This window comes from Plutella xylostella, chromosome 29, assembly GCF_932276165.1.
Source record: "Plutella xylostella chromosome 29, ilPluXylo3.1, whole genome shotgun sequence".
Taxonomy (NCBI): domain Eukaryota; kingdom Metazoa; phylum Arthropoda; class Insecta; order Lepidoptera; family Plutellidae; genus Plutella; species Plutella xylostella.
In genome coordinates, this window is record NC_064009.1 from 4,339,777 (window position 1) to 4,586,413 (window position 246,637).

At 39.9% G+C, this 246,637-nt stretch overlaps 6 protein-coding genes across 19 annotated transcripts; 2 read left to right on the forward strand and 4 right to left on the reverse strand.

The window, feature by feature from the left end:
• Window positions 1-243: 243 nt before the first annotated feature.
• LOC105386449 (potassium voltage-gated channel protein Shab) lies at window positions 244-52,953 on the forward strand. 13 transcript variants are annotated; one of them, XM_048631801.1, is made up of 17 exons: window positions 244-635; window positions 18,048-18,135; window positions 39,577-39,680; window positions 40,036-40,163; window positions 40,676-40,772; window positions 41,009-41,139; window positions 43,840-44,146; window positions 46,292-47,138; window positions 47,806-47,930; window positions 48,236-48,328; window positions 48,859-48,936; window positions 49,247-49,397; window positions 49,762-49,869; window positions 49,900-50,156; window positions 50,428-50,497; window positions 51,082-51,197; window positions 51,976-52,953. In XM_048631801.1, the coding sequence occupies exons 3-17, from the start codon at window positions 39,636-39,638 to the stop codon at window positions 52,078-52,080; spliced, it is 2,658 nt and encodes an 885-aa protein (XP_048487758.1). In that variant the 5' UTR covers window positions 244-635; window positions 18,048-18,135; window positions 39,577-39,635; the 3' UTR covers window positions 52,081-52,953. The 13 variants fall into 13 exon arrangements, with proteins under 13 accessions (XP_048487758.1, XP_048487756.1, XP_048487763.1 ...); XM_048631800.1 differs by having other exon boundaries at window positions 245-635; window positions 50,425-50,497; XM_048631803.1 differs by having other exon boundaries at window positions 245-635; window positions 49,801-49,869; window positions 50,425-50,497.
• Window positions 52,702-76,923, reverse strand: LOC105386420 (N-alpha-acetyltransferase 60). 2 transcript variants are annotated; one of them, XM_011556978.3, is made up of 7 exons: window positions 76,730-76,923; window positions 76,318-76,423; window positions 75,981-76,212; window positions 56,642-56,813; window positions 55,217-55,429; window positions 54,253-54,273; window positions 52,702-53,668 (listed from the first exon to the last, which is right to left on the reverse strand). In XM_011556978.3, exons 1-6 carry the CDS (start codon window positions 76,744-76,746, stop codon window positions 54,255-54,257), a joined length of 759 nt encoding a protein of 252 aa, XP_011555280.1. In that variant the 5' UTR covers window positions 76,747-76,923; the 3' UTR covers window positions 52,702-53,668; window positions 54,253-54,254. The 2 variants fall into 2 exon arrangements, with proteins under 2 accessions (XP_011555280.1, XP_011555278.1); XM_011556976.3 differs by lacking the exon at window positions 54,253-54,273 and having other exon boundaries at window positions 76,730-76,922.
• Window positions 76,924-85,835: 8,912 nt separating this feature from the next.
• LOC105386450 (transcription factor SOX-9) lies at window positions 85,836-99,967 on the reverse strand. Its single transcript, XM_011557008.3, has 3 exons — window positions 99,704-99,967; window positions 88,963-89,109; window positions 85,836-86,243 (listed from the first exon to the last, which is right to left on the reverse strand). The coding sequence occupies exons 1-3, from the start codon at window positions 99,814-99,816 to the stop codon at window positions 85,862-85,864; spliced, it is 642 nt and encodes a 213-aa protein (XP_011555310.2). The 5' UTR covers window positions 99,817-99,967; the 3' UTR covers window positions 85,836-85,861.
• A 4,316-nt stretch (window positions 99,968-104,283) lies between these two features.
• LOC105386421 (aprataxin) lies at window positions 104,284-105,320 on the reverse strand. The gene is made up of 2 exons (XM_011556979.3): window positions 104,833-105,320; window positions 104,284-104,455 (listed from the first exon to the last, which is right to left on the reverse strand). Exons 1-2 carry the CDS (start codon window positions 105,257-105,259, stop codon window positions 104,301-104,303), a joined length of 582 nt encoding a protein of 193 aa, XP_011555281.3. The 5' UTR covers window positions 105,260-105,320; the 3' UTR covers window positions 104,284-104,300.
• Window positions 105,321-106,117: 797 nt separating this feature from the next.
• LOC105386422 lies at window positions 106,118-127,327 on the reverse strand. The gene is made up of 9 exons (XM_048631785.1): window positions 126,598-127,327; window positions 119,489-119,519; window positions 118,846-119,081; window positions 115,993-116,129; window positions 115,175-115,310; window positions 113,874-114,019; window positions 109,438-109,646; window positions 107,528-107,766; window positions 106,118-107,055 (listed from the first exon to the last, which is right to left on the reverse strand). The coding sequence occupies exons 1-9, from the start codon at window positions 126,628-126,630 to the stop codon at window positions 106,900-106,902; spliced, it is 1,323 nt and encodes a 440-aa protein (XP_048487742.1). The 5' UTR covers window positions 126,631-127,327; the 3' UTR covers window positions 106,118-106,899.
• Window positions 127,328-137,287: 9,960 nt separating this feature from the next.
• LOC105386424 (zinc transporter ZIP11) lies at window positions 137,288-188,824 on the forward strand. The gene is made up of 7 exons (XM_048631568.1): window positions 137,288-137,594; window positions 137,679-137,904; window positions 142,027-142,214; window positions 146,527-146,726; window positions 165,068-165,166; window positions 182,256-182,414; window positions 188,455-188,824. The coding sequence occupies exons 1-7, from the start codon at window positions 137,487-137,489 to the stop codon at window positions 188,531-188,533; spliced, it is 1,059 nt and encodes a 352-aa protein (XP_048487525.1). The 5' UTR covers window positions 137,288-137,486; the 3' UTR covers window positions 188,534-188,824.
• The last annotated feature ends 57,813 nt before the right edge of the window (window positions 188,825-246,637 follow it).

Below are 246,637 nucleotides of genomic sequence, written 5' to 3' on the forward strand. Positions count from 1 at the left end.
AAACTGATAAGTACCTACTATACGTAGGCCTAGCTAGGCTAAGAAACTGCAAAGTTAAAAGATGCGGCCCTGCGTCTATTCATAAAACTTCACAGCCCGAAAACAGCACGAGATTGCAACGACATTGTCGATTGTTCATTTTCAGAGGAGAAAGGAAAGTGGGCTTTGCTCCCTTTGCGCAGGGAAAGCTCAGGCGGGGAGCGGGCGTAAATAGCGGGGCGGCGCAGCGGCGGCGGCGGCGGCGGCGGCCGGCGGCAGTGCGCGCCCGAGCGTCCCCGGCGCCGCAGTCACGCACCGCGCCCGCCCGCGCCCCGCGCCCCGCCGGCACCACCAGCCCAGGCCAACACACCCCCACGCAACACCACTCATCTCATCCACATCACGTGGAATCGATAGCAGCTCCCCTCCTCAAGGTCGCGCGGGAGGTAAACACCTTCCTTCATTCATCATTTTAAACAACTTACATTGATAAGGAAGCGGCGACAAGTGGAGAGTCCCTCAAGTTATTAGTGAAATAGTGTGACAAGGAATATGCTGTGAACGATAATAACTGTGACAACGATTAGTGTAAGTGCATGACGACCGGTGACCCATTTTCGCAAGACATTCGACAATCGGACAAGCTTTGGCAATAGGTAGGTGCGAAAATTTGTCTCTTCACTGTTCACTGAATATTATTTTGGGAAGGAAGAACAGCGCAAATGCTGAAAATACACGACAGTCTCCTTTCAGCCAATCGACAGATGCTGATATCTACCTATAACTAATAACTATGTAAGTATTAAGTAATAATATCTTGAGACATTATTGTTGTAATGTTAATGTGTTACAAAGAACGCTGTACGTAGCTCACGGAGCTTCCAATAGCTAGTCAATCAATATTCAGCGGCTTAGATAATTCGACTTGGCCTGAAAGCTACTCTGTGACCCAGTAAATGTGAGCAGGTATTGTGTACCTACTCTGGTGGGGTACGTGCTTTTTTTAAGCTGCAATGAGTGGAGTCCTCGGAAGTGGCATTAGCGGTCCCGAGCCATTGTGTTGGGCTCTGCAAACTTGTTGAGCAAACATCTCGATGTTTCTTTGTTTAAATTTGCATTCGCCACCGCAAATGAGCCCGGGAGCTTTCGATGTAGAGGGGGTATTTTTTTAGTTTTCCTTTTGTTTTCGGTTACCTATAGAGAGCAGTAGTGATGCAACGGATCTGAGCTTTTATTCAAAATGGGATGGGTCCAATCCTGCCATGTTTACATATAAGAAATTTATGTACAATTATATTACGTGCTCTAACGGTGAAGGAAAACATCTTTAGGAAACCAGCTCATCTAGATTCGTACATCTAGATGTGTAATGTAAACCAACTAACCTGCAGTGGATCAGTGTGGTGGGAAATGGTTCATGTTTACAAAGGAAATTTAGATCTTAAGGGGAAATGCACAAAGCTTTCATTCGATTTTCCATTCGATGGAGCCAGATGTAGTTAGGCACTAATACCCCCGAAGAAAGCCTGGTACATTGGATAAACCCCTTTTCAAGATATTTGATTCATTTTCGCATTTATCAGGTATAACTACATTCTTTGTAAAACTACAAATGATTAAATAATGTACATATTCTACTGCTATGCTAATGTTATTTGTGCCTTAATGTTATAAACCGGTATCCTCACCTCAGTGCAATAAAGGCCACTTTTTTCGTGCATGGTTAAATTCCCAAGGAAAACCCTATAAACTCTACCGAATGTTGTAAAAATTTTGTTATAAGCCGAAAGGGGGTAATTCAGCTCTCTTATCCTGAAAAACTTTTACTCTTTCTATGAAGACCGGCGAAGAAACGTATTTTTTGTAACGAATTTTCCGTAGTCGTATTTATAATAAAAGTTGTTCTTAGAATGACCAACTTAGTCAGACATCCTTCATTCTCTAAGGAAATCTACATCTAGCATATTCTACATGTTTGACAAAAAGAGATGGGTATATAGGTACCAAGTACATAGCTAGGTTAACGCTTGTGGAAGTACTTCCTTCCTTCTGACCACAGCCGCCGGTGAGCAAACGTAGTGTACAAATATCACCTGCCATTTCGGCTGTTTGTCCACTTATAGTTGCTTTACTTATGCTTTGTATTTTATTAGTGAGTGGTTGTGCCCTGGCCGAAACAGATGAGGCTAAGAAGTTAGTCGTGTGCCATATTTATCAGCATTGATAAAAAAAAAACGAGACGACAAGAGCGATTCGTGTGTTTTTTAAAGTAGATACGTATCAAATGTTTAGATATAGCTAGAGATATCATCATCTGCCCGTAACTGACCAAACTCTGGGGTATCTCTGACTTCTGGTAGAGCACATACTATTTATTTATTATTAGGAGTGACTAACAATTGCCTGAAAAATGACTAGTCCTACCTTCATGAATCAATATTAAAGTTCTATTGATGATTCATCGGTGTAGTGGCGCCTTCATGTATTTAATATGTGAAACATTAAATTTCAAGTGTCGGGGCAGCTATTGATTTTACATCGCCTCTGTGCCCCTGCTATAGGTACCACCGTGTTTAGTTTCTCTACGGACAAGTCTGTGCATTAACGATTAAGAGTAAGATTACTTTTATTTAACCTTTTTCTTCGCCCGTTGATAGATTACGGTAAAAGCGACTGTGCAGCTTAACGAGATTTAGAAAGTAAGCAGTTACTTTGTAGGGATTTTCCTTTAACCTTCATTTACTTGTTATTTCGCACGTCCTCTCTGTACGGGCGGCAAGTCGGCAACCTTCACCATCGCTTTTATTCAGAAAATCTGATTACTTTCCTATTTTCTGGGCACAACCAGACAACCTACAGAAAGGTTAAGGTCTCGTTCTATATAATAATGGTACTTAGGTAGGGCCAACAAAATATCACGTGCACATTATACCAGCAGTAACACGCACGATTAACATAATTTACACCCTCGTTTTCAAATCTTAAGACAGATTGCAATATCACGCTATGCCTGGTTGGCTGGAACAATAGACCTAGAGCCCTGCTGGCCTACAAACAAGACACGCCGACTGATAAATATCTCCATTGCCTCATGATTGCCTCCTATCTGCTTTTTAAACCTTGTCATTTACTGAAATTGAGGATTCATAAAACAACACGGTAAAAGAGAAAGAAAATGTGTTTTTTTTCGATTGAACCTTCTCGTAATTTTTGTTTATATCTAGTTCGTCGAAGTAAAACATGATGTTACAAGAAGAAAGCAATCACGAAATAAATATATGAAAGTGGCATCGGCCATCCGAGGTAACTACCCGATGGACTAGTTATCGATCCTGCTTTACAAAGTTGGGTAGATACAAGTCTCAAAGATATAACCAATATTGATTCTACGACGACGTCCATTTTTCTGTAACCGAATAATAAATTGGCTATTTTCGAAAAACATCCAACATCATGGTAGATTTGATTACATCACGAGTTCGAAAGCTTCCTATTTTACACTAACGTTATTCCATACCGTACCGTCAAGAAACTATATAATACATCGAATGTAATTTGTGCATCAGAGCTTCACTAGATATTTAGAATTACTATGATCTCATTCATACTGACTGTAAACTAGTAGGACTGTAATATAGTAGGTATAAGTATCTTAAAAAACTGGTCATACCAAAAGAGAAGATATATAAATATCTTGTCCTTTTGCTTTGCGTTTTCTTTGCGATTTCATGTGCTCAAAATCGGTAGTAAGGATTTAGAATATTTTTTTTATGAAAATGCTGAAAACACTCTTTCAAACTAATGTTTAATTTGCGATTCTACCATAACACCCGTAAAACTTAAAATCTGTCTTGTCCGAATCCTAATAATGTCCCACACTTTGTACATACTTAGTTACAGCTTAGGTACACTCAGATAGTGTAAAATGATTACAATAAAAATTAAAATGTTATTATTTTGTCGGGTGTTCCGAATACTGAAACTGATAAAAAGACTCATCGTGTCACTCAGTGATAATAAATTATGCACCCTCCTCAGAATGTCTTTCTTTGTAATTACTGTGGCCGGCCATTAATATTAATGTTAGTATACCTACTTACATTAGTAGTCGCATTCGTAACATTAAATCATAATTTAAGACGGTAGTTATCGACTTTTGTGGGAAGAATATACGCCGAACGTACTTAGGACTTGTTTATTACAACGTACATTGACTATTAAATGACTAAGTTAAATGCAAACAAAACGGTAAGGAGTAAAGTAGTTATAGGTTATGAAGTTAACCGCACTGTCCATAAGTGTTCGCGAACGAAGCACCTCTGTACGAGCACGGGTCCCTAGGTAGTCTGATGGTCCAAGTAGTTCCACTGAGAAGTGTAAGCTAGCCCGGACGCAACAGAACTGAGCTGCTGTAGGCAGCGTGGGGCTATTTAACGGCTCCGAAGCGTCACTCGTTGATGTTCGGAGACACTCGGCAGTCATCGGAGGCGCTGCGTTCGGAGTCGATCGGGATGTTTCGGCTGTCGTTCGGGGAAGGCGCGCGTTATTAAAACTATGCGTGTTACAGTCTCCCCCTCTGACTGTGAAGACGTCCCGGCGAGGAGTCAGTTGAAGTGTTCTTCCTGGGTCGTCCTCTTCGTCGTCTCACTGGGGATGGATTTGCTTGGACTGGATTCTGCTTCCTGGGTCGTCCCCTCTTACGGATAGGTTGTATAGGGTTCGGCACTGTATTCGCTTCCGTTGCACTACTCTGATATGGTCGCAATGCAGACGCATGATACACGCCAATACTTGCACCTTCTCGATTGTTGGGAGAAGCCAGCTCAAATGAAGCAGGACCATGTCGTCTTGTTATCACGTAGGGTCCATCTCGTCTAGGACATAGTTTTGCAGATACACCCTGTGAAGCCTTACTTAGGGGGTGTAACGTGACTAGTACCAGATCACCAGGAGAATATGCAGGAGTTTTCTTTCGACTCTCATCTACTATTTGTTTTCGTGTCTCTTCCTTTTGCTCTTGAACTTCTCTTGCTTTCTTAAGAGTATCGGCCAATTGGAGCAATCTTGGTGTTATTTCTGGGATAAAGTTTTCAGAAACGATAATCTCTCTCAAATCATGTGTGTTGTCATCTGGGGTTCTGAGCTCTCGTCCGTACGTCATGTAGGCGGGTGTAAACTCAGTAGATGAACAGTTAGCGGTATTCATCGCAAAACGAATGCTTGGTAGTTTATCGGGCCAATCACGATGAGTATCCCCAACTAATATAGCTAGCTGCGTCTTCAGATCTCTATTTCTACGTTCTACTGGGTTTGATTCCGGATGGTAGAATGGCGTAAAGGCATGCTTGATACGGAGGCAGTACATCACTTGTTGCATTATGGAGCTAACAAATTGTGTCCCGTTGTCGCTTATGACTCTACGAGCAAATCCAAATCGCAGGAATATTTCATTGATTAGAATCATTGCGCAATTTGAGGCTGTTGCATTTTCCATTGCAAATAATTCAGTCCATCGAGTAGCCACATCTTCAATGATGAAGATCCAGTTCATGCCGTTGTTGGACACCGGTAGTGGGCCGAATAGGTCGATGGCCACTATCTCAAAGCGTTGGTTCATCACAGTTGTTTGTAACAGTCCAGAAGGCTTTTGATTTGAAGGTTTGTAGCGCTGGCATGGTAGACAATTCTTCACGTAACTTTCAATATACTTTCGCATACCCTTCCAGTAGTACCTTCTACATATACGTTGGTACGTCTTTTCTGATCCATAATGCCCCGCCAAAGGGTCGTCATGGTATGCACATAATATATTTGACCACTCATGTTCAGGAACTACCAACTGTGCATCATCAGCGTCAACATTTGGGTTGTGTCGGTACAAAAGGCCGTTGTTCATAACGTACCCCTTATTGCTCCAGTATATGGCATTTTCGTTGTAAGAACTATCTTCCAATATGTTAACAATTTGTTGCAGGCTCTTATCTTTTAGTTGTTCATTGCGAATGTCTATTGCACTTCGTGTCGGCATGTTTATCTCTACGCCGCATATGCCGCATTCTTGAGCAGTCTCATCTGTGCACGGTGGGCGTGATAGCGTATCTGCAACAACATTTGTCCGTCCAGGTGAATATTTTATTGTTAGGTCGTGGGCTTGGAGTTGTAAAGCCCATCTTGCCAATCTTCCACTAGGAGATTTCAAGCTCATAAGCCACTTCAAGGCTTGGTGGTCCGTCACGACTGTGATAGGCAGGCAATCAATATATCCACGGAATTTAGACAATGCCCAAACTACGGCTAACGCTTCTCTTTCCGTCGTGGAATAGTTTCGTTCAGCGGGCGTCAGTAGTCGGCTTGCGTATTCTACTGGATGTTCCTCTTCCTTCTCCCCCTGCACAAGAACAGCTCCAAGTGCGTATGAACTTGCATCCGTTTTTATTATATACGGTTTGGTTTCATCAGCTTGCCGTAGTATGGGGGCGGAGGTAAGCCGTAATTTTAGCTCATTATATGCCACGTCTTGTTCTTTATCCCACATCCACTTAGCATTTTTCTTTGTTAGCCTTGTTAGGGGTTCAGCGATGGATGAAAAGTTTTCTATGAATCGCCGGTACCAGGAACATGTTTGTAAAAATGATATCAAATGTTTTATGTTACTGGGAGGTGGCAGGTTTATGATTGCAGATACACGTTCTGGATCCATTTTCAATCCCTGTGGTGTTATGTAGTGACCAAGGTATTTAATGGCCTCGCAACAGAAACGGCACTTTTTAAGGTTGATTGTCAAGTTATACTCTCGAATTCTGTTCAGTACTTGCTTCAAGTCTACCAAATGATCCTCAAATGATGCGGAGAAGATTATAATGTCATCCAAGTAAGCCAGTATCTTTGCGTTTATGCTAATACGGAATCTGTCGATCATTCTTTGGAATGTGGCTGGTGCGTTACGCAATCCGAAGGGCATTCTATTGAACTGAAAGATGCCAAATGGTGTAATAAAGGCAGTCTTCTCTCTATCAGTCTCTCTGACATTTAATTGCCAATAGGAAGATTTTAAGTCAATCGAGGACATGCACGGCGTTGGCTTAGCTTCATGGAGAAGATCATCGATCCGCGGTATCGGATACGTATCAGGTTTTGTAATGGCATTCAGGCGTCGGTAATCAACGCAAAGGCGGATTTGACCATCTGGTTTCGGAACTAATACCACGGGAGCAGCCCACGGCGAAGAGCAAGCTGTTATTATGCCACTTTCTAGCATCTGTTCTATCTCTTTCTTCAATATCTCTCTTCGTGGAGGTGAAAGTCGATAGGGCGGTACCGCAATTGGAGGGTGGTCACCGGTATCTATGATATGTTCCGCTTGAGTAGTAGGCTGGCCATTTGAGGTAAATACATCTTCATGATCTATCAGAACTTGTTCTAACTGCTTTTTCTGTTCTTCTGTCAAATTTGGTGCTACTTGTACAACATCGATTGCACATATATCAACATCAGAGTCAGGATCAGGGAATAGGTACTTTGAGTGTGGGGATAGAGTGACCTCCTCAGTGAGTATATTCATCTGTGCATCCCGCAGCATGAAATCCATTCGAGGTGAATATCCGTCGAAAAGTGTTCTCGACCGTTTAAGTGGTGAGTGTGGCAAATCAATTGGGATCAATTTATAAGGAATGGCCGCGGACATGGTTGGGAGAGTAGCCTCTTCTTCGACTCTTGTCGGTGTAGAGTACCCTACGCTGTTAATAGACGTAGTAGGTACAGGCACGTGTATCTCCTCGCCTTGTGAAGGTTCTGATAGAGTGAGTGACGTCACAGGACTCGGCAACTGGAATTCTTTCAGGTCATAAACATTCTTAGCATTGTCTTGAAATATTATAAAGTCTTCCTGATATAATTCATAAGTAATTCCTGGGTTCTCCAGGGAATGCCACGTGAATTGAGGAAGATTCAGAACCATTTTCGCGTCCTGTATGAAGCCTATGCCAAGCAAAGTCCTGTTGTCTCTGGATTCAGGTAGGACCACGAAAGTCGTAGGTATAGTGTATCCACATAATGTTACGGGAACATCCACGGTCATGACAGTCTGTGTCTTCGGCACGCCATCAGCTAGTGTTACGTTAACTTGCTTTTCGTTAAATCGGTAACCTTTTTCTTTGAGGCAGCAATAAAAATTGTAGGATGCAATGCTTGTCTTGGCGCATGTATCAACGTAGGCCACACCGTATACGTCGTCGACTGATATGTATACAACCGGCCTCGGTCTGGAATCGGTCCGTACATTCACTGAACAAAAGCTAATGTTTTCAACTTTTGGTGAATTCTTCTTAGATGAGCATGTTTGGCAATTTGAGCGAACAACTCCCGGCGCTCCACATCCATAGCAAGAAAATTTTGGTTGTGAAGGGGATGGCGCCTGCGTCACGATGTCACTGGAACTAGCTTTAAGTGTGGTCGTTTGTTTCAGTGCGCCTTCTTCTAGCTTCTTCTTTTTCCTGCATACTTCTATCGTGTGACCTTGCAGTCTACAGAAAGTACACCTCACTTTTGTTGGTTGATTTGTCGAACGATTTCTGTTTTCATCCATTGTTTGTGATGGCAGCATCTTGTTACGACCTTTTTCTTCAAGGTCCCTCTCTGCTCCTCTAGCGGCTTCTAATAGAGTGTCGAAGCTAGTCACGGTACTCCTAGGAACTGAGCTCCTGATCTCCATTCGTAACAATCCATATACCATATCAAGTTGCTGCTGCTCTGAATGTTCAGGTTTAGGTAATTGTGCAAACAACATCCTTTTTTGTGAGATAAACCGTTCAGTTATCTGACCTGGTTTCTGCTTTTCTGACATGATATCCTGATATATGACGTAAGCTGGCTTCTTAGGTGCGAATGCATTGCGAATACGAGTGCTAAAATCCTCCCATGTCTTAACCCCGTCCTTGACACCTTGCCACCATATGGCTGCTTCACCCCTTAAAATTAAGGGTAGGCTCGTCAGTGCGTCACTGTCATCGATTTTCTCAATTTTCTTAAATGTTTCCACGGAAGTCAGGAATGCCTCTAATATCTCGGTGGAATTTTCCCCATCATAATGGTTCGAAAATGAAGCGAACGATCCTTTTCGTCCGCCAGTCCCGATGTGCTCGAGTAGTTGTTTGAACTGGTCTGCAGACAAACTCGCCATCTTCGTCGCTGGTGTCGTCGTAACACGTCCTGCACGAGTTACGTATACTTCTTTAGGTTCTTCGAAGGGCCGCCCGTTGGTCGCCAGTGTGGGAAGAATATACGCCGAACGTACTTAGGACTTGTTTATTACAACGTACATTGACTATTAAATGACTAAGTTAAATGCAAACAAAACGGTAAGGAGTAAAGTAGTTATAGGTTATGAAGTTAACCGCACTGTCCATAAGTGTTCGCGAACGAAGCACCTCTGTACGAGCACGGGTCCCTAGGTAGTCTGATGGTCCAAGTAGTTCCACTGAGAAGTGTAAGCTAGCCCGGACGCAACAGAACTGAGCTGCTGTAGGCAGCGTGGGGCTATTTAACGGCTCCGAAGCGTCACTCGTTGATGTTCGGAGACACTCGGCAGTCATCGGAGGCGCTGCGTTCGGAGTCGATCGGGATGTTTCGGCTGTCGTTCGGGGAAGGCGCGCGTTATTAAAACTATGCGTGTTACACTTTGTCTTAAAAGTAATTTTATACCTAAATGCATTATCAATTATATTTACATATGTAAGTAGTATAATTATAATATTTAAAACTAAGTGTGTACTTTAAAAACCATGCTCAAAACTTTGCAGTTTAAATAACAATAATACCCCATAGTCCCAATAGTCCAGACTATCTCTGCACAACAAAGGTATTTCGCGAGCAAATGGAAACATTCCTAATTAAATAAGTCGGTGTAAGCTCGAGCACATGACCTCTTCAGCCGCTGGCACTCGTCCAGCCGGGACAGTGTGACCCTTCTCATCCTCGGAATCTTACCATTTTAGAAGAGATTATTTAAAACCAGAAGCGCCTCACAGGCCAACGCTTTTATTTAAGTAAGCGTGCTGGCCGGAATTAAAAAATAAAAACCAAGGCGAAATAAGTCGGGCCTTGATTGTCGGACGTTGCAAGCTTTTCCGATGGCTCTGAAAGATAAGGAACAACATTTGTGCGGGGAAGCAAGCACGATCGCCGGGCCCATTTGCATTGATGGAACAAATTAAGCTAAAGTACGTTTATATATTAGTCGCTAGAATTTTTCGCTGAATTTTCTTTGCGTGATTATGTCGTGCTAATGGCTCGCTAAAGCCAATTTGATTGCCGTTGGAAGGTGTGTTCGAGTAATTGAGAGCTCTAAATTAAGTGCCAGAAGGTTAATCAGTCGATTTACGAGCGTACGATAATAAGCGTGTATCAGGCGGGTATCGATTGGACGGAGGGAATAATGCCCGGGTGCCGTGGGCCGTGCCGATCCGCATCCGACACGCGACGACCCGCGTCCGGCACGCGCCCGGTCCGTAAACATACGGCATTAGTACTTCCAGGGTTCCACACTAATTACGAATGTTTTGTGGGCTTGCTTGTCATTATGCCTTTTTTAATGACCGCACGTCTTATGAGGGAAGCTTTCAACTGTAAATTGTGCTGAGCTTTCAAAGAGCTTTGTGTTCCTAAGCCACTGACTAGTGTAGTAGGCACAAATAGTTGAGCAGGTTCAGAGCTATATTACGGATATTAGGAAAAATAATCTCTTTTATTTTTCCAATATTTGATATTACACGGAACTTAAATACTGTTAATTAGAACTATAACATAACACACACGTAACGTCGGGGTTTACATTTAAACACAATAAAGGTTGACCCTCCATGTTACATCATCATAGGGCGCGGGATTGAACCTTTGTGAACAATTTGTAAGGCAAATACCAACCGAAGGATACAGTATTTCACTATTTAGAGCTATGCAATGTAGGAATTTATAGTTACCTACAGGTATTTGTGTTGTGTTAATGATGTTGAGCTTTAATAGCTTAACGCATTCGGGGTAATTAGTATAGCAAAAGGGCTTTAAAATGTTTATTGTATAGCATAACTACAGGCAAAGTGGAGAAAATTGTGTGTAAAGTATGTACGTATGTATGTTAGTAACAAATTGAGTACTTACTTCAAAAACGACTTAACCATATTCAAACATTATTTCACCATCACAAGGAGATCTTATAATATCGGAAAAACTAGTTAGTTTCGTCTATTTACGTTGGACTACGACCTTTCCAGACTGAGTTGAATGATTTTCAATTTATCTAACGTTCCTGTGAATCTATGCCAATTATACTTACCTCCTGAAAACATTTTCAATGTAACAACTTAGCGATGGGTCATGAGATCATGACGGACATGTAGAAAGCTTAAATCACCTTTTCTTAGTTGCTTACGCATTTTCCCCGACCCCGACGATCGACATAATAACATCCTATCAAAATCCTGATTAAGAACTGGGTCTAGCCTGATAAAAACGAAAGTGAGTTGTATTTCAATGAACACTTTTAATAACAATTTTCACGACCTAGGGTTATCTCCCAAAGCCTCAACGAATTTAAAAACAATTTGTATACAAAAATGGCCTCTTACATAATTTGATAAATTAGTAGGTAATTATTTATTTCATATTCCATTAATAAAATATATTGGAATTATAATTTTTAGTAAAATTGTAAATTGGTGGATTTACCTATTTGTAAGTAAAGCAAGATCTTGGGGGAAGGATGTTACAAGTAAAACTGTATCCTAAAACAACAAAAAAAACTGCTGATAAAAGGATCAATACATCTGAAACAACAGAGGGCTAAATATTTATTTGTTCATTTGTAAAGTTTATAACGTTGTTCTCTTGTCGAGTAGAGATAATAAATTTTAGAATCGGATGGAGTGTTCAAGAATAGAGTCATAAAATCAATTGCCAAAAGTTTATTGGTTAGTTGGATGTGTAAGGTGCGTTAAACTGTAGTGTTAGATGATCAATGTGTCGAAACATTCTTAATAGAGTCTTAAACACTGAGTTTTGATTTTTCTGAACCTTCTGTAGCTGAAATATTTTTGTTATAAAGACTTTTTTATAGGGTCATTAAATATGTATACCTAATGAAATAAATTGCACACATACAGGGAAATTAAATAGTACGACGACGCCTACGTATTAAAAATTTAATATATGGGTACATTTCATAGAGTTAGACTTCCTCTCTATTTAACTTGTAAATACATACCTATATAATAGGTACCCGGCTAGGTTTGCTGTAGTTAGTGAGTTTCAGTGAAGTTTTAATAAGTTCCCGTTCGATTGACTTGATAATGGCAGAAAGTATTCAAAGTTTGTTAACAAGTTAAACAGTAACTTCCGAAGCGTAAGAGTTTTTTCAGTTGAACAGACATTATGTAATGTGAAATACACGAATATAAATGAGTAAGTACTTACACTCACGGGCAATGAAATATACGCCACTCGTATGAAGTAACTTGCATTGCCATGTCCAGATATAGGTATCATGTTGCCAAGCTCTCGGCCATTTAATGTTCAATATTGTAGCGTTTTGTTACAGCACATAAAGTCACTATGCGGCCGTGTTATTGTGGACATAATTGCCTTCATCAAACAGTTGTACTTGGGCGATATGGGCCGCTCCGTGGAACCGCCCATCTCATTAACATACTCCAGCAGTTTTACATCACTGATGCCAAGTGTCGGCTTCCAGAACTTTGCGCAACACAGCCAACGTTTCCCAGAGTTGGAATTGAGAGCGTCATTGTTGAAACATAAAGGTCAAAGGATGTATACTTAGTAGCTACCTAGAATTTCACCCTTACAAGACTGCCGTGCCGTCAACGCTGTTGAATTTTTTAGCGTTCCACAATGTCTTACGTCTTACCGCAGTTACAAGTTCGGTAGGTACGTTCTATTGTTCTTGTTTAAGACCTAAGGTTTCTAGAAGACGTCGTCTTTGCGTGCCTTTGTGCGGGAAACGTAGTTACTTTGTTAACTTTTAAAATATTAAAGAGGACACTTTAATTTTATGATCACTGTAGGACCTCAAATGCAAAAGAATAGGCTTCTCCTTTGTGGTACTTAACCATTCCTTTAAAACTTGCTTAAATATAATGTTTGAAAGCAGTAGCAAAAGTCTTTGTCCCCATTACCTTCTGGTGTGTAGCTGTCTGTTGTAGCTTCATAAGGTAGATAGAATAGTGACTCTAGAATTACATTGACTTTAAATGCTGGAGCAATTACGTGTATCAATTTAGTTGAGTGCCCCAGTAACCTGCAGCCCGCGACCTGGTTCCCAGCCAGGAGCCGCTACAACTCATCAAATAATCTGCCCCGGACCGACTGATATCTGCTATATTGTATATACACAATATATACCTACCTATACTATACCTATCTGTTCTTAAAAGAAGGTAAACTGAAAGGGTAGGTCGCGGGTAATACTATGGTAATATAATAGACATTGGAAATATGTTATCACTATCGCGTATGATGCCTACTTCAGTTATCAGGCAATTATAGCAGATAAAGCGAATAATCTTGATAGCGGTTCATTATTATACACTAAAAGCGAATGCGGTACTGTGTGACTGTGTACCGACATGCGCACTGCTGTAACTTTGCATCGCCTGAAATATCGTAACTGCTCGATTTCTTGAATAAATACAATATGTACTAAAGTGCCGTTTGTACGCAGTTTAGTTGCATCATGCGTTGGTGTTTATGACTTCAATACTTGGCTAAAGGAAGCCAAACTATCCACAGCCCAAGGATGTTTTATATGCCATTCCCGTGCATTTGCTATTTCTTATTCATCCTTGACCCATTTCGTAGGCCTTCGAAGATTTGCGGCTGATTGTCTGGCCACGCTATTTATTACCGACCGCTTACAAAGTTGCACTACTTCCGACCAATACTTAATAAAACAGCTTTTAGGTGAACACAATTTTCCTTTTGATACGAGATGAAAAGCGGGAAATTAACGATCGATTTTCGAGCTGAGTCCGTCGACATGAGGTCTCACGTTTGAGAGTTTGTTGGGAAGTTGTAATTGGATTTGCTGTTTTACGAGTGCAGAAGTGGGTGCGTGGTTTTATCGGTGTGTGAAGATGTAGGTGGGGCAGAGGCGAGGTGGGGCCGAGGCGAGGTGGGGCGGAGTGAGGTGATCGATCCGGTGGTGTCGGTGGTCACCTAGTTGGCAGCGGCGGCTGGCTGCCCGGCGCGGGCGGTGCGGGCTGCACACTCTGCACATTAATGTCAGCGGCTGTGCGGGTATTTCTGCGAGCCGCGTCACCGCTCTGATGCGTCGCGTTGCGTACTCCGTGCCCGCATGTTGCGTCACAAACATCTGTTGCACACGCAACTGATAGCCAGTTTGTAGGTCTAGTCTAATTCGCGATCACTATTTCGAGCGTCCCTAATTACAGGGCGTTGCCTTGTTAATTTTCAGTCGGTACTGGTTTAGTAGCGACATAATTAGTATGTCCGTGCCGTGGTATCTCACACACTGTACCTAATATCAATGCAGATATAGCATTGATATTAGGTACAGTTCATTCATCATTATAAGGAAAATATAGATAAACTGCTGCGAAACTGCGATTTTAGCATCCAAAATATTCATAATTGAGCCACCTAATAGTCCATTAAAGTATATAGTATATTGTACATAACTGATTCAGCAGGTCTCGCTTCACCAGGAAAATAATATTGCTAAGAGCAGCGGCGACCATCCGGATTAATGTCATATTCTCCTTGAGCTTTTGTCTTGCAAAACATGTTTATTGTTATGGGTTTAGTATCCATATTTTCAGTTGGCTCTCTTTATATTTGGCAGTTATTAGTGTAAACAGAATATGCTCCTCACAGCGCTTCAATCGCAATGTTATCACATTATACCTATATTATGCAAATGTATGCATATAATGCAATCTCTTTAATCTTAATATTTCTAATGATAATGACATAAAGCTTGGCTTCAGAAACTTTCGGCAATAACATAGTGCTTCAAGTTTCACTATATCAATTAAATGCACATTTTGCAAAACAAAAACTTTGACAAATACATTATGTATACCGTGTTCCTGCGAAGTTTGGTTCAACTCTGGCTTCCCGCCAACTCCCATGCGAACTCACTTCCGACGCAACTTTCACATATTTCTTTCAAACAACTGTGAATACACCTCGGAGTTGAGGAATAATAAACAAACGTAATATGAGACTATCCCAGTTCATTTAGAGGTGTATAATTAACTGGTCGTTTTGTTGGAAGCTATCGTCCGTAAGGCGGATCTCACACTGCCACGCATCACGCAACACGCAACACGCAAGACGCATCGCGCCGCATGTTGCGTGAATGCGTGTCCGAACTCTTCTGGCAAGCACTTATCTCTGATTGTATGTGAAAACAATGATGTTAAAAAAAACTATTTCCTACATGTTCATTAATTAACCCCGGCCTGTGAAATAAAAGGCAATGAAACAGTTATAGGCATATAAAATAATTTAGTAGGTAATTTAATTGTGTTAATTCGAAAACAAGTAAACGATATAATTACAAAGACTGAAGCTTTATAGCTATTGATTGAACTTGCGTTTTTATAGTTATGAAAAACGTTTGTAAGGTAGTTTGACTAAGAAGGGAAGCCTGCTTTGACTCGATAAATGAGGACAGTTATTATGGTAATGTCACATACAATATTAGTTATAAAATACGTAGGTTATAATGTAATTATTATTTATGATATGATAAGTTTCCTTTCATCCGAAACATTATAAGGAAAACTGAACTTACATAAATGAACTCAAATGAATCACATAATATGTTGATAGGTACCTACCTAAACTGAACTGAAATAAACTGTAAGTATAATTAAGTAATTTTAACAAAGAATAAAACGTAGTTTGTTGTGTTGATCGATTCGTTTCGACTGAATCGAATAATTCGCGGAATCGATTCAGCTACTTTTATTAAGTGTGAACTATTTGCGTCGATTGATCGATATTTTACTGCGCAATGGTTTGTTTGAGTATTTATACTGAATGAAGTAGTAAAAGGAAATAGTTATGTTAGTAGGTTTTTGCCCGTATATTCGTATCTTGAAGGGTTTACCTACCCTTGCCCACCCCTGTGCGTGTGCATTGACTACCTTTTTTGTCCTCAGAAATAACAGAAGGTGTCAGAAAAATAAAATCGCAAAAAAATATTTAGGTAGTAATCCTACATAATTTGTATTGGTTACGTGGCTTTGTAATTTGAGAGTACGGTCAGCTGCATAAGTAGCTATACACTTATGTACCTCGTCAAACTGAAGAACCTTCAATGTTTCAGTGAATTGATAGGCGGTTTCAGATTGACAAGATACAAAAGTGTATAGCTACTTATGCAGCTGACTGTACCTACACGTTTAAGAATCTAAAAGTGTTTGAACAAAAGCTGTTCAGTTCTCAGACTTGCAGAGTCATCTATAGCTTTCAGAATCCTTTAGATATGTAGATGACGAATACGTTCAAAAATGATAGAGCAATTATGTTTTTTTCCTACTCGTACGCCGGGCCCACACTATGTATATTCAGACACAGAATATTAATCTGCGAGTTCAAATTTAGAAGACCATCACACTGACCGTGTCGCGGTAAGGTTTTAAAAATATCATACTGAGAGGCAAGGCCGCTTCTAATGGCTTACGGTTGTAAAGGGGAAATTCTGTTGATTTTAAAATTATGAAACAGAATTCGCCCGTGACTTTGGCTCTTGGAGTGCTGTGTGCTCAGCCGTGGCCAGACAAATGGAAATGGAGGACACCGGATTGTTGGCAAAATCTGAACTGAAATACACAATGGTCCAATTTTTGTGAATTGTTCTTATTATACCGTTTAAGTTTAAGAGGCATATGAGTCGGAAGCACTTATAATGTTACAGAATCACAGGATATGAGGCAAACCACAGAGCCTTTCCCTTGAAACGACGAGGCACCCGCCCCGCCGATCACCGGTGGTCGACGTCATTCGCACCTAAACTTAGCATATTCAATTATTGAAATAAATAAACAAGTCCACATATATCTCACCGTAAATAAGTACAGACGCACAAGATTCTGAACCATAATGACATTCAGTCACTTTTGGTTCTGTAAGTACTAAGGTAAATTCATAAAAAATATTTTAGGGTCTGTTTCACAATGTCTGGTTAGTTATCCTGACGGATAAAATACATGCTGTCACTCTCTGTTATTATTTTTTAGACAGTGACAGCATGTATTTTATCCGACAGGTAGCGACTAACCAGACATTGTGAAACAGGGGCTAAGTATACGTAGGAGAGGCTGTAAGATTATTTTGAAATAGCTGTCAGTTTCAAGAAGGACAAGCTCCTACTCATATCGCACTCGTTTCTTCATATTTGTTATTTCGATATTATGTTAGGGTCAATTCAGACGTACCACAACCACACCACAGCCACAACCACACCACAACCACGCCGTGTGGTCGGGCGTATATTTTGTATTGCAAATGAATAATCCAATTAACACGTGCCACATTTTGCCGTTGTCATCGACCACCTGTGTAATACGACCACATCGCAACCACATCGCAACCACGTCGCGTCGGCAACGCCGCCACGCGTACCCTCTTCATTGCATACGACCACGTGGTTACCACATCGCAACGACAGCGACAACCCAACCACATCGTCATTTTGTCGCTGCCACAACGCAACTGCAAAAAGCCGCTGCACACTATTCACACGTAACCACAGCTTGACCACATTATGTCGCTGCGACGTGGTGTGGTTGTGGTACGTGTGAATTGACGCTTATGTTATGCTATGCACCGTACTTACAATATCAATCTACCTCAGTATTGATAAACCATAGCTCATATCAGTTCAATCTCAATCTATTTTATTTGAAATAGAATTTCTTGCAAACAAAATACGGATCACAAACGGTCTCACTCTCATTCGTAGATGTTGAAGTGGTGATAAACGCCTACTTAAGTCCCAGTAATTCAAAATGGCGTCGTTTCTTCTGCAGATAATCTCTAGTGGATCGGGCGCGGGCCCCCGAGCCTCGTGACACTTGCAAAGCCTCCTCGCCACACCCGCCACCATTCCACAACAAGGTATGTCATTTGTACTTTTGTAACATACATACACGATACAGTATAATTATGTTCACGACTGTAATTCCCGAAGGGTCAACCAGAGGTGGCTCGCTTGCGCTTTTCGCTGTACATTTGTACTCACTTTTGTAATGTAACTGTAAATATCTATGTACACAATACAATCTAAATAACTAATATAAAATTAAAATTAAACTAAAAAGAAAATGCTGGCCAGATCGCTGCCACTGTCGGGTAGGGAACCCAAGACGCTGGCCGCGTTACCCCGCTGTATAGCGATGCTTAGCCTTTGTGCGAGGTAAGAGCCAGCCATAGGGTCCCTTGAGACTTCTATTAGTCTGCTGCTGATTTCTTTAAAAAGCTGACGTGCCTCCGGTCCCCACGGCCCTAGGGTTTCGACTCCGAAAGGCACAAACATGTACCCCTCTCCTAGGGATGCATATTTGCGGCCTTTCATCATCTCCGCCCGCCCGGCCGCAGCGCCAGCCTCTCTGGAGGTAGATGGAAGATGGGACGGTGCTAGTGTGTCCACGCATGTTGCGTCCCACACCAGCAGCCGGCCCCTCTTCCATGGCACCAGACTCATGCCGTCGGGTCTCTTGCCGTCGTCCCGCATGATCCCGCTTGGCTCTAAGGTAGCGGGAACGTTTGCACTGGCAAGGGCCCGGCGGATGGTGTCGTTGAGTGCGGCATGGCGCGCTATACGCCCGGCACTGCGGCCGCACGATAAGCCGTGGTGACCGCGGCGGTCAGCATGTTCCCCACAGCGGCAGCGATGTGGTTCATTAGTTTGAAGCCCTAGTCTCAGGCTGATGGCCACTGTCAAAGTAGTTCTGTCCAGCAACGTGCCTAGATTTGCCGAAGGGTAGGCATTCAGCCAATATCCCGACTGTAGAGTGCTGGAGGCCAGGAGACGGGCTCGGTCTGCTGCATCGGTTGCGGTTTCCAATAGTGGCGCGTCCCATAGCCTCTGTGACGTCGTGTCTGTCGGGATATCTTGCCCGGGACCAGCAGCATTCAGCCATGCATTCTTGGCCTCCGTCAGACACGGCACCTCTAAATCACCAAGTGATGGAGTTATAATTCTTCCAAAGAGATCCCGTGTACTGTATACGGAGGACAAAAATGCGGGCAGTGCTACGTCAGAGGCTTTGCGTATCCCAATGCCACCGTAGCGTACAGGTAGGGTGGCTTGGGTCCAGCCTCGGTCATCCATGCGACGGTTCAGAATTTCGGTTATGGAACACTTAATGACTTCATCTATATGTGATAGGTAAAGTGGAAACTTCCATAAATTGGAGCATCTTAACACGTATGTTAATTTTGGTACGAACAAACAATACTTCATAATGTGCATCGCCATGTGTGGGTTGATGTCACACATGCGGGTGTATGATTCCTAAGGTAAGGAGTCGCATATTTGCCCAGAGGCTAAATGTGCAAAATCAGCCGCAAAGAGGCAGTTGTTTTTATATACCGTGGTTATGTATTACTGGTTATACCTCCAATTAACCTGCTTTAGGTAACCAACCCGTCCTGAAAAAAATATTAGCATAATAATATGTTGCAAAATGAAAATTTAGTATTTTTTCTGGTCCAGCCTTAGTTGATTTAGAGTTTCAGACTGCATTCGTGCAAAGCCCTCTTTCAGCAAATATTTATTTTTATTTTCTATCTCTTCTATAAAATGATGAACGAGTCAAATTTACTTTCATTTAAGTACCTAAATTCAAAACTTTATTCAATAAAACAGTTTTCAACTTCTATTGCTTTCATAGGTTTGTATAAATATGTTTTTCATATAATGTCACCACATAGTTTTTGTAAGCTCATTCATACGAGCTTTTGCAACTTTATACGAGTACATTTCCTTTTTACTAATAACATTATATAGCTTTTGGAATGCTTTTGCATATTTTAGTTAAAATTGCGCACTTTGTGATGAAAGCTTGACTAAATTTTTGTTTCACCATTCGTGAATGATAATACCATTAAGCTGAAAATTGGCTGCTAACGACATGAGGTTGCAGCAGACGACGTGCCGCAACGTCACTACTGGTTTTTAAGCACTTTCATGGACGTGTCGTTGTCATCGAGCGTCATGTCACCAAATTAATCCGTCGCCAACATCGAACGACGCGGACTTGCCAATTTGTTCCTTAAGGAAAGGGTTGAAATATATTATTACTATATTATTAGTATCATATCCAAAAAACGCAATGTCAATGTCGAATAGGGAGAAAAAATAACAGCAAAACTCATGCCATTACAACTATGCAGCTTTTTTCTGCAGTTGAAGCAAAAATCAAAACAAAGCTTTTAGAGAAAGTTAGCGGAGCTTTTATAATACGAGCCAACAAGTTAATTAGCGAATAGTTTTCAACCGTAGGGGAATGTGGAGCGTAAACTTTACTTTTATATTCACCAGAAACATGTTACTATTACTTACTATGTATACGTGCATACTATATAAGTCGTAGAAAGGTGGACTTATTGCCTTAAAGCGATTTTGAAATAAAAGCTAATTTTGTTTTATATGATTTTATGACGATTTAGCTAAATTAGATTTTTCGTTTTAAGTTTTTTTAGCAGTAGTAAATGCACATACATTTCTCAGCATATATAGGTATGGGTCGGTCCGCGTCATAAAGCTCATAATTGCAACATAAAGCAAGTTGTTGACTCCGCTTCGTGCACCAATTGATTTGACTATTCGCATAAACCAACTTTAAGATAATTGTGAAAACACATTGACATATAGTTACAGCAGGGTGTGTGTTCAACGCGGATTCGGGTGTTCCATGTATGGGAATATTTTGCGATTTGGGGATCTTCCACAAATGGGATCTTCTTTCTCGAGTCTTGTGACTCTTGAGCATTTAGACTAGAGATTGTACTGTACGGGTCTTATATTTGTTTGGTTACTATCATTCTACATATCATAGGTATATATTATTACGAGAGAAACTGGAGCCTAAGAATATGGGTTGGACGAATAGCTAAGTGCATCATTAATGTGGCTGTTGACTGAAGAACTTGTTTATGCATAGAGACTTGGGTAAATGTTTATAAAACGGGAGAACTACAAAGTGCAACAGAGTGAGTGTTTGAAATTAATTAGATTCTAAGATTTGCTTAAATCTCCAAGGCATATCTATATACAAATGAAATTCGTGGTACTCAAGTACCTATAGGGATAATGGTCCTGGGTTTCCCAGTCTATCGCTGTCATTTCTTGTGTTTGTGATGGGAATAGGTATACACAGTACACAGTTCCTGACATATTAAGTTCTTACCTACGTATTAAAATGCTAACATATCACTTTAAGCCCCCTATTCATTTGAACTTGGCTTGTACCGGAGCGGTATCGACGGGGCCGCGTCGCCGGCGGGGGCGGCTCGCTGGAACCTCGTAAATTGGCCGAAACGCTCGTAAAATGGGCCATTATTGATGCCTATTAAATTAGACACTTTATGTGTCTAGGTTGCAACCAGTTAATGGTCTAAGCGCAGGCCCAGGCCTTGGCCTGATGCGATGCGGATCAAGTTCAACTATTATTATTACGTATATATTATATTTGCATAAAATATGAAATTTTGCAACATACCGAACGGTATGAATTATTATAACTGTTCATCAACTGACAACACGTCAGCTAGGCTGTCACAGAAGATGTAAACATACAAAACATACGGATTACATCTGTTAAAATTAGACTACAAGCTTGATGTCATGAAATGTTAAATTTTCCACAACAGTCTAAACGGCCGTCAAATACTGGGAGGTCAAATCTGACCTATCAACCCATGCACCTGTCTCTGGGCTAATAATAAAGTGAGCTAATTACTGAAAAATGTGATGCAACAAAACACAACGATAGTAGAACCGGATCTCCCGGTTCGTCGTAATGCGCTCCCGCGATTAACTCCATTGTTTCAGTCCGCTGCGCCGGGATTCCTTCGGGAAGAGATGGCACAAATATGCACGATCAACGTGCCAAATGAGTTGGAATCAAACAGCTGCGTCGGTAAAAATATCTACGAGATGCTACGGGAGTGAGTCGCCGCGGCCGGATAGGTCAATGTCTCGAGGTAGATCGCTCTATCAACTACAGATACACTCATGCGCGATTCTATAACATCGTTATGCAATCGGGAAAATGGAGTGCTGTTATTTTGGCACGCAGCTAAATCGGCGCATGCTTTTATTTATGCAAGCGTTTTTATTACTTCGGTGCACTAAACGGAAAATTCATTTGCAATCTTAATGGTTACGGAGTTTATAGCTTGCGCGGTACTAATTGGCCGTAATTTTATATGTATTGCTTAAATTTTTTGTATCGAAAATACTACCTTCATATTTAGAAAATCATATAGAGTAGAAATCTTCCGCATTCATTTGAAATGGGTGAGCAGTAAACTGAGCATACTAGGCCGGGTGAGTCACTTTTGAGATGCACAATTGCACAGCCCGACATAAAACAAGATTGCAGCTCAATCATCACCTTTTATTAGCGATTCTAGATCGCATTCAACATTGCGCCTCCTTGTTATTTGCATTGAAGAGCTGTTAGAAGTGCGGCATCACAATCGAATCGAATCGCATAAATAAACAGATCACCTCCAGCATCAGCTAGAACATTAAAATGATCACGGATCAGGCGCGAGTGGCACATATGACCGAAGAGTTAATATTAACCGGTGGTCGAGATATGCGGTAGCCCTCATCAAGGCGAGGACGGAAATACTCGACTTGACCTACGTCGGCGCCACGCGGCGTCAACGCGTTATTTTGATCGTGTTTTCTGCACGGAACAGATGTATGTTTGTCCCATCTTTAGACATCGCATAGAGTACTGCAGCGGCTCTACTTGTACTCTCGCAGTAGTTGTTTCAGATGCTGAAGCGGTTGTCTCAAGATGCGACGCGCGAGTGTAGGATGCCTCGAGGAAGTAGGTACTTGTACTGTGCAGTGAAACCGCTGTCTTGTTCCATGTGAGATCGCCGCATGTGTGTGACGAGCTCTGCGTGAGGCGCGTTGACAACATGACGACCCTTCCGAAATAATTGGATCACGTTTATTTCTCGCTTCCGTGAATAGTTTTGTAAGTAGTTGAGATCTATGAATGTAAATGAAGATAGAGGCAAGAGACTTAGATTAGGTGCTCTCCAATCTTCGTCTGACAGGAACGTTCAATAAAACCAATAGGTAAACATGATGTTACAGGAGGCGTACCAAATATTATTTTTCCTGTGAAACGGCTTCCGGCTACGCGTTAGTGGTCCCATAAACATGTTTCTGAAATCTGGACATTTACTATGCGGTGAGCTATATAAAAATGATATGCAGATTAGAAAAGCAAATAATAAATCACTGGTTAATAACCAACGTAGTTCTGTCTAGCAGCTCCTGCAGCCATAAAACATTCCTCGTTCAAAAAGCGGTAAAGAAATTCCGCTATTGTAAGTTTTTAACCTGTTGCCATATACGTGTCGTCGCCCAATGTCGCAAAGAGACAAATTGGCGTCGCCTTCGCCGCCGCGCCGCACAGTATCGCGACAGCCACATCTTCACTCCACGGGAATGAAGGTAAAAAAGTCACCCGACGCGAAGACACTTCAGCTGTGACAATGTTGAATGTTACTTAAAAACTGCACCCATTTACTAGCCAATTTAAACCGGCCCCTCGAATGCCCTAGTTATAACCCAATAGAGCATACTTTTCATTAAACAGGGATGTACGCAAATTGGTTAGGCGTTGCCCGTGCACGCTAGCTTTGCTGACTTAGCAATTCTTATTAAAAGGCAACAGGGTTTATTTTCATGGAATCGGACGTGAATGTGCTGGTTGGACGGATTCGTGCACGCGACGTTTCCTATCGTTAATTTTCCACAAGGGGCAGACGGCTTGTAAACGTTATTGTGGCAATATGCATGAAAATAAACTAGCCAGCCAGCATGCATAAGCTATAAAATTTACTTTCAAATATTAGATGCGGAAACTTGTTAAATGTTTTAGTCATCTATGCCATGCGGCCATGCGCTTGTAAGAATTTTATACAAAAACATAACCGAAATTTGAAACCCTGACCCCGACAATGGTAAGGAATGATCCCATGAAGCTTTAACAAACAAATCACTACTTTTTACGTTTTGGTGTGGAAAGACATCATATACAATAAGTACTTGTTGTATTACAATCATAGAATAACAAGTAGTACTCGTTATCTATGATTACAATATCAAATGCTCATTTGATACACCCATCAAAGTTTCAGACAACAATAGAATAGAATAGAATAGAAATCATTTATTTGACACACAGCAAAAAAAAATGAAAAAACACGCCTCTTCCTATAGATTTGAGGTTAAAAATACTTCATGACTCCTGAAACCGACAAAACAAAAGACAAAGCGTTGTTGTGAAAACAAAAGACGACAGGGAAGCTCTTATATCAAGTCAGTACTTGTGAGAGAGAGACGTAGCAAGGGTCAGGTAACCCGAGGGCTGCCAAGGAGCGCGCTAAATGTGGCCGCCACGTCACGCGCACACTGCGCACTGTCACTGCGCCACTACGCGACAACCTAATTATAATTAACCTACTAACACTGCCGTTGGAAACACAATCTTAACCACCTCACATAAGACATTAATGTCAAAACTATGAGCTTTTCCGAACTGGTGATTTTACTGTTTACGTGGGATAGGCATGCTTGAGTTATTTTTGTTGGTCCTTTGATTATCGCGACATCTCGACTCTTTGTCACAGTCGTTAATCACGCTACTATCCAGCTGTCATCGCCTTGTGCAATAGTAGAAAGCTACCTGAATTTCAGCGAGAATTTACAGCAGCAGAAATGTTGAGGTGCTGCGATAAACAAATAATCTCATAAAATCTCGATATAAATACTTATCACGCGGCGCGATCTGTTTACAAAACTAAACTACTTATTACCTACAGTGTAATTTACAAAACAGAATTATACTTATTGCTATGCAGTATCATAACTCCGTGTCACCAACATTAAATGAATATTTTCAAAGCGTTGCCTTTACGTTCCTAAATGGGCTACAAAACGGTTGTGGCTTTCAAAATGCACAAACATGTTTTATCTTCCCCGCGGGCCGCAGTAAACAGGCTCCCGGGCGCGAGCGATATATGTAATGTGTTGCTGAGCCGACCATTGTCCAGCGATCACCTGATGTTCGATTAGAGGTTAAGTGCCAATTTCTCCAGTCTCGGTTAGAGCATAACCAGGGAGTAGTGGTTAACTTTTGACACATCTGTCATGAATTTTATATGGAGATTTTTCTCCATTGTCGGTTAGATAACCGACAATGGAGAAATTAGCGGTTGCGGGGTTTTAGAGTACGAATAAAAAATATATGGTCACAGTTGGACACAGTAACAGATTTTAACGATACTGGGCTGAATATGCAAAAAACTTGCTTGCTTTCCTCTGACTACCCCTTTGGGAATTATATACAGTAGTGAGCATATGTATGTATGTAAATGTAGTGTAGCCACCTACATATTATTATTTAATATCAGCTGGGATGATTTCTATTTTGAGGAATAATTTGATCATAATAGAGATAAATGGGAAACACAATTCAAAACTGGCATTCATGCCGTCACCGCGGTGACTCAATGACACCCGCCGCATAAACATGACAACCATTACATTATATCTATCGCTCTGGCCTGTCATGAATATTACTTGTTGAGCCAAGGAATGCTTAGCTAATATTCGAAGTGTTATGAACCTGTTTACGGAAAGGTTAAATAATAAGTAAAAGTATATTTTATGTTTCGATAATTTTTTCACAAATTTGTTCATCGTATGTTACGTACAAACAGACAGACAGCGATGACGAATCTATAGCATCTGGCAACGGACCCTGAAAGATGAATTGTATAATTTGTATATGTATATGTCAAACTTCAAAACAAAGCCAGCGAAGTTTCACAATAAATGCAATAAAAACTTCCGATACTAAAAATAAGATTTATTTGTTTATTGTTCTGACTTTTATGAAAGTTTTAGAAGTACCGACTGTTTTGATAATCATGATTTATCCTTTATTGTGTATAAAGCTAAATAAATCACTTACAGTTAGTTAGTCGGTAAATTATCTCCAATTTAAGTTACTTAAACCAGATACAATTGTATTAGTAGATACTACTGCTTCTCATTAGCAAAGCACTGGCAAAAATGTGGACAGAATATACTTATTCAAATACCCAGACAAGTAAACGTGTTCTAAATAATAAGTTTTATAATAGCGAGCTTCGCATCGCCCAAAAAGTTTTTGCCGTGGGAATTTCGGGATAAAAAGTATATATCATGTAGGTATATACCTGCTTTTATTATTATTAAGTACATTTTCATATTAAAAAAACCCTTCAAAATCCAACGTTTTAAAGATATAAGCAATACATAGATACGGACAGGCGCGAAACGCGACTTTGTTTTGCATTATGTATTATGTAGTGATAGTTCACATACATTACGCAACAATTAAGTAAAATGCAGAATTTTAATGGCTCTCAACTAATAATTAACTTGTTATAGCTCCTCCATAACACTAGCTTAATGGCTAAATTGGTACCGGAACTTAATAACGAGTGTACCTTAACTATCCTGCCATATTGGCAGATGGTATAAATTGTTACGGCCAAAACATTATGATTGCTATTTTTGGAGCTTTGATGACAAACTGAATAGTTTTGAAGAGTTTGTCACTATGGGGAAAATTCGGTTTTGCTAGTCGCTGAACTCTCCTAGGAAATTTGTCACAAATCAATTTAAACACATTTCCATTTTAGGAATTACGTGCATTTCCTTTAACATATATAACGACTATAAATATTTAAATAATCAACCTGTTTGCCCAAAACCTACATTGAATGCGTTTTCGATTAATTTGAAAGCTACGTGTTTCGCCCATTCTCGTATAAGCTGGCAGTAGGTCATAGGCCACGCTCGGCTGTTAGTTCTATGAAATCCTTTATTCATGCACACGCCGCTCTCCGGGGATTCAATTAGTGCCGCCGGTTAGCGCGCAGCTTGCCGCCCACAAACAGGATTACAAGCATATTGCCTCCATTCATCTTTCAAATCTATGCTTTTAGCTTTACAGTTTATTTTTGTTACGAGCCAATGGGCGGATAAATGTAGCGGAGTTGGCTGCAAGTGAAAGGTCAAAGGTGGCTACGCTTCGTAGCGGCGTAGCGTCGTAGCGGCGTAGCGCCGGCCGTAGCATTATTACTCCGCGGTTTGCCAAATATTAATCTTTCCTTTTTATAAAATGAACGTACAATCTGAAAAGCGAAAATGCATAACATTAAAATTTCATCGTCTAGTAATGCGAAACAATAGGTTCCACGTAGGTCAAAGAGTTTTTAAAAGGTATTAGCCTAAATTATACCATGGCGTGTTTCCAAGTTCCTGTTGTATGATTCGGTAGTCGTTACGCGGAAAGTGAATTTTGTGTGAAAGTAGCACAACTTTTTGTATAAACTTTACACATTTCATGTGTAACATGCAACTGTGGCATATTTTAGAATTATTCTCTACATGTTTTTGTCGTGAAAACTTTACGACACATGAATGAATTTATAAAAGAAAGTGGAAAACAGAGTTATTGTTCGCCACATTTTCTGCCACGGGCGGGGGAAGGCATAAAAATAGAATATGTTGATACAGGGAAAAGCTTTTATTCCACGTGTCCAATTCTACCGAGCGGCCGGCTCAGGGCGCACGGGCCCGAATATATTGGAAATGTCACGTACGTCCTTCTACATGTACTATGTACATAATATAGTACACCGCCATGTGTTGTATCGTGAGTATTGTGTAACTTTTAACATATTTTCATATCCGGTGTGTCCGGTTTATTCTGCGAGCTTGAATTGGAATTTATAAGATAACTTTCTAAAATGCTGATTAACATGAACTTTAAAGTATTTACTTAACTTTGAAATGACTATGTAGTTAGATTATTTCAGGCCATCTCAGCGTCTCATATTTCAACTGAAAATTAGGAAAACACCAATGTTTTTCTCAAGAATTAATTTGGAAGTAGAAAAATGAGTCGAATATGCAATTAATAGAGCATTTGCGTTATTGATAGCTTTGAACTAATTATTACATGTAAGTAATATATACGTACATATTATAATACTTTATTGCAACAAAAATAAAAACAGCTATATTGTTACTTTACAAACTTAATAGTGATGAAACAATGTAATTTTTTTGAAAAAACAGGATATTAACGTTTTGTAATTACCCAAAGTAGAGACCATATTGGGTTGAGAAAAGACTTATTTAGTAACGTAGGTATATACTAGGAAACTTTATCTCATTACAAGTAAACTTCGCTTGAATGTAAGAGCCGAATACCAACTTTTGTGTAAGACAACTTAGAACAAATAGCGTGGAAAATTCTCACACTAAGCGAGTCAATTTGTCGCGTTCCCACCGTATTTCACTCTGGTAGAAGGCTTAAGTCTCCGCCCTATACATAGGTAGGTAGGTATATTGTGACGGCTTCGGCAGTAGTTACATGTGACATGGCTTTCGGACCGATTGGGATTAAAGTTCCGCATCGATTGAGGCTTGACTATGCAGTTGCTTGCCATTGTTACATTTCATCCATTAAAAAATTTAAGCGTGGATCTATACTTCCAAGATACAAGATCCAACAAATAAATAAATAAACAATAAATTTTCAATTGTTTCTGATTTTGCGGCAAATAAACACAACTTACTAAAAAACACACACGCACACACACACTCACGCCTTGTACTAATGTACTCCCTTGCGGGGTAGGCAGAGGTGCATTGCTGCACCCACTTTTCGCCAGAGTATTATGTTAGTCCCAATGTAATAGGGGGCGGGCCTATTGCCATTTTACGGGCACATCCAAGACCCGAGAACAAATATCTGTGTTTAAACAAATATCTGCCTCAGCCGGGAATCGAACCCGGGACCTTCGGCTCAGTAGTCAGGGTGCTAACCACTACGCCATTCGGCCGTCAAAAATAACTCAACGTTAACTTACTAAAAATATAATTACAAATTTATTTTTATAAGAACATAAAATTTTGTGTCAAATAATTACGTGAAAACTACATACATACATAACGTTGTTGAGAATGTCGAATTGTGTGATATTATATTAAAAAAAAACGTCGTAGGTATAGATATTTGTATTTCAAGGGTTTATTTAAAATTCGATCTTTGAATTTCAATAGCTTTTAGAAAATCCGGGTAAACTGACCCATATCACCACTGCGAGAGTTTTGGAAGTTTCTATCCTATCCTTGTTGCTTTAAAAGCAACGAGATAATAAAAATACGACATAAATTGCATTGGCTGAGTTGAATCTATTCTAAATCTTAAAACCAATCCTGACAAGAATTGGCACCGAGCCTATACGGCCTCAGGATAACAACTGAAGCGCTATTACATATGTAAAGTTAATAGTGCAACAAATACATATACATGTTATAATTACTGTTATTTCTGCACACCATAATTTTTTTTTTTTAGAAAAACTTAACTATATAAATATAATAATAAAAAAAAACTAAAGATAACTTAGGTTTAGGTTACTTGAGAATATATTAAGGGTCAACTTTAAATCGTATCAAATAGTGTTATTTTCTCCCCATTACGGTTAAGGTTGTGATTTTCTTTTATTTTCTTATTTACTCCAGATACTTTTCTCAAGTCCCGCTGGATGTATATTGGGGTTATATTTATTGCTAATTGGATTGCCGATCTGTAGTTTGGTTTCAGATTAGCGTATTTTTTGGCGAGTATATGGTCGCTTACACGAGCGCCGTATAATGGACTTGCTTACTTAAAAAAATATTAAAATTTTTTAGAAACCTGAAAAAGTGATCTCGTAAATAAATAAATAAAACTATTTTAGGTCAAGAGTACGACTTTTTTATATCTTACGCGTTGCCTAGCGGTGGTGGCGGCGGCGGCGTAGTAATTCAGGGACTCTCAACTCACTTGCTATTCTGAACACGTGGTTCTACAAAATGTCTGAAGGAGAACACCCTATACATGTATAGTACATTATCTGCTGCTGGAAATCCATTTCAATTCCGTGTCTATGAAAGATAAATTTCATGATAAAAGGAGTTGATGGGACTGGGTTTCGTGGAAACTTGGCTATATTTGGGCTTTACAGTTGGTTGATTAATGAAATTGTAAATTGTATTTATTAAAGCATACTGCCACTTTTATTATGTCTTGACTTTTGAAACTCCGATATGCTACGACTACGAGTACATACACCTAGATGATATGTTGTGCCGATTGTACCTAATTTAATATACGTTGCTCACACCGTTAAGTTAAAACGATAGTTGAATTTGAATTGTTGATGCAAAAATTATATACCGAACTTTGCGTTCTGGCATGCCCATTGCCCACGGGAAAACCTTCAGTAAAAGCTCGCGGGAAGAGCTAGTATCATATTTTATCGTGTGTATGTTACTAGATATTACACATGTTACACAGGATGTTTCAGTAACCAGTGTGCATGAGTCTGTAGGCAGTTCGGGTCTGATCGATAGCGGCGGCCACTCCCGCCCGCCGGACGCACGTGCTGCGGTTGAGTCCTGTAGAGAATTATTATTTCATTTATAAATATTTCACATTTTTTCAAACAGTGAAGTTCCAGTTATGAATAAATTGCATCACGTTGCGTATTATTTGATCTTACGAAATCATAAGTTTGATTTATGTATTCAAGAAAGCTATTGTGATGCTATAATGCATTTTGTTTACAAAGTTTATACCTAAACTGCATTTTTCATACTTTACATAAAATATAGCCAATCCTCATCACGACCCATTTACGTCCCCACTGCTGGGGCACGGGTCTCCTTCCAATGAAGGAAGGGTTTAGGCCTAGTCCACCACGCTGGCCAAGTGCGGGTTGGTGGACCCCAACACAAGCAAGCTTGTGCTGAGAGAGTTGTCGGGTAAGTGGGCAACCCGACTGTCAGATGTTTTCAAGCTGCCCGAAGGCCTCTGATCTGACTAGGCTTAACGACTGCTGCCGAAGCAGCAACCGGGACCCACGGCTTAACGTGCCGTCCGAAGCACGGAAGCGTCCAGAAAAGAACCACTTGAAATCGGTCACCCATCCAATGGCTGACGGTGCCAGTTGTTGCTTAACCTCAGTGATCAGTTACGATCACTGAGGCCCGCCCGACTACGGACGCTTCAATCGCCTAGCCAATCTTAGTGTAAAATATTATTATTATCTTACGGAAACAAGATTATTCTACACCTGAAACATTATTATATAAATATAGTAATTGAGCGATGTAATGTTTGCTTTTACGAGGTTAACGAGAACAAACTTTGATGTTGCGTTTGATGTAAATTGAATACATAATATCTGTCCTTACACATAACATTATTATTAATTTTTCTAGAGAACACAAAAATAATGTTTTCCTCATAAAACCGTAAAAAGGCGAGCATATTTTTCTTGCTGTAGCAAAACGGCACCGTTTATGAATATGAATGAATGAATGGCGAATTTAAGCTTTCCTTTATTACAATTAGCTCACTGACAGTCACTTGTTATTCCGAAGCACCGGAATTTTCCGGGAGATTAAGTTCGGTAAACGAACAAAACTTCCACATTTATATTAGTTTGGAATTTCATATGAAGACTCAACTTCGACATTCATATGTAAATTTGCGGATATTCGTAACCCTTTGATACAATATTACTTCGATATGCATTAACTTGATTAAATTTCGTTTCAAATCGGATTATAAGCCTAGCTCTTGGACTGGGAGCATACACGTAATTTGTTATTCCGCAATAGTTTATATATAAGTTGATATTATAGTTTGTATGTAAAGGGTTACCACATAATTTGAGCATCCATCATTAGATAGAAATAGCGAGCGCCATGCACTATTTGAGCACACCTTTATGTTTATTAATTCATATTATAAACCCATGAAAACAACAGCGTGTATTTCAACAGTATAATATCGTACCTTACGTACCCCAGCCGGCAAAAAAGGCGAGTCTCCTTCCTGCCACAAGCCTCGTATCGCGGCTGAGAGATCGCTGCGCCGATACACTCGACACATCCCGACATGATATTTTAAAGGCTCATTTTGCGACAGGCTTTATGTAACTTGATATCTGAGGGAAGGGGAGGCTGAGTCGGCACCCCCGCCGCCCCCGCCCCGCCTGCAAGACTGAGTGGCGCCATAGTAACGAGCTAGTCTGTCCCAGACAGAGACGTATTTAGGGGCTTAGGGGCGGAGAATTAGGTTCTGTTTGCGGCTGACTGTTGCCAGTATTTTGTAGATAATGGAGATAGGGGCAATTGCTGTTGAGGTTTTCGAATGTAGCTGGGAATCTTGATGATGATAGGTATGGTAGTAAGTTAGAAGTCTGGAAACATGAACTTTACATCCCATGAACAACTCATTTTGTATCATAGCAACTGACACTGTTCGGTCAAGATGACTGCAAGCTTCTCCTGAGTCCTGTCTGATGGCTATTGTAGCCTTATGTAAAATTTTCGTTTTAGTACTTAAATTATATTTCAGACGTTATAATTTTCATATTTTAAAAAGTCTAAAAAAATATTATCTTTTAAACAAAAAAATAATTATTGTACGTGTATTTAAATTAGTTTTTTCACTAATTCCACAGCTACATTGCACGATCTCTTATTATTATCTATATTATTAGAGTTGTTAAAATTATCTGTTATTTCCTTAATACGCCCCGACATATTATCTTCTTCACTTCACAACAACATAATGTAGGTAGTCTACATATGCATACCTATGTTTCTATAAACGACAAAGTTATACCTACAAGTATGATAATAATAATATAGAAACGTGGGGTTTCCCCGAATTGGCAAAGCCATCCGTGAATTCATCTAAGTTTGCTAAACTTGGCGCCTTCATATTGGTTTGTTTGTTTATTTGTCTGTTTCATCTATGTAAGTAATCATGTTTTAAGGTTTATTATTATAATTCAAGAAGTGCTTTAAGTTTAACACAAAAGATTATGATGTTACATAATGTTTCTCGATTGTTACTCATTCATACATTAGTACATGATTTACGTAATGAAATAGTTTTCTATTAGAAAATAATAATAATAATAATAACTATCCGCATTTAGACATCTATGTAGGTGCCTACATAGATGTACAGACTAAACAAAGTCTCCCCCTAATGAAATCATACGACAAAATAGTCAAGTTCACGGGATCAAGTAATTAAAGTAAATAATGTGTTCTGAACACGCGACGTTCATTGTTGAAATGAACCTATTACTAGCCTGATGGACGCCATCTTTGTACCTACATAGTGGTCCTTGACCCTCCACTTGCTGTCTTAGCTTTTATTTATTTTATGCTTAAATTTAAAGACACAGAATATTATTAGTATTTTTGGAATTTATTCGCGTAGTCGAATATTTTAGAGTAAGCATAAAATAGTATTTATAAAGAAACTAATCGCGGCCACCAATCTAATTTATTTCTTGAATTGTCTAGCGTTCTTCAAGCCTACGCGCTACGAAATTGCTACGACATTGCTACGAATTTGCTACGAGCTGAACCTTTGCTACGTACTTACTACGCCGCGTCGTAGCCCGTAGTATTTTAAGATGAATTTTTTAAAATATTTTATGTTCTTACTTTATAAACAAATTTTATATATTTTTTTAGGATATAGAGGGTTGGTTTGAAAACCTAACCATATGTATAATCTGTCGTAGAGTGAAAACACTATAATCGATCGGGTTAACGTGTTTTCAAGTGAGGAACGCAGCAAGGTTAAGGGTTGAAATACTTTACAAAAGCTGCGTTCACGGATACAGTCACCTATCGATTGATCATTAATTAATAATTTTCATTACTTTATAGTTTGCTCTTTTGAATAATTTATGTTTTATTATTATTTATCATACTTAGTTAGTCAATAATGATAGCATTTCTATTAACGCAAGGTTATGAGTTAATATTATAATTATAATACTTTATTGCACATTGATATGTATAATATGTGCACTGTTAGTTAACCTTAGTTTCTGTTCGGAATGTACCTAAATGAAGAAATGAAACAAAGAGTTCTATGTACTAGTGGCTAAGGGTTAATCATAACTATTATGAAATATCGTGGGCTACATAATTAAATATCAAATCTGCCAATCCAAAGGGGAAACCGATGTGAAACGTTTTTATTTATTTATTTATTTATTAGACGTGTTGTATGGACCCTTCTCCGCAGCTATATACTACTGTAACCGGCATATACGCGGAACGCGTGTATTGCACAAAATATTGGCACACACTTTATGAATTCATAAAAACGAAGGATATGTATGGATAATAAAAAATGTTTACGATATAGTATGTATGTAAGTGTATACATACTTAATAACACTGAGGAAATATAACAAAATAAAACAGAAGTATTTGAGTTTATTTCTCATGAAAAATGAGAGACTACTTCACTTATTTATGTAAGTTCTTTGTTGAGAAATAGTTAAAGTAGCTATAATTTAGTACAAGACCTCAATTAAAATACGATCAGGTGGTCCGTCCATTACAGTCCGAAAAGTGGTTCATGTTCTTGGCTTTAATAGTTCTATGTTAACGTTTCACCTTGCATATTTTGTTATGAATTCAATATTGACTTATGTTTATGTTAGAAGCAAATCAAGCATTTCTAGAGCTCTAGCGTATTCTGAACACGGATTTGCAACCATTACCAAATAAAGAAATACAATACCATTTTGTAACACCCTGTATATACCTGACCTATTTGCTTTTCGTTTACGTTGTCGCGGATTTGGCAGCGCACTGCGATATGAATTAAGTTCAGTGCTCTTACCCTGTGGAGTAATGCATGGCTGAACCCACAGTTTGATGGTGGTTTAAGTATGTTCCATTTTAATGAGGCAGATTTACAGATTTTCAGGACTACCTGCAAAGTATAAACGTTTTTCTGAACAATATCTACTGCATCATTAAAATCCTCTCACAACATATTTGTACATAAGCTTGAACTTGTTCATGTATTTTTGGCTTAAAATTTAATGCATTTCTCATACTTTTATAGTTATACATGTAAACCCTATAGAAATACACGGATTATAAAAAAAAAACACATAAGTACAATAAAAATCATAAACCTGTACAAATAAAAAATGTTACGTTTAACTCAGGACCCATTATACGATTTATACGTAACCTTTCACCGATCAATCCGATAATAGAATGCACCTATCAGTGACGTCACACTCGTGACGTACCCCCGACGCGGCAAGCCCACGCGTAACAGCACGAATGCAACAAATGTACTCGATTCTATTATTAGATCAGTCGATCCGTCTTGAAAGCTTGATAAGCCGCTCGGCCGCCACGCGACCCAATCGATTATTGTAGCTGGTGTAGTTACTACCGCTGGCTAGCCCCGCAAATGCCACTTCTGTGTTCTATTCTATTTGTTTATCGGATGTTGGGAAATAAAGAAGCACAAATTGTAAATGTGTGTTTCCGTCTACGGGAAATGGGAGTCCATGGAGAAAGTTAGTTATTATGTTAAGAATGATATTTTTCACTACATTAGTAACTGCAAGTTCCAGTTATTCAGATCATTCTAAATTGATTGATGATAATAATTATAATACTTCCCTACCACAAAAACGCATACTTACATGAAAAATGTGAAATGCTGCACAACCATGCCGTTGTAAGTGGTATCAACCATCTCTTGTGGTTAAATCTGTCAAATTCTGGTGATGGTATTACAGCTAATATCGTAAATTGAAATCGTTTCCCTAGATTTCTTATATTCATATTTTTATTCATTCTATGAAACACAAAGCTCCATTTATATTTATTTTTCGTTTGTTTTCTGAAAGATTTAATCTGTTTTCGTCGCCACCACTGCGAATGGGCTCCGGGAAACTTCTGTTGTTTGTTCAAAGTTATCCGGGTCATAAAGATTCTATCAGACTTGGCGTAACTTAATTGATGATGCTTGATTGGATTGCTTACTTAGGCTCGATTTCACCACTGCAAAATAAAACTATTCCTAGAATAATTTGACATATGACGTTGCTTACTCTTGACTTATTCTCAGAATAGCCTTATTCTTCAATGATGAAACCGGGCCTAGCTCGGTCTTCGCAGTTCGTATGTTTATTAACGGCCTGTTTGTCGGTTGCGTGATCGTATTGATTTTTAGTTCCACCCTGTAAATACTCATCCAGACTGTATTTGTTTATTTGTGAGACTGGCTGTGCAAATAGCGCCGGATTCACTGTCTACTGTGGAATAGAAACGCTATTGAATATACAACAATATAGTATCATAGCGGGTTTAATAAAAATATTTTAAAACAACGTTATTTAGAAAGACGTGAATTCGTAATTTACTTATGTACTTTTTTCATTATGAACATACCAGTTTACACAGCAAAATATGTCAGACAAAGTGAATTACACCTATATAAAAACAGAGATCTGCCGTGATAAATCTACATTGAATGCCCCGACAGAATGTAAATGAATGATTTATTGTATGGCCATTAACATTTACAAATTGTCCAAAGACCTGTAAGTACTTGCACTGTGAATGTGTGGCAACCGCTAACGATTCACCCGAATTCTGAGTATTAATAATTATTCGAACTCCGACGGAACATGAATATTTGATAAATTATTGACTGAATAATTCTGTCTACGAATGGAAATAAATTCAATAACTTGTACGAAATAAGATAGATATATGATAACGAAATATCACTTTAATGTCTTTGCAAAGTATCGAAGGCTAGTTTAGTTAGAGCATTCTATCTTTTGGAAAAAGGTTAGGTTCACCACAAACCTATTTGAAACAGTAAGATTTAAAAATAAATACATTTTATATTCATTTATATGAGTCACCGGTGCCAGCTACTGACACACATTAAACCTCTAATGTATGCTGTTGATACATTCGTGAACCACAATTTAAATTATTTATTACCATTTTATTTCTTGTACAAAAATAAAACTTAACTTAGTTTGTTGAACGGCGAAGCGAAGGGGCTATAAGTCAGTACTTAATGTGACTTTTATTCATACAGACATAAAAACTTTTTCGTCAGCAAACTCCGGTTAAACACGGTAAGTTAAGAAAAGTAGTACCTATACAAGACCGAACCTATTAAGTTAGCAATTACAGAGTTTCAGAAATATTGGCGTCAGGAACCGAAAATTCGATAAACATTTAAAACTAAGGGTAACCACCGAAAAACTAGTGATTTATATTTTATCACTCCCCAGGGAGAAAATGAAGCCAGGATCTTTCCAGTAAGTACTTTGGGTTGCAATGTTGAGTTATAGCCTAAATTAAGTGGGATAAACGTTGGCGTCCCCACCGGGTGTAGCCCGCACTACGTTCACGGGGGAATAGTGCCATTTATATAAGTGCGGCTACAGTAAAAATGACTGAAAAATATTTGATCAAAACATAATTAACAACATAAACATATGCACAGAAACAGCCACAAAAGTAATTGTTTACCTATATTGTCTTCCTGTCCTCTTTCACTCCAGTGATCTTAGTATGAAAGAGTTTGAGATGGGATTGTCTCTACCTTATAATCTATTCTACTAACATGTTATTTGAGAACCCTATATAGTAGCCTCCTTTTTTGTAATCTTAAGGGCCTGTTTCGCAATGTCTGGATAATTGCTTCCTGTGTGATAATAGACATGCCGTCACTGTCTTTAATTATGTTTTAGACTGGGACAGCATGTCTTTTATTCCTTTTATCCCACAGGTAGCCATTATCCAGACCTTGAGAAACAGGCTCTAATTATCTTATGGACGCATCGGCGCCACTATAAACCCTTTGTTTTCCTTCGAACTGGCCCCTTTTTCAAATTAATGTTATGATGAATGAATGTTTTCTGCTGGTGTCATCATAAATTCAAAGTTTCTGTAATGTAAATAATGGCTGGTTAATTTAGCTTGTCGTACATAAATAAAGCAGGCAGAGCAAATACTAATAAACAAACCTGTACGTAAATATGATTCGCATTTAGTGTAGTCAAAAATACTTTCATGTATTTAAGTGTTTATGTTTTGGGCCGCAGAAATATGTTTCTTTGTCTTACTGTATAAGTTATTGTTATAAAGGCATACCTTGGCGGTTGGAGCGTCGTGTATCTATCGAAAACGGCACAAAGGAAAACCTCGTAGTACCTATTATAATATTAATTCGAAAAGCAAATATGTCAAGTGTGATAAATTACTAGCGTCTCGAGCCGCACTCTGTCGCACGATACCCAAATAAACGTTGCTATCATAATACACCCACTGTACTAGTTCCATACAAGTAATTTTATTTCCACTTAATAATAATATCATAATCCTTTATTTCAGGCATCAGTGGCCCATATTATAAACTAAACACATACATTTTCTATTATACAAAATAATAAATAAAAATAACCGTATTTATACCTTTTCAGTAAAAATGAATTTAACACGTTTCACGTCCAAGTAATGTATATATTCACCGTAGTAATTCACATGTAGGCTCACCTAGTAGATATTCGCTAGCTATTCCAAGCAAAATATATTTTTACAATATTGCCTTGTAAAGTACGGCCTGCGTCAATAAATTGCTTTTCAGAATAAATATATGTATAAATAAATAAAATATATATATGAGTATACTGAACTTGAAGGGCGAGCAATATCATAGGAAATAATTCTGCCATAAAAGCTACACGGGTGTTTTTAGCTACCTTCGGAGTCACTTTAGCTTTTTTTGTAAGAGTTTATGAAGCAGAAAGGGGAACAATGAAGAATAGCAAAAGAGGCGTATTTTTATGGAACAAGCGGACCAAATACAATGTATAAAGGTATAACTGGACGTCATACACTACTTGAACAAGCACAAAGGAAAGGTTAGATAAACACAGAACCATAAACACTGAGCCCATACTAGTCTACTGTAGGAAATGAGCCTCCTCCAAGACTGGAGGGTTTCACCACAATGTCCACGTCTGGCCGGCGGTTTGAGGATACAAAACAAACATCCAAGACCAATAACAAAATAAATGTCTTCAAACAAATATTTACCCTAGCTAGGATTTGATCCCGGGACCCACAGCCCAGCAGTCGGAGTCACCGACCGCTACGCCATCCAGTCGTCGTGTACCATGGGGAGAAAAACTAAAAGCTAATTATAGATGACGCCTTAGTAGCCTAATAATGCCTGATTCCCCAGTTCTGATTGGTTGGTTCAATCGCAATTTTTTCCCCCCAATAATGTAATTGGCACACTCGATTGTGCTGTTAAAGTTTCACTTGGTTTCCTCCCACATTGACGGTGTTGTTTGTTGCAGAGCTGAGCCCGGGCGCCGCGAGGATGCGGCGGAGGCGCGTGCAGCGATGAGCTAGCGGCATGGTCGGCGAGGGGGCGGGCCGGGGCGCCGCGCGCTGCCTGCAGGTAACTACCGACACTACCAATTATTTCACTGTGTTTGTTAACATCTTTATACCCAATATCCAAAATTTAAGGGAGACGCTTTTAATTAAAAAGAAATGATGACAATGTACCTACCTTGGATCACATAATAAACCGCGAACGCAGTTTTCTTACAAAAGTAAGCGTTTGTAAGAAAACATTGGCATTCATTAAATTATTACGATCTATGTGCTAATAAACCTAATACCTAGTTCTCATTTGTGATTTATGTAGCGCCAAAAAACCTGTGTGAAAATGTGCGTCACTGACAGGCAGCTGGCGTTTTCTTAGGTAAAAACTTTTACAACACCCTGTATAACATCCCATCTCTCCCCAGCAGGGGGACTCGCCCCCGCGCTTGCCCATGGGCTTCGCGGCGCCGGCGCACGATGCGTCGCTGGGCCTGGCGCCCGTGCCCGCGCCCGCGCCCGCGACGCCGCAAGCGCTGCAGCGGGCGCACTCCAGGTTACTACTTTATTAATACACCTACCTCTATTTACTTACATTAGTAATAGGTACTTTCCTATTAGTTGTGTAACCTACTATATAAATGCGCGTCTTGTCTCCCGCTAAACTGAACTGTAGTTTGGGTTAAAAAGGGATAAAAGTTACACTTGTCTACCGTGATGCTTACTAAACTTACAATCAGCTGCACCTGACGCACTTCAGCTTTGAGCGGTAATGTCATAGTAAGAGATACACTTACTTTCCATGATTCTTAGTTACTGATGCGTTAAAGCGCCGCTGCGGTAAGAACTACGCAAACTTTACAGCGGCAGCGGACACACTTCAGACTAACTTAAGGGATCCCACCAAGCAGTCCGCCGTTAAGAAGCCGTCAAGCTTTTAGAGCCTGTTATAAAACATTATTCTATAAAAATTTACAAGGTTCACACAGCCCTACCTTCGCTGCGTTGACCCGCTCAATTGATCCATAGCCATTTTTTACAAACAATTAAACAGTTTCTCCTACCCAGGTCGATGTCGTCGCTACCACCGGAGCCATTCATGATGCTGCGCTCGAAGGCGCTCAGCAAGCGCGTCATCATCAACGTGGGCGGCGTCCGGCACGAGGTTTTGTTTATTTATTGTTCATTTATTTATATGTAATATTCCTTAACAATACAATACAGTGCTCTTAAACCTAGTAAGGTTTGAATGGGCACTCCCTCAGTCATGGTTGCCATTCATAGTTCAGTGTGCGTTCCCCAGCAAAAAAGCATAATTTCATTGAAAACTACACATAACCAGAATCAGAGTATCATCCAACAGCAAAGTGCACGAAATTTTGAATTTGTGTATCCATCCAGGTGCTGTGGCGCACGCTGGAGCGCCTGCCGCACACGCGCCTCGGTCGCCTGCGCGACTGCAACACGCACGACGCCATCGTCGAGATCTGCGACGACTACTCGCTCCAAGACAACGAGTATTTCTTCGACAGGTGATTGGATGAGGGGTTTCTTTGGTGTCTTTGGTCGTTATTGCGCAATTTGGACGTATTTAGACACACATGTCACTAAATGCAACAGCTCGCTGTTGCTACAAGCTCTAGAAACAGTAGGTAGGTGTGCTTAGACAATAATTTCCTTGGATAGAGAGACAATAAGGTACTTCTGCGTTTAAGAGGAAAACGATGCGTGCCCGATGCGTCCTTAAAAGCCCTAAAAACCGTAGTTACCTACTTGCGCTTTAAAAATCCACTTCTAGTATTCCAAAAAGCTTGCTCAATAGGCGTTCAACTAGCGTGTAACTCACGTAGTGGGCGGCGTCCGGCACGAGGTGCTGTGGCGCACGCTGGAGCGCCTGCCGCACACGCGCCTCGGCCGCCTGCGCGACTGCAACACGCACGACGCCATCGTCGAGATCTGCGACGACTACTCGCTCCAAGACAATGAGTATTTCTTCGACAGGTGATTGGCTGATGGGTGTCTTTGGTGGTTTGCTCGTTATGGTGCGATTTGCACGTATGTAGGGGTTGCTGAAATACACAATGCAAGCTCGCGGTTACTACGCGTTCCTATAAGCCCTAGAAGAGTGTATGTAGAGAGAGTATGGGTTTCTTTGGTGCTTTGATTATTATTGGGCGATTCGGACGTATTTAGACACTTGTTACTTACAAAAGACACCACGCAACAGCTCGCGGTTCCTACTAAAAGCCCTGGAAATAGTGGGTAGTTCAGTTTTTTTAAACAATCGGCTCCTAGTGTTCCTAAAAGCTAGCTCAATAGGCGTTCAACTAGCGTGTGACTCACGTAGTGGGCGGCGTCCGGCACGAGGTGCTGTGGCGCACGCTGGAGCGCCTGCCGCACACGCGCCTCGGCCGCCTGCGCGACTGCAACACGCACGACGCCATCGTCGAGATCTGCGACGACTACTCGCTCCAAGACAACGAGTATTTCTTCGACAGGTGATTGGTTGATTAGTGTCTTTGCTGGTTTTGTCGTTATTAAGCGATCTGGACGTATTTAGACACATGTCACTTACAAAACACCATGAAATAAGACAGAAATGAAACAGCTCGCGGTTCCTACTACGACACATATCACTTCAACACAGACAATGCAACAGCCCGCGGTTCCTACTACAAGCTCTAGAAAGAGAAGGTAGCTGTGCTTTCACAATATCCTCCTAGTGTGCAAAAAAGCTCGATCAATAAGCGTTCAACTAGCGTGTGACTCACGTAGTGGGCGGCGTCCGGCACGAGGTGCTGTGGCGCACGCTGGAGCGCCTGCCGCACACGCGCCTCGGCCGCCTGCGCGACTGCAACACACACGACGCCATCGTCGAGATCTGCGACGACTACTCGCTCCAAGACAACGAGTATTTCTTCGACAGGTGATTGGTTGATTAGTGTCTTTGCTGGTTTTGTCGTTATTAAGCGATCTGGACGTATTTAGACACATGTCACTTACAAAACACCATGAAATAAGACAGAAATGAAACAGCTCGCGGTTCCTACTACGACACATATCACTTCAACACAGACAATGCAACAGCCCGCGGTTCCTACTACAAGCTCTAGAAAGAGAAGGTAGCTGTGCTTTCACAATATCCTCCTAGTGTGCAAAAAAGCTCGATCAATAAGCGTTCAACTAGCGTGTGACTCACGTAGTGGGCGGCGTCCGGCACGAGGTGCTGTGGCGCACGCTGGAGCGCCTGCCGCACACGCGCCTTGGCCGCCTGCGCGACTGCAACACGCACGACGCCATCGTCGAGATCTGCGACGACTACTCGCTCCAAGACAACGAGTATTTCTTCGACAGGTGATTGGTTGATTAGTGTCTTTGCTGGTTTTGTCGTTATTAAGCGATCTGGACGTATTTAGACACATGTCACTTACAAAACACCATGAAATAAGACAGAAATGAAACAGCTCGCGGTTCCTACTACGACACATATCACTTCAACACAGACAATGCAACAGCCCGCGGTTCCTACTACAAGCTCTAGAAAGAGAAGGTAGCTGTGCTTTCACAATATCCTCCTAGTGTGTTCTCTCCTCCTGTTCAACTAGCGTGTGACTCACGTAGTGGGCGGCGTCCGGCACGAGGTGCTGTGGCGCACGCTGGAGCGCCTGCCGCACACGCGCCTCGGCCGCCTGCGCGACTGCAACACACACGACGCCATCGTCGAGATCTGCGACGACTACTCGCTCCAAGATAACGAGTATTTCTTCGACAGGTGATTGGATTATGGGTGTCTTTGGTGCTTTGGTCATTATTGCGCGATAGGGGTAACACATGACACACGGGGCCTTGGGTGGTGCGCTACCTCCTACCTCCTTATATTATTACTGAATTTAAAACCGAGCTTTCTTTTGTAAATTGAAAATCGTAGATAGTTATAAAAAAATAGGTGAAATAAAACTTTATCTGTCCCTCAAAACACGTCTAATAGGTAAATTCTGGACTTATGACTTTACAATTACCTACAATATTTTCCCAATAATGTTTTCAAAATGCGTAGATTATTCCTTAGTAAGTTATTTAAGTTGATTTGCAAGCGAATCATCTACATATGTATATCATTACTGCATTGCGATCTCTATTTTATTATCTTGAATCATCATCACGTGATAATGTAAGCGAAAGAGAACACAATTCTTATCACAATGAAGCTACAACTACCGTCTCCCCCACAGGCACCCGAAGAGCTTCAGCTCCATCCTCAACTTCTACCGCACGGGCAAGCTGCACTTGGTCGACGAGATGTGCGTGTTAGCCTTCAGCGACGACCTGGAGTACTGGGGCGTGGACGAGCTGTACCTCGAGTCGTGCTGCCAACATAAGTACCATCAGCGGAAGGAGCATGTCCACGAGGAGATGCGCAAAGAGGCTGAGAGCTTGCGTCAGCGAGAGGAGGAGGAGTTCGGCCAGGGCACCTGCGCGCAGTACCAGAAGTGGCTGTGGGACCTGCTCGAGAAGCCCACCACCAGCATCGCCGCCCGGGTAACGTACTCGTTGCGATGCAACCTCCTCGGTTTATGAATTAAAAACTTTTTTGTCTATTGTAAGCTGCCAGGATTTTTAAAACGTGAATAGTTTGGAAGGTATCTTTGGAATTTTAGCTTCTGTCCCTTTGTCTCGTTTAAAGTTCTTCCGTGTAAGGTATTTTGTCCTTATTGTGTAGTTAGTATACGCTAAGTTTTATTAATTATAAGAGAAATATGCACACACGCCCCAAAACACTGTTAGATTAAAACACTGCACCAATTAACATGAAAAATCCGCTACTTGGCACATTTCGTTTGAAGCTGTTAAGATTTAAAATTACATATATTACACTTTACAAAAAGCCATTTGTCCTCTAACAACCTAGTCTGTTTAGAATACTAAGTATCTACTTACTAAGTAACTTTAAGGACTAATGTTTACGTTGTGTGTCTATGTTGATAAGCTTAGTAAAAGCTACTTTTATGAAAGCTTTTCTCAGATACCTTTGAGTAACTCAAGCTTTTCTATTTTCTTTCACGTCGTGCATTGTTTGAGAGCTTTCTGTTTTGTTTGTGAGGGAGAATCTTTCATAAATTGGCTTGTGTAAAGAATGGTTGTATAGGTAGTGATCGATGTTGATGTTTCGTGGTGCATGAATAACATCTATCTATTTTTTCTCTACATTATTGTATGTACCTAAATTGTATGGATTTTTGTATGTATATGTTGTATCGTGAATGTGATATATTATGTATTGTATTATTTACGTGAGTAAGTAGGCATGATATGGTGGTGGTGTTGTGTCTTATGTGTAGTTTATGTTATTTCCTTTTCCGAATATCTTATTGATGGATCGCTTTTGTCGAAACCCCCTCTCATTATGTTGTTGGTCTTAAACTCCAAAGTCGATAATAGTTTCGACATCGGCGGTGTAAAATATGTGAGTATAAATTTTGTATCTATGTGAATATTTTTACGTGTAGGTAAGTATTTATTTATAAAATTCGAGTTATTATTATTTTATGAATTAACATTTCTGATCTTAGTTGTTTTAACATTGACAACGTTTCTAAAAGGCTACAACTATTTTTATGAGTGTGCCTCTTATTTTGACCTAATAGGTCACACTTATAATAAGTAATATTATATTTTGATGTTTTGCTTCGCACTGTTCGATTCATTTGTTTTTTGTTAAAAAGAAATAATAGTTTTTGAATTAATATCCTTTATTTTATATATTTTACTATTATTTTACTACTTTGTTCAAGTTAATTTCCTTTTATTATTGTGTTAAACATTCCCAACCCTAATAAATTGCCATTACGATTAATTTTTATAAATGTTCACAGCCGCGTCGTACGTCCTCCGCAAGTGGAGGTTAAAATATATATAAAAAACAAAGCTTAATTGTTGTCGCAAAGTTGCAAATGACGGGATGGGCTTACGCGATGTGACCAGTCGCCGCCCGCGGCGCCGTCGGCCCGCGTGCGGCTCGGCGCGGGACGGGGAGGGCGGTCAGCGGGCCCGCGCGCTGCCCGCCGTCGCCGCGCCCGCGCCGCGTCCCACCACGGCCCGGCGCCGCGCGCCGGCCATCCCCCCCTCCCCGCCACCCACTCCCGCTCCCACCCCGGTGCCCAACAGCCAGCGCTTCCGCTATGTGATTTATAACCCGACTAACAGACACCACACTACGCGACGCGGGCTAGGACGGGCCCGCGCGGCGCCGCGCCTCGCGCGCCCGTCCGACACACCATACTGTTACTAACAACTAGCTACTTACGTACACTTCCTTATACCACACAACACTACTAACATACACTATAGATGTTATTTTTACACCAAATTTACTTTTAGGTAGGTATACTTATCATAATCATAAGATACTTAAACATACATACTTACATTATAAGATATTGGCCAATGTTCTGTAAATACAAAGCATAAATGTGTTATCGTGTCACAAGCCACTGTATAATAGTTAGGAATATGAAGTAGGGCGTAGTGTACAGTCCCCGCCGCGCGTGTGCCGTGCGCGCGTCGTGTGCGTGTCGTGCGCGCGTCGTGTGCGTGTCGTGCGCGCGTCGTGTGCGTGTCGTGCGCGCGTCGTGTGCGTGTCGTGCGCGCGTCGTGCGGTCGAGTCTGACGGTCGCGTGCTTGCAGGTGATCGCCGTGATCTCGATCCTCTTCATCGTGCTGTCCACGATAGGGCTGACGCTGAACACGATACCGCAGATGCAAGTGTACGACGAGAAGGGCGCGCCCATGGACAACCCGCAGCTGGCCATGGTGGAGGCCGTGTGCATCACGTGGTTCACGCTCGAGTACGTGCTGCGCTTCAGCGCCTCGCCCGACAAGTGGAAGTTTTTCAAAGGTGGACTAAACGTGATAGACTTATTGGCCATCCTGCCGTATTTCGTATCTCTCTTCCTTCTCGAGACTAACAAAAACGCGACGGACCAGTTCCAAGACGTGCGGCGGGTGGTGCAGATCTTCCGCATCATGCGGATCCTGCGCATCCTCAAGCTGGCGCGGCACTCCACCGGCCTGCAGTCGCTCGGCTTCACTCTGCGCAACTCTTACAAGGAGCTCGGCTTGCTCATGCTCTTCCTCGCGATGGGAGTACTCATATTCTCCTCCTTGGCCTACTTCGCCGAGAAGGAAGAGCCGGGAACTAAATTTATTTCCATTCCGGAAACGTTCTGGTGGGCCGGCATCACCATGACCACTGTCGGATACGGTGACATTTACCCCACGACTCCGTTGGGCAAGGTCATCGGCTCAGTTTGCTGTATTTGCGGCGTGCTGGTAATTGCGTTGCCCATCCCAATTATCGTCAACAATTTCGCCGAGTTTTACAAGAACCAGATGCGGCGCGAGAAGGCGCTGAAGCGGCGCGAAGCTCTGGAGCGCGCCAAGCGGGAGGGCTCCATCGTGAGCTTCCACCACATCAACCTGCGCGACGCCTTCGCCAAGAGCATGGACCTCATCGACGTCATCGTGGACACAGGTCAGTGCCCCCGCGCCCCCCCGCCCCGCCCCGCTTCCGCCGCTTCTCCATGTCATGTGCTCTTCGCTCGCGAATGTGACTCTTCCTTCACCTGTCCCCTCACGCATGTCCGTGTCATTGCATCTGTGTGTCGCGCCCGTGACTGCACGTGTCGTCCGCGGACGGTCCCCCACACATCGCTGAACAGCTCCCGATCACGCGATCTTGCCGCGAGCCGCACTCAGAGTGTTTTCCTTGTCTTCAGGTGACAAGTGCGTCCTCATTGAGGCGACAGACGACGCGAGATGAGCTCCTTGACCCTATCGCACAGTCGTCCCCTCGACCCCCTTATTTAGACATTCGTACACCGGGGTCGGGGTCGCGTCGCGTTTACTAGCGATGTGCCGAAGACTATTCTAATAAATAAGGTCGAATACATTTGCAGCGTGAGCCTAAAGCTTGCAGCGACTAATCTCCTCTAAAGTGGACTGTTCGATGTGTGTATCCGGAGGACGCTATCTCTTACACTATGTCGTGTTGAATGTGTGTCGTGTAGTTTGTGCTCTTACTGAATGTTGTAAATAAGTAGTGTTGAGAAACAGTTGAATAAATGTTGAGTTTACGAGGGCTTGTACTTTGGATGGTTGGTGGTGGGGGCGGCAGGTAGTGACGGTGTGTGTGCCTCCAGGACATCAGATGTCGCAAGGAGACGCCACGAGTCTGGAGGGCGAGGCGCCGGCCGTGTCCGGCTGCTACCGGCAGTTCGAGCACTCCATCCCCGCACGGGACACCGACCTGCCCGAGACCAATCAGGTACGAACACACATTCTACAACATGCTTGAACTTACCCTATATTAGATTTATCTGTACATACACAAAAAAATAAATTACAAATCTTTTGAAACTTTCTTGCACAGCGCTAAATTATTCACGCTGCTCTCAATAATCTCTGCGTAATTGCGCTAATAGACAGAATTTTTCCTCTATACGAGCCATAATCTGCGAGTTGACAGGGCTAAGATTTATGAAGTTGTTTAAAAACAAGAGTATGAAATCCGGGTACTCTCCAGTGGGCAGGCGCCGCGGCACTGCTTGCTGATAACGCGTCAGTTGACAGTTTCAGACGAGTCCTCTGAAAGAGCGACGCTACTCCATCGAAGGCCAAGACTCGCCCGAGAAGCGCCTACTGATCAACCCAGAGCCGACGCCTGTAAGACACACACACACACATACAGCTATCACGCTTGCTAAAATTACTAACAATATTCGAAGCCAAGTACCTCATGCGACCTCCTCCGAGGCAAACTCTTACGAAGTTGGCTCGAAATGAGGAGTCTGTGATTCTTCGTAGCACCATTAATTTACTAGCAAGTACCCTACACACCATCACCGTGCTTACTGAACGACGACGTGGCTTTCTATATAATATAGGTCCTCGTTACTTACATAACTATTTTATAAACTGTTTAAACAAGAATCAATAACAATGACTACGAAACTGTATAAAAAAGTATAGTCCACGTATTCGCAGCATTTTTACATGTTACTTACCTTAATTATAGGTTACATTAGGTACAACTACCAAGTTACGTAGTATCACCGCTACATTTTAATTATTTTATTAGTCACTAATGGTCAACAAAGGCTTCCATGCTTTCTAACATTGTTCACGTGTAGGGCAATATAGGGATACCCCTATGTTTTGTCTAGAGTAACCACTAATATATTTTCTTTTTCTAGGAAAAGAAGACGGTTGAGAAACAGCTTGACTTGGATCAGCTGCCTTCTGAGTTTGAGTGTTGTTTTTGCACGTTTAAGGTACTAAACCAGCTAAACATGATGAATTAACATTATTTATCCGCTTCAATAACCCTAATATCATTTGAGTGCTAACAATGATTTGACTTTAGCTAAACAACCTGTGAGTAAGTATACGCATAAACTTTTTAATTTTTGCACGATTATAATCTCGTATTAAGCGTATAGATTACATCTTATTTATTATCTAGTATAGGAATTAGATGTTCTTCCTCAATAGGTTGTTAATTGTTAAGTCTCACTTTCTTTCCACCAAAAAATCCACCTTACCTCCTCACGTGCCGTACTTACGTTGTGTTGTGATGTTTAGGGGTACAAGGAGTTCATAGATGCGGAGCAGCTGATGCCGATGGCCACGTCGGACCTGCGCCAGCCGGTGTGCGTGGAGCTGGCCTGTCTGCAGCGGCACCCCGCGCCCCGCGCACTCCCCGAGGCCACCCCCAACAGTCTCGACAGCCCTGGTAACTACACTCGCACGAAACAAACTACCTTATTATATCCCTTATTAAAAGTTATTGTTGTCACGCGCACCCAACTTGTATTAGTTCCCAACTCGCGCGTGCCTCCGTCTTTTGTTTATATTAGTTTAACAAGATTGTCATGTCAGTTTAATTCAACTTTTGCTATCACTCTCACTTTGGTGGTATATTCAATTTGTTATCCTCCTTCGTAGTTTTGTTTCATTCTGTGTCAATGTGTCTGGATATGCCTCACTGGTTCACTGTGTGCCTCGGCTGCGACGAGTCTGACTCGTGGCAGGCGAGTGCACGTCCCGCGTCCAGCCCAGCGCCACGGTCTCCATATGCGTCATGTCTTACGTTGCAGATACATTTGCATCATGCCTTACGCACCCTTTTCCTTCAGAGGGCGACATCGCATGCGACAACGACTCCTCAAACTTGTATGTGAATCCCCTGGACGGTAGCGGCACGGGCGGCGGCAGTGGCGGGGGCGGCAGTGGAGGGGGCGGCAGTGGCGGGGGCGGGAGTGGCGCCAGTGCCGAGTATAAGGGTGTGAGGAAGAGTGCGTCGGGGGACGGTAACGTGTTGTGCGCGGGGGCGGGGGCGGGGTCGCGGGGCAGCCTGGCGCCGCGCTCGCTGGACGCGGCGCGCGGGCCGGCGGCGCGGGCCCTCGACGCCTCCCGCTCGAGCCTGCCGCAGCCGTTGGAGGAGCCTGCGCCCGACGACAGACCCAAGCACAGGAAGGCTCGCTTCCAACAGGTCAGTACCACCCAACTGTACCTACAGCGCTCGAGCTGATAACTTCTTGATGATGCAACGTCATTCAAATACTTACTAATCATTCTCTTGTTAGCTGCGTACCTGTTCGTGGAAGAACCGTCGCACTTCTATGTCACATTTCTGTTTCGGTGTTGCACGGTCGTAGTCAGTGCGATGATGCATGCGATGTACCCTGTACCTGTATGTTTGTGTAGCTCTAAGTATTGTTGCATCTATACGTTTGCCGTAAGTGTTGTTTGTCCGACAGGAGACGACGGAGGAGGAGAAGAAACCCCCTCGTGGGATAGCCACGAGGATCATCAACCATCACATCCTTTTTGGTAAGATATACATTATGCACCTATTTAGTATAAGTACTATAGTACTCGTTATAACGTGTGCCTCTGCTCTATCATTTCAGTTTCAAACTACATGCCTAATCACTCGTATGTGGCTGAAAGTTCAACCTAGTTTGCGCGGAACAGCTGAATGCAGATGTAATAAATAACTTTTCGAAATTCGAGTTTGCTCATTCAAAGTGGTTGATGTATGGCCAGTTAAATGTTCGAATCCAGTTTAGCAAACAGTACCTACCTATTATTTTTTCTTTTTTGGAAACCAACTTTTGAATGTTGAATTTAAAATTTGCGTTTTTTAGCATTCTAAATTCGAAATCCTTGGATGCCGCCTGAAATGAAATGAAATGAAATCGTTTATTTTTTCGACGTAGAATATTAGAATTAGGTACTTGTCAAAAGTCATAGTCAATTGCCAAGGAGGCCGCATATCACTCTCCTTGCTCAGCGGTATTGGTTTGCTGAAGAGGTTGCATGCAAGAACTACAAAACTCTATGCCTCAAACTACCGTTTAAACTACTGTTATCATTGAGCTACTGAGATCTTCCCTCACACTCTCGCCTTGCAGGTAAGAACGGGAGCAAGCGAGAGGGCGAGTCCCGCGCCCGCTCCATCCTCAAGAACAAGGAGCGCGGCACTGACAGCGAGCTGCTCATACAGGAGACCACCTCGCAGGGAGCTAATGTTAGTACATAACAATATACATAAAGAGTTAGGGCTATATTTCACCCGGACACCATGGCGGCGCAACCAGTCGCCGCTACCAACAAAATGTATAGAACTCTACGAATTGGTTGCGCAACCAAACGTACACCAGGTGAGTAACTCTCCCTAGCCCTAATAGATAAATGAACTGCAAGCAGGGGCGGATTCAGTCTAGTAGCCCATAGGCCATGAAGGCGCTCTTTCTTAGCCCCCGTCATGAAGTTAAAGTTGTTATAGTCATGGTAAATATCTTATTGATTACGTTTGATGTTATGTTTACTACCGATTTTATTAAAAGTTAAGATTTATACGTAAGCATATTATAATAATAATAATAATAATGTCCTCCTAGCCGAATTCCGACCACGGCGGCCAATCTCAATTGAGATCAGCCATCTACGCAGGAGTAGATTATAGTGCCCAAGTGTGTGCGCAGTGCACAGGAGCACTCTCTGTTCCATCACTCTCATAGCCCAATGGGACGGATTGACCGACACGACTGGAGAGAGCTAGGCGCAGGACCGACTGCTTTACATGCCCATCCGACAGCATGGATCGTTTCACTGTTTCGGACATCAGGTGATCAGCCTTTTATGTCCTAACCAAACTTAGAACCACAATTTAGAAACCCAAATTGATGGTCCCACCCGGGAATCGAACCCGGGACCTCTGGGTCATGAAGCGAAGCTTCTACCACTAGACCACAGAGGCAGGCAAAAAAGCATATTATTATAACGTTGGTGATGTAATTTTTCAGGGAGATTCCGGCAGCGAGTCGTCTCCGATCCGGCTGAAGGACTTCAACAGGAACCCGGGACAGAATCACCGGGGGGGCGGCGGCGAGCGGGACCTGGTCGCCTAGCCGCCCCCGCGCCGCGTGGCGTCCGCGCCCCCGTGACGTCAGCGCCCCCGTGATGTTAGCGCCCCCGTGACGTCACTACACACTAGGGACCTGGTTGCCTAAGCGAACCTGCCTCGTGCCGTCAACGCCCCCGCACCGTGCGGCGTCAGCGCCCCTGTCGCTTAGGCGCCCCCGCGTGACGTCAGCGACCCCGTGACGTCACCACACACTAGCTATTACTTCTAGCGCGCAATAATAACATTAATTAAATAATTTTAACATATCATTGGGCGATTGTGAAAGCTTGTTGTTGAATATAGACGATTTTCATTTCGTAGGATTAAAAATACAACTATAAATAATGTAAAAAAAATCAATTACATCATAAATTATAATTTATAATGTAATAATCGTTCATTCCAATCGAAAAGTTGAAAGTAAACTATTTGTTAAGTTTTTTTACGTGCAATTATTAATTGCTAATTCTAATTTTAAGCGATATAGTTTGTACAGCATAGTTGATGATAAAGAAAGCAATTATTAAAGATTTTGCGAAATTGTTATGAATTTGTCTCTTTGATTTCCCTGTGTGTGGGCGGGTACCTAGTTATAAGTAAGTACTTTTAAGAAAATCCAAATCCATTTAGTCAACAATGATATTTATTAGAACTATTTTTTCATAATATTAAAAGTATAGAAATATAACATAATATAAACATCATTTGATAGGTGCTATGAGTGTCGTTGAAATTATAAAAGCCTCAAGTAGGTAGTTTATCGAAAAATACAATCACACAATCTCAGTACCTTAGTACCTAACCACAAACATAAGAATACTTCTGATAAAATGGACTCAACTGATAGATTATCACATTTAAAACGAAATATATTTTTCACAAACATTTATCAAAAATAATGGTCCGGAAAATAATACTTGACGACGTCAATTTGAACACTTAGTAAAATTTAAAACGAATACTTAATAAAATAACGCAACCTCGACACAATCATATTAACAAATTAAGAATATAAAATACTTTGGTTTAAAATGAGTAACATTTTAATACACACTATTTATTTACACTGGAACGACCATTGAAGACAACCAACTATGCAATATTATCTTGTACTAATTCGAAATAGTGTTGCTATTATAGAAATTACTTAGCAATGAACACGATCTCACAATTTGCACTTCAAGATAAAACACATCTAGATAGTTGACTACATTAAATTCTACTAATTAGTCCAATATTACTTTAAACGAGTTTTACGAACACAAAAGCGTAGAATTCGTAGAGTATCATAATCGGTATCACAAATTTTGTAAAGATTTTTGTTTCTAGCAAAATGTATTTATTTCATAAGTGTCGACACAGAATTGTCTGTATTTAAATCACAGGTCGCCATACAACACCTATTTAGTTCTTTCGCCTATAATACTTTGTGTTTATTATAATTATTTTAACAGACACTAGTACGTATTAATGATAATTTATGTAAAAGCTAGTTTACACTCTCGACACATCGAGCGAACACACAGGCTTATTAAATTCTTGGCAGCAGTCATGGCATGACTTTTGTAGCACTCCAAGTCATTTTCGATTCACTATAACAAAAAAAATGTTTAGTTACAAAAAACGTAACGTTTTTACATATTCGGACATCCTAATTTATTGACTATTGACTATATTATCTATTTTTTGTATTACTTATAAGATCAAAAAAATATTGAGAATACTTGGTCTGTAGTATTTTACGAACATAGAATACGAACGCACAAAAAGCATATCATACATAATAATACTTGGCATGTTAACCACATACAAGATTCCCAAATATACAAAAGGGGACGTACAGTAGAAAAAAATACATCGATCTGTGTGCGAATCACAAATATTGTCGTTTCTAGTCGATCGTAATTCGATAGGCGGTTCACTGGCGTTTGTATGTGTTTTATTAGTTTCTAACTTTCCCTACAGGGGCACTGATCAAGATGTCATACAAATTGATGTCGAATAACCTATCGGCTAGAGTAACATTCGTGATTGGCACACTGATCGTAATAGTTTACCAATTTGAAATAAACATCAAAAGTGCTGACGCAACTTTCGTGAAAAGAAGTAAAAGGAGTGCTTTGTGACTATTATTCTTATAAAATACTTTGTCTAGTCCGCTCACGTCTCAACGCACCGTTACGTTTTGTGGGGATTTCTGAAAAGGCAGTAAATAAATGCATAAATTGTCTAAATTTTAAATAAGTAATACGAAAAATGCTAGCACGGCGGGCGCTTATGCGAATTTTTGTTAGTGTAGGGTTGGATACGTACTTACATAATTTATATGCTACTTGAACACAGCCAATCAGAATAATTCAGGTTATTTAACGTTCCTTTTAGGTTAAACTCGTAACAATTTTATGAACGAAACTAATTAAATTAATTTAAGAGTACCTAATTAGTATTGCAAAAAACAGTAATCACTGCTGGACATGTCTGGGTTTTCGATAATTACTTACTAAATTAAATAGTGATGATAGGCAAAATTATAAATAATTTCAAAATTTTTGAGCTTACAAACATTTTTTTTCAATTCAAAAGATATTGAGTTTTGAGTAAACGTACTTAGACCAAGTGTAACAACTTAACTATAAATGCAATTTCATTATTTATACTATGTTACTTACAGTACCATAACATTAAATTGTATTATAATACAACTTATAATTCGAAGAGCTTAAAACTCCAAATGAAACCTAATTTATTTAAAGTAATTCTTTGTTATAATCCAAACACAAGACTGCACAACATATAATAAATTTAACTATCATCATCAGCCAACAATCCTATGTTGGAAATAGGTCTCCCCCAAGGACAATTACAGAATTCTAACTATGCATTCCTGCGGATAGGAGGGTTTCCCAAGCTACATTTGATTTTTCATCACGAGTCGTGAATTCCACTATCCATTCTATAGATATTCAATATAATCATAGACCACCATGCAAACATAGTAAGATTAGACGCATCTAACACACAAAAACATCCCTTACACTTTAACCAACAATACATCGCTGATCCAACACCACTCAAAACAGACCACATCACATCACAATAATTACACATGTATAACCCGGCTAAATGAAATAGTCAGCTACCTGTGCCAGGCGATGGTGAGCGCGGTCCGCAGCTTCGCCCAGAGCCAGGGGTAGAGCCCGCCGCCGCGCCACGCCGCCTGAGCGACGTACTTCACATAGTCGTATAGCCCCCAGGGGGCGTGGCCGCCATTCACGTAGTAAACGTAAGTGAAACCGTCTTTGCAGCGGCCCTTTATCGAGTAGTAGTATGGAAGGAACGAGTGTAGACGGAATCTGGAATGGGAAATGGGGAGAATAAATATCCACATTGTGTAAAAAACATCCTAAATTATCTAAATACCCTAAAGATAACTGTTACTGTTACCAAAAAAACTAATATGAATTAGTCTCCATTTACTAAAAAATGATTTGTGCTAGATATGCAAAATGAATTTCAAATGGATAGGTAAAGTACAGAAAACAATAGTTAAGGCAGCAATGTAGATAATCATAGATATTGTCGATGAAGGATTTCTCCTGTCCTCGTCCTTTCGGACGCAGACAAAATGGTCAAGGGTGGATCGGTCTCTCACATTGGAAAACTGCACTCGTAATAGTATCTTACCACAAAAAATACTATCTTAATTTACTAATCTTATCAGTTCAAAAGAAATCGAAGTATTCGTATCTGTTTTGAGTCAATGGCGATAACAGAATGAAACTGCACCTAGAATAGATAGCGGCGGGAAGGTGGTATTTTGTAGTTAAATGACTGTGTTAATATTACTAACAAAAACTTTAACAATAAATTAGTAGGCGTAGGTGCTACAGTAAACACTAAAGATGCCCCTGTATATTTGTTTTCACTGACCTCCACTATCCCCCGCTATCGGTAGCAGGTATCTGTTCTTGGAATTTAAGTACCGTACTTACGAAATACATCAAATTTCAACTTATGTGTGGAAAATCTATTTTGCTAATCAGATTTATATTTGCTACCTGTAAACAGCTACCTACTCCGTACGATATGAGAGTTTATACTGTTTATTTCTGTATTTACTGACACTGCAATTTGTACCTACTTATACCAATTCTTATTTTTATTCATTCCATTATTAAAATAAACGTACCTACTAAAATAGCACTTACTTCGCATTAAAAATTACCGATTTACGTCATAATGATTGTATGTTTACGTATTCATGACTTTAGAGACATTAATTAACCAATAGATTACTTATTTATATATCACTTATGTGTATCGATTACTGCAAATTACTTTGTTTTTTATAAATTTGTTATTGTTTTTAACCCCATTAGGTCAATTTATGAATGAAGCGAATCTTAACAAGTTTTCAGGATAGGCAGGTATATTGCTGCAATATATTGAATGATGATGATTCATAGATCAAGTTCCACAATTACCTTCATAATTTTACCGCTCTTTACTGCTAATGGGCCAACGACAGATCGCATGTACGAACAACAAAAACAACAATTACCCACCTTCGTTTCTCATAGAACAGTATGGCCTCCTGGTTGGTGGTGAGCACGTGCAGGAAGATGGCCTTCACGCGGTGGTCGTGCGGCGGGCGCGGCGCCGGCCCCGCCAGTTGACCGATCAGCACGTCCAGCAGCATGGTGGCCACGCCGGAGCGCCGGAACGAACGCGCTACGCCTGGAAGTTCATACAATGCGGATCAGTCAAGAATTTTCTAGTTTGAAGATCGATGGCAGTGAATAAACCATGACTAATGGTGAAAGAAATATCGGACAAGAAATGACGAAGATAAGATAATCATGTTTAGTTTTAACACTTACGTCTTGGTATCAATTAATTTGAATCTTTCATAAATAATTATATGCTTTTAAGTTTTGAATACTTAACACCAAAAATTTAACCAAGAATGTCTACTCAAATTGCAAGGCAAGTCCCAAGTTGTTACAAAACCATAAAACAATGACTGTTAGTCACAGTCATTAGTGATGTAGCAACAGATAACAATAACTAATTTTACAAAAGAATTGTTTTTAACTTGAATCATCTAGTAAAAATATTCACTTTTCTGATTTAAGCCTTCAAGGAATGGACTAACTGATAGAAATGAATAGATCTACATAATAATATTTTCAGCAATTAATAAGTAGGTAAGTGGCGAACTGTCTCTGCGGGGTGCTGGCCGCCCCCAGCTGACATTCGGATGTCGGTGTACACGCTGTCCATTATTATCGTTGTTGGCGTTGCCGCGCGGCCCCCGCCTCGCCCCGTGGGGCGCAGGCGTAGGGACGCTGCGGTGGCACTAGCTCAGGTTGACTCTAAGATCACCACGGATCCACATAGGAACGGTATTGGCTTCTTAGCAGGCGACCCGATGATGAACAAGCGGCCCACACTGTTAGACCTCGCAGTTATTAATGAAACCATCACATTAACTTGTGATTGTAAAATAAAAACCTATCTTGTTACGGTTAATATAGTATTTGTATGCATGTGCTTACATCCTGTTTGCATAATAATGGAAGCGGGGTTTAGGTACTCATATTAAATATAAGTAAATAAATATCTATTATTTTTAATTAGTGATATAAACATAAATGGCGTCGATTAAAGTGATACAAGCGAATATTCAACATTCGTACACTGGAGCCGCGGCTCTGCGACGTAAACTAGAAGAGGAGCCGACCACCATTGCACTGGTCACGGAGCCTTTACTTAGGAGGGGTAAGCCGCTCGAACTTCATCAAGGTAATACTTTCTATTATAACTCTCTCTCCACTGCAGATAGTTTTAAAATAAGAAGTATGGTACTTATACCTAAGTGTTATACCGTTAACAAAATTACAAATCTTTGCACTCCGGACTTAACCGTGGTGGGGCTCACATTGGATGTGTCACACGGGAATCGGGTGCTGTACATCGCCTCAACATACCTGCCCGGGGACGGGTCAATGCCCCCGCCCGAGCTTATATCTCTTGTCACGGAATGTAAGATAAACAATATCCCACTCATTATAGGTTGCGATGCAAATGCACACAGCAGTCTATGGGGCTGTAGGGAAACTAACAAAAGGGGTGGGGAATTACTCGAGTTCCTATTATCCAATAATTTAAGTGTCCTGAATAGGGGATCCGAGCCTACGTTCGTCACGGCTCGGGCCCAAACCATTCCAGATGTCACAATCACTAACAGTCAGGCGAGGGACCTGGTGGTAGGCTGGAGGGTGCTTCCAGATGTGTCCTGTGCGGATCACAGATGGATATCTTTTAAGCTAACATCAATAATACCCTTACCTAGACAATATAGAAATCCGAGGAAAACAAACAAAATCGATTTTCACAATCGTTTGCATAAAGCTCTGGGAGACACTCAGCCGTATGACAACTTAAGGGTCAGCAATAGGCAATCGAGGGTTGGCATTGTCATAGAATTATGTAGTAAATGATGCTCTACAGCCTTGAAAAAAATCACACAGGTAGCCGAAGAGTCTAGCTAGGTGCTGAATCATTCGAATTTAAGTAAATGCTTATGGATAACTGTAAATTAATTACGAAAAACCAGTAAATCACACTCCCGTATTGTAACAACTGTGTCGTAATTATCAAGAATTTTCATATGATTCTTATCAAATTATAAAGATAAATGCTTGGACTAGGCGCTAAATACCTTGTTTTTTAATAAACACACACCTATTTTGTGTAAATTAATCCCAAACTTGAGCAATTTTTTTCCCTCAAATCTTCATACAAATATCTATGGCGGCTTTCTGTGTTATAAAATCATAAACACAAGCGACGTTTGACTCAGTCGGCCGGTGGCCTCCAAAGAAGGGTCACGTCGGTTTAGGCGGCACTGACAGCTCGCGATCTTTTCGTGTACAGACACAAAATCACTGCACATTGGTTGTCATTGCACTTTTTCAACTTTTATGACACCAACATAATTTGATTTGAAATTGAGGAAGCATAATTCTTATAGTTACTATATTCAATAAATTAAATGATAATGTTTTTTATTAGTTAAGTCCATGGTACTTCTTGATTAAATTATAATTATTAATGCCTAACTAAAACTAACTAATATAAAATTAAAATTAAACTAAAAAGAAGATGCTGGCCAGATCGCTGCCACTGTCGGGTAGGGTACCCAAGACGCTGGCCGCGTTACCCCGCTATATAGCGATGCTTAGCCTTTGTGATAGGGAAGTGCCAGCCCTAGGGTCCCTTGAGACTTCTATTAGTCTGCTGCTGATGTCTTTAAAAAGCTGACGTGCCTCCGGTCCCCACGGCCCTGGGATGAGGAGCAGGAATATAGTGAATGGATCTAAGTGATGACAATACGTAGGAAGATTAGGTTAGGATTCAAAAACACAGTCTCATGGTGCTGGTTGAGGCATGGTCTCGTGAGGATCTGATGAGGGCAGTAACACGGAGGTGACTGAATTTTATTTCAAAGATTTAATAGCTAAAAGCAGCGAGTTTGGGCGCGGTGGTAGCTCAGTCGGGTAAGCGCCCGCTTCTCACGCAAGAGATGCGGGTTCGAATCACGGCGCTGACATGTACCAATGAGTTCTTTTAACTTAAGTACAATGTATACCATCGCTCTAACGGTGAAGGGAAACATCGTGAGGAAACCTGCATATCTAGATTTAGCACATCTAGATATGTGAACCCACCAACCCGCAGTGGACCAGCGTGGTGGGAAATGGTTCAAGCTTAGGAAGGCAGTTTAGACCTTGGGGATATGCACAAAGGTTCCACTCGAGAGAGCCAGGTGCAGGTACTTACACCCCCACAGAGAATAGAATAGAATCGAGTTTGGGCTATTAAGTATGTTTTTCAAAGAGAGAGAGAAAGATATTTTAGGCTTCCTCTGGATTAGTTAGGTTTACTGGGTTTACTAAATTCATTCGTAACGTAAAATTGTCAATGACAGAATTTCTTCTATAGACAGTAGCCACTAATAAAAACAACGATATATGGCGTGATTTGCAAAAGTACCTATCTAGTCAACCTGCCACGGGGTGACTTCGGTGGGTAACTCAGAATAATACTAGGTATATGTTATTGCATCAATAATAAAAAAATCAAGAAAATATTCAAAGTTTCCATCCTCGCTTTTCACGCACACAAATCACAAACTCATGCCTTGTTCTAGGAGCAGGGTCTACCCTGGTGCATTTCCATGACCACTTTTCATTAGCGTCCCACCGGTTTCGATGCTCAGCGGAATAGCACCATTAACCATTATTATTCTGAGATATCATCACTTCTTATTCTGAGTTACCCAACATAAAATCACGCCATCTATTGAAATCATTTTTTAAATTAGAATTTGTCTATGGTGTGGGCCCCAAATTTAAGGGTAAAAGCCAAATAATTATATTTTAACCTTTTTTTATACCTATTATATTAAAAGACCTATTCAACGATACCCTACCTACACCATCAAAATAACCGGAAAAAATATCAGCCCCAATTTACTTGTATGGGAGAGGGAGTACCCCAATTTTTTTTGGGTACTCCTCATATCTATGCGAAATATCAGCTTGATATCTTTAGCCGTTTCTGAGAAAAAGGGCAGTGACAGACAGTCAGTCAGACAGACGGACAACAAAGAGATCTTATAACGGTTGCTTTTTTCCTTTTGAGGTACGAAACTCTAAAAATATGAAAAAATATTATTCTGCCACCAAAAAATATACTTAAAAACATACATACATACAATCAAAAAACATTACTCTCCTCCTTCGGCAGTCGGGTTAAAACAAGTGAGACTGATTCTGAACTTTTGTTCTATGAGTTTTAAAAATTAACCAAAAAAAACCTTTATCATAGAAACTTTGTTGACACGTGACTTTTTACCATGGAAAACGAATTTTTTTTTCGCGTTTTTGCAAAACTCGTAGAACTAAAGTTGTTCAGAATGACCCCTTGAGTCATCCCCTTTCGGCTTAGTAACTATACCCTTAGTATAACTTATTATCTACACTTTAATACCTGTAGTTACCTTTCTACAAGTAAATACCACATTTGTTTAGAAATCTAATCGGGTTCCGAGTATGGAGAAAAGTGGCACCCCTATTAATTTCTACTCTTTCCTGGTGCTTACCAGTGTAATTAAAAATTAAACTTACCCTCAAATCACTACTTGAAAATAATTGTCAATAAAGTTGGCGAGTAAAAGTTTATCGACCCACTGTGCAAACTTACATGTGTGCGTGTCACTGCGTGTGCTGTGTGAAGAGCATTGAAAACCCAAATTTGGCGGGGCACGTCACCCTGTACAGGCCCTTAAATAGCGGTAACATGATAGACAATGCTGTTGACGAAATAACAAACGTCATTGTCAAAAGTTATGAAGAATCATGTCCTCTAGTGACTGTGAGTGCGACACCTCGAAAGTGGTGGTGCACATCACTGGAGAAAATGAGATCAAATGTAAGAAAACTTTTCAATCGCGCCAAGAATACAAAAAAAGAAGAAGACTGGAAAGCATTTCAAATTGCTAGGAACAACTTCAAAAAAGAGACTAGAGCAAAAACCAGGGAATCCTGGAGAAATTTTTGCGCAACAATCCAAAGTGAATCGAAAGCCGAACGAACGAAAGGGCGAAAAAATGCGTATCGAATGATTCTCAAAATCAGCTAGATACATTAAAAAATCCAGACGGGACTTATACAAAAACCGAAAGCGAAAGGAACAGCCTCTTGCTGCGCACACACTTCCCTGGCTGTGAAATGTTAGCGGAGGTGTCGTGTGATCAAGATATGCTGTCACCAATTATGAATTCTTCTAGTGACGCTGACGCGTGTTTTGAAACTATACAAGGCCAGAACGCACCCATAGTGTACTAGCACTGTATAGTTTCAAGTGAAAAAAATAAATATTTTACTTGAAAATATACACGATTCAATTCAATTTATTTATTCTGAGCAACATATATCGCATTGAATATTTACATAATTAAGTAGGTACTAATTTAACATGCATTTACAATACAATTAAATAATATTATAATACATTAAACAAAGTAAATTATTAAAATATAATTATTCACATGATCTATCATTTATAAATTCATTAACAGAATAGTAACATTTCTTTAATAACCATTTTTTTAAATTTGTCTTGAAGTGATTGTATTTGCTGACAGATTTCAAGTGTAAGGGTAATTTATTAAATAACCGCGTATTCTGGTACTGAGCACTGTGCATATAAACTTGCAACATTGGCAGAACTGCGCCACCCTTGCTGGGGATGTCCTTCCTTCTTGTTGTCAGTCTAAATAGTCTTTCTTCGTCAGTCTCTACCGTCTCAGGATGCTTAGCCATATCGCAAAGTAGAACTAGCAGATAAAGACAAGGAACAGTCAAGACTCCAAGTTTAATGAAAAAATCTCTGCATGATTCCCGTTGAGATATCCTAAAAATTATCCTTATGGCCCTTTTTTGTGCAACAAAAGCTTTTGTGATATTATATTTGTAGCTGTTTCCCCATAGTTTAATACTATATCTCAAGCGAGATTCAACTAGTGAATGATATATCATTTTTAATTGCGATATAGTCGCTTCGTTTCTAAGACTTCGCAATACGTAGCAAGCTGAGCTTATTTTATTTGTCACACTCACTAGCTCTTTTTTCCAATTTAAACGAGAGTCAATGTTTACGCCGAGGAACTTGACTTCATCCACTGTTTCAATATGTTGTCCATTTAATTTTACATTTAGTACTTCATTTTTACCACATGTCGATTGAAATAGCATTACATTCGTTTTATCAGAATTTATTATTAAATTATTATTCATAAACCATATTGAGAATTCTTGAAGAGTCAAATTTATTTTATCATTTAATTCGTCAATATTACTAGCTGAAATTATAGCGTTAGTGTCATCTGCGTATATTATTGGAGTCACATCTGGAATCTTGGATCCAATATAGTTTATTAGGTCATTTATAAACACTATAAAAAATATTGGACCCAAAATTGAGCCTTGCGGAACTCCGGTTTTGAGATCTACCCAGTTTGAATTGAAAGTTAATTCTTCACCATAATTAATGCTTTTCAACTCTACATATTGTTTTCTATTACTTAGGTAACTCTTTATAAGATTCAGTTGTTCATTACGTACTCCATAGTGCTCGAGCTTTTGCAATAAAATTTGATGATCTACGCAGTCAAAGGCGGAGCTTAAGTCCAGAAACACACCTGCTACCTTAAGTCTCTTATTCAAATTAGTCACTACTTCACAAGTGAGGGCGTCTACTGCTTCAACAGTGCCAACTCCCTGTTGGTAACCAAATTGCCTCTTACTTAGTATATTACAAGCTTTAAGATGCTCTAACAGTCTTGCTTTTATTAGTTTTTCCAACAATTTTGAAAGGACAGGTAGTAAGGATATTGGTCTGTATTTCTTCGGGTCATTTTTGCTTCCTTTCTTGTGTATAGGTATAATTTTAGCTATTTTAAGTTGGTCAGGGAATATGTTTTCGGTCAGACAGATATTAAATAATTGACTAAAGGGCTTTGCGAGTATATCTATGTTTCGTTTAATAACTACAATAGGTATATCGTCATAACCGCAGGAATTTTTTAGTTCCATTCTATTAACTATTGTTTTAATTTCAAGTTCTGTCACATATTTCCAACGAAGCTCTCTTTCCACTCGATTTGTAGAGTTCTCGAGAATATGTATTGATTCCGTTGTATTTGTCAAATTTGTAGTGTTATGTGTATTAAACTGCTTGGATAGAACTTCCACTATTTCCTGAGGATCTTTAACTAAGTTGTTCTCTACTTTGAGTAATATTTTTGACTTTAGGGTATCTTTACTAATATTTCTATGCATATTTGCAATTTTCCATATTGCCTTAGATGACCCACCCGCCTTGTTTATTTCTTTTTGAACAGAATTGGCCTTCGCTTGGCGAACTACTTTCCGATAGATATTTAAGTAAACAGATCGATATTTTGTGATAGTCTCATGGTTTAAACTTTTATCAGCAGTATTTAAAAATCTCTTCATCAAACTTGACACTCTCACTCCTTTAGATATCCATTTAATTTTTTGTTGTTTATTAAGGTTCGTTTTTTTAGGCTTTAGTGCAAATGATTCATTTAAGTTTTTACAGAATAATTCAAGGTAGCCATTTAATGTCTCTACATTCTGATTCATCTCCGTAGTTTTTTGTCTAAACACATCATTATTTTTTTCAGTAAAAGATCTTCGATGTACCATAGTAAACTCGTTATGAGTTTGTTGGTTTACATTATGAATGGGTACTGTTGCTTCACTAAGAAGTGCAAAATGGCCATCGGATAAGCCATTGTCGTCTGTTGAGAGTTCCCTGAAATCATCGCTACTAAGGTTCGTTATCATGTTGTCAAGTCCAGATTGCGCGCTACCCCGAACAAAAGTAACACAGTCGTTCAAATATCGGAAGTTATAGCATTTAAGTAATGTCTGGAAGTTTTGTAAATCCTCTCCATCTGTCAACACGTCAATATTAAAATCTCCACATATTATACTACGCTTGTCAAATAAATACTCTAATAATGGTTCTAGTCGTTCAAGAAACGGACCTAATGACTGTTTTCCTGGAATTCTGTAACAACATAAAATATTCAAATTCGTTTCATCGTCTCTAACACCACATATTTCAAAATTATTAACTCTGTACATTTTTTTACATATATCCAAATCCTCAGACTGACGTCCATTTAATCCTAGTATTAAAGTTCCTCCTCTTCTCTTTTGAGTTCTTGTATTGTGTGAATGCAGAGTATAATTATTCAGGTTAAACAAAGACACGTTAAATTCATTAAGAAAATGTTCACTTATGCATAAATAATGGGGTTTACTGTTTCCTAAATTTTGAAAATACAATTCTAGATCATCTTTCTTATTTGTTACACCACACATATTTTGATGAAAAATTCTAAGATTACATTTTTTTATTTCATTGGTGCATTGTTTCTCAAGAGCGAAAAAACATATGGTTTGAGTTTTCCGTTTCTGAATTTACTAACTCACATGATGCATCCTGTTCCTGTCTTTTAATTTGTGATATTAATACTGACACGTCTCTGAAGATTACATTTAGTGCATAATTATTTATGTGATGAGTAATATAACTAAACATCTTATGCGAGTATGACAAGTTTTTGTTACTGTCCATTATATAAGCATATTGATAGATTTCGTTATCCAAATAGAGCAGGTTATTAAAGCTCTCAAGGCGCTTATTGTACAGAGTTACAGAACCAAAACACTTAAAAGTTGGTAGCATTATAATGACATTTGTATGTTGAACAGACAATATTTTTTCGCGAATATTCTCTACAATTAGAGAGTAGTTCTTTGTCACTTTAAAATCATGTTCACCTATCATTAATATGCAGTAATCGGTTTGTGTAAAGGCTTCTAATTTCTTCTCTAATCCCTCAATCATTTGTTGTATATGGCCACCTTCATATAGGTAATGGCAAATTTGGTGTTCAGGTAACAAAGACTTTGCTGTACTTACAATGTCTCTCCGTTTGATGTTACTGAGAATCATTATTTGAGATGTCAGCGGGGTTTTCGGTATCGAGTCCGGCATAGTTTGTGTATACTCTGATGAAAATGTCGGATTTGTAATATCTCTACATTCGATTTCTTGTGATATAGAGTAAACACAAGAAGATTCCAGTTTATTTTCAAATGCGCTAAGTTTGTCTTTAAGCTTCATTATCTCATCTTGGGCTTCTTTCAATTCTTGTTTTAAGTCTATAATGTTCCGTTGTAAATTTACCACCAATTCGCCATGCAGTGAGTTAGTTTGTCGTCTAGGTGGCGTGAAGGTTGTGTTCTGATGACGTATAACCGTAGTCATAGGATGTCTAAGGTTTAAGTTATTTTCCGGCAGCGGGGACTGACACAATAGCTTTAGAGTATTATTTTCTTTATTCAATTTGGATACTACTGTTTTCAGGTCATAATTTTCCATTAAAGTAGTGTCTAACTCGTTCTGCGAGCTAGCCAGTTGTGCTTTTAACATTTCGATAGTATCCTTCATTTCATGGATCGGTACAGTTTCCGTAGGTATATGTTCCATACTTCTTGAAAGAAACTTTTCAGGTGAATCTGATAGTTTGCCAGGAGTAAGTAGATGCAAATCCGTTAGATCACACGACTGGATCTTAGGTGAAGATTGCGATGAACTATGAGTTATTTTTGTTGTTAAATTAGCTGGAGACAATTTCTTTCTCATTGTTACGTTAGAATTCTTTATAATTTTATTTTCACATGTTTTACATTTCCATTGTTTCCTAGAATCTGCATCTTTTAAACGAAACAACTTCTGTGAATATCCAGAACACTCAAATTCATAGTAATTATGACATTCCGAGCAGTGCATGGTATTTTTCGAATCAACCCGTTTCTTACATATCTGGCATGTGACTGTTGATGCCATCTTGCGGCCACTGCTGGTATTTGTAGACATCTGTGCTATGTAGTATTGAACGCATGCAACGCAGTTCAGGTGATTTCCGATAGATGTCACTAGTGTTTTTTCACTCAATAATGGTGTATGATCCTTTGACTTAGTTGGTCGTTATAACTCTAGGTGGCGTTACTGTAGCCGACCTTTGAAGACAGCTGATTGGTCAGCTGATGTTTGTTTATAAATTATTTGAATGCACCGTATTTTTTTAAGCTGATTTGTCTTTAAGTTCTTTTTCCAATCACCATAGATAAATATAGGGATGAATTATGTTGCGATTAATAAATTCATGCAGGTTACTCACAAAAATTTTCTTCTTAGGCACAAGTTATTTGGTATTTAAGCTTGTTTTTGTATCTGTTGAACACTTCACATTTACTCAAAGAATCCATTCACTATCACTGAGATAACATTTTCACGGCGTAATTATGTAACACTCAACGTATTTTTTCACTTTTTGATGTCTAATTCATGATTTTAATAATTAAATTAATATTTTCTTTACGGAACAGATCTTAGTCAGAGCACAGTGCTGCCCTCTGTGTGATTTGTGCGTTCTAATCGCGTATACTTTCAAGTTGGGATTTACTGAATCGTACTTGAAAATATACATTGCTATTACGCATATTGCTTGATTGGCGTACTTGTCGCATATAATTTATACCTACATGCTGATTCTAATTTACTTAACTATTTCGGTAAATGTAAATGACTACAATTGACTTGTTTTGCCTGTCATACCTATATAAAATGATAATAAATGAAGATGAACAAGCTCTAATTTCATTGATAAATTGATATTTGTAGCAATCATACTTGCAAGTAAGCATACCTACTAATATCTTATTATTTAAATGAATTAAGAGTAATACCTACTACACTCCTGAACGGATAAGACTAGCTTAAAGTGCATTTAACAGCGCATCAAAATATTATTATAAGCAACTAAAATAGTAAATTTTGATCAAATTTTAAATTTATTGGTTTAAAAAAATTAGGGTCATTTGGTGTTGACTTTCTGCTATTTGGACTTATTCATTGCTCGTGAGTGTAGTAGGTATTACCCTATAGACCTATTATAGACATATTTTTCATCAAGTTTTGAATTCACCGTAATTGTCTTTTATGAATTGTTCTACACCCTCTTATGAGATAATTTTTACTATTAACAACAGTTCTACAGTTTAATATCAATTTACTTTTTAACTTACGGTGTAAATAAAAAACACGTTACGAAATTAATGCCAAGTGCGGAATGATGATGCAATGTTTAGAAAGCAATAGACTTATTACTATTTCGCATGAAAGAAAGAGAGAGCAACAATTCAAAAGGGCTACCTGGTAACTAATCACGTATAGTTTCAAGTGCTCGCATTGCTGCTTGGCGCTTGAAAATATACACGATTAGTACGCAGTGGTAACTGCTGCAGTATATTTTCAGGCCATAATTTTGGCCCAACTTACTTGGAAATATACGCGATTAGTGCGTAATGGCCTTGTATACTTTCAAGTAAATCATGGCACCATTTTAATTTGAAAATATACGCGAGCAGTCCCAACCTCTGCGTTCTGGCCTTGTATAGTTTCAAAACACGCGACGCTGACTCCATTGCAGCCGCCGTAATAAATGAAGAAAAAGTTAAATGGGCTATCTCTTCGTTCCTTCCCTTTAAGTCGCCGGGAGCAGACGGCATAGTGCCGGCTCTTCTACAGTGGGAGGTCGACATTATTGTACCAAGGATGGTAGTTATCTACCGGGCCTGTCTGGCCCTGGGATATATACCAAAGGGATGGAGAGAGGTGAGGGTAGTATTTTTACCTAAACCAGGTAAAGATGACTACACTTCTCCGAAAGCCTATAGACCCATCAGTCTGTCATCATTTCTTCTAAAAACTTTAGAACGACTTTGCGATAGATATATACGTGACGGTGCACTTTCTGTGAAACCTGTTCATCCTAATCAACATGCGTACCAACCAGGTAAGTCGACAGAGTCGGCTTTACACACAGTGGTAAGCAAAATTGAAAACTCAATATTGTTACAACAATCCTGCCTTGCAGTTTTTATCGATATTGAAGGAGCTTTTGATAAAACTTTGTTCAATAGCATAAGTAATAATGAATGAATGAATGAATGAATGCACCCACCCAGCCAGGAGTCACCCTGTATCACGGAAAAAGCCGCGCCTACTGGGGGGCGCTCAGTTTTTGAGGGGGGGGGAACACACGCTCGAGGAAAGGGTAGGAATGGAGTATAATCGACCGAGTATGCACCCTAATTAGCCAATATAGGATGTTAGGTAGAGGAAGGAGTTGGGTTTAGTGGAGAGCGTAAGTTGGTAGCCTTCTCGGCACTTTCTTCATTTGGAGTTCGCGTCCTATTGTCTTTTTCTTGATGTAAGGGTGATTTGGTCCGTAGCAGCTTCACAATAGTTCGGGCTTGGTTATTGTGTTTTATGTTTCTGATCCTGCTGTGTGGTGACTTTCATAGTCCGATGTTTCGTCGTTACTGTCAGTTTCGCTTTCATTCAAGGCCTCGTATGCTGCAGCCTTGAAGATGTCTCTGTGTGGGGCTAGGCTGACCCATTCATCCGTGGTTTTATTGTAGGTAGCTAGGCTTTGTGTTAGTGAATCTTTCCAGGTATAGATGGGTCGTCCTACCTTTTTTCACGTGCTTGATATTTTAGTGCTGCATGTAGTAAGTGCGGTCGTTCTCGCCTGAGAACGTGCCCGTAGTAGCATATTCTGTGACATTTCAGCCTTTTGGTTATTGTTTTTCCCTGTAATACATCTTTGGCTTTCCTTGTAGGGGGCTTGTCGCGGGCGTGTTGTAGTAGGTCCCAAAGAATTAATCTTTCGTACCTTCGGAGGCGCGATCTGTTGGCTTTTGTAAGTGCTGCTACCTTCAGTCCGTATAGCATACCGGGCACAATTACCATCTTGTATATGGTACGGACAGTTTGCCAATCCATTTTTGCTTCTTTCACAAACTGAATTAACGCCTTTCCATTTTTTTCCGCTTGTTTGCAGCGGTTTCTTATTGTATTTTTTCGGCATAGTCCAGATGTTATGTAGGTACCTAAATATTTAATTTCCTCCACTGGTTGAAGGGCAACACCGTCGACCGTAATGAATTGCGGTTGTTTTGCTAGAAAAGGATCCCTAATTAGTATTTTTGTTTTTCCATTGTTTACCTTTAGGCCCACGCTGTATAATAGAACTTTAATTTTTTGCATTATCTCTTCGAGTTTGTCGAAGTCGTTTGAGAGTAATATTAGGTCGTCTGCAAAAGATAGTATAATCGGCAGCTGAATTGCATCGTCCTGATTCAGTTTTAGATCTGAGACTTCCTCTTCCAACGTCTTCAAAACATCATCAATTAGAATCGTAAGTAGACGTGGCGATAGTGGACAACCTTGCTTGACTCCCTTGCCTTTTGTTATTTCGCTGGTTTGTTGACCTAGCCATTTTATAGAGGTGTATTCATTCATGCAAACTTTAACGATGCGGTTTGTTAAGGCTATGTTGGTTCTGGAGAGTAGTATATCTCGTAGCGCCGTGAGATCTACTGTATCGAATGCTTTCTCGAGGTCTATTGCCATTACGTATAGTCTTTTGCCTTCTCGCCACTCTTCGTCGAGAACTCGGCGAAGTGTGAATATGTGGTCGTCGGTAGATCGGTTTTGCAGGAAGGCGGCTTGATACGTGTAGTTACCTGGTTGTTCGATCAATGAGTCGAGGCGGTCTAGTAAAAAGTTTGCATATATACGGTATTATTTTACGGTGTTATTGCAGATTGAGATCCGTCTGTAGTCATTTACTAGTTTCGGGTTTGTGGTTTTCGGTATTGGTACCTGTACTGTTCGATTCCATGAGTCGGGTGTTATGTTATAGAGAAAAGCTTGTTGTAAATGTTTAGTTATTTCCTCTATCATTTTGGGAGGAAGTGCTTTGTATAATTCAATAACTATTTGGTCCTCTCCAGGGGCTGTTCGGTTTCGCATTTTTTTAATTATATCTTCTACATCTTCCATGGTTGGTGGGCTGCCTAGCCTCGTTGTGTCTTCATCCGGTAGTAGTGGGACTCTGGGTCCTTCAGATTCCTTTAATTCCAGTTCCCATTTTGACATGGGGATGTAGTTAAGTTTTTTCTTTCTCTTCATGTCCACTTTGTGGTCTCTGTAAAATAGGTAGATAATCTGCATACGTTTAGATGGGTGCTTCTTTTGGAGGTCCGAGAAGAACATTTCACATGCTTTCTTTTTGTCTTCATCTTTTGCTTTTTGCAGCTTTGCTCTGCAATCCTTTAAGATTCTGTTATGTTTTGCATAGGTCGGGTATTTCTTCCTAAGAAATTTAGCTTTTTGTAAGTTAGCCGTAGCAATTCTAATTGGTTTCGAGTTCATAAATCTTATGTTGAGCGCCTCCCTTGCTGCTGATCTTATGGCTTCTGTTATTGATTCCCATTCCATCGAAGGATTGTCATCCTCTTTGTTCTGATTAGACGTAGGCATGCGGCTTAGAATTCCACTTTGGTATTTCATTCTTGTTGGTATGTTGGAGAGTGCTTCATAGTTAAATTGCTTATGATTGAATCCTGGTTGTTTATTATTAGGTGTTTTTGGGGATTGGTTTTCTTGCGTAGTTGGTGTGTTGTTCGTTTCAGTGCATAAGATTTCTCCCCAGATAAGTTTGTGGTCCGATATCGTGTTTTTACCGGCCCATTCTCCTTTAATGAATTTGAATCTTGGGTTGAATGGGTTTGTCGAAATTATATGGTCAATCTGTGATGTGTTTTTGCCAGATTTCCAGGTTGTTCTACAGGAAGGTCGGGCGGTACTGGTTTCTAATAGGAGGTTTTCATTTTCTATGGTATCTATAAAAATATCCCCATTAGGATTGTTATATTCATGGAATAGGTTATTTCCAACGTGTCGTTTCTTTAGTAGTTTTTTTGTATCTACGTAGCCAATGTGGGAGTTGAAGTCGCCTAGGATTATCGTATTTCGGTTTTTAGGACTATTTCTTATGAGGAATCTGAGATTATTGAATGATTTTAACGCCATTTGGTTGTTGCTGGGGATGTGTGCCGTAATAATATGCCAATTTATGTAGTTGTTTTTCTCGTTCAAGGTTTTTAGGGAGACATGCATAACATTTTTATCTGTTATAGTTTTCTCCACGGTGATGTTATGGTTTTTACTTATGAGGGTAGCGAGACCTCTATGAGCTGTGGTTTTCACTCCACTCAGGTGCCACGTGTAGTTTTTAGACTCGAACATACCAGATGTCATTTTTGTTTCTTGTATAGCTGCTACGTGTATGTTTCTTAGCGCAAGTTCATGATCAATTCTTGATTTTTTTACTGGTGAGGACGTTCCTCTCACGTTCCATGTTGCTATAGTAAGGCTGTTAACTAGGTATTTTTTGATATACGATGATTTAGTTCTTATTAGTGTATATCGTGTCGTCAGCTACGTCCTCAGGACTGTTAACTGAGATTTGCGTTTCGTTTTGTGTTATTGATTGTGCTTTAATCGGCGATTGGCCGTTGCTTAGGCTGTCAGGTTCCAATATTAGGCTATCATAGTGGTTATTTTCGAAAAATATGTTTATATCCCCTACGGGTTCAGCGGGTTTTTCTGGCCTGTAGGTCAGCATGCAGTCTTTCTGGTGGACGTTTACATTAATTATGTAATAGTTTGCGGCTGCAATAATAACTTCTTCACCTGCCCAAATGCCATCGTTGTAGAGGCTTTTAAGATAGCGAGACCGGCCGGTTTCATCCTGAATGTTAATGGCTAATTCAATATTTAGGTCTTGGTGGTGTTCGTTAACGTACCTAGCTAGATCTCTTTGTATCGCGGCGTGGTCAAAAGTCAGATGGAACAGTTCATTTATTTGGTGCGCTAAAGCTCTGAACAAACAGTTTCCGTCCCCGAGCATCTTTATGATTTCCATTGTGAATTTAAAGTATTGGTTTTCGTTTTGAAAGTTTTATTGCCTAGGGTTGCGTTATTCCTCTTGTTTGTTAATTGGTTTTTCTGGTTATTGTTTTCGTATCGGCAGTGTTGCGTCGCTTTCTTGTTTATGACTTGCAGATGTTGAGCAATTTCTGGGTATTGTTTCGGGTTCTTTCTCTGCTGGACTCTTGGAATGTGTTTATTTTACCTAGGTTCAATGTTGCTTTGTTTTTATTTTATAGTTTGCATCTGGTTAAGTTTGCGCTTTACGTTTTTGTTTTTTTTTATACATGCTTTTCACTGAATCTTTTTCTGTTTTTGTGTATCTGTAAGAGGGCTTAATACTAAGAAGTTTCTTCGCTGTGGGGTAATAAATATTAGTTAATGTTAGCGAGTCTGCACATGTCGCAGGATATTTGTGAGTATAGGTATGTTATATTTCCAGGGCTTGATTAGGTAAATAATATTGTCTACAGAAAGGTCAGTAAAACAGAGCGCGATTGTTTAGGGTGTGGTATTGTTTATGTTATAGTGTACCTACACACTATTTGATATGTTATTATCACCACATGAAAGGATGTATTAATCGTTACCTAAGTTAGTATACCTAATAGTACAAAATGACAACGAAACTGAATCTGTAGGTTGTTCGAAAACCTAGTTAAAGGCTTTGTGCCTATTGTTTAGCACGATGTGAAGGTTTTGGTTTTATTTATAGGGGCTTTTGATGAGATATGAGCCGCTGGTATTATGTTTCAGATGCCTGTGACTGTGTTGACGATATAGTGTTTATTGGCTGCCCTACCTCTTGACTGTTGGTTATGTTATTCTGATGGTTGGCTGGCGTTTTCACGTTGTCCTCGGGGGTAAGGCATCTAAAGTATTAAACAGTATGGATTTATCTCACCAGCGTGTTGTTTAGATTTGGCGCGTCGCTGCTTCTCGTCGTCGTCGTGTGTCACCCGGAAAGATTAACACTATAATTATAACTAAATGATAACACTACACATTTAGATGGTTCCTAGGAATTTGTGCAGCGTCACCAATCAAAACATCAATCACTAGCGCAAGTTAATGTGTTATACTCCTGATTTGTTCTTCGTAGGCGGTATCTAGATCGTATGCATTGGAATTCTCTCACCAAATTATCGCACGGTTCTGCTTCTGGGTGTAGCGTTGAGTTGGGTAGAGACCTTCCGTCGCGCCTGTGGGGGAGCTGTATCACTCTGCCCAGGAACACACTTCACAACGAACACTAACACTAGATGCACGATCGTTAAATTGGGGCCCGGTATACAATTAATAAAGTAGAGGACTTTAGTAACATTTGCAATCAAGGAAGAGATCACTTTGTTAACACTTGTTTAGGCGTTTTCGTTTTAAGCAATAAACGAAGGCTCGCGAGACAAAGGTTTTTTTATGTGCGGCGGGTATTGCACAGCGGCCGACGGGTCGCACGTGTTGGGGTCTAGGAGCGGTCAGCGGACACGTCTGTTCACCTCGGCTGTTCGACAGCCAACCTATCTTGTTCAATAGCATAAGTAATAACCTTAAAAATCATGATGTAGACCCGGTCATCAGTGCCTGGATAACAAATATGCTTAAATCAAGAACAGTATCTTTTACTTCAACAAATACAATAAGATGCAAAGTAGCAAAGGGATGTCCGCAGGGTGGAGTGTTATCTCCATTGCTGTGGGTTTTAGTTGTGAATGATCTACTTTGCGATCTAAATAATAAAGGTTTTACAACAATAGCCTACGCCGATGACATCACTATTCTCATCGGGGGCTTGTTTGTTAACACCTTATGTGAAAGAATGCAACTTGCACTAAACATTATAGAGGAATGGTGCCATAAACATGAACTGTCGGTGAACCCGACGAAAACAGAAACGGTGCTATTTACTAAAAAGACTAAAATAGGCAATTTAAAACTACCTAAACTATTTAATACAACCTTAAAGTTGACAAATGAGGTAAAATATCTTGGCGTATGGCTAGACCACCGTTTAAGCTGGTCTAAGCATATTGACAAGACCCTGAGTAAAGCAACAATATCTCTTTATCAAACTAGTAAACTTGTTGGATCTAAATGGGGATTAAAACCGAAGCTATGCAAATGGCTGTACACAGCGGTGGTAAGACCTATAATAACCTATGGAGCAGTAGTGTGGTGGCAAAGATCAAACCTCACCACTGTGAAAAACAAACTACGACAGTTTCAAAGACTTGCATGCGTTTCAATCACCGGATGTATGAAGTCAACCCCAACAGCCGCCCTAGAAATAATTTTAGGACTTCCACCGCTCGATATTATCATCAAGCAGGAAGCTAAAGCGGCGGCGATAAGGCTAAGTAACCTGGGACTCTGGTCAACGAATACCACTGCACAGGGACACAGTCGCATACTTGACATTGCCAAGTTGTCGGCTCCCGGGTCCACTGAATGCAGCGACACTACTATAAAGACGTTTATCTTCAACAGAAGCTACACTATCCAGCGAGATCAGTGTGGCACATCAGACGAAAACAATTACGACATCAATATCTACATTGACGGAGCCAAGAACAAGAAGGGCAGCGGTGGAGGTGTCTTCTGCCCGGAACTTAATTTACAATACTCTGTCAGCTTCGGGAACAAAGCTACTGTTTTTCAGGCAGAAGCTGCCAGCCTACTTGACGGAGCTACACAAATAAAAGACACAAAAAATAGCAATATCTGCTTCTACACAGACAGTATGGCTATTTTAGGTGCCTTAGGCAGAACTGTAACAAAATCTAAATTAATTTTAGAATGTCACAGAACACTGGAAAACCTAAGCATTTCAAATAATGTAACAGTACAATGGATTAATATATCATTAATGGTAGGATTAATAACAGGACATTGTTGCGTGAATAAACACTTATATACCATAGGTAACTCAACTAGTCCCTTATGTAGGACATGTAAGGAAGTAGATGAGACCGTTGAACATATTCTGTTAGCTTGTCCACCTACTACAGAAACAAGATTATCTATTCTTGGACCAACAGAGCGCCTACCTCAGCTATTACAACACCCAGGCCTGCTACTCCAGTTTACTCGGGAGCTAGGCTGGCTGAGCTGAAATCAAGGGGATATGTACAAAGGTTCCACTCGAGAGAGCCACGTACAGGAACTTCACCCCCTATGAGAATAGAATAGAATAGAATAGAAAGTAGGTAAGTACTAAAAGGTAAATACAACAAAGCAACATTAATTACAAAGTTGCACATACACACATTAGCAATATGAGTAATCAAAACAAAAACATAAGTTTCAACATCCAAATATGCATAATGTTTGCTAAATCTAATAAGACTTATTGAAGCATCTCATACAATATAAAACATATTTTATTTCACTTACCTAGAGACAAAATGTATGCAACAAGTGTGTCCTTAGATGCGAACCATCTTGACAGGATCCCTCGGTCCTCAGCATTCAGTTTGAGGTAGGGTTTGATCTCCGCTACGATGAGCCCTATGATCTGACATTTGTACACGGCAGCCAGGGCAAAGAACCTCTCCGAGGAGGTGATGTCTTCGTACCATGACTGAGGATATTCTATAGGGAACCAGTCTCGACATAGTGACCTTACCTAGAGAAAAGGGAGTGGCTGTTATTATCAACATTGTAATTTTATATATTTTCATTTAAAGTAAGTATTTTGAAACAGTTCAGCATTTTTATTCCTAATACATACCTCTTCAAGGTCGTCAGGGCACAGAAAACGCAACTGAACATCTTTCAAAGAGCATTTTGCTTCTCGGGACTTCTCAATGATAACTTGGAAGCCTTCAGAAAGATACCTGAAATTTAATATCAAGCATTTTACTATCGAAAACCCAATGTACTTACAATCAAAGGGCGGTGTAAATGGTCATTGGCATTTACAAAACATTACTAGGAATCAGTTCAGTACTTACCAAGTCAACATTTGTGTGACAAGAGGGAGTAAGATGTTATTGGGAGAGCGATATTGAGCACAGTCAATTAGGCAATTGCATCCAATTACACAGTTCACAGAAGACACCACAAGTACAACACAAACAATTGCCAATTCCCATAAATTGAATCTTAATAATAAGGACACAAGAATGAATGTAAAAACTTACCAGCTGAACCCTGCCATTCGGTAAATTGGCCATGTAAGCTCTACTCGAATGCAACTCACTAACAAGTTGATTTATTCATATCCAAATAAGTTATTTCACAGTGAATTAAAATATCCTAGCTAACGCTAACAAATAAATAATGTTTCGTTCGATGGAGAAGCGAAATAACAATAATTTGTCAATTTTGACGTTATAGACGTCAATTTGACACCGGATGTTCAGTGTAGCCACAAGTAAAATAAAAAACTATTAGTGATGTACCAAGCTAGCCAAAAATATACGTTACTAAACAAAACAATGAGAGGCATGGCTTGGAGAAGTACTTATGTTCCTAGGGCATGGAATTCTCCTTAGAGAAGTACTTTGAACATGTTCCTTGGGCATGGCTTTTAGGCGAGTACAAACGAGTAATTGGGCTATTTACTTACTCACTAAAGAAACGTATACCTAAGTATACATGGTGCTCTGGAAACAGTAGGTATAGCCAAACCAGGAATATAAAAACCCTGTATTAAAGGCGCTACATTCGCCTTGAGGACTACAACACTAAGTACAGTCATATCAATGTGAATTGGCCATACTGAAATTTATAATTGTGATTTTTTTTTATGATTTATTTTGAAAACTGTGTCAGTAGCTCAGTGAGAGGATATATCCTATAGGTTCTTTGGAACTTAAGTAACATATGTACTAACAGTCTAACGGTGAAGGAAAGCATCGTGAGGAAACCCACATTTAGATTACAGTCAGTTGTATAGGTATTTACCTTGTAGCTCATTTACGGCAATTTGAAAATAGGGAAATTGACCTAAAGGCATATTTGCTGAATAAGTTTTAAGCATTCAAAAGACAAGAGTAAGTGGCTTAATATTTTCCATCCTCACAGGAATTCGAGAAAAACTACATCTTAGCCTCGTAACTACATCTTAGGTTTGCATGCAGAATGATATAATAAGAAAGTTAAACCCATTGCCTGGATAAAATATGTGTAGGTATAATGAGTCAAAATTAGAACCTAAATATTCAACCGATATCATATGTATTCATATGCTATATTATGTTATGGTCAGATTGTGCCAATGCTTGAATTTCAGATGTCTTGGATTCGCTGTCGCTTAATGAGTCGCTTCCTGCCATCAACATTAATAATCAATTTTTAAATTTCCGTTACAATTATTGTTCCTCTGTTTCTGTAATTTTCTTCTGCTTTGTCTTTCTATAAGTATACCTTACAAAACATTAGTCAATAAAAACTACAGTAATAGCTTACAAATTTGCCAAGTTCCTTTGCTCTTACTATACTATGTACCTACCAGCCATTTTGACAATAGCATCAGTTATGTTATCAAGTGAAATAAAGTCCAATCCCACGGATTTTTTCTCCGACAAATACTTGTGTATGTGGTAAATTAGTTTCCTTTCACGGCTGTGGATAGTTTTCGGCATTTAGAAACACAAAAAACTCACAAAAGCTATAATAAACCCTACGCATTGACAGCACCACAGTTTGACAGCAATAGACAAATGACATTTTGAGTTAATGATACCAGTGCAAGAAAAAAGTTCTATTGCTTTTCCGCAATGAGCCGTTTTCCTTGACAGCTGTCAGTTGAGCTTTTGGGTAAGCCGATAGATGGCGTGAAAACGCAGTGTACCAACTGTCAAAAATTACATAGAGAGCAAAGAGTACTAAACTCAGAATAAGAACTCACTAGTTGTGATTAAATGTCGGGTGGTAGCGCGAGCCATCCTTCCGAGGCTCAGACTGCATGTGGCTTGGGATAGTGCTAAGTATTCTGTGAATAGTTCTACCCGCGCCGTCACGTAGTGTTCTTTTCTCTATGCGCGCCGTTTGAACGGGTGCTGCGTGCGAGAACTGATTTTCTATTTTTATTTATTGTATGATCCTAAATAAGATCCCAAAGAAATACTTACAAGACAAGATGAGAATGTGTGCCGTCGCAACTTGTAAAAATAAAGGACATCATAAATTTCCAAATGATGAAAGCCAGGCGCAACAATGGATTAAGGCGACTCGGATAAATGTGCGAAAAATTGATTGGAAACTGCGAAAACATTCATGGTTGTGTTCGGATCATTTCATACCAAGTGATTTTCATTCACGTAAGTAAGTTAAATCATTCGCGGTAATGTAAATTAACCATTGTTACATAACATGATATATTATGTAGGTACCTACCTATCTAACATTTCTACCTACCTACGTCACTTTCACATTTCGTTAGCCTCACAGAATAACATATTGTGATCTGAGTGTGTTCTGAGGGTTTGAAAGTTGGTACAACCCCAGACAACGCCATCTATTTCTCCAAAACGGAACTTTTTTTTTTTTAACAAACGCCTCATATGGCGAGGGTTTTTATATTCCTGGTTTGGCTTTAGGTACCCTATACAACTTACATGCGGCACACTGGTTAGTTTTCACTGTTTTTATTTCGATGTTAGATACCTACCTATGTCCCAAACTATAACTAAACAAGAAATATGTCGATAAGTATAGGTCAAACCATACATAGGTACTTCGTTATTTCGTCATATTCGCTTACAAGTTAAGGCCCGTACAGGGTGACGTGCCCCGCCAAATTTGGGTTTTCAATGCTCTTCACACAGCACACGCAGTGACACGCACACATGTAAGTTTGCACAGTGGGTCATAAACTTTTACTCGCCAACTTTATTGACAATTATTTTCAAGTAGTGATTTGAGGGTAAGTATAATTTTTAATTACACTGGTAAGCACCATAAAAGAGTAGAAATTAATAGGGGTGCCACTTTTCTCCATACTCGGAACCCGATTAGCGTTCTAAACAAATGTAGTATTTACTTACTTGTAGAAAGGTAACTACAGGTATTAAAGTGTAGATACTAAGGGTATACTAAGCCGAAAGGGGATGAGTCAACTCAAGGGGTCATTCTGAACAACTTTTGTTCTACGAGTTTTGCAAATTCGCGAAAAAAAATATTCGTTTTCCATGGTAAAAAGTCACGTGTCATCAAAGTTTCTATGAAAAAGGGTTTTTTTTTGTTAATTTTTAAAACTCGTAGAACAAAAGTTCAGAATGACCCCCTGTCTCACTTGTTTTTACCCGACTGCCGAAGGAGGAGGGTAATATTTTTCGATTGTATGTTTGTAAGTATATTTTTTGGTAGCAGAATAATATTTTTTCTTATTTTTAGGGTTTCGTACCTCAAAAGGAAAAAAAGCAACCGTTATAAGATCTCTTTGTTGTCCGTCTGTCTGACTGACTGTCTGTCACCGCCCTTTTTCTCAGAAACGGGTAAAGGTATCAAGCTGATATTTCGCATAGATATGGGGAGTACCCCAAAAAAATATTGGGGTACTCCCTCTCCCATACAAGTAAATTGGGGCTGATATTTTTTCCGGTTATTTTGATGGTGTAGGTAGGGTATCGTTGAATTGGTCTTTTAATATAATAGGTATAAAAAAGGTTAAAATATAATTATTCTGCTTTTACCCTTAAATTTGGGGACCACACCATAGACAAATCCTAATTAAAAAATGATTTCAATAGATGGCGTGTTTTTATGTTGGGTTACTCAGAATAAGAAGTGATGATATCTCAGAATAATAATGGTTAATGGTGCTATTCCGCTGAGCACCGAAACCGGTGGGACACAAGTCAAAAGTGGCGGTTCCCCTCATCTCGCATAATCTTTATTGACCAAAACTCATTTCGCATAACTCGTATGGTCTAAACTTTTTTGGCCGAACCATCACTTTGCCAAGAATTATGTGGCATAAGGCTCGTTTCGTCTAAAACTCTTTAGGCACAATCTTTAAACACCTAAGTTTCGTTTGCTCAAATGTATGTTCGTCTATACCTATGTATAATCTTGTTTCTCCTAATGTTATCTTAATAAATAATATATTAAGTATGTACTAAATGTACAAATTGTGGTATTTTTTCTCATACATCCCGAAAATCACGATATTGAATGATAAAAAAATCGAAAGTTAACGAGCAATACAACATACATTTATAATACACATACAATAATTATTACAAACCCCATGAGATCGAAACCTAAAGATAAGTGCGACGACGAGCAAAGCGAGGAGGAGCGTGTTAGGTGCACATGTTCATCAAAACCAAAGCGGAGCGCAGCGAAGCGGAGCGGAGCGTTTTCCAAACAGCGGAAACAATACAAGGCACCAGTTTGCGCTATAGAGAGACGCTCCGTCAAAGTTAAAGCCAAACAAATATTATTACTTTGTATAAACCTATTATTAGGCTATTCAAGATTTGGCCATACCATTATTAGGCTAAACAAGATAATGCGAAATAACTTTTTACTAATCGAGATTTATGCCATACGATTTTCGGCGAAACGAGACTTTGACCAAACGTTACTATGCAATACGAGATTAGGCAAATAAATCTTGGGCCAAAAAAGGTAGAACCGAAAAGTGGTCATGAAAATGCACTAGGGTAGACCCTGCTCCTAGAACAGGGCATGAGTTTGTGATTTGTGTGCGAGGATGGAAACTTTGAATATTTTCTTGATTTTTTTATTATTGATGCAATAACATATATTATTTTTTCTGAGTTACCAACCGAAGTCACCCCGTGACAGGGTGACTAGACAGGTACTTCAGCAAATTACGCCATCTATAATTGTTTTTTTTAGTAACTACTGTCTATAGAAGAAATTCCGTAATTATCAATTTTACGTTACGAATGAATTTAGTAAACCCAGTAAACCTAACTAATCCAGAGGAAACCTAAAATATCTTTCTGTCTCTCTGAAAAACATACTTAATAGCCCAAACTCGATGTTTTTAGCTATTAACATTTTTGAAATAAAATTCAGTCACCACCTTGTTACTGCCCTCATCAGATCCTCACGAGACCATTCCTCAACCAGTACCATGAGACTGTGTTTTTGATGAATCCTAACCTAATGTTCCTACGTATTGTCATCACTTAGATCCATTCGCTATATTCCTGCTCCTCATCGGACCTTTACGAGACTGTAATGTCACGCGAGAACATTGCCCACTATCTAATTTAATTTAATGTATTGAATATAGTGTAAGAATTATGCTTCCTCAATTTCAAATCAAATTATGTTGGTGTCATAAAAGTTGAAAAAGTGCAATGACAACCAATGTGCAGTGATTTTGTATCTGTACACGAAAAGATCGCGAGCTGTCAGTGCTGCCTAAACCGACGTGACCCTTCTTTGGAGGCCAGCGGCCGACTGAGTCAAACGTCGCTTGTGTTTATGATTTTATAACACAGAAAGCCGCCATAGATATTTGTATGAAGATTTGAGGGAAAAAAATTGCCCAAGTTTGTTATTAATTTACACAAAATAGGTGGGTGTTTATTTAAAAACAAGGTATTTATCGCCTAGTCCAAGCATTTATCTTTATAATTTGATAAGAATCATATGAAAATTCTTGATAATTACGACACAGTTGTTACAATACGGGAGTGTGATTTACTGGTTTTTCTTGATATTCTGAAATTAATTTACAGTTATCCATAACTATTTACTTAAATTCGAATGATTCAGCACCTAGCTAGACTCTTCGGCAACCTGTGTGATTTTTTTCAAGGCTGTAGAGCATCATTTACTATATAATTCTATGACAATGCCAACCCTCGATTCCCTATTGCCGACCCTTAAGTACAAGACGTCAAAATCAAAAGTTCAGAACGATACATTGTACAACAAGTGTACCGTCTTCTGTAGCCCATCTTCCCCTACTTAATTTGATATCACACTGCTGCAATCTCGAACTAGAGTCTGTCAAGATATCATTTTACATGTTGCGAAAACTGTATAATACCTATAGGTAAGTACTTATTTGTTCTACAGATATTATACCAACTCAAATTAACGTAACGGCACCAGTAATGGACACCTTAAGGATTTTTAACAAATGATTTGGATGTTTTTCGCTCAATTTTTGATTTAGAATATTGAAAGTTGGTATGAATCGTAGGAATATCTTGCCGTTTAAGATTAATTGGCCGTTGGTTTAATTACATAACATGTAATTTTTTGCGATTTCAGATTTGATCCCTTGCTGAATGATGTTTAGTAACCTAAGTCGGGTAGTACAAGACTAAAACAGCCTTCGATAAGTTCACTCCTAAAATTCCGCCTTGTGAAAAACAATGTACAATAATTGTACATACCTATAAGTACGTGCTTAAAGCGTTTCAACTCTCTTATACTTAGTACTTACTTACAAACGTTCCTATTATTAATACCACAAATGAAACACAAAATCATTCTAAGTGGGTACTGTTATAAGTTTTGATAGTTATTTACTTACTTATAATTATCTAAATACGAATACGTTATGTTCGTTCGTCAAATCTCAATCCTCCTTGTTTAACTTTGACACAGATCCGCGCTTCAACACCCGATACTTTCGACCGAATAAAAAAAAGCAACAGAACAGATTAAAGCGTAAAATTGAGCATGTTGCCCTCCGCCCCAGTAATTAATATCTCATGGTGCCGGCACAAAAACTTGCTTATTGTAAACTAATATCTTGACGTCTGTCCGTCGGTCTGTGTGTAAGTGAGACACCAGCGAGCACGCGCCGCTCCGCAGTTTGCATCATTTAATATGCACACAATCTTAATATCGCAAGGTCCATGCACCATTGCCAACGGACAGCACAGCCTTTGCTTAGTGGATGACTGAAAACTTTAAAATTTGGGATTTATTAAGTTAATTAGGTTATACGCTGAGCTGTATGTAGTTAATAATAATACCTAATAACATTAGGTACCCATGTAGATACATAATAAATACCTACCTATTAGTACACTGAATAGGTGCACCTACTTATAAGTTTAGTCTGAAACATCCTCCTAGGGATTACCTACTCTGCACCATATAAAGTGCTGCAGCCATACCAGCAGCAGACCTACCATATTTTATTTACTTTCTAGCTGTGCCCGCGAGCTTCGCTTCGCTTAAAAAGTTTTCCCGTGGGTATTACGGGATAAAAAGTAGCCTATGTTCTTTCTCAAGGTCTAGACCATATGTATACCAAATTTCATTCAAATCCGTCCAGTAGTTTTGGCGTGAAAGAGTAACAGACAGACAGACAGACAGACAGAAAGACAGACAGACACAGTTACTTTCGCATTTATAATATTAGTTAGGATTAGGATTAGGATTAGTTAGGATTAGGATATTTAGGATTAAACTATATTATATCGTTAGTGCCTAGCCATAATTTTACTTATCCATACCTACCATTAATTCATGTCAATTACATGCGTAATCATACGTTTATTCTCTCATTAATCGCGAAATATGTGAAAGGTTGATAAGAGATAGGGGTGCACAAGGAGGCCTTATTCAGTGAGCGGAAATCGACCGCCAGAGGGCGTCGCGGTCAGCGATACCGCGGCCCCTTCGCAGAACTGCAGAGTTCAGGAGTTCGCCTGGTCGATTAGGTGGTCTCAAATGCAAATATACAGGATGTTGCAAAAAGGGTATTTCTAAAATTTGTAGAACAAAAGTTATGTACTTAAATGGTTGTTCAGAATAATCCCCAATCTATACTTACATAAAGCAATTTACGCACTATAATTATTAGATCATATGTAGAGACATCTCACACATGGCATCCGGCATGAATGTTATGATATACACAACTTAATTACCTACCTAAGTATAAGATCTGGGTATTTGATGCTTGGATGCTTCTATAAAAAAATACAAATTATAGTTTCATAATAAAAAATATATTTATTAGATAAGTAAATGAATTCTTTAACAATCGAATTTGTCGCTTTAATAAAGTTCTATTTTTCGTTTCACAGTTCGACTGTTAACCAGTAACTGTACCTACAACATTCCAAAAACTCCAAGTAAAAAAAAAATTGCCCACAAGAACATGAAATAAACACAAATAAATCGGGAAGTGTTTTTTTAAAATAATTTTAGGTTTTACAAGTGTTGCTGTACTATTTACGGAACAGCCTGTATACGTTTCCTGCCTAATATAAGGCCGTATTTGGGCGGTATACAGAAAGAAAGCTGGAAACTTATATTTAAACCGCGCTTATCAGCGCTGGTTCGGCAAAGTACGGAAAAGTAAAGTTTCAAGCTTTTTTTTAGTATACGGCGTGTAGACATTTGCTTAACTTATTTAATATAACAATAACATAAATTAACAATAAAACTGTTTTCATGGCTTAACTTAAATAACTTTGGAACCAGAGGAATTTATTAGTAACTATGGAAAATCATAACTACACTACACTGAAGATAAATATAAATACATACTATCGTAGAGCATGTATTTCTATACTATAAGCAGACAATATATTACGGATAATTTGTTCAAAATAGGGGTAAGTACCTACTTACTAGATTAAAGTATACCTTAACCTTATTTTTTTTAATTTTCTATGTAAGGACTCTATCTTTTTATACAATTGGAAAATGATTTCAAGTTTTAGAAAGAATAGCTTAGATATTTAACTTACTAAACTACAGAGTGTTTTGAAAACCTATTCCAAAAGCTTCAATATCTACTATATGTACAACTTATCATTTTTATTTATAAATTTAGAATTATATTAACATATTCTACTATCTACAACGTATCAATAAGATGGCGGGGTATCGCAACATACAGGACGCACGTGCGATGTGACCGACTTATGGCTTAACTTAATCAGCAAATATTTACAAATCATACATTTCCATAGCGGCTAAGGAAAAAAAATATATGGAGACGGATTAGAACGCCTAGCTTGAATAATAAGTACCATCAACCTAAGGTTGTTTGGTCTGGAGTACTCTGGAGGATAGTATTGAGACCGCTTTAGTTTCAGTAGTAGGGTCCCGTGTAAGATAACTGTACTATGCCGAGACACAGAATAATAACTAGTAGCCGAGATTGGTAATGATTTTAACTAAATGATGAGAAATATCTCCAAACAATGTAAAAAAAATACGTCGTGCTCTACGTCCTTCTTAAAAATCTGAAAGACACTAGGCACCTGCAGACTTATATCTATGTAGGTGTTACTAAGTTTTCTTTTCGCAATGGAACCACTCCAAAACCCTACAAAACTAAGTACTATTCACAAAACCTATAGCACCTAAGGGTGCCCAGAGTAATGCTGCCATTCACAGGGTGGGTGTAGATGCGAGGGGAGGGGCGCGTACAGCGGGGGCGGGTGGTGCGGATGGGGCGCGAACCGCGGCTGCAGCTCGTGATAGTCCGGCATGGGCGGCTTCAAATACTGGTCTAATTCCGCTCCATCCGGCGGCCCGTCGGCTAGCAACGCGCTGTCGACTTCTATTCTAGAGAAGTCTATCTGGGAGCGGTCTGGTGAGGGTTCCCGCTTTAGGCGTGCAGTGGTTGGGGGCGGCTTGCGACGTCGCGGTTGGTACTTGTAGTCGGGGTACTCTCGCTTGTGCTGAGTGCGCAGTTTGTCGGCTTCTTTGATGAATGGCAGCTTCTCCTCTTCGCTCAGGTTTCTGGAAAGAGGTTGGGTTGTTATTGTTTGTTGGATTAGTTTTGGGTTGTGGTAAAGATATTTGTATAAAAAGCTAAAGTTTAGTACAAGTACTTAGTGATATGTAGTATAAAGGTTTATTTCGAGAAGGTCCCTATGGTAGGTCGTAAAACAACAGTTATTCAAAACGGCCTAAGTTACCCCCTTTCGGCTTACCAAACTCTTTTGCAACAGCCTGTATTAGGTAACCAAGAGTAGTTTAAACTTTACCTAATAAGTAGAACGAGTTACCGCTTGGTGAAGTTAAAATTTGTTTCGTACAACCGCAATATTTAAAAACTTTTGTGTCGACAGAAGACAGTTATTACATGTTTGATTTATGTTGATGAGTGGACGGGCCGTATCGGGAGCGGCGGGTGATAGCATCGGGAGACTATTCCCAGATGCCCGTCGCTAACTCATATTTATACTATATCACTTTAAACGGAGTAAATATGTAGGTATGCCAAAGAGACTTATTCCTAAAGTCCATTAATTGAAGAAGGCCCAAGGACTTGAGGCTTAAGTTTTATCCCGAAAAGCTTATTCTCTCTTGAACTTTTAAACAGGATGAGAACTTGCGTGCATATTAATGTGTTTAAAACTAAGTATCTACGTACTCTAAAATCCACTATGGAAACATACATATATCTAGGTATGTACTTATTGTATCGTTAATCAGAACTAGTAACTTTCATAGCATTCTGCTTGAGCTTGAGTAACTCTTCCCAGGGACAAGACAGTAGACACTTTATGAACTACTAGCTGTTCCCGCGCGCTTCGCTTCGCCTTAGAAAGTTTCCCGTGGGAATTCCGGGATAAAAAGTAGGCTATGTTCTTTCCCCTGGGTCTAGACCGTATGTATACCAAATTTCGTTCAAATCCGTTCAGTAGTTTTGGCGTGAAAGAGTAACAGACAGACAGACAGACAGACAGACACAGTTACTTTCGCATTTATAATATTAGTTAGGATTAGGATTTAACTAAAGTCGGATAAACAAAACCCGGCGGCAGCATCATCCCATCATCGTCATCGACCGCATCGCTACAATTACAGCTAAATCATATCAGATTTTTCAAATTAATTCTCCGGCGACAGTCGCTAATCACGTCTAGTCGACGTCGAGACATCGTCGGATCACGAGAGATATAAAAATATTTGCCTACTGCCAGTGACCGTAATATTTCGTCTGCCGTCTGGCAGATATAGGCGAGCATAAACTAGAAAACATGTGTTTCTGTCGCATAAAACTGTTAGCTTTTAACAAAGCTGTTAGGTACTCGTATGTAGCTAGGTATTATTTCAATACTCCATAAAACGATTATTGAATTTGCTAAACTTAAGCAGCTCTAAATCCAAATCTGTATGATTCACCTAAAACTTAAAGTGGAACAATCAAGAAACTGAAATCTAATTCGTATAATTTATGGCTTTGTTTGCTAGTCCAGGAGACAAAATGTACTAACACTCAGAAGATGAGATAGAAATGTGAATGGATGACCAATGGAGACTACTTATTGCTAGCGAGATCAGAGAAGCAATGTTTAGCTTACGGGTGGTCAGTGATAACTGTGACAAGTTCTGGTACACTGCTTGAGAATTAAAGGAACTATTTTCAGAAAGTTAAGCCCATCCACTTAGAAGTCTTGACTGAATTACTAAGCAACTTTGTTACACAAGACACTTGCAGTAGCTTTAGCACATTGGTAGCTAACTAACTAACCACAAAGTCATGGTTTATAATATTTTGTTCTTTTGTCTTTGATTACTAAGATTAAAATTAAGGATAAAAATAGGTAAGAACATTAACTAATGACTCAGATATACAGGTTTGGCGTTGGCTAGGATCCCAATATTAACAAACTCTGATCGATATAAACCATCCATGCAATAGTAACAGAGTACCTAGGTAGCTAACTTAGGCAGATCGTATGCTTTATGCCTCTTTCGTCTCTTTTGAACATATTAGCAAGGATTGTTAACAATTTTATGTAGATACCATTTTAATTGAAACTTTCTTCTGCAAATAAACATGCCTACCTTAATAATTTTTATTTAACCCAACCGTTTGGTAGATAAATCTGTGTTCGTCATCTTTTAATCCGAGATGTTATCGGGCTCGTGATAGCATTTTAATGAGTAAACAATCGCTGCACGCTCACCGCGGGGCGGCGGCCTCTTGCGTAGAGCTTTCTAGTTCAAGTTTTGACGTTTTTCCTTATCCCTCCAGAAGGAGAAGGAAAAGTAGGCCTTAATTAGGTACTGATGAAAATGATCAAACGGTGTTTAGTCCTCTCCACGCGGGCTTATATTGTATCGTATCGCCTTTAATAGATTGCCCGCGGCGCCCCGTGGGTATACCGGGGTAGAATTTATTCTATACTATACCAACTCAGGGATAATGTAGTACATAATTATTCTGTATAAGTATAGGTACCTACATAATTTAATTTTTACATGCACACCAATGTTTCTCCTTTTTAATTCATTCATTACCGTTAGAAGGTGATACAAATCATCATTCTAAACAACTTTGGAACTCTTGGAAAAAGTATTGTTATAAGGAGCTTTTTTATAAGTAAACAACAGCTTTCATACTAATAACGGCCTCGCTTCGGCAACCGCTACTGGTTGTTCATAATCATCACTGTGCCTACCTACGTGTTCTGGTCGGCCCAAAACATAACATGATGAAACTTACTTCCACATGGAGCCGAGGGTCTTGCTGAGTTCGGCGTTGTGCAGCGAGGGCCGCTGCTCCGACAGGCGCCGGCGCATGGCCTGCGCGAACACCATGAACGCGTTCATTGGACGCTTCACGTGCGCGCGACGCATGCAGCCGCCGCCCCTGCGACAAAGAGATCATAGGATTAGTAGGCAAGTTTAATTATATACTCTATGTATCACTGCAGGTAGCCGATTCTCAACCACTCGTCTTTCGAGTCTAGTTAGTGTTAGCATTCAAGTACTATTTATAAGGCGTTACGTCACGTCACTTCAAAGACGGGTGGTCGAAAATTGCCCCGGGTGGACACGGTCTCTCCAATGAAGGAAGGGTTTAGGCCTAGTCCACCACGTTGGGTTGGTGGACACTCGGTGGAAATACCATTACATAAAAGGTCAATCTGAGAATAATTTCAACCAATACTGACACTCTTGCGTCGTCGTATTTGCCTTAAATTTAACGGTTGTCCAATACTATTTGGAATGAAGTAGAGACCGATCAAATCAACGGTTGGTAGTTGCTAGATGAGGAAAACCGAGTACGAGTATACATAATTATATAGACCTATGTCTAGATGCAAGTAGATACCTACCTTCTTGTTGATTTAATACAGATGTTTAGGTGAAGGCACACATATGTTAATTTTTACAGTACCTATTTTAATTTGAAGAGCGGCGCGGCATAGAGCTGGGTCATAAATGATTGTGTGCCGAACAAGACTTGCCAACAAAAAACTAATGTTGACACAAACAATATGAAATGCACACTCGGGCGCGCGCTACACTCGAAAACACTCGAATTGGTTTAGCTTTCGGCGCGCAGCCGATAATTACTAGGTAACCAAAGCCATCAAGCGACGACTATAAACAAAATAAATTACTCTAAACCCTTCATGCTTCAGTAAACATGCGCAACCCGCTCACTCCATTTTACGCTCGTAACATCTCTTATTTTATTACTTTTTTATTTTTCCCCGCCGTGTTCATGTTTCCTTGCGATGACAATAAATTATGTTTTTTTCAAACGCTGACACGCCACTAAAAGTCGATCGATTTCTAACGGATTACTCCCGGCCATATGAGAAGTAATTACTGCTTCGTAGAACTTCGACCGTTTCCTTGTTTATTAGTTAGAAGTTGCTATCCTACAACTAAACAGCATAGGTACATATACTTCTATACATACATTCATGCTTGGCTATATGAAATCAAGAAAAGGATTAATTAATCAAACTTTGAAATAAGCTTACGATAATTATATAATGTATGATAAGTACCTACCTATTAAAACTGACAACCACCGAGCTTGCAGCGCTTCAGTTTCAGGACAACTTTCAGTCATAAATTGAAAGACTCTGTACTAACAAGAACTATGTAAATTACATTCTAATCAGCATAACTTTTTGTTAGACAGGACCTACCACGCGGCGGCCGGGCATCTGGTAAATAGCACTGGGACAGGCGGACAATCTCGGATGGAACACAACTGCAAGCGACTTCAGTTGGCAGCGATAACAATTAAGTGTTCTGTTAAATGCACCAATGTAACTTTCAGTTCTATGTCTATCTGTTGTATTAAGAAGCATCTTTTCTGACCGTTACGAGACTATTTTTTTTTAAATGTTTAAATCCTGAAGAATGCTGAAAATTCATCAATTACAGCTAATACCTTACATAGCCCGATTTTAGAAACTTTTTAAAAGTCTCTAAGGTAGGTAATTGAAACATTTTTAAAGCTTATGCTCAAAAAAATCCATCTCAAAAGTTGTCAAAAGGAACCCTAAAAGCAATAATTATGAAACATTTATCGACGTGTTATTAGAGTTGACGTCATAAGCTGACGACAAAAAGTTTATAGTTGTGTGCTATGATTTATTAGACAGCCGCCATGGAAGCTCGCTGCTGGCTCGAGCTTTTACACAAAATGCTTAGGTATAGGTACTTATTTTTCATTTTAGATGAACTGGTTTAACTTTTAGTGGTCAAATACTTACGTAATTGAGAAAGTTCAATGCAATATGTTAATGATCTCGTACTTTTGTCAACTTTTTCGAATTATGACGAACGTAAGTTAAAAACCCATAGACTTATAAACGTATAGATGTAGGTACTTACCTACTTAAGAATCAAAAGTGATAAATACACAATACAATACAAAATGCAATCGAGTGAAAATAAACTTACCTACTTACCACATTTAGGGCCTGTTTCAAAATGTCTAGATAACGGCTATGAGTGGGATAAAAGATATACCACAGGTAGCCAAATAGAAAACCTAAATACCCGATTTGTTACCATGCTAACAATACAAAAAAATAGTCGTGTGGACACGTGTCAAGTCTTGTAAACCAAGCAGTGCCGAGCGGGCGCCAGCTAAATTTATGGTTACACGAGTAGCAGGAGCTTACAAAAGCTCCAATTGGATATGTTGTTATGCTAAAAAGTTTTGTCGATCTTGTGCTAGCACGCAGTTATTGGTTATATTGATGGCTTTAGATTAAGTTTCAGTAACTGCTGTGAGCCAAATTTTTCTATGATGTTTATAAACCTGGGTACAGTACTAATAAAGTATTATTATTATTATTAGTTTTGAGTGTGCTTATGAAATTTTGTTGGTCACGTAACTTTTTATAACGAGAGTTGAATTTGTTTTTCTCCTATTTCTAAAAGTCATAGATCATAAGTTGTTAGGGATAATCTCATGAGAGTCTTGAATCTCCCCCTTTCTGCTTTATACACCACTTTGCAACACCCATTTTACTAGTTAATTTTTGCGTGTTTAAGAACAGTAGATATAAGTACCCTTAGGATATGTTAAATAGGTTCCTACGGTAATTTGAACTACAGCATTTTATAACGTTGCGCTCAATATGCCATACATATTTTTGGCAAGCGCCATCGTGAGTTTCCTAGACAAACTATAAGTCCGCGGACACAGAGGAAGTAATAAACGATGGGCGCACGACGGTCGCTCTGTCATGCGCCTGCGCCCGCCCACGCTATTTCTGCTTTTTACTGCACCAGAAGGGTCACTCTATCTTGTAAAAAAAATACGGAACCTGTCTTGCCTTCGGTATGTTCAATACTACGAAAGACAGTGCTGCAGCGCTCTGAAACATAGTTTTTCATAAGCTGTAGAGTGTAGAGTGATCCCTAGCGCTCCGTCCGTACTACCCCTGTACTACGATCTGCCCAACTAATATTCAAAGTGACATAAATTGCATGAATTTACTGCCGCAACAGGACCAACTTTGAGTTGCAAATAGATGTTGGTACGAGGGAGGAACAGTTAAGATGTTGCGATGGGACACATCACATAAATTAGTGAACGGCACATTTCAGTAAGTAAATGAAACTCCGGAGCAGGGGTTTAGTGAAGAAGCGTGGTCAAATTGTGGTTAATGCATTGTTATATGCGTATACTGATGAATAGCTACTAAGATCCTATAGTTATTTGGAATATTTTGTTCTCTCGATAGGCAGTTAATTGGTTCCATTAAGTTCCCAGCTCATGCAAAGAAGGAAATTCTTCCCTCCAAAATGTTTCACTAAGGCCGAGTTTTTTGATCCGTGGTAAAATTTAACCATTAGTCAAGTCACTTGTCAAACATGACAGTTGCATACAAATTTTGTTGGTTTTTAACTAATGGTAGCCATTTTTGACCAATGGTTGAGTTAACTAGAGATCAAAAAACTGGCCCTTAGTTTCAGTTTTCGTAAGCACTTTGATTGTTTTAAAAATTTACTATGACTATGAAACTTATGTATTAATTATTGAACAGTCTGCATATGAAAAACAATGTTTAGTTTTTTTTGTTTAGTACCTTAACAATTAAAGTTCATCGCTTATCTTTCAGCTACCGTCTGTCACTTGTTCAGCAGTAAAAGCAACCCTCTTCCACAGACTAAATCTAAACAACCACCCGAACCGCACTTTATCTTTATCGTAAATTAACGACACACTATAAAACAATTAATTACATCGTAAAAAGTTTCAGTAGCTGATGGATGAGATACATCAGATACAAAACTGTCTCAAGGAGTTAAAAGTAAAGGATCCCACCAATCATAGCCGAGCTTTTATGCTAACAACCAATCATGTAGCTTGGTCCTGTTGCTTGGAACGGTACTAATTTCTCTACAGTCGTGTTACGTTGACCTCAAGTGCCGGTTATCGGTAAAATAATTACCTATCTTTAAATGACAAGGTACATTATTCTATCACCTGGCTCAAGTGGCCATGGGAAACGTGGGGTGAGCTGTGTAAATGCTGTTTAATGTTTACTCTATGAAATTGTGAAGGGTAAAAGTTTATGAAAGCAGCAGCATTCGTTATCAGAATAATGTGAGGGAATTCGTGCTATCGGAACAGATAATTGATAGGAAAATCGAGGGGAATGCTTTCTCACATGTGCGGATTTACACATACCTACATTTTATTAGTTTTATCTGCGGTAAGCTTGTTTATTTTTCATGATACGGATAAACGGTTCCCCATGTTTGTTCTAGATAAATTAAAAAATAATTATTAAACGTTAAAATAATAAAACTAATGAAAGTTGACAATGATGTCGATTCTGAAAGCATAAAATTTTGCCATTTAAATTTCATTTTCGCTATGTACACACTAACTATAAATTTTGCTGTAGAAACGGAGATCAAGCTACAGTTAATGTACCAAACCAGCATAGTGTGATATTTTTAAGGTTTCGGCAGTCGTAAATTATAATTTTATACCGTCAGAATCGCTACCGATATTAAGTTGGTAGAACAAAGAAACAAAAAGTCCCTCTACACTTGTAGCCCTACAAGAGGGTACTGGGAACGCATCTGCGCGCTGCGTCCACGCGGGGCCGGCAGATAAGCCCTACTCGAGCAGTGCGTCGGGCTGTCTGGCTTACGTTACCACTGGCAGCTTTGGGCGAGAGAATTAAAAAGAAAAATATGAAGTTAAAAAATCGGTTTCGTTAATATCGGAGAAAAGACGTCTTGATTGTTACAAATTTAAAATTCGGGCTTATACAATACAATACGCTATGGTGATGGCTTATGGTGTGTGATCAATGGTCATCGCATTATTATTTTATCCGTACACATCGAAGTCATCAACATCTTGTCGTGATGAGTAATCATTCCATATTCCTACCTAGAGTCTATACCTACCTAAGTAAATACAAATTAACGTTCGTCAGTTTTGAAAATATAAAGCCGCAGAAACTGCTCACTGAAAACTTAACTAACTAGACGTGGCCTAGAAAAGTACACACATTTAACATGAGTAGGTACTAGGTCCAGTTACCAGCACATCGCGAATAACGTTTAGCGAGTCCCCACGAGTACCGCCGGCAAATAGGAATCCATTCCGTAATGAAGCTGCAACCTCAGCCACCAGACTTTACTGTAGCAACACCACATTATCACCCCTATGGCGATGATATAAGAGTGGCAATGTCGGCACATGGTGTTGGTCGGCGGTGTTGGCAGTGCGTATTACCGGACGCCTGCTAACCGCACACAGGGAGCCGTCAGATTACATTCTGTCAATATTTGGTTGCGCAGGCGCATACGCCGCGATCCCGGAAGATGACCTTCCAGCACTTGAAATAAGATGTACCTAAATGTTTTTTTTACTCTAAAAGCTCTTATTATTGTTATTATTACATCGACCTAACTTGTCAAGTCAAGTTCTTAGTTAGGTTCCGCCAATATCTTTCAAACCAGCCTATAGTTTATTTTATCATAGAAGCGTATCAAACTACGGAGGTTCAAATGGTTTCTGCAAACAGCGGGGTGGCAGGCGGCGGCTTCCTGGGCGGCGCGACTGATCCTGTGTGCGGTAGGAGTTATAGAGGGCGCGAGAAACGCATTGCCAACTGTGGGTTCTAGAGTAGTGTAGTTACTAGTGCCACTATATAGTTACTAGTTATTAGTCTGTGCTACTGCTAGACCGCGACACACCATCTCTTGTGATGTTGGTAGGATTTGGCTTTGACTATATTTTATTTTTATATTGTTTGGATTTTCCGCTTATTACCACGCACATAACCTACTAGGTATACCTACCATAATGTTTTAGCTCTAATAACTAATATAGGCTCCTAAAGATAACGAAATTCATAGAATTATAAGGAATATTATAATTATGTTTTAATTATAACTTTTAAAAAAACATAAGGATAAATTTATCAGTCATCAATTTGTCATGAATGAATAGTCATGATAACAATACCTTAGAGCACATATTAAAAAACTCAACCGTCTATATAATGCTTAGACAGGTTGTAATAAATATCATTATACTCAAATAATCCAAACATATAGACAATCAAAACCAACAGTCAAGTAAAGATGTTGTTTAAACATCTATCCCCAACTGTGGGGACTCCCTCGACAGATAAGGTTCCTGTTTGTGGAGCCCTATCGGCAGGAACTCAGGGCAGGAAGAAGATAAAACTAGTCTCACGGCCGAACTCGCAAGGTGTTCGTAGTGGAAATGTAGGGTGGAGGGTAGTGCAGATCTGTTAGTCGGGACGGCTAGAGGAGTGCATGTGGTTGACTTGACCTTATTTAATGTTCAGTGTAGAATTAGGTGAATAAGGCGCTAGGTTCCCATGAAAACGGACTGAATAATATTATGACAATCCAAATTACATGTATTATGTAGAGTATGCTTGATGTGGAAGGTATAGGACAGAGGGTCGCAGCGCTCCTTGAGGAACGTATGCCCATTGTCCAGCAATGGTAAATAAACAGCTGATGATGATAATCATTATGAAGTTTGTACAATTATGTAGTACAAAACAAGACTCCCGACCTAATTTGCATAATTCCACACAGAACCTTAATTCTGCCTTTTTTTCATATTTCACCCGTTTATGTGCAGGTCCTCCAGTTCAGTGGTCAGCGAGGATCGGAATGTTGCGCGCGCGCAGTGAGTCAGCGATCTCTTTGTGCCGCTATCTCGCCATCGAGCCCGTTAGTACTCGAGACACCGATACGTCGATAGAAACATCGGGATCATTTCAATAATCAGTTATATAAAAAACAGCACTAAGTGGTCAATGATTAATCATCTGTACCTAGGGAAAGTATGAAAATTTTCAGACAGTACATAGGTACAAGAAAAAATGGGGTGGGAAATGGCACAGCACGGTGTGTTTTCCTACGCTACTTTTATCCATATCCTTAGGTGGTAGTAATCGAGTGAGAAAGGCCAAGGAGGATAATTATAGACTTTATAGATTCCTATATCAAGCACAGACTTAGGCTGACTGATGATGATACTTCAGTTTCTCATTATTCGGTTAGGTCATAAAAACCTCGGTTTGGTTTCATGATGGACTGTTAAAGTATGTTATGTCTGTTTCCCAAGCTATTCCACGAATGCTTGGAATTTATATCAAAACTTTCCACGATATACTTAACTAATTAAAATTATATATTATATAATAACTATCTATGTCGTAATCTTCCGTAGGTAAAATATGAAATATTACAAAGGTATCTTCTATTATTTACCGTACCAGTTTACGATAGCAAATTGAAACCACAATAGTGTAGACCTGATGGCCGCCCACCCATCTATCTCATTGCAACCGGCGAGATGATTCAGCAAGTAATTCTACCTTGTTTTCTCCAGTCGAGTATCTAGTGTGAACTGGGTCACTAAATGCCGATTTGCCATCGAAAACGGTGGATACGAGTATTAGCACAGAATAATGAATAACTTATTAGTGAGTTTATTACAGCTGAACTATTAAGTCCTGAAAATAAATGATTTTGATCGATCATGAGATCTCTGAAGATTTTCAAGCTTCGAAACTATTTTTCAGTATCAAAACCTACTACAAGCCTGATGTATCTTATAATGTGGAATGCATTGTAGGTATACATATAGTTCGGTATGTATGATTTTCCTTCTAAGATAGCGAGTGGCTACTACGCATTGGTATCTTCTTAGGCATTATACCCACATTATACCTATCTACTGCATCATACGAGGCACCGACAGCCGATACAGAATTAATTAACTATTAGTGATAAGAGATAACATTATTGCCCATACAATTAGCGGCCGTAGATCAAGAGGCTGCTTCATGGAACCCGCGGCGATGACCCCGGGGGCAAGTATCGTCATATCGGGCCCTATCTCCGCTCAACTATTCATAATTAATAAATTACTAGTAGCCTGACCCGTAAACAACAATTTGCAAACATTAACGCTATTATACCCCGAAGTATTTGGGATAACTGAAATTTTACTGATAATTTACGAGTGCTTATTCCGAGAAAACTTGATAACTTCAAAAAGTTTTCGAGATCAACAAGTTGGTTATTGTTTCCGTTATCAATATTAATCGTTCCAAGTGAGAGTTCAAGACAAATATTCCGATATAATTTATCAATTAAATGGTCATCGCTTTCATCCTGCCGCGATCATCGCAAACATTTCATATTGTTTATCTGGAAACTGTGTGTTCCTAGAGACCCGCCCATAAATAATTTATATTATTAACACCACTCAAGAGACGTATATCTGTCTCGTTTGTTCTCGTGTGAAGTGGGTATCGGCATCTTTGTTGGGAAGCACTTGAGCATGGATGAAGAGGAAGCGATCCGTTTCCGCCGCGAGGCAGCCAGCTTACTAAATTAAAACCTCACTGGCCACGTATCGGATTTCGTAATAAATGTAATTCATCAGATTTTTTATGTACCACAATTCATGAATCCGACAGACTTCTCAATAATATTCCCAATTATCATGCGCGTTTATCTACCATGTGTTTATCTAGACCGTTTCTAGGAATTGCAAATGCAATCCATATGCGAGTTTCCGGTTATGGCTGTTTCAGAGTTTGAATAAACTTTCAGCCTAAAGTTAATATACAGGGTGGCCCAAAGAGTGACGTCCAAAGGCAACATTTTGATTGCTTATGTCAAGGGGTAGCCAAATGACCCCCATGAAAACTTTTTTTATTTTATTTTTATTTTTGTGGCATCCTCTTAAATTGTTTTTTTTAACCATAAAAGTTTCCGCTTCCTAGCTGTAAATGTAAGTTAGTTATTTTACGATCGAGCTAGTCAAAGTTATCCAAAAAAATAATAAATCCACTGAGGTATAGCTTAAAATCTTATAGAATCAAGAAATATTAGACATTTACGTGAGCTCTCACCGGATAGTGCCACAAACTTATCTGTTCCGGTCTAATATTTCTTGATTCTATAAGATTTTAAGTTAGCCTGTAGTGGTAATTTACCCTTTCGGTTTTAATAAATCCATCTAATCTATATCAATATATAATTCATAGGTAAGTTATGAGATATGGATCAATTTAGTTCGCTCTCACCTGAACAGATAAGTTTGTGGCACTGTAAACGTTCTTAGAAAATTATTAAAAACATTCATAACTCCTAAACTACTAAAAATCGCTGAACATACATGGGGGTGATTTGGCTACCCCTTGACCTAAGGAATCATTTTTTTTTTCCTTTGGACGTCACTCTTTGGGCCACCCGGTATACCTACTTCATCTTTATATTTGTATCTTATTTAAGTGTAGTGTATGGGAGTCTATAAGAATGATAAATTACGACGATATGATGTTATAGGTATTTATAATTATTAGTAGGTTGAGAGTAAGTCAATATTTAAGAACCGATGACTGGTGGGACAATCGTAGTGAAGGTCGCTCCCCGCCCGCTGGACTTTATTAGGACATAATATTGTCCTTGGGAGAGGCCTATGTCCAGCAGATGATGATTGGCCGAATTGGTGTCGAAGAGGACTTTTATTACTTAACTACATTTGGTAAGTAGGCAAGGTCGAAACTATTTTCTCAGTTGAGTAAATGAATGTTACTCAACTGAGAAAATTGATTCGTTATATTGACATAAAAAATATATTTCAGGTATTTTTTTAACGTTACTTTTGTTCTCGTAGCCGTGCTACGAAACGCTCGTAGCCGTCGGGCTGCTACGAAATTGTTAAGTTTGAGCGTACAACTTTACTAATGTCACACATTACCTCTTTCTTTATACTATCGATTTCCTTTCAATGTGGTTGTCTGGAAGAGATTACTTTTACTAATAAGGCCGCCGATTGTACTATTTATTTTCTTTTCTATGTTTATGAAACTGTTTCTGTTTGTGAGCAATAAAGAGTATTTTATCTTTATCTTTAATGTTTTATGTAAGTTAAATTATTATAAGTTGAAAAAATAAGATTAGTTTTATAATTTTATCTACTTCAGTATTCTAGAGAAACTCTGCTATCTACCTGCACTAAAGGTAAAACGGTATAAATATTTTTTGAGCTTGGAACTACATAATGTTCCAAGCCAACGTAATTTTCTATCATAATTATCAATTCATAAACGAATGTTAAATATCTATAACTATCCCATTCCACGGGGAAAGACATGTGATACAAACACAAACTACCCTTATCCGAATGCACTAAGGGAGAAGAAGAGAATGGGATATAGTACTAAAACGGAAAAACCAATGAAACACGGTATGGCTACTACGAATAATCATCATCATCATCATCATCATCATCACTACGAATTAATGACGATAAAATCAGGATAAAAAGAGTACATATCTAGACTCTAGTCTAGAGGCTTCAAAAGTAGGTACGATTGAACGACCTAGGTAAGGTAAGGTTCATTAGTAATCATTATTTCCTTCTTATAAAACAGAAAAAAATAGAAACTCACTTCGTAGGCTGCGGCACGATGGTGTCATAGTTGAAAGTCTGCAGCAGCTTCCCCACGGCTTCATTTATTTCTATTTTATCGCACGGTCGGTTGCGCTCCCTGTCCCAACTCATGGCGGGAAAGCACTTTTTTCTTTTTCTAAAAAGTTCGGGAACAACGAAGGAGGTTATGAACTCTATGGTCGCGCGAAGGAGGCCGGTCACTCGCGTGCGCTCGTCTCGCGCGCACACTCGGAAATAAAGAACTCCTTATGCTCCGGCGCAGTAGAGCTTGCTAGGGCGCTCCGGACTTTTGTAAATAAATGCTCGAGATAATAAATATTTTCTTGTTGTCCTCTGGCTGTGTATTGAGTACTCATATAGATTAATATTATTATTTAATAAGTACCTACTTCCTAAATAGAAATATTTTATACTTAATATTAATATATTACAAACTATGTAAAGTAGTAAATTACCTTTGGTTTGGAGCAAGGTATCACGATAATACCTACCTATCTATTTTGTGAAATCTTTAATTATTTCTTTGTATTAGTCGATAATTTAAATGACTGAAATAATGATAAAATGTAAAGTAATAAATTGGTTTGTAATAAACTATATAGATATTCAACAAATCTATAAAATATAGTAAGTAAATATAGTACTCGTAAGTAATAAAATTCATTAGGATTCTTATACAAGATTGAAACTGAAAAACTCTCATGGAATTACAGTATAAATCCTTCATGGTTGAAAACCTGCTTAGTGGCGTGTAATTTTCCTCATTTTCCTGGTGGGCGGCGCATGCGCCGGCCCGCCTCGCCTCGCCATTGGTCGGCGCGGCCGGCCGTTGTGACGTCACCACTGGCCACTGGCTTTTATCTCTTGCCTACTGCTACGGCTGATAACCGCAGTTCCTTTAAAATGCTAATGTTTTGCATATGTGTGTTGTGTTGACTTACTACTGCACCCGAGTTCAACATTTCTTATGATTGTTTTTAATTAACAACTGGACAGTTTGAAAAGGAATCTTGCGCACATAAAAAAATCTAGTAACTAGGTTAAGTAATATTCCTATTTTATAAGTATATTTGTTTCCATTAATTGCATCTTCAAACGTACCAAATTACTATTTAGATAGGTACCCATCTACAGGTGTTTTATTTTCGGGCTTAAATAGGTAAAACATGATGCACATGTAGGTTTGGGCTTAGTATACTATACTTACCCTTTTTGCAACACACTGTACCTATAATGCTAATGCTAGATTATCCAATAGTCAACTAGTCTACCGTTCATCCCGGTCGTCCCACGGTTCTCGGTTAACCGTAATAAGCAAACTCTATCAAGGTACTAGGTATAGGTAACCTTTTTAGAGTAGGTACTTAGGTATGTTACATTAGCAAGCTATTCTAATGTATACTCTGAGGTAAGGTAAGTACTACCTAAATATACAGGGTGATTGGTAATTAGTGGCGGACCCGTTAAGGGGAGATAGAAGAGGTCAATTCTAGTCGATTACAATAAGGTATGTACTATCCGAAAGTTAACCATTTCTGAAATATTAATAATTTTAGAATTTTATAAAAAAATCGTCCATAAAAAGTTTAAACATTTATTTAAGAAAAAGTAGACCTTTTTTAACCATTTTTTTTATTGTTTTACATTATTAAATAATTGAAAAATAATAATAGCTATTAAATTCACATAACTAACGTTATCTTAAGCCATAGGCTTCAAAACATCAAAATTAAAATAAAATAAAACAGTCACTTTACAGAAAAAAACCTTAATTATAATAAAAAATCACATAACAATTTTTGTTGCAAAATAGCTTTAAAACTTCAGTATTTCATTAGCTTTCGAATGAGGTATAACAAACCTAAATTGGCCAAGGAATGCCAAAAATATGACTTACTTAACACAATAGGGCAGGTAAAAAACTAGAACAAAAGAGTCACATGAGTATTGTTATCTAAGGACTACTTGGCAACCTTTTCAGTCCGCTCCTGAAATTTAATGCGTTCGGATGTGTTTAAGAAGCGTCCGTAGTCGAGCGGGCCTCAGTGATCGTAACTGATCACTGCGGTTAAGCAACAACTGGCACGTTCAGCCATTGGATGGGTGACCGATTTGAACTGGTTCTTTTCTGGACGCTTCCGTTCTTCGGACGGCACTCCGGGTCTCCTTCCATTGAAAGAAGGGTTAAGGCCTAGTCCACCAAGCTGGCCTAGTGCGGGTTGGTGAACCCCAACACAAGCAAGCTTGTGCTGAGTGAGTTGTCGGGTAAGTGGGCAACCCGACTGTCAGATGTTTTCGAGCTGCCCGAAGGCCTCTGACTAGGCTTAACGACTGCTGCCGAAGCAGCAACCGGGACCCACGGCTTAGCGTGCCGTCCGAAGAACGGAAGCGTCCAGAAAAAAACCAGTTGAAATCGGTCACCCATCCAATGGCTGAACGTGCCAGTTGTTGCTTAACCGCAGTGATCAGTTACGATCACTGAGGCCCGCTCGACTACGGACGCTTCTTAAACACATCCGAACGCATTAAATTTCAGGAGCGGACTGAAAAGGTTGCCAAGTAGTCCTTAGATAACAATACTCATGTGACTCTTTTGTTCTAGTTTTTTACCTGCCCTATTGTGTTAAGTAAGTCATATTTTTGGTATTCCTTGGCCAATTTAGGTTTGTTATACCTCACTCGAAAGCTAATGAAATACTGAAGTTTTAAAGCTATTTTGCAACAAAAATTGTTATGTGATTTTTTATTATAATTAAGGTTTTTTTCTGTAAAGTGACTGTTTTATTTTATTTTAATTTTGATGTTTTGAAGCCTATGGCTTAAGATAACGTTAGTTATGTGAATTTAATAGCTATTATTATTTTTCAATTATTTAATAATGTAAAACAATAAAAAAAATGGTTAAAAAAGGTCTACTTTTTCTTAAATAAATGTTTAAACTTTTTATGGACGATTTTTTTATAAAATTCTAACATTATTAATATTTCAGAAATGGTTAACTTTCGGATAGTACATACCTTATTGTAATCGACTAGAATTGACCTCTTCTATCTCCCCTTAACGGGTCCGCCACTAATTACCAATCACCCTGTATTTTTGTATACTTGAAGAAATCTGGAAACTAATGAGCGCTTACTTTTTCATCCTTTTCCAAACATCTGTGTACCTACTACGGTTTTGCATAGAAACGCATCGTTAAGTGTACCTAAGTACCTACCTATGCTGTAATTTGGTTCGGATCCTAGATGTTGATTGCTATGGGAAGAAGCTACAAGCCTACACGGCCTTATAACAGTATCTTTTATTTCGAACGTTATAGTTATTATGTTATAGAATAGGTACTTACATTTAGATGATATTTTTTATCCCGGAATCAGAACGGGGACGGACGGCTTTTGCTACCTAAGAGTTGTGTTTTGCCGAATATCAAACGTGGGACTTTCGCATAGCCCTATGACGTTTGATTAACAAATTCATTCATTTTCCCTTGAAAATAACAAATGACAAGTAAAATGTAAAAGTGTAGGGTGTTCAAGACGAAGTTCGGACTTGCCAGCCACATAAGAGCACATAACAGAGTCGCTGTTGTCGGATACGACGAAGAGGACATCATCAATTTACAAAGTACCTATAGTAGACTCAGTAAAACTATTGAGTCCTGAAAACGGAAGTGGATGGTAACTAATTGTTAAAGAGCGTATTTAATCGGTCCATTATATTTGATTAAGGACAAATCTGTTAAAAAGCCTCTATTAATCGCTATTTTATTTTTAAAATATATGTAAATGTAAGTAAATAACTGAAAGTGTTGTTAAACATTTCCAGTCTTAGCAAAATCGCACTATTTATTGTCAGGACTTTATAGTTGCACTGTAGGTTAAAGCTTTTAGTTACCTACCTAGGTCCAGTGAGTAATATTGAAAGACATACATTATTGCTTTTTGAGCTATTCCTCGATAAGCTTCCTAATTTTGTACTAAAGTCACAAAAACATACTATCGGGCCTCAGTAACGATATAAAAGTATAAGTAACGTTATCGGCACATACCTATGCAATATATTTTTGGGTTGACAACACTGAAAAACTGTTCGGAATGTCGTGTCGTAATCATGGTTTTGTCTTTATAAACGTGAACTTTTCACATTTTGTGTTCTAGAACTTTAACAATACGTACGCACAAAGATTTAAATTGAAAAAAATTTATTTATTACATTGATTAAAATAATAATAGATTGATGGGTATTAGAAACGAACAGTAATTGATGTGTATAGTAAAGACGTAACAATGCTTTGAACGTTAAAGTAAATCACAGAGTAGAATAGAATACCATGCTCAGTATAAGTATGAAATGAATGTGGTACTCAGAACAATATTTAAATATTTTACTTGATTTAAATTTTTACAGACAGCCGGGGAATTCATTTTCGAAGCTCAATATTAATAGTACACTTATGTCTCATGATTTCATGATGTTCCACTAGAAAGTATGTAAGCCTACCTACCTACTTATTAAATTATAAATTATTATGAAACATGAATCTTAATTAATCTTATGCTTTAAATAACACAACTTAAACTTAATGCCTGCAGAATTTATTTATGAGTTAGTAAATGCTCTTTGAGATTAGGCATATTTTTAGGTTCAAAACTACATTGATTGCATTTTAAGGGTGTCCCCATGAGGCTTTTGTGTAATTCCTTTGAGATTGGTTTCAGCATCCCATTTTCTTTTAGTTCCTTAATAATATCTGAAAAGCACAAGTAATTACTACTTAATATAAGTAAATGAAAATAATTAATAGGAGGAGGAGGTGCTGGTCTAGGGTTTGTCACCGTGGTGAAATGACTAGCCAGCAAAATAGGTAAGTACTTGGGTATACAGCATAGGTATCGTTTGATGTAACTCTTAAAATAAAAATATTATTTTCTATCTTTGATCACACACACACAAACACATAAAGTTTTGACTTTCTTTAAGTATGCTTTCCTCAGCTTTTCCCTAGTATTTATCTATCATCATATTGCTGAATTATTAACGATTTTTGGTATCACATCATATGAATGGGTAATAAGCAATTAAGCATACATTGGACAAAAATCCGACACTTGAATAACAGTAACTTACCATCAACAGGAATAAAGAAGTCAGTGGTAAAACTGTTCCAATGGATCTTAGTTTTGAGACTCGGAGATATCATGTCGGTACTAATAACATGCATGTGCAGCCTCTGCATTGAGGGAACCGCATGGAAACCAGCCCTTAAACCAGCTTCTTTATGCATTACCGTGAATTCCATGTATAACCTCTTAAATTCTTCTAGCAGTTCTATATGAGATTTATTTAACTTTGAAATACCACTTATGTTTTCGTGTGGAAGGATTAGATAGTGTATTTTGGCTTTCGGGTATTTATCCTTTATAGCTACTAGTTTCTCAGTTTCTTTAACGACAAGTTCTGGATTTTTCATACTTTCTAATAATCCCATGGACCAATGTCTTGACTGTTTGGCTTTACTTGTTTCCGATGCTTCTGAACTCCTCTTTTTACTCATTTTTAACAAATAATATCTTATAAACTGAATAATTACAGAAAACCACTCGTAACTTTTTGTAAATTAGGTATTTGTTTATGTTTTGATTTTTTGACGTTTCGGTTTCGATGCTGTCATCGGTTTGACATTGTTGTGCGTTCGAAAACTCGTGCGTTGAATTTAAGCGCGGGTGGGATCATGGCGAGATATAATAAGGAATCGGAGTAAAAACTTGATTCTCTTTCAGGGTAGCTGAAATCTTGAAAACTATAGCAGTTATAGTTTACATAATACTTCTATGGTGTAGTACCTATACATAAAAATAAACAATTATACAATAGGGAGAAATACAGGTCGCTCGACAGCACATACCTATTTCTCCCGTTTGGCGTTGAAACGATGGGGCCATGGGGTCCGGATGCCAAAAGTTTGGTCAAAGAGATCTCTTCCCGGCTCGCAGACGTCTCAGGGGACAAACGAGCCGGGGTGTACCTCCGCCAGCGCCTGAGTCTGGCGATCCAGCGGGGCAATGTCGCCAGCGTGTTGGGAACCCTCCCACAGGGACCAGGCTTAGAAGGTCTCTTCTACATATAGTTTTAGTTATGTACATAGGTTTAGTTTGTATAATATATAGGTAGTTTAGTTTGTAATTGTAAATTATATAAATTATGTAAATAATTGTACGTTAATATGTCACAACTCAAAAAAATAAAAATCTGCTTTGTTTGTAAACTAAGATTTGGTTTTATTAAAATAAATTACAATTACTAATTATTGTTATCATTACAGAAGTAAAATAAATTAAATTAAGTAACTACTACTAATTACTTAAATAAATTATTACTTAACTCACAAATACCTACAAAAATAATTATAATTTTATACTGTGTCTTTAAATATTGATGGTCATGACTGAAAAAGTTTAAAAGCTATGCTTGAAGTTTTTTCAGTCATAAGTTCATTAATCATTTCTTTTAAATCTTTATAATTTAACTACTTAGATGGTAAGTCGTAATTAAAACTAAAAAATACTTACTACTTAACTCTACTTACAACATTTATAAATTCCGTGTTAATTAATTTAATACTGTCAAAAGTCTATTGCACTATGATTGTTAAAAAGTTTAATAAATGCGAAGAAGTCCTAGATTGAGCCAGGGGAGCGAGTATAAGTGTTCCATCTGTTATTATTATTGCGTACCGGCGCTTAGAGTAGCATTTACATTTTTATTGTGAGCATTCTTGCCAATGTTAAATTAAATATAATAATAAATATTAAAGACAAGGTGTCTTATTAGTAAAAATTCTGAATGATGCCAAAAATAGAGAATACTCGACGTTTTCATATAATTTCTCAGTGATGGTCAGTGTTCGGACCACGGACGAACAACCTACAAACCCCTATGTTTTAATACGAAATGTCAGCATAATATTATGACGGCAGAAGAAGCACCGACCTTCATAACATTATTTATTGGTTACGTTTGTTTCCCCTGTCCGGTTATTAATTGCGTTTATGGTAGATTTACGCTACATTCAGAATTAAAGTCACCTAAAAATTAACAAAATTACTTTTCAGAAAATTTAAAATAATTTTACCAATCAAACCCATTTTCTAAAATTTTTGAGTTAGGCCACTTTTGTTCTAAGGCCGCGTATGCTCACTGCACAGTGGGTCGACCAGTGTAGCCGGTGTCGGGGATGGAGTGGTGGGCTAGCTCTCGGAGTATTTGCTCGAAGCTCTTCCCTGAAGGCGGCTGGTGGAGGCTGTTGTTCTTCAGCAGGGTTGAGTTCAGACGCGTCGCCAGGTAGCACATCTGTGGAGGGAATTATGATAAATCTTTATGGACGGACTTGCAAGAATTTATCGCTATGGATCATAAATTTGTGCGTATTTAGATAGATAAAACAATAAAATTAGTTTTTTAATGTCTAATTCAGTATCAACACCTGTAAGTACCTACCATTTCCCGCTCAAACGCATTCATTTTAATACCCTTGTATACTTAATTTCGAACATTATTTAGAAAGACCTTTATTTACACCTCATTACCATCAGTCATCATCATCAATACCTAGTACAGTATAACCAACTACTCACCAGCAAAGCCGACATAAACAGCAACGCTCCGAGAGCCGCGGCGATCATCATAGAGGTCGCGCACGTCGCATCCAACGGGGTTCCCCTGTGGAACAGCTCGCCGGGCATCACCACCGTGTACTCCAGGTTCTCCTTGACCATCATAATAAATAGCTAGTATGGTATAACCAAATTAACCAACTACTCACCAGCAAAGCCGACATAAACAACAACGCTCCAAGCGCCGCAGCTATCATCATAGAGGTCGCGCAAGTCGCGTCGAGCGGGGTTCCCCTGTGGAACAGCTCGCCGGGCATCACCACAGTGTACTCCAGGTTCTCCTTGAACCGCGTGTACTGCGTGGTGTTGTCGTCCGCCACCAGGGCGGCGCTGGTGATGTTGTGGGTGTGTGACGCGTCGGGTAGAGAGCGCCGTTTGCGCCCGTGGCCTGGAAATTGTAGGTGTTGGTTGAGTAGGTAAATAGTGTTAAATTTATTTTGAAATCCTACATAAAAAAAAAACAAACTCTATCAGAACCAGTTCCATACAAGCATTTAAGTATATTTCCTTTTATGGAACTGGTTCCTAAACTCTACGGTTGCAGGGTTTAAAACAACGGTAAAGGGTTGTCTCAGCTAAGCATGATGCCTATGACTGTATTGTTTTCTCACCAGTCATTCCTCCATTCAGAGTTTGCCATATATACATAGTACTTATAAGTATTTATAGTCTACCCTCCCATCCCAATACTCGCAACAATGAAATCCCCGTGTTTAGCGCTAATCACGATAAAGTGACGTTTGTCTACACGTCACACCGCAAGGACTGAAACTAAAATCTCACCAGAAGGCTCAAACGGGTTCCCTACGAGTCTTCGAAACTTATTTTTTCGAATATGCATACATCGACAACCTTAAACCGAAGCTTTCATAGTGCGATGGCTTGTTGCTTCGAAGGTTTTTTTGTTCGACGTATCTTAACACCGAACATCTTACTACGGCATATTGTTTCTCCAACGTTTATTTGTCCGATGTAACGATACTTCGAAAATTTTTATACAACCGTCTACAGTTACAATTTCTTGTAGGTACAACATACCTATATATACAATGAAATTCATGTAAGTACAATAACACAATCTCAAAGAATCAAAATATAAAAAATGGAAAAGTCACGTTTAAAATTTATACAAAATTATGTAAGTATATGTATGAATACATACATGGGTAGGTACGATAACGAAAACTCAGACAAATCATTCTGAACATAATATCAATACCCTCAAATTTATTACAGAAAAATGTATCTACAAAATTGTCGATATACTTATGTCGTGACTTTTCGATTTTTTATATTTTGATTCTTTGAGATTTTGTTATTGTACTTACATGAATTTCATTGTATATGTATATAGGTATGTTGTACCTACAAGAAATTGTAACTGTAGACGGTTGTATAAAAATTTTCGAAGTATCGTTACATCGGACAAATAAACGTTGGAGAAACAATATGCCGTAGTAAGATGTTCGGTGTTAAGATACGTCGAACAAAAAATCCTTCGAAGCAACAAGCCATCGCACTATGAAAGCTTCGGTTTAAGGTTGTCAATGTATGCATATTCGAAAAAATGAGTTTCGAAGACTCGTAGGGAACCCGTCAAACAGATCCAGACAATAATCGGGCTGGCAGTCGGCGGCGTCCATGCACGCCTTGATCTGCGAGTGGATCCACAGCGTGGACCGCTCCTTCATGGAGGCCAGCAGGAGCGCCTCAATCACATCCCCGTGTTTAGCGTTAATCGCGACTTAGTGACGTTTATCTACGCAGATTAACATGCCGCCGCTATTACCGAAAGGGCGATTCATCGCTAGATTCGTCAATTCTCACCAGAAGGCTCAAACAGATCCAGACAGTAATCCGGCTGGCAGTCGGCCGCGTCCATGCACGCCTTGATCTGCGAGTGGATCCACAGCGTGGACCGCTCCTTCATGGAGGCCAGCAGGAAGGCCTCAATCAGTATAGCCCTAATCGCTTTATAGTGACGTTTATATACGCAGATAAGCACATGCCGCCGCTATTACTGCAAGGGCGATTGATCGCTAGATTCGTTAATTCTCACCAGAAGGCTCAAACAGATCCGGACAATAATCCGGCTGGCAGTCGGCGGCGTCCATGCACGCCTTGATCTGCGAGTGGATCCACAGCGTGGACCGCTCCTTCATGGAGGCCAGCAGGAAGGCCTCGAAGTCGAGGAACACCTCGTTGTGGCGCTCGCGGTACCGCGCCGGCTGGTGCGGGATGATGGACGCGAAGTCGCGGTTGCGGCAGCTGGAATGAGAGGTGGTTTTGGATTAGGTATATAGATGTAGTGTATGAGTGGTTGGGGTAGGTGCTAACACTGGTAATCGGAACATAAGTAGGTACTTCTCTAATGAGAAGCAGCATTGCGATTCTGTAAAATCAGACCTCTCACTTCGATCTTCATTCTTCCTTCACCTTTCACTTCACGTATGTCATCTCATACATTATTTGTCAAAATGTCGAAATTACGGAAATCACAGAATGCCAATTTCAAAACTCACTCCGGATTCAGAATCGAGTATTGACAATTAGCTTTATACGCTTTATAGAATCACAATGCTGGTAATAGACAAAGACTTATAGTGCCACAATCTTATCTGTTCCGGTGACGGCATCGCTGTGATCGAATCCAGTGGTGCCATCGATTAAATTTTGCCTATTTGTGATTTAAACGACAATGCATTTCTGCTATTGCCTATTTTATAATTAGGTACATTCATCAAAATATTGGGTCGATAGTAAATGAAAGAGGATATTATATATCAAACGACATTTGTTGTATGGAAAATTTGTACACGGCGAACAGAAATAAAATAAGCTCTAATTATGTTCTGATATAGGAGATTAAGGGTGACTTGCATAACAAAGTTAAATAAAATTAAATAGTTTTTCTCTTGCTCTGTCAGTATAATGTCAGAGCAAGAGGTCATAGATTTAATTTTGAGTAACTTTGTTATGCAAGACGCCCTAAATCTAGATTACAATGGTATAGGTAATATCAGATCTGTGGGTCGTGAAAATACCGAGATACACAGACTTTAAAAAAAACTATTAATTATTATTTATTTATTTATGAACACTTTATTTTACATTTTCTAAAGTAACAAGAAATAAGAGCATAAAATTAAAAGAAATTCAGACAAAGAACAAAAATCAATTTCTTCCGATGTCATTAATCATCATTATTTCGTCTAAAATCGCTGCAGGTGCGCGAAATTATTCTTGGTATGCTGCCTTAGATTTAAAGTGACATGTCACCTGTAATCAAAGAAAGATAAATATTATATACTTTTCATTATGACCCATCCCGTCCCCACTGCTGGGGCACGGGATGGGGTGAAAATATGAATAAAATTACATGTGAGTATATGGGTAAAAATATTCGTCATATTTGGCAACACTAACCTGTAGCCGCTGCAACTCGTTCTTCCAATTTTTCAAACGGAATTAAAGGCGTCTGAATACGTTATTCTTCCTGCATAAAAGCCAATATATCTAGTATTACTTTTCTTGCATCACATTTTAGCGCTTTTGGCATTATTTTCACGCAGAAAATCACAAAACAAATTAAATAACGTAGCGTCAGCCTCTTCGCAGAAATTGACAACTCAAATAACGCACAGAGTATGAAATGACGTTTGACAATGACGTCTCGTTAGTTGCACATTTTGACCACCGGAACAGATAAGATTGTGGCACTATACCTGAATAGAACGCTAGCGCCTATTTACTCTAGCATTACTCAACATACCCGTCTTAATAAGCGTAGACGCAATGGTGATCGAGCATAAGAAAGGTGAAATTGTTGACCAGCTGGGCTGCCTAAAAGCCTCAAAACAACACGAAATAGTTGTGTATGAGGACAGAGGTGAAGACCTAAGCTTTCTTAGTGGACACATACCCGTGAGGAACAACAACCACCAACAAACTGAAGCGGTCACCGGATCAGAACGCCTACAGGAGAGGATGGCTTCCGAGTCCGTCGCTGCTGCTGAACAGCAGGAAATAAATATGAGGATGCAGAGCAGAATCTCGCAGGGGCGCGCACAAGGGTTCCTTCAGGCATTCAAATCAGCTGCCCAAAGCCTTATGGGGAAACCACAGAGGACACCTGAGTGGCGCCAAATCCCCAAAGGCCCCATCCGAAAAAGAACGGCCCAAAGAACCATAACAAGAGCCGACATGGGTCAGGTGGTCCCACCGAAGCTAAAAACAGCAACCTCCCCTAAAGAGCATTTGGAGAATGCCGTCATAGAATTTGTGGCAATAACAACCGCCACAAAGCAGGTAAACCTCTTGTCGTGCAAAACCATCATGCAGACCTACAGGCAAGAAAACGAAGGCCGGCTAAAAATTCTACTCGAGGAGGCCGAAGCCTGCATATACGATAACAGTAGTTGCCAAGTCCTCAGAGGCAAAATGACTGGAGCGTATATGGCGGCTTACAGCGAGGAAAGCGGATTTGTACCCTGGGAATGCAACTCCTCAAAATTTACTGTGCCACACAACAACCAAATAGTGGTCGTCGCCCAGTGCACCAGGATTATGCTAGAGGATAAAATCCTAGCAAAAGTGGAAACCATCAACGCCAACTGGAATCACTGGACGATGCCCACTATCACTTGGGTGAACGGGGTACCTGGATGTGGGAAGACAACCTGGGTGATAAATAACTTCGATGTGAGCAAAGACACCATTATCACAACAACAACTGAGGCGGCCATCGACATAAGAAACAGGCTAGCGCATCGTATTGGTGACATGGTCAAAACTAGGGTGCGTACGATGGCATCAGTCCTGGTAAACGGCTTTAGAGAACATGTCGGTTGCCAACGCCTGATAATTGACGAAGCCCTGATGAACCATTTCGGGGCAATCGTAATGGCCGCCCACCTGTCTCGTGCCTGTGATATTGCTCTGATCGGAGACATCAATCAGCTACCATATATCGACAGAGAGAACCTATTCGAGCTTAGGTACAATCGCCCAACACTGGTAGCAAACATCACCCAGGAGCTGTTGTGCTCATACAGAAACCCCATGGATGTTGCATACGCCCTAAAGGAAGTATACTCAGGCATATACGCAGCCACAGCGCGCATCCAATCCCTGCAGCTGAAAAGGTTAACAGACGCAGTAATTCCCAAATCCCAAACCAACACTCTGTTCCTGGTGCATACACAGGAAGAAAAAGAGACCTTGACCAGCCAAGGGTATGGTGAAGGAATGGGCTCACGCGTCCTAACCATACACGAAGCACAGGGATTGACGTACGAATCCGTTATTATCATAAGAACAAAAGATAAAATAAAGTTGCACGATAGCATACCTCACGCAGTAGTGGCGCTGTCGAGGCACACCACCGCCTGCACCTACTATGCGGATGACACCGAGGGCGCTATCGGCAACCTCGCTAAAACGGCAATAACAGCGCCAAAGAAACGCATCCTCGAGTACAATCTAAAAATGGCAGTTAAGAATCGAGACGAAGAGGTCATTGCACTTTCTGGGGAAATGTTAAGAAGGCAAAACGGGGCGGAATAAATCATAAAATATAATTTTGGTTAAGAGCGCAAAATATAGGTCAAATTGGGAAAATAATTTATATAACTAACCTATTGATTATTATATCATAACTAACAATTAAAATAAGTTATCTTTAAGAACAGAGTCACACACTAACATCAGGCAAAACATGACCTATAACGACTGAGGGGCCGAGCCATTGCCAGGTGTCTACTAAGTTCTCCGAAGACAGCTGGCATTGGCCCTGTCCTTGTTAAGTTTGTTGCCATTACTAATGTAAGTGTGACTCTGAAAACCATTAATTTAAAAAAAAGGAAAAAAAAAAGAAAAAAAAAATTCTTGTATAATGAGATACACGGCTGGGGGTTTTTAGTCGGTTAACGCCCGACACTACCTGGGTCCTCTTCCCAGGTGTCCATGTGGATTTTCCCCCAGCAGTGGAAAAAAAAAAGGGAAAAAAGAAAAAGAAAAAGAACAATATATATATAAAAGATAGAATATATATACCTATATATAAATGAAACTTCCTTACCGAGTAGAAAGTAGATAAAAGAATTAAAAACTATCTCATAAAAATTACCACTCTTCAAAAGGCACGGACATAAAGTCTGTGGAGTGATAACAATTTCTTAAAAAAAAAAAAAAAAACATACCCGTCTTTAATCAGCAGCTTTGGGAGCTTCGTGCCTATTGGCACCGCCCTTAGTCACTCTTGCAAAACTGTAATACTGATGGTTCTAGTCACTCTTGCAACACTGACACATACCCGTCTTTAACCAGCAGCACGGCTTAGGCTTCGTGCCTAGTCACTCGTGCAATACTGAGACATACCCATCTTTAACCAGAAGCTTTGTGGGTTTAGTGCCTATTGGCACCGCGCCTATAAACTCTAGCAATACCTACTATAATACTGAGGCGCCTATTCACTCTTGCAATACTGAGACATACCCGTCTTTAACGAGCAGCACGGCGCCGGCGGCGTGCGGGCGGTCCGGGTCGGGCGACACGGCCACCTCCAGCAGCTTGATGTGGCGCCACGCCGACTCCGGGTTGATGCGCGCGCGCAGCTGCAGCTTTGTGCCTATTGGCACCGCCTGGAATATATGGAAGTTACAGGTGTGAGTTAAGGTCGGAAAGCTGTAGATCGCATCCAGTGGCGTGCTATGGGAGAGGCCTACGTCCAGCAGTAGACTAGAGATGATGTTAAGGTCATAGCACATAACATATGAGCGTAACGTAAACGGATCGCTGTTCTTTTCTTCTGTCAACCAGGCGTTCGCTAGCTCGCGACGCTAGGTAGGTAATATACCTTTCTATGTATTGACCCTGACCTGCCGATCATTTAATAAATTCCATCCTGTTTGTAGCTATGGGAAGTTACCAATATGTGCCCTGAAGAAGCAATGCGATAAAAATTTAATAAGTTGGTAAGTACTTAATTATTTTTAATTTCATATTTCGACTATTTACGTGCCTTAAGTTTTAAAGGCCTTTCAAGTGTTTTTTTACGTATGTTATTATAATAATAGTTTTTACAGACATATCCTTCCTACCTAAGCATCAAATGAATAGTTCGTTAATTTTTTCAATTCTCTAGGTACATCATTATACATCGTAAACAGAGTTTATGCCTATTTTAGAAAAAAAAACAGTGAATTTTGTACTTTTTGCAATGAGCATAATTACAAAGTATCCTTGCTTGGTACGTATAATTGCTTACACATAAACTAAGCAGCACAGAAAACAGGAAACACTTGTGGCAAACGTATTATCAAAATAATTAGATCATGTGTAACCCCGTCCATAACTACCTACATAGTGCATTCCTATCATACCTAGGCAAATATTTAATAACTTTATTATAACTATGTAGGTTAGGTTTGATTGAGCTTTGAAGAAATAATAACATCTCTAATATAGGCTAAGGGGTTCTTTTTTGCTGACAATGAGTAATCTTTATATCCTATATACCCCAGTGAAATCAAAGTTATGTAGTTTGACCATGGTGCCATACAAAAAACTACTAATCTATCTATATCTTAAGAACCCTAACACCCTGATGTCCCTGAGTAGATACACCTACCGAGTAGAGTGACGGAGACAATACCCACTGTTGTTGAGTTGCTAGCCGTTCATTGGCAGAGGTTACTGTTTCGCCCCTCTACTCGGTAGGTGTAACAAGGATTTGGTCCCCAAGGACCTACTTGATCCACAGGCATGTACATCTTAACAAGGGTATAAGCACGTACCTGATCCACCGGCATATCAATCGACGAGTGGTTGGAGTGCCGGGACACGGGCGGCGCCTCCTTGTACAGAGCCACCTCGTACTCCAGCCGGCCCGGAGTCTCCTCCACCACGCCGGAGACACGTGCGCCGTGCGGACTGAGGAGTGGGGAAATGTACGGGGATTAACGTTGGGTTAGGCGTCCAGTAGGGTAGTTATAGTTATTGAAAAGGGAAGCCACTATTCGCCACTGTGACCTAAAAGATCTATTGTGACTCCCCTTGCCGAGTCAAATCTTACTTTCCAGGTCCAGGTCTTTTATAAACCTGACGATCTTAACTGGAGGGAGATACCCTGATATCTATGGAGCTAATTTGTAGCCGCCCAAGATTCTGTTTCTCTTGTTTCTCTTGCATTTTGCCCTCTTCATTGCAGAGTCCAGTAGGGTAGGAGTAAGAATTCTTTTGGGCTCAGTGTGAGAGGTATTTTTTGATTTCAGAATAAACGAGCGAAATGGTGCACTCTTAGGAAAGGGTTAAAGACTTGCACAAAGACATGCACAAAGGTTCCATTCAAGGGAACCTCCATGAGAAAGTTACTTCTCACGGGAAACGGCTGGACAATTATTATTTATTAAATTTAGCATGTGGTAAACAAAAGACACACTGGGCTTCATGCATGGGGATATAGGATGGATATCCGATATTATATGGGATTGACTGTGAGTGGTACTTCAACGCTCTTCCGCACCGCTATCGCCTGTCTACGAAAGCGTAGGCTGGAAAATCGAGCGTTGGAAGCTGGCGGTTAACAGCTAGTCCAGAACATGCCAATACTTACAAGCTGCCCGCGAAGCCGGCGGCCTTGTTCTCGATGATGGTGGGCTCGGGCGGCTTGCACATGATGATGAGCTCCTGGTCCGACTGCATCACCACGCCCGGGAACTGCGGGAACCACACGCGCACGTGGACGAAACCCTGGAGAGGAAAAAAAATAGTTTTTAGTTATTGGAGGGTTACTCTATACTGAGGAAAAACTAACGAATGAAGGTTGTGCTGTATTCGTCACGTTTAATACAACGAAATAGAGTCAAACTTCATTTTTCGTTTTAGAGAGTAAGCCCTCTGGACGGGCGGTATATAGGCATAAATTTGTGGTCGATCTGAAAAGCCAAGTACCTACCTATACAGTGCCGTAAAACTCCTTGGTCCAGCCGAAGAGTGAATGATGATGATTCAGATATAATGTAATATGAGAAAGACACAAATCCACGGTCACTAGGCTAAAAGCCTGACAATAAGCACATTTATTACCACTTTACGACTCGTAAGCTGTTGAATTAAATAATGGCCATTTAACGGGTTCTAACATTTCAAACGACACCGTCTTTTTAGCTCACAGATTATTTACAACAATAAAAGTTTCAGTGCCATAACTATAAAAATGGCGTCGCAGTAAATTTTCGCCATTGTCGGCAATTAAACTAATTAAAATAAAACGCTTTCTAAAATGAAATATAGGTGTATGTGTCTTGCATGTCATCAAGGCGTTGTGAAGAAATGTAGTCAGTAGGGTAATATGAGAGTGCTACTTTTAATTTCCCTCTGGCGCTTGATGGCTTGATGACTGTCCTAGTCACATCAACGTCTAGGGTTATAATGATTGACGCTCATACAGGGTGTTTAATGTTGTAGCTCTTACTTTGTATTAAGTAAGCTTTGATCAGATTGTTTGATGTGGTCAATGGTAGTTTTTTTTATTTCAATGCATCCTATGCCTTACTTAAAACCAATGCACATAACAGATTTGTACATAATTAAAATGATTAGAACAAAGATAACAACTGATAGACAACCATTGTACTTATAGTCCTCTTCCAGAAAGGCCTACCAGACTAACCGAATTGTGATCACTACACCGGACATTACACTGTATGACAAAATCCCATCAGTCCCATCAGTCATCGGTAGAAAGATTTATAATATTCAAGATGACCATAATGACCATGTAATTTTGATCTTTTATATTATGAGTCCGTGGTTACTTGAAATAAATGAATTTATTTATTTATTATTATAACACAAAATAAGTCAGTAAGTATCTAAGTATTATTAATGCTTGATTGTATCCCACCCTGTATATACCTACAAGAAGCACTAGCCGCATTAAATACGTACATGTCATCGATGCATCTCATAACAGTCGCGTTTACCTTGTTCAGTGTAGGCCAGTCGTACATCGCATACTGTTAGCATTAACGGCACCCGCCATTATCAGTGGAGCAGCCGTGTAGTGAAACTATAGCCCGCACCCGTGAGGTAGTAAAAACGATAAATGCTTTATAGAAACTATCTAAACTCACCCTATTATTTCAAATCAATATTTCCGTTGACTTATAGATACAGACCCCCTATCAAGAACTACTTTTGATAACGAAATTCGGATTGAAAATGTAATTACTTAATTGGACACTAAATACTTCGTAAATGTTGCTTCTTTTTAAATGAAGCGTCCGTAGTCGAGCGGGCCTCAGTGATCGTAACTGATCGCTGAGGTTAAGCAACAACTGATACGGTCAGCCATTGGATGGGTGACCAATTTCAAGTGGTGCTTTTCTGGACGCTTCCGTGCTTCGGACGGCACGTTAAGCCGTGGGTCCCGGTTGCTGCTTCGGCAGCAGTCGTTAAGCCTAGTCAGAGGCCTTCGGGCGGCTTGAAAACATCTGACAGTCGGGTTGCCCACTTACCCGACAACTCTCTCAGCACAAGCTTGCTTGTGTTGGGGTCCACCAACCCGCACTTGGCCAGCGTGGTGGACTAGGCCTAAACCCTTCCTTCATTGGAAGGAGACCCGTGCCCCAGCAGTGGGGACGTAATGGGTCGTGATGATGTTGCTTCTTTTTGACTTCGCAATAACCCCTGATTCTAACTTAGGTAAATTTACATATAAATGTATGCATGAATGAAGGTTGTATACACCCTACACCTACGTATAATAAGCATTATACATAAACAATACAAGTCATAAAGTCTATTTTAAACTGTTAACGTGTTGTGTTGTGGGAAGATTCATTTAACAAATAGCATTCCTCAATTTAATGTTCTATTGATATTGCAAATAACGTTAATCTTTATAGCATAGATGTAGTTTAATTTACTTTATTTATACAGAACCTAAAGTCGTAAAACGGTAACAATAAAATTATCTGAAACGAATTTCTTCATTGATTGAAAGGTGTTAATGACTTTTCTAATAGTATACACAAGCTTAGTCCATTATTCCCACACAAGACTGTGCCTATACTCAAACAAAGCCAAGAAAAAATCCATGAAATGAGAAATTCCTGAATAGCTCCAGTATGTTAGTCACCAACACATTAAAAAAAACATAAACCGCCCTCTAATTTGTTGCTTTGTTTCGCCAACATATACGGTTGCCTGTAAGAGATCGCTCTCAACGATAAGGCCGCCTATTGTACATCGATTCTAGTCTATAAGTGTTTTTGTATATCTGATTTATGTGGTGTTTAATAAATTAGATAGATAATTCCTTATTTAGTTAACACAAACAGAAATTACAAAAGAAAATGCACAACATAGACGGTACAATTGCTGGCTGCCTTATTATTAAGAGTAATTTCTTCCAGACAAAGTAATATTCTCTTTTATTCTATAGATTATTTGAAAAACTCACATTCCTCTTCAAAACCCCGCACTTCATAAAATCAGTGATCTTCAGCCTATACAGCAACCCGGTAGGATCATCTGGCTCGGGTCGTATCTGGCAGGCGGGGTCGCTGGCGGGGTCGGTGGCGCGGTCGTCGGCGAACAGCGGCGACCCCCGGAACCCCTCGGGTTTCCTCAGCAGAGCTGTCACCGAGTCTCTGATGCCGCTGCCCGTCGTCGCGAACGTGCATTGGATGTCTGTCACTGGAATTTATAAGGGTGGTTTTAGTTGATGTAACAGTTAGAAAACAAAGTGTTGTTAGCATATACTTATTATTATTTTATTTATTTTATTTTATTTATGTATTATCACTGATAATATTAACTGTTCTGCCGGATAAAGGTTGAAAGTATCTTAAAGGTTTTCAAGTACATAATTATGAGTGATTGATCATTTTAATAGGTCTACACCACTTGGTCAGCGCCACAGGTCAGCGCAATTTGGTTGAGCGAGAAAGATAATAATTTTAATTAATATTAAAATAAGCAGCAAACTCTATTTCAAAATCTAACCATAATACTCGTACCATTCAGACCTCCTAAACTATATACCTAAGTACTTGAAAAAATAAAAAAGTCTGAGCTTTAAAAAACAATTAGTTAAAACGTACCGTCATAATCTTGCGCGATCGCAGCCTGGATCTGAAACAATGTAGGTTTTGTCTTAGAGTCGGAAGGAAGGCGGCACAATTAACAATCACGGCTTTTAGTTTGATTGCGCTGGCGCACCCTGTATCAATTGAGTGCATCTGAACTGAATCCGTTGATTGTATCTCTTAAATGGTGGTTGGTACCTACGATGAGTATAGTTCACAATTAGATCTCAAGTATACTATACACCATAGTGTTTTACATATTTAAAGTAGTTCAGTGAGGTTATTTAAAGTAATGAGAGATGTTTTTAAACTTACTAACTAATTCTAATCATTATAAAATGTTCAAAAACAATACCTACTAATATTATGTACCATCACCTGTACTTACACACATTTTTAGACCTCGCCTAAATTATAATAAAAAAAGCAAAACAACTTTTCCATACAAAAGACATCAACGGGGTGCCTGAACTTAACTATTTAGAAAAAATACTAAAATAGAAAGATACACGTATCAGACTGGATTTTAATACTACAGTCTTAAGATTTCTTTGTTTTGTTATTATAATTATAGATCTCTTTATTGTAAAGGTACATACAGACCTATATAGAAATTTAATTCCGAGCTGTCACTAGAAAGTTTTTACTTCCTAACTCTGAGATAAAACTAAAGTCAAAATCACGCAAAATTCTAACCGCAAACGTTTAAACTGACCTTCTAATCCAAACTTATCATTACCATGGCAAAAGTATCATCATTGCCATGGCAGAGCAGAAGAAAGTTACCGCAAGTAAAATGTTAACATTTACTGTCATTTAGCTTTGAAGTTCTGCGCTCTATATTTAATTCGAGTTCATTTGACATTTCTCTGACATTCCAACTCGAGTGCCTGCGGTTTGTGAAGCGAATCATACTGAGTACCTACCTACTTGTATTACGTAGTTTTTTACCATAGAAGGTTTGTTCTAAAGCGCGAATAAAGTATCAACCACTACTAGCATTCCGTTGCTATGATTATAATGGGCTGAGTTTGAAATAACAAAAATATGCATTGGTAGATTACATTCGCTTCGGCCGATAATAAGAGATTCTTAAAAAACATAATTTTAGGTAAGTAGTAACTATGTACAAATAACTATGTAGAAATATATGTATTATCGTGCTATATGTTACATAACACGTAAGTAAGTTGTCAGGCTATTCAGACCACTTCAATAACACAGAAGTTAAGATTAACAGCTCTGCAGGCGGTAAACTATAACAAATAAATTAACAAATTGTTACAGTAAAAAGTAGTTTCACAAAATAATCAGGATTTTATTTATTCCAAATTAAAGTTCATGGGAACTGGCTAATGAACTTTCGGAATGAATGGAGGTATTCGGCACCGTAACTGATCGAATTGCAAACATTGTTCGAACGTTAAATGCGAATAGCACGGCTGAGTTTAGTGAAGGAGATAAGAGGCCACCTGAAGGCCTAGCACGGGGCCTTCTGCTAAATCGTCATTTGAGATATATACTTAGGGCGTCTTGCACAACAAAGTTAAATAAAATTAAATAGTTTGTCTCTTGCTCTGGCAGTATAATGTCAGAGCAAGAGGTCATAGATTTAATTTTATTTAACTTTGTTGTGCAAGATGCCCTTAGAATGGTATACTATGGTATCCTTTATTTTTAGCTTGCAACTTAATTTTTATCTTACGATGTAGAAACTATACATTTCAAAGAACGTATACAGTTCGGTTTAAATAACTTTGTACTTAGTTCTGAAGTTGGCAGCGGATGCACTTTTTTACCGCCTATTCATTTTTTCAAAGAAACTGTTTGTTATTTTGACAAAGCACAGTGTAATCGCAGCCAACTTCAGGAACTATCAAGTTATTTGGACTGAACTGTACAACGACTATGTAGCGAAGTGGGACTGTACTCTTGAATAATAAACGCTGATTATAATATATTTAACTGCACTTTTATTGAATTATTAGCTGATAACAATATGCACACTCGTCGGTAGGTGGGTAGAGAGAGAGAGAATGCTGAATACAGATAAATCATACCTTATACGTTAAAATTACAACAATTTACAACTACTGTTGTAGTAGTATGTAAATGAGCGAGTTCGCAGTAGACGGCGTAAAGTTGGTCATGATTATGAGGCGTGGAAGGATGGACATTAGGAAATGAATTCGTTTCTTTTTTGTATTGTGTTGTTGTGCTATACTCATGTTCAAAAGCTTATCTTACGTTGCTATCGGGTCAAGAAAGTAGAGCTTTTTAATTATCTGATTGAATTCGTACTTACTTTTTTAAGGCAGCGTTTGCCCCTGACTGGTTTATTCAGAAACAGTAGTAAAATGTTGTAAGGCGTAGCACTCGCACAGCGCACATGCACTGATGTATAAAAGGTACTATGATAGAAAACAAATTATTTAAGTATTCATATTTTGAGCTGTATCAGTTTAAAACGAGCATATAATTAAGAAATTAAGTTCTATTCTGAACAATTTAATAAAATTACACTCTCAGTAAAAGCCGTTTGTTTTCTTCATAAGTGACGAGGCGGAGTTCCCACGCATTTCACTATCTCTATCTCAATCAACTTAACTATGTTGTACTACCTACTTTCGTCTATGTAGACAATTTTAACACTACTTAGGTATATTATCTGAGGTCTATTCACTTATGTCGTCAGAAAACACCTATTAATACAATACAATTACTTACTATTAATATTTTTTTTACTATTTAAAGTATGAATTTTTACAATTAAGTAATAAATAAATATGTATAGACAAATAATTATAGCATTGCCCAAATTTTGTTTAGGTAACTACTGTATTCATTTTTGAACATCCGAGTTCGGTAAATGCCTCGCCTGGCTTATTATAATCATGTTTTAAGAAGGCGTTTTTATAGGTAATAATTAAATGTTTTTGATGTTTACTTTGTCTGTATATGTATAAATATATGTTTCAATGCGCAAGTGAGATCTAAACTTCTCACAATCATTTCAGTATTTAATAAAAATGCCGGAAGTTACAAGTTCACAACACACGGTGCAAAAGCCAACAGAATCAAGCAACAATAAAATGAGTCCCTTAATTACATTTTATCTCGGCGCCACTTCAACCCTTAATTCAGTGTAGTCGTGGGACTGTGAATACTCCTGAAGTGAGAGCTCATACTGACAGTGTAATTATATGAGACGGTAATTAAATAAAACAATTAGGGACTCTAGTCAAGAAAATGTACGTAGAATCTGAGATTTAGGTATCAACTTAGTGGTAGTGTTTTATTACAATATCTAGGTAGTAAGTTTTTTTTTTTGTTTTTATAGAATAACCAAGCTTGTATGAATAGCAATAATAAATCCAGTTTCAACACTTACCAACTACTTATTAAAAAATACAAACGAATTCTATCCATAAATTCAAAAAAATGTTTATTAATTAATTTATGTACTTATCTACGTATGTAAAATGTACTATTATGTATGAGTGTATTAACATTAACTACTACAAAGCTTAATAGATTAATAAACTTGTAATAGAATAATAGAGGTACTTGCGCTGGCGCGTGACCGAAATACATTAAAAAGTGTATTGTGGGCGGATCTACCACGGGCCGCAGGCACAGCTACACCCTGGATGGACCATTTGGACGTTGCATAAATGAAGATGAACTCTACAATGTTTGAAAGTGAGTTATCTGTATTTGAAAATTACGAATGGTTGCGCTTTATGGATGTTAGCGTAACTTGGTTGATTGAAATGAGAAATAAATAAGTTCAATGCCGTCTTTTCGTCTTTCCGCTTTTGCGTAACTGTAAACTTGAAAAGTTTACTACTGAAAACTATACAGTAGGGTTTGTAATATGAACAAAAAACAGTACTCAAATATGTATTCCGTAATTACAGTTAACTAGATGCTGGCCGGTTTATGATATTTTTCCTATTGACAGCATTAACAGGATGCTCTAACATTAATCCTAACTTCCTAACTAATATTATAAATGCGAAAGTAACTGTGTCTGTCTGTCTGTTACTCTTTCACGCCAAAACTACTGAACGGATTTGAATGAAAATTGTAATGAATGTAATGAAATTGATTGAAATGAAATTTATACATACGGTCTAGACACTGGGAAAGAACATAGGCTACTTTTTATCCCGGAATTCCCACGGGAAAACTTTTTAAGGCGAAGCGAAGCGTGCGGGAACAGCTATGTAATATAAATCTGTCTGTCCATCAATTCATAAAATAGATTTCATATGGCGAACCCCGTGGACTAAGGTTATTTTCAACAGTGTGATGAAAAGAAACCAGAGTCTTTGCATTGAACAGAATTTTGAGTGTGAGAAAATGTAGATTGATATATATACCTAGATACGGAAAAAAAGCATATAACCTTCACTGCTTCAACGGTTAATAAAATCCTACACTAAGCCCTCAGGCTGGAGTATAGCTCGGAGGAAACGGTAGCGAGCAGTAAACCGCAATATACCTCACTCGGGGAACTAACCACGGTTTACGGATGCGGTTTTTACCACCTCTTAGGGCTTGTATAAATTAATTGCGCTTAGGTATATTAGATAGATATAGATGTGTAGTATAGTAGCTATCAGAGTAAAGTAAAAAATAGGTATCAGTAATGTTACCAGGACTGTATTGTATGCACTAGGTATAAGGATATTAATTCTACTTTATATTTGTACGAAAATCCCGCCAGATTCTTGATGTGTACCACGATTAGTCTGTCGGTCTACTTTATTAAGATTTCACTTTTACGTCAATCGGTATTGACCACAGAAACAATAGAAGATTACCATCTAGACTGGGCCCGCGGAATGGGGGCTGGTGTTTATCTCGTGGTCCACTTCCGACCAGATAGTTGACCGTCGTCTAATTCTACGTGACTCATGCCTCCAGAATCATCATTATCCGCCATCGGGAAAATGAAAGTTCTAAGTAAAACATCGTTACTTACAACAAAACGATGTCACATTTAATCGAGTTTAGTGCTCAACACAAATCGGCGAAGCGTGAAATCTAATTCTATATAAATGCTTGAAATAGTTTGAGTACAATGGGTGGGTCAGTTTGATGTTTCATGGTAGCTTTCTTTCCTCCTCGCTTCCTCACGATGTGATTAAGTACTAAAAGGGCGATTTACAACTTCACACGGTTAGAGGGGATTAACGAGCTGGAATCAGGTCAATTGATATTTTACTCGTTTTTCGGAAAAATTTTACAGTTTCACAAAAAAGATATATATATCCGTATACTAATTTAACTATACGGAGGTTTTATAAATCAAATACATTGTGAATGTAAATAATCTAATTTAAGAAGGGCTCAGAAGTATTCCAACCACACACCCTCAACTTTTTTCCGAAACTAAAAGGCCCTTTCTATTTTATGAAAGCTTCAGTAACTAGTTTAAGAATTGTACAATGGTTGCAAAAATGCCATAAGTAGTAAGTCTAGATAGGATAAGATAGATGACTTGTCTTTCTGAACAAGTTATAGGTACTCTATGACTTTTGGAAATCTGAATAGTAAAATAACCTAGGTAGGTACTCATAGTTAAAAGTCAAGTGACTAACAATGTTAGAATTCAATGGTTTACTTTGACGAATTATCTAATTTCGTACAAAAAGTTGTTTAGAACTACCTGATTATATTACGAGCATAAGTGCCAATTTCTCCATAGTTAGAGCATAATCAGGGATTAATGCTTGACTTGACACACCTGTCAAGAATTTAATATGGAGATGACGTAGGTATAATTGATCAACCTATCCCTGGTTACTATCTAACCGACTATGGCAAAATTTGAGCTAAATCTATCTATTCCTATGCCTATTCAAACTTTAACTACCCAGCGAGTCATCAATATCGCTAAGATCACCTCAGCGATATCGATCATAGCCCGATCTTGCGAACCAAATCGGTAAGCGATACGACGACGCTTGTGTCGTTGTCGCATGCCAAATTGTTATCGCAACTGTGTACCTATCGAACGTTTTGACAATGATTTTCGCATTCAACATTGTCAAATTCAATATTAATTTGACACTAATTACTTCGTAATTGTTATTTCATTTTGACTTCGCGATAGGGCCCCTGTGGGCGAGGGTGATGTCGCAGGTCTAAGTAGAGCTTTAGGATGTTTATGGCCATATTTATAATTTTTTTTAAAATACTGGATTGCACTGGGTTTAAGTGCACTAACTTATCGGCGGTGTTGTGTTTTCCTCATTGTAAATAGGAGCAGGCATTTAGAAGAGGCTTAAGAAAGGTTGAAATTTACATATTGTTCTCTTTCTTAAGCTTTCTTCAGCTGAAAACCTTTACTCCAGATTTTAAAAGTATCAAATGACATAACTTTCAAAATAATAAATGACACTGTGTCAGCCTAATTATTTTTCAAGTTGTATAAATATGTAGCGAATGCGGTTTTCCACCTGAACTTCCGAATAACGGCAATCAAGGAAAAAATACAAGATATCTAGCCGTTACAATCGACTGCCACGATTATGATTGGACCCGCATGTGATCCGATATTGTACGGTGTGCGGCGAAGTACGAATCTCCTACAGGTGTACGGAATGTCTGTTAAAGCGAATTCGCTTCGGACTTGTGTAAAAGTTTATTCATGTATAACGATTATTGCTTGGCTAAACACCATATTTCAAACGAAAATAGAACCATACGTAACAGTTTTAAGGGTGCATTTAGCTTCTAGACAAGATTACCTAGCACGCGTGAAAAAGCTGCAAAAATTGAGGCAATCCAAAACTCCCGTTTAAATTAGACTCGGAAGTCCTTTCGAGACATAGAAATGGGGTATCGGAGCGTAACGGAGCGTTTTGCTCTACGTGAACTGGAATCACCTCTCGGAAACTGTAAAGTCACCGTGCTATAACGAGTCTGCATTCAATAGATACTTGTAGAACAAATATGTGTGTTGTATGTAAATTGAGCAATAGATGTGATTGTGAGTACGCTATGTGGTGCATGCATAGTGCGCGTGGGTCGGTGCAGCCGGCGTGTCGGTTGTCGACGCCGGTCGGGGGTCGCGGGGGTCGGGCGGGGGTCGGGGGGCTGGAGGCACCTACCAGCAGCAGCAGCAGCGCGCGCGCAGCCGTCATGGTCGCGGCCGCCACACTCCAGCGCCGGCTCGACCGTTAAACCTATCTGCCCCGATTAACAATGCAACTACTACGAAAAACTCGTAGGAAACAGCGGCAAAAACTTCAAAACACTTTATTTTCTTCTTCTAATTTCAAATTAATCCTCAATCACTGGCACTTTAATTTTGAAAATAGAACTCGTGAGTCGGTATCGCGCTCGTGCGGTCGCGTCGCGTGCTCGCTACTGGCGCGGGCCGAGACGTCTGTTGCCTCGCCGCTGCAGCCGAGGAACAGTTACGCCGGGGAGAGGGAACCACCTGCTCGCTACGAACCTTATCGTTCTCACGATACGACCACCGATCCGCAATTCGGCAATCTCGTGATCTACATAGATGATTGGCGTCGGGTTAGGAATTAGGCTCCATCGTCTTAGACCGTGACATTCGCGTGGAGAACAGCCCACTTGTATTGATTGAGTGGCGTTTCGGCGTGATCGGGTCATCTCCCGGCGCGGGTCGCAGCCCGGTCGGTGGTTGATCTGGAGATAAGCTGGTTCGATAGTTTTATTTCCGAACGCCGCAAATAGATATCGGCTCACTTTAATATCGGAACCGTGTTGCGGAGAAAGTCAATCGTCTTTTTGTGATGGATGGAGATTATACCGGTATGTGAATATTGTGGATCTAGTAAACATGACAAGGGTATTGTTTGTTAGCGTAGGTACCCTATATAGAGCCATCGTGCTGCTTAAACACAAATTAATTAGTACGTGAGATCCATAAAGATGGTATAATTGTGTTCATATTCATTGAAGAGTGAAACAGGTGGCGTATCGGCAGCTGTGGCCCCGAGCGTGACGCGGTCATTCCCTTGGCTATGCTTTATCTAATGCTTAGGAAATTAAATTTTTATACTTTAAATACTATGGAAATTAAAATCTTAGATTATTTTCCGTATTGCGCTGCAATTAACCGAGTTAACCTTTAGAAAGAAACTGATTGAATTGTACAAAGAAAGTGCATTTTATTACTTTCAAAAGTACTTACTTGTTAAGTATCGGCAACATCTAAGGTAGAATTAATTGTTTACGGAAGTTGCCGATACCGAAGTGCGAGGATGGTACTTTCAAGATTGATTATTTATAACAAAACATTGATTTTGCTAGGTTGAATATGCAAATGATTCAAATAAATGTATGAGTATAGGTGAATATTGATAATAATAAGTATAAGAATTTAATTGAAAACCGACTTCCGCGGATAGGACGACACGGCGGGCGAGGCTTTGCGGTTTATCTGCTACAACTACCGTACATAATTCGTGTTTTTAGGTGTCTTGTAGTCTATAGTAGTAACTTTTTTTCCAAACAGCAGGATACTCCTTCGTATGTTGTTAGTGATATAGAAATCCCGTTCACCCGCCGCCACTAAATCCTTGTCCGCAAGCTGAAGCTAAATGCAGCGCTTAAAATACCATTTATCATACGTCAAGCTCCGTCACATCACGTGGACAACTCGTCACGGAAACGGCTCGTGACGGACAGGCGGCTCCGGGTCAATTTACTAGTCAGGCAGCAGTCACAGTCAAGATGCAAGTTGACTCAGCTGACGCATGTCACCGCTCCTTGATTGTGTTTGTTTGAATAGCAGACTGGGGTCGAGAAAGCATAACCAGTGTTTATTCAAATCGTGAGCCAGCCGGTAGGTTAGACTAAGTACCTTTGTGGACATAATATACATAGAATAGGTAGGTACTAATTTAGGTACCCAACCTTCTAAAAGTAAAGAACTTACGTATATTTTTTTTGGAAAGTAACTAAGTACCTATTACATTGAAAAAAACTAAAAGTACCTATATACGTTTGACCTTATATACTAATCTAAATTCTACTCATAGAGTAGATAAGGCTTTGACAGCACCAAAATTAGAATTTGTGGTTTTAGTATCGACATCAATGAGCCCCTTCTTTTCCTGTACCCTCCTATGTATTTTTTCATGCTTTCACACCTGAAATGTTTATTAGGTAAGCTGCCATAAAAAGTATATATGTTCACAAAAACTTAACTAAAGACATTCTTCAGCGTATTTATTAATCCCAAATCCCAAAGATACCAATCCTGGTATCCACCGGTAAGAGATCGCATGATAATAAAGTCGTTTAAAATACCTGGATCCCTTGCACTCGCAATGGGGAAGAATCTCTGAGTCGCGCGTGCCATCAATTTGTTTTTGTCGCCATTACTGACGCTGCAAATAGTCCACAATGATTGATGAGAAACATCTAGAACCTTCCGCGTGCCGCCGTGACACGGAGACTTTGTCAGGGGATAAAGCACATTGTTGTGATATCGACCAGTGCGCGGAGTGCAAGTTTTTACTCCGTTCGAGTAGTGGTGAATAAACGTGAATTCGCATAGCGCGGGGGAGTCGATCGCCACCGGACTTGTAGGTGTATAAAGCGAGTTTAGCGGTATACGCGTTGCACAGTGCAACGCGTATACCGCTTTTTTATGATGCGGATCTAGTGCAACTTGCACTAGATCCGCACCATAAAAAATTTAGTCGATTATCGCAACTCGATAAGTTAAGAAAAACTTACACTTGGCTCTCAGAACAGTAAAGCAGTACCCGTTACGCAATACATCCCAGATGGCCAAAGTAAGCTGTGTGACCGAGCTTTTAGCGCACTAATGGCGGCAAAACTGTAATTCGCATGATCTAAGCAACATTGTGAACAACTTACGCTTGTTACGAAATTGGCTTCGATGATTATACATTTTACCTAGGCACCTAAGTAACTAACTACCGGTGAGGGCAGGGAGACCAGAGCAAGGAGAACTGACTTCCTTTGCGATTCCTTGATAATGAGATTCAATAGCGAGAGCATCTCTTTATAGCAGGATCTTTGCAGCTAATGTGTGTAGATGATACCGATAAGATAAGTACCTACTTATGTAAATAGTAAGTAGGTAGGTAATTCATTTAAAATTATAAAAATATCAGTTAGGTAAGTATTATTATCATTATCACACATGGCAAAGATGACAAAGCACTACTGCACCTACACTTACATGATCTAGGTGAAGGTTTTGAAGACTACCTATCTTTGTACCTATATACATATATGCGACATGTGGGTCACAAGACCGTTCCGCCAATAGTCACCAGAGCAGTGCTATGAAATTGCTAGTGTTAGGCTCACGTTAGGCCTCAGCACATGCACTAGCGGACCTGGCCACGACCGTGAAACCCCAAGGTCTGTGCCGGCCCGTTCGACGTGAAATGATAATTTAGTACCTGCCTACCTAAGTACGTAGTTAATTTGGAGCAATGGCAGCGTTTAATGTGAGAACTGAGGGCCTCTTTAAGTGTAACGGAAAATTGGTCACTATCTAAACTTAATGCGGTGCTTCTAGTTAATATCTCGAGCGCATTCAGCGGTCGTTGAAATTTTCTTAGCAAACCGCGTAAACTGTTTGGATAACGGACCGTTCACACGGGCATCCTCCACGGATGACCGCAGCTCACTTCGACCGGATTAATCGTAATTTCAGAGTGCCATAAATAGGGCAGAAACTAGAGGCCGGAACAAGCGGGCAACTGGCACATCGAAAATTTAAAATAATGACGATCTAGCGGAATGACGACTCTCTGAGCGCTCTGCTGGCTGCGCCCGCGCCGGGAGCTTGTAATCATTGCGTATGTCTGCTCCTACAATAATTGTTGCATTCGTTACGATTACCTCAAGCTGTTAATCGAGTTCATAATTGGCTCTCAGTTTCAAAGCTGATTGTTCGTCGCAGGTTGTGGCTCCGACAATAGGCGGCGAGTGCCGTTAGTCGATCTGTGTAAATTGCATGTAATGCACGCTGGAGCGCCGCTCTTTGCGGTGTTTATTAAGTAGGTATCATAGCAGTCGGCAGCTCCTCCTCCTTGTTAATTGTCAAGACGCGATGTGGACCGAACGGGACATAATGCTACACGAGCGGCGATCGCTGCCCCACACGTGTGGTTACCCTAGTGCCGATGGGCAGTGCTTCCACCCTATTGTAGCGTACCTAGTTTGAACACGCACTACATATTCAGTTAAATGCTGTTTGTGTACGCACACCTGCTAACGTCTTGTCCGTTGAAAATGAATGCTTGTGTCCACCGCCCGCCCGCGCAATCTATTTGACCCTCATCACAGAAAAAAGATATCTTCAGCTTACTTGGTAAAGCTGAAGATATCTCTAACTAACTCGGGACAATACCGTTATATCCCATTTTATGCTTATCAATCTATACAATTATAATACTTACACCTAATGGGGAGTAACGCGTGTGAATTTGCCGCTAGGGGCGCTGGTGTCGACTGAGGTTAAGTGACATTTTACTTTTCATATAATTTGTTTGGCGGGCTTCGTGATAAATTATATTTTCGTTCATTTCCCTGTTGAAAAGTGATCTCTTTTCGCGAAATTATCGCAAATATGGATTATTTATCGATGAATGTGCACGCTTTGAAAGCTGAATTAAGGAAAAGAGGCGCATAAATAAGCGGTCTCAAAGAGCAGCTAATTCAGAGGTTAGTTTGTTTACTGTTTACAAACTTATTTTTTACGAAATGTATGCTTGTTTGCTCAGGTAACAGCTATGTTTTTGCTTTTTACAGACACCAAGACTATGACCGTAACAGTAACTTGGTTGTTAACGTAGAGGACAGCATCATACAACAAAATGATTCAGTGTATACTGTTGAATGGCCTTAAGAAACTTTGTATAGCAGTGTAAACACTAAAAATGAAACTCCAGATCTAGATATTGTCACCAATGAGTAACTACTTTGGAATTTATGTACAGTGTACGGTGGCCTGCGCCTAAAAGTATACAGGCGGAGTTTTTAAAATAGCGATCCCTGATGATGAAGGGACCAGCTACATCTGTTATAAATCCGGGGATGTGTTGTGTGTGATGTGTGTAGCAGTGGTGTTTATGTGGATGTGCTTGAGCAGCATGTGAGCTTGAGATCGCTATTTTAAAATCGCCGCCTGTATACTTTTAGGCGCAGGCCACCGTACATACCATCGCTCTTATGGTGAATGAAAACATCGTGATAAAACCTGCATATCTAGATTTTCGAACCCACCAACCTGCAGAGGACCAGTGTGGTAGGAAATGGTCCAAGCTTAGGAGTGGAGTTTAGAGTTAGACCTTAAGGCGGACATGGACAAAGGCTCCATTCGAGTGAGCCAGGTGCAGGTACTGACACCCCCACAAATAATAGAATACTTAGTATACTATACTACCATTATTAAGTTTCAACTAACAACTCAACCAGCATTCATTGTGTGGATTACTAATGTGTTATATTTTTTGTATAGCAGTGTGTTTAAACGGAGAGGATAAATAAAAGTTAAATCAGTGTGTAATTCTTTTGATTTTTAGTGTATTTATTAAATGCCTAATCCTTATTTACATTATGTTCTTTCTGAAATTGTTTATAATGATTTTCACAAACACGAGATTATCGGATAATAATTATTTCACAAGCCACTGTTTTAGAACAGTTTTATCACTTGGTAACATATGTCCTCCTTTTCTTTCCCAATATAACGGATCTGAACAACATTGCGGAATAGTAACTCGATATGATGATAGTTATTTTATAATTAATAAGCTTATAAGATTCAAGATTTAAAAACTTTATTTGGCGCCAATTTGATAAAGTCGCCTTTGATAAATTTGACAGCTATGGTACCTCTTTACCTCAGTCGACAGTGGCGCCAACTGGTGAGCAAAAACACGGTAGTCCCCATTAGGTTGGTAAGATGAAAGTAAACTATCTTGGCAGCCTAGTATATATACTAAGCTGCCAAGTATACTATCCAGGTGTGCCGAGATCAAGGTTCTATTAAGTATTGAGAAATAGAGAGACAGATACTCGTAAACGGACGAAATGGACAACAAGGGGATTCATTACTTTCCTTTTCAGTGAAAACAGAATGTTTTGAGTTTTCAGTGAAATCACAAACGAGTACCTATAATATAAGGAAATATTATTATTACCCGTGTATTGTTGATCTTTTTAATTAAGTACATACAGTCGGTACCTAAACCTACCTGAGTAAATACTCATAAATGTTAATTATTGTATGTTTTGGTACGTATTCACTTATCAAATATTTTTATTTAGATGGTAATAAGACATCACGGAGACGTGAATAAACAAACGTAGGAAGGTAGGAGATATATTAATCCTAACTAATATATAAATGCGAAAGTAACTGTGTCTATCTGTCTGTCTGTTACTCTTTCACTCCAAAACTACTGAACTGTCTGGACCTTGAGAAAGAACATAGGCTACTTTTTATCCCAGAATTACCACGGGAAAACTTTTAAGCAAAGCTCGCGGGAACAGCTAGTAATATAATAATCCATTTTAATAGTAGGTAAGGTTGTTATTGGTTGCGGATGACATGAGGTTGCAAAAAAAATAACGCGCAGTAACCTATTATTAAGCTAACTATGCATATTTAAATGCATATCGTGAATTTTCACGAATTTCTAAAAGACGTAAGTACGAGTACCTAGAACAAAAGTGGTTCATAATGAATGACTGCCTGAATCAGTCCCTTCCAGCTTACTATACCTACCCGTTTTGCAACACTCTGTATAGGTGTGGCATGGTACATACCTAACAGAGTAAGTGCGAAAGTGTTAAGTATTTAAAAAAATCTCGCACTTATAGGTACCTTGGGGTGGGTGTTGCAAATGGGTATACTAAGCCGAAAACGTATGATAAGCGCGGAAATTGAATCAGAATGTAAAAAATCGTGAAAAAAAACTTTTTCCATAGAAACTTTGTTGGTCACGTCACCTTTTTCGGCCACACCCTGCATATCCATGCCACATATCTACCGATTCCGCGAAACTACCATCCGCGCACTTTTCAACGGCAACGGCAGCGGCACTATACTCTAATTTTTAATTCCGCGGAATTCTGACATTTCATTAGTGATAAGGTCAACCGGGGCCAAGTCGCCTACGGGGCTAATGCCTCGAATCCATTTATCTTCCGAACCACATACTATAGAACTACTGGAGCCATCTGCTATCTATCTTTGGAACTCAAACTTTTACCTCTGACCAATAGATGTCATATCCGGGTAAATTTTCTTAACAAATCTGCCATTTTAATTTTTTCACCTCTTTCGGCCTCCTCAGGTTTCCTGACACGTTTTTTTGAATCGTTCCAAATGTGTGTTTGTTTAAAAGAATCTATGTTTCCTAACTGTAAATACTGTTATTGTTTTGTTGCTTTACATATTGTTTTGATTATTTTATTGAAATAACGTAAGATTCAGACACAATATGTAATTACAAAATTGTAGGTTTAGCTTTTATTTTGGGGTAAATGCCTCTGGGCTGTTGGGGCTATTGCCTCTATTGCGGCGCAATAGCCCCATTTTCAGAGGTTCTAAACATTTTATGTTATGATAAATGTATTTTATACACTCACGAGCAATGAAAAACTTCCAGTGACATTAGCACCAAATTACTCCTAAACGAAAAATACTAGGTTAATGACGCCTTCTGCAATATTGAAGAACATTTAACAGCGTATCAGAATTAACATTCTTAGATTGGTAATTCAACTAAAACGTAAATAATTTGAATATATATTAAACTAAATGTTTTATAAAATTGGCGTCATTTGGTGTCGCCATTATAATGTTGTTAACACGGTATATAGAAAATAATCATACAATAAATAATAATTAATAAAATAGTCATATTAACAGAATGATCCCACTTATTTTTAAAACTTTAAATAGTTTTGTAATTATTATCCTTGTAAGAGCAAAATTCCGTCAGACTCTAAAAATTGTATACTTACTAATTTAAAGTTGTGGTTTGATTGCAAATTAGAAAAAATATGCCCTTGTATGCTTTTATACTGTATTTTAATTTGTCATGTAAGTATTTATACTTTTTTAAGTCCAATAAAGTATTCATAAATAAAATGTTGAGCACCTCTGGAATCTTGGATGGGGTAAATGCCACTACAAGAAATTAGGGCATGTAGGCGACATAGCCCCGAAAATTTTTGATCAACTAATTCTCCTTAACTAAGCGCAGTATTTAGTTAACAAGCTAATAATTAGCTACGTTATTAGTAATACTATAAATTATATCTACTTCAACTTGTAAAAAGCTCTTCCAAGTACACAAAACTAGTGAAAGAGGCATTAGCCCCACTAGGGGTTATTGTGCCTAAAAATCCCATTTTTTGTAGAAACGTCGTTTACATGTAGAAGATATTTAAAATTATACAAATTTTATCAAAATATGAAACTAGATAAAATTTCCTAATACGTATCACAAGTTATAGCTTAATAGGGCGTATAGTCTGTTTGTTATGATCAAATGAATATGAAAGTCAAAGTATTGTGGCGCAATGGCCCCGGTTGACCTTACCACTAAAAAAGCTCTTCACCGAAAAAAGGTAAAATTTGGATCCATTTAAGGGCAATATTTTTTTAAATGTTTTTTATAGAAAAACATTAATCTTAATATTTACTTGCTCAAGTTAAGTAGGTAATACAAAAATAACAAATATTTCAACACTAGCTGTTGCCACGAGCTTCGCTTCAACTTAATTAGTTTTCCCGTGGGAATTCCGCGATAAAAAGGCTACTTTTTATCGCGGAATTCCCTGGATTAACACATAAGCTATTATGTGTTAATCCAGGGTGTCAGCTAACTCCATTCCAAATTTCATTAAAATCGGTTCAGTTGTTTTGACGTGAAGAAGTAACAAAGGTACACACATACATACATACACACATACTCACAAACTTTCGCATTTATAATATTAAGTAAAATCACGACTCACGACCATTGTATCGAATTAATTTTAATTACTTTATTTTATTCTTTAGCATGGCATCACTTGCTACTAAATTCAGGGATAACAAACTTTTTTAATCGATTTCAAATAAAAGATTCTCAATTCGGTAAGTACATAATATGTTCGGTATATAGGTACCTAAGTAAGATTATTGGAACTGCACCATATTAACATATGACAATCTATTAAGCCTAAGAAACAAATATGAATTTTTTTATTGTATAAGTATGTTTAAATGTTTGTTGGTATGTATGTTTGTCCACGAATATCTCGGAAACGATTGATCCGATTGTTACTATTCTTTTTTAGAGTTCCGTACCTGAAAAGGAAAAAAGGAACCCTTATTGTTGTCCGTCTGTCTGTCACCACCCTTTTTCTCAGAAACGGTTAAAGATATCAAGCTAATATTTCATATAGATGTACATAATGATGAAATTAAAAGGAAAAATATCTCAGGTAAGTAGGCTTGTACGGAACCCTCAGTGCGCGAGTCCAACTGGCACTTGGCCGGTTTCTTATCGTTGACTTTTCGCGTTGTGATAGTTTGTTGATTTTTATAAACGTTATGGAGCCACAACCAGGCCCTTCCCAGGAAGCGGCCCCATCTGACAGAGCACAAGAGTCAGACTTTCTCTCTCCCAGAAAGAAGCGTCCTCGTGGTTCTTTTGCGCCTAACGTAAAGACCATCATTCTAAATATTTAAAAATATAATATAGAAAATTGTCCGGATACAACTGATGTTCAGACTCGTATTGAAAAAAGTACCCAGCCCAAAAAAGGTTTGTGATCTCTGACATGTCAAAAATGGATAACTGTCAGAATTCCGTGAGATTAAAGATTAGAGATTAGTCGGCACGACATCGACAGGTAGATAGGTACTCAGAATATGAACTATTAGCTCCATCTAAGTTGGATGACATATTTTGTTTTATATTATTTTTGTCAATGAACGGACCGCCGCCGAGTGATACCCTTATTCATAGAATTACCCGTTTTATACATTGTTCTTGATTAGACTTATTTCGCATTGATAACTACAACTACTAAGACTCTTGTAGGTAGGTAATACCATAGAAAAAAATACAATAGTACCTAATACCGTATAAACAATTTCGAGAAAACTATCGCGTGTTTAGAAAAATTTGAAAAAATAACAACATGATTTGGTGGTATTTTTAACAAATTTCAGAGATTCAAATATTTCATATATGCCTAGTAAATATAAATTTTGCCTTTTCTAAATTCATTTTATAAAAATTCAAGGATTCTGTTTTTATTTTATTTATTTTATTTTATTATTGTTAAGGAAACATACAGAGCAGATGGATGCATTAAAGTTAAATACATAAGTAGTACTTTTTCCAAAAAAGTTTCCATTAATATTTAAAGACATTTTAGTTTTAAAAATCCACAATACACACTAAAAACTTAACACACACAAAAACATGGTTACACAGAGCAATTTTACTACAAAATAACAGAAAAATTACAAAGGTCACAGAAACTATGCAAAATTTAAGATACTACAAGGCTCAATATAATAATCCTTATAAACCTATTCACAAAAGGTATTCATTAGGTATTTTTTAAATATACACATTTTAGTATGGAATGGATCAAGTTTGGAGAAGTTTTTATTAAAAGACGTACATGAACGTGATATAAAAGCGTTTTGAAATGCTACCATAAATTTTGTAGAGAGAATTTATAGGAAATTGGCCGCCAAATTTTTACATAAGCCTGGCAGCATTTTCAATAAATGTCACGTACGCAAGAATGACAGTTTAATCTCTGTGTCATTTTCACTTTAATTTCAGAGGAAGGATTACGATTATTATTACGATAACATGTGGGGTGTATAAATAAAAGAAAATATAGTTGAGCCCGCAACAGTTCACATTGATAGTGTATTGACTAGTGAAACGTTATGTGCATTAACCGCTGTTTAGTTTTGCATTTGTTTACGTAAAGTTCATTCAAGATGATCGAAGGGTACGGTGCCGTGACCCAGGCCCTCCTGGGGACGCTGTTTACGTGGGGGCTGACTGCGGCGGGCGCCGGCTGTGTTTTCTTCATCAGGGGGAAACAGGTTTATGTCGATTTTGAGTCATTATCTTGAAGTTTTGTCGGTGCTTTAACCTTTTGTTTACATGTGTGTGTGCTATTATTTCAGAGGAAACTTCTGGATGTGTCCCTGGGTTTTGCGGCCGGTGTGATGACGGCGGCATCGTACTGGTCGCTGCTGCAGCCGGCTATACAGATGTGTGAAGACTCTGCGCTGTACGGGCGGTTATCATTTTTGCCAGTGGCCGCTGGTTTCTTGGTCGGGGCCGTGTTTGTGTTCTGCACTGACCGGTTCCTGGACTACTTGGGAATAAGTTCCACAAATATGATGATTTGTGAGTATTATTTTACTGACTTTCATACTGCTTTATTTTGTTATTAGTTAGAAAATCATATGCAGCATAAGTAATAAGTTTTGATGATTAAATGGAATTTGTTTGGTAGTTAAGTTATAAAATCCTACCTATAGTGTTATAAGTAGATAGATAGTAGTGATGCCACGAATAGTGATTTGGCCGAATACCGAATATTCGGCCGGCACTCTCAGCCGAATACCGAATATTCGGCAGGTGATTCAGTATAATTCAATAAGTTGAAGTTTTATTTAAACAGTGTTCTTCTTAATCTTACGGCAGATCTGTACAACTGGTGTTCAACCAATTCGAATCAGCAGCCAAACCCTTGTATATTTTGTTAAAAAATACCTGTGTCTCAGTAGCGGGTATTGTATATTTTATGAAGAAAAGCGCAATCGTCGCAAGCGCGATGTTGTATTTAGGTTTTCGCAATTAGGTATTTATTGTTTGATAGTTAAATATTTCGATTAAATTGATATTTTTATTGCCTTTTGTAAGATATTTGCTACTTTTTTAAGTATTCGGTATTCGGCCGAATACTACTTACTATTCGGCCGAATACCGAATACTGAAAAAACTGGCCGAATAGGCCGAATACCGAATAGTTGCCGAATATTCGTGGCATCTCTAATAGATAGATAGATAGATAGATAGAATATTCTTAAAGTATTATAAACCAAAACAAATTTATGTTGTAATTACAAGCACTTTGGAGGAACCAATTGGTATTTGGTTAACAATAAAAATAATGAGTACTTACTTACTGACTTACAAATTAGTGAACAAATAGTAAGAATATGTTCTTTTAAAAATTTACAATTATATATTTTTTTGTAATTTTGTAGGGATCTTATGGCTATATTCCTATATTTATTATTTTTAAGCACAAAAATTCCAAAGTCACCTATAGGTAAAATTTAAGATGGGTTTATTGTTGATTTGACTAACATTTATTCAGATTAATGATAAGTTACCCTCTTGACATTGGCTGGTTTGAGGTTGAGTCAAGGATTTTAGAATCAGTTTAAAATAAGTTTAAAAGGTCAATAATTTTACAAAGTCACCTTTTTGCCTTTTATAATTATGATATGACCTATAATAAAAGGTAGGCAGTTTTTATTATTATTAGATCCCAGTAAAGGCAGCATGCCTTTAGTTTCAGTACCTATCTATAGGAATATACTAATGTTAGTATAGTATAGGTATTATGTTGGGTTCATGATCAATTGAAGCAATTAATGCATATTCAGCTGCTAACAAAAGCACATTCTAAAGAAGATCTTAAGGCATTATCATACACTGCTTATTAAATTGGCCATAATATTCAAGCTCACTCAACATTCGCAAAGTAAAGAAATTATAATTGCTTGTACATTTTTTTAAAATCTGTGTATATTTTAGCATTGTACAGTGTACCTCTACATGATCACAGGGAACTTTGTTCATAGGAAATTAATTATTTTACATTAAGAAAAGTATTTCATAGAAGGCATGGAAACTAGAGTAGGTAATTTAGGATTAGGCCTAAAAAAGAAAGTCATCATATTTTTTATTCCTGAAATTTGAATACCTACATAATTAACTATGAAAAGCTATAATTATCTTGAAGCTGAATAAACAAAGTGGTAATTGTGTATTTAGTAATTAGTTTCAGTGGCATGAATCTCTTGACATATTTTTTTATCATTATCAAGGGCACATTTAACAATGACTGCCGAAAATGTAGCATCTATGAAGTAGCTATCACACGTTTACAGAAAAAATTATGACTGGTTTTATTTGATTCGTTTAACTGAGTATGTTTTTTATAATTTTGCTGTTCAATGCTTGTAGTAGTCAAATCATAGCTTCGATAATTTATCTTATCTTCACGACTTGTTTGCTCGTGCATACGGCACATAAATGAATGTTATCATTATTGACAATGAGGTTTCTTATGCTGGAGTACACATATTATTAATTTGTAGGTTTGTTGTACAAAGAGACTGCTCATACATGCCATGTGCACGTACTGATATCTTGAGATTGAGGCAGATAGCGGCGTAATTAAACAAATTAGTTGAGTTGGATTTTTTTAATTTAAAATGTGGTACATGATTTATGCTCTAACTTGACCAGGGGCTTTATAGAATTGACACTCGGATAGGTACAGGTATAGGTATCACTGTTGTATATGTATTGGTAAACTATATAACCTATTGCATTACTACACTAAATCAGTGTTTATACAGCATTTGAAATGAAATACAATAATGCCATCCAAATATGGATATTTTATTGCTTTAAATATATATTTTCTCTTAGCGGGAATCTTACCCAAGGTCTTCCACAGAAGAGAACACTGTTAACTGTTGCACCAGCCATTAGTCAGTTAAACATAAATTTACGAGTTCAACATGATCCTCATCAGCCCGTCCGCTGCTGGTCATAGGCCTCTTCCACGCAACACTCTCCCCTCGGCTTTCCTCATCTAGCCACTGCTGACTTTTGTCTAAGATCGGTCCAACAGCTCCTATAATTAGGACCAAAGATAGAACAACCACTTTACTATAACCAGCCAATACTGATTTTCTGTGAATTCTTGTGTGTGTGCGGTCATTCAACCCATTTTTAATTTATTTGCTATAGATAATACATTTTTTCAATACTACTCGTAGTTCCAGACGATTAGGCTAATTGGCATACTAACTATTGAGTATTTAATGAAACTAAGTAGGTTTGAGTGAGTATTAGGGTTTCTGCTCGAGAATTCTCGAGCTCGAGAAGATTCGAGAAATTCGGCTTGGTTCGAGACGAGAAAAAAATCTGAAGACTCGAGAATTTCTCGAGCCTTGAGATAAAAATTAAGAATATGCAATTCGATTTTTAGTGCGCCGCCGCTGCTTAACAACACACACGCATATGCGCGTGTATTATGATTTATGATGTTTCACCCTCCATTTAAGCAAGTGCTGTACTGATAATACCAATGAATGATTAAAAAATAACGTAGTAATAGTTACTGTTTTTTAGTTCAAGACGATGTTGTTTTAACTCTATTTTTTTATCTAAATGAAAAACTTCGAATCTGTTTTATGATTATGTTTATTTGAACCTATATAATTTTATTGGTAAAGTCGTGAAGATGATATCGGCCAAATGGGCGCTGTCACAATGGCATACAGGCATCGTTATATGGCATTTCTCATCACTTCAGCGAAAACTTCGGGCAAGAGATTCTCGCACTCGTGTCGAATGTTGTATTTTAGGGCATCTAGAGACACGGGACTTCAAAAAACCCCAGAAAAACTGTCTGAACAATTAAATCGGGCGATATTGCAGGGAAAAATGACAGGTAAAATAAAAAAAGGCGACCCGAAAACTGAATAAATACAATTATTCCGCGTTCTTTGGAAGTATATCACGTGGAGTGATATACTGTATATCACTCCACGGATTCTGAACTTGTATCCTACTATTTGTCTAGCCCACCAATATCAAAACTGATTTGAAATTGACGGCCATTTGCACAAATGAGAGCAACTTTTGCAACCAATAGTGTGATTACTTTTGCCCACCTTCTACTAGTAATTAGTAGCTAGCTAGACAGCGAATTATGAGTATAAATAAGTCGAGTATTTTCTTTTTTTATTAGGTTGACAAAAAAAAATGTGTTTTAAAAAAAAATTAGGCTTTTTTCTAAAGGTCTTTATAGAAAGGCTCGAGACTCGAGAAGACTCGAGAATTTGGGCTCGAGAATTCTCGAAGCTCGAGAACGAAAACAGGTCGAGAAATCAGAAACCCTAGTGAGTATTGAGACTTCATGCTAACACATAAAATTAAAACAAACTGGATGTCTGAGTGAATATTGTACACTACTACCTAATACAATGCATGGATTGTTCTCCCGAACACATAATTTTGCGTGCACTTCGCAAGTTTATTCATTGATGCGATTTTTTATGGCGCAGAAGAGTCGCCACCTAGCGGCATAAACATTTGGATTGTTACTCACTGCTTAAGTTAAGAAAAACCTACACTCAGATCCTGTCAGTCCTTACGTTTCCATCCAATATAAAAAAAAGGAACAACCAAATTAACAATCTTAATGTCTCCTTCCAGCGATAACCAAAAGCAAAGAGTCCAAAGAGAAGCTAGAAGACTTAGAGATGATGACGGCTCTGAACCGGAGGGCGTCCAACCCTACCAGCGTGGTGACGCTGGACGGCGCGCCGCCCGCCGACTTCTCCGACTGCATCAGCAACCAGCACTCGGCGCAGCGGAGGCGAGGGCACCACCAGTCACATACGGTAGGCCACCTTTACTTTGCTAGCTTTGTCTTTTTGACCTGTATCTACGTGCTTAAGCTACGCACGAAGATGCGACGTGAAACGCGCTCTGTGATGCTGTAGTGTAGTATGTGCGACATAGGTAGGTAGGTATGCTTGTGTCGCGCCGTCATCCCGCCTCGCCTAGTGTCTGAATAGCACGGAGATAATTTTGCACAAATACACGACGCGTCCCATAAGGTATTCCATGTATTAGGACACCTGGCGGTGGCGGCACGCTTGCGTAGCGTCGCCTTCCCTCCGGACGCTGTCTATTGCATCTTTAAAGATACATAGTATGGGGCGAAGTTTTTTTGACATATTCGGGATAAACGGTATACTGAAATACTAGTTTATTGGGTATCGGTCACTCCTCCTAGTCCAACATAACACCTGGAGATGATGACAGCTCTGACCCGGCGCGCGTGCAACCCTACCAGCGTGGTGACACTGGACGGCGCGCCGCCCGCCGACTTCTCCGACTGCATCAGCAACCAGCACTCGGCGCAGCGGAGGAGAGGGCACCATCACTCACATACGGTAGTGCTCCTTTACTTTGCTAGCTTTTTCTTTTCGACCTATAGCTGACACGCGCGAAGCCAGTAACGACGCGACGTGACACGCGCTGTGTGATTATGTAGTGTAGTATGTGTGAAATAGGTAAGTATCCTTCAGTCACGTCGCATTCCCGCCTCGCCTAGTGTCTGAATAGCACGGAGATAATTTTGCACAAATACACGACGCGTCCAATAAGGAATGCCATGTATTAATACTCCTGGCGGTGACACGCTGGCGTCGCGTCGCCGCCACTTTACGTGCGCTGTACAGTCATCGTCTATTTAAGGAGACATAGTATGGGGCGAATACGGGATAAGCGGCATCGGTCACTCTTCCTGGTCCAACATAAGACCTAGACATGATGACAGCTCTGACCCGGCGCGCCTCTAACCCCACGAGCGTGGTGACGCTGGACGGCGCGCCGCCCGCCGACTGCTCCGACTGCATCAGCAACCAGCACTCGGCGCAGCGGAGGCGACACCACCACTCACACACGGTAAACTAATACAACCTTTATTTAAGGAAAGGGTCCACGGTCCACCTATCGATATCGTAGGTATTGATCAAACGGATTTGCATTAATGTATGGAGAAATTCACACAAGTATACAAAGAATAGGTACTGATTGCGAATATTGCGATACGTCAGTTGCGTACGATGCAGAAAGATGGACGCTTACCTTCAAACGGCTATTCAGTAGAATTTTGCATGCTGTGGGATTTCTCATAGCATTCTTTTTTACTCAATATGGTTCGACTGCATCAGCAACCACCATTCGGCGCAGTGGAGGCAGGGTCACCACTCGCATACTTTAGCCCTGTCGTATCCCTATTATATGCTGGAAGGAGTAGGTATAGGGGCTACTTTTATTTCTGCAACTTTGTCACTCAAAGATCAAAGACTACTTTTGTTTCTGCAATTTTGTCACCCAGGGTTTTACATCCTGGGTATACTTACATAAAGGTCAGTTTTTTCAAGTAAGATAAGAGGTTACGGAGGTGGTAGAGAAGAATCTTTGTAAAAAATAGCTAAGACGAATGATAAAATCTACTTTACCATGCAATTATTCCTATTACTAGTAACACCTTTAGTTTATACACCTTTAGATTATCAGTCAAAGAATATATGAAAATGTTTATTGAAGTATCTGAAAACGTTCTGTGAAAAAATAATGCGATGAAAACAAATTAATTCAACGTATGTAAGTACGAACAACCGTAATTTTCCGTATTTACCTACGATGTAATCGGTTGTTTCAATAATGGTTGTGAAATTACGAATAATAAGTACCGATCACTCTTGGTCACATAGACTGTCCGTGTGTTCCCACTGCCAACTACCCAACTCCCTATTGTTAATCAGGGTGTCCACTATCTGGAAAGTCAGGGAAAGTCAGGGAAAAGTCAGGGAAGCTCAAGGTGGTCAGGGAAAGTCAGTGAAACTGATGGGCCACCTGGAAAGTCAGGGAAAAATGACTATTCAAGCATATTTTTGGAAAAAAATAGTACTATTTTTGATATTATTTTTGTCGTGAAATACATAAAGCGTAAAATTAAATCTCGCTTAGTTTTCAAATATTTTTTACTGATCCATACTATTACATATAGTATGGTGATTTAATAAAATATGACTAAGATTGAAAAATATGTACATAGTAGGAATTCTAAAAGATTAGCTGATGTCCAATATATATATTATAGGTTGTTGCAAAAGGTGACTCAGCTCGCCATTCTAAATAGCGTTTTAAGACTGCGTCGTGTCGCGCGACTGCATCCCTGCAGAAGCGCTGTTTCGGCGGTGTGAAATTTGAATGCGATCGCACCATAATACAAAGTACTCTGTGGATCGCACAATACAAAAACTATTTTTGTTTTTCGGTTTCGAGGAAACAGGCAAATGCGCACATATTTTGAACAAAATCATGGTTTTCGGGAAGAGACGTAGGTACTTTTCAGCCATAAAGTGAGCTTCAAACAGTTAAAACTTGTCTTTTATGCTATAAAAACCAGTGAATGCCGCTTGACTTTCCAAATGTTGTATGTCTTTTTAGTATTTATCTAAAAAACTTAATACGTGCACATTGTAGCAAAAACAAGAAAGACTTACACGTTTACGAAATAAACGTGAGTTTGTTAGCAAAGTTTTTTTTGCGAATTACCTATAAGAACAAATAATTTGACTTCATAAATCGTCTAAAAAGTTAGAAATAATTTAATGTGTAGACCAATTCTATGTGACAATACAACTATACATAATTTTTTTTGCACTTTCCCCTTTTCTTATGTATAATTTCTCTCCTCCGAGGTAGTCTGGAAGAAATTACTCTTAGTAATAAGGCCGCCAATTGTACCATCTATGTTGTGTATTTCCTCGCGTAATTTCTGTGTTTGTGTGCAATAAAGAATTATCTATCTATACCTAAGCAGGTACGATTCTTTTCTTAACATTAAGCACATTGTCAGCGCACCAACATAAAAAAGAATCGTACTGCTTAGGTATATTAGTACCGAAACATTAAATTATTGTTTTAGTGGAAGTATTTGCAATAATTGACAATCAATTAATGTAAGATGCAAAATGATACCAATAAGTCCTACTAGTAAATACGAATCATTCAAGCCTTTAGGCATGAGGTAGTTGTTATACCGTTGATAAGTTTCCTTGACTGCCTTCCGTTTCCATGTACAGATCAGCTCCAGGTCACCATTTTTTTTTTATGAGAACTATATTTACGTTCTAAATTTCATTAGAATGGGTTAATATGTGCTAAAATGGACATAAAAACCATATCTATACTCTTTGTTAAACCCTAAGGTCCCACCCTTGAGTTCAACTGATTACATTAAAAAAAATATGAAAATCGGTCCCTAAATGGCAGAGTTATCAGTGAACGTATATAAAAAAAATAGTGAACATCCTCCTTTTTTCGAAGTCAGTCAAAATTTTGTTTAGAATGATCTCTCCTAAATCACGTCCTTCAGCTTAGTATACCGCTTGTCCAGCCCCCTGTATAAATATTTTACGCAGTCGATATTTAAATAATTGTCAAAGAAATGAAAACAAAACTTCAAGCTTTCGTCTTCGAACTACTTAAATTGGGTTTTTATTTTGCTCTCTGGTCAGGGAAATTTTCTGAAATGGTCATGTAAAGTCAGGGAAAAGTCAGGGAATTTTTTGAAGCATTCAGAGTGGACACCCTGTTAATTGATCATCTATAAAACATTCAAAACGCTTTCTCACGTTGCAATTAATTATTATATCAATTCATAATGTTTAACATTAGGTACATATACGGAAGACATCATTGTATATTATTATTCGAAAGAAAATTGTTGAGCCTTGTGTGTGAGGAAACTAAGTATACAAGGGAGAGCTGCAAGAATAGATACCTACCATAATCGTAGCAGTTTAGAGGAATTATTAGCAGATGACTTCAGGTTGCATTAGATGACGACTTGTCGCAACATCACTACTCGTTTCTATGTACTTGTTACATATAAGGGATTCATTTGACAGTTAGCGAAATGTCGCTTGACGAACATGACACCTTGTATCGTCCGCTATCAATGTGCTCCTGTAGACAGGCATCAAGATTTTATGTGATAAATAAATGAAATCCTGGTACCTGCCGAATCCACCGATAATGGGTGCCGGCCCTTAGAATACCATAAATATATTTTCAAATCCATAAAGAAACCTTTGACAAGCACAACTAACCACCCCAATCCCTCCACAGAAAATATCCGAAAACGGCGGCGGTGAGGGTGACCGCAAAGACAGTGCGACGCGATCGCTCGAGGCTCGACAGTCACAGTGGAAGCGGATCATGCTATTAGTGGTGGCCATCACAGTACATAATATACCCGAGGGATTAGCTGTGGGCGTGTCGTTTGGAGCCGCGGCGTCGTCAGCCAAGTCCACCTTCCATAGCGCCAGGTATGATTTAGTTTTATTATCCGTTAAGTTGAAGCTAAAGTTTCAACCAATGCTATTCACGTTTTGTTGAGTAGGTACACTTACCTCTGATGTGAACCTAGGTTTCCTAGGTAGTAAATGCACTACGTACTAGAAAGGTGGTGAACAGTCAATTCAATTATTGGCCAGGGACAAAAAGCAAAATTATATTTTTGATATTCTTACTTATATTATATACCTACCTTAGTTATCTGAAGTTTTGATTCACATCCAACGCCATCTAGTGAAGCATGGTTGAACTGAATAGCAAGCTTTAAACGATAGTAAGCTAGCTACGAGTTGGTCTTGCCCTTGCTGCCGATATTATGCTACTTAAATGTTCGAGCCACTCATAGATGGCGCTAGTAGTATTTCATGGGCAAGATTTGACTATATTTTTTCTTATCTTGAGGAATTTATTGTGATGCAACAGTTTTATTAAAAGGCTAATACATTATCACGCTCCCACACACAACAATATGTCAAATAAAACAACATAATCCAACCTCTTAAACCTAATTTCATGGCTCATGCACACTATTCAATATTCATATAGCAGTAAAGTCCATTTCTTCTGTTAATTTAGTGTTCGTCTTTCAATAAATAGCTATTGTGTGGTAGATTGGAGGGCTATCACGGCGATCCTATTACTTACATGGGAAGCACATGTTGCGGCGGCCATTTTGTTACGTCAGGAGGAGGAAGGAACGCGAGGAACCGTTGAAGCGGCGCGGGCGCAGGAATTCCATTGATAAGTCTCTCGGGCGAGCGGGACGCAGCTAGCGCGCCGGTCTATGCTCCTCTATTATTATATTACCTAGGACTCTTTTGTGAACCTGCGCTCTCGCGCCGAACGATCCCGAACGTTCCTCTATCACCTAGTAAGTAACTGTAAAAATTCTTACGTGGGGGGAACAGTCGGGTTAACAACTCATTTCGCGTTTAAATCCCGACTATTGGCATGCCATTATCCGCCTACTTGTCTTTTTGGCATCGCTGTCTCTATTTAGTTTCAGTCGGTTTCGTCTCCATTCGACCCGAAAAATCGTAGAAATAAATATTAGTTATAGGTAGGTACTTTACACGACTACAATTTAATTGAAATGAATTGTTTGGCTTATAAATTGCTATGCGCTGAAACCTACATTAGATTTTAACTTGTAAGACTCATAATTATCTGAAAATGACTAAGTAATCCAGCAAAGACAAAAAAATCTCTATAATCTAGTTGGAGGGTGGTAGTAGCGGTAAGTACCTACGTAGCGACGTGGGGCTGGGCCGGGCGGCGCGGCCGTCGACCCCGCGCAGCCGCCGTCTGTGAAACTATTTCACTGAAAAATCCGCTGCCTTCTGCCGTGTCATTGAGGACAACCTTGGCGGGCCGGCGCGCCGCCGTGGCCTCCCAGACACATACATCCAACTGTTTATTACCCGAACATTTACGCTATCAATGAATTTTCATATATTCTTTCCACACATTGTAATGATACATTAGCGCGCTAACTCTTGACACCTTCGCACCGCACAATCGACGTGAGCGTGCAAATATAAAGAATCATTAAAAAGGTCACGCCAAGCGAAATGAACCCGCACTATGAAACGCGATTGTCGCAATTTCATTCGCCAAAAATGACCGTGTCTAAACCGCAGCGCTATTCACGTCTGCACATAATTGTCTCCGGCTAGACATTCTAAAATTAGTGTAAGTACTGTCTCGTCGAATTGTTTCTTTGTGTCTCAATCACGCTAAACTCATCCCAGATTAGAACAAAAGGGTGCGAATAATGAGCATAAGGACCTTGCGTTCAATACAATCAGAGTCTATTTTAGTTCATTCCTTTATGTTGTAATCTGTAAGAAGTTTTTTGAACTCGGCCCGCCGATAAAAACGGAGCCAGTACCTACCTAACCGCAGATACAAAAAACGGGCAAAGCCATGACCCGAAGTAGACTTAGATTTTTTCAAGATATGCATTAATTTAATGACAGTCGGTAAACATGATCAAGCAAAGCGAGCAGTCCCCCGGTGGCGGTTTCACAGGTCAGTGCGGGCCGCCGCCGCCGCCGCCGCCGCCGCGGGTCCGCCAACATCTCAACGAGGGATGTGCCGGCCACGACTGCTGCGACCAACACAGATAACACACATCAAACTACACCTCGCACTATTATTAAATCTTCACACTTCCAAATCGACGCACGAAACTCCATTCTTCCCCAGACGAGAAGGAAAAAATGATCAGTCTACAAACAGTCGGCGCTCCTTTTGTTCCCGCTCGTTACGTAGATTATCCGCCGCTTTATTATACATTGCAGTCGGTAACGACGCCGGGTCCTGTGTAATTACACGTAAAGTGATTAGCCCCGTCCGTTGGCTGGATGTATCACTGAGGTGGCCGCGGTCCTTGATACCCCTCAAAGAACCATTGTGGTTCTGAATTTGAATGAGGATGGACATTTGCCTCAGTGATATCGGATGTGCAGTTTGCAGGCGCATATATTTAGCGCTTGTTTTAGTGCTGGATATTAATCTTGTTGGATGTTCCTGCTTGTTGGAGCATGTTTCCGCCTCGGCTTGATTATTGCCGGGTGTTAATCTTCTGTTGATGGCTTCTCTGTTGTATTAGAGCTTTACTGCTTCTTTACAGGAGTTGGTCCACAACCTCTTGGCTGGTCTTCCTATTCTGCATTGTTTACGGAAGTTTTCAATGATGTTTTACACTTTTAATGTTTTAATTAATGCTAGCATAACGCACTTTTAATAAGCGCAAGGCTCCGAAAAATTACTCATAATAAAATTAATAAGATCAAAATCTACAGGACCCAATCCTATCATATCCAATTCCCTTAACTACCACTGCAGGTATAAACAATTCCCTTCAATAACTCAATACGGTCCAAAATCATTTGAGAGCGGTGAATCGTTTAGCATCGCCATTACTCGCATGACGGGTCTCGCTGCGATTGCTTTGGCGATATTGTAATATGTGTCTTGGTCGATTTAACAATGTGGTTATCGTCTGGACGCGGGCACCCGTGTAAGTTATTCAGCGGTGCATTGTGGCCGGCACTCGTGCTAGTGCATTTGTTGCTAATAAAAGTGACAGCGCATCTTTTGCACACAAATCCCCATAAACCATTCATTATCATTAGATACGAGTACCATGAAGGTTTTTTCCATCCAACTAAGCTTCAGAGCGCTGCTGCGTAAATTGGATCCTTAGAGCTTCAGCTTAAGATAAGGTTAGAATTAAACCGATCAGATTCAGATGCATCGCTAATTGGATACGGAAAGCAGGCGCGAACGATCACTTCATTTCCACCGCATAACTTCGCAGTCCTGTGTCTGGTGTTGCTGGTTCACCTCTGGTGAGGTCGCTTGGGTGGCGCCGGGGCTGGCGGGCTCTTTGACTCGCACGCTGTTATTATGCAGATTAACACCGGCGGGAACCGCACGTAACGAGCCCCCACTGGCGCCGCTTTCACATTCAAATCACGAGGGAATTTCGGACGTTGCGTATTCCCTCCTGGCGATCCGCTGCCCTCTAATCGGCGGGTATAAATAATTTGTTAAGAGCGCCTTGTTATGAGGCCTGTGGCTCGCGGGGTGAGAACTTGATGAGTTTTCAGCCGCTTATCTGAGAATCGACCGCCCCGCCTGCGCCTGCGCAAGTTGTTGGTAAAAAAAAACAGTCCTCCTCACTTATTGGCGGTATGCAGGGCGGGGTGAAGGCAGATTTATCCGATATAGGTAGGTAATTAATGAATTAACTAATAAATCTATTCTTAATTTGTGACGAAAGTAAGTATAAAATATTTATAAATTTATTTTCTATGAGCTTAATTTTCAACAATTATGTACTTACAGATAAACTAGTGGATGCACTATAAACGCTCGCCAAGGCAGTGTTTCGTGTCATAAATGAATAACTGGAAAATTAAATTTTTCGGTTTGCGAAAATGAGTACCTAATCTGAAACACCTTTGCTACTATCCGTTGAAAGTGTTCGTAAACACATTCACATTGTGAAAAAATTGTTTCAGGCATATAAAAACAGAAAAAAGAATTTCATTGAACCTAAGTATCCAAGACACCACACTGGGTTAGATAAATTCTTAAAAACACTATTTAAAAAAACCGAAGATAACTATTCAATTGGAAGTATCGCATAATACTTATGTAAGTACTGGTTTCTTAGCACGCGCATGAAAGGATTAGCCAGTCATATTATACACAAGTAATGTGCATGCCTACTTCCATACTCCCTGGAGTCTGGAAGCTAAAGTGTGGTGTTTTTCCTCGTTGGCTTCAGCGCGCGCGGCGGCGAGGCGCGAGGGGGAGGGGGGATAGGAATGCGCGCGAGCCGTGCGTCCGGCCGCATTCCTGCGAAGCCTCCGCCCTGCGCCCCCCGCCCCCGCGCCGCCCCGCCGCCGCTTTCCCCTCAGGATCCGACGCAATCGCACCAGAGACAATGCCAAAGCGGTAGCTTCTATGAAACCCGGACGGAAATTCCTCGGAAATCGTGTCACTCGGCCGTGCGACTGCTCCGCGGAATGTATCGGCGCAGATTTTGACGGACGCGGGCGAGTGTTGCGCCGGCGCATGACCCGCCGCCGCCGCCACGTGCATAGGCGCTGGAATGCGCAACTGTTTACTTATTCATTTTTTCCTTTGCCAACACAAACAATGTCTTTCATACTATTTCATAACGAATTCTTTTCTAACGCGGCGCTTTCTAAAGCGTCCACTGTTACATTCGCATTTTTGTAATATTGCAACTCGGAATTCGGTCAAGTGTATAATTACCACAACAAATCCAGTGCTAAGCCATCAAATTTTGTGCAAAGGACCGACTTGAGTGCGGTAACGATTTCCTAATGCGAATATTAGGTACTATTGCTCCAACAAACGTAAACAATGGCTCGGTGAACGAGCTCATTCTCATCAAAGTCGGGCTATCATCGTCGCCAGAAATAGCCGCAGGGCAGTAAAAGCGCGGGAACAGGGCGGAAGTGCCGCGCCGGAAGCCGCAACTACTCCGGAACCCGCCACGACTTCCGGCGCGAGGCGGACACGATGCGCCGCCATGTTTATTAGTCAACACCATTAATGGAGACTTCAAAAGGATTAATAGATCAGTCAATCGAATATTGGCTCAATAATGATAGAAGTTTGGATTATAAAGCCATCCTGCCCGTCGACATCCTGAAATTGCAGCGAAATGACGAACTCAAATCTAGCTTCCTGTAAACCTAGGTAGAAACTGAAAAGTTCAAAAGAAATTCGATTTCAGGAATAAATAAGTACCTATAGCGTTTATTAGCTGAACTCGCACGCACGATGTTTTCTGGCTAATCAAGTTACGGTCAAGTTTGTGACGTTAACTGATAACGCCTTACGCAGAACAGGGTACCTTACGGCGTAGTGTTTACATAATTGCTCCAGCCCTACGTCATCGCCGGCCGCGACCGTCAGTTGGCGTAATTGGCTCATGTAACCGCTCGAATGCCATCGGAACAATTAAGGGCTTGGCTGAATGGTCTTTGCGCCTGTCTTTTAGCTTATGTTGCTCTGAAAAATGTTCAGAGAGACAGCAGTTTTATACTGAGCAAGTGAAGAATCATCAGATCTTATATTAACTATGTCTGAAGAGATCTGTGCTGAAATAAACGATTGAACATCGACTTAAATAAATTAGTTGGAATCCCATAGACAATTTTAAGGCATAGGTACTACAGTACTACATAATCATGCATTTATTGGATATAGATACTTATATCAGTGTCAGTTTAGATTGCTGGTCGTGGTAAATAAACTTGACCTGTAGTGCTCGCTCAGCAAAGTGTCCATGTTTCAATGGAGACTAGATAAAGGTTAGTGACGGGTGCACACGAGTAACCTTTGATTTGGCTGAAACTGCACTAGTTTCAACTTTTACTCATAAACAAGTTGCATGGATATAGCCGTGTCATCTCAATTACTTCTTTTGCGATGGCATTCTTGGAAATTTTAAATAAAAATAGCACAGATAAAAATAATTATTAAAATTCTGTTATGTGATGAATAGTGTTTTTTCAATAGTCGAAGATGACTACATGTATTCCTTGCAATATGAAACTTGATAGTATTTTGTACTATGAACCGATTTGGTTTCGCGCTGACTAACACTGTATTAGTTACATTCATTATTCATAGCAAATATTGATTAGTTTATCAATCGTTGGGTCATCACTGAGTCATACTTAGTAAATTGTTCCAGGTCTTTACAGATTCTGTTATATTATGCACAAATGTCCTTTCAATGCAATGACTCAAAACAACATTTAAATATGTAAGTATGTTGTAGAATGACTGTATCATTAAAAAATGCATAAAGTTGTAAGGTGGCGCCTGAGAAACGGAAAAAACAACATGTGTAATACATTTTCTCAGAACAGTGATCGTAATATCTGAAATCATTATCATTCATCCTAACCAATCGGTAGATTGATGATATACCTATTTTCCTGTCTAGTAGGTACATACCTATTATATACGATCAGCCCGAGTAGGTACCTACATAATGTACAATGTACATACATAATAATGAATCCCCGAAAGGGTAGTCAGATCTGTTCTAGCGTGGTACATCCCTGCCTCCCTTATTGGTTGGTCAGATGTTGTAAAGTGAAGCATGTGTGGTAGGCGAGTTATCCGAGCGGATCAACCATAACCATTCAAAATGGAAAGAAAATCACGTATTTTCTCTTTTTAGAGTACCTAATACTTTTTGGAACCGGAGGGCTTCATCTCAGCTACTTCCCTTGGCTTCCCGGCACACAAGGGCTATTATAGACGTAGGCGCGCGATCAATGGTCGTAATCACGTGCTCCATTCATAATTCCACGTCACAGAGTGGCCCACAACCTGCCTCGCCTACAGCGTACCTCCAACACGGATGTCGCTAAACTATTCAATAACTGCGATCACCATGTTACCTCATACACTTATTGGTTGCAAATGTGTAGGACACGAGTTGTAACACATAGATTATAAGGTGGTTAGGCTAGTAAGTAGGTGGTACTCTATTAAAAGCTGCCACAACCGACACCGCCGATTATAGGAAAATGCGGACAGTGACTAACGGTTAAGGCGCGCGCGGAATGCTGCAACTGTCAATGGAAATGAGCGAAGGCGGCGCCTTATTTACTTGAAGGCATGTGTCATGTTTGCTCGACCGTGATGTCATGCTTTGACACTAAAAGTTGCGAACAAAGCTCCCAAAAAGCTCTTACGATCTGCGAACGTTTCCCACCGGTCCGCGCGCGCTCTCGTAACCGGCAGATCTAAAACCAGCGATTGACACGAATTTTATAAACAAAACAGCTTTTTTTCAATGTCTGATTGTGATATAATAAAAGCTTATGAGTAATGTTTTGGCTAGACATCGCGTCCCCGTTCCGTCGAGACAACCTTAATTTCGGATTTAGAGACAAGCGGGAAGAATGTAAATACTTTATTATATAGGACATCGGCCAGACGGGACCGTGTTTACGTTTGCAATGGCATTCGGCTATTTAGTCGAAAATAACACCGACAAAACAATTCAAATGTTGGTATTTGGGTTGTGGTTTCAAATACATATCTGTATCCAGATCCAGTGGCGATATACATCTGTATTGCTACTGGACAAACGTATCGGCTAACTGATTCTCTTTTGTTAGTCAATTATTCATATTCCTCCTCCTTGCGGCTTCCGCTTATGTTCTTATAAATACAGTTTTCTATCTATTCATTCATTTTCTGACAATCAAAATTTATATGTTTTCTATCAACCATAACTATTTTCAAACTACTAGAAGTAACATATTTTCATCACATTTGTGTTCTTACTCGTAGTGTGAGTGCTTGTGTAGGTAATAAACCGCCATCCGTCTAGTTATCAACGGCTGATGCTAGACACTCACACTGGGTACAGGGGGGTCACTCTCTAAGACGAAAAACGAAGTTTCGGACCGCTGCTGCGCGAGCCACGACTCTAACTCGTTGTATTAAACGTGCTGATTGCTCGTCAGCTCTTGTTCGTTAGTTTTTCGTCAGTATATAGTAACCCTCCAGTAACTCGACGTGAACGGAAGTCGAAGTACCAATTACGTCTCCTTAATGTCTTTATCAGTAGTAGCTAACGAAATTAAACGCGATGTCCCAACTTCCCCATGTCATTGCAGTAACGTGTATTTGATAGCTCCTACACGATTAAAAGCCCATAGACTATAGTCTATGTTTATAGTTGGTTTGTTTCGTTTTTTGGTGATTACGAAATATATGTCTTCCTCTTTAGTGCGGTAGGCGCTTACACCAAGCTTGTATTTCACTGTACTCACAGGAAGCTTCATTATAATGGTCCAATGAGTACATAAAAAATAAACAATAATTTAATCTTACAAGAGGGTCATTTTGCAGAACATTTCAAGAGATGGCCCATGGCATTCTGCAAACTCAGAGAAAAAAGGCGAAAATCGAAAGGGTTACTTCAGTTACTTGTCTATTCTAAAACGGAAATTTCAACTAGCATTGACCGGATGGGATCGACTTTTTTCAGTGATGACGACTGCTGAAGAACTAAGTAATTACCATCGTCTGAATCCTCAACAGTTCCGACTATCTACTATATAAATTTCTTATTTACTGTTTGTTAAGGGCGTGACGGAATCTTTTTTCATCCTGCGTTATCATCGCATGAATACTGCCATAAAAGCTTATTTCTGTTTACATGTAGATTTCTAAATGCCTTGACACATTTGTGACTTTCCCACAATCGAGCGTTTTAAAACATCGTATGTGAAAATGTCGATCTCTCACTTTTCCAGTCTGAGTAGTATCTCGGATGGTATCAAAGCGTGGGAAATTATATCTTTAGTCACATTATCGCCTCCGAAATAACCGCAGCTGAACATGATTTCTATTTTCACATACTCAAAAATTGGTGACACATTCGTGTGTATTGATAATATTTTCTTGGAAGAAAGCCTTATTATTCGCTTTGGTGTATATTTAGAGTGGTCGGCATTGTGCTGTAAGTTTATAGGCGGATGTGAGTAAGCGTAACTGTATCGGCGCGACAATGCTCTATTCTCGTGAGCCGCTCGCCGCTCCGAGGTGGTCAGTGCGCGCCGCTCTTGTTTATTGACATGTTCCACGAATAAATATTGAAGCAGCGCCGATGTTAGAACGTTAATATGTGCTTAAAACTTTATAATTATTAACCTGTTTAAAGACAATCGCCGAGGGGGTCCCGTGTTAACCCTACGATCATACCGCTACTTTGTACTTAGACTTAACACGGATCTTTTATAGCTCTACACCTGCTTACTTTAATGACATCATCCAATATAATGCCGCCAACTTTGTATGCTAATTGTTGCCGATGGAAATTGTGTCACTAAATAATACAGTATCTACCGCTCGTGTAATTAAATGTAGCGTAATCTATCTGTACATAAAGGAGCGGCGCGGGCGGTCCGCCGGGCCCGGAGTCTAACGGGCCGCGCCACCTGACTCGAAAATCAACCTGTGTTTCTCACAGGAAACTAGCGATCGATCAAATCACACCGCTAGTATGCAAACAAACGCATCGATAGATAGCTAGGAGCGTTGCACTGGAGAGAGGCGCGGAGCGAGGCGGCGGCGCGGCAGACAGGGACGCAGCAAGTCCGGCTTGAAATCCGTGCGCGTGCGCTTACGAATTGCATTCCCATATAGGGTAACGGCGCTTTTTCGCCTTTCTCGTTCTAACCAAAGGTTCTGCGTAGGGCGTCCCGCTCTCGCTTCATGAATGGAACCGTCGAGGAATGCGGTCGCGTGACGTGCGCGGCGCCGACTCCAATCTCGATGCTCTTCACCATAGTATCTTAGAAGACTTGAACTATTGCGCTATTTCAGATTTCATATCATTTTTCAAGTTTTATTTGAATTTATAGTACAAGAAGGTATTATAATTATATTTCTTGTACTTTGTTTTATAAAGTAAAACTAAGTAAGTAAGTAATCAGGATATTAATGACCTCCGCTCGTTAATGTTGATAAACAATTTAATGTTATCGCCTTACAACCATTCCTTACTGTAATTTCCCCTGGTTGCTTTCGTTCTTTCTTCCCGTGATCTAATTCTAGAGTCTTCAAGTTTTGAAAGTAATGTTAGGCGTGTTGCGGAGGACGGCGGCGGCGGCGGCGGTGGATGGGTCCGCGGCCCCCGAGGTGGCCACACCACTTAGCGCGAACCGGTCCCCCCAGCTTTACATATTTCCACAAACACCGCCCAACCAAACCCAATGACACAACAAGAATTAATTTATTTCGAAGACTTTCAATAATTTCCGTCATATAATTAACATTCACCGGATTCTTGAATGTTGATCGTTTGATTAGTCATTTTAATGGTGCTTTTTTACAGTTAGCGTTGTGTGAATGCCGCGTTCGGTTTGTTCGGTTATTGATGCGTCGGCTGGTGGTGGGTCGCCGGCGCAGCATCGGTGGATCAAACGCGGATGGAATCCGTCCTCTCTCGTGTAATGTTTTACGCTTTCGTTTGTTGATTATTTGTTAATGGCCCTCGGATTCGACAGATATTGCATTCCGATCGGTCGTTGCCTGTTCTCTAATTTTTAAGTGAACGATGCAAGTTATGGAGCTGTCCTATCTATAAATTGAGTCTTGTCAAGACCGGATTCGAAACATTCCTCGTCTTCAGTATGGGTTCTCTGTCTTTCATCATTATGGTACATCTATCTTCATGATGTTTATCTAAGTTATAATGAAGTATGTATACGAAATATAGTAGAAGTTTACTTTACATTCTTCAAATTGTTGGAGTCGTGGTAGTCATGGAATGGATAAGGCCTCGGCTCTCATACGTGAGGCCGTGGGTTCGAATCTTGCCATGTGATCCATCAATGAATTCTTTAGAAGTAAGGATTAAGTACAGTTATACCGCTTAGGTACCTAATCTTACAGTGAAGGAAAACATCGAGAGGAAACCTGCACATTTAGAATCTGGATGTGTACCCTAAGTATATTGTACTCATTCAAAATGTCGATACGTACGGCTCGGGACCTATCACGTGAGTCCAAATGTACCGCGAAAAGCGGGTGGCTCGCTTGCGACTCACCTCTGACTACCCATTCGGGGATAAAAGTCATAAGCATATGTATGTATATTGTATATACTTGTGCTAATATGAAAGTAAAAAAACATAACATTTTATGTGATCAATTCTATCAAAAAAAATCAAAATCGTTTATTGTTCAATTATATCAATCGTACAAGTTGCAAGGGCCCCTGTACTAGGTGACAAACCTGTGTTACTGGGTACCCCGCCCATCCCTACATGACAACCATTTTATAATTGAACATTTTTACATAGGTACTTATTTCTAATTAAATGGTGTAAAGTACAGTACAGTATTACAAAGTTAGTAGGTATACTTAAACAAACAAAGGCTGCAAACAAATAATGACACATTTACAGGTAGGTATTATTATGTTCTTAATAAGTAAGTTAGAAAATTAAGTAGGGTCACAACTATACTTTTAAAATAGAGTTAACATTTATTTTATTTTATTATAAATAGGTAGTTAATTATCTAATTCTATCACTGAAGTATTCTAAACATAGTATATTCCTTGAACATACCTACCTACCATTCATTGTAAAAGATCGTAAATTGTGTTTTAAGAGGCGGCAATCTAAAACCCAGAACCTGGACACTACAATTTTATGTCTAAATTGCTATCAATTAACTGGTTAGATCGTGTGAACGGAGTGTCAAGCCAATATCCTTCACTGCCTTGTCTGATTGGCTCTCTGTGAATACCTAGACTTTGTAACTACCACCGCATGTACTTACCGCTTTTCATATTTTATTACTATTTCTTGAGGAAATGAGAATTTCTGCTCTCATATCGACACTATCGCGTTGTATTAAATGTAAGTACCTACCAATTGCATGAGAGGTTCTCGAAACTTATATTTAGTCAACCAGAGTAACCAGACTAGCTTTCTTGTCCCCACTGCACCGGTCCGTAATCGTATGTTATAAAATTGTTTGATACGTGTGAAATGGCGATATACTGCCGATGTATCGTTTATCTACATTGATACCGGACCCGTGCAGCAGGCACAGTGCCACCACCGTATCGGTGTACATTATAAATTCAGTTGGAGTGGAGGACCCCCGCCGCTCCATCCGTGTGAATATTGCCTCTCTAAGACGATCGGGGTGAAATGCTATACGTGATTAGCATAATTACAACTCGGTTATTGTCTAATTAATACTAAGCGGCAAATATTTGCTTTAATGTGCCGAAAATCGTGGGTTTTTCTACTTTCCTATGAATGCATTGACACTTTAAGTGTAAGCTATTAGCGGTATTTTGTTTCAATTTAGCCTTATTAAATATATTTTAGCCATGTTTTTTGTTTATTTTATTATGATTATTGTTTCTGGTTTAATTAATTTGCTGATTCCAGGTATTGATAAATCTGGTTTATTAGATGAGTTTCCATAATGTGGACGGTGTATAATGTATATTCAATATAATCTTTGATAAATGCTTCTATAGGGCTCGCTAAAACTTTTTTAGACCTTTTTTCCTGTCGACCTGCTGGTTCGGCTATCCTTTGCTTAGTTCATTTATCGAAAACGTATTTTTAACAGTATCTCCAAATTGAGGTGTACCTATAGATAAGATACTTTTAAGGTTTTCGGTGATCGTTCACAGCGAGAGAAGTGCCATGCAATGACAAATGAATTCTCAAAGGCTTGTAAAGTAACCTCTCATACGACAAATGTATATTTGTATAACGATAATATACTTAATTAATTATTTTTACATTTTGATGCACCCATCCGCTTCTATTATCTAGGTAACAGCTAATCCTCAAAGCTTCAATCTTAATCAAAGATTCGCTTCACTAATTTTAGCTTTATTTTTCTCTAAGGGTTTTTGTTCAAATCTTTCTTTTATAGCTTTAACTATTTAATTATTATTCGTTTGCTATGTACAAACGATAAGCTTCAAGTGCTTGATTTCAAGAAAGCTTCCATAACTAGATTGTCTAGGCTAGATGGGTATAGACATTACATTTTTCTGTAAGTATCTGTGTAGCTAACAATTATTATTTATACTTACGTTGAACTTGGACTGATCATCTTGGACCTCACAGTGGGATCTCAAACCATATGAACAAGTAACCGTCGTCGCTGGTACAGTACATTCGCATTGATGTTAGCTCTACTTCAAAAGTGTAATGTGAATTAATAAAAAAAACTCATCTCGCAGTCAAAAAAGTAGAGCACGTATCTGTATGTGGCGGCGGCGGCGGCGTGGGGCGTCGCGACGGAGGTCGGATGTGCGGCGCGGTGCAAGAAGGCTGCTGTTTGCCTCCCATGCGGAGCCCCGCTGTCTGGCCGGCGCGCCCCCCGCCCGCGCCCTCCGCCCCGCCCCCGCCACACGCCACCTAGCCTCATTGCACTTCGCAGACCAATGCCAATAAGGATGTTGGCTATTTCGAGCTTCGACAATATCTCCGATTGTCAGATGTTTATCTTTGTTCGTGTCATTGCACAGATTCGTTTGTTTTGCCATGTTAATCACTCTTTGTTCTACACACGATTAGCGGAATGAGGTCTTCACTTAAAAAGCCTTAGTTAGTTGAACGTAGTTTTTTACGCGTTGTTTATTGTTTGACTTGATGAATCGAGGTACTGCGATACAAGATACGGAAGATATGTATGAAAACTTGATAGCAGATAGATCGAATCTGAGCCAAGGTAATTAATAGTAATGAGATAAAGCGTTCCGGTATTCACTGATCCGTCAGCCGGTGAAAGCTGATCGGCATCCGGAACAAATAGAGCAAGGAGCTTGAGGCTTTGACGCTGTGTCAAAGGCAAAGCCCACTGTCGCCATATGTACTGAAATACCTATTGCACCAAACCAAACTGTTTTATTTTACAGGTACTAAAAATATCTATAGGTAGAGTTTTAATCAAAACATTATTGAAACAGTTTAATCTTTTAGGATATATAGGTAGTATCTGTCTCGCTCGACAAAGATTTTATCAATCTTTATGACTATGCGGTCTCATTTTGTTGTACCAAATGTGAGCATAAATTGTGGTTACACATTCCAAGGATGAATTGCGTTCTCGTATCAGATCTGTGCGTTTGGAATGCCGTAGTTTATGTGCAACTTTCGCGTTGTTATTGTTATGAAGCAGTGGAGATTGTAAACAAAGAGGTTTTACTGTTGTGCAGTAACAAAAGGTGGCTGGGTATGTTTGGGCAGTTTATAAATGTGTCGTCTGAGGTGATTGCGCACATTATTGGAGGCTCTAATTGAACAAGTGTGGTGATGGTGGCGCGGCCTCGGCCCGCGGTTGCGACAGGCCCGAGGTTGTGCAAGTGGCTGGTGGAAATTCCGGTGTCGCAGCGGCCGCGTGCGGCGGGTCCTGGCGAGGCCGCGGCATGAATGAGCGGGGCATCTGGGTCACGGTGTCGTCAATGAGCCGCCGCCGCCGCCGCCGCCAGCCCCCGTGAAAGTTGCCGCTACTTTCGCGACTGTCTCCAAAATGAACACCACAATTTACACTCTAACCCACCAAAACTAAGGCACTTTTCCAACGGCACTCTGAAACGTTCACATCCGTTTCGGCGGTTCATGCATTCTTGCTCGATGCGTGCCTGCTGAGGAAAGACTCTGTAGCCTCCTCCTCAAGGTCGAGTTTTCTTTGGGAAGTGTAAATTTTGGACGCACCGTATGCTCGTGCTTAGGAATTCACTTCCGGGTAGGTCGGAGAGTGAAATGGCCTCGTCGGTGATGTAATTGGAATTCGGATGTATCCGGATCCAGCGTCACTCCATTCACTTATAAAATTTCTATATCGGCTCACATAATGGTCGCGCCGCAATCATTTCCGCGCCGCTATGAACGGATCCAGCGATCCAGCTCAAGATATCGGTTAGTTTGTAGCACATTGTAATAGATTTAGGTAATTGATCTAATAAATTTCATAAACATTATATTCGAAACGCGGCCGCCTACCTATTATGTAAACATAATGAATAAAAGCTAATACCTAAAACCAAATGCATTCTTATGTTATGTAGGTAAGGTTAATAATTTTAAGTAAGTATTGCAATATGTTATAATCGGCTATTCTATTCTGTAACATATGTTTATGTAATTTAACCCCCGAAGGGGTAGTCACAGGTGGCTCGCTAGCAAGTCACCCGCTTTTCGCTGAACAATTGCACTCCCATGTTAGGTCGCAATGGGTACACATCTAGAAATCTTTATGTGCACCAATTGGTTTCCCCAAGATGTTTTCCTTCACCGTAAGAGCACGTGGAATAATTTTAATTCAATTACTATTTCTAAGAATTTAACTGTTATTCGATGTAAGATTTCTAGGAGAAAATGATCTATACTTAATTAGCAACTTAAAAAAACCTTAGAGTATGAAAATATGTACCGGTGGCACGCGAAAAGTTTACTCGTGGTTTCGATTTTCAGCAAAATAAGTGTCAATATCTTGAAAACTATCGACTTTTTACTATTCTGGCCACTACTGAGCCAGCCTCTCAGCCCACCAAGGAATTATGTTGACGTTTGGGATATGTAGACCTATACAATATACATACAAATAGACTAAACCCTTGTGAAACTACGTGAGCGAAAGGTTCGTCCCCACATAGCCATCCACGGCACGTGATATCTCGAACAGCTACATTGTAATAGAAACAGTGTCCGGCATTAAATCGGTCGCAGCCAGCGGACATCAGCGATCCGTCTTAGCGCAAAGCTTAAAAGCCCGACACTGCCATCTTAGTTTTTCAGCGGCGTCGTTGGAAAAGCTTCTCTAGCCGCATGTAGCTAGGGTTGATGATAGAGGGGCTTGGTGGTGGGTAACGGGGCCCGGCCGTGGTCTGCAAACATGACACTGGACGTGAGGAAATGCCGGCGCGCTGTGCGGCCCGGACTTTCCAATAGCTGCTTCCGCCTCCCTCTGAGCGGGGCTTTCTTCTGAATTCCATCCCTTTGGATCGCATATGTATCTAACGGAGAAGAAATGTACATACCTATGGATTCTATAAATATGTATTGTTTGTACAGTTCTGAAAGGACCCAAAAGTGTAAATTTTAAACAACAAAAATCGCCTGAACAGTCATAAAATATCTTTGAGAGTAGGAGTATGGTGTAATTTTCTGTTATAGGGTAAGCGGTTGCACGAAAATGAGACCCAGAATAGGCAAACATTGTCTGGAAGGATGATGATGTCCAATAGCTGCCGACAATCTTTGAATAGTATGTCTGACAAAGACTGCATGTAAAGAAACTTCCACTTCATGAATTTGCGTGCCATGGGACAGGATATTTTCAGCAGTGCACATAATGCGGAGTCTCTTAATAATCTTAATGGCTTTTCTTGCGTTACTGCACTTTGACAATGTGAATTCTAATGAAGAGTTTCTCATTTGAGTAAATATACCTGAGTATGTATGAACTTCCAGGTCAATAAAAATTCAGCCATTCATAAAAATTCAACATAACTTAACTTTTTCAATTGATAAACCGACAGTAACTCTTCTCTACCGTGCTTTAGATCCTATTCTATCAATTCTTGCAGTATTCCAATCCATCTCTTTTTACCGACTAGGCTAAGTACTCGTAAATAAGAGGTTATATAAAAGATAGTGTAAAATTCCTTTCCTTTCCTCGGACTTATAATCTACTACAATATCTACACCTCTAAACACAAACTAATCTAAACAATGTTAACGACCGTTAAAACATTTTATATAACTTGAATCCATTTGTATCGATAGCAAATTGTGAGTTTTTCATAGAGTTATAAAATGTTGAGTTAATAGTGATGTGTGTATGTGTCGGTTGTTTGTTTGTGGAATGCGCGGGGCGGCGGCGGCGGCGGCGCGGGCGCAGCTTTCACCGCGCTCAAAGGCTCCGCAGATCGTTTGCTGTTCATGTTTATTAAATTAACGATTCAAACTGGCATTCCTTCGCCTTTCATCAATGTATTACTACTCACGCCGCTCTTTTTTTTTCAATGAAATTCTTAATAGACAGCCAGTTTCATCGGAATTTAACGTTTCGCAACTAATCTACCTACATGGTAGAAGGCATTTATTATTTAAAACTTTACACATACGATTCTCATTTAACATACTTGTAAATAACCGTCGTTATGGCAACAACCGTTACCGCAGACTACTTCTACCTCCGCGAGGTGGAGCGGGCCTCAATTACGTGGAGCAAATTGTGCCAATAGCCAGAGACAGCCGATTATGCAAATGGCATGCTATTACGTTCTAGTGGTAACCTTTAGCCGCGGGAGTGCTGGTGACGGAGGCTGTACAGTTAGGCGCATTCCGCGCCGAGGCAGGTGCACCCCGTACCACGGGCCAGCTGCAGCAGCCTCGTGGTACGCGGGCGGGAATGCGGCCTCCCGCCCGTTATGTCGCGTGCTGGTCGAGCTTTTAGCACATCTGCTGTTAGACTCACTGTCCGCAATTAAACATGACGATACGGCTAATTGAGCTTTCGATTGTGAGCGAGACTCTCGACTGTAGTGGTTGTTGAGTTCGTTAAACAACAACAAATTAGAGTTGGATGAGCGTCGCCTGGTCTGTGGGCGCTGAGTGTGTGTGAAGTGGACGCGTGTTGGTCAAGCAAAGCGCAGCACGTGTCAAGCGTCCCGGGGCGGGCCAGGGCTCACTCCTTGGCCCGGATTAACAGACCCTGTTCACAGATGTCTCGACAAGTCGCGCTGCTCACTATTTGGAGAAGTGCCACAGTCCCGTGGATTAGAAAGTTACATTTACTGCAATGTAACGTTAAGACGATAAAAACATCACCGGTCCGGTCTATTTGTTTGTGTTTTCCGAGTTTGAACTTGTATTGGTACACCTGGGATGTTCCTAGAATCTGGTGAACGGTCGTAAATCGAGCAGACACACAATGTAATATGAATGCTTTCAGACTTTCAATATTCTACTTATGCAAAGGGGTGATTGGAAACGTATTTGGATAAATAGAGATATTTGAATTAAGCTATACTTTATAGTTTTAACGTGAATTGCATAAGTACTCATAAGTTCAATGAATATATGTGAAATCAAATGAAACCTTATTCATTTTAAAGCATACACAATTACACAATGCACATTGGCCATACCTATTGGCTATCTTTCTTCCTATCCCATTCTAGTAATAATCTAGCAATAACCGTGACAATATGCCTAAAGCAACTTTTCTTTTCCAGAAACCTGGCGTTCGGCATCGGCATCCAGAACTTCCCCGAGGGGCTGGCGGTCAGTCTGCCGCTGCAGGCCGCCGGCTTCTCCGTGTGGAGAGCTTTCTGGTAAGTCTAATATGTACAAAAATCTATCTTAATGACTGATTCATCATCAGCATATAGCACAGTCCACTGCTGGTCGTAGGCTTCCCAAAGCACGCCACTGGATGCGATCTATAGCATTCCGCGTCCAATAATAACCTTTCGTTATCATCACCCCATCTAGCCGGAGGGCGTCCCACACTACGTTTGCCTAGTCGCGGTTTCCAGAACACGTGATAAATATAAATAAGAAAATTAAATTTTCTGATTCTACTTGATAGCGGAATTGCTGCCGTTTTTTGCGCGAAATTCTAGCAAATTCCTATCGCGATATTTCTTACAGCATCTATTTATTTATTTGATTTTTTTCCGTTTAACAACAGAGAAGTACGCTCACGAGCAATGAAAAAGCTCCAGTGACATATGGAACGTCAGTGGCAGGTGTAACTGTTTCATTGCACGTGAGTGTAAGTGCATATTCGTAAAACGAAAATTCGGCTTATTGTACCTGTATAACACTGCATTTGGAAGTACAGAGTGGTATTCGATGCACAATTTAACCGTTATTTATCTGAAAACACTAACTATTGCTATGCGTTTTGAAAGCAGTTATAACTTGAAAGTTAAATCAGTGACTTCTAATAACAAGTAAGTAAATTGATTGTTTTGATTTGAAAAGGTCTTTATTTGCACATAATGTTAGTTGCCGAGTGACGAGCGTACATTTATAAACAATACTAGAGATCATGCAATAAATATAGCATTAAAATAAATGTTCAGTTTTATCTTAATTTCGGGTACAATATTTCAATTGCAATCGAGTCACCAGTGTAAATTTGTACCAACGTGATAGGTCGGACGAAAGTATTAAATGAGTTGGATTTAAACTGCTGCCGTGGAAACTTCGGTCTAGTCCGCTTAGTCACAATATAAAAATATTTTCCGCAGACGTGTCGACTAGACGCATTATTTTTTATATTAACGGCCGACATGATCTTGCTTTGCAATTTCGGTGAATTTCCCGGCTTCATAAAAAACTCAGTGATACAATCAGATTCATTTTGTCTCATTTGTGTAAATTATATGTTTTGGCATTGACATATATATGTATATTACTTTGGTTTTTGGCCCCCCGAATGCATAAAGTATCTGTGTGTGTAGTTCTATTATCTACATAGGTGTTTAGGATGTCTATTCGCAGTAGCTATTGACTGTGAGCAGTTACTATTTACTTACGACCAGTCTTACCATTGTCATATACCTAGGTACCCATAGTACCTATCGGTAAAGTAGCTTATTTTTTTAACACAACATCTAGTTGACCCTCAACATTTCCACGAAATCCCTAAATGATACCGATGACGAATGCATTGAGAGAAGTCAATGCTACCAGTTCAATAATCACGTAATCCTGCGACTGGTAAGATCGATAAGGGTCAACAATCATCGAGCTTAGTTTCCTCCGAGTTGGTATAATTGCTTTTGCGCAGAGTTCCTATTCTGCTATTTAAAAACGAGCTTGCCGGTGCACTGACGCTTTTCTGTCTAACATGGTGACAAATCATTAGCTCTTGTGTTTAACATCGACTCGATAAGTTAAAATAAATCTATATCGTTCTTCGAACCTTAGCTAGGACGAAGTTTGGACGGCATAATCGTATACAAACTTTCTCCTATAAAGTATTTTATGGAAGTTACTGTTTTCAACTTAAAAGTGACCGCTACCAGGGCATTCATACATCTACATTCCGCAATCTTCTGCCACCGTAATGATGCACTTTTTTACAATCAAATCTTAATATTTATTGATTACGTTCTTTCTCTATTTATCATGCTTTATTATTTCTCGGAAAACCTTTTCACGAAAACAGAATTAAATGTATTTTTTTAACTAAGTATCCAGCGTTATTTACGAATTAATAAATGTTGTGAATCTAATGCCGTCTAACACGAACAAAGCATCAGACACATCGCAGTGCCGCCGCCAGCGACAGACATAGCAGAAGCGGCCCCCAGGTCGTCGGCTAGAGAATGCGCGCGGCCGCAGCCGTTAGGCCGGATGCCAACGCAACCAGACTGGCCGACCCCATTCCGACTACTAATTCATTTAGCGACTGCAGCCCACTGTCCACGCATCTTCAGTTATAGCCCGCACTCGCAACAACTAGGAACACCGTCTTTTGTTTAAAACAAATGAAGATAAACACACAAACATGACAAGAAGAGCAATGATCGCAAATTCGCAGCCCCTATGCAGACCTTGCCATCAAAACAATGCAAGGAATGCTAAAGTTGTTATCACCTCCCGTCTCAATACAATAATACCAATAAGTTTTTCCTGGAACCCATCGCGAATTCACCCTTTCAAACCTCGCTCCGATGAATATTTATAATAGCTTATTACCAACCTGTTGGGTCCTAATGAGGTAAAGTTTAAAGTGACCGGTCGGGGCGACGTAACACTGCATAAACGGCGCAGGAATGCGGAGCGCGTATGCCGGTATACATCTGCTGGTGAGTGCGCGTTGTAAACGTTACCAAATAGGTAAAAGTTGTAAATAGTCGCATTCCACGGGTTCTTGGAAACTGTGGCGCCGAGCGGGCGCTCGCGCCGACGAACGAAACCGACGAGTCTTGGATGCGGCGAAAGAAGCCTGACGCGTATCCTTATTCGAAATATACGTATTGTTATTAGACGATTGACGTTTATTCGTTATTATTTACGAAAAATATACCTATCGTTTTTGGAATTTTTGCTGTATCTTAAATTCTTATTTTATCGTTTCATAGTCGATGCTCTGGGCGCCTAGAAAGGCTTTAGAATTGAGACAGCAATACGCATCTAACTAAAATCTATTTTGGAAATTGCATGACCTTATATTTCATGGTATAGCAAGAAAAACATAGCTTGATTGCGTGAAAGAAAATATGAGAGAGTGCAGAGTGAACGAGGATATGACAGAGGATAGGGTAAAATGGCGTGACATGACGCACAAAACCTACCCTAAAGAAAGAAAAAGGCTAGTAAGAAAAAGAAGCAAGGAAGGCAAAAGCAAGTTTGTAAAAATTGCCGTTCATCAGAAAATTTTACATTTATACGATGAATAAAAACATTTGACTTTGACAACCCATAACTTGTGCAACTTGCAACTTGACTTATCCCGTCAGATTGCCAGCTCCACGGCCCGTTCCTCCCAGCTCCTGGCTCGGCGCAGGAATGCGGGGCCCGAGCGACGACCCCAGCGCTGAACGAGGCATTTTTCATTTTCACGTTTCTAATTGTTCGCCACCGGTGCAAGATCACGTGTGTTTGCTTGCTCGCCGGCGCTGGGTTGTGGTTTACCTATTCATGATTTTTGGTATGAATATATGAATATGTTGTTGTTTCCATGATATATGGATTTTATTGATGGTATATTTATGCCTTCTGCAAGGTTTTTTTTAAATTAATTACTTACTATATTTTCTTTTCTAGCTATAAATAGCCTTTGGAAACGTATCACGCCGCTTCAGCTGTTATGGCTATGGCTTCGGCTGCAAATAAAAACAGATACATTAATAATTTTGCGGTCGTTAACAAGAACAAACACCGTCTAAAAGATTACATCTTCCATAAACAATTTCGAATTCCGTAAGTAACGACAGAAACGGCAAGAGTATAAGGAAAACGCTTCGAAAACCTAACGGCGAGAAGAGAAAGAGCTACGTTCAAGCTACTTCATCGTCGGTGGCGCAGAATCGATTCTTGCATCGATTAGCCGGAATTCCTTCACGTAGTGTGGCGGCGCGGTCCCACGTGAATCTAGTTTCCTTGCCATCCGGCCACGACGTGAACCTTCACTGCAGGCGAGCGATTTGGCAAAATTCTCGCATCGTGTCGCATTGTTTCAAAGTTCAACCGGCTAATCGGAAATCTAAACTGCGCTAGCTCGGCGATTCTATCGGCTAGTGCCGTGTAGGCTGAAGTGCAGGTCACATATCGCAAACTTATCGATCCTTATTGCTGACATGTGATATTTATGTAAGCTTTTGTAATTGCGTTTTGTGCTCCCTAACTTTGTTAGTTGAGCAAAACATCGTCGTTAACATATTCTTGGTCACAAATCAATACTATCATAGTGAAATTCAGCATTGCTACAGCCCGACAAAGCTATAATGATTAATAATAATAAATACATTTTCGACAGAGGACTGTGCCCTGAACTATTTAGTAAATATTCACTCGGCCACATCTACGTCATTCTTAACTAACATCTCAGCACTACAGCACTTTAAACTAAAAAGTAGGTACCCAAAAGAAGCCCGAACCGAAATTCAGGTCCCTAGAACCAGCCCAGTGGAGGTTGGCGATGCGAGCTGGTCGCGCGGAGGGCACGCGGGCCGCATTCCTCGCTGCAGCATTCCGCAGGCCTGCCCGGCTAAAGCCGCGTGTGCATTTGAGCTGCCTACGAACGTTCACTTGGGAGAGACGAAACGTGGTGTGTAGCTACCGAAATAACGAATATTCAGGCCGCTGTATGACTGATGTTGAAGAAAACTTCCAACATTTTTGAAAGCTACATGCGGGCTCTTTAATTGATACATGGTCTAGGATACGCCATATGATACTACCAAGAAATACTTTCTGTTTTATTACCTTGAGCAACGTTTAGGTGCTGCAGATGATCAGCTATAGAAACACAGCCTAAGAAAGTGTGTGGAAATGATGTGAGCACACTATGCCCTAACGCGAAGGTTTTTGATTGAGCCGTTTGATTTGAGACGCCGTCAGTACACTCGCGGCGGTATGCGTTTGAAGACATGTTCCGATGAGCTTGCAATGCAATGTATCATATTTCATTATTAATGGAGAGGATAGGAACTTTTCTAACCTTACAAGATTCACATGATTCACATTCTGCCCGCACTGTACCGAATTTACTTATATACGGGCATTTTTTAATATTACAAGTCCCCTTCAGGTGACACAATCTAGTTTTAAAAACACAATTAAATTTACAATGTGATACAGTCATAGATAAAGTAGCCGGGTCCGTAACTTAGATAGAGGTACAAAATAAGTATACTCATGGATCGTCACATCACAATTGCGCTTTGGCAGACCCAAAAATGAAATCTACGCCAATCTTTAGGAGCCCTTCCATCACCCTCAAGTTGCATCCAAGCGGTCTACCCCCGATTCTCGAAATTCGCAAACCGGGAGTGCAGCCCCGGCCAGGCACGCGACCGCTGCGGGCAGCGCGGCCACATTCCAGCTATTGGCACGCCGCTGGAGCCCGAGCTCACACATTCCTCGCTTTAGAAACCGCTCATGATATGCCTACTCTAGTGTTGTGTTACTTGTCGCTCTCGTGTGCTGGACATTGCCTTGGAAGGTTGCCGTAGCGTTGCTAAATACACGGATGGTGTATTCTGTTTGAATTTGTAGAATTTTATGCAGATATCTAAGCGTTGTCTTTGTTATCTGGCCGTTTAACGCATTTTCAGTTCAGCGATGTATGTATGTCATTATTTCGATATTATTTTGATACGACAGTCCCAATATACGCTGTAGTAAATAAATTGCACTAACCTACCTGCTACCCTATCCAACGTCCTCATCATAAGGGGTCCATGCCTGCGGGTACACTATAGACTCTATAGTATAGAGAATCGAACGCTACGGTTCAGTAATTTATCGCCCCAAGCGATCCAACTTATAATTGTATTGTATCAGGCATTTTTCTGCGTAAACTGCGTTTATGAATGACGTCATCAGATATTTAATTAGCGTTTCATAAGACTATATCAGAAGTTCTTACATTCCTAGCAAACAAGAGGCGTGGATATGTAGACTCATGTCCCAGCCGTGACAACTGCATCTGATTCTACAATGTTTAATAGGTAAACTAGATCAGCGATAAATCGGTTGCAACCCTAGAACACTGCAAGCTAAGGTCGTTAATACAGTCTTAAGGTTAATCATAACTACATAACTATTTGAAAGCGTTTTTCGCATGCTAACTAAACAAAAAATAACGTATCCTCCCAATACCCAGTACCTACCTAGAATGTTGAAGAAGAAAGACCTACATTCTAGGTATTGGGTATAGGGAGGTAGGGTCAACTGGCGGCGCTAGTTGAGCTTGCGTTTAACCTTAAACTGTAGCCACGCTTCCTCATCTTGAGCCGCCGCTTCACTTGTATCCTCGATAGCCATAATCTCTTCATTTCCGTCTATGTATGTATACTTAATTGTTTTTCGAAAGAAAAATTTAAAGTTCCAAAGGGAAACTTTGTTTGATTTGAAGCTTATGTGAGCTTTTATGTAAGCATGACAAAAATAAAACGTGATCATGTTTAATTGCTTTCGCGTAATGTGGTGTAGCTGTATACTTGTAGCATGTACCTACAGATATCAACTGCTGTCGCACATTTAATGCTCATAATTACTTCATTACTTGCTTTTTAGTCGGCTAATTATCAACTTTTTCATAGATTGACGTAGGTAGTAGGTACAAACGAACATACATTCCGAACCTATAAAGGAGATCGGCAGAAGTACTTAATTAAACTGCATCTTACTGCCTATTTATGGAACGTTATTAAATAGCGAAGTATTTTATTAGTTTTGAAGCACCTAATGAATTCCAATGTTTCAGATTATTGATATTTAAGAGTATATTCTGTTCATCCTATAGAGGATGATTGTATATTGGATTTTATACGCTTATTTAAATAATATTCCTAATCATATAAATAATACTTAAAGGCCATATTATTATAATATGCATCTATATATATCCCTGCAGTTATTGTTAGGGTTTAGATATTCTAGCCCCATAACATTCTCGAAACATTCCCGATAATTTGATTCGAAAATATGTGTACAATTGGACATAACAGGGTATTGCGAAAGGGGTTCATCAGACGGGCTCATTTTGAACAAAATTGGAAATTCGTAAAACTGAAACTATACACGTATAGGTATTGTTTATGATCTCTTATTTATTTTTCTATTCTTCTTGTCCAACCTATGTCACCCACTGCAGGGTAGCATAGGCTTCCTCCATGCTACGCCAAGCCCCACGGTCCTTTGCTACACTCATCCAGTTTGGTCAAGCCACTTTCCTGATGTAACCTAAACCTTTTTTCTATTATGTGATAATATTTATATTTAAGGGGATCCCTAAAGCTAAAATGCTAAAGTCGGCTTGATATACTTGATTAGATTGGAAAAACGGTGGCTTCTATCACATTGATAAAAATATATTTTGTAGCAGAGGGTATACTGAACATGTTAGTTGCTTATAAATTGGTGCAGGATTATAATAAGTATGTTAAAAAAAAATGCAAACACACCATGTCTTTTGCCATTTTTTGACTTATTATGAAAAAACCCTCGAAATCAGAGGGCCCATTTTCATGGAATCTTATATGTATGTGTAGGTAATTAAATTCTTAACAAAGTTACCTTAAAGAGTTGGATTTAATGGACCAGAAGTCAACTTTTTTTGCAAAAAACTAATAAATTCCGGTTTAAAAATGATGACACCGTGACAGATTTCAGATTTCTTCAGTCGTCGCCCTGGTGGCGGCCTGTTAGGAGCGATACCCACGCCATTTTATTTTTTATCAAATATTTCACAAAAACTGATTAAATCAACAAATTATGACTACAAGTATTATAATACATATGCATTTGCTATGGAAAGTTAATTTTCTAATCATTTTAGATGCAGAAAAGCCGAAAATTCTTAGAAAACATTTCGCCTTTTCGATTTGTTTACATTTTTTACTATAGAGTTACAGATGCATAGATAAAGGTAAACATTGCACATAATGACACTTATTAGATTCTCCGAATAAGAACTATACGGTCAATGCAGTATGCCAAAGCGCGAGCCTGTTTATATTCTGAGGGGTAATTTATTTTATTTTAACGGTTGTGTATGGTAGGTAAGCTACACAATATACAGGGTGTTGAAAAGTAAGTTCATAATTTGTTTTATTTGAAACCAAAAACCGTAGTTAATTAAAAATATATATATTTTAAGATGTGGTAGTCTGTACACTACAGGTTGTTAAAAATAAGTAAGTATTTTTAAAAATTGAAGATCTAAAATTTACATAATTTTTTAAATCTATTTAACAAGCTTTGCAAAAAAGCGGTTAAGTGCGACTGTATCTCGCCATGAAAAAAATGAAATGTTTACTGTAGCTATGAATTTTATGCGTTACAAGTGGAATAAAATACCGCATAATATTATGTACAACTATGTAAGAGCCTAGTTTAAAAAAAAAACTCATAAGAAAATATTAAATACACAGGTTTTTTAACCCCTGAAGGAAATAGAGGGGTGTTATAAGTTTAAAGTAAGGGCTGAATTTTTTTTTTAAATTAGGGTGATAGGTAATGTATATTTTTAATGATTTTTTCAAATAGATAAATGTTATACCATTTTTAAATTGCCATAAAATTACCTATAGTTATAGTTATAGAAAAGGGCAGGGCTACCAGTGCCCATCTGCCCATTCGCCACTGCAACCTAAAAGATCTATAAATTATGACTCCCCATGCCGAGTCTCACTCTACAGGCCCAGGTCTTTTATAAACCTGATATTACCTATACAGGATGTTGCAAAAAGGGTATACTGTGCCGAAAGGGTTTGACTCAGGGGTTATTCTGAACAACTTTTGTTCTCCAAGTTTTGGAAATTCTCGAAAAATAAATTCGGTCTCTATAGTAAAAAGTCACGTGATCGAATAAGTTTCTATGTAAAAGGTTTTGTTACGTGAATTTTCAAAATTGTAGAAGAAAAGTGGATCAGAATGGCACCTAAATCCACTTTTGGCTAAGCTTTATACCCTTTTTTCAATACCTTGTATAAAATATCGTCAGCGTCACCTTAGATCGTAATCATCGTAACTCCTCGTGACCAAATTTTAGAGGAGACAAAAATACTGTTTTATTTGTAGTTCTAGTTGGCATACTACCCACCTAAAGTTTTTTTTAACTAGCCTAAAAATGATTTGTTTAGACAGTCTATCTTCCTGTTCAACCGCAGCCTGAGTGCCAGTGACTCAATGACTGAAAGGAGGCCATTAGTGCTCCTAAATAAATAAAGCAGGCCTGTAGATTATCTTTCAGTGTACCGACACATCTGATTGCTGTAAGAGCCTGATAAGCTCTTCGAACGAGTCATACCTCTGTGGTGGTACGGTTTCGACCTTTCGGACAGTCAGTTTGGCATCCGAAATGCGGATTCGAATAGTGGGTACAATACTTTGCGTTCGTTCACTGTCGGAGCAGGATAAGAACCACGGGCGAGTTGTTGCGCTGGCTGTTTGCTTAAAAATAGTAACCGCGTTCAACTCTATCCCCTAGAGGGCGAACCTTTAGGGCGGCTCTTGTATACCATCACTTGTCTTCTTATCTGCAGAAAATTTACAGAGGTCATACGTGTCTAACATCTAAGTACATTAAGGATGCGAAAAGAGAGGGTTTGTTTTCACTGAAGAAGTTCAGTTGCGGAGTTCCACAGCGGTAGGTCTTGGACCCCTCTGCTGTGGAACTTGGCATACAACGCGGTCCTGCAAATCAAGCTCGCAAACGGCGTTAGCACAGTGCATTTTTCTAATGTCACACAGGTCGTGAGGTAGGCTGAGAGCCTCCTTCGGGGATGACATCCCAATGATTCATTACGAAAAAATTGCTGCAGCTGTGCTCGCCATGCAGTGCATGGGCTACTTCCGAATCTGGGGGGCTGTTGCAAAGGAGTCCGTTGCCTCTATATGGTACGGGTTCCGTGCGATCTATGATCCTTCCGGGAGCACCTGTCTTGTCAAGTCGAAGAGAATGGCTCGTATTCGACGCAACCTGCAGTACTGGTGGGATTGGTTGGAGGACAGGACAGCAGGAAGCTGCAGCAGCCGTCATGCTGTGATTCGACGCATAGATGCAAAAAAAAAGTTGAAAGTAACTTCATGTTAATAAAATATTAGATCTTAATTTAACAACATAACATTGCAAAAAAAAATTAACATTGTTGAGTATGTTATTGTAATTTACTAAAGTAGTAATAAAAACAAAGGCTTATTGCATAGTTTTCGTTCACGTTCGCCTACATCGCACGTTGTATATGAGAATAAAGGGTATAATTACTAAGTTTTCTTGTTTAAAAATCACGGTTTGGGGTTTAGAGGAAAACAAATGGTAAAATGCGGAATACTGTTTTTTTTTTCGAATAAAGAGGAAAACATGTGAATTCAAAAAACGTTTCTATTGACACCAAAGAGTACTTTTCGCCGAGAAAAGTGGAGTTACAAGTTAAAGTGATGATAGAACTAGAACTTATTTTTTCAGTTCACCTGCTGTTGAGTGAAATCGTAATTAGGTAAATGACTCCTTGACATGAAAATAATTTTTTTTTTATAATCGTTATAACAAAACCGTTTTTTTTAATACAGCAATATTTGTAGGTGTACTTACAGTGAGCAAAAGAGCGCAGCAAGGTGTAAATTTTTTGGTTTTTAAGAAACAAAAATATTATTTCTATCATATCCCAAATACACATAAGTACTTGGGACTTGTAAACTATCGGAATCCGTTGACTTTACAGTCTCATAAATGGTTAAGTACATAAGTACTTAAAAAAAAAATACACACTCTCGCCTTGTACTAATGTACTCCCTTGCGGGGGTACTTAGGGTAACGTAACGTACCTAGGGACATTTTCGACTACCCCAACTTTGAATGAAGCTATCGCAGCGTACAACTAAGATATTAATGTAAAATTTTCTTTATTCGGTAGGATATATAATCTATTATCACTATTATTTGTGCTTAAGCTTTAGTGTGGCCAGATTTTATTAAATTAAGATAAAAGTAAAAATGCTTGTTTTGACCCAAGGTACGTTACACGTTTGTACCTTGGGACACTGTTTCCTATAGCTTTGTACTATGGAAAATGCAAACTTCTAAATAACGCCTTATATCTCTGTTCTTATTTATTTACTGCATCTCTCTTCTGTCTAGTTTCACTCTGGCACTAATAAGAACAGAGATATAAGGCGTTATTTAGATGTTTGCATTTTCCATAGTACAAAGCCATAGGAAACAGTGTCCCAAGCAGTGGCGGCTGGTGCCTCAGATACCCGGTGGTGCACTTTATGGGTTTAGTAATTTTTTGGAGAAAAATAGATTAACTATTACAATTAGAAGTAAAAAAATTATTATTTACCTTATTTATTGACGCGAAATAGCTTCTCCGCCGAAACGAAAAAAACACACGGAAAGCAAAATAAAGCATTTAGTCTCTCACATCCACATAACCATTTCTTATGATTGAACATTTCACTTAAAAAAATTCAGGTAGGTTAGGTAAGTACTTATAAGTTTCATTTTTTGTTTTGCACTAAAGGCCGAGGCGTAGGCGGCCCAGCAGATTTAATATCCAGTCTATTTTGCAATGTCCTATTGCTTTTTATGAAGTCAATATTGTATTTTGCACTCATTTTCACACACACACACATACACACTCACGAAATATTTACTACTTTCTTAGTTAATAAGTAATTAGCAAATTAATTACGTATTCGCGCGCGAAAGGTGAAACTGACAATGACATGACAAGTGCATCGTTCGTAGTTCGTAGGTCACGCCACCGGTCAAGACCACCGCCCGCGCCTCCCGACTCCTGAGTCCCGTGGCGTCATTCGTATTATTTCGGCAATTTCCGGTCGCGTGCGGCGCACGAATTTATCCTAGAGCTGCATACAGTTTGCACTGAGCATCTTCCGTCTCACGCGCCGGGCGATTTCCATCCTGTTTCATACTACATGTAGGAGCTCGCGCCGTGCGACAATCCGAGCGCACGAGGCCGTTTTTGTTCAAGCCAAAATAGGATCTAATTCTTTCGCAGTAGAAATCAAAACAGGCCAGCTTGATTTAATTTAACTCGTAACGATAATCAGATTTATGTAATTTCTGTTTAGGGTAGGTATTACGGTTGTTATATTGGTATTTTTTGTGAAGTTTTTTTTTACACGTACCTAGTATGGTATAGGAAGAAGGAAGGTACATATTTAGAAGGTTTTTAAATGGTAGTGCGTTGCACGGGCGCACTTGAGGTGCAGCCGCCACTGGTCCCAAGGTACAAATTTAATCGTGTCCCAAGGTACAAAAAAGCAATATTTAACCAAAAATTTAAATATATTTATTTTTAATTAATAGGAATCTATCAGATAATTGCCGTGTCATAAAATTAAATAACTGAAAAGTTATACGTGACATCCATGTCTTTATTTTGAGCATGCCTCAATGAAATAAAGCAACACAAAAACTATACAAAAGCTACTTTTGACTCCAAAAAACTTCATACTGTCTTCACCACACACTAGATGCTGGTATGATCACGAGACTCACTAGTTTTGCCAAGCGAGTAAAATACTATGCCTAGGGTAGAATTTTAATGTGTTTATTTAGCCGGTTTTTAAAATACAATCAATGTCCCGAGGTACAAGCGTCCCAAGGTACGTTACGTTACCCTACATGTTATTATTTTTCTGGTGACCTCCCCATATCCCTTTGCCAGCTACGTAACCTTTTGTGACACCCTGTATATGCAGAGTTCTGCAAACTACTGTTCTGCTTTTGAAACACCAAAAAAAAACAGGTCGTCTAACTAAAAGGTCACGTGACCAAAAAAAAATTATATGAAGAAGCGTTTTTTTCATGAATATAAAAAATTACGTAGGATAAAAGTTTTTCAGAGTGACGCCTGAGTAACGCCCTTTCGGCTAACTATACTTTTTTTATTACACGGGGGCAGAGTTTAATACAACACCCTGAACTATTAAACTCTGATTATATTTTCGCGATTTTTTTACATTCTGATTTCATTTCCTGGCTTAGAAATAACATCAGTAACATGCTGCACACGTAGGTTTCGGCATAGTATTAAACCCTTTTTGCAACAACCTGTATAAATATCGGCACGGGTACGACTTTATATATAATTAATTATTAAATATTAAAAATACTTTCAAATAAAAATAAATATTTTCGTATCACAAAACAATATTACTTACTTAGTATATTTTTAACAAAGTGGCATGTCTTCACTTTTATGTTTTCGAGTACTATGTTAAAATTTCATGTCATTGTCCGTAGAACGCCCCGCATACCTCAACCCCCCCTCACTAGATTTGACAGATTCTGATTTTCTTCCAGCTTTAGTGACAGCCTTAAAGATAAATAGTTAGCCGTTACATACCCCGTAGCAAAGTTAATGAAACGTCAAATATCAATCATTAGTTAATACTGGCTTACCGGTACGTATGTGTTTAATACGCAGCTGGCCAGCCAAACCTGCTATTGTTACTTGAATATTCAGATCGCCTAAAAAACTATACAGGTACGTAGGTATAAGAAGTTGATCTAATACCTACCGCACAGGTTATTTGTAGTTAAATATGACATAATCAGATGAAGCATGGAAGTGATCCATTGTTCCCGCCGCCGCGTCTAGTCGACTCGCCCGTGAGTCACGCTGACGTAGCAAACATCACGCTCGCATCCATATATGTAATTCGTTTGTTTGCTCGAATTACTACCTTGTTTAATCTGATTGATCCGCGCGTTAATCTCATCAACATGGTGCCTACATGGTTCTTTCTCGCCTCGATCGATTGTGATTTCAAACTCGTTGGAGTTAACGTGCAACGGTGTCGATATGGATTGAGCAACTCTGGGCCCGCGCGGGTCCGGCGAGCTGCGGCCTCAAAGCACATGCTAAATAGATTCGAGAAAGTGTTGCGTATGTCGAAATTGATAGTTGCGTGTTGTGGTGCGGAGCCGCGGAGTCTGGTGGGTGGCGCGAGGCGGCGCGCAGTCTGCGCCCTCCACAGCACCCGTCCGACCAGTCGCCGCCGCCGCCGCCGCCGCGGGCCATCGGCCTTCAGAGACGAATAATTAGCCGAGCTGTCCGCGCCGTGGCCGAGCACCAGCAGCGCCGGCGCACTAGGGCCCGGTTTCTGCTGCGCACATCGCGTTGTTGCCACACTTCGTCTTCTTGCCACTTCCTACAGTATTATCATCGATGACGCATGCCGAGATTATGTTACCGTGTTAACGGCAATTACGATCGATTATTCTAGATTATGATATCTCTATAGCCTGCTCCTAGGACAGCTTTTGAGTGCTCGCCCGAGCAGGCATAATGCGGTGGTTCCTAATCGTCCGGCACTTACTTAATGTTAATCTGTCTTTAATTTTTTACTGCTCCCAATCATTCAACCAAACGAGGAACTCGCTCTCGAACTCTCGGTATTTGTCATTTTGGACTGGTTTCGCCGGCGGTCTTAATCGGAATACCGCGGGTATTAAGAAATGCTATTTTCTCATTACGCAACCATATTTGGAACGAACCTGCTATTCAAAATGAGCTATTAAGGGTTGGAAAGCCCAGCCGTAAAGCTCAGCAAACATTTAAAACAATATGAAATACCCAAAGTTATATTGTATGTTGTATGGAATGTCAAAATGTACACCAACATCGTTAAGAAAAACAGACCAACACAAGAATTAATAAACGAAATATTTGAAATTCGGCGTTAATAGTTACGCAGTTATAGAATGAGGGGCATCCTGTTTAGCCGCTTGTCGGCGGCGCTCAAACGATTCCGCGAATCCGTGGATATTGTCGCAAATTACCGCTTTCGCCGCCTTTTGAATAATGCATGTGATAACATAACTTCACGTAGCGAGCGCCCCCGCGGCCCGCCCGCGCCCCGCGCGCGCCCGCCGCCGCTGTAAGCTCCAGATTTTTCATAGAAAACATACATTTAGATTTAAATTTCTTCCACAAATCGCTCAGTGTAGAGTTACGTGTCATTCCAACTCCACCGCTATTGAGGGATCGATATGTATCTGTGTATTTCCGAAAGTTGGCCTTTGGAATTTCCTGGACAGTTACTATTTCCATTTGAACCGTTTGACGATTTGAATGTATGATTAGTTTCTATGTAAAAATAGGCTTTATTTAATGGTTCATTTTATAATTCACAATAAATATAAACTGGTGAATGTAAACACTGCTGACGTGTTGGCCGCTAGTGACTAGTGCTGGTGCATTCCTGGCGTGCCTGTGCAGTGCCGTTGCCGCGGCCGCGAGTGACTTGCATAATGTGAACTTAGCCGAGACACTGCAGCGCAAACCACTACCTGATAGTTGTTGTTGTCCTTCAAAGAATGTTGCGAATTGTACTTTCGTGCTTTTATACTAAATATAATCATAAATCTTATCCATCTGATTTTATTTGATCCTACCTGTACTTATGACATTATTTACAGTATATAAGTACTGTAAATAATGTTTGCAAGCATTGAAACAATACAAAAATATCTTAACTGTAAGCTCATTGTTATTAGCAATTTATAAAATCAATCATCATTAACATGAAGACATTTCAAAACTCCCAAAAAACAATCGTCCCTCACATATCGCAAACCCTATCAAACCTGATAACCAAAAGGTCACCGACCCTACTGAAAGAAAAGCTTTCGTGCGTTGCCTGTCGGCGGCGGCGGCGGCGGCGGCGGCGGCGGACACAGGGCGGGCGGCGTCGTGTGGGGCTCGCGTTCCCACAGCCGCCACCGCGCGGAATGTGGTCGCGCCAGCACCCACTTTCACCAAAACAATTCGTAAGCCGAAACAGGCAGCGACCGACGTGAAAATTAACAGGCCCTTTGGAGATATCGCGAGCCGCTCAAATCATAAGTGCAAACAGCAGCTCGCCGCGGCCAGACCCGCTTATTTACGCCGCCATTATGCATCTGCTACTTTAGACGTCAAATGGTTATTGATTGTGAACAATTATGTTTTCCAGCGTGCCCTTTGCCGAGGTTGTTACGTTATTTGATTGTTCAAAATTGTTTTAGTTTAGTTTGGGCATTGAAATCCGAAAGTGCAAATCTTTATAGCAAACTTCCTACTTAGCACAGAGAAGCAAATATTTCGAACATTTTTTATAATAGGTATAATTAATAGAAAACTACATAAATACAAAGCAATTCGTACTATGATACTTAAAAACAAGCGAGTTGAAACTCCTGTTAAAACTCAATTTCGAGATATACAGCAGCACTGCGAATCACTTCCAACTTAATCTACATCTTTAATAAAATACACGTATTGCAAACAGCCGAATAAACTTTAAGTACTTACCTTTAAATAACAAACACGGTCAAGTTTATGTACTTTCTTGACGAAACCGGCGCGGCTCAGAAAGTAGCCCAGAAGCGATGGAATGCAGAATGCCCGTAATCAGATGTTGCACTTCAAACCGCCGAGACAATGAACTTGGTATTACCGCCGAGTTATTGTACAGGGCCCGAAGTCTGCTAAATTTTATGGATGTCAATAGCATGGAAGGAGGAAATTACATGTTTGCCTACCAAATAAATGACAAATATAAAATTTACTGGGCCGCAAGTCTGCAAAATTTTATTGATGTGAATTCGGTAGTCTACTATCATCTATCATACTCAGAAATGCCTTAGAAGTGACGATTTAAGTTCACTCTCAATGTTTCTGGCCCTGGTGTTTAAATCCAATTGACATACGTATAAAATTTATCAGACTTCGGGCTCAGGTTCCTCGGCGATGTGAAGGATTTCGCTCAAGATACGGGCCTGGCCGCCGGTCAACATTTATCTCTTCGTCTAGATTTATTTAGTTGTCCTAGACTCTAGGACCTAGAGCGTGCCTAACGATCTGATCTGAGTTGCAGTGGGGGCCACCCGAATGCCGAAGTTGCAGATCGAACTGAGGTCTTATTGTCGTGCATCTTGTGATTGCTTTGCAGTACAAAGTGTTACGCTGTCGATTGCATTAGTTAGAGCATGTTTCAGATTGTCAGGATAATGGCTACATGTAGGAAAAATAAATGCGGTCATGTCTAAAAAATAATTACGTATGACTTTATAGGTGGTCGGTACTTATCTTCTTAGATTCATCCTTCGCCTCATACGACATACATAGGTAAAGGTATACTCGTACAATGAAATGCTATCAAATTCGAATGGCACCCTATCCATACACCTTCTAACCACATTCTCCTTGTCCTCAGGTACGGCCAGCTATCAGGCATGGTGGAGCCAGTGTTCGGGGTGCTGGGCGCGGTGGCGGTGGCGGCGGCCGAGCCCGCGCTGCCCTACGCGCTGGCCTTCGCAGCCGGAGCCATGATATACGTCGTGGCTGATGATATCATACCGGAGGCTAATGCTTCGTGAGTCTTACCATTATATATGATCTGAACTACTGACTACCCTAGTCGAAGCAGGTGAGGTCGAAGCGGGGTGTACACTTGTCGGTGGTAGGTATACCAAAACGTATTTGTACCTCTGTGAAACCGCCGTCCCCCTCGGCCTCGCCGCTGGAGCCATGAGATGACATCATACCGGAGGCTAATGCTTCGTGAGTCTTATCTTTATGTGCTTGAGGGGTAGTCGAAGCGGGGGTATACACTTTTTGGTGTAGGTAAGCCAGAACGTATTTGTACCTTTTTGCAACCGCCTGGAGGCCACCTCAGGCGCGGCGCTGCGTGCACAGATGTCGGCGTAGAGGTACAGCACAAGGGATGTACCATTTTTTTTCCTGGAATCCCCACGGGAATCCTTTTAAAAGCGATGTGAGGCTCAGAAGTTGGTTGTATATAAAAATACTTATTAGACAGTAGACGCTGATCAATCAGCACCGTCTTAATTATATGCACAAGTAAAAGCCTGTCCATTTGAAAGTGGTCGTTTCTTTAAAGAGACTCTCACGCCCGTTTAACTACTCAATTAAATGCCAAATTTATCGTCTAAACACGTCATAAACAGTCTTAATGGTGGGTCAATATGAGTACACGCTGCGATTGTGAGTTCCCCTCAAAGTTTGAATAGTCTGCGGGGAACAAAGGGCCCAGCCTTGGGAATGACCTAAAAAGATCATAAGAGGAAGCCCGTCTTTGTCGGGACCCTCGCGGATATAAGTACCCACTCTGACCCCAAGATACCATCGTATCGGTATTACGTAGTTACAGAATTCGTCCACCGATGTTTGCCCTCCTATATCTCAGCGGAAGTGGATCGTCACTTATCCAATTGTTGAGATAACATCGAAACTGCCCTTTGATACGAAAACCGAGAATATAATATTCGTGTTTGAATGTTCGTTTATCACGCAGTGTATTCCACGTTACTATTTCCTGGAGCCGTAAAGAAAAAAAAAATGGGAACAAAATAAACTAAAGGCGCATTTAAAAACGTGTTCCTTGCGTCGCATTCAAGTCACAATCACAATTGATCTAACAAGGGTTCAGTTGATTTGATTTGTTAATTCATCGATCGATCGGTCGGCGACATGACATGTGGCAGTAGGAACCGGCGGCTATTGTGGCTCCCCTAGCAACGGGGCTATTGTAGTCCCGCAACTGTCTTGGACTGGTCCTCTTCCTGCCTCACCGGTCCCGGCCGCAGTTAATTGTTCGCATTATCATAGCCAGTTATTTGGAGCAACGGTTTTCATATAGCGCTGATGTCACCGGCGCGTTCTCGGAACTTTATCGGCCGTTTGGATTTTGAACTCTTCAAACTGAAAGTCAAATGATGTTTGATTGCGGTTGACCCAATTACTTATGGTTTTAGTTTTAATGCGTGCTTAAAACAGTATTAATAACGTTAACTGTACCGGTGTGGTGAGTGAGTTAGGCGGTCGGTAGGAGTGGAGCGGGCCCGTTAGCAGGCTGCGGCGCGGCGCGGCCAGCAGACCAGAACACCACTGTCATAAAACTGTACAAGTCATACCTGTTGGAACGACTGCAGGGGAATGCTTCGTCGTGGAACGTGCATACTTTATGGTTTTGAAGTTTCAACCTTTTTAAACTTTTGGAATACGTAAAGTTTATACTAAATGTAAGTTCACACGCGAGTTTATTAAAAATGAAAACTTGGGAGCATAAAAGCAGCGTCGACGAGTGACTTATAAACTGTCCCTTATACAGAATGTTCGAAAAGGTTTCTGGTGACCCCTATGACTCCTCCCCAGCTACGTAACCTTTTGGGCCACCCTGTATATTCGGCGTACCCTGGGAAGTCTGCGACTGAGAACTAATCTGTCACACAACATTCAGATTCTGAGCAGCTTCGCGAAAACCTTTCATGGCACTTATGATAACTTTTACTTCGAGAGTAGGTATTAAAAGTTGAATGTGAACTTACGAAAATCATCATGATCACTTTATAAGAAACCAATTTAAGTGCCAAACCTGTTAAATTTGGTCAGATTAACAAATAAGAGCGTTTTTACGATCACGATTGACACTACTGCATTTTTACCTTCATTCTTATTTTCTCGTCCCATAACAATTAATACTGCTGCGTTAACCTGATACCTGCCGTATTTTTGAAATCAACAAATTGATGAAGTCATTACACAGTCGGCTTTAGCTTGCGGGCGAGAAAAAAATGTTAATCGATTTATCAAGTGTCGATAAAACGAAATACACTTGCGTGCCTGCGCCCGCGCGCGCCCCGCTCCCCTCCCCGCCCCCCGCGCACGCCCCGCGCCCGCCCAGAGCTGTGCCCGCGCATCACTTAGCCAGCTCCGCATCTAAAAAACATGCCGCCAATGTTTGCTGTAACGAACACACCGACCGTTTTGTTTGCTCAAAAAATCACAAGTGATATTTCCAGGAAGCTGAAAAAGTAAATGAGCTCCGATGATCTACTGGCAACACTTGAAATAATATGTAAATGTGCAAAAAGCATCGCATGCAGTCATGGTAGTTAGGGCAGCTCGATGAACCGTGGTATTAAAACGAGCCGCGACGCCTAGACGTGTCATTAAAGTCATCCCGGCAGTGCGCGCTCTGTTCACTTTGACTGGAGCTTTTTCATTACTTTGGCTCGTAGTTGCGCTGTGCGATTTAGGTCCTTATAATATAAGCACTATGCATCAGGTAATGAAGTAGCCAATGTGAGTCGGGGGGACAGTGGCGGGTGAACGGCTGGCGGGCGGCGTCCATGTGTGCGATACGATTCGGAGACAATCGCGATGTCGCGAGTGCAAGCGCGCCGGCGCCGGCCGCAAATATCCCGACAGAAATAGAGACCCGCCGTCTCCGCCCGCACTGACACCTCGCACACACGCCGTCAACAACCCACCGAGATTACATCGAACCACTGCTAAACGATACATCTTTACGCAGACGAGATAGCGGCCGTGGCATCAGCAGAACTGCCGGCGGTAGCAATCGCACCATCTATTGTTCTTCCAGCTCAGACTATATCGATTGCAGTTAACCAAATTTCTTAAGTATCTGGTTCAGCTCTGTATACTCAATATGTTGGAAAATTATTAGTCTTCTGACATGTAGCTACTCATACATATCATATTGAGACAAGCAAAGGGCGTATTGGAGCATGTCAAACTTTGACTCTCCACTTTGTATTCATATATCAATCAATAGCCAATGAAGACGAAATGCCAATCACTGCAGGGCTGGGCTCGACGGGCCGCGCCGCACGTGGAAAATACCACCATCTTGACAACCGTTGAAATGATACGACGACGCCTTTATTGGGTTGTCTACTGCCTATCTTAACATTCGTTTATTAATATAAGATAATGACGAGTGGGCTAATTGTTGCTAAATTTATATAAAGGATATGGAAACCCATGGCGCTTGGGCTTCCTACGCCCTCGCTCGCTTCCCATTACCAATAGTCACTATGTAAGCGAGTGCTGTCCACATTCCCTTATACAACACTCAAGCGACTCCCTCCCATTACCCTAAAAGGACTCGACGAAACATCCTCGCTATTAAGCTCTCAACGTAGGTGCAATCATTACCGCTTTGATAAATGGAGATGAGTAAGTAGGAGTTGATCAACTCAAGCCGAGCCAATTAATTGAGCAATTATAAAGAGCGGCTCACGTGACGTAACGTGCGGTTTGCATAATTAGAAGTCTCTCGGAAAGTGTATCAGTCTGAAATATGTAGACGGTGAGGATTAGGAGAGTCGGTGTAGGTGGCGAGGCCGCGTCTGGGGCTATTTGCAGCGGGCGAGGCGTCTGCGGCGCGCTGCATGTTATGAAGTAAATTCGGTGCGTCTCGCCGGCTTGTCACAGTCTCGCCGTTGTCAATAATAATAAATACATAGAGCACGCATGTAGCCGGGATGGTGACTCGGCTCTAGTTTGTCTATGGCTGACGTCACTGTCTGGGAATCCGCGGCGGCGGGCGTCGCTCCCGCCAGGACTCTCCCGGCTGCATGGCTGCTCCAGGCTGCACAGATCCTGCAAACAAACCCAGTAACATAACTGTCTATGTAATTTATTTTCTACATGCATCAAAACAATAGTTCAAAGTATCTAGTTTGTAAAATACCGAGAATTGGCAAAAAATATGTGCCATTGTACTGCAGCCATGATTAGATTTCAAGTCAGGTGTTTATTCAAAGCGAGTGCGAGTCGACAAATTCCTGTGGTTTCGGCGCGTGATTTCAGTTTAGTAATATTTAGATGCGATCCGTGTGTGGGGCTCCCCACTGGCACGTGACCTGTCCCGGCTCATGTCAGCTGTGGGCATCTGTCACCATCCGGGTCTAACTTTCGCCATATTGCTGTCGCAGCGTTTCTTCTTGCAGTTTCAACGACAAAAAAAGACGCTTAATAATACACCCGAATAATTGCGCAACCGATCGATGCAGCGTCATGAGCGATCATGAGCTCTTTCCGCATCCAGGTGTAAGGGCACGCAGGAATCAATGGATGTTGGTCTATAGCTTGTGGAGTTCCACATACATCGCCTTATAACTCTCACGCATCGCATGTTCCTGCAAGTTGCATCCTAAGACCACAACTATCACTTTACTTTAATCATAAAGTCGAATGAATTGTCCATAAATCAATGAAATCCAACGCATGCAGCTACGGGGAATCATTTTTAATGGGCTATAATTCCAGTAAGTGGATTCCGTTCGGCCCATGAATGACTATTGTTTCTCTAAACCCCGCGCGTGAGTGGAAAGCGCCGGACGGGCCTTCCCGCTATCGTAATTTTGCTAACTCATTGATATTCAAATATTGTTCACTCACTTCTCAATGAATATATGTACAGTCTAGCGCCCGTCACAGTGCCTTCTGTACATTGAACCATCATAGGCTTAGTAATAAGATCCTCGACTAGATACGATACGTATACATGTGCCCCACTGTACAGTGTTCACTATGACGTTAGTATCTTGTAACGGACCTCTGCCTTTGCATAAACTGCACATAAAATAATTTCGTATGTACATATAGTGTGGTTTTGCGTCAATCATGTAAAAAATTGCTTCTGATTTATTACCTATCGATTTGCGTAAGTTCCATATCAGAATATGTAATGGCGGTTAACATGACAAATAGGTTTATAAAATTTCATACATATGCCCACGTCCGTTATCCACCGAAGGGTATATGGTCATAGTTTTTCGCTGTACATTTACTCACGTGATATGTATACATGTGCGAGCCGTATCGCCGTTTTTAGGGTTCCGTAGCCAAAATGGCAAAAACGGAACCCTTATAGTTTCGTCATGTCCGTCTGTCCGTCTGTCCGTCTGTCCGTCTGTCACAGCCGATTTACTCGGAAACTATAAGTACTACAGTGATGAAATTTGATGGGAATATGTGTTGTATGAACCGCTACAAAAATATGACACTAAATAGTAAAAAAAAGAATTGGGGGTGGGGCCCCCCATACATGTAACTGAGGGATGAAATTTTTTTTTTCGATGTACATACCCGTGTGGGGTATCAATGGAAAGGTCTTTTAAAATGATATAAAGTTTTCTAAAAAACATTTTTCTTAAAGTGAACGGTTTTTGAGATATCAGCTCTCAAAGTCGTAAAAAGTATGTCCCCCCCCCCTCTATTTTTATAACTACGGGGTATAAAATTCTAAAAAAAATAGAGGTGATGCATGCTAATTAACTCTTTCAACGATTTTTGGTTTGATCAAAGTATCTCTTATAGTTTTTGAGATAGGTTGATTTAACTGTAATTTTGCTGCTACGGAACCCTTTGTGCGCGAGCCCGACTCGCACTTGGCCGGTTTTTTTAATGAATACAATGTGCTAAGCGTACACATCTAAAATCTATAGTTTCTTTGTGTTTTCAGTATCAATGAAGTGATATTCTATTATTCTATTCTAAACAAGTTCACTTGGTCCACAGAGGCAATGCTTCGGTATCAATTAAGTAATATTATATTCTAAACAATTTGTCTTCGTCCACAGAGGCAACGGCAAGCTGGCCACGTGGGGCTGCATCATCGGCTTCGTGGTCATGATGTGCCTGGACGTGGGGCTCGGCTAACCACCCCCTGCCCCCCGCGCCCCTCACCACGTGCCTTCACCCCCGCGACCACTGCTGTCACACATGGTATAGGTTACTCTTACTTGACGATTTAAGGTCGTCCACCTTTGGGAATCGCACCTAAAGAACGCATTCAGTATTCTTTGTATAGAAATTCACACAACTGCGTCAACTTCATCGGCATTGCCGATGCCGTTTCTCCATAAATTTAAAAAAATCCGTTTGGTCCGATACGTACGATATCGATAGGTGGATGCTTACCTTTAGAGAGCTGGTTCAATGCTACGAGCCTACAGTTCAATGCTACGAGCCTACAAGAGACTTTTGGTTAGAGTAAGTAGCAGATCTCCGAAACTAGTTAATTACTTCGTCAAGCAAGAGCAGCCCCCAGAAAGCACCCCGATTGTTTTATATACGAATTTAATGCATACTTTATTCGGTTAAAGTAGTTATTTGTATTACTTAATATTTTGTTTGGAACAGCTACTTAAACGTTCAGGATAAGATAGGATAAGTTTGGTGCAATGTGAACAGTCTCATTTTACAAAAAAATATGTTGTTGGTAAGGATATGTCACAAACAGCATTATGTCAGATATGCTTACCTATCTATATTTATTCAGTTACATGTAATTTTGCTTAAAAAAATAGATGTACTGTAAATTGCCCTTCTAGAAATGCATTTGGTGCCAATATTTTTAGTAATTTAGCATTTAGTTAATTTATGGAATCATTCTTAGACTAGACAATAATTATTATAGACAAATTATACATTCAATCGATTTATTTACTATAAACTATCATTAATGAATCGGGGTGACATTAATCGATGCGATAGATATTTGAAATCATTGCAATTATATACGAAATTTTGTACTTTTTAAAGAAAAACTAAATTAAGTAACGTCGCACTAATAATTCTAATAATGTCAGCGGTAGGGAAATTTTATGCAAAGATTATGTTTAATTTTATCTTATTGAGTTTTAAATCATGTACAGTGTAGATATTTATGTACAATGTACATTCATAGGTACTAAATGAACTGCCAATGAGTGAATGTCTTATTAGTCTATAAGCAATTGAAGTATTGAAGAAGGTATTGTGAAATTATGTGATTTGAAACCTAATTCACATAATATGCTAGGGTCAATTAAATTTAGCTTGTTTCGATTGATACGCCCAATGATTTCTGAATCATATCGTTAATTATAACTACCGAATTCATACTCGATTCGTTACTCGAATATCGACTTTCGGCCTAGCACAAAGAGTAAACCTTCGAGTATTACGATGACACTTGCAAGCCAAACTGACAGTTCGTTCTATGCATTCGGGGGTTAAAATTTTAATTTGTTAAGAAGAGCAAGCACGGGGCGCAATTAAGAGTCTTAAATGCGCCCCGTGCTAGCCCTTAAAAAGGACTTAAAATAACATTTTAGAGAAATTCATCTGAATGAATCCTGTGTACAAATAAAAAAACAAGATTTCCTGCCTTCGTTCATACCAAACGTCAAGTAATATACTGTATGAGTAGTGACTTTACAGCCATTCCTATTAGTATTCATATAAATAAGTGAGGAAAACAATGCCTAATGTGATAATAAATTAGAATATAATTATGATATTATATATACTATTGTCAAGATTTTGAAAATTTGCACAATCTTCCTTCTTTCACAATTTTGTTATTCAATATTTTGCCCCAAAGAATTACTAAACGCTATGATGATGATAATTATAGGATTAATTCATTATTTATCTACAATGTTAGGTATATAACCACATGGTTGGTAACTACGATTACCTAACGAGCTAAAATATTTTTTTAATTAATTGTGTTTATAATAATTGTTTCAGTTGCAAGCTCAAAGTGAAAATAGGTTAAATGTTATTTAGAGATAAGATGTTTTTATTTATAAATATATATGTATTCAATATGAAATCAACTATTATTTTTATTGTTTCAATACATTACTAAACAAACCAAACATAAGTACTTATGGTCAGTAAGCTTTCAGTAAGTAAGTAAGTATACTTATGGATTAATTATGGAGAATGGATGAAGTATGGAATTCGGTTGAGCTGTTCAAAAGTCATTCCCATAGTATTGGCATAGTACTACCACTGCAGGGGCTTGGAACTTGGGTTAGATTGAGCCATTATCCACAAATAACTGCGAGTAGATACGTACTCATAGCTAAAAGAAAGTAGCCATAGGAATTTAAATAGATGATAGAAACTAATACCTGAGTGAACGGTATCTATTTCTTCTGTTGCCGACCGCACGGGCTGCGCCGGCGCAGGCGAGGGAACTGTCAATGGCTGATAGATGGCGCCGCGGCGGAATGCCGGCTCAATACCCTTCACGAGCATCCCGCCGCTCCCGGGGAATGTGTGCTACCAAGTATCTACTACAGGAATTTGACTACAGTTATTGAATCGCATTAGAAAAAAAATAAGGCAAAGGGCGCACGGCGGCGCTAGGCGGTCGTCGACCCCGCTTGCACTTCGCCCGCGCCCAAACAACCGAATTCCTGCGCGTACACCCCCCTCCCCCCCGCGCCCGCCGGCGATAACCCGCTCTACTCTCAATGGAATCCACGAGCTCCAGCCTTATCTGAGGCATGTGGCGCCTCGCGGCCGCTACCCTATCGCTCATCTCTGCTCATCCACGAAACAACATAACAAATTCTCCAAAATATTTTTGTTTACTCCGTCGTATGCTGATTCGGTACATTGATCCGCTAATGACGTAAACTGCACCTCGCCCGGTGCGGCTGCAGGCTGCGTTTGCATAGGTCATGCGTTATACATGGGAACGAAATCGAAAAACAGATCGAGAGGAACCGTGTCGAGATCAGGGTCGATGCGTTTTGATCGATATTGCCGAGTTGTTATGCATCGGGGACGGCCTCATTTCCATTCATTCTGTTTGTTGACAATGTAGGTGGGTCGGGGCGCTGCAGGGGCAGTCGCGCGCGCGCCGCTCGCCGCGCACGTTGCGCCCGCGCAGCTCCCCCCGCCCCTCCCCGCCGCGCCCCCCGCGCCCCCCGCGCCCCCGCCGCCGCCGCGCCGCTTGTTTACATCCAGCCTACGTAAGTTATGCATGTCCCCGATGTAGTCAAATTGATGTGCATTTTGTTTATACTCATTTAAAACGCTCCAGTTCGGTGCATTTCATTATCGCGTCGCGCCGGCCACCGACAACTGTTTTTGTTTCGATTTAAACAGACGTCATACTTAATAATATCTACCTACATCGTTGGAAGATTTTAAACTTATCTGTTTAGTACCTACAATCAAACCATTAACTAGTTTAATTTACTCGTAAATATGTTATATAACTTAAGATATTTTATGTACTTAGGTACTTACCTGCATATAAATTATCAATAACAAGTACAGTGAATTAAGGCCACCAAATTATTGTTAAAATAAATTCCCTACATTCCACAGCCATACAGCGTCGGCGTCACTGACTTATTTTTGCTCCTAAATGAGACTCTGTACAATCAGTAGTAGAGATTACTCTCGCTTACAAGATGTATTGCAATGCGGCTATCGCGATTTGCTACATAGAAGGTGAAGCGACAATTTTATTTTCAATATCATGCACATCTTGTAAACCAAAATAACCCTAGTTACCACGTGACATGGCCACATGATTCCGATCAATTTTGTGGCGAATTGGGGTGGATTGGTGTCTCACACCTGCCTTTTGCAATATGTTCTTAGATGCCATCTGGATACGTTTACCAATAAAACTGTATAGACGTAAATCATAGCAATATGACACGTCTATTATCCAACATTGCATTCAATCCAACAACGTCGTTACAGACCTTTGCACTGCCCCAAATAATTTCGTAACCGACTTAATATTGAATGTTTTAATTTAATCATCGACTTACAATATAAGTTGCATTTCATGAATTACGACATAATATCAACAACATTGAAGAGCGTATTAACCGAATATAGTAAACATCCCGTGGAGCCACCTGTCTGTCGGACCGTAGGAAATGCGCGGGAAATAGCCGCTCTGAGTTTGAATATCGAACGCAAACAATAACAAAATATCCGTTGCGCCGGCGCACGTGACGCGCGCGTGCGCTGCACCAATCATAAATCAGCTACCACAAAACAATACATTATTAAATCCATAATATGTTTACACGACCAACCACAGGACAAGTTAAAAATAAATCTTAATCGATTTAGATGATAGCTGTGTTGTAGTTAATGGAGATAATTGATGCCTTTAGATAAATATAGGATTTTTCTTTCTTGGCTCAGTATTTCACACAATTTTCATGCAATTTGGCAACATTGGAAACATTACTATACATATAAACATTACAACATTTTTGGGCGGTAGGAGCAAAAAAAGTTACACATAATAATTTAAACTCTTTTAATTAAAATCAATTAAAACCAATAATTTAACATTTCCTTGAAATATTTACAATCAGGATATGTACAAAGTTAACTAATAATTGTTATCTGCACTGTCCTACACCTAAAAGCAGTAAAAATAATCAAGCCTTACCTGCTGGCCTGACCTATACATAACACCAATACACTGGACACAAAATAATAAACATGGCCACTGCTCAGAAAGTCCTAGAGAAGCAAATTAACATGGAGTCGATGATTGCTTCCCGACTGAATGACTTCGAGATGAGGATGAAGGCTTTGGGCTCCACAGATAAGAAGTCAGACCTCAGCGCCCTTGCTTCAGACTTCGCTGGGTTTAAGGACATGGTGCTCAGTGTCCTACGCCTCCTGCAGGAACAAGTCGCAAGTCTAGCCTGTCAAGTGGACGAGATTGACTGCCAGAGCCGTCGGAATGCACTGGTCTTCACTGGTGTCAAGGAGCAGGATGACGAGGTCCCAGCTGCTACAATCTCTGGCATTATTGTGACCAAGATGGGATTTGCCGAATTTGACCAATCTATGATCCACCATTGCATCAGGATAGGAGCAAAGAACCCGAAGAGGCCACGTCCAATTCTTGTACGGCTGGTCAGCATTTCTGCCAAGGCATCAGTATGGGGCAGGAAAAAGCAGCTGAAGTCGAGCGGCATGGTGGTCAGCGAGTTCTTGACAAAGAGCCGCCAGGACAACTACGCTCGCGCGCGGCGACACTTCGGCATGAATGCGTGCTGGAGCATGAATGGGGCCGTGTTCGTCAAGCTGCCCGACAACACCAGGGTGCAGATCGTCTCAGCGGCGCAGTTGGACGAGCTGTGCAGGAAGCATCCTGCAGTGGCTCCAGCAACCTCCACGGCCGCCAGGACGCCCGCCGACAAGCCAGCGACCAAGGCCGGCAAGATCACTCCCACTGCGAGCGCAGGAGCTGCTGCGCCTGCGACGAGGAGCAAGACGGGCGCATCTTCCAAGGACAGGCGAGTGTAAAGTCATCAGGTGGAAGGTAGATTTCTTTGCCTCTGATTATGTAATTTCCTTTTTTTCTTTTTTCTTTGCAGTTGTATTGTATCCTACCCTGTTTTGATTTTTATTAATATTTTTCTTTTTGATTGTTGTGACAGCGCAGTGTCGTGTTGTTGTGACACTGACAGCTGACAGATTTGATTCTGATGTTTTGCACAGATTAACATTTAGGCTGCGTTCAGAAATCAAATTTAAAAATATGTTTGGTTCGTTAAAAATTCATTTTAAATTTTCATGTAACTTGTTTGTTCTAAGGTTTTGCATAATTTTTATTTGTATTTACAATGTTATCGCATGGACAGTGCGGATTGATATTATGCGTTATATATATATTAAATATTACAATAATCATAGTTTAAATTTAAAATATTGATTAAACAACATATACGTATTAGGTATTTTATATTATATTTTTATTAATAGTAACTATATATATTTTATGAGTATATATGATTCTGCCGCTAGTGATGATGATGATTTTTTATCATGTTCTTCTGTTGGTTCCACTTCACTTGACATGTCATACATTCCTCTCTCCTCTAGCCTTAATATGGAACTCTCCAAGTATCGCAAAGCATTGAATGTGGTCCATATTAACGCACAGAGTATTCCTTCACACCATTCTGATATGCTTGCATCATTAGACAATAATAATATACACGCTATCCTCGTTTCGGAATCTTGGTTAAAACCGTCGCTTGACTCCTCTGTGTATCCATTACCTGGGTTTAAATTGGTACGCAACGATCGTACCAACAAAGGTGGCGGGGGAGTAGCGATATACCTTCGCAGTCATATCCCTTACACCATTGTGAGTAGGTCTCCGAGCGAGTATTCTGGGAAGGCTGAGCATCTCTTCCTAGAAGTGCGTCTCAACTTCAGTAGGATTCTTCTCGGAGTCTACTATAGCCCATCCATGACTGTTAATTATTTCGAATCTTTTGAGAAACTTCTTGAGGATTATACTCCCAATTTTGATAACACCATAGTCATGGGCGATTTTAATACATGTCTTTTAAAAAACGACCATCGTTCCAAATCATTGTACTCTATCACAACTGCACAAAATCTGCACATTTTACCCCTTGACGCTACTCATCATCCTCCGAACTCTGATCCGACACTTCTAGATCTTATAATCGTTTCTTCTCCTGACCTTGTACTTCAGCACGGCCAATTAACGGCTGACTGTTTCTCCTATCACGATCTTCTTTATCTTTCTTTTAAGGTTCGTACTCCTAAACCAAAGAAGCGTACAATTCTCCAGCGTAATTTTAAGAGGATGGACTTGCAGCGGCTCTGCGAAGATGCAAACGCCATTGATTGGGCGCAGCTAAATAGCATTGACGACATTGACGCAAGGGTTGAGTTGTTTAATTCTCTCCTGACCGACCTTTTTGACAAACACGCACCCCTTCGTCCAGTTCGTGTGAAACAGCTGCCGGCCCCTTGGCTTACTGATAACATCAAGACCCTAATGTCGAAGCGAGATCACGCCAAGTACTGCTATAAAAAGCAACCGACAGATGAACACTTGCAGAAATATAAAGAGCTCAGGAATCGCTGCAATAGAGTGTGTAGAGATGCAAAGCGCCGATACATTCATACTTCCATTGATAACTGTGACACCTCACAGTTATGGACATTTCTTAAAACGTTGGGCATAGGCAAATCAAGGACGCATTCTAACATTGACACAGACCTCAATGCACTTAATAAGCACTTTTCCACTCCTCCTTTGACCCTTAGTGATCAAAACAAGGCCGAGGCTCTGAGTAATCTTGATTCTATACCGCTCCCTGATTGCCCTTCATTCACTTTTAAATTGGTTTCTGGTCGTGACGTTAAGAGATGTATTTCTAACATTACCAGCAAGGCAACCGGTACTGACAATGTTAGTATTCTTATGATTAATCCAATTTTGGATATCATTCTGCCGCATATCACGAATATAATGAACCTTTCTTTACTTTCCAGTTCATTTCCTAGTACGTGGAAGAATGCTTTCATTGTTCCTCTTCCAAAAGTCCCTAATCCCTCTTCCTTATCCCAATTTCGCCCAATATCTATCCTACCATTCCTTTCAAAAGTCCTTGAACGCCTTGTATTTGAACAATTTTCCAACTTCCTCTCCACTCACCATCTACTTAATGAATTTCAGTCCGGGTTTCGAACAGGACATAGTACCGTCACGGCTCTGATCAAGGTCACCGATGACATTCGTTTTAATATGGATAACCATCAAGTTACTATTCTAACCCTGTTAGATTTTAGTAACGCATTTAACACGGTGAACTTTGATATACTTTTAGGCATCTTACAATCTCTTAACGTATCTCCGACAGTCACCAGTTGGTTCGAATCTTACCTTAAAGGTCGTCAGCAGTGTGTGCACACCGACGCAGAGAGCTCTGCCTGGTGTCCGGTACTAGCTGGCGTCCCGCAAGGCGGCGTACTTTCTCCTTTACTTTTCTCATTATTTATTAATGTCCTTGCTAAACAACTTACTTCTCTCTATCACCTCTATGCAGATGATCTCCAGATCTACACAAGTGTTCTTCCGGAAAACATAAATATGGCAATTAATGATATTAATAGCAACCTGGAAATCATATCCAAGTGGGTAAAGAAGTTCGGACTTTTGCTTAACCCGGATAAGTCACAGGCTATTATATTAGGCAGCTCTAGATTGCTAAATAAGACAAATCTGTTCATACATGGGAAGCTTACCTATGACGGCACTGAAATACACTTTGTGAATGCTGTAAAGAATCTAGGCGTCATAATGGACAGCACCCTATCCTGGCTTCCCCAAGTGGAAGCTGTTAGCAAAAAAATGTTTGCATCTTTTCATTCGCTCAAGCGCATGCAGTTTTTCCTTCCTCACCACACTAAAATTACGCTGGCGCAGTCTTTGCTGCTTCCCATCCTCGACTACGCAGATGTAAGCTATCTCTAAAACATTATATTCGCCATACAAAAGACATCAACGCGTAGCATAAACTTGGCGAAGCACTAGCGTGACTCTTAATAGTGTCAGAAACCTATAATTGTGGTATTCCGATTTGAATTAAAGAATTATAAAATTGAATAATCTAGATCTTGCGTTCGTCACCTAAACCATCAGAAGCAGTAAATTAATTTCCTTGTTTTACCTAAAAGAATGACAATTAATAATAACATATGTAAGTAATATGAAACTCTTTAATGGGAAGTTGAAGTCATTGTAACTAGGTACCTTAATTTTATATTGAGCAAACTAAAACTAAAATAGGAAATTGAAGAGGTCCTTCTGAAGGATTTTTTTTTTCGACTATTGTCACAATTTAGCAAGCACATCAATCCATGTACATTACACAATATCGTTCACACATGCGATACATCGGTTGGACGTTGTTGGGCAATGCAGATCTATGGGAGGGTAATAAACACATCAAATCACTAACTTTATAGCTGTTATTTTGTTATGCGATCAAACGCCCAATGGCACGCAGGGAATTTGGAGCAATAATAACAGTGTATTGTGTAGCCATTATATACTTACACTCGCAGGCAGTGAAGTTCCACTTACAAAATAAATGCCGAAACCACATTTAATTTAAAATTGATTAGTGTGTAATTTGTCATTAGTAATTGTAAGGTATAGTTTGGTACCTAAATCAATAAAAATATATAAAATTTGAACAATACTTACGTTTTTTGTTGGTTGATCCGCTGCCGCTGCTACCTACTTTCAGTTTAGGAGTAATTTGATGTTATTGGAACTTTTTCAGTGTTCGTCGTTGTATAATGCGAAAGTAAGTAAGTTGGTCTAGTGAAGTTTGGCTCCTTTTGATAATGTTTGTTATATTGTGTGCTATTAATGTAGGTATCTTGAGATAAGGTAGGTAAGTACTTTTATTTAGATTGATTAGATTATAGCAGTCGTTCAGGAAGCGGAACCTATGTACCTTCTTCGTAATTATAGTTTCATGCGAGTACCTGTACATAAAGCTTTTCCCATTACGTATTCATAATAATAAAACCATGCAATCGGAATTATTTTCTAAGGCACTTTGCCATTATGCTATTAATGGAGCTGGGAATTGATCAATTTATTTTATATCTGAGAGAACTGGCAGAAAGGAATTGTTGTGGAACATGTTTTATCACAAAGCGCATATAATAGTAATTTCTTTAGATATATTGCAAGTAACAAAGCCTTTAGAATTTAATAATTTAGATTATTTCAACGAAACAAAACTTTTTCGATATTTTTATTAGAAACATTGTCATAGAAAAATGTCTAATGTGATTCATATATATCAACTATTGAGCGCAGACGTCTCTGAAATAAACTTCGTTTTCCGAAAATTCTTATAAAGTTATCAAACTAATGTAGCAGTAGTAAACTAACAAATTAGTTCTTCCGGATTAATTTAAGCTAACATCAATCAATCCCAAAAAGGCATAATTGATTGCAAGACGCCACACCTACTCTTTTATATTTTACACCTACGGTTTCTACGGACAGAAGCAGTAGAGAAAAGTTTGGCAAAGGATTTTTCGCACAACCTACGCACTATCCCGTATTTAACCCGTTTACCTCGTTAACTAAACCACGTGATGCTATTTAGACAGTTAAAGGGATATTTAACCCCAAAAAAAACAGTAAAATCGAGAAAAAACACGCGTTTTCAATATTTTTCGTGCGGCAGTCTAAATTAAACCGGCCGATTCTGTCGCAAATCTTCACTAATTATCTTGACAATAGGTTTGATTATAAAACGCGGGTTTTGGCTCATCTCCCGGTCGACGCCGAGTTGCCGATGTGTTCGTCACAGGTACGCTAATAGACATCGCCGTCAGCTGTGGAGCGTACACCTTGTGAACCCTGAATGTATCTTCAGCTTTGCTTCGTTGCTATGGATGCATCCACGAAACATAGTAACTGGTATACATTATTATGTACTGGTGGAAACGGTTTTGTTTAATTTTTGTAGCATAGCTATGCTGGACGTTTCTGGTGGAAAAACAGACAGGCCTCTGCTGCATTGAGTGGACACTCGGAAAGGATGACCGTTGCTCGTAGTTTTCGTTTGTATGTAATTTGTTTAAGGAAAAATTAAAGCTAAGCAACTTTAACTCCGAATATACTATGGTATTTTGAATCTCTGATGGAGCTTTGGTGGCGTAATGGATAAGGCCTCGTCCTCTCAATCGAGAGGCCGTGGGTTCAAATCCTGGCCTGTACCAATGAATTCTTTCAATTGTGTTTTCAAGTAAGGAATTTAAGTACAATAATACCACGTGCTCTTACGTAGATGGAAAACATCGTGAGGAAACCTGAAGATATGAGATAGATTCTAGATGTGTAACTTAAGTGCATTGTACTTATTCCAAAACGGCGATATGGTTCGCAACCTATCACGTGAGTACAAATGTGCTGCGAAAAGTGGGTGGCTCACTTGTGAGCCACCTCTGACTACCCCTTCGGGGATTACAGTCGTGAGTACATAATATGTATGTACTTTGAATCTCTGAATCGCAAATAGCTGGCGAGCTGGTACGGGGGCAGTGCCGTTGCGGAGGCGGCCCGTGACGCACCGTGACGTGACCGTGACGTCACGGCACGAGCTCACGAGGGCTATTCTACACTGACCAAAAACTAACGACCGAGAGCCGTCGTGCAATTGCCACGTTTAATACAACGAGATAGAATCTTCGTCGCATAAAGTGGCCCCCCAGATCATCGTCTGTGTACTCTACAGATCACTGCCCGATATAGACTGTCTTTATGGCATTTCTGACGATTTTTAAGCTACGACTATAGAAGGATGCAGCTCTATGCGCAATATGCTAGGGTCATGCATGAATCACAGTTTTTAAGAACATCTAAATAATCTAATCATACCTCGAATTGATTATGGTATTGATGTGGTATTGATAGTGGACAGAATGGTTGACTGCCAAATGCTTCGGCAATGATATTCTGGAGATGATGAGGAGTTTTCGTGCATTTTTAATAACGTCATCGTCGTCACATCCGTGACGTCATAAAGGCCTAATCCGTCCCTCGGAGGCCCGCCGAGTGGCGACTCGACACAACAACGGCAAATCTATTGTGATGTGGCACGGAACGCGGTACTCATATTTAAATAATTCGGTGTGAAAACGTTTATTTGCCGTAAGACCGTAAACGATCCGCAATGAAGGTTCTTGTGGGTACTTGGCTCGTGACGTCACAATGCCAATGACGATTGTGGCGTTACACAAACTGGTGAAATCGCAAGAAGGATTCGAAATAAGATGACACGTTATGGATGTGGTTCTATTTTTTTGAAATTTTAGAGCTACTTATGTACGTTTACATGAGTCCTTTCTTATTTTATTGATGTTTTCAGTATTTTTACAAATTATACTGATTTTAGCGTGTACCTTAACTACCTGACATCGCATATACACACTTCATTATTGTACCTAAGTATTGAAATGTAAGTAAACGTAATAAAGCTCATTAGGTCTGAAAAAATCATACAAGAAACTGAAACCTTCCTTGCCAAGACAGTGTTTAAGTTGGAACAAATTCACTCACTCTTTTATTGATTTTCAGATACTTACCTAATTGTATTGGTAGGTATAATTTAATAAGTCTAGGGCACTAGTTTAGACCTACACTTTCAAGACATGCATTGGTGAAACAAAAAATATACTTATGTATGTAGGTGTATATACTTCTCCATACGATCTTAGACGGTTCTCCATACAAGTAGTAATGTTTCAGAAGTGCATCCAGCATGAAGGTCCCCGCCTGCAGCAGTGACGTCACGCGGGGGCGGCGGGCGCGAGAGGGGGGGGGGGGGACGCGGTGCCGCGCTCATTGTAGTTTTTCGATTATTGTTTAATTAGGGCGAAGCGGCGGCGAGTCGGCGCGCAGGGGCGCCCGCGCCGCGGCCCGCAACTCTACCGTGCCAAACTCTGAAAAAAAAAATGACAGTGAGGGAAAAAAAACTATTGGAAAACTATTATAGCACATTGTAAATACATATCTACGAACTAACTTTTATAACTAAATAATTAGACATAAATTGCGCTAGCGCATTTACAATTCAAAAGATGAATGAGCTATGCTAATAGACAGCTAATGAAACTGCCATGTAAATAAATTAAGTTGGTCATTATTGTCAGACCAAGTACCTATCAATAGGACAAAACTGTAAACCTATCATTAAAGCAAAGCCTACGTGAAATTGATGGTGCTGCATGCCGGCGCCAAAGATCTCTCAATAGAATCTAGTGAATATGGTTTCATCATCGGTCAAAGTAATTTCAGACGCCATTAATAAATGGACACGCAAGGACTTTTCGATGAGTCACTGGGAAATCATAATGTTGCAAATAAGATGTGCAAATAAAATGTTCGTCTGTACCAACTGATGATGTGGAACTGCCAAATAAGTACTGAAGTGTGTGTGGTCAGGAAAACAAAATGGTGCAGTTACTAATTATTAAATTGACTTAGGACTACGAATTATCGTATCTCGAAATTCGCGAATAAAAAGGCACCTCATGGTAAATAGCTTATAAGATTATTTTCGTTTGTCAATTCTATCTTAATAATTAGACGCTATTGCGTATAGAAATACCGAGGGTCTTAACTTCCTCTACCATTTCTAGTAACATTCTCCTTTATAACAGTTTACACACAACGTACAAAAACAAACATTGAGACACTCAATAAAACTAACCAAACTAAGACGCAAATCTCAAACTCTAAACTCTCGAGTGTAGTTCGCATGAGTTCGATTCAGACGGTCCTTGGGTTGGCGTCGCCTGCGCCGCTATCGCCACGGCGGCGGCGGCGGCGGCGGGAGGCCCACGCGGGGTGGCGCGCGCGGGAAACAGCGAGCAAAAACAAGAGCACCCGACCGCCTTTCCGGATGCTAATTTTGGGAATCTCGCTAAAACTTCCCTGGTTTAGGGGAACTATGGATTTTGGATATTGTCATTTTGTATTATTTGTACGGATCTGCGGTGTTTTGTATGCATTTAAGGATAATTATGAAGTGTCTGAAAACCTGAAGTTATTTTTAAGCATATCTGAAATCTGCTGTTTTCAGTTCGTAAGTCTCTTAAGTTACCTTAGTAACCATAACCGAGGTACCCTGTGAAAATAAGTTCCTCATCGGAAAATTTGGATGATAAAAACCTAGACATGTTTCTCAATATCTATAATGTCGCATTGCCGACGATGCCTGCTGCCATTGGTACAATCCAAACTACCGAAATATGCAGACAGTCGAGGTTATACCACCGAGCCTGTACTCTATAGGTACTTACTGTTGGTTTCACTTCGATTTTGTCACTAATGTTTAACCAACGCTGTATGAGCCACTCATACATGAGACTATTTGATGACAGCGCGTACATGCGCGCCCTCAATTAAGGAAGTCGTGACATCTTTGTAAATACACGATTATTACATTTATGATTATTATAAGTTTAAGCTTTAGTACATTATAGACCTTTATACGTATCGGTTATGTATTCATTGACACCCTGACATCCTGACATCTCTAATTGACAATAATCTTATACAGAGTGTGACATTGCATACCGCTCTGTACAAACGCTATACCATCTACATGGATAGGACCTCTCGCTACAAACATATTTTGACTTGCGAATTTGTGTTAATGAATCGTTTATTAGTTTACATACTAATTTATTTCGTCAAGTTTGGCAAACATGTCTCGCTCGAGATAAGATACTGCTCTGCGGTAGAGCCGGCCAGTGGAAGCGAGTTCAGAGACCTACCTATTCGGGTCATAGATGATTCAGGCTGAAAAAAACTTTTACTTCCCGCCTACATTGTCACATCACATGAGCGATGAGCCGCGGCTTATCTCCACGTGACGCGCGAGGTAAACGCATTAAACATGTTCATGGCACATTAACAGCCGGGCTGCGTCAGCGCCAGGAGTCGCCAGGGAACTCCCACTCCCAGTACTAGAAGAACAAAACACAACACAGAATCGTTTCTACATTATTTATCGTAGCCAAGTACTATCGTTTGCTCCGAATGTGGAGCGTACTATCGGCGCACTTTGTACCGTTAGGTTTGGCATTGGAATAGTTGATAAAGGCCCCAAGTCCTTGTGTCTTCGGATAATTTGACAAAAATGCGTTTTATTATAAGTTAGGTGGCGTTTAGCGGCCGAAGCCATTATGTGTGATTGGTGGCATGTCGCTGGACGTGTGCGCTCGGCCGCCGTATTCGTGCCAATGCCAGCCGTAAACTAGAAAACTATTGTCCTCGATGCTCCGAGCGATAACCACAGGCTGCGATTAATGGAATTGAAGCTTAAGGTATTGGGATTTAGAGTTGGTTTTGGTGTCGCGAGGTGAGTCGAGGTTACGCGTGAGATATGTGATGTTGAGGCATGCGGGTCGCGCGTCGTTCTCACGCTTTGAATATTCCCGCTCCCGACGCGCCGCCCCCGCCCCGCGCCCCCCGCGCGCCCCGCCGCCCGGAGGCCCTTCCTCCCCGAGGACCTTAGATTAGCTAAATGCTGAAGGCTCATTGGATTGAGTGCAGATATAATAAACAAAAACGAAACTCTTATTCACTTAATTTACACGCGAACAACGATCCTGTGTGCTTATGCATTAATAGTTTCAGTTTACTTATAATTTTTCATACAAAATGGTTTCATAAATCATTTATCTGGTAGATTTATTACAATGTTGCCTTAATATCCAGACGCTTTTTTTAAACTTCTTAAACAGTCATGAAAAGTTTTAAACAGAGCAGGAAGTAAGTAGGTAAGTACCTATTAATAGAATCAGGGATGGAGACAACATCATGGGGACAGATTTTTTAAAACTCATTTTATTATACAAACCAACTGCATGCTAGAGAAATAAACTCTAAATGTATCAGCCTGTATAAACACAGAGGCACCAGGAAAAGAAAATTGATCAAATTATTGTTTTTCTTAAAACTCACTGCTGATGGCAAGAGTGAAAAAAAACTTACTGAAATCACTTACTTACATAGGTAGGTCCATCTTGAGAAAGCGTACTTCTAAAACGATATACGGATGCAATCACGAAGGTATTAGGTACATATCATGCAAGGAGTCGTGGTGGTTAGCGTAGGAGGAGCTTCGAAACTTCATTTTCATAGATAGTGAGTAACCCCAGTAACGCTGAAAGATCGAAAAGAAAAGTTTATCATTTAGAAACATCCCAGTTAACTTCAAGCCTCTTTGAAAATACTCGAGAGGCTCGATGGAAGTTTTTCACACATACAAGATTGTGAGAAACCATCCGACACAGTGCTCAAATTTCCCAAAACGAATCGTCTCACCTCGGCCTTTGTGAGGCAAAGTTTTCCCTAACTAATACGCAGTTATTCTATTACAGTTCAGAGCAAAGCAATAAATAATATCGAGTGTTACTCATAGTTTTCTCACTCGAACCGCGGTTCCCACGCGCCGCACTGAAAACGTCTCGTACTTCACCACTAGTTTTATCCTTGGCCTGTTTTTTTTTTTAAATTGCACCTTTTATGAAGCTGGCCGTTTCCGTGTGAACGGGATTGAAGCTTCGAACCTCATTGGTAGTCTATGACTCAATGGTGTCAGAGAGTTTGAATTTGGAACGGAGCGATTAGTTATTGGCATGAACAAAGGCATGTCCACGTGGATTGGCCGGTGGGAAGGTGACACGGCGTTCCTCAGTGACGTCACCGGCGCCTGACTGCACCGCGCTGAGTGAGCTCTATTGTAAATTGCGAGGGCCTTTGTGAACAAGCTCTTTTATGCACTATGTATGAATATTGCATTCAGCTGTAATAAGAGTAGGTTTTCCCGTGAAATCTTTATTTATTTCTGCACGATGAGTAAAATGCGTTTAAAAATTTAAAAACACAAAAGAGGAAGGCCTCGAAAGTCGTAGCTGGATTGCACGAAATAAGTTTCCTTACACCCTCAGATAAAATAGGCGCCCCTACCACATAACACTTTAAGGGGTAAGTGAAGCCACTTCAGGTACTCATAAAATGAGTACCAAAGTATCAGAATGTATTTTTTGTTTCTTTATTGGCTCCATTTCCTCTAAACTATTTTGCATTTCTATATATTTCTATGCTTACATATCCTTTGGAGTCTATAGTATCCTAACTAATATTATAAATGCGAAAGTAACTGTGTCTGTCTGTCTGTCTGTCTGTCTGTTACTCTTTCACGCTAAAACTACTGAACGGATTTGAATGAAATTTGGTATACATACGGTCTAGACCCTGGGAAAGAACATAGGCTACTTTTTATCCCGGAATTCCCACGGGAAAACTTTTTAAGGCGAAGCGAAGCGCGCGGGGATAGCTAGTAGACCATAAAAACCTAAACTTAGTATACCAAGCCAATTTAAGTTATAACCAAAAGAACCATCCTACTCGGGGTGTCAGTCTGCGCAGACGCAACCACACAATACTTCAGCTTCAGCGGAGGGCGCGGGGCTACCTATTAATACCCCGGGGCAGGCGCGGGCGCGGGGGGGGACTAGCTCACCTTTCCTTCTATTATTGGCGCTCGTATTTTTAAACCTCTAGATTACTTTCCTTGCTTATTAGTGGATGATTGAGAAGCGTCGCAGGGGGCGATATATTTATACATTTCCGGTGTACGACCACGTGCTACGGATGTGCGTTTTTATGGCGTTTTCTTATTATAGTTGACATGAAGAGTGCGGGGACTCCCGCGCGACTCACTCGCCCGGCGTTTGTTTACGATGGAGCGACGAGCTACCATCTCTATAGAGGAGTCCTGTTGGAGATTCGGAAGGTACGAGTATGTAGGTATATAACAATACATATAAAATTCTATAAAATTGATTGAGTTTGGAAAGAAAGAGCTAAGGAGCTATGGGAATTACGAAGAATTGTAGATAGCCTTTTAGGTATATTCAATTCAATTTTATTGGAACTTAGTGTGAACGAAATAAACCATAGTATTTGTATCACGAGCTGCTATTCAAAATCTGCCTTGGAATTTTTGGCCATCTTTCGTGATTCGCAGTACACACAAAATCTTTCAAAAGTTTATCTGTTATCTGTTATTCATAGCCTTGGTATGCACCATCTGGCTGTCAAAGGGGGTGATATTCAGAGGGTGATCTCTACCAAGGTGTCGCACAAATGTGGTCTGTGCCCTATGTGGTTCCGATCTATCTTTAGTTCCGTGCACCTATTAGGACAGGCCAATGACACTTTACCCCAACATATTCGGTGACACGTGGGGTTTTAGAATAGATAAGACACTCTATTATTGCAGGCATAAAGTTTTACGAGAGCTGGATAATGGTGATCCCCAGGATACGCTTTCCGTGGAAGCTCTAAAATTTCACCTAAGTAATCCTGAACAGTGAGCTGTAAAAACGGTTGCAGATGTGTGCGTCGTAAATAAGGATATTTCTATTTTATAACGCTAAGGTAGGTTCACCGCCACACTTTACCAATCAAACTAATACATACAGGGTGTCCCAAAAGTCAACGATATACCTTAGAGGGCTGATAGACCAGCTCATGAGTGGCCAGAATATCATAATATGACATCAGTAAAAATTTTACCTACCTACCTATTTTACTTTTACCCATTCCAACATGACCTACTCTTAATAAATTCAGTCAGATAAATTTCCTTCAAACAATTTTACCTCGAGGTCATTTTGTACTAAAATAGCAATTACTTTTTTGTTAATTAAAACAATAGCAACGTTTCATACCATTTTGGAAACTGCATTAAATAAGCAATCTTTTTAAATAAGGTGCCAGGTTTGCGTGGTATTTTTTTTTACAGTATGTAGAGTCAAAGTTGTTTATAAAAAATTACGATTACCTTTATTGACTTTGAAAACCGTGTTTTTTTTAAACATACAGCATTACTCGATATTTTTTTTGACTGCGATCAATAGCAGGGCTATATATATAGGGTGATGCAACACCAAACAAATACTAACAATATGGATTTTTGTACCTGCGGCACGCAAAAAACTGATCCAAGGTGTCAATTTTCAGCAAATTTATAAAAGTGTCAATATCTCGAAAATTATCGATTTTTTACTGAGGTCATATTATGATATTCTGGCCACTCATGAGCTGGTCTATCAGCCCTCCAAGGCATATCGTTGACTTTTGGGACACCCTGTAGGAGTACGTATGAGGGAAAAACAGTCAGCTAAAATTGTTTCCTGTAGAAATTTTTATTCAGAAAAAGGGCATAAAAGAACCGCCGCCATTCACGTTTGGAGGCGAGGAGAGGCATCAACGGCTTTTAATGTAAAATCACGCCAAAAAATGCAAGGCCAAAAAGAAGGGCTAACTAATAACAACAGGGGCAAATAAACTGCGATGCGAACTGGTTCCCGACTCCCGCGCCGGCCGCGGGTTGCCAGTTGCAGACACATTCCTTATTTACACTCAATTTCATAACTCTCAACTGAAGAATAAAATGATATTAGGAGAAAATTTTAGTCAGGTAGGTAGGTATAGTGACCAAAACCATAGATCTACACACAAAAAACTTTATTTTTCAATCGGGGATTAGGTATAATAAGTAGAATAAATTAGCTTTTCAACCGAACTTGTTAATATATCTGGATAGGTACAGCATTTTCCATACGCCCCAAAAACGCTACCTCAACCAACAACGAACGCTACGGCTAGAGTTGCCCCAAAATTTCCCAACCTCCGGAAAGTTTCCCGTTCGCCGCCACACCGGGCGGAATGCAGCCTGCGGGTGCACGGGGCACGGGGGGCACGGGGGCACGCGGGGGGTATTGTCGCAAGTGCCCCCCGCACTTGTCGGCTCGTTTGACCGCGGGATGCTCGGTAACGGGCCGCGGCCTTCCCGGAATCGCTTACCTGTCACATTCCAGCGCCGCTAGAGATGCGAATCCGAACGAGGCTCGAGTTAGATTATTAAATTTGGCGGGAAAAGTCCAAGTGTGGAGGTTTTTATGCGTGTTAACTGGCATAAGCTGGTTAAGCAGTAGGTACATATTTTACACGTTTAATTAGGAGGTTTACAGTTTTCAGTCGGGCCCTATTGCAACATTTTAGTAAAACAACGCAAAACTGAAAAAAAAAATTACATTTATTATCTAATGTTGTATACATAAAGTTCAAATTTCAATATTTATAAAAATTCATATTTTAAATTTCATAATTTTAATAAATTTAAAAACTTTCACTTTTTTGAAAATAAATAATTTAAAAACTTTTTTGAATTAAAGTGTAGCCATGGCGCACCTCTATCGCTTCATTCAACCTCTATCTAACCTAACACTTCTTTGGAATTCGCTGCGAGCTGCAGCGGCGTGAATTAGAATCTAAAGCAAATATTTTCAAAGTTATACATCCTGTCTCTGTTTTTTGATTATATCGTATTACTTAGCATTAAAACAGAAAATATTTTTTCAACAATTCTTAGGAATATAATAGTTTAATAGGTTACCCTAGAAACGTTCTAGTGTTTGAAGGTGATGAAAGGATTAGTCAGAGAGAACACGAAATGAAAGAGTAGATGAATTGGTATATAATTAAAATAGTAATTAAAAATAAAATACTTTTTATCAACGGAACTAATGTCGAATCAATAGAGTAGGCTACGCCTACCCTCCTCACACATTAAAAAATACTTAGCACAATCAAACTTATATTTTTCCAGACGCAAAGTAGAAACAAAAACTAAACTCACACAATAAAGCCAAATACATACATTTGAACACTGCGACTACGCGTACATAAAACAAAATTTTAAATGATTCATTAAAGTTTGATAACCTTTTTGTCTCACGCACACCACCACACATCCACAACGCATTACGTTCACTTCGGACCATTTTCTCTGTATTTTCTCTTGCATTTGAGACTTTTCTTGTACTTTTTCATGTACAGGGTGTTCTAGGGATGGTGTAGGATGTGTTTTAGTGTGTTTGTGTGGTGTGTGAGTGGTGTGAGCTGGTTTGGGAGCACCCCGGGGGCCTCAAGCCCGCGTGTGCCGCCGTCGCTTCGCTCCGATTAAGGAAATCAAACTGTAATAAATACGCTCCTTATTAAACCGCCATTTTAAACTGAAAAAATATATGTGAAGGCTGATTTTTTGTTGTGAATTGTAACGTACTGCATGTAACTATGGTACTGCAACTGTCTATAAAAATATTTTATGTTATAAGTACATACCTAATTTATGTCATACCTATATAATTTATGCCTTCTTTTTTTTGATTGAATAATGGTTTATTTAATTAAACACGGTAGCTATACCTGAAATGTTAAATGCACAAGTTTTCATAAATAATTTCGTAGAAAATGAAAGGAAGGCTAAAATTATTTATTAGCTTTTTAAAACTCCTTACAAGAGTTACTTACCTACATCATTATTTTGCTCTATTTCCCATTAGAGTAGGTACTTACTTAAATCCTCTTGAAAATGAATACCTATAGTCTTGCACAGAGAAAATTATTCAGCCAATCACATTGCTGCATGTTATAATTAATTAAGTTCTCCTTAACTTGACTTTTTCAGTTAAGTATAAAATTACTAAAGATTTCAGTTGTAGAACTACTACTCATACTATTCGTTGAATTGTCGATAACTAGGTAAGTACATAGTAAACAGCACAAGCAGTGCAATGAAAACTCAAGGATATATTTTAGACGCATCTGAAATTATAAAAGACATACATTACTTTTAGCTATAAGTACATATCTACTTGGACGGCCGAATGGCGTAGTGGTTAGTGACCCTGACTACTGAGCCGATGGTCCCGGGTTCGATTCCCGGCTGGGGCAGATATTTGTTTAAACACAGATATTTGTTCTCGGGTCTTGGATGTGCCCGTTAAATAGCAATAGGCCCGCCCCCTATTACATTGGGACTAACATAACACTCTGGCGAAAAGTGGGTGCAGCAATGCACCTCTGCCTACCCCTCAAGGGAGTACATTAGTACAAGGCGTGAGTGCGTGTTTTTTTTTATGTATATAACACCTTTTATAATATTTTGGTGTTTTAAGATTAAAAAAACATGCGCCTTCCCCACAGTTACATAAAGTTAAAAGTAAGACCCTAATGTAGTCGTTTAGAAAAAAAAGGAAAAAAATAAATGGACTCATTTTCTAATCAAGATTCAATCATTTTCAGCTGGTACTTATAGATATGTTGGTTATGTTGGTAATTAATAAATAGTGTTTAGTTGGTGGCACTATAAATAAGCCAGTTCGTCCATTTGGCTGACTGTACAAAGTGGCGGCGCTTGCGTCAGCGACTGCACTCGGTGCGAACAATATTCCCAGACTAGACCAATACTAGGAAGCCTAGGGCTTACACGTGGCGGCTGTGACGAACGGTGTCTATTTTCCTCATATTACCTATGGTTAGTAACTTTGGTATAATGTGTGTATCTATGACACATGAAATAACAGGGTTTTAAGTACAAAGTTAGGTACATTTCCTGGTGTATAAGGAGATTTATTAGAATCGTTTTAAACATATCATCCGTACCTAAATAATAAGTTTAAGCAATTATGTATAGATATCAAACAACAAATAGAAGTATGGTTCATTTAATTTGACAAATTTTCCTGTTAAATTCAATAAATTCCTTGCCTTTTTTCTGGATCTTCTAATTTTGGACTACGACTGTGCAGAAAATTCCCTAAAATAAACCTGAAAATCGTCTAATTTTAATCATCTCTGCCAAATGTAAATTTAATAGCGAACCCAGATAATGTGCTATATCATACTTATGTTCCTTGTGCTAGATATATCAGTCAGATCTTTGTGCGTTTTCCCAAATCGCTTATCACTCGTCGAGGCAGATGGCAGTTCCTCCCCCGCCATCCCCGCCGCCCCGCCCGCACCCCCGCCGGCGCCCGCCCCCGCCCGCCCCCGCCCCCCTCATCCCCGCCGGCGCCCGCATGGCGACTCTACGCATGCGCCACACGTGTGCGAGTCACTTCCGCTCCACGCTTCCCTCGGGAGCGAACCACTTCCGCAAACCAAACTCATCCTTCTGCCCATTGTATTACTGACTGGCCCAGCTGACTGAAACAGACTGATAAAACGAGCTTATTCCCCCACAATAAGTCTCCGAATTGCCCGAAAGCACCAGCGTGTAATTAGTTGACACTTCGCAGTAAACTTCACATGTTATTTGACAGCTACAGAAGTATTTTTTCGTGTTTTTTGCAATCTACTGCCGGTGTCCCGATAACCACTTATTTGTGTTTATTAGTGTACAAAGCTAATCTTTTAGATAGGGTTTGCCTTGCCGGTGCAGTAGGGCCAGTAGGTATTTAGAATCAGGATTCAACTTTCGTTAAAGCTAGTCAAAGCCCTTTGGGCAGCTTGAAAACATCTGACAGACGGGTTGCTCTCTTACCCGACAACTCTTTCAGCACAAGCTTGCTTGTGTTGGGGTCCACCAACCCGCACTAGGCCAGCGTGGTGGACTAGGCTTAAAACCCTTTCTTCATTGGAAAGAGACTCGTGCCTAAGCAGTGGGGACGTTATGGGTTGTGATGATTCAACTTTACTACTAGCTGTTCAACATTCGGTTAACATTTGATGTTCCTTAGTTGAACAGTTACTCCCAGCATATTTTACATCAAACTGCCTGACTAACTGATAAGATTTGCCTGTGTTTCCCCCAAATACGTATCAACTTCCTTTCAAACGGTTGTTGTAGCCGCCTCGACGCCTATCGCCTCTTGATCAAAATTAACGGGCCCTATTTCTTTACCCAAAACGGGTTAATTGCCTTTAATGTGATCCGCAAATTGAGTGGCACCTGTCGCGTCCGGTTTAGGCTAAGAAGGGTTACTTTTACTTATTGCTAGTTGCTTTTCAGAATAATCCTGTAATCCCTGGCAGGGTTTCCAATATGCATGCCTTATAAGTGCTTATATTAGGTACGGAGAGCAAGTTTTACAGGGATTTTATGATAGAAAATGTAGGGTGGTAAGTAATACCTTTGTTATATACATTTTGTAGTTTATTCGGATGTTATTTTTACGTATCAAGGGAATCAAAACCTGAAAGTGCATGGAAAATAATTATTTTATTGCAATTTTGTAAGTTCTTTAAACCTACAATACCTACTAGAAAATTAATAGATTCTCCTCTTATATTTTTAGAGTTTTAATTGCATTGACAGCATGGTCCTATAAAGGGTACTATATAGATGTAAATAGGTAGCAAGCCATTTATTCCCGCCAAGCCAATAGGTAATGCTGTTACAAAAGAGGACTCATTACCGTCAAACAGCTTTCAGGATTCAGGACTGGCTTTATTATCCCCTTTTCACATTTCCTCTCTGAAGGAACTGACTATCCCTTGGCTTTGAGTTCGCGTTATGCCTACGAAGACATAACTCCAATTGGAATGAGACTGGAGCACATTCCAGCTTCTGGTGCCGGGTCGTTGACCGCGCGTCCTCATGCAGCCCTTGGCGCCCTGACTTGCCCTTCCACTGGCCATAACTTGCCCTTCCACTGTCCATAACTTGGCCTGCAGTCCATCTAAGAAGTCATGAAAATAAGAGTGCGTTTTGCTAAGTCTTTTTATCTTTGTCAGTTAAGTATAAAGGTACATAAACTTGATTAAAAAAATATTACAGACGGATATTATCTTTTGAATAGATTTGTGCTTAAGATAAAATCAACAAAAACCGCTTAAATAATTAATTAGAATCCATATATATTTAGGTTTTCATGACTTTATAGATACTTATACGACTTTCCACGACTTTTCACTTTTGAGTCATTGTACCTACAGAAGTTGGTAGTCTTGTTAATGCTACGGGTTGTAGGTACCTACCTATTATAAAGGTTCCATTATTCGCTTGAAGCGACGAAGTAGGATTTTTATGTTGAAAGCGATTATAGGTATTTCTGATGAAGTAAAATGATTATGCTCAGATGAACTGAGGGTAAGTATACCTTACCTAGAGGTACCTACCTTACCTAAATCATATATTTTGTGTAAAATTCAGATGTGAGAAAATGCAAATGTTGGTTAATTGATGATCTATCTACCTAAGTGCCAAGCCTTCAAAATATTACCTACGGCTAGTAGGTGGGTATGTCGGCGAGAAGTATATTGAATCTAGGTATTAGGTACTATATAGGAACTAGGTAGGTAATAAGCTAAGCCAATAGGTATCGAACTGAAATAGGTATACCTAGGTATAGTTAGGTAATACCTAAACCTTCTATGTATATTATGCAGAGGTAGGTATACATAGGTAGGTATGTGTGGATAGTGTTCATTATGGGTAGACGTACCTTTCTTAGTATCTACCTACCACATAATTAGTTAGGTAGGTACCTAAATACCTCGTAAATTATAGGTAGGTATAGGTTGGAAAATTCCTGAAATTTCCCCTTATTTTTTTATTGCAAAATAATTTTCATTTTATGTTGTTATAGGTATTAAACAACATTAAAGAACCTCCTCGATGTAAATATAGCAGTGTTATTAGCAAAATGGCAGCCACAAAGCCGCCTAAAGCGAGGCTGGGAGCGCTGCGGCCGGAAAATTTCATAAAATTTTCCCTGAACGGGGTGAATCAAATCTCGCTTTTTTATATGTTTATCGTGTGAAGCAGGCTTGCGCCTGTACGCTCGATGTGGTATTTTCAAATTGTGAGGGTGTTTGTTTGTGTGCGTGTGTGTGTGTGCGCGGACCCCCGGCTAGGCGGGCGGGCCTAGCGCCGCCGCCGCCGCCGCCGCAAGAATACCCTTTCAGCACCAGCCCTTCAACCAGCCTGGCCTGCAGCAGAATACACCATAAAAACTCAAAATATTTTCGAAAGGGCCCAAGTAGCCCTTAGCCACTTCGCCGCGCCGCAACCCCGTGATAGCAAATTTTCGCGCAGAGCTGTCGGTACTCAAAAGAAAGAGCACGACGAGACCTGTGCAACGACACCAAAATTCTCGGTGAAATCTTTCAGGAGCATTTGTGAAAATTGTTGGAAGGCCGCGCGGGAGGCCCGTGGGTGCGAATTGTTGCCAATTTTTTTCCCGGACTTCCTGCCGGTATTGAACCCTGGGGTTGCGTCCGGAGCACAGGGCGGGGGTGCGCGGGGGCGGGGAGGGCTTAAATTTGCACAAAATGCTCACGTTTTTGGTAAGAAAAGTGTGTTTTAGCAGCGGCGGCGCGTGCGTGGTGTCGGGCGGTGATTGGTCGCGGCGCGCGAGTGTGCGTCGCTCACGCACACAGCTGCGCGCCGCGAGCGTACACGCGCACACACACACACACAAGCGAGCGTTATCACGCTACGGACGGTGTCACCATCATTGAATTGATTATTAGACAGAATTTTCTTTCGATTTACTTAATAACATTTACAGACACATTCCATAGTATCCGTTCGGAGAAAGTTTTTTTTACTTAGTTGTGTCTAGATTAGTCAACAAATACTTATTAAGTACCTACATGAATTTATTAGGTACCTATTGATTTTTTATACATAGGTAGGTAGTAAGGTAGGATAGGGTTAAATAAGGTAATAGGATTTTAGGAAGGGTAGTATTTTCGTGTCCAAAAAATATTAAAATAAATAAATAAAATTTAAATAAACTGTTTAAACAATTATTTATCCTAAAAAAAAAAATATCTAGGTACCTACCTACTTACCTAAAATTAATTAACATTATATTAGGTACTTATATTCATATTAATTCTATAGGTACCTACCAGTTTTTTTATTAGGTAGGTAGTGGTACACTGGTAGGTACAGTATACAGATTGACAATAGAACACTAGGTGCCTGAGAGGGGTCAGATTTCTTTACCCCAGATTGTACCTACCTAAAATATTTTTTCGCGCATTTCTGTAAGTGGTAGATTTAATTAGTTTTTCAGTAGTAGTAAACTCCACTTGTTCATACTTGGTAGGTATACTTGGCATAATAGCTTAATTTATATTAGTGTGACTTTTTATTAAAATTTATTTAAAGCAATAAATAAATAATATTTTTAATTATTATTTTTAAAATTAAACATTTTTTTTAGCTTCAGTTTATTAATTAATTTGATAGGTAACCTACCTACTATAGTCCTACTACCTTGTGTAAAAGTCGCACTAAGATGTTTCCAAGTATGAACACATATTATAATATTCAACGCTCTTCAAAAGGCTGGCCATATTTTACAGGTTGTTGTTTCAATACATTGAATTAGGAACTTTATGGACCCTCTGTAACCGTAACTCCTGGAACGTACAGGAATCATCCATGCTGAAACGAAGTACCTATACACCGTGTGATCGAGTTAAACTGAGTAGTACTGAGCCGCGAGCACAGGATTCGAAATCTCCGTTTACGTTGCGTATCGTCAAATGTCACTGTCAAAATGTAAGGCAAATTTGTTAGTTCCAAAAGTGGCTTTTGTTTTTTCCATAGGTATGTTTGTGTAGATTCGAAAATAGTATCGAATCCTGTGCTCGCGGCTCTGATGACATGAACGCAGACGCATAACGTACCGAGGTAGGTTCGCTTTAGGAATGTACAGTCACCTAACCTATTAGGTAAACCGCTATTAAAAACAACCTCTCTAGCCACTCGCAAACATCTATCATGCAAATCACCCAACTGGTTACCTAAATGAATGCATGTGAGTAATATTAAGCATAATAATATTATAATGAACATATATGTAGGTACTTGTACCAGACGGCTCTACTATCGAGCTCAAGGTGCCCCGTGCCAGGTGCATACGCTCAACATATTTGCTTACTCAAACTAATGTCGCCAATAAAAATAACCATTATCATTTCACATGCAATTACAGAGACACAAGCAAACAGCTGAAATTGGAATTCGGTTTACATTTTATTTTGCTATTTATTTGTTGAAGTACCTTTTGTTGATAGGTGTGCAGAAGGTCTGTAAGAAGCAGTTCGTTTGTAAAATCAGATAACTGAAGTACCTAGTTAGCTATAAATGATGAATTAGACAACCTTTAGTTGAAGAGTTTAGTTTATAAATATAATTTATAGAATAGAATAGGTTAGTGACACATTTGAGAAAACGAGCCTTTTTAGGTATTCTTTCTATTTTGACAATTTAATACAAGTTATCTCAGCAACATATCTACCCATTTACAGCCGATGAAATGTAACTTTTAAATAATTATCGAAGATTGGCCCTTGGCTATGTAAACTATGTATCGGACTAACCTAACATACATGCCCCTGGTGGTAGTTCATCTCCATATCACTTGCTCTTAGGTACGCTGAGAGTAAGAAGTATATAACTTAGTAACAGAACAGTATCGTGTAATGAAGAGTCTTGTGTGTTTCCTTTGATTTCCTCAAACAAGACGTCACACAGCTGCGGCGGCGCAGCTGTCAGGACGTCATTGGCTAATTCAATTACATATTGTAATCGATTAATTGTAAACTGTCTGTCTGTCTGCTAGCAGTTTCTGGAGCACCCCATTCTTTACGTAACTATTGTAGAACACCATTATGAAGCATATTGCATTGTCCCACCCCCTTCTGCTTTCACGCGATGTGCAAATATTTATCAACGTTAATATTTAGGTCGAGCGGCCTCCAAACTCTATTCTTAAAACGCCATTTCTGTTTTGTTACAGATGCCGTACTTGCTCATTCATTATCATTATTGGTGAGTATGAATTTGTCTTATTAAACAGTTGAATGAGGTGATTTTGTATTAATCTACATAATAGCTACAAAAAAATACACGTGACAATGAGGTACACTATAAGTAGGTACTATTTCTAACACAATATAGCATCGTCAACGTAAATATTTTTCGCAAGCGAATATTGTTCGGTTGGATAGCTAGACGAGGCAACAATCAGGGGTGAACGACCTGCCGAGCATGAAAGATACATTGTAAGAATACTGAACAAATGAATATTTGAATTGGCGCCATCTTAAAACAAAGAAATTGTCGAAAATCCGTAATAAGCTCGGCCGCTGAGCCAATGACATAAATGTGCTCGTGGTTACTAATTATGCGCACTCGAAATAGGTCGCTGATAAGTGCTATATGCATACATAGTTGTGTATATATGTCTATTTACTTGTGACGGATCCGGCGCCTCTTGGCGTCACTATCGTCGCAACTGGCGGCTATATAGTCGAGGGTATAAGTGTGCTAATCATCTCGCAATGCCTCGGCTGGATTCCGCATTAAACTGATTCCGTATCTGCCATTAACTTAGTAGACAACTTGTTTTACGTGAAACATACATAGGTACAATACATTTTCCAAAAACTTTCACGTATGTGTACTTTAAAGAAAAGCTAGTTAAGTATAATTTTCCGTTAAAATTTTTATCCTTGTTATCCGTCTTTCCAATTTTATCCTGAAACGAAAGTCGTAGTCCATAAGTTGCGATTTAGATCCGGGAGTTACAGAATTTTCTACACACTTAATATTCTTGAAGACATTGAACCAATGTTATCTCCTTTTTTGTTTACATTACAATATTATAATATCGACCTTTCATTCAGTTTGATCCGTACTTCTTATGAATTGATTAGGTGCCTACCTACATACTGTGATACTCAGTTACATCAAACTCATTGTGAGACTATCAACATAAATAAAATGTTAAAATATTATTTCATTATTTTCACAAATAAACGTATGCTGGAATAGGCACCCGCGCCGCTATCAAATAGCAATTAGGTAAAATATGGTCCACTTTCTTTGTTCAAGCATTTACCTATTCGAACATCAGCAAATTTGTGAGCACAGATATCCCAGTCAAGAATAGCACCCTTGAGTACTTAAGTTACACATATTTTTTACTTAATTAAAAATGAACCCGCCTTAACCGCTACGTCGTGTGTGGCCGGCTGAAGAATGGCTTAATCAATTCTTTGATTAACATTAGTTCATTGAAAATCAATAAAACGCTTCGGTACATTATCGTTCACAAAAATGTGATGAAACGGTCGAGAAACATTACCAAATATGTTGTTATCTCGCTTGCTTTGGGAGATGTGGCCCACTTCGACTTGTACTTGTTTTGCGTCACTATTTGTTTACATGAACCGTTTCCGGTCGATATTTTTAATTTACACATTCAAATTAAATGATAGGTCAATGGGCATTCAACAAAAAAGTCTTCAAAAACCTTTACAAATGCCGGCTGCAACTACGACTTAATTAAATGTACTTAACTTAGGTACATTTAATTTACTGCAATATACGATAATGCTTTCTTTACCCACACCCACAGCCCACTGTTTGAATATAGCAGATAATTAAATTACATTTTATTATGTTTGTTTGTTGTTGTCCTAAGGTGCCCAGATTTAAATGTATGTAGGGTAAAGGCGGGATAGATGGCTAGATGCCCCAGTGGGATAGATGCCCCATTTTTTTAAAACCTAACTTCCCAATGTCGCAATTAAGAAACAACCGTATAACTAAAAATACAAAAAAAAGGAAGGAGTGTGAGCTCGAGTATGTTCTTGGACTAAAATCATGAAATTAATGAAAAATCCTGAAATTTTGGCATTCCATAAATAACATGAACAAATTACTTTTTGAATTTCATTGTGATAATGTACCTAATTCATCTCATAATGACAATGACACAAAAAAGATTTTTAAAACTGCAAAATACTTCATTTCAAATAAAAAAGTCAAAAAATAGAAAAATAAAAAGGATGAAAATATTATTAATATAATATACTTATACAGTACCTATGAAGGGCATCTATCCTTGCTAGTATTTTCAAGGTGGGGCCACTATCCATAGGGGTAGGCACTATATAGGCATCTATCCCCAAAAATGGAGTTCTACAAAAAGCTAAAGTTCGCAAAATTCTGTCTGTAGTTTATAGGTCCAAAAAGACAAATCACAGTTAAACATAAAGGATTAAACTAGTTAGATTCATAGGTATTATTTATGTAACACCAATATTTTTTAAATTAGAAGCATAAATTTCAAAAAGTGGGGCATCCATCCCGCCTTTACCCTACAATGCATACAATCGCTGTTAAGGTGAAAAAAAATATCGTGACGAAACCTGCCCATCTACATGTGTGAACCCACCAACTCACAGTGGACCAGCGTGGTGGGAAATGGTCCAAGCTTTGGGAAGACAGTTTAGACTTAGACCTAGGGGATATGCCCAAATATTCTATTAGAGAGAGCCAGGTGCAGGTACTGAGTACTGACTCCCCCACAGAGAATAGAATAGCGCCTCTCCCAGACTCTGAAGTAAGTAACTTCTGACGTATAAAATCATGATTTTGATAAATACAAGTATTAATCTTAGGCTATTGCAGCAAAGCAATTGAAATTTTACAAAACAATAGTGCAGTTGACACACAAACAAATAAAAATACGCAAAAATGTAAACCTTCTCATATTACCATAGCGCATTCCTTACCTCACATCCTGGGTCACTAAAACACAACAATAGAGGTGCCCGCCCGAGACATGAACCAAATAACCCGCCGAGTATTCGAGTAAACTTCCTTTGATTATGAGTTTGTTATAAATGCGATTGGAAGCGGTGGCGGTAGCGCTCCTTTGTGGGTGAAGTACCGATTTCCGGTGCGGGTTATCAGTGCAGGGCTATCGCGACCTCTGAAATGCCCAATTAGTCGGCGCTGCTGCGCTTCCGTTTCGACAGCAGTTCGAAGATTCTGGTTATTGACTGATCGTGGTTTCTTCGAGTTTTTCTGTTGACTTGCGGTTGGTTGTGGTTGTTACTTTGTGAATTTTGTGATGAACGTTCATCAAAAAGTTGGGATTGTTCTTAGGATTCATCTGAAAGACAAGTTTTATGTTCTTAAATAGGTACCTACTATAATACATTTTGTTAAGATGTATATTAGGTACTAGGTATTATAGTAGTACATAGGGTAGGTACCTAGTTAATACCTAATAAGAATATTAAATGCATGTAGGTACAAGGTACGTGTGTAGGTTCATCCAGACTTCGAGTATCGTTATATCAGCCCTTCTTCCGGTGGCTTATTTAATCATACATTTGGAGTCACCTTTGATAAAATGCGGAATTCACTGTAATTTGCTGAGAAGATTGCGGCCATTAAATAAAAAATAGTTATTAACTAAATTGGTGTATTAAACATCAACAATGTTGGGGATACCATTTTGTCAGCAGCTAACACCGGTGTTAACCTAAAGTTAATGATGGAGAGCTTACAACGATTATGAAATTACCTAAATGTAAATAGAATATCTTCTACTCTTACTTAAAACAACCAAAATTTAGGACGAAACTTACAAATAGAACTATAAGGTAGGTCAATGCAATAAAATTCCGACAGACCGAGGTTTCTTCATGAATGAAAGACTTTATAACCACATTCAAATATGTATAATTATATTCAAATGTTCGAACTTGGCACTCGAGTAAACAATAAGGTTCAAAGACACAAACCCTCGTAAGACCGTAAAATCGTTTAAGTACGAGTGAATTGCCGGAATCAGAGTTCCCGCTACCCGAGTATCTTTATTCAATCCGACCGATTCTCAAATACGCAGTTAGCCACACACGCGCGCGGTACACTCGGGCGCGCGGGGCCTTCGCCCAGGCGAGTCCTTACACTCGTGTGTTTAAGGCTGCAAATCGTATAGAACCCCGCAATTAAACTTGCAGTCGGATGTGCTAAATAAATACGCAGATCATGAATGAAGGCGGCGGCCCAGGACTCGAGAGCTCACTTCCGGCGACTTATGACTATAATAAGGGCACCACGATACCAACAACGATATTATTTCGAAACGGGAGACTTTAAGGAGGTCACCGGATAAGATTACGGTTAACAGTGTAAACAAACCGTTTACATTGATAACCAGTTAGCGTTTCTGCGACGGCGCCGCTCACAATCTAATAAATCGACGGACTTTGTTCACTGCAACCGTTTTGATAAGGTCCCCCTTAAGCCGTTCAATGAGGCTTGTCGAGGAGCGGCGGGAGGCGCGAGCGTCGCAAGTGACAGATATATGGACGCGCCGCGGCTCGTAGGGTCCATCTATTGATCATGTAGCAATAGAAGCTGCGGCCGAAGCTCTATGTTAAACTACAGATAATTCTTTCTTTATTGGACTCAATTACGTTAGAAAGAGGAGCATATTCAGATGACGCGAACGACCGCTCGCTACTCTCAGATTATGTTCTGTTATGATTTGAGTTTCATTATTTTCATGTAGATGAACACATTTCATATTCATATATATCTTGGATTCTCTAGGGTAGCTTTAATAATCATGATAATATTAGAATCAATGAATGAATGACACGAATGATAAAACTTTACTCAAAGCACTGACTCATCTATAGAGGTATGTTAATGTCAAAGTTAACTTAATTATAATCCTAGCTTCATACGATTCCGGAAATTACTACAAGAATTGATCGTAGAATCACGGAGAGTCATCATTGATGGCTCTAGTCGTGGAGTGACTAACACATTCCTGAATAATTGCCCCGTTGCAATACCGCAGCGGCCGTTTCCCGCTTCATTTAAACACTAGTTGACCGTGTCCAACTCTGTATGATTATACTATAAGTTGTTTACTTAATATACTGATAATTTAGCCGTTGCTCACTTTCGACATTCATTAGTTTCTTATCATGTTTACTAGAAGTATCAGCAGCACGCAACTACCAAATGAGACGACTGGCGAAAATGTGTCACGATTCAGGATGTGATTGTGTGTCAGAAAAAATTATATCTTCTCTCATCGACTCATCTAATTAAGTATTGGTTTATGGAGAAGTGAACATCCGAGCAGTCCTTCGCAACCTACAATCTGCAAATGGCAGATTCCTGCAATCTATCTTGGATAATCTCTTCTGGAGTTGATCGCTCTCTCTGGAGTTAAGCTTACAATTATATTCACTGGACCAATGTGTGTGGTCCCTTTATATTTTTGCTTAGCGATGCGAAAAGTTTTCGAAGCACGTTGTTTTGGCCTGATATCCTGTTTACCAAACATACTTTATACAACTCCATTCAATATCACGAATCTCAAGAATGAGTCTTTTGATGTCGCAGCAGTTTCGGAGTTTATCTGTTTGCCTGTAATCCGCGGTGACCCAACGATATCCTCGATTCCTCCCCCCGCCTCGAATGTCGCTACAAATTTTCGATTCTCCCGTCATACTTATATGGTCGAATTTGGTATGGAGAGTCGCGTCTGGGTGCGGAGCATGAATGGGCCGACTTGTGAATGAGCGGACTCTGTCCCGAGCTAAGATAAGCACTATCAGTGGCTCTGTGACCAACTTGCGGGCCCGGGTCCCTATACTTGTGGCTCGAACCACTCGGTTTGAACGCAACATCGCGTGGAGCCGAACAGTTCATTTCGATAACATTCGAGTATCAGCCCCCGATCTACTTTCGCTGAGCCCGCACCGAATTCGCTTGCATTTATCAATCTAGTAAATGGCTTAATTGGTAGGTAGGTACTTCAATCGATTGTCGAGGGTTTCCATTCATTTTAGTGCCATGTACCTACATGGATAAAATTGTTTGGTGCTTGTAGAAATACTAAACTAGGTAAGTATACCTACTTACATATAAGTATTATGTGTACTTTGTAGTGCATATTAATCGAAAAAGAACTATCCAGACAGGTAAATGCTGATTCTAAACAGATTAGTGGCAATATTTAATACTTAATAAGTAAATTTATTTCAATACCGCGAGTACTTAAACGGAAAGGGTAAGTAAGTATTCGATTCCGATATAAAACGTGGCAGGCAACTCATATATATCGAGAGTGATTAAAATTGTTGACAACGCGAACCCCTGCGCACGCGCCGCGGCAGCGTCCGCGAAGAAAAAAACCGTAATTACGAGAGACGGGTGGAAAATTGTGTTGCGTGGTCTTGCCGGCTGCGGCGCCACCTGCCGGCCGCGCCAGCTGCCCCGCGGCGCACCCCGGCCCAGGGATCTCAGGCACGTACTAACTAGACCAGATCCTACGCAACACGCGCCGCCTCCGAATAAGGACTCAGAGAGGCCGTCTCCTGCGCCACATCCAACCGCGTGCTCCTCCACCTGTCTGCACACCTGGTGAATGAAACGTTGCTAACCAAACCTTCCAACTCCGTCTCTACAATCTCAGCAAGACCGCACATGAGTAATCAATTTGATTACTAAGGAGATTCACGGAAGCAATCGCGATCCGGTGAAACATGTACTTAATATCCGACATGAGTAAGGCTGTTGAAAAGATCGTTATGAGTCATTAGCGACATTGCACCGATGCCATTAACATTCCAACAGAATCTAGCAATCGTAAACAACCGCAGCTCAGAGTGCAATGTGGGCCTCAGGCACCGATTGCGTGTCGCTTGACTCGACTCGATAAGTAGAATAAGTACTAAGTATTGGCAAATGCAGGATATAAAAAACACTACACATTTTACACTATTTTAACTAGAACCTAGTCTGAATACGCCATCAGCTGAAAATATGAATCTTATGAAAACAAGACACCATGATATCGCTTTCATAATATTATTCTCTATAAATGCATGAATTTGTCAATGAACGTTAAATAAATTTACGTCCACAGCACGCACATAACTTCGAAATGGTTTGTGTCGCAGCCTGTAAATAACACAGACTTATTTAAATTTAATACCTGAGTGTCGATGACCCCTCAATCGATGCAACAAGTCGATGATAAACCAACTGCATAGTGTGTGTATGTGTGTGCGTGTTTGTGTGTGTGTCTGTTTGTCGAAGTGGAGTCGCGTTTCAAAGCTACCGCGCGCATACCTCCACTGATTAGAAGCATCTATTATTTATGGCTATGGGTAACATAAAATTAAAAATCAAAGCGTAATAAAAAAAATAGGTAGGTACTTACATACCTACTTACTACCTAGGTATGGAAGTACTTTCATCAAACTTGTAGACATAGAACACTACCTCAAACGAGCAGCATGTAAGTATAGTATAAGTGTAAGTGTAAATCTGTAATTTTACTTACACCAAATTCTGCTTAGTCTAGAAGTGCCATTTAAGTTTACGTCCTAATTACGTCGATAATAATAACAAAAAAAGCAAACACTCACACCTTGTACTAATGTACTCCCTTGCGGGGTAGGCAGAGGTGCATTGCTGCGCCCACTTTTCGCCATAGTGTTATATTAGTCCTAATGTAATAGGTGGCGGGCCTATTGCCATTTTACGGGCACATCCAAGACCAGAGAATAAATATATCTGTGTTTAAACAAATATCTGCCCCAGCCGGGAATCGAACCCGGGACCATCGGCTCAGTAGTCAGGGTCACTAACCACTACGCCATTCGGTAGTCGTAATTATTTATTATTTTATGAAATATTAATTCGAACATCTGCAATATCGGCCAAGATCCAATAACCACCAAAATTCACGTCGTAGCTACATAAAACATGCAGACGAACTGATAGTCTTGTCTTTTCTCCACTATCGGGTTCGCGGTGTTCTATAATTTTATGAATTTTTGTTAAAATATTCACATCGTACCTTTTCTACTACTTAAATTGGGCTTTGGTATGTAGTTAAAACTGAACTATTACTTTAGTGGTCAATAAAACTCGGTTATTTATTCCGGAGTACCACAAGGACGGATACTTTGCCCACTACTTTTTGTTTACAATCTTAAATAGGTATATTGTATGTTTTAATTGTTAATTATACCTACTTTGTATATCCGCATAGTTTCTTAAAATATCGTCGTCTTTTACTTTTTAAACTTAATATTACGGCAGCACAGAAATTTAAAGAATTTAAAAGATAAATGCAACTAAAGTATTGTAACCTATTGGCGACGGCGGCGCCGATGTCGGGGTATTCCCCTGTTCAATAACAACAACAATGCTGACTGAGTCCTTCTGGGGAATTTCATAATGCATTTTATACAGAAATCATAAAAAAAACTTTAAGTAGGTACTTATGTCAGTAAGTTAGTTAGTACCTACCTACGTTAGAAAAAATATCAAATAGTCTCATGTAGGTAATTGTAAGCGACAAACATTTAATACAATTTAAATTTACCACCAGTTGTTAAAATAATTCATGGGCGCACTTGATTCCGTAGAAGGCAAAAGAATTTGACGAGCACTTCTTAACAATATCGAGCACTTGACAGTTACAGTGACTCGAGTCCCCCCTACGCGCGACCATAAGCACCGCACATTTATCGAGTTGCGTGCATTACACCGCTGCAGTTGCCTAGCATTAGAATATCGGTTGTGAAGTGGTGCAGCCATGTATGTGTAGCCTCGGAGGAGGTTTGGTTCGGTGTTGGGTGGTGGTGCGGGGCGCAGGGCACGAAGGCACGCGAGGAATGCGCGGCCCACGGCGCCGGTTCACAAATAGAAGGGCCGGCCGCGGGCACGTGTGATAGATCGCCACGATTAATCTGTTAGCGCTGATGGCTGCGCCCGCGCCGATCGCACCACTACTCTTCAGGGCCGATATGACAACCGCCATTGTTGACAACTGTCAGTTAAGGGTGTCCCCGGATGGGGTTTATTGACAACGCGTGTGTAGGACGACCAGTGAGTCACCCACCCTAGTGTGCTCACCAGGCGCTGGTTGCTGGTGGATGAGGTGGCAGCGTCCCGGAGGCGCCGGCTGCTGACCCCGCCACGTCACGCCCGAGACTGCGCCGGCGCAACTCCAATATCCCATTTACATAATACCCTCATATAATCCGGGATTGAGCAACTGCTTAAACGCCGCTTTCATTCAATTGACTCCACTCAACATCGACTCGATTCCCCATTTTCTTATCGCCGTCCAATGATTGGGCCTTTGATTTTGACTTTCATTAACCGAAACGCTATTGCCCATTTCAGTTAAGATTTTATCTTAAATTTGGGATTCATGGGTTACTTAATTGTTGAATTTAAATTGCGGTTGAAATGAGGTCCTTCAAATATAATAGCTCACATAAGTAAAACTGTTAAAATATATCCAAAAGAAGTGTTTTATCAAAGCGGCTACTAAGATTAGATAGGCGCAGCCCTACAAGTGATAAGGGCCGGATTCCATCGCGGCGGCGGTGGAGGCACCTACTACACTCCGATAGAAAGGTATATACCTACTGAACAACAGAAATCCCTATATATTATCAATACACACATAAACATAAGACTTCTAATAACTATACTTGTTACACCGTCAACAATTATTATCAAAGGCACCTCAATTTATTAACAAAAAATATACCTAATGCAAGATTGCGATATAAAACTGGACTGTGAGGAAGATTCATACGTAGTAGAAGAAGTCCATGGTATCTTGTATCTATAACATACCATAGACTCCTTAACTAATATAAATAGCCGCCCAACATGCTTTTTAGGGTTCCGTAGCCAAAATGGCAAAAACGGAACCCTTATAGTTTCGTCATGTCCGTCTGTCCGTCTGTCCGTCTGTCCGTCTGTCACAGCCGATTTACTCGGAAACTATAAGTACTACAGTGATGAAATTTGATGGGAATATGTGTTGTATGAACCGCTACAAAAATATGACACTAAATAGTAAAAAAAAGAATTGGGGGTGGGGCCCCCCATACATGTAACTGAGGGATGAAATTTTTTTTTTCGATGTACATACCCGTGTGGGGTATCAATGGAAAGGTCTTTTAAAATGATATAAAGTTTTCTAAAAAACATTTTTCTTAAAGTGAACGGTTTTTGAGATATCAGCTCTCAAAGTCGTAAAAAGTATGTCCCCCCCCCCTCTATTTTTATAACTACGGGGTATAAAATTCTAAAAAAAATAGAGGTGATGCATGCTAATTAACTCTTTCAACGATTTTTGGTTTGATCAAAGTATCTCTTATAGTTTTTGAGATAGGTTGATTTAACTGTAATTTGCTACGGAACCCTTTGTGCGCGAGCCCGACTCGCACTTGGCCGGTTTTTTAATATGGGGTGAAGTATTGTATCCCCTTTACTAAATATGACTATTTTTTTAACCTAATCTGATATTCTACCATGACCTTATTTCTTTAAGAGTTTTATGATGAACATAAATAATTAACAGGTGTATTTTAGATAGACACCGAAAGTAACTGGTAACCTAGCTTCCTAATCTAGAAAAAAAATCTACTTCCATGTCCCTCCTAAGTTTACTTTTTACTTCGGTAAATAATTTAGTTATTTAGTCTCAATTAAAATACAAGTAATTTTACCAACATCCCTCTTTGCAACAACATCAGCATATACCTACATTGTATATACTATAACTAACTACCTAATATTTTTTTCTTATTTCTAAAATTAAGTACCTATAAACATACACATACTAAAATCATGGAAAAACTAACTATGAAACCACCTTACAAACATAGAGGTAGGTAGGTACTTACAATTCAGGAAGTTACACCCAATCTACGCGGCTTTGAGCTTCACCACCTACTGCTATGCATTAATGCTACGTTTATCCATTAATCCGGAAGATAAAAAAAATTATAACTTTATTCTTAAATAATAAACCATAAAATATTACAAAAACAAATATATAAATAAATGTGTGGTAGAGCTGCCAGTGTCTGCGCGCGCGTCACTCGCGGCCGGCGCGCTCTGTCGGTGGCGCATGGAAACACACTCACACATATTTCCTAAATTTTCTCCCTACCCCCCAAATCTACAACTCAGCGCCTACACAATATTATCAAAAAAAACTATTTTTTATATTTTTATACATGAAATTTTAGCTTTTTCTGAATACAAACCGGTGGATGGCTTTTCCATGCGATTTTTATGCGTAATTGTATTTTTTTGAGTTGATTATTGAATTTATTTATTCTATTTTAGGTTTAAAAAATACAATATAGAGGTTTTAATTGAAGTGACTTTTTTGTTGTTAATTAAATGTATATTTTACGATTTATGAATATTTTTTATGATTCATGAGAATTGTCTTATGGTTTAATGTCAGTTTTCTTTCTGTTAATCAATAAAAAAGTACTATAACATATATTTAGATATGTATGTATATCTATGTTATATTTATAATAAATAATAATTGTAAATATTATTTTTTTAGGTATTCTCTTTACTATATTTTAGGATGGTTGATGTTGAAGTTGTGGGCGATCATTTCAAACAACATAGTTTATCCTATTGTTGAATAAAGGTAAAATATATAGGAAATTCAGGCTAAATTGATATAAGTAATAAAATTATAAAAGTGTTGAAAAAAACAGTAAAATTATTATATAAAAACCTAAAATTTTGCACCGATCCCATCCAGTAAAATTTACAAAAAGTGGATTAAAAAAAATCTTATGTTGTTCAATTAGGTATGTACTTTATTTAATTTTACAGGAAAATTATATGAACCATAAGGCAGCGTTCCCACTACGCCGGACCGGCAGATCTGCCGCGCCGGTAAATCTGCCGGAAGAGCTAGTGGCTGTACAATTTATATGAAGCTATTCACATTATCCCGGGTCCGGCATTTTTGCCGAGCCCGGCATTTCTACCGAACGTTTTGTCACTACGAATTGCCGGTAGAACGACCGGGCCCGGAGTAATGTGAACGAGTTTGTGCCGGTATCTGTCCCCCGCTCGCCCCGCTCGTGCTCCCCTCGCCCCTGGATGTAAAATGAAAAGAATGGAAAATCTTTCCCGTAAAATAGGGTGTACCCAATGTTTTCTTTTATTTTGCCTTCTATTAAGATACCACCACAACACAACAATTTCGTCGTCCATTGTGCGCGCAGGTCCTAATTCAACTGAGGACTGTCTGAATTTCTTCCGGGATCCGATGTAATGTGAACACTCTGTCCGGTGTCCGGTTTTCGGCAGATCTGCCGGTCCGGCGTAGTGGGAACGCTGCCTAAACCATCGTGTAACTATATGCATCTCATTGGTTTCCTAAAATAATATTATTTTAGGAAAAGGAAGTAAATTGTCCTGAAATTCATTGGATCTCCATCTAATAAGTATAAGTATACCTAGGATTTACTGCTATTATAAAAAAATCTATATGATTAATATAAAACATTAATAATGTTGATAATAATAATAATGATCTTTCTTATAGGTAGGTAGCTGTGTATTAATAATTGAGTGTGGAAATGTGATAGTATCAAGTTTTTTTTAGAAAACACATTTTATTGATTTGAATTCTAAGTTATTTACTGGAAAATAACTTTTCAAAAATTAACTTATAAATAGGTACTTAATTACTTATACTTTTTCTATAAGTTAATTTTCATTTTTTATAAGTACGGTGGCCTGCGCCTAAAAGTATACAGGCGGAGTTTTTAAATAGCGATCCCTGATGATGAAGGGACCAGCTACATCTGTTATAAATCCAGGGACGTGTTGTGTGTGATGTGTGTAGCAGTGGTGTTTATGTGGATGTGCTTGAGCAGCATGTTAGCTTGAGATCGCTATTTTAAAATCTCCGCCTGTATACTTTTAGGCGCAGGCCACCGTACTTACTGTATTATAAGTATTAAACTAATTGCTAAGTATTAAAAAGTCAAGTAAATTTTGCGTAGACATAGTGTAATTCTGTGGTGATGATTAGTGTTTTGTAGGGTGCAGTGGTGATGTGGGCAGGCGGCGCGCGGCCACGTGGCGCGGCGCTGGATGTCAGTTTTCTGGAAAAATTGACAAAAGTAGCACACGGCGGCGGCGGCGGCGGCGGCGAGCAATTCGCGAGCTGCGCGTGTGTGGGTGAGTCGCAGACAGCGCCCGCGCGCGTGTGTGTAAACGTAAAGTGAAGGTCGAATGTTTTGTCCCTACTACTCGGTCTATTGGCGTTCACGAGTCGGTGCTGTGATAATGAGCAGCCGCGGTCCCGCTCGCACGGCGCGGCGCGCGGCGCGGCCGACAGGGACGGCGCGAGGTTGCGCGTGCGCCGGAGCCTGCACCGGCGCCGGAGCGGCCTGCCCTCATCAGTCTCCCCGCGGCGGGGAAGCGGTTCGCGTGTGCCTCCGCGTCGCTCGTGCGGACGGGCCCTGCGTCGCACTCGAATATTTTTAGATAACAGCTCGAATAATTTATTCACAAGTTAGATATCGGTCGCGCTGCTGGTGCTCGGGCGGCAGCGGCTCGGGCCGCGGTGGACGTCTCTAGGTAAGCTGCGCACTTCCTGCGAGCGCCGCCATGTTCGCTCTCGGCGTCACTTCCGCCGCGGCCGGAACTGACGGCGCCGACGCCGCTGGTCGGCCGCGGCAGCTGCCGGCGCGGGGCCGGCGGGCTGCTCGGGCGCCGCGCCGGCGCTGGCGGCTCATTCACGCCGCGGGCTGGTGGCCGCCGACCGCTCACTCGTGACCCTCGCGTCTTCGAATATTCATGTCTCCTTCGATAACATCGTAACCCTTGACTTCTTTTTGTATTATCACGTTTGTTTAGTGAAGGCCGCTAGTTGACACCGGACTTCGGGCGATGTGCTGGAAAACAAGTGACGTTCGCAACGATTGACAACATTTACAGAAAATGTGGATTTTGGTGCTCAGTGAAAACAGTGATCTTATATTTTTGGAGTGTCGGACCAGTGTCGTAAGATGAAACAAATATATTTATTTTATTTGCTATTGCTGTATTAAAACTTATTTTAATATTTTCAGCATCAACATTGATATATTTTTAATTTGTTTCAAGGAACCATCATAAATTCTTTTCAATTTTAATTGCTTGAAAATTTTAAATTATAACGGTATTGTACCGATAACGACTACCGCAGAAAATTATTTTTCAATTCTACCCGCAATTATTTTATCTGCCACCATTACAATTTATAAATGAATTCCAAGTTAGCTTCTGTTCTCCCTTCTGAATTTCCAAGAAAGTGTATGAAACAATGAGCAGTAGTGGTGGTGTCTGGTACTCCGCCGGCACATGACGGCGAGGACGGGCTACGTCACCGGAGCGTGACGTCGCGCCGCCGTCCCGCTCGCCCGGCCCTCTCGCTCTCTCTCCAGTATGACTTACTTTAACCCCCAGACCAACTGTTCATTGCCCTTTCTTCGTAGCTAGCCTACCCTCATTGTGCTTATTTAGATCATTTATTTTAACTCGGCTTTTCATCGGCACTTAATGGTCGGACAATCTCAATTCCCATTAGAAATAGATTTTGACATATTCTATTGCGCCGTTACGAGTTAAATATCTGTTCCATTAGAGCAATATGATGGACAATGTGACTCCTGATACTCCCGATAGCCTACTGGTAGTTTTTTCTGCTAATATACTGGAGTTAATTGGTCAACATTTATTTTAAATAAACTATTAGCTCGTCGCAAAATTCTTCCGATAATGTCAGCTCTTGGCGCTTTTCCAAATTATTGCCTATTATCATTAGTCTGCTCTGTTATTAATTACTTCAAAAACTAACTCAAACTGGTACTTACTTAATAAATTTATGCGAATGTGGCTTCAGTCGCTTTGAATAGAATTCTCGTGGCAGTCAACTGATACTTGCCGATTGTATTTCGCTGGAGTTGTGAAGTGTCACATTGAAATAGATTGGCATGGGAGCGTTCTTCTTGATTAGAGGCCCTGCATATTGTTGGCATGAGTCAGATATTAGTGGTATGTAACGTCAATGACACGCGTACCCACTTAGCTCTGACTCATTTTGACGTCAATATAGCTATCCGGAGACCCTTTGATCCTTGCTCATGTAGTAGCTAGGATGATGTCTGCGGACGTCACCGTTAGTCAAATTTGAATAGTGTCTAGTTGGAGAAATATTTGGTCGTGGAGTGCGGCGAGTGCGGCGCTTCCTGCGCGGACGCAGCGTGGGCGCGCATTTCATAAGCGGCACTTCCTCTGACACATTTCCTCTGGCCCAGGCCCCAATCATCCGCCACCAGAATTCCCCAGGTGGACTCCACAAACCCCTCCAACCGACACTTGCCACGAGCGCTATGCAAATAGCGCATTGCTAATTCGGTTAGTCGTTTGCAGTTATGGCTGCGGCCGGGCCGTCATTCATGACCGTGTCCAACATGGCCATCGCTTCCGCTCTGCTACTAACTATCCTGATCGTAAAACTGCTAACTGATTATCGATTTCCGCTCCTACAAATCTTGACGCCATAAACGGCCAACATCCTTCTCTTTTGAATTTAAATATTGAAGTCAACAAAATCACAGAGGATCCTCGTGGGGGGGTCTACAACAAATTGTGTTGGAATTTGGAGAAATCTGAATATTCCGAGAACAGTTATTTGAATGATAAAGAATGTGTTTTTTGTGAGCGCCTCGTAGACGCGTATCTCTGCTTCACACGTCGTGCGCCGGTGGATATTTCTCAGCCCCACGATAAACCATTAAGGGTCGGTCTACAAAAAGCGATCATTATAAAGGATGTAAAGATTGTACCGCGGCGGCGCCGAACCTTCCCAGAAATGGGCCATTCTTATTTCGCGCTCCCGCCTTATTCACAAGCTTTTTTTGTGCGTCTTTGGTCATTTTTTTCACGGGAGCGGTTCACTTGTGAGAGTTTCAAGGAAATGGCTTATTGGGTTTCGCTTAAAGCCGGGCTTATCTCGTAGAACATCAATCGCCTTGTATTGTCCGTTCGCTGGAAGAATAACAATTGGAAGCATCTTATTATCGCTGGCCGTTAGGAATGGATCTGACAGATTCCTTGGACTGTGCTAAAACATATTGACTGTTTGTTTTTTTTATTTTCGTAGTTTTGATGTTTTGGTTTTACTTTCAGATATTTGATGATGTATTCAAAATACTTCAGATGGTTTTTTTTTTCCCAAAATATATACATTTATAGACAACACGATACCAATTTGGCTTTACGGCTTGCATACTTTTCTGCTTAGGCACTCTTAAAGATAGCATTAGAAAAAGTAATGAATTCATGTAAGAATATGCAAGTATCAAGACTGGTCGGGCTGCGTGCGCGGCGCGGCTGTCACGCTTGAGTTACAGTTCCAGGAACGTCTCACGGAGGGTAGGCCGCACTCGCTACACTTCTACACAGAACTGTTGTAACATAAATTATTATTGCACTCTTATTTCATAACGACACCTTCCCTTTGTCATATTTTAGATTTCGCAATTCATCTTTTAAGTCATATTTTGTCAATAGCCGTAGCCAAATCTGTTCAAAGATTGAAAATACAATTTGGGGATTGGTGCTCTAATTTATCTAAGTTTGAAAGTATCGTGGATCCCCTGTACATTGTTTGGCACCACCTGCCTGTTCCGAGGGGTGCCAGGACTCGTCTGGACATGCACGCAAATATCACCCTCCAGTCGCACGCGTCTTCTCCATAAGACTCTCGTTATACTTTAAATCTTTTGTGTCCAAATCCGTGAGACGGAAACGAAAATTATGAATACCGGTAGTCTTTTGTTGTCGCATTAAATAAAATATTCCAGAATAGAAAATTGAATGTTGTGGGATTTGGGTTACCATGTTTGAACAATTATTTTAATATGCTTTTTGTTGTTTGAGCGCCTAAATTGCTTGTGTAAGTAAAAATGTTAAAACAATATTTGCCTACCAAAAACAAAAGAATCCCATGTCTAAATAGCAGTAAATAGGTAAACATTATCGTGATTACAGCTAATTGGCTGACACCAAACGACATTTCTCACCAATTGTCTGTCCCCTGGGAAAATAATCTACAATTTTCAATAAAACAGACACACCTGAAAATTCATATTACAAAACAAGATCGTGTTGGTTTATAATTTTATAATGTAAAACTTATTTGATTATTTTGACACTGATCCTGTGTATAGTTGATATTATGTAAGTTAATTCGTCAGACAAATGAATAGCATTCGCGATTATAGACATTATTGAAAACTTTTCAAAATAAAAAGGACATTATTATTTATTGCACAAAAATAATTATAAAACGATATTAGTTATATCTATTCATCAACAAAAATGTTAATTCTAATAAGATTTCATTATTTTTCAGTTTATTGGAAGAAGAGCGAGTTGGAGTCTACTTGGAGTCGAAGTCATGGCGTCCACACTGCACTAGACGAGTCACTGCCATATTGTAAGTTTCTACTCAATGTTTTATTATTCAATACCACACCTCATGAGGTGAAAACTGATGATATATTTAGCATTTGTAAGAACAGTAGTATCGTAGTATGCAGTAGTAGTAAACTGCATTGCTTGCTTGCGTTGTGTTTATGACATTCTACTGTTGCATTGCTGAAGCCGTAGCGTAGTTCAAAGTTTGTTTACAGCCAATAGTCGCTTGTTCCGGACTATTAATATTGTTATTTATATGTATATGATATTGTTTACGAGCCGGAAGGCAAAAATAGAATCTGTGCGCCAAGCACGTGAAAGTGATGGCATGCAACTAATAAACAGTCTGGCACATTTGCGTTGTTTAGGTTTGGAAGGTGCGCAGGTCACGGGCCCTTATTGAGGGCAAAGGGAAGTTATAAATCTGTCGACGCGAACAATGGTGCGATAACGTGCACCTTGCGCCTGCGCCGATAGCGCCCCCGCCCCCGCGCGGGCCCCCCTCCGCCCTGCGTCGTCGTCGTCGTTGTGCGTTGCATCTTCCCTCGTCGCCGTCGCGACAACGCAACACCCGGCTATCCACACTCGCGCGGGAATTCCCATTACCAGTGTTTGGGCGAACACTTTGCGCCGCCATAATCGCGAACCGGAAAGCCGATAATTACACAATTTTAAATATACTTTCCTGTTGTAACTACTGAAATTATGGGCGGTTACAGATCTAGGCTGTGGGAATCATGCGAGTTTAATCAAAATATGAAAAAGTAATTGAGCACCAGATTTAAAGCAGGAATTTCGTTTAACTTATTTCAAATGTTTAACATTTTTGGATGGAAGCAGCACAGAAATGTTACATCAGCGAGCTGTAAAAAGTCTCGTTACTATTTGGATACAAAATTCCACACATTCTTCTTCACAAGAGCACTCAAGATTTGCAGATTGATATTAAAATGCTTGAAGAGATAATAGAGATTACCACGACCATTATCAAAAATAGTCTGTGGAGCCAGCACCTAGTTAATTAATCGTTTATATCAATCTATCAAATGACTTGTTGGCAACTTTTAATAAATCTAGTGGATTTATAGTAACAAATCATGTAGATCTCCTAGTAATTACATGAAATAATATGTATTTTAATCAGCGAAAGCTAGCGCAAAAATTTGAAAGGAAAACTGAAATGACGATGATGTCTGGCAATCGAAGCGGCGGCGGCGGCGGCGGGGCGGCGCGGGCGGCGGGCGGAGTGACGCAAAGCTTATCGGTCAACGACCTTCACTCACACCTTGCTGAGCCCCACATCTCGCTAGCACCGCGCGCACGCGTGCCAAATACAGACACTCAACGAAATACCAACCTAGAGGTACATGGCATAACTCGAATTTGTCAATGATCCAATGTCGTTCGACATCGTCTGTCGCGTTCGAAATAGAACGAACGAGAATAACCGCCGAATACTTAGTTGCCGCTAGTGTTCGAATTTCAAAAATGACAATGAGCATTCCGCGAGCCGCTAGATGCAGTCATCGCGACACGAGCCGCCACCAACTGGGTTATTCCCATTCAAATTAGCTACTGTGACAGAATTTTTCTAAGGATTTTCCTAGTACCTTGTATAATTGTTATTATCTTGTAAGGTGTATGGCAACCAATTTGTAGTATTAAATGTGACGTTACCAAGCTTCAGCCTCAAAACAATACAGAATCCTAACAGGCCGTGGCAAATTAATAAACGTCCCGACTGTGACGTAACGTTGCGTTAACCGCGTCGCCCCGATTTGCGATGACTTAAAAGTGGCGGCAAAAATGGAACGTGGCCAAGATAGAATGGCCCGGCTGACAGGTAGGCGCCGACGAGACCTTGACCCTTTTACCGCTGAGCCGGCGCACAATACTGCTCCGTGACACCCGAGCCGCCGCCTGCGCACCTCGCGCCAGCCAATGGCAGCCAGGTGTGTCCGCACCAGCTAGATACCATCGCATCATTAGCGAGTCCGCCCAGCGCACTTGGCGCGTCGGCGATCTAGATTTAGGTCGCCGCTGGCGCCTAGGCGTCACAGCTAGGCCTTCTGCTGATAAGCGATGTTAATTTTAGCGATAATTGAGAGTCGTCGCACTCGTAGTGAGAGTCGGTAGCCGTGTGGCGCAGACTGGCGCAGTGTGCGGGCCCCGGGCCGGCGCCTGCGCACGCCGCGACACAATACGTGCGTAACTAGGCGAGCGCTCAATGCCACCTCTCTTGTTTCAGACGCGACAAACGGCAAACAAAGGACGATCGGCGAAATCATTACATTACATTACCTACTCGTTCTGTAGTGTGAACAGATAACATTTTATTTAAAATTCGCAAATGGATGATGTACAATTACTAACATATCTATTTAAAATATTGACCATTATGGCAGTGGGCCTGGCTGCTATGCTTTATTTTTCAGTTTTTAGGATTATCAGGATTATTATGATTAGGACACGAAAAAAAAACTTTCTTATAACATTGTTTTTTTGCACAATACTACCTATAACCGATCGAATGTGTCAATGAATACTTTATTTACAATAAACTGTCTCAGTTTACGTAAGTGTAAGTACACACTAAAAGGATGCAAGCAAGTATGAAGTTCCTAGTTATCGCGGCGTCACCATAAACGGTAAAACCTGAACAGTAACAATAAGGCGACGAGACGGGTCAACGGTCGCTAGCCGGCGCCACTCAGACACAAATGGACTTACGAAAAGTAATCACTAAATTTACTTTTAATTAAAATATTCATTGGCTTCTTCATTGTGAAGCGACATAATTTCCTAAAATGAAAAAAATCTATTCTTTGCCTAATAAATTCAGTAAATGCGCAATCCGACCGCGACGCCGAGTGTCTTGTGAAATTGTTCTTTTTGTTCGCGGACAGTTATGAAAAGTAATTACGAAACACTTACTGTTGTCTGAGTAGTCTTCCATTCTTGTTCTTGTTAGAAATCATTTACAACAATACTAAATACATTCAATGTTAGTAGACATCAATCAACATAATTTTTGTAAGAAGTGGAAAGTGCTACGAATTTGGCTACGAAGCCTGTCGTAGCAAATTTCGTAGCAATGAAAAGAAAGTTGCGTAGCCACTCATAAGCATTATTATAATTATTGATTGAACGTTCTGATCAATATTACAATTCTAGTCAAGACTATTAATATTAATTACGAGCAACAAGTCCCGTTCAATACCATTGTGTACTAATAAAATAATCATAAACGAAAGAAATTACACGATAAATTTTCATACAATGCGTTGTCGTGATAAATGATTAATTCGTTGCGTTGAGCGTAATTACCCGATATTGTTATGCGGCGCATGCGCAGGCCAGGCCGCGGCCGTGTCGACGCGCCGTGTAGCCGCCGCTCAAACACCCCAAAACGATCATCGTGACGGACGCTAATTGGCTCTGAATAATTTATACCGCATTCACACAGTCGAGGGAAAGTAAGGCGTCCGATGCTCGCGCACTGACATTCACTAATCTAGATAAACATTAAATCGGACGGTGCACGTGTGCCCGCGGTTCAACGACCGACTAAACTCGCGCACTTTTTCGTTTACAGCGGAAAGTGTACGTCAAAATTTGAATTAACGAGGAACGGATGTCTTTGGCCATTCTCGGCGTCGGCGGCGGGTGTGACGGTGCTCAGCCACCACGGCCACGGAGCGGAGCTGCCGCGGGGCTCCTTGTATTTCGGTAATTGCCCCGAGATGCTATCGCGAGCCACTTATTAATTATGAGCCTCAGAACCAGCGCTCGCGCATTTATTGACCTTATCTCCGGTGGGCCCTTGCGCTTCCTTTACCTGCTTATTCGTTAATAATCGTGTGCGACACCGCGGAACGGAGGCGCCGCGGGAACCGCGCGCTCAGTCGCTCTGCTTCTAGATGTGTTCGAATTGTCATTCGCGTGTTACCGAATGATCTCAAAAAGAAAAGAAACGAGACTTCCTTCCTAAACGCCAAAGACAGTTGAAGGAAGGGGCCGGAGCCAAAATAAACGTATTGCGTGACGCTCCCCGACAGCCGCCCCCCGGCTCGGGTTATAAATAGCGTCGGCGGTCCCTTAAGGCGCAGGCGCATCGTTTCCGGAGTGGAAGTGTGTCGCTTCCGGCGCGGCGGTCGTTGACTCGGCTACGTCAGCGCGCCGCGAATAGCCCGCGCATTGTCGCCGCCGCATTCCCCGCCGCCGCCGACACCACGGCTTAAATAGAGGAGCGCCTACAGGCGGCGGCGGCGGCGGCGCGGGGCAGCGGCCGCCGCGTCACGGGCTATTTGCGACGCCGCCGCCGCCGCGTGACGTGACGTCCTACGACGTACAACCTGCGAAACCACTAACCACATCATTTAGTAAGGGTCGTCGACGTAGTGCGGTGCGGACATCTCTAATTTGATCCATTTACGATTTTTGCACCTCTATTGCACTGCTATTGCACCTTAACATCGATGAATTAATTAATTACAACACGAAGAGCATAAAATTATAACGCAGACTAGGTATAACAAATTATACCTCTTATCTGTGTCGGAAAAGCTTACCATGTTGTGCAAATCAATAAAATATATTTTCAAGTTTCCCGAACTTCGCGTGCACGTTGAATTCTTTTGTATGGGGTTTAAGGACCACTAGCAAAACTATCGTATTTGATGATTATTTGGCAAAACTTAAGCTCATTCCTTCATGACTAATTGAGCTTAAGATAAGCAGCACAATAGTGCCAACGAATTAATCAAGAAACATCGGGACAATTCACGAAATTCCTGTGAATCAATAAAATGAGATATTGCATGAACATCGGCGTCTTGTAGTGGCGTTAGTCAGGTGGTAGGTGTTTGCCACTGCGGCGCATGTGTCGGCGGCTGCAGCGGCGGCGGCGCGGGTAGCGCACTGCGGTGTCTCGGGTGAATAAATTCGGAGGGCTGCGGGCTCGGAATGCGGGCGGCGGCGGCGGGCGGCGCGGGGGACGCGGCGTGCGACTGGCGCGCCGCGCGCTGTCCCACGGTCGAGCCGCCCCCCCCTCCCCCCTCCACCCCGCCGCCCGCACTCGTCGCCCCCGCAGCTCGACCGGCCACTTTCTTTCGCGCCATAAAGGTCGTTTCAAACATTTCGGAATGTCGTTTGGTGACATTTGTCCGGCCGCGGGAGCACGGGCCGGCTCCCGGCCGCATTCGCGCACTCGCCCGCCCCCGCCCCCGCCCCGCGCCGCCCCGCTACGAGCCTCGCGAATGTAGCACGTGGGTAAATAATGCGCGATTTCGTTTATGACACTATAAAACAACTTAATTGACGTGACTTTGTCTTCAATCTTTATTGAATAGACAATCAAATAGCTGTAAACTTGAGCCATGCAGAGATATAATTGATGATAAGCAATTATTCGCAATAGATCCCTCGCGAGGCCGGCGCGTTCCCAGAGAGCGGCGACATGACTCAGCCGAAGGTTTAACTCCTAAAATCGTATTTCGTGACTTTGTAAAGTATTATCACACGAGTCCACTTTCGACGCCAATGTGTGAACTAAGTTTCTCCAATTAATAGATTCGTTCCAATAGCAAACAGCGAGTGAGAGAAAGCCGGCAGGGTCATCGGCCGCGGCGGCCGTCACGTTTACTAAGTAATGTGGCGTAACGCTCAAACATCAAAACGTTTTCTCCGGAAAATACTTCCGCGCTTTCCTTGAACTTGCAACAATGGTGGAGCGGTGCATCGGCGCGAGTGCAGCGGCACCGGCGGCTATGAATGGAATGCGGCGGCGGAGGTTGCGCAAGCGCAAGGCTCGCCCGCGCTCGGCGGAATGCGGGCGGGGGGCGCGGGGCGGGGGGGGGCAGCCTCCCGGCCCGGCCATTCACGCCGAGAGGCGAAATAGCTGACCGTTAGTCCGCCGGTATGTGAGTCTACTCGCTAGCTGCTGCTGCCGAGACTCGATAGATGCGCCGATAAAGACAGACGACCTCTCAATTCCGATTGCGCTGGAATTTCGCCTTGTGTCTTTCTCCCTGCCTTGTTTGAATGCGTACTGGATCGATTCTTTGGATTAAATGTATTATTAAAACATTCTTTTTTATATAAACGTAAACGCTTACCTATTTACGAAGGTAAACCGAACTGAATTTTAACCAATCACTCCCAATATTTTCTACGTAAATTACTGAATTTCTCCACGAATATGTAAGTAAAATGTACATTTCTTAATTCCAGGTGGCACTTGAAGCCTGCAAGCTGCGCTGCGCTGCAGCCGGCACTTCCCGGGCAGTTCACAAACTACATCTAAACTATCTTCACTAAGTAGAATGCACTATCCAACATACTAAACCCTCAACATATTCATAAACTAAAAACAAATAGAACATAACATGGAACAATAATCATAATTCGCATGCCTTAGATATAAATTTCGCAAAATTGGCTACGGGTTCGAGTGATGAAATTTTTAGACCTGCGAATTGCAATACTTGAAATCAAATCTATTTAGATTAAGGCGTTATTTTTTTCTTATTAACTTGCTACGATAAACAGGGTACGTTTTACAGACACCTACCGACGTAGCCAAATAACTAAGAAAATCATTTTCTCCATATTAATGACGAATTGCAAACTAAATTAATGTTGACCTTTTCATTTAACAAGGGCCTCAGTTTACAATGTAGTCTCTAGAATGTCATCGCAATCAAAGTGCTGCATTCTGGGGCAAGCGGCAGTTAACAACCGACGCATCTGCCTTCGGTACATTCTATGCATTGTTATCTGTGTGTTAGGAAATTCTATCGTTTAAGATGTAATTGCTTGAAATTTATGCACGATTTCTGCGTACCTATAACTTTAACTTAAATTAGAACATCAGAAACAACTTGGAAGGCTTAGGTATAATAAGTAATTAATTATAACATTCACTTACTATCAAAAATCTGTCCCACGCCCTAACACACCGCCACTTGAGGTATATTAGACATGTAGGGTGTATAACATAGGTATTGTCATATAAACAGTATCAATATGCAAAAACAAATTACCTAATAACGTTATTTTTAAGCTTTACATTCATAGTAACAATACTTACACATAGAATCGTTCAGAATATAATTTTGAACAAACTAGATAAATAGAAACATATCTTTAAACGTCTCGGGTTATTTACGCTTTTCATAAATTATTGTTTCATAAATGCTCTAATTTGACCACATTATCACGCTTCAAACTAATTCCAGCCAACAGATAATGCTGATATCCGGCCGCGGCGCCGAAAAAACTAGGTAACATTTGAAGACGGCACATTTGTCATTATCAGAAGCGCAAACACGCCTCGCGATAAAAAGCAACACATTTGCGCTATTTCCCATAGTTGTCAGTAATTAGAGCGGGGGCGGGGGCGCGGGGCGCGGGCGGACACGTGTGCCCCACATCGCCGCGCCCGCGCCGCCGGACGTGACGTCACGTCACCTGCCCGCGCGAAGCCTCTCACTAATCATTCACTATTTGCATTGCTCTGCTCGCGGGTGCACCCACAGCCGCGGCATGTAGGCAGCGCGTTGGTGCCGCCGCTTGCGTAACATTCAACACGGTAATTTCTATAAATGAGTGTAATGTGGCGGTGGCGCCGCCGCCCCCGGAGCGCCTTGTGCGGCCGCCGCTGCCTAATTAGACCCGCGGTGTGGGAGAACCCGCATTACTCTGTAACCAACGCTGCCGCCAACGTTTATTGCTATTTTAGTCGATTCAAAACGTTGACTAAGCAAAACGCGAATGAATGAGCTCTAATCGACTTGTTAATATCTAACTCGACTGCCTCATAACCATTATCATTCCGCATAACATTGGCACTGGAGACGTGAATCCTAGCAGTAGATTGGCCTGGAATGTCTGCGATATCCACCTAGTAACGTCGGCAATTAGCCAAAGGAAACAAGCATTGTGGCTGTCGAAGCCGTGAGTCAGCATGATGTCATGTGTCGAATGGGAGCGTCCCGGCTCCCGGGCCTCAGATCCCGGCCACCCCCGCTGTACACGTCGTGTGTCCTAAAACCGACTGTATCACCGGTGAATACAGTTCTTAGGTGACGCATTTTTTTCTTGCTATGAGGCACATAGTGTGAGTGACCGAATAGCGCAAATATTTCATTCGAGTATGATCATAATGAACTTACAACGCTTATGTATTTTATTCATTTTCTTATATTTTTTATTATTCGTTTTGGTCTAGTTTTTTCCTAAGCAGTATCAAGAACCAGAGGAAGAGGAAAGAAGAATAATCCATTATGACGTCTGAAGCTACGAAGAGTGGAAGATGAAGACCGAAGAGTGAACTATGAGGAATTACGAAACTGGTTTTCATAATGATTTGACAGATTGTTGAGTATTCTGAGATCATTGTGAAAGCTGATTTTGTTCCTATGTCGACGGAGATGGCGTGATTCGGCGTGTATTGAAGATAGAAGCGAAGATTGAAGAATATCAATATTCTCACTGTTATGTTTTGTGTACTTGATTACTTTGTATAGGTTTATAGTACTAGATACACGTAGATTTACATAGAGTCAAGCATTTTGTGTTTTTATAAAATTAGCCATAAAGTTATAATAAAATTGATAGGTATCCGTACCTTTCTACTAGATTGTGTAAAAATGTAATTAAGTATCTAATGTTACCTAGCAGGTAAAATTTTTAAGTGTCGAACCTAAAATCCTTAATTCCCACCAGTATCGCTATTAAATAGATATGATTAATGCAAATGGGTATATTTCTGTAAAAACCCTAAATATACGAATAATGTACCATTTGTCTTTATAAATAATACCTACCGATTTTCAGTTGGTTAATCTTGGGTTTAACCTTACACATACATACACTGGTATAAGTTGCTTTTCAGATAAAATCAGTGCTATTAATGGTCCTAAATTTATAATTCAGCGTTATATTATCACTAATTCAATCATAAATAATATATCATTAGTACTGTCTGTACTATACTTGGTGTACGAAGGATAGACCGAATCCGGAACACCACGCTACGCTCCTCGACTCGTATCACTGATGTGGGCGCACAGACTGCGAAGCTGAAGTGGGCCTGGGCAGGCCACGTCTGTCGCATGCACCCGGACCGGTGGGCCAGAATTGTCACCGAGTGGGTGCCCAGTGATGGACGTCGGCGACGCGGAAGACCCAGGCGGAGATGGCGGGACGACCTCGACAGGTTTTTGCCTCAATGGCCGAAGGAAGCACATGATCGGGAACGGTGGTCAGTTTATAAGGAGGCCTTTGCCCAGCAGTGGGACACGAAACAGGCTGCATAAAAAAAAAAAAAAAAGTACTGTCTGTGAAAAAGAAAGAAAAAGTCGCCAAAAACTAATTTTGTATCGGGAAAATTCACGGAAACGCCTTTAAAGGTGAAGCGAGCAACACGTAGGAAGTATAATCCTAACTAATATTATAAATGCGAAAGTAACTGTGTCTGTCTGTCTGTCTGTTACTCTTTCACGCCAAAACTACTGAACGGATTTGAATGAAATTTGGTATACATATGGTATACACCCTGGGAAAGAACATAGGCTAGTTTTTATCCCGGAAATCCCACGGGAAAACTTTTTAAGGCGAAGCGAAGCTTGCGGGAACAGCTAGTAATATTATAAATGCGAAAGTAACTGTGTCTGTCTGTCTGTCTTTTACTCTTTCACGCCAAAACTAATGAACGGATTTGAATGAAATTTGGTATAGATATGGTCTAGACCCTGAGAAAGAACATAGGCTACTTTTTATCCCGAAATTCCAACGGGAAAACTTTTTAAGTTGAAGCAAAGCTCGCGGGAACAGCTAGTAATTAATATAAGTGAAGTAAAGTATCAATCATACGATAATATTTATTACTATACTTACTAGGTGTTGCTCGCTTCACCTTAAATGGTATGATTGATTTACTTTACTTAATTTGTGTAAAGTATACCTAACTGTGTTATGGAGTTCCTTGCCCTCAATTTTCTCCATCATTAAAAGAGTCCACTCCGAACGAAAAAAAACTCTTTGTGTTGTTTTACTACGCCATTGATGTCATTTTACATACATATAAACCTACCTTACATAGATAAGTAAAGCCACTGACAATTTTTCTGTCAGTGTAAGGTCTGGATATAGGATGGAAGAATATTTTTTTTGTTAAATAACTAACCTGAATCTGAAACGTAGGTACAATCTACACCATAAGGGTCGACACGGACCGAGTTACACCGAGTAGGTTACTGATCGGATGCTACGGCGACGGTAGAATTCCTTAAGCGGTTTCTCCCAATCTGCTCAATAGCTGCTTCTATAGCATGTGTAATGAGTCAATGAGCAAGGTAGAGAGGAAAAGACGCATGGGCAGAAGGATGAACTCGTGCCTCCGGAACATAAGAGAATGGACGGGAGTGGCCAGCGTAGAACAGCTGATGCGCTTGGCGAAGAGTAGAGTGGAGTAAGTACCTATGTAGGGCTGACCACCAACCTCCAGTAGTGGAGTGGCACTTGAAGATGAATAGCATGCGTGTTAGAGGGATAGAGGTCTTATCATCTAGTTTACTCCCCTCAAGCTCTAGAGAACTACACATAAAAGTTTGGAAACTATAAAAGTACCTTCAGTCCATCTATGTATAGTCTTGAAAACGGAAACGGATCCAAACTAATTAAAAAATAATATGAGCCGGTATTTAATCGATAAATTTCTTAACTTTTTTAAGCAGTATTTTATTTCTATTGGAATTCTTTATTTTCATGATTTCATGGATGGACCATTGGGTAGTCTCGGATAATTAATTCGGTCATAGGTTAAAACATAAGGATGAAATTATAAATATTGACGACCGAATGGCGTAGTGGTTAGTGACCCTGACTACTGAGCCGAAGGTCCCGGGTTTGATTCCCGGCTGGGGCAGATATTTGTTTAAACACAGATATTTGTTCCCGGGTCTTGGATGTGCCCGTAAAATGGCAATAGGCCCGCCCCCTATTACATTGGGACTAACATAACACTCTGGCGAAAAGTGGGTGCAGCAATGCATCTCTGCCTACCCCGCAAGGGAGTACATTAGTACAAGGCGTGACTGTGTGTGTGTGTGTGTATAAATATTGAGTTTACCTAAGTATATCGAGCTCCTTAAAATTAACCGAGGCAACTTTGACACGTACCACCGTATCACACTTGGCTCGGTCAACCGTATCAGTAGGGTAGGTGCACAATCACCTGAGTTCCATTACAAATTAATAGGGTACTACTATATAGTTATTATTCTGTATTAATAGTAGTTTGCCGTTATTGTACTCCCTACCTACCTATCCTTGTGAAAACCACAGAGGAAAATACACTAGGTTATAGTGGAAACTGCGGGTAGATCAAATAAGTGGGGTAGTTGAACAAGAGCTGGTGACAGCTAGTGTCATCTGCCACCCTAAATATAAATTCTTCAGTCCACTTCGGAGTCACAGTTCGTTTTGTCCTGTCTTTCCCGCCTTATACGAAAGTGACTACTACCTACCTACCCTGCGTAGTTTATTAGTCCCTTAATTTACTATCGCGCCTGAAGTTTGCTATGGAATTTTCGTTATCAAAACATCAGCATCAGTGTGTAATTTTTTAAAATAGAACAACGTGGACTCAAGTTTTTAAAAATGGCAGGCAGTGTCAGAAGATTTTTTCTTGGATTATACCTCATGTAATAATTACCTCAATATTATATATTAATATTACCTTTACGCTAGAATTAGGCGCATTTTCCTAACATTCATAGATTCGAATGTACGAACAGTGTGTAATAGGTAGGCGCAAATACGTAACGTAATAATATGTTTTCAAAGTACATAAGTAATAACTCTTTATCCCATCCTGCCTGTACCTATGTACCTATACGCCATTATAAGCAACCATACAAATCAAGTGAACATACCTACCTACATAGGTAAAGTATTAAATTATGCCTTATCTACAAATAACGTGTTGCTGATTTCATATCTACGAGTATCGTATACCTATACACCAGTGATTGGCTCATCGGTTACTCACTTCGATTACTATCTCAGTTGCCACAACGCCCCTTTGAAACATACAATATCATACCTGCCACCCTGCCACATTCGTATGTAAATATTATTCGCCTAAGAAAATATGTCCGATTACTTATGCAGTGCCTAAAGACGAGGGCATTGTGATCGGAAAAGCTTTTTTCAGCAGTTAAATTAGGATTAATTATTTGTTTATGATGACGATGATACTTGAAAGGTAAATAAATGTACCCGTGCAATGACTAACGATTTCTGTCTCATTTACGAGATGGGCCAACCTCGCTTGACCGGTTTATGGCTCTTACCTACTATCTTCATAAAATTTGAGCATAAATTCAAAACCCTCAAAAAAATAAATAAACGGGGAGTGCATGTACCTACAGTACATACAGTAGGTACATTTTTTCAACGAACTTTGAGCTCATTATTACCGGTAGGTACCTACATTGACTTCATGGCCACGGGAACATAACTTGTTAGAATCTACCTGCACTGCATCGCTAGTAAAAAAAATATACTCTATGCTGCACTGCACTACACAATAAATAATACCTATAAGCTAGTTGTAATCAAAAAAATATAATACCGC

Excerpts from the sequence above, each read along its gene's own strand:
- LOC105386449 (XM_048631795.1), top strand. The coding sequence starts at position 39,636 with ATGGTCGGCGAGGGGGCGGGCCGGGGCGCCGCGCGCTGCCTGCAG. Across the intron at positions 40,164-40,675 it reads CTGCAGCGGGCGCACTCCAG|GTCGATGTCGTCGCTACCAC; the intron begins GTTACTACTTTA and ends TCTCCTACCCAG. Across the intron at positions 41,140-43,839 it reads AACGAGTATTTCTTCGACAG|GCACCCGAAGAGCTTCAGCT; the intron begins GTGATTGGATGA and ends TCTCCCCCACAG.
- LOC105386420 (XM_011556976.3), bottom strand. Across the intron at positions 76,213-76,317 it reads GCCCTGACGACCTTGAAGAG|GTAAGGTCACTATGTCGAGA; the intron begins GTATGTATTAGG and ends CCTTTTCTCTAG. Across the intron at positions 55,430-56,641 it reads CTGTTCTATGAGAAACGAAG|ATTCCGTCTACACTCGTTCC; the intron begins GTGGGTAATTGT and ends TTCCCATTCCAG.
- LOC105386450 (XM_011557008.3), bottom strand. The coding sequence starts at position 99,816 with ATGAGTTGGGACAGGGAGCGCAACCGACCGTGCGATAAAATAGAAATA. Across the intron at positions 89,110-99,703 it reads ATCGTGCCGCAGCCTACGAA|GGGCGGCGGCTGCATGCGTC; the intron begins GTGAGTTTCTAT and ends TCTTTGTCGCAG. Across the intron at positions 86,244-88,962 it reads ACCCTCGGCTCCATGTGGAA|AAACCTGAGCGAAGAGGAGA; the intron begins GTAAGTTTCATC and ends ACCTCTTTCCAG.
- LOC105386421 (XM_011556979.3), bottom strand. The coding sequence starts at position 105,259 with ATGAGTAAAAAGAGGAGTTCAGAAGCATCGGAAACAAGTAAAGCCAAA. Across the intron at positions 104,456-104,832 it reads CTTCTTTATTCCTGTTGATG|ATATTATTAAGGAACTAAAA; the intron begins GTAAGTTACTGT and ends TGTGCTTTTCAG.
- LOC105386422 (XM_048631785.1), bottom strand. The coding sequence starts at position 126,630 with ATGACGGCTGCGCGCGCGCTGCTGCTGCTGCTG. Across the intron at positions 119,520-126,597 it reads GCGCGCTGCTGCTGCTGCTG|ATCCAGGCTGCGATCGCGCA; the intron begins GTAGGTGCCTCC and ends ACATTGTTTCAG. Across the intron at positions 107,767-109,437 it reads GGATCTGTTTGAGCCTTCTG|GCCACGGGCGCAAACGGCGC; the intron begins GTGAGAATTAAC and ends TACAATTTCCAG.
- LOC105386424 (XM_048631568.1), top strand. The coding sequence starts at position 137,487 with ATGATCGAAGGGTACGGTGCCGTGACCCAGGCCCTCCTGGGGACGCTG. Across the intron at positions 137,905-142,026 it reads TTCCACAAATATGATGATTT|CGATAACCAAAAGCAAAGAG; the intron begins GTGAGTATTATT and ends GTCTCCTTCCAG. Across the intron at positions 142,215-146,526 it reads GGCACCACCAGTCACATACG|AAAATATCCGAAAACGGCGG; the intron begins GTAGGCCACCTT and ends ATCCCTCCACAG.